The sequence below is a fragment of the Mixophyes fleayi genome, chromosome 10 (assembly GCF_038048845.1).
Source record: "Mixophyes fleayi isolate aMixFle1 chromosome 10, aMixFle1.hap1, whole genome shotgun sequence".
Taxonomy (NCBI): Eukaryota; Metazoa; Chordata; class Amphibia; order Anura; family Limnodynastidae; genus Mixophyes; species Mixophyes fleayi.
Window position 1 is genome coordinate 10886580 of NC_134411.1, and position 288358 is coordinate 11174937.

The 288358-nt window shown below is 38.6% G+C and overlaps 1 protein-coding gene across 1 annotated transcript; it reads left to right on the forward strand.

The window, feature by feature from the left end:
- Window positions 1-28545: 28545 nt before the first annotated feature.
- Window positions 28546-154713, forward strand: LOC142104091 (mucin-5B-like). Its single transcript, XM_075188568.1, has 30 exons — window positions 28546-28624; window positions 40461-40725; window positions 48765-48876; window positions 49788-49904; window positions 51320-51407; window positions 55835-55965; window positions 56911-57124; window positions 66849-66974; window positions 71747-71867; window positions 73033-73171; window positions 75531-75632; window positions 80013-80082; window positions 83609-83746; window positions 85311-85475; window positions 89634-89728; window positions 90243-90298; window positions 92942-93149; window positions 94171-94297; window positions 103784-104030; window positions 110756-110808; window positions 116573-116673; window positions 118730-118878; window positions 127233-127371; window positions 131012-131122; window positions 138803-138979; window positions 140960-141151; window positions 141848-142007; window positions 152725-152853; window positions 153217-153301; window positions 154710-154713. The coding sequence occupies exons 1-30, from the start codon at window positions 28546-28548 to the stop codon at window positions 154711-154713; spliced, it is 3900 nt and encodes a 1299-aa protein (XP_075044669.1).
- Window positions 154714-288358: the final 133645 nt, after the last annotated feature.

A 288358-nucleotide genomic window follows, 5' to 3' on the forward strand; every position in this document is an offset into this window, starting at 1 on the left:
CTAAACCATGTTAAACTGGAGGGGGAGGAAAATTTAAAATATGATAACAGATTTATATATTTGGGTTAGGGCATTTCCAAGATCAACTTTAAATTTCAGTGTAAAAATAAAGCTATCAAGTATTTGTGTGCTACATGAAAAAACAGCCAGTATTTAACTTATGTGCAAAATAATAAACTAATTTGCACCCCTTGTAACATGGTTTGTCGAGGAGCAAACTTACTCTTTTTTTGCTTTCCTCTCCTTAATGACTCCTGAAAGTGCAAAAATATTCATGGTGCGGCCTGTATAAAGAATGTTGTAAAATAACACCAACGTTGTTACTGGGTTTTTCACCTTCTAAGGTCTTATCGATGGTACTGGCGGGCAGTTATGAATCCTGTGGTAGCTTTAAATTTGCTGCTTATTTTGTTGATCACTATTACTATTATTATTATTATTATTATTATTATTATTATCTTTCATTTAGAAGTTGCCACAAAAGGTTTGCAGGGCTGTACATGAATTAAACAGACTGCGATGATCCATAACACATTACATAATACATAGTACATGAGAAACAAAAAACAAAGAACAGACATACTGGCTAACATGGTATTGCAGATCAGATTATTTACTTGGCAGTAAGTAGGAATGATAGTAATGTCCAACGTGAAGTAGGCCTGAGCTCAAGCAAACAAGGCTATGAAAGAAGACCTATAGGTACAGACAGGGCCGGACTGCATAGGCAAACCGAGGGGGGGGGGGTTACCTGGTGCCTGGAAACCCCCCTCCATCATGGGGCACTGTATAATTGAGGTGGCTGGACCCTGCTCCCACTTCACACAGCTCTGCTTGAAAAGGGAGAGCTGCGTGCACCTAACAGTAGTGCACGCAGCATTGCCCATGTATATTATGGGGATAGGAAGAGTTGGAGAGCAGCCAAGCACTGTCTAAAATTATAGCCACGCCCCATGCATGCTGGTCACGCCCACTGGCGACGTGGTGTGGAAACTCCCCTCTACAAATACTGTGTTTGCCCCTGGACTGGGACTAAAAATCAGCCCTGGCATTTAAAGCACACAGGCCCACGTGTTGTGAGCTCCATGCACTATATTGTTGCACACTGATGCTGGCGCAGTGTGCATTGCTGGTGCAGTACAACATGATGTAGTATGAGTGTGTGTGTGTGGGGGGGTATTTATTTCTCCTAATGACCCTCAATATTAAATTGTTAGCACCCATATTACATCAATAAATACCATGACAATACATTATTAGTACCCAAATTACAGCAATAAATAACCCCCCACACATACTAATACTACATCAATACCCACCCACATTACAGCAACCAGCATTACCCCCACATTACAGCAATCAGCATCATCCCCCACATTACAGTATCCAGCATTACCCCCATTCCAGCAGCCAGCATCACCCCCACATTACAGCAACCGGTATCACACCCCCCCCATATTACAGCAACCAGCATCACCCCCGCATTACAGCAACCGGCATCACCCCCCCCACATTACAGCAATCAGCATCACTCCCCACATTACAGCAACCGAAATCATCCTCACATTACAGCAATACCCTATTATACTTATTAACAATACTAAGCCCCAAACACACTACAACATTGCCACCCCCACGCCACCCCATACTACAGCAATACCACCAATTATACAGGCGCCACTGTAGGAAACCAATTTTTTGTATTTTTCAAATCTCCCACAAAATAGCAACAAGAGAATACTTACGCACATATAGGTAACAGGTATCCTTCTCCCTCAATTAAATAGTAATGGCAGAATTTTCATGAATCATTCCACATGAAATAAAACTCTAACAAATATATCAGAAAAAACATAACTATTGAATGATCATTTGAACCCACGCGGCCGCATTAAAAGTATTTCCATCTACAGAAAAATGTCAGAGAAAAATATTTTTTTATACTACAGTAACTGGTTATGCGTCCTTTCTATTCATTTTAAATAACACAGTATATTAATTAAGGGGGATAGAGGAGGTAGGTGAGAGATAATTGGATGTGATCCATCAGTTTGATTAGATAGGAAACATTTAGATTATTTACCTGGAGACATCTACCTCCTTGACTCACAGGCAGGGCTGACAAGAGGAATTTTGGGACCCAGTACAGAAACTTCTTTAGGCCCCCGTCATATTCAACAATGAGAGACTTGACTTTGGCAGAAGTTCATATTATGCTACACCGTAGTGCCCCCAGTTCATATTATGCCACACCGTAGTGCCCCCAGTTCATATTATGCCACACCGTAGTGCCCCCAGGTCATATTATGCCACATTATATGACGCTCAATTCATATTTGGCCATGCAGTAGTGCCCACAAATCATATACCATACAGTATTATGCCACAATAGTGCCCCCAAATAACATTATGCCATACAGTAGTGCCCAGACAAAAAACTCATTCACAAATAAAAATTGGTACAGCATATCAGATACTAGAGTGTGAGTCCCAGGAGCAGCAACATACACCATTTACAATGCAAACAAAAATAGATATATTGACACAATCACAGATAAAATTTATGCCAAGCAGTGTTTTTTCCTCTTAATTAAAAGTCTCTGTACAGATAAATATGCAAGAAAATTACAGCGCAATAATGAGCAATGCATAGTGTTTTAAACATCATTGGATACACAGTAGTGCCCCCAGTTCAACAAAGGATGGTTAAAAACACATTGCACAGGAGAAAATATATGAACTTACCTGATTATGGCATCCTGTGTTCTGTATTCCTACTGGGCGTGCTGGGCAATGAGGGATCTGCAGCTGTCGGCTCACACAGCCAGTCGGGAGCAAGGACCGAGGGCAGTGGTCAAAGTGGAAATTTAGAAGTGGGGGTATGGAAAATATAAGTGAATGGAGTATAAAGGCTTAATTTTTTATTTTCTTTTAACACTTGTCCCCTCTGTGCATTCCCATTCTTCATTTCTACTTGTGTTTTATGATGGCTGCTTCCTCCCCGCGATCCCCTCCCTAGTCAGAAAAAAAAATAAAAACTGTAAAAACTGTGTCCACATTGCTGGGCACAGTGCACAAGATAAGGGGGAGTAGGCAGAGGAGCCCTCGTCCGTCGCACAGCAGAGGTGCAGGAATCCAAGAAGTGTCGGCCGGCCCATCTAGCCATCGGCCCTTCTGGCATTTGCCAGAAGTGCCAGATGGCCAGTCCGGCCCTGGGTACAGAGGGTGATTGAATAGTAGAAGGAGAACACAAGGTAAGAGGGCCTTGCTCATGAGAGCTTACATCCTAATCGGGGCAATCGCCCCCCCTAGCAGAGACTTGCTGCCGATGGCTGCACACTATGTGCAGGTCTGCTCGGCAGTGACAGGCAGGGACAGTGTGCTGCCCGGCCGCTCTGATTGTGTTTTTTAACACAATCAGAGATGCCGGACAACACACTGTCCCTGCCTGACACTGCCGAGCGGACCTGCACATAGTGTGCAGCCGCCGGCAGCCTTAGATGTTAGAAAGGGGGCGGGGCCTAAATCGCCCCCCTAAATCGCCCCGGGTACAATAGTTTTCTAGATCCGCCCCTGGTCAGTGATCAAAGTAGACATTTAGAAGTGGCGGTATGGGAATTTAGAAGTGATGGTTTGAAAAATATTATGGGAATGTAAGTGAATGGAATTTGATAGTCTTACAACAAAAGCAGTAGTTGAAGTGGTATGGCATACCACCATGTGGAAAAAAAATGGGTACATATAATTTAGAAAACTCCAACCAGCTCTGATGTTTAATCAATACAACCCATGTTTTATAATTAGGCGTCCCTCCAGCCCCAACATTAAAACACTAGTATTCACATTTAATATAAATAGCTGCTGCTGCTGATGATAAATAAACCTATTTCCCTCTCTCCAAACAACCCCAGCAATAAATTAAATAGCATCAATGTTTAGTAAACCCATTTCCCGCAACCATCACTGCCATTAAATAATTCATATTCACATTTAATAAACAGACATTTATTGTATCCCAAACAGCCCCATTTTCAATTAATAACCCCCAAACCATCTCAGCATTAAATTAAAGGTCCAATCACCCCTTCTTAAATTGCTAGGCCCCAATATCAAATTAAATTGACCCACATCACCTCACTCAAATGTCACCAATTAAATAATTAGCCCCCACCTAAACTCCACCATTAAATTAATAACCTACCTCCCACATTATATTAACACTCTCCTCCTTCCCTCATGCCTGAGTACGTGCCCCCAATTGATATTAAGCCACCCTAGAGCCCACAAATCATATTATGCCCTACAGTTGTGCCCCCAAATCATATTATGCCACAATAGTGCACTCAAATCATATTATGCCACAATACTGCTCCCAGTTGATATTATGCCACAATAGTGCCCCCAAATCATATTATACCATACAGTAGTGTCCCCAGTTCCAATTATGCTACCTTAGTGTCCCCAGTTCCTATTATGCCACACAATAGTATCCCAAGTTTTTATTTTGCCACCTTAGTGTCCCGAGGTCCGATTATGCCACACACTGGTGTCCCAAGTTTCTATTTTGCCACCTTAATGTCCCCAGTTCCTATTATATCACACAACAGTGTCCTAAGTTTTTATTATGCTACCATAGTGTCCCCAGTTCCTATTATGCACACAATAGTGTCCTAAGTTTTTATTATGCCACCTTAGTGTCCCCAGTTCCTGTTATGCCACCTTAGTGTCCCCAGTTCCTTTAATGCCACCTTAATGTCCCCAGGTCCTATTATGCCACACAATAGTGCCCTAAGTTTTTATTATGCCACCTTAGTGTCCCCAGTTCCTGTTATGCCACCTTAGTGTCCCAAATTCCTATTATTCCACCTTAGTTCCCAATTATGCCACACAATACTGCCCCAAGTTCATATTATGCCCCAGTAGTGCCCCAGTTATACTATGTGACAGTAATACCTCCACTGAAGCTTATACCACACACAAGACATAAACTCATAAAGACATAAACAGACTGGTCTGTTATGTACTTACCTCAGGCAGTCATCCGTTCCACAGCAGAGCATGCACAGCTTCATTCCATGGAGGGGAAGCAAGTGTTGTCATTGAGAGAAAAGGGGCGGGCACAGAATGGAGAAACGGATCTGTATGATCGGCTCCCAAGCGCTGTATGACGGTTAGTCCCGCGGGAGGGACCAGCCTACCTGTCAATCATCCCAGTCCAGAGCAGGGCGCGGTTTCCGGTCCCTTGTGTGCCGCCTGATGGGGAAAAAAAATGCTGCCGGGAGAGTCTGCTGCTGGAGCGGGCAGCCAGTCGGATTGGCCCATTTATCCATCAGCCCTTCGGGCATTTGCCAGATGTGCCAGGTGACCAGTCTGGCCCTGCCTTGAAGAATCTTGGCGATCCTGAAAAATATTCTTGTGTGGAGAGAAGCTTGTTAAACTGGGCCAAATACCTTTTTTGTATCCCAGATGCAGAGTTCAGACCCGTCCAGATCTGTCGTAAAACAGTTAGGCCACCAGAACACATAATTATTTTTCTCCTGGGGATTGTTTTTGTCACTGTACTTCAGAGTGTAGTTTTCAGAATGACACTCTCTAAGAGACTGCAAACATTTGTTCCACCACTAGATGGCTCTGGATGTTGTGTGGGGTATACAGATTTGTAGGAATTCTCTGTGTGACAGTCCTAAATTAATTTCATGGGTCATCTCTGTAAACCTGTATGTAGGTGACCTCATTTCAGGGTTTACAAGTGTAACATTTTCAGTTACCATTGACAGCAGTACAGTAAGTAAGACATGTCTCCACCCGTGTGTGCTTTTCATTGCTCTAGTCTGATCATTGTCTATTCACTATTTTCTAAAGATGTAGAAAATTGTCCCCTCACAATGAGAACTGTAGGGGTGTATTCAGGAGAATCACCCACTTGTTCATTATCCCATTGATCTTTCCTATTGTCAAAAATAATATAGGAGACATCTGCCGTTCCTATCAAATTTGAATGCGATGCGATTTTTTGGGGCGAGTTTAAAATCGTCAATTTTTAACTGGCAATTTGATATACAAACACCAAAGATGTGTCTTTTTCAAAGTCGCTATTCTCAAAATCACTACAAATCGCGGTCCTGATATTTTGCCATGGTAGTTATACAAATCGCCAAATGTATGAAGTCGCAATTTTGCAAACCCGCCCCGAGTTTGAATTCAAAATTGCCAGATACAACACGCTGCTTTCTATAGACAAGATTGGCAAACAAATCACTGTTACACTGCAGGACAATGTTACTATAACAGTCACAGTGGACGTTTAAATAAACCAAGTTTTTTGTAGTAGAGGGGCAAAAATGATTATGAATTTTCTTATGGGGTACAATTAATTTTAAGAATTCATGCCCAGAGAGAATAAAATATGTAGCGTTGGTGTCCGAGATGGGCTACGCATGTTCACTGCCGTCACACAGCTACATCTGCCACCATGCCTGGGGCATGAAATCTGACATTCAGAGGAGGTGCAGAGTGGAAAAGTGAGCAAGGGATACTAGGGAAAAGAAATTTGGCACTTGAGAGAGGAGAGAGAAGCATATGTGAGCCGGGCAGAGAGACAGGAGACTGAGAGAGAGAGAGGCAAGTCTTGTAAGGAATTGGAGAGCAGAGTTTGAAATAAAGACATAAAGACACCAGAGAGTGAGAGAAAGAGATCGGAGGAGGAAGTGAGAAGAGAGAAGAAGAGGACATTTGGTGAGGAATGGATGCGGCTGCCAGATTCCATAACTGAGAGAAGCCATGCTGCCAGTGGAAGCTGGAGACCAGTGGGATAGGTAACAACCGATTGTTATATTATTTATTTACTTGGACTGAGTCTTGTATTACTGTTAGACAGTGAACTGGCGAGGAGACCTGAAGATGTCTTTGCAAAAACCCTGTGGCAGGACTATGCTTTCATGATATAACATTATGCACAGATACTTGAGCAGCACTACAAAGCCTGGGTTAGTGGCAAACAAATCTCCTGAGACCTGATTACTTTCATATCCAATTATGCTGTACTTTCATATCTGAGTTAATCTGAGGTTCAATTCAGATATGCAAAGCTGGAATCTGAACCTCTCTTATGTACTTTAAAAATGAACTTATAAGCATCTTATAATATCTAAGACTGCATCAAAATTTATTTTTCACTTAATAGAACTTTATTCTGGTCAATAAAATCAGTTTCAATTTACTTCAAAGTATTTCATCTACATTTATATACAAGATGTAATCTTGCAAAAGTACATTACATTTCAGTTACTGAAAGCTTTTATCAGTCCCATTAGCATATAAATGATGTTCCACCTGTAAAACTTGAACTTGCTATGCTTCAGTTCTTTTTATATGCTTCCTAGTTAAAGAACATATTTCTATGCACACAATAATTTAATATAAGACTTAGTGTTCAGTGTTTCGTCGCACAAGGCCAACTAGGAGCAACATCATACCCTGTCCCTTTGTACTTCCCAAGTACTTTGGCTAAGGTGATACAAAATCATGTGCTTGGCCAAAGTTTGAAGTAGAGCTATCACAAACCTGAAAAGTCACAAATTGAATATAATGCGGCTACTAAACCTCTTAATGTAAAATATAAAGTTAATAAAACTCACTGAGGAGTTCCCTGACCATGTAAAAGTATAAAGCCGCAGACTTGAAACCTGATCATTCCCGCCAAGTTACTGTGCTGCTACCAGTCTAATAATTGGTAACAGCTCAATTTCTGTTTGTACTCTGAACTCCAGTTGGGTTGAGTGCAATACAAGAAATTGAACATTATCACACTGCTGTATAATTAGCTAATTGTGTTCAATTTCCTGTTCAAATGTCCTGCACAGAATTTTGCTAGCTAATGGCATTCAGGTTAAAGATGGAAACGACTATTTTTTATATTAGAAAGGAGGTATCTCTGTAACCCAATGGGAAAGCTCATGCTGTGTGATTGTTTTTGCGACATGAGCGCAGTTGGCTCTGTGTTGTCTACAGAGTCACCAGGAAATAAGCTTTACTGTCTACTGGACCACCAAAACCTGGACTTTATTGTTTACTGTGCCACAAGGAAATGCTCTCTGTTGTCAACTGGGCCACCAGGGAGTTGGTTCTTTTATACACTAGGTCACCAGGGAATGGGCTCTGCTGTACTCCAGACCATCAGGTTTTGAACAAACTTCTAAACTGGTCACAAGTGTATGGCCTCTGTATTACACTCTAATCTCTAGGCAATAGACTTTGTAATATACTCTCTACCTAGAGCTAACACGCAATTGCTACTGTTTTGTATACTAGCCAATAGGTTATTGGCTCTGTATTGTAATACTTTCCACAAGGCAATGAGCTCTTTTTGTTTGTTAAATACCAAGGTGTGGAAAGTGTATTGTATGCAAGACTCTAGTTAATTGACTCTGTACTTTTTATACTAGCCGCCAAAAAAGAGGGACTGTATGACATTTACAGTCGTAATTTGGCTTCAGTGTCTCTGTACTAGTATATTATACAGGATTGATGTTTTTGAAAATTGAGAGGTCACTATCTAGTGCAGTGTTGGCTAACCTGTGACAGTCCAGGTGTTGTGTAGCTACAACTCCCAGCATGCTTTGTCAATATATATCAGCTTATTGCTGGAAGGGTATGCTGGAACTTGTAGTTTCACAACACCTGGAGTGTCACAGGTTAGCCAACACTGATCTAGTGTGTGTAGATACCACTGAGTGTGTAATTAATAATGTTCAGAATAGTAAAAGGTGCCTGCTTGTAGTGGTAAAATATGCCCATTTTTCCCATCTTCTCCCATCTTTATGTCAGAATAGCTCCCCCCACACACTGTTCACAAGTGTATCTATTTACAGATAATTCATTGCCATTTAGTTTGTTTGGTTGCAATGTAATTCTTTGGCACACTCTTTTTTATATATAATATATTTTCAAAGTTTACAGCTTGCACATTGCTACATCAAATGTTGGCACTTTCTAAATACGTGATAATACAAAGAACAAATCATGCAAAAAATAGTTAATGTCATGCAAATTTGCTTCTGCTCACAACTGACCCCATACTTATACATTATCTTAATGACTGTATGTTATGTACAACACCCCCCCCCCCTTAAGCACCAGAAGGGGTCACGTAGGTTCCCTACAGCTACGTTAGGAGTGGGTATTCATTCTCCCACCCTGTACTCAACACCAGAGATGAGTAGGTTTAAGATATAGTGCACAGTATTAGGCTGGAGGCCATAACGTAGACCCCATGTCATACCTGGATCCATGCATTGGAACTCAGCACCAATAAAGTCTTTCCCTCCTCCTAGCTCTCATGGTGAATAGGACCACCAGCACTAGGCTAAACTTATTTTTTCCTTTTTCCTTTATTTTCAGACACTGCATTTCTGTTTATTAAGTTGTTCTACAGCTATTTTTTCCTTTGTTTCCGTAATTAGGTTAACTATTTTTTACGTTTATCTATGATCTTACACATCACTGAAAATGATATACAGCTCTTCATAATAAACAGCTTCAACTAGTAACATTTGAGGGTTGTTTTTTGGTAAACAATAAACTGTTCTTTCAGAACCTACAACTGCATTTCTATGCTGTTTAAATTCTTGTGGCCTGTAATTTTACCTGAAGTTTAGCATATGGAAAACTAAGCACTGAGTTTTAAAAACTATAGATGGAAATAAAGTCGGATTGTCCTGGGAAACACAGAGCACATGAAATCATTAAACATTTGTTCATTCTTTTGTTGCATCACCTAATCAATGTTTCCACATTCATTTAATAAAAAAATGTGATAGAGATTTGAGCATCCATGAAAGCTGTTTAATGGTTCACTTAATTGTCAATTTAACTTTGGGACTATAAGTTATTTACATGGATGCCCACACTTGGGAACATTCACTTTCTTCATATACAGGACATGAGACATATTTGTGAAAGAGTGAATGTCAGGTGCCGTCTCCACGCTCTCCACAGGCGCCGTAGACAGACACCTTCTCTCCGCAATCCACGTCCTGTTGCCTAGCAGAAGAACTCTATCTCTACTCACCTGTCTGCAGCCAGCATGTCTAAACCGCCTAAATCTCCCTAACCCAATCAGGAGGCACCTTAGAGTACTTAAAGCAGCCTCTGACACATGTCCAGTGCCAGAGTATTGGCTCTACCCTGCTCCAGCATTTAGTTTGCATTCCTGTTCCTGACCTCCTGTGTATTTGACTCCTTGGCTTGTTGACCTCTCTTCCGGATATCCCTTGTACTTCGCTGCCCGCACTGGTATTGACCTTTGGACCGTCCCTGACTACTCTTGCCTACTCTCCGTGGTACCTCGCTTCCTTGGTTTCGACTCGGCCTGTCTGACTACCCTCCATTCGCTGCACTGGTGACTTCCTGGGAGAACCGCGACCTGCACATCGCACGCAGCAAAGCCCAAACCTCCTTGCTGGGGTCCCTGGTGAACACCGGTGGTGTGTTAGACTCCGCGCCTCTCAGGTTAGTAGCGCTAATACCAGTCAGTGATATTCCTTGTGTAAAAGTGTGACAGTGAATAATTTAAATCCTATGCATATTTAGCACACCAAAAACTATTTACTTTGTCTATTTATGAACCATAAAAAGCGTCATCAGTGCAATCAAATTGAATTGTAAAAACTCTTGGCAACGTCAATGTCATCATACTGTAAATTAGGTATAAACCAAGAGACAAAAAAAATAATCATTTGGCAAAATGTGAAAATATTTTTTTTTTACACTTTCAAAGAATATCTCTTATTCCATAATATTTAGAAAGTTTCTCCACTGACTTCGGAACATCTATTTTCTCAAATCTTCACTGAAAATACTTTCCCCATACAAAATTATTGATAATGCCTGGACTAAGTCATGTATTCTAAGTTAGGGTTATTACCTGCAATCTAAGTAGCACTGTTTTGTAGAGGGAATGAATACTGGGAAGCATGAACACCTACCCCAACACCTTCCAGGGTTCACTGGTTTGACCTAGAAACAGGCTTGGTGGCAACTGCAGAGGTTCCTGTCTGCACTGAGATGGCGACAGCTCCAAATGAGAATGTCCACCTAGCAGAAGTGAGGACACATCTGATGAGGCTGCTATGGATTCTATCAGAGGTGAGGGATCTGTGGCTTCTGCACATTCAGGCAGAACATATGCTCATCACTCATCCTGAATAATTACAGTAACATGAGGCTGAGTATCAAAATGTTTTGATTGTATCCATTTAGTCATATGTGTCTTAAGTGTTCTAATGCTAGTGGCTTTGGGTGCTCATAAGTGAAACCAGGGACATGTTAGTTGAATGACCTCCTTGTGCCTTTACATGTGTTACTTTTGACAATTTGACTTACTCCTGTCCCTGTTGGTGTTGGAATTTTGGTTTTATTTCAGGAGCAGACAACAATGGCCCCAATAATTTACAGTTATTGTGGCCAATTCAATTAGGCCTGCGCACTATTACTGTTAGTACGATAAAAGTGCGCAGTATTACCGTTAGTACAGTAATTTTAACATTGAGTTTTGCTCGCACCTCTCGGTGCCGCAAGTAAAAATCCTGGGTAATATTACCGTAGTAAAGGTAATAGTACTAATGCCGCGTTAATCCTAGATTAATGTGGCCGAATTAAATCGGCCCCACTGAATGTTAAAATTCCACACTTTACATATAGTCACGAATGGGGTGGTCCCACTTATCTAGCTTTTTTACTAGGTCCCACTAGCTTTTTTACAGAAAAAAAGAAAATCCAAATTATCGTGCACTAGGACCATGAATAGCATTTATATTTATAAAATGCTAAATATTTATAGTTTATTAAATAAGCATTAACAAATCTCCTTAAGACCAGGTCAATAGTTGATTAAAAAAGCTAAATATTTGAAAAATTACATACTGTATAGCGTTTTGTGATTAAAAATTCGTTCATGTGTATCATTTCATAATTTATCTAATATAATTGGAAAGACGTGTCAATTCTTTATTATTGTCTGACTAATAATTCAGATGGGATGAGCAAAACTGCCAGCTCAAGTTTCGCTTGTTTACTTTTTGTAGGCAAGAAAAATCTGGGGTTTTAAAGTTCTGACTGGGCAATTATCAAGTGACACGTCTTTCATTAGTTTAACCAATCAGATTATCAGATTCTGGAGAGTCCATTCTGTTCATTTAAAACTTATATTTCTTTCTCAATTAAACAATGTCACTATATGTTTCTGTTTATTCCTAACTGATTCTGATTATGTTTATTAACACACATATATATATATATATATATATATATATATATATATATATATATATATATATATATACAGCTGCACATAAAGTTTGTCAAGTAGTTACAGTTTTGGGATGTTTGGTAATTATTGCAATACTATATAATCCTTCCTCTTTTAATATAAAATAAATGGATCTAAATATTCTCCCAGCTATTCAAAATATTGTAATATATATTGTCACAGATATTAATTATATATGGTCTAGTATAATACTAAATATTACAAATGATATTGCAACACTCTTTTTTTGGCTTAGTATATATGAACATAGATCATATCCCAATTATTGTTCTTAAATAATAATCAGCAGCACATACAATGTGTCATATGATAATGTGATATTTGATGATTATCAATATACTACATCATTCTTCCTCTGTTAATTGAATATAATTGAACTTAATGATTTCCCAATTATTTCATTATTTATAAATGATCACTAATGCTAATATTATGATACTAATTATAACAAACCACCATGATGTTTTAATCCTTCCCTTGTCTTAGTATGAATAGACATAAATCATATCCCAAATTATTGCTCATGAGTTGTCATGTTAATCTATATATTTTCATATTAGTGATGATAGTACCAATTCCAATCTGAATAAAATGTAATCCATTATTCCAAAAATCTTAGAGCTCCTTAGTAGGCATTTAAAGAACATATATTTTATGTCATATTGATATATTATCAAGGATAAATTCTATTATTTTTAAATGTCCTAGATAAATTATGTATAATTTTTTTTTAATCATTATACCACTCTTCATAGTGAATTACTGTACTTTCCCATGCTAAGTATCAAATTTAATAGAATTCTACTACTCCCTTCAAAAGTGACTATAAATTATTCTCTCTTTTATAGTGTTTCTGTTTAATTATTTTACTATATAACTATCTATACATAATTGTTATTATACATTAGCATACTTTTATTTTGTTCCCCTTCCTTCATTAAAAGTGTTTTGGTGAAATATATCATCATTATCATCACCGCCATTTATTTATATAGCGCTACGGATTCCGCAGCGTTGTACATAGAACTCACTCACATCAGTCCCTGCCCCATTGGAGCTTACAGTCTAAATCCCCTAACATACACACAGACACACAATATATAGTGACTAATGTAAACTCCAGTACATTACTGTTGAGTTAAGTAAAAAAACATTATTTGCTCTATAATTAAAAGTGTGTTGTTGAAATATATTTTTTGACTAACATAAATTCCAGCCCATCAGAGTTGTGTTAAGAAAAAACATTATTTGATCTATAATTAGTATGTGAAATGATAGCTAAAAAGCTTAAAGTGAGTGAAGGAGGGATAATGTTTTTTTAAATTAAAAATAATTTGAAGGGAGATTTAATTAAGCAAGTAGATGGTAACAGTGGTAAGTTGCTGCTAACAATTATAATCACTTTTTAGATATTTTAACTATACAAAAAATAGTTTACAGAAATAATGAATAATTATTACTGTTTTGAGGAGCCAAACCATTCATAAGAAAATTAAGTTTGTTCCTATTTTTAATAGTTGTTCATTGAAATAATCTCCTTTGATAGCTAATTGGATCTTTTAAATTACATAGGCCTGCAACTCATAGGAGTTTCCATTATGTGCATTAAAAAAATACCTTGCAACACTGGTGAGTGGTTTAGAATTTTCATGATCTGTCTTGGCATTTCATATTTTACCAATGTTGTTGAGCACTCTGGGCCTGTTCATTAAGAAAAGTAAGGCAAAAAAAAGAAGTACATTTTTCCTGGACAAAACCATGTTACAATACAAGGGGTGCAAATTAGTTTATTATTTTGCACATAAGATAAATACTGGCTGTTTTTTCATGTAACACACAAATACTTGATAGCTTTATTTTTACAGTAGGACATGCCCTACTCCAACTATAAATCTGTACTCACATTTTAAATTTACATCCCCCTCCAATGCAGCATGGTTTTGCCAAGGTGTCAATTTACTTATTTTTTTGCTTACTTTCCTTAATGAATCAGGCCCTCTATGTTTAAGTGGCATGCTTGTCTTCCCCACATATTTTCCCCGCATGTATATAAGAGGTAGTTTACCACTCCATGTCAATTGATAAAGTAAATTATTATTGGTAATCAAAGTTTTTCTATTTGACATAAAATGTCCGTTATCCAGATTGTTCCTGAAGTTCTGTAACCTTCTCCAACTAATTGAGACTTTATCTCCTATGATTTCGGATTAGTCAGAAACTGATTTTAAAATGTGCCAATATTTTTGAAAAATTATCTTGATCTCTCTCCATTTATTACAAAAAATATTAGATAAAAATAGGAATTCTCTATCCCTACCTTTGGTCGTCCAATATGCTTTATCAATTACTCTTTTGCTATAGCCCCTCATTTTCAGGCTATGTATTTAGTGTAATGATCTTTTTATGAATGTATCATAATTTGAGGAGTTTTGTTTAGTTCTTTAAAATTCACCTCTTGGAGCACCCTTCAAGGTAAAAGGACCAAGTGAACTCCAAAAATTAATGAATGAATTTCTGAGACCAGACTTAAATTGGTTAGTATTTTGTTATTTATACATTCTGATCGGAGATCTTTGTCTCCCTCCCAGATCACAAAAATGTCATCACTGTATCTGGCCCACATCAATCAATTTTTCTTTAAATTTTTGTCTATGTTTTATTTAAATTTTTCCCACATACACTAACAAAGGCCCCAGCAGGCCTTATGTGCCTGGGCATGCTGGCAATTGTGGTTCTCTAAATGCCAGCATGCCCTGGAAGCCATGGGTATACTGGTGCTTGTAGTACTAAAAGCGCAAACATGCCCAAGCAGTTAATAGTGGCATGGACATGTTGGGACCTGTAGTGCACAATAGACAAAATGGTTAATTAATTGTATTTCAAACTAACCCACTATTCAGCAAGGGCTGACTAAACTTAGGGGCTATTGCGTACTTGCTGGCCAGATCTGCCTAGGGAATTCAGACCTATGCTCACTGGCATAAGACTGGTTTGGCTTATGGCAGGTAGACCTCATGCATTGGGTCTCCCTGTTATAGTGCCACCAGCCATTGTTGGCATAGCCTAATGCAGGTACTAGTAATTTCAAATGGACCCCATGACTTTTATTCCCCTGATTTTAGCAGTTTGCATGAGCTAGGTTGAAATTTTGCTTCTCTGCTTGTGCATCAAAGCGAATTGTTTTGTTTACATGTATGTCAACTTCAGTTTTGTCTCTCAAGATTCTATATTCCCCGACCCATCAACTTCACCTTTGCCCCATACCTGATGTGATGTGTCTCTGATAGCTAGTGCAGCCAAGTTGTTCTCCCCTTCAAGCCACCAGCACAATGACCCATTTCAAGTGAACCACTTGCCTTTTATTTTTACATTACATAGTGCCTTGTGCACTATAAATAGTAAATAGTTGCCATCCTCTATATCTCACAGATGTCCTGCTGTGAGGTATCAAATAAGTCAACCTTGGAGCGAGCATAGTATATAGAGTTTGGGCTGTATTAAATGCTCCCTCTTGGTGTATAAAAGGCAAATAGGAAGCAAATAATGAACCTGGTGACAGGTTTTCTTTATTTCCACTTAGCACAAATTTCTCTTGCTGCCAGCTTAGATATAAGTACAGTTGATGAAGGGCCTACTAGGAACATGGAAGAAGAGCTACACTAAAGAAACAGAGCTCCAGTATAAAATTGTAAACATAGTAAGAGGTTGGTGGGACCGATATGAATTAGTTTGAATGCACCCTGACTTGGACGTACTACACTATATGTTGTTTTTTTCCCCGTAGGTGACACCATCGTTTTGGAGATCATAGCTGAATACTTGATTTGTGGAAAGAAAAGACATTACGGGTGAATATCTGACTTTTTGGATCCATTCCAAAACTATTTATTTGTACATATATGTATGAGTTTTTTTCTATGTTCAGTGTGCGTGACTGAGATATATACATTTTTTATATCACGGTTAAGACTTTTGACTATGTGGTGCTATTAAACAACATAAGTGGTGAAACCTCAAGTGCTTGAGTGCTCTTACATAATATAAGTGACAAAATAGTATAAAAAAATGAAAATGGAATAGATACTTATATTTAATGGAGTTCAGACTCTTCTTAGTGTGTAGTCACTCCTCACATCACACAATTAGAAACATATGTCTAGATTTGTTTCTAGAAGTGCACCAGCTGAAGGGGATTAAGGGAGAATAAATTGTATTTGTATGTATTTTGCACATGCAGTATCACGCTATGTATTTGCATTTGTTTCATTCACATGAATAATCATATGAGGAGTGACTGCACACTAAGAAGAGTCTGAACTCCATTAAATATAAGTATCTATTACATTTTTATTTTTTGATACTATTTTGTCACTTATATTATGTAAGAGCACTCAAGCGCTTGAGGTTTCACCACTTATGTTGTTTTGTATGGATTTATTGAGGAAGTGTATATAGTAAGGCTGCAATTGGGGGTAGCGCAGATATACTATCAGTAATTTTCCAAATTTTGTGTGGTGCTATTGACACCAATGTTGTTTTATTTTGTAATAATTTTCTACTTAAAGCGAAAACTAAATTAATTCTTTAATACATACTTTTTGAATGCTCTCATTCTATTAATTACTTATATAAACAAAATTGCGATAACTATATACAGTAGTTAATGAAAAGTTAAAGTAGACCCACCGCCTACAGAGTCGAGGAAAACACATCAATTCAATTTGATCTACTGACATTTCTGAGGAACAGTACAACATTTGCTCCATGTCTCAGCCACGTCATGGTATCTTAGTGAATTGCTAGGCTACATTCTCATCAATAATGGTTCCATACGGAAATTGTCTGCCTCCGTTGTGTGCAGATGACAGCTTTCTTTAATGATTAAAACACATTGAGGTCATTGCTTTTTTTGGGTCACTCTGTTCTACTCCTCGTGGGACATATATTACAATCATGGGAAAGGTATAAGCAAAATCTCAGTCACTGTTATGTGTAAATATTAAGAAGTGGTCATTATGAACCAGGGCAGACATAGTTTTGACAAAGATGTGCCATTGCCATGAATTGTAGCTGTGTAATAATGGTCCATAAAGGAAACCATCAAGACAACATGTACAGCATTGACAATATAACTCTACAAGATGAGTTCAGAATTATTTAAATATGAGCAATGTAACTCTGGTATTTTGGATTATTTATCCATTTAAAATCAAAAAGGAATATAATGTATGTTGCTTTAACCATATTGATAATGACAAGTAAATAACTAAATGGCACTGAGGTCATGGTCCTTGTTGATCACTCCATTCACATCTTGATGGGTATATATATATATTACAATCATGGGAAAGGTATAAATGACGTCTCAATTATGTGTAAAATGATTTAGAGGCCACAGTGACCCTGAGCATTTAACACTTCATTTACTATTAAAGAAAGTTTTGCAAACTGACACTGTTTCAATATAATTATAACTGCTATTTTGTCCCATTGACAAGTTACAGTAGTGTTTCCAATATTTTCGGTGTTTTAATCCTCGACAACACAGATGCCAGATGGGTCACATATAGTAAGTATAGTAATAAATGAAAACAGAATCATGATCTAACAAATGATTAAAAATCAAAGTGAATCGCAACATACTTGCTTAGTTAATTAATGAAATGTAGCTTACATATAATCCCATAGGATATCTTCAGTTTATTTTAAGAATTTTTACCTCCCCTTCTTCAGGTGCAGTGATCAAATATATTAAAATGTGTGTGGTTACCCTTTAAGGTTAAACATCGCATTGTTGTAATAATTAACATTATGTGTAAATATATAGTGTGTATTGGTTGTTAGCAATAAAAAATACCTACAGCAATATGAAGTATCATTTTTACATTTTGAATAATTTCATGGGTCATACTTTCAGTCCTTTCTGGATTTTGTAAAGCCCCAATGATGTCTTATCCTGTCAATTAACCCTTGTGTTCCACCACCCTGACTTAGTATCATAAGATTCATGTTGAGCCAACCCTCTCATCGACTCTAATGCCAGTATTTCATAATGCATGTCTTATCCCCTCTCAGCATAGACAGAACAATGTACTTCAGATTCAGAGCCAGTCATATTATTATTATTATTGTTATCATTTCTTTGTTAGGCGCCACAAGGTTTCCGCAGCGCTGTACACAGTACAAACAGTAGACCATACCGGGTGACATACTACAGAACAATAAACACAAAGTACCAATACTTCAGAAACTCCGGGCAGACATATGGGTAACGACGGAGCAGAAGAACAGGTATGGAGACAGGAGGGGAGGGGTGCCCTGTTCGTACGAGCTCACATCCTAAGGGAGGGTGAACAAAACAGGCACAAAAGGGAGCCATTAAAGTAAGGGAGAGAGGGGAGAACGAGAGAAGGAGGTTAGCGAAGGAGCAAGAAGGTTAGGGTTAAATGGATGATTAGTAGGCTTTGATGAACAGGTGAGTTTTAAGTGCCCATTTGAAGGAGCACAGACTGGGTGAGAGACGGATGGAGTGAGGGAGGTCGTTTCAGTGCAGGGGAGCAGCTCGGGAGAAGTCTTGGATTCTGGAGTGGGAAGAGGTAATCATAGTGGAGGAGAGGCGACGGTCATTGGCCGAGTGCAGGGAGCGGGCAGCGGTGTGAATGTTGAGGAGATTAGAGATATAGGGGACCGTAGACTTGGAGAGAGCTTTGTAAGTGGTGGTAAAGAGTTTGAAAAGGATCCCGTAGGGGAAGGGGAGCCATTGTAAGGCATGGCAGAGAGGGGAGGCAGAGGAGGAGTGGCGTGAGAAAAAGATGAGTCGGGCAGCCGCATTGAGAACAGAACAAAGGGGGGCGAGGTGGGAGAGGGGAAGGCCAGTGAGGGGAAGGTTACAGTAGTTACAGTTACAATAGATGTTCCCAAGTCCTATGTTCCTGTGGTCTCTCTTGTGTGGTCTCCTTTGTTGTGAACATGTGTCATGATAGGTTATTTTCTTTATTTTCTATGTGAGTGTTGTGCAAGTTTCCTTGCGTGGGCTGCAAAGGGTAATCGGGGCTTCTTTAGTTTAACTTCATATTGATTCCTTGCTATGCTTTCTCCTTTCTTACCACTTAGTTATTCCCTAAGTATTTAATCCTTTTCTTTCAAATGACCTACTTCTCTACCTTATCTAACCTCTATTTTATTATTTCTTCTAAGTTGATGAACTCTCTTTGTGTCTTATACTGTATACCTATAGGGAATTGTCCAATTGTTTGATTTCTTTATCTAATCTAAATAGTTATTTTCCCTGCATATTCACAATTAATTCCTTTAGATGCAGTTGATTCCGCATCTTCTGTAGCTCTATGTTTGAAGACAGCTCCTGAAGATGGGGAATGTTGAGGTTTGAAAAATGTAACTGTCGCCACCTTCTTGGTTGCTTTAATTTTCTTAGGGGCCATTATAGACCGCACGTTGAGGTTAATTGCGAGGAGAATCACAGAGAAATATAAGGCACTTGAGAGGGTACACCAATGGACAATCCTGTTGACTCACCATCCAGTAAGATATATTGAATTCAGATTCATGAAGATATGGGTGGGAAACACATTCAGCAATTAAGTAGTTGACATTTCAGCGGAGTATCTTGGCTATTAATGAGCATAGATGGCGATATTAATAACCATTCCTTGAAGTACCACAGAGCTACCAATCTTCTATTTGACAGGACTCTGTAACCAGTACTGAGAGCCCAAAAGAGCTCAACGTATTGTTATATATCAGGACCTTCTAATCCTTTTATGCTATGGATGCTCAATAGTAATGGTACCAAACCAGGGAGCTGGTATATACTGAATTTAAAGGAGTTAAGTTATTCCAGATACTGACTCGCCTCAAGGTGGCAGCAAAGCCTCAGATGTCTCAAATGACAAAATTACAATGTCATATGATGCAGGATTTTACCCCTTAGTGCCCCGAGCAACCAGTTAGTAGGGGTTGGCTAACAATTTGTTCTGCTGGGCTGTTATAGCAGTGAAACAGGCTCCCTGGATTGTACAACATATACACTCGTATAGCTGCACTGACATCAAGGGCAAACAGCTCAACTGGGCGTAGAGAGTGAGGGTTCAAGTTCTGATGTGTACCCTGCAAAGCCCGAGCCCAATTGACATATAGGAGGAAAGCCACGGTACCTGTTGGAGCATTTTTCCACACCCAGACCTAAGAGGCTCCGTGCGACTGTCCAGCAGGAGTCTTCAGAGCACCAGGAAGTTCACCAGTGTAGACGGACAGAGGCGGACAATCCCAATGGTTGCTCAGGCAGCTCTCGGGTTGGTGTTCACAGCCGGGAGCAGGTAATTACAATCGTTGCCCTCGGGTTGAGAACGAGTGAGCGGTGCCATAGATAGATAAGGCCGCTAAAAATCTCGCGCTGCTGTTTGGGACTGGGAGCAGGTAGGCAAGCGGCTTCAGATATTGCCATGTTTTTTGAGGGTAGGGGACCAATCTGGTCTCAGTTTCAGGCTGTACAGGGCTGAGAGAAGGTCTTTATAGACGAGAAATGTCCAGAGCTGCAAACAAGAGTGACCATCTAATATGACCACCAAGCCATGCCCCCCGAGTGTTTCCTTTTTAATATTTCTCATGTGTTCACTGATATGCACTTTTAACTTTCTAATGGTGCGTCCCACATATTGTGTATGGCATGGGCACTCCATGGGATAAACAACATTTTGACTATTACACGTGAGACGTTCCTTTAATTCAAATTTTTCTAGTGTTTGATTTGACTGAAGCGAACAGACTGGTTGATTGAAATGACAACCTAAGGTTTTACAACTTAATATATGTGCCATAGTAGTAGAATCCCCCTTTCTAGGGGCTTCATGTACTAGGGGCTTTTTTGATTGCTATATAGCTCCTTGTTAACTTCGTAGTAAGGTTTGGTGCTTTGTGAAAGACCAATTTTGGTCGAGGGGGTAGAATATTCTGTAATACATCGTCCTTTAAGAGTACATGCCAATGTCTACAAAGAATTTTCTTTAACTGGGGAACTGATTGTGAATATTCTGCTATAAATAGAGGTTCTTGATCCCACTTTGTATCCTTCTTATCATTTTCTCTTGATTTGTATTGGAGTAAATCCCTCCGATCCACATTCTTGTTTATTTCAAAAGCTTGATCTACCAAGATGGGGTCGTATAGTTTTTCCAAACATTTTCCTTTTAGCTGTTCTCCTTGTGCAAACTACACACTCAAATTGGTGCATTTTCTACGGATCCTCCAGAATTGACCTTGTGGAATATTTGTCAGCCAGTTGTAATGGTGATGACTTGTGGCTAAAATATAGCCATTCACATCTACAGGCTTGGTAAAAGTTTTCATTTTGATGGTGTCGCCCTGTATATAGATCTCTAGATCTAGATATTCAATCTTTTCTTTTCTACAGGTACAGGTAAATTGTAGATTATTATGATTGTCATTGATGTACTGCAAAAATGAATCTAACAAATGACGATATCCTCTCTACATAATTAGGACGTCGTCAATATAGTGGCGCAAGAGCACTAGGTATGTCCCAAACCTGTGGCAGGACCAGATGTAACTCTCCTCCAACTTGCTCATAAAAAATTTTGCATAGCTAGGGGCAAATCTAGTGCCCATAGCCGTACCTTGGATCTGCAGGTAGTAAGTAACTTCATATCACAAGTAGTTGTGTTGAAGTATGAAACTTATACTATCTATAACAAAATCAACCTGGGCCTGAGATAATGTATTGGCTTGCTCCCAAAAATATTTAGAACCAAATAAACCCTGTTGATGATTAAGAACCTGTCAAAGTCGTATAATTGGATGATCGAAAGTATATTTGTTAATATTGTTTTTACCGTGCAATTGCGATCAGTACGCCACATAACACATGGCATGGCGCGATCACACAATAAAATACGCACTCATACTCTCGCACTCTCACCTTCATTTATTTATATATTTCATATTGTGGCAAGAGCTCGCTACTGCAGAAGCACACGCGTACAACTTCTTCCTTTTTATGGTTCTTTATTGTCAGGATGGTAATAATGTTTTGACACCGTATACTTGCACAGCAATTATGGAGACCCTCAACGCTTACTATACATAGTCCAGCTCTCTGTCCAGATCAGCCAGCTAGCCCAACGTTGATCTTCCTGAACAATGAAACAAGCAGGGTTTTATACCTGACACTCCTCCCACAGGCCTAGCTTGATGGACAGGTGACATGGAAGGTGTGAATGTTGTACACCGAGAGGAGGATATTGATGTAGCTGGCGCCGAGGTGGAACTTGACGAGGAGGAGGCTGATGTGGTTATCTTAAATGAGGCACCGGGGGGGGGGGAAACAGTTGTTGTCCATGGGATGAAAAAGCCCATCGTCATGCCTGGGCAGAAGACCAAAAAATCCACCTCTTCGGTCTGGAATTATTTCTATCCTAATCCGGACAACAAATGTATGGCCATATGTAACTTATGTAAAGCTCAAATAAGCAGGGGTAAGGATCTTGGCCACCTAGGGACATCCTCCCTTATACGTCACCTGAAGAACCTTCATAATTCAGTGTTTAGTTCAGGACCTGTGGCTAGGACCGTCAGCAGTCCAGGGACACCTAAATCCCTTGGTCCTGTTGTAACCACACCAGCAACACCCTCCTCGTCAATTTCCTCCTCGATCTTGATTGTAGATAGTCCTGCAGGCCATGTCACCGGCATGACTGAGTCCTCTTCAATACGGGATTCTTCCGAGGAATCCTGCAGCGGTACGCCTACTACTGCCGCTGCTGCTGTTGCTGCTGGTAGTCGGTCATCTTCCCAGAGGGGAAGTCGTAAGAACGCTACGTCTTTCACTAAACAGTTGACCGTACAACAGTCGTTTGCCATGAGCACGAAGTCCGACAGTAGTCATCCTATGGCAAAGCGGATAACTGCGGCCGTAACAGCTATGTTGGTGTTAGACGTGCGTCCGGTGTCCGCCATCAGTGGAGTGGGATTTAGATGGTTGATGGAGGTATTGTGTCCCCGGTACCAAATCCCCTCGAGATTCCACTTCACTAGGCAGGCGATACCCGGGATGTACAGAGAAGAACGAAAAAGTGTCCTCAGTACTCTGAAAAATGTGGTTGTACCCACTGTCCACTTAACTACGGACATGTGGACAAGTGGTTCAGGGCAAACTAAGGACTATATGACTGTGACAGCCCACTAGGTAGATGCATCGCCTTCCGCAGCAACAGCAGCAGCAGCATCCAAAACGTCTGCTCGTTCCAAGGCAGGCAACATTGTGTATCATCGGTTTTAATAAGAGGCACAATGCTGACAGCCTCTTAGAGAAACTGAGGGAAATAATCTCGCACTGGCTTACCCCACTTACACTCTTCTGGGGATTTGTGGTGTCGGACAACGCCAGTAAAATTGTGCGGGCATTACATATGGGCAATTTCCAGCACGTGTCATGTTTTGCCCACACAATAAATTTGGTGGTGCAGCATTACCTAAAGAGTGACAGGGGTGTGCAGGATATGCTTGCGGTGGCCCGCAAAATTGCTGGACACTTTTGGCATTCTGCCATTGCCTACCGCAGACTCGAGCAACATCAAAAAAGCCTGAACCTGCCCTGCCATCACCTCAAACAAGAGGTTGTGATGCACTGGAACTCCACCCTCTATATGCCGCAGAAGATGGAGGAGCAGCAAAAGGCCATTCAAGCCTACACAGCCACCTACGACATAGGCAAAGGAGTGGGGATGCGCCTGAGTCAAGCGCAGTGGAGACTGATTTCCGTGTTGTGCAAGGTTCTCCAGCCGTTTGAACTTGCCACACGAGAAGTCATTTCCGACACTGCCAGCTTGAGTCGGGAGATTCCCCTGATCAGGATCTTGCAGAAGCAGCTGGAGAAAGTGAGGGAGGAGCTGTTAAAGCATTGCGATTCCACAAAGCATGTAGCTCTTGTGGATGAAGCCCTTCGTACGCTTTGCCAGGATCCGAGGGTGGTCACTCTTTTAAAGTCAGAGGAATACATTCTGGCCACCGTGCTCGATCTTAGGTTTAAAGCGTATGTTGTGTCTCTGTTTCCGGCGGACACAAGTCTACAGCAGTGCAAAGACCTGCTGGTCAGGAGATTGTCCTCTGAAGAGGACTGTGACATGCCAACAGCTCCTCCTTCATTTTCTTCCACAAATGTGGCTGCGAGGAAACAGCTGAGATTTCATAAACGACCCGCTGGCGGGGATTCTGAGAACATCTGGTCCGGACTGAAGGACCTGCCAACCATTGCAGACATGTCTACTGTCGCTGCATTGGATGCTGTCACCATTGAAAAAATGGTGGAGGATTACTTTGCTGACACCATTCAAGTAGACATGTCAGATAGTCCTTATTCTTACTGGCAGGAAAAAAAGGCAGTTTGGAAGCCCCTGTACAAACTGGCTCTAATTTACATGAGTTGTACCCCCTCCAGTGTGTACTCCGAAAGAGTTTTTAGTGCAGCGGGGAACCTGGTCAGTGAGCGGCGAAGGAGGTTTTTTTCCGCAAAACGTTGAGAAGATGATGTTCATAAAAATGAATTATCAATTCTTCAATCAAGACCAGCACTGGCCTCCAGAGACTACAGAGGGACCTGTGATTGTGGAGTCCAGCGGGGACGAATTGATAATGTGTGAGGATGAGGAAGTACACACTGAGGGGGGGCGAGGAATCAGAGGATGAGGATGAGGACGACATCTTGCCTCAGTAGAGCCTGTTTAGTTTGTACAGGGAGAGATGAATAGCTTTTTTTGTGTGGGGGCCCAAACAAACCAATCATTTCAGCCACAGTAGTTTAGTAGACCCTGTCGCTGAAATGATTGGTTTGTTAAAGTGTGCATGTCCTATTTCAACAACATAAGGGTGGGTGGGAGGGCCCAAGGACAATTCCATCTTGCACCTCTTTTTTTTCTTTGCAAGCTCGTTTTGTCGGGGTGCAAACAAACCAATCATTTCAACCACAGTTTTGTAGGCCCTGTCGCTGAAATGATTGGTTTGTTAAAGTGCGCATGTCCTATTTCAACAACATCAGGGTGGGTGGGAGGGCCCAAGAACAATTCCATCTTGCACCTCTTTTTTGGCATTATGTGCTCTTTGGGGCCTAGTTTTTCAAACTGCCATCCTGTCTGCCACTGCAATGCCACTCCTAGATGGGCCACGTGTTTGTGCCGCCCACTTGTGTCGCTTAGCTTAGACATCCAGCTACCTCGGTGCAACCTTTTGGACTAAAAACAATATTGTGAGGTGTGATGTGTTCAGAAAAGACTGTAAATTAGTGGAAATTAATGTTATTGAGGTTAATAATAGTGTAGGAGTGAAAAAAAACCAAAAACATGGATTTTAGCAGTTTTTATGCCTTTTTTTAAAAAAAAATCAGAACCCAAAACCCAAAATCAGAACCAAAACCTTTAGTGGGGTGTTTTGGCAAAACCAATCAGAACCCAAAACCTCAAGCTAATCAGAACCCAAAACCCGAAAAGTGGCCGGTGCACACCCCTAGTATAGAGCCATTCCTGGGGAAGCATACACTCCGGGGACAGAGATCAATATTGCAAACGGGAGGAGGGCAATAATCCATGTACAGGACCCTGACTCTTCAGAGACATGAGTCTTGATTGGTAAAGGAAGCCCAGAGATTTTTTTCTGGATATTGTGAATGCACATGAGGACTTTTTGTAAGTGCCCTAATCAACATATACTACGATTCGTCTGTGGTTGTTACCGACATCATTTTATCCATATGCACCACTGAACTCTTGATAGGACTTTATCTATAATTTTTTCTACATCAAAAGAGACATTATCTCTTGATTTAGTGATCACAACCTGTATATATTGCATGTTATCACATAGTCTGAAATTTTAGCGCTGTAAATATTGTACTAAATCCTCTGGACAGGCCAATTAACGATTCTGTAACCGCCTTTAAAATTGTGTTGGTTAATTGTTACAAAAGCTAGTGTGAAAATTACCTTCATACCTGAAAGTCTCCACCGAGATGATACATTTTCCAAATTTCATACTTTGTGTGATGGATGTCTCTTCATTATGTATCTCAATACATCATAATCAAGGAATCAAAGCCTCATAGTTCCTTTAAAATAGAGAACCACAACAAAATGTGAAGCGCAGAATGTTGTGAAGTAATCATAAGCACACTTATGTCGATTAAAATATACATTTTATTATAAATACTTAGGAACAACAATATATATATAAAATAAAAAAATAGATAAATAGATAAAATCAAACTTACACCGAAGTTAATCCAGTAAGACGGAAAACATATATGCACTGTAAGTACTAGATATTCTGGTAGGAGAAATGTAATACGATGAATACCAGCCCAAAAATAACCTTTATTGGCAAACATAACAGATATGATGGCACGTTGGTAAGCATTGTTGTCTCACAGCACTGGGGTCATGGATTCAATTGCCACCAGACCCTATCTGTGTGAAGTTTATATATTCTCCCTGTTTAAGTGGTTTTCCTCTGGTTGTTCAGGTTCCTGACTATACTCTAAAGCCATACCTAGTAGGCTAATCGACTTCTGACAAAATTATCCAAAGTGTATGTGTGTATCTATGTGATAGGAAATATAGATTGTAAGTTCCACTGTGGTATGGAATAGTGTCAATGTTTAAATATTATATGTAAAGCTCTGTGTAATATGTTAGTACTGTATAAAAACAAAAACTATATAAATAAATATAGTAATCTGGATGCATTTGTCAGACTTGGCTGGATTAAATTGGTAGACAATATAACAATCATGTATAGTGTCCAGATTGGTGGTCGAAGTGGGGGTATATGCTGTGGTATGCCATACTGCCCCTTCTCCTACTGCCTTAATTGTTAAGCTATTAAACTCCATTCACTTACATTCCCATTATATTTTTCATACCGCCACTTCTAAATTTCCACTTTGACCACTGGTCTAGAAGGTCCTTGTATGCTGCAGCAGAACAGCTCAACCAAGTGTTTACATTAGATGCAGAGCTACACACTGACAGAGACATCTTAGCTTTACAGTAACTGGAACCATAGCACCTTTGTCAAGAATGATCCAATGCCTTTGACAAGTCCTGATTTTGGATTCTTAACTTCTTAATAAAGGAGCAGTGTAGAACATTTTAAGGGCGTTTCTTACTTTGCTGAAGGGGCACCACCTTGTCCACAAAACCCTTTGAAATTTAAAAACTGGCAAATGGATATTCACAGCTTCTGATTGGAGCAAATAGAATTTCTGAGTCTGGATACATCTTTACATCTGACTCACCCAACCTTGCAGCAGAGTGTTCTTTATTAAGCCCAAAGTATAGCACAATCAGCATAGACCCTCTTGGTTGGTCTTCTAATTGCTATCAGCATATGTTGTTACATAATTACAGTGCTCCTCTTTCCTATATTGCACCGAACTCTGTGACACTTTAGATAATAAGGACTAGGGGCAGACTGGGCTGGGTGGCAGGGGAGCATCTTCCCCTTGGACTGGTTCCATAGTGGGATTCCTTGGGCTGGGTGACCTGCATTTTTTCCCCTAAAATGTTCCTTATAGGCTGCTGAGTTAAGTCTTGCCCCCCAGGCTAAAATTTGCCAGCCCTCCACTGATAAGGACTGTATTACAGTTTCAGTGACTCGCTACATAATTAAGAGGACAGCTAAATACAATCACAAAAGAGAAATAAATATTAGTGACTAAGTGAATAAATTTTAAAGGGACAATAATGGCATTTGTGATGATATGTCCTCCATGATATCTGGTAGAACAGGGAACTTATGCTACTTAAAGTTTATACTTGTTAAAATATAAAAATGATGAAGATTCCCAACACTGGGCCACATAGTAAAATGAATAATTTCCAAGGAAAACGTTGTTTAATAGATTTTTTTAATACAATTAGATCTTGCAAATACTGTGGGCTCATACAAAGACTCATTCAGTAGAAATCTATTCCCACACATTGCTTTCAAACACAAACAATTTAAACACTGAGAAGACAATTGTAAATTGCCCTCCTGGTCAGCTGGAAAAAACTATCTGGCCTCCTGCATTTGAACACACCTTTTCCAAGTACTTGCTAACAATAGTGTGTGACTGCAGCTGTCAAATTCGCCACCTATAATATGCAGAAGCTGCAATCCATTACAATCAGAAGTGAGAGCCAGCAACTAGCATGGCAAGAGTGGTGATTCTCTTGCTGTGGACCCTGAGTGTTGCACTTAATATCAATGCACAACAGAAGCTGCTGAGAGGTAAGATATTTTGTCTTTTTGTAACAATTTCTTACAATGAAAACTACAGCAAATAATACATATATGAATTAATATTTTAGCTTTTTGAGGTTTAGGTTAAATAATCTTTGTACACATTTATTGTTGCTCACACTAAACTTCCAATTTTGTGTATAATAAAATAATTAAAATCATAAGTATTGTTAAAAAAATGTTTTATTGTCTTTGGGCTGAGTAAAACAATACATCATTTTTTTTTTTCAGTAGTACATAATACATTTCATGTACAGTATAGTATATTCTTCTCACCAGTATTTTTCCGATATTATACAATATATTAGTTGAAGCTTGTTTCCAATATTTTCCATACCACTAAAAAAAAGAACATATTACTGCAGCATTTCTAAAAATGATGTATGTCAACTAATGTGTTTTTTTTAATATGCTTTAACTTTTCTCTTCTACAGCGCGTTTTGTGTTTGTGGATTGTAATTCATTATCTGAATATGTCTCATATTAAATTCATCAGCTCTGCCACCATATCAGACCTCAGGAAACAATCAACACCATTTAGTTATACCCTGGCAATTTTAACTTCACTTGTTTTCAAAGCATAGCAATCAACATGCAATGTGAAAGCTGAAACTATATTATATTATAGAAATTACAGTTTGTTTATGATACTGTGTTCTATCGTGTGATTACAGATAAGCAAATTAATCTGTGTGTCTGCATAATTTGGACAATTTTGGCCAGATAGTGACAGTGGCGGATCCAGGGGGGGGGTGATCGGGGCAATCGCCCCCTAGCAGGGGCTTGCTGCCGGCGGTTGCACACTATGTGCAGGTCCGTTTGCAGTGACAGGCAGGGACAGTGTGCTGCCCGGCTGCTCTGATTGTGTTTTAAACACAATCAGAGCATCCGGGGAGCACACTGTCCCTGCCTGTCACTGCTGAACTGACCTGCCCATAGTGTGCAGCCACCGACAGCCTCAGATGGAAAAAAGGGGGCGGGGCCTAAATCGCTTCCCCCTACATCGCCCCGGGTACAAATATTCTCTAGATCCGCCCCTGGATAGTGATGTTAAATTAATTTGTGAAATTAAATTTGAGAAATTTGCATGAGTGTAAATATGAGTGCTTCTGGAAAAGTGAGCCTGAAAAATTAATGTTAAACCTCATTGGTTTAAATGAAAAAGATAAATGATTAAACTTCAGGCCAACTATCAGTCCAAAAGCGCAAGATTATTTGTAAAATAAAATATCAGAAGCTTACACTGTACTTGTGATGGTTTTAATACATGTAATAACAGGTTATGCGTTATTTTATTAAACTATGCTGTGCATGCCAGTTGAGAAAGCCCAATTCATATTTTGACTTAGTTCATTGATTTTGCCATATTGCTTGACATAAAGAAGTTACTGAAGTTTATGAAGGGCTCCAGAAGCCGTACTATAGGGTAGACGCAGATCCTGTTGGCTGACAGTGACCACTTAGTCCTACATAGGCGATTGGGTTGAATTTGGAATGCTTTGGTGAGCAGCAAGATTAACTGTTGATATGAAACGACTGTTAACAAATGTTTAAATCTATAATAACAAAGATTATCTTTCCTTGCAATTGATGTTTTGCAGTTTATAGGATATGCTAACGATGTAGCAATTCTATACCTGATAACCTACATATTTATTAAACATGTCATTGAACACCTATATTAACAAGCACAACCAAAGACATAAGCACCACTCCCTTTATGCATAATGCAGTCCATGTTTGCTAAGCAGCAATATTTTTCATAAGTGCCAATGTATAAGCTATAGGATGTGGAATATGTAATTATCTGGGTAAATATAGAAATAATAAGGGTGATTTACTGTGTAGTGTGAATGCAGCTTTGAACTTATTTTTGATTTTCTCTCTTGTGTTGTTGAGATGCGCCTGTTTTATGGAGATATCCAAGACTGCTCTGACTTGTGGATTTTGGGGGCTTCCCGGGGCATGAGCTAACCGGGGACAGGGTGGCACCGGAGCGCCCAGCAACTACCCTGTATAGGAATAAAACCCATTATCTTAAACACATGCTACTAAGGGTTAAATGTAACGCATTTTGAACAATTCTTCTGATTTAGTACGTAATGTGACATGTATTGGGTCACTTTAACCTGAATTTCAGCACCATTCTGTGAACTCACCGGCTTACTACGTGGCTGGCAATAATACATGCCTTTACCACTGTTTTCTCTGATATTTTAAATTTATGTTCTATGCAAATCTATCCATGTGTGATCTTTGCAAATGCTTCGCTATGGTTTGTTATAACATTCAGTACTTTGTTACCTTCATGGATGAAAAATTGAACAAATGTACAGCACAGTTAGCAGTTTCATATAAGCAGTTTGTTTTGCCAGAAAATAACTTGTTGTTACACTATGCTAAACTACAGCTGTTTTTGCAATAGGAGGAAAGATAATTACATTTTTAAAAAAATAATCTAATACAAAAATAAGCAACGCTATTAATTATTCTGTAATCCCATCAAATTATTTACACTTTAATAAAAAAATTTTCAGGGGCTCAGGCCCTGTATATTTTTTAATTACAGATATTCCTATATTGCTCCATTAAAGTGAATAGTGAATGATATTCCCCAAAACACCAGTGAAATTTAAATAAAAAATGTCAATCAGAACTTTGACAGCTAATCGCTAACTTGTGATTTGATCCAGTACTTCCTGTTATTCATTTTAAAATTGACTGCAGCAGCAAGTTATTGAGTGTTAGAGATCTAACACTTTGGGCTAGATTTACTAAACTGCGTGTTTGAAAAAGTGAAGATGTTGCCTATAGCAACCAATCAGATTATAGCTGTCATTTTGTTGTATGTGCTAAATAAATGAAAGCTAGAATCCAATTGGTTGCTTTAGGCAACATCTCCACTTTTTCAAACCCGCAGTTTAGTAAATATACCCCTTTGTATCAGTTTGAAGAAATGGACCACTTAGGGGGATACTCAATTGTTGCTCCGGCCGAGCTCCCTAAGCTGCGAGATGAAATTCAGCGAGTAAACTACCGTATTAACGTTTTTTACGCGCAAGTTTACCGTATAAACGGTAATAGTTTTAACGCGCTCGTTTTTTTGCGGTCCGGAGCAACAATTGAATACCCCCCTTAATGCAATAATTGTTTTAACACAAACACAGTGCTAATTGATACATCTCTGCTATACAGAAGCCCTGAAACAACTAAAAATATAATACACATCATTTTAGATTAAAAACTCAAAATTTACTTTTACCTTATAATTTTGATTTTTACTTTCACAATCATGTAATATTTTTAAAGATGTCTCATGGCTCTTCCCCATTACTGTCTATAGACATATGAGAAAAATAAAAATGCAAAGCAAACAATACCAGAATTCCAACACTAAAATTACATACATAATTCTAACTTTAAACATCAGTATTCTGACTTTAGAAATCAGGTTATTCAGATTAAAAATCTTTGCAATATGCTAAAAATTAAAATTTCACACTTGATATGATAAATAATTCACAAAGTGTTGTGAAGGATATGACTGAAGATAAAAGCATTTTGTAAAAAAGAAGAAAAATATTACTACAAATTGAATGCTGTACTTAAAACACAACAAATGCTATAATAACTCTCAGTGCCATATATTGCTATTGTTCACTCTTGATGTTATATATTATTATAAAATATAATGTTATGTTGAAGTAGAAACAGTTCACAGTCCTGACTCGATTTCACACACCAATTTCGGATCTCAAAAAAAGGCAAAACGTAATTTCCAGGAAAATATTGATGTAAAACTTGCGAGACTTTATATCTTCTATGTATGCATAGCCCTCCCTCATTTTCTCATGTGCCATTTTAGAGCAGGCAGCATGAAGGGAGGATGTTAGCTGCAGTGCTCTGCTCTAAAATAACGTTCAGGATGAAAGAGGGACATAGAAAACAATAGAATAGTTGTGATTATTGTAAGGAAGTTCAGTCAGCTAGAATAGTTTGCTAATCAATTTTTTTTTAAATTCAATATGTCACAGAGTTTAGATGGAATAATGGCTACTGGTTATTATCAATGCATATATATATATATATATATATATATATATATATATATATATATATATATATATATATATATATAAATATATATATATATATATATATATATAAAGTACCGTACTAGTATATAGACTTAGATATCATTCTGAAAAAAGTCATATATTTAGTGGAGAAGAACAGTGTGCTTTTGCTGTATGACTATTAACAGCAGAACCCAAAAAACAGTTAGATTTATTCCTTTTCAAATTTAATTTTTTTTTAGTGAATGTAATCTTATGTGGGGAAGTGACATCTGTTTTACGTGGGATAAAAATGTATTTGCGTGTGGAGACTTTTTATGGGCTTGCTTAAGTTGATAGCATGGCAGATTTGTGACTAATTGTGGACATACGATTTGAACTTCGATCAAGGTGGTTAACCACTTCACATATATCCATGGACATGCATTACGTGTATATTGATTTATATGTTATTGCATTTTTTCAGTTGATTTGATTTGTATTTTTTTTTTATTATTTTGTATTTATACTATAATAATTGTAATTGGTAAAGTACATTGATAAGGCTTATCTGAATAATCCAACCACATAACTGATATGAGAGCACAGTGGTTAGCATTGGTTCTACCAGGAAATGCAATTTCTCCAACAAACAATGACAGAGAAGCACTTCAGCACCCCTGGAGCTGCCCAGGAATAGCCCTGATGTACTATTAATGAAAAAGTCATGCAATTGGCAACAGTTGTTACATAAAATATGTGGGTTCCATTATAAGAAGAATAAGGAAAATAAATCAATTAAAGTAAAGAAAAAAGTTACAGGCAAAATTAAAACACAGCACCCAAAAATGTATACACAGAAGTCTAGTCTGCAGAAAAGTTAATTTCAGTGACTGGCTGCATTGTGCCACTGAAGAACATAAATAATAGGCACGGCAGCTAAGTAAGGAAAGTTTAATAGTGTCAGAAAGTGTTAAATTGCAATGTGATTTAAGCTTTTTTTAACTGGCGTACTACTTAATAATAGAGTCAAATTCATTTTCACAGTATGCACTGGTAATGCATTGTGTACCTTGTGTGACCTCCTGCCTTTGTCTTGGTAATGAGCTAATTGCTAGCACTGAGAAATAAAACAGAGACTATGTACCATTGTCATGCAGTAACTCCAGTTATTATTAAAAAAGCTCTTCAATACCTTGCATGTGCTAAATTATAAATTTAATTTGTTATATTAATATTAATTTTAATGAGTAGCAACACAGAATCATAAAGTTAAATGTATGTAATACAGAAATGTCTGAGTCAGCCAAATCTAATATCAAGAACATTTTGATCATGAAAGATTTGTTTGTGAGATTGGGCAAACTTTTCTACTTTCTGTATCTGTATCTGTTTTTCAGAATCATAAAGTTAAATGTATGTAATACAGAAATGTCTGAGTCAGCCAAATCTAATATCAAGAACATTTTGATCATGAAAGATTTGTTTGTGAGATTGGGCAAACTTTTCTACTTTCTGTATCTGTTTTTCAATGTTATCATTCAAACGCTAAATGACACTGGATCTACTGGCACCGTTGCTTGTGATATCAGAAGTGTAGCTGACTACTAATAAGGTCTAGCATCACAAATTGTAGAATAATAATATTAGACAACAGTTAAATATATTACTGTGTTACGGTGATATATGGAGAAATGGTTTTTTAAACCCTTTACTGTTCATGCTTTTCACACCCTTGTGCTAAGCTTATTTTGATCATAGTTGGTCATATCCCAACATTAATCAGTAATTTGTGTATGCACTACCCACACAAATCATACATTGCTTTTTCAGAAGACTTTGAATTTTTAGCAAATACCACTAATTTGCTTATACCTCCTGACACTTCAAAGAAAATCTACTCAAAATTGGAAAAAAAAGTGTGTGTTTTATTGTAATTGCAAAAGAGTGAACTGTGTTTTTTTTCTAAACACCACAAATAAATACTTTGCGGTTCTTGCTTAGGCATCAATCCAACAGTAAAATTCAGGATACTACACATAGGTTTTAATAATAAAATTTGCAATTGAAAATGATCACGCATTTTTTTTTGCTAGTTTGATTGAAATGCATTTAATTGTGTAGGAATAATATAGGTAGACCGACAAATCATTCCATTTTTAACCATAGACAACCTACCACATCAAGTGAGGGCAGCTCTGAGTTTATTGAAGCCATGATAACCCCTTCTTCTCTTGTCAATTTCTGTAATATAGGGTGTTACTGTTTGGTGACAACCATAAAATAATTTTCTAAGGAGGATACATGATTTTGAATGAGGGCACTATCCTCTTTAAAATTAGGAGTCCTCATAATTTATTGGAGCCAGGACGGGGGAGATCTGGGCATTAGACTCCCCATCCCTTATCCCTGTGCCAGTTAGTATCATATTTCCCCACCAACAGAAAATACAGTGGAGGGTGGGTAAGTATAATTTTTACTTACTTGAACCCCATTATGCCGAGAATGAGTGGGACTCATCCTTAGTACTTTACAGGTAAAAGCTTAGGACGAGTCCCTCTTGTCCTTAGCATTGAAGGGGTTAATAAACTTTTTAAATTCATTATGGATTTTGATATAATATTGAAGATGGGGTAAGCTAAATTTCAGAGCAAAAAGGCAAAATTAAGCACTAATCTCATTATATAGCCCAAAATCAGAATTTAAGTTAATCAAAATGATTTCTACAAAAACACTATGTTCCCTATAAAAAAAAACAAAAAAAAAACAGGTTAATGTATTATTTGGAGGAAACAGAGATGCTTATGAGTCATGCTTTCTTTCAACTTTCATTAATTGCTTTCCTGGTAGTGATAGAGGTGCAATCAACCATTTTTAAAATACTCCGGCAAGAATTCAAAAGAAGCTAAAATTCCTTGGGCCTCTAAGAACCATGTAGGTCAAACAAAGATAGAACTATATGGATAAAGGGAATTCTGACTGACCACATGTTGGGTATCACCTGAAACTAACAGAATAGCCTGTGTCAATAATAGGCACATTCCGTATATATGAAATCTGCTGGAAATGATATCTCTCTCTAGGAATGCATATAACCAAATTGGGTTTAAATGTATATGTACAGAACTTTATACTGGGTATGCTGGAATTATTATCATATATATTGTATTTTTGTAAAAATAAATAAAAATAATATAGATATTTTTTTTAAATTCTCCATAAAATGGATTAGCATACAAGTACATCTGCTTTAGTGAGGTCATAGAGGAGGGGGATTTGGTAATGAAGTTGTCAGTTTCTGCTAATTAACATTTCTTTTTGGACTTTGTCCAAATCTTGTAACCTTTACCTAAGCCATGGATTGTGACAGAAAACATTTGAGCCCAATTCTATATTTCATGTGTTTTATTTCAATTTTATTTTACAAAACTGTTTTGCAATTTAATATTTTGTATGTCAATCTTGATAACTGTTTTACCATAAGCATTGTGACTAACTGTTCTCCTATTAAATGACATTTTCGGTTCACGAAACCAAACCTTAGTGGTGGCGGTATTCTTGTTTTTCAAAATGAGTGTGAGATAGATTTGTGAAGTCTTTTGTAGATAGATCAGGTGGATTTGTTTTGTGAAACCCTTTTATACCCACATGTTACACCTGCTTTGGAGGGTTTTGATGTGACAACTAATGGTGAGAAGCTGAGATGTAATGTTAGAAAATGTTATCATCTTCTAGACTGGCTAAACATGTAAGGCTGACAAATTTAGGATGTTTACTGTGAAAAAAGTGATCACACGCAGCAGCTAGATTGATTTTCCTTGCAAACCGTTATTCCTCTGCTGAGCCACTCTGTCAGTCTCTATATTGGCTGCCTGTATTTCAACGAATCCAATATAAAATTCTTCTACTAACATATAAGGCCATCAACAAAATTGCACCGACATACATCTCCTCACTTGTCTCAAAATATCTCCCTACTCGACACCTCCATTCTGCACAAGATCTACGTCTCTCTTCCACTCTCATCACATCCTTCCATTCTCGGTTACAGGATTTTTCCGGGCTGCACCCACTTTGTGGAATTCCCTCCCATGCACAGTAAGACTTTCCTCTAGTCTTCAAACCTTCAAGCGTTCACTGAAAACCCACCTCTTCAGACAAGCTTATGATATTCCTCAACCCCCTTCCTAATTTCCCTAGATTACACTATTACCATCCTCTACACAGCTAACGCAAGACAACAACCCTCTGACCAACATTGCAACACACACAGCCCACTAAATACTTTTACCTTTGCGTTCTAGGTGGTCCATTGTGCAATATGATGTAGCACATGCCCTTGTGTTTCTAACTCCCATTGTCGAATAGATTGTAAGCTTGCGAGCAGGGTTCTCTTACCTCTCTGTCTGTATGTATTACCCAGTATTGTCTTTTTAATGTTTGTTCCCAATTGTAAAGCGCTACGAAATTTGCTGGCGCTATATAAATAAATGTTGATGATGTTGATGATGATATTAAAATTCAGTTCACATCAGCATGTGTTTGCTGGATTTTGTGTACTGCCACATTGTACAGTAATTGATATAGGCATGGTCAAACAATTTTGGATCTTCACTACATTGTAATACAAGAAAAATATGTTTTCTAAATTAAAGTCTGAGTTGAAAACCTACATAACTGGCCCAAATATTGAGCAAATATTGCAGACATAGGGCTCATATACACAAGTGTTAATAAACTCTATTAAGGATCCAGAACTTTAAATCTCTCTGTACATAGAGGCTGATTCGTAAAGTTGCCCATTTTTTATTAGGTAACTTGCATTCTTAGCCATACTTAATGGGAATGGATCAAAAATACATGTATGCTTCCATATGCAGTAAACTAGAGATTCCACTAGAGTTTGTATCACAATACCTCTAGAATTTGGGGAAATCTCATTTGTGATAATAGTTCAATGAATAAAAATTATGTATGCCAATGGTAGCATGAAGGTTGGTCTACAGGAATCATTGTACTATATCTTGTCCAAGCAAATAGTATTGAGACTTCCAGTACATGTTCACTGAATGATTTTTAGGTAATCTGGATTACTGTGATCTGAACCTTACATCACACATTTATTCAATTGCTCACTAAAATGGCTGCCGCTCGATCATTTAATCTTTAACATAAAAAAACAGGCTCACACTTGTATGTGAACATCCGACTAGGACCAAGATGCATATAAAGATAATTCACAAGTATCACGTAATATGTGGAATATGCTACCGATCCCTTTTTAGTTATCAGTAACAGTTTGCCATTGGGGTTTCACTAGGATTATAAACAGACAACCTTTCATTCTTTATACGTTCTATAATAGAGATGAGTGAGTTTAGTTAATAAATGTTTGGAATTTGTACAAATATTGTTACATTTGCACAAATTTAATAGTAATGCTACTAAATCATGTTGTCACTTCATATGAAGTAGAATGGAGTATAGTGAGGTGCATGGTGGCACAGTGTTTAAATTGCCACCTCACAGCACTGGGGTTTTGATCTAATCAGGGCACTGTCTGTGTGGAGTTTGCCTGTGCTCACCATGTTTGCATGAAAGCTCCAGTTTCCTCCCACAGTCTAAAAACATGCTGGTAGGTCAATTGGTGTCTGTCACAATGACCCTTTGTGAATGGCATTGAATTCGAAAACATTTGCATCAGCCTATTAGTTTGAGATTTTTCTTTTTTGCATAAAATACTGTTCATGTATTATGCTATATTAAGTATTAATAACTCATTACAGTAAGTGCTCATCATGGTTGCCATAATTTTGTGTCTAAAGTTTACAATGTAAGCTCTTAATTACACATGTGCCTATTAATATGCTTATAAAGTGTGCCTGGATTGAACAAAAGGCCACCCATTGAAAGTAGCTGCAGTGTACTGATTATTTCCATTGTTATTATTGTAAATAAATCTGTTTGTAAAAATACTTTTAAGGCTTCAGAAATGTGCAATCTCTATTAATTCCAGCTAATTTGAACCTCACGCCCTGTCAAATTATGTTTTGCTGCTGCAAACAAAGGTATGCAAAGCCTTACGACAGTAGATTTGTACTCCTGATAGTAGTTACCCTTTTAGAAAATTAAGAGAAAATTAAAAATTAAGAGATCTAAAAATCAAACCATAAAAAGTGCAGACCTGCACTGCTGCTTTTTTTTTTCCACCCCATAAATGGGAACCATGCCTACATTTTAAGACCCCACATTTCATTAAATTAAACTTTTACATATTTTTCTTAGAATTCTGCTCTCAGTTTAGCCTTCTTTGGCACAGTGGTTAGCAATTGCTGCCTCGCAGTACTAAGGTCATGAGTTTAATTCCAACAAGAGCCCTATCTGTGTGAAATTTGTTCTTCTCCTTGTGTTGTGTTTCCTCTGACTTTCCAAAAACATACTGGTAGATCAAATGGCTTCTGACAAATGTGTGTGTGTGTGTGTGTGTGTGGGTGGGTGGGTAGGGAATTTAGATTGTGAGCTTCAGTGGGGCAAGGACTGATGTAAATGATTACATATCCTCTGTACATAATTCATACTTGCCCACTATTCTGGAATGTCTAGGAGAGACTTGAATTCCGAGTAGGTCTCAAGGACTCCCAGGAGAGCAGGCAATTCTCCCACATCATACCCGTTGGCACCCTCAATAACGCGATTTATGGTTAATCGTGTCATTTGGCCGCCCCCTTCTGCCTTCCCAAAACTCCACCCCCCCTTCGGGTTCTTTCAGATGGCAACAATATAAAGTTGGCAAGTATGATATAATTTAAATGGTGCAATATAAAAATAAACTGTGATAATAAATAATGTATGTTTAATTTGAGTGAAGGGACATTGAATTATCTTTAATACGTGTGTCACTAAGATTTTTATTATATTTTGCACTTAGAATTGTATTTTCCACCATTTGTAATAAAGAGAAATATAGGAAGAACTTCAGACCCGGCTGAAAGATTAGGTTGTTTTACAGGAGAGAAATGTTGTGCACACACTCATAAAACTCCTCCCTAAATGTGCCTCATCTAACTCTGCTACCTTAATTAAATAACCTTGTCCCGCAAAATTAAACTGATTTTCATTATCAGATCAAAACATAAAGCATTTGTGCTTTCAATTCACACTTACCTATGCACACCCCAATCCTCCAGCAAGTGTAAAACTCTGCAACCCCATTGGCGCAGCAATTTGTTTTGCATTTATGCGAGTATTTGCATAAAATACGGTGCACTTACAGACCAGTAGACACGTGACCTCACCAGTGACCTTTTGCACTGCAGATGATGGTTGTAAATGAGCCTTAAACTACTTTTTACATTAAAATAATACATAATTTGGAGGCAGGCAGTTCCATTCTAAACACTAATACATAAGGGTTTTTGTACAAATATGTAGAAAAGCATGTCACATTTCCTCTTTTTCTAACATATTTGACTCCTCTCAGCCTGTAGCTTCAAGTTGTGGCAGTTGAATGGTTATACTAGTACTTTAGAAAATTGCTTTAGAAAAATAGCTAATTTAAAATCTAATTGTGTTTCCATTATTCAATCAAATATGTGCATTCTGCTTTATGAAGATTTTATGTGACCTAACTGCAGTATTTGGAAATCCTTACTAAATAAAACTAGTAATATATTACATTAGATAGACTTTGCTATGTTTATAGTTTTTTCTTTGCTTTTTTTTTTTTTTTAAATTAAATAAGTAAGCAAATTGTATTTTTTTTCATGCAGTCCAAAAGACAGAAGAATCCAAACCTTACTGTAGCACATGGGGGAATTTCCACTTCCTGACTTTCGATGGTGCATCTTTCACCTTCCCTGGGACATGTAGTTATGTGTACGCCCATGATTGTCACTCAGACTACCCTACATTTTTCATCACGATACAAAGGCATACTGGTGAAGAAGAAGGCGGCAACATATTGTATTTTACAGCCAGGATCAATGATGTCCAAACTGTTGTCAGCCCGCTGGGTATCACAATAGATGACGAAGAGTGAGTGCTAATAATATTTGTTTCATTATTTAGAGTGACATTTATTTTAAGCAATTTTGGCTTTGTATTACTAAAGTGGTCACTAATATGTATCTCAAACATGAACTAGTTGCTAGTACTCTGTACATCAAACAGTAAGAATTAATGCAAATACTGTTTTGTGATGCTTTTACGCAAATGTATTTGGTTTTACAGGTACGGACATGGATTTGTGGCGGTATAAGTTCCTTGCTGATTAGGCACATGAATATGCCGACTTTTGCACCAACATGTAAAACAAGATTGTATTTTGTGAGATGAGATTATTTTAAGTATGGAGAGAGTAAGGGGAGTTTCCTGTTTTGTGAGAAGATGCACAGCCTTTTCCTCATTTGTCCTATTCTTATAGTGGGATGCATTTTGTATCTTTCAGTTATGGCTAGGCACATTTCGAACAAATGAACAAAAATACAACTTTTGGACATATCCTAAGCACACAGTTAGCTTAGGTCTGATACTACCCTGTCCAATATTATAGTATTTTCTAAATCTAATAAGAACATTACCAAGCACACCAATTTCAGGCCCATTTCCCTGTTAAATTTGTATATTAAACTCTTTGCAAAAGATCTGGCCAACAATTTAAAAATTCACTTGACTCAATTGATTGACCTGGATCAATTAGGTTTTGTTCCTACAAGACAAACCCTTGATATTAGTCTCCATTTCACACAAAAGAGTATATGATGGGCATATTGCAAGACAACAAAAAAATCGTTCACCACTATCTGGAACTCTTGGTTGATGCATTTTCAAATCACATTCTCCACTTTGAATTAATTCCTCCTTCTTCAACTGTGATTGTTGTTTGTACTCTGGTTCCCAGTAACCTTTCCTTTTTACATTCTTTCCCTAGACCCTTCCTTCCCTAATCTTGACTTTTTTTTTGTTATTATTGTAAAATCTCTGTGAATTTGTTTTAGATGCAGAGAAAGACTCTAATAGGCTTCCATGGCCTTTTTATTTCAAATTTTGAAACATTATGGTTTGTATTGTTTTTATAGGCTCTTCGGGCTCCTAACTACAGCCCCACATACTCAGTACTGACCATTTTTAGTTTGAGGAATGGTACTAGCAATGGTACTAGACAAACCTTCCCCTTATCCCTCTCAATTTATGCCCTCTGTGCAGAACTATTATCTGCCAAAATTAACTTGAACCAGGATATAAAGGTAATCCAGATTGATACCAAGCAATAAAAATTTTTTGCTATTTGCCAATTATATATTATTACCTTTCGCAACACCCCAAGACTCTACCCTTATCTGTTCATAGAATTGCAGAATTATGAATGCTTATCATGTTACAAGATAAATAAAATCAAGTTACATGTGTTAACCTTCCATTTAACCTCTACATACTGCAAAATTCTTAGAACTCAACTTTGAATTTCAATGGAGACCTGTAGAAATTCGCTATCTTGGCATATCAATAACTAAGTAGCTGCAACCAAGGATTCTATGCTAACTAACCCCCTTAATTACCAGTCTTAAAAACCTGGAACACCTGTCCACCTTTGTCTATCTTTATATCTCATCGTTCATTAAAATTAATGCTATAAAAACAAATGTTTTGCCTAAGCTGTTGTATTTGTTCCAAATATTACCAAAATGTGTTCCCACCCCTTTTTAGATCTCTGAAAGCACATGAAAAAAAATCTCAGTACAAAAAGGTCACGTCTTGCAAAAGTCACAGAAAATGCATCGGGTTTCAGTATCTTTGAACGATATTACCATGCTACACAATTAAGCAGATCTTATTTATATCTTATCCTAGCATGCAGACTCAGGCCACAAGGGTCTACAGGCCAAATTGTCTTGAGACTCTCAGTAAATCTGCACTCAATGATTCTTAGGTAATCTGGACTATCGTGATATGACCCTTAAATCACATTTATTAAATTACTCACTAAAATTGCAGTAGCTCCATCATTTCATTTTTAATATAAAACACACTTGAGAAGATCAATGATTAAGTTTTCTTCCTTGACTCCCTAGGAACCGCAGACCAACTTTGACTTATGCTTTCCCAGCTATCCTTTTCACCCTGAATGTTTTGGATAAACTAATCAAACAAAAAAACTGATAGAATACCCTTTCTCCCTTACCCCACTATGAAAGCACCAAGATTTTCCGATAGGATTTGCTTCTAAATATCCACAACCACAAGTTAATGCGGGAATCAAAAGATATCTCCATATTATGGGGGAATCTACTCCTAACTGATATGTGACACATATAACTTATCGCACACTATATTCAGTTGAAAGACTTCATTGATTCTCAGATATATCAACTAAATGAAGAAGCTTATCTCAAATTGAAATATTATATACTCTAACCCCAAGAGATTTATCTTGATCACGAAGAATGGTTCCTCATCCATCAGCACACAACTAAACCCTCAATTAATATTGCTATCAAGAAATATGCGTATAAAATATACCAGATGGTCTATGGTTCCTTCTAAATTACAATTCACCCACTATCATCTTATTTGTGCTTGAAAAATTATGAACATTTTTACACATCTGGTGCGGTTGCTCACTAATATCTTGATATTGGAACAATCTGTATTCCCGAATTACACAAATTACTAATAGCCAACTTCCTGAAGACCCATTGATTGGATTTTTGTGTAAAGTGGTAAAACTCAATTAGCAAACCTACAGACTGATTTGCCATATATGCAATGCGACCAAATTTCAATTAGCTAAAAATTGAAATGAAGCAGTACAACCAGCCATGAATACAGTCGAATTTGGTACATAACATTTGTCGAATATATTTTTAGATCTCAATAACCCCGTTAACTTTCCTCTCAAACTACCAACTTTTTCTCCTTACTTTTATATATATTTAAAAATGAAAAAAATAAAACTCAGCAATCTCAACTGTTTGACTTAGTCTTAAAGGTCCCTTTTTCTATTATCTATGTACAATCATTAAAAATATTCAACTAGTTGTACATTCTCAGCTCTCGATAACTGGTGCACTGGATGTTATGTATTCAGAGCCTGATTCATCAAAGCACACATACTGGTCGTTATTCCAATTTTGTTTGCCCTGCACATATTTCCATTTTGAGTATATATTACAACATACATTCTAGATGAATACTATAACAATGGGACCGTTCTGAGGTCCAATTTGACCCACTGCACTTTACATGTTTTACTTAGTTCACTGGAACACTATATTCATTGGGTTGCTATAGGTTAAAGTTACTATAGATGAATGCCTCGGGTTTTTTTACATGACCGCATTTAGGCTCTTTAGCATTTATGCACCAAATTGCAACACTTGCTCTTCTACTTTGTGAAGCTATTCTGTTCTTGGTGGTAGCACCTCACCCTGACTATACATACAGTTAAAATTAACTGATGGGATACTTTTACTACTATATAAATTTTAACTCTGGGGGTAGACTACACTTATAGGATTCATAGATAGATCTATTGCAGGAATACTTGCCATCTAACTACAGGTCAGAGGTCTCAGAAAAACCATTCAGGTAGCTGTGTTGGGTTTCCATCACCTCTCATATAGACCCGACCTTATGTCCGGTTCCCTTAGGTACGCAGTGTGTAGCTCTTATGTGGATGTCTCATATTGTGTTGCACATGGCATTTTCTCCCCTGACTTTAATCCATTTTGAAGCAATTTTTAAAGCAGACCATTGAGTCTATCGGCTTAGATCTGTGGTACCCATTCGATTAGGTTTGGGGCAACTACTACTGCGGCTTTCGAAGGGTTTTCAATTAAAGCGATAAAGCATCTAGGAAGATGGAAGTCTGATAACTACTGGAACTCATAACGCCATCTAAACACGCTGCACAGTATGGGTAATTTGTTACACACAGGTTGCTTGGGGGCACACATATTATTCAAAATTCAAAGGTCCATGATGAACCAATCTGATATCCGACATTGGGTTATGGTCCTCCACTGGCTGATCCAACTTTATCTTAGGTCGCCTATGTACAGCACGTAGTTGTCAGACCCCAGGGGAATGTCGTTGATACAGAAGCATGCTTCACCCCTAAGAAAATGTTAACATGATGTAATATTTAAGGGGGTCCATGGAATTTATTGGCTTGGACCTGAACAACGATAACATGCAGTTGTTTAGGATTGGGCCAGCGGCTTTAGATTAGATGGGTCTTCCATTGCAGCGTTACATCACTTAGGATGATGGAAATCTGATGCCTCCTAGACATATATCAGCCCTATTCCCATTGTGTGCACAAATTGCTATGGTTCGACCCCATGGGGGTGAACTTCAGTTGCTTCATGCCGATTGGTCCCCCCTCATTACATTTGTGGTATATGCACTGATCAAGCATTTCTTCAGAGTTTGTGTGTCTAGACCTGGCCCTCCTGTGCACTCATTCTTCCAGTTTCAGGTGGCTACTTCTACAGCTAAGGAAGGCTCTTTTATCACAGCACTTAAGTCCCTAGGTTCATGGAAATCAGACGCCTATAAAACCTACATTAGGCCCAAGAGCTTAGGGTACTTCCCGCCTCTCCTCCCCATTCCATCTCTTGGTAGCACAGAGCTTCGCTGCATGTCACTTTTAGCGAGGACATAAAGGGATTTTTCCTATTTTTTCCCCCATATCAATGCCTGATTAGCTACGATCCTCCAGGATTTTTACCTTCATATGGGTAACCGCTCTTGCCCACACACCACTCTGGTGGTGACTGTTTCTGGCTCATATGGCAATGACCGACCTTTGACTCAAAATTATTTAGCTTTATCTTAGGTACACCTGGCCAGAAGATCTGGATTTGGTGATGGGCTATTCCCATGTGTACTGGGCATCCAGACACTGCTTAACTCATGATTGGGGCTCCTTCTGCTGCCTATGGAAGTGAAGTGGTGGGGGAGGAGGGTAGTAGGATGCCTGTCCCTTTTCCCTCTTTTGTTGGCCTCCATATAGCAGGTCCACCTGACATATTGGTCATTCACCCAGGGAGATAACGACTTAGGTAAAGGAAAGTTAGGGAAGATCTATGTGCCATTCAGGCAAGGTAGCTGGCAGTAAAGTAGTGCTGGTCGAACCTAAATCATAAGGACCGTCCTGGAGAGGACAATAGGTCCTTGCGGCATGTCATTAGATCAGTAGACCTGGTGCACCTATTTATGTTCACCTGGCAGATGTGAGTTTGTGGCTTTTTATAGAGCAAATATATTGGTGATAGGGAGCTTTAGTTTAGTCACTTGGTGGCAGGCTGTGAGTCCCTTAAAGGATCACAGCTTTATCTGGTGCTTTCCAGTCATCGACTAATTCAGACAGTGCTACCACTGATTGGCCACAGGCCACTGCTCCCTTCGAAGTAACCTAACTCTTGGTCCTTTTGTGTGGAGGTCCCCTTGACCAGCTTTGTCTGGGCAAGTCATTGTGAGTCCAGAAGGGGTGTAGTCACTCTAACGCCAGATTTAGCTCCAGACAATTGTAAAGGATTATATCCTGGGTTCAGTGGTGTAGTGTCAATTTGACCTTCCAATGTTTGGTCTTGCTACTAGTTGGTAGCTGACACGTATTGCTCTCTTTGCCACCTTTTTTTGAAAATAAAAGCTATGACCTTTTGCTAAATTGACATAGGTGTCCGTGTGGTCATTTATTAATTTACAGTAATATTAAGTCTCAACATGAGAAGGAGCTTTGGGTGTAATGAAAGGGAGAAATCAACTCTATGCAGTTTATGCTATTTTTGGGGTTTTATAATCCATATTACCTTCACTCATTAGTTTCAGCTTTTAGAAATAGTCCACAATAGACAGAAATATCAAATATGTTTGTCTGCTTGACAGTGGAGATATCAGTGTATTACATAGATGGATACTTACAAACAAATTTTTTTAGGCAACTTATTTTGTGAATAGTACATATAATATACAGAGGGCCTCTTTTAGAGGCTGATATTTGGCATTTTGCTTCTGAACGTACAAGTTAAAATTAAGCAGTGAAAATTGCAGAATTACATATGTATGTTGAGTTGCACATATAGCAAGACATATCCAACTCAAAAACACTGCTGTATTGCTGTGTCATGTATACGTGAGGTGTACATATGCATAAACTTACAACCAATAGTAGTGTAGAAATGTGGCTTAACAGTGTTGCATTGCTCTATCTGTATACACTATGTGAAGTTTATTTTATCGCTTACCAATAAACATTGTCCAATGTGATTATTGTGGTTCCAATGCACAAAGATATTTAATTGCAAAATATAGCAGGTTTCACGGCAAGCCATTATGATGCATAAAAGATATTATAATAAACAGGAAAGTATAAAACCGAATACATTACAGTTTCGCAAGCGCGTCCTGGGCCCAGGTCCATTGTTCAGCCTTAGTCTGTAGTCAGGAGGATAGAGAGAACAATGACCCAGAGAATCTTGCTTATATGCAGTTTCAGTTTACAAAACAACACTGATGATGTCATTATGTATACAGATAACACTGAGAGAGGTCTTCATTGGTCCAGGTTTAACAATATTCCACTTGTCTGCTGGTCAAAGGGATCAGTTCATTTGATCTTCTAACAAAGGAGGGGCTGCTCACTGTTGTCCACATGTCTTCCCTTCGAATAACCAGTTCAAACTGACCCACATATTGCTCATAACTTGCAACCGCTAAATGTGATCTGTCGAAACCGGGTTAATGCTGGTGAAATAAGCTTTAATATGAAACCAAACTGTTTACCTTTTAGGGGACCTGAACCATTAATACCTTTACTTTAGTTTTATCTATGTATAAATAATCTGTAATACATTTTACTACTAAATAAATGTGGATTGGAACCTTAATAAATGTACATTATTTACAAGTGTGAATGTAAATGTGTGTGCGATTGCATCATAATACGTGGCGTACTAATCGCAATCGCATGATAAAACAATATTAATTAATCTAGTTTACTTCATCCAATTATTTGACTTTCACAGAAGTGTCATATACACAAGATAGAATAGTGTTTTAACAGTGCTATCAATAAAATCCTCATTTTCCATATAAAATGCAATGAAATACAAACCCCCCTCACACATGTTATTTACTACTTTATAAGTCAAATCACAGTCTTCTTTCCTGCAGTAGTCCAAATGTAAATAACAAATAAGTAATCCTGATAGTAACTTGATATCATATAGTCACAGCGCTAATGAATTAAGTTCTGGAAGGTCAATATGTAAAGAGTCAATCAGAAGTGGGTAGATGGCCCTGCTGGTGTTATTGCCATCACCAGACCTTCAGTAACCACACAAGATAAGCCTCCTAAGAAACATGCCAGGGATGCTTCCATGGGTAAAATTATGAAGTTACTAGTTTCCGGAGGGTTGGAAAGGTGGAGATGTTGCCTATGGCAACTGAACAGATTCAGGCTATAGTTTTGTAGAATATACTAAATAAATGACAACTAGAATCTGATTGGGTGCTATAGCACTTTTCAAATCCTTTGGAAACTCGCAGCTTGATTAATTTACCCCCAAGTCTCATAAGTTTGTGTCTGAAGGGGGGGTGTTACAATTAGGTGTACACAATCTTACTATACTCAACATACCATGCTGCCTTTCCAGACACAAGGGGCTGCAATTATAAGATATTATGGTTATGCATGTGCAGAACAGAAATTCGGATATTTATGTCACAGACATGAACATAAATCCAGCTCTAAAAGATGCCCAGGTTGGCTATAAGCAACCCCAATTCAACATACACAAACTGTGAAACTGCAAAAGTTAAAAAAAAAAACATTTCATAATTAAAAGGCCATAGCTTTTGCTTTTAGCCACACAAAACTTTCAGTCTGGCAGACTTAAATAGTTTGCACCTCTTTAATAATCCAATTTGGAGTTTACGTTGGTTAGATAATATATTAGTTATATTCAATTCTATAAAATAATGGACAATTGTATGTATATATTTAGGAAAGTTGCCAAATACCAAAGTCTGCATTTGAACCTTCATCGTTTTATAACCCTGTTTTATAGATTCAATTCATTTTATAAAAAGAATGGCATTCAATTTAAAGACTCTTGTGAAAACTTTGAAATCTCAGGAAATGGTTTAAAAATTACATGGAACTGGGGCGATAACATCAGGGTGAGTAGAACTGTAAACTCTTACTGCTTACTGCACATGGCCTGATTTTAAGAATTGTCATAAGTGTTTGTTACAATTCATGTGAAGTTATTTGTTTGAATAAAATCATCTTGAATATTTAAAAAAGGTCCCCATTACCACATTACAGGATATGCCTGACATAAGGTGTAAAACATGATCATATTGTTAACAGATATAAAATATAGGGTAAACCAATATATGTGATATATTATATATGCTCATACAGCCACCTTCAATTACTTCCCAATGCAAATAGACAGCATATTATGAAACTATTTTTTTCATTTATAAGACAAGGCTCATGTACATAGACTATGAGGTCAGAGTTGTGTAAAGATGTTTCATGCAACTCTATGTGTGGCATAGAAAGCTGTGTTGCTGTTTGCATCATGTAAAAGTAAAAGGGAAGCAGGGTTTAACACTGGACACCTGGCGAGAGTACATGCATGGGACATATGTTTTTAGCATAAGAACAACTATTAGTAGCTACAATGAGTGGGGAAACTAGAACAAGAGGTGCTGAGGATTCCACAACATTTGCAGCAGCAGCAACAACTACAACCCTAGGACAAGGTGATAGACTTGATGCTTCTGAATTGAGGGTTGTGCTGTAATACACAAAAGAGTGATAACTGTTTCTATGCAAACAGGTTAGGCATGAAATATCTACATACATAATGTCGACATTCAAAATGTTTGCACCATAATCTCGACAGTGAATATGTCTGTACTGTTATAATGTCGACTAGCAAAATGTCTACATGTTCTTAATGTATACACAATTAAAAGTCTATATACATAATGTCTACATATTCACAATGTTAAAATGTAAAGTGCACACATTTGAAACGCTGTCATATTGTCTACAGGGTTCTAATGTCTATTTTCAGATGCCTATTAGATTGCAACAGGTGTCAGCAAATTTGAGTAAGGAGGTTAATCCAGAGATTGTGTCTTATAACCAGAATGATGGTTTATTGAATACAGGATACAAGTTTGTAAATACAGTAAACACACTTGTGGAATCAGGATAACAGATAAGGAGTTAAATACTGCATGCCCGTGCAGCACTACAACACTCATATGCTGTACTCACATGCTGTAAAGAACAAGCATTGCGCATGCGCATTAGATATCTTGGCAGACCGCATTGCGCATGCGCAGTGAATACTCCAGACGGACCAGACAGCACCGAACCACGAGACAGCACGCAGCACCCATCTATCTCCACAATGTCAACATTCAAAATGTCAACATAAATAAATAAATGTAAAAAAAAAATAGCAGCAATAAATGTACAAAAATGACAAACAGCTTAACTAACCCTAGTACTGCCAGCCTAGGCTGGTGCTAGCAAAATCTGGGAGACAAAAAGTCTGGGGTTCCCCCCGAATTTACTGTTATCAGAACTAATCTTTGCCAACCTGGGCTGGTGGCACTATAGCAGGGAAAGCAGTAGACTGGGTCCCCCTACCATATTTCCAAACCAGTCCCAGGTTGGTCAGGAAGGGGGCTGAATTCCCTTTGAAGATTGGGTCTGCAAAAATAAATGCAGGCCCCATAACCGAGGCTTAACCAGCCCCACACTGAAAGATCTAGGGCTCTCCCCACACCCAAGGGGGGGCAGTGGGTGTTAGGCAATATTGTTTAAATGTATAAATGCTTTCTGTCCCTTGTGCACAATAGGTCTCAGCATGCCCAGGCCACCATTAAGTGTTTGGGCATGCTGACGCTCATAGTGCTACAAGCACAGGCATACCTATAGCTGTCAGGGCATTCCGGCACTTGGGGAACTACAAGTGTCATCATGCCCTGCACCCAGGGCCTGCTGTTACCTGTAATGCACCAAGGAAAAATGTAAATAAGACACAGTCACAAGTGTACAAATTATTTTGCTGGCCAGACCTAAGATGACCACACACACCCAATCCTTGAGAGTTGAGTAACATGATTTAATTTTCTCACACACATAGGTGGCCATATTGCATGAGGTCTGTTTGTTTGGTCTCTTGGTTAATCATCTGGGTTGTTTTTAGCTCTATGGCAGATTCTAAGTGTGGTTGGAAGATGACTGCACACACAGGCCAACATCAGTTACCTTCTGAATGCATTTACCATCATGCCTGATAATGATGCTTTTGATTTTTAGAGGATCATTGTCAGGGGTCACACATGTTGCAATATCAACCAATTTCCCATGTGCATGAGCACCTTTACTGTCTCCCAACACCAGGCATGATGTAGGCAGATTGAAGTTGTCAGAAACTCAGACAAAGAAAGACTGGCATGCAATGGAACTCCTTATTGGCTAATTGTCTCTTTTCTAGAGTAAATAACCTTTCATTAATGTAAATAGATGACCACTTTTGAATGTCCAATTGTTTTATGAATTATAATGTTTTATACATGGTTTTCTGTTTAGCTGGAGCTAGATGATCAGTACAAGAAGAAGACTTGTGGATTGTGTGGTGACTATGATGATGAGCCCTCCAATGACATTGAGTTTAAAGGTTAGTAGCTAATTTGTCATCTATAATTATCTTAACTGCAATATGGGACCCTGTTCTAAAATACTGCACTGATTAGAACGTTATAGACATAATAACTTTGTATTCTACTCTGTATTTACTAATCCTACTGTCTAAAGTGTTAATGCTTTTTGTGTGTGGAAAACATTATAGAGTCAAGATTACTACTCCACTAAGTACTTGGGGGTCACTGTACGTTTCCTAATGCCTCTATGGATCTATCAAATCAATGCTAGAGAGAACAGCATCAGAACTTAGAATACTGTTTACATTGCAACATTTCCTCAAGGCCCTGACAATTACTTCAGCAGTCTGTTCAAACTCCAGCAACCAAAGTGGAAGAGAGATTACTTACTTTGCTGTGTTATATAAACTTGCCAATTTTTTAATTTAAATATAGAAATAATTTTCCAACACATTGTTCTGTTTTTTACCTTTTCCGTATGCCAAATTCTTTCAGATTAGAGATGCAGAGATGTGTTTATTGTGCTTTCCATCTTTGGTAGCAAAGCTGGCGTATTCACAGTTTGATAACTATAATACTAAAAACACTATTTTACAGGCTAGAAAAAGTCCAAACTGAATAATATTCTAGTAGTGCAAAACACTGATCAGAGACCATATGTGGACCATCTCACTGAATTACTTCATACCAACTTATTCAGTACCTGCTGGAGTAATCATTTCCACATTTTTTTCTGTATATGTTTTATTTAAGCCCCCACTACCTTTATAGATCTGTTTCCATATGTATTTACCAAAGAAACTTCAGAAATTACTACTGATACTAAATGCATCCACACATAATAGAAATATGGGTTTCAGTGATCTGCTCTAAGTATTTTAAAGATAATGGAATTTATAACAACCTGTCCCCTATTTAGTAGTAAAGTACCTCAATCAGGTTCCAACTCCAGAAAGACTCTAGCACTAATACGACTTCTTGTGGGGTAGTGAATTATCATTATCTCACAGGTAGCCAGAAACTCTATCCTATAAGGAGTAGATGCACTCAGAATGTCCAACACTAGAACATTCATTTTTTAATGCAGGGTTTTTTTTATTTATAAAGAACTGGGTTAAAAGATCTCTCAGTGTAGACAAACAAAACTATTATTTATTTAGAATTTTACACACTAAATTTTGATATTTATCTAGGATGAACACTGCTATCAAATAAAGATCCATAATTCCCTAATATCCATTCTAGGTCATTTATCAGTTTATATTTGCATTAAAATACACAGCCCCTCACAACAAAATTATCAATATCAGTAAGAATATCTCAATATATCAATAAGAATATACATCAAGCTCCCTTTATATCTTGTCTATGCAAAATCCACTGTACAGGATTTCATGGTGGAGTTCTAATTTGATTAAGTTTAAATTATTTCATTTCCAAATTGCTCAAATTAGACTGAGCATTACCTGGTCAATTTTGTCAATTGAACTGCAGGGGCCAAAGCAAACCATTAGATATTTAGTTTTCCTAACTATTTAAGGACTGAATGTATTTCACATCATCTATATGAGCAGTCACTGTACAAATTAAATCTTTTGCATCATTTAAATTTTGCATTGCTTAGAAGTAGAGATGGGCGGGTCCAGTTCCCCGAGAACCGAACCCACCGAACTTTGGGTATCAGAGTACCCAGCTGAGTAGCTCGGTACTCTCCCGCCCGCTCCGAATCCAAATTGAGGCCGAACGTCATCTCGGTTCTCGCGATACTTCAACATTATAAATACATGCCTCCACAGCAATCCATCGCCATTTGACTGACAGAGAGAGCAGGGTGTAGTCACAGACTGATTAGAGCAGGGACAGAGAATACAATATTCTTATTCCAAAATCGCTAGAGAAGAGAGGAGGATAGAGGTTTATTTTATTTTTGTAATATTTGGCACTCCCCAGTGCTATTGGGGTGTCCCCCATAATTGTGCATAAATATTTCTGGCTGTCAAAAGTCATATCTGTCAGCAGTATCTACCAAATAATTTTTAGCACTCATCAGTGCTTTTGAGGTTACCCCATAATTGTGCATAAATATTTCTGGCTGTCAAAAGTCATATCTGTCAGCAGTATCTACCAAATAATTTTTAGCACTCCTCAGTGCTTTTGGGGTGTCCCCCATAATTGTGCATAAATATTTCTGGCTGTCAAAAGTCATATTTGTCAGCAGTATCTTACCAAATAATTTTTACCACTACAAGTGCTTGGCGCTCAGAATGGATTCAAAGCAGTCCACATATGATCAGAATGAGCAACCAGGTTCTGTCACCAGTCCTGATGTTAGTGTTCCCAGTACGTCATCTGGGCAAGGCGATGTCAAACTACAGAGTGTTTCGAAATCAGTCCAAAAAAAAAAAAAATTACTGTGTTGAAGCGAAAAAGAAGTGTTACTGAGCAAAAGTTAAGTGCCGATAAAAAAAAAATTGCCAACATGCCATTCTACACACGCAGTGCCAAAGAGAGAATAAGGCCTTCACCTTTGGCAATTAGTGGCAGATCCCAAAAAGTTACAGAGCCTACAATTGGTGCACAACTACTGTTACGCGTCAAAGCCGAGCTGCAAGATAACAGTAAGGCATTAGAGAATAATGTATGCTCTGATTCACAAATGACACCAATCCCTGTGGAGAGTCCATCCAACAGTGGGATGTCTAATCGTGAGCATTCTGCTGATGTGTGCCTTAATAGCCCGAGTGTAGCCGGTGATACACAAATTGAGGATGCCACTTTGGAAATAGAAGAGGATGAGGGGGAGATTTCTGTAGGCGACGAGGGCGCTAATGAGGATGTTGATGATTATGATGCAGACAGATACCAAATTGCCTTTCTCAATTTCTATTTATATTCTAGATTATATAACGGCTGAATAGTTTTCTATTTTACTCCTAGTGGAGAGGGGATCTGATGCAGACAGATACCAAACTGCCTTTGTCCATTTCTTTGTATATTCAAATTTCTAGTTCTACAGTCTATGCAGGCTGGTTTTTTTTCTATTTTACTACACGTGGATTGGGGGGCATAGATAGCGACCAAAGTACCATGGTCCATTTAATTTTACTTTCTAGCTCCACAGTCTGTGCAGGCTGTTTTTTTTATAATTAACTACAAGTGGAGGGCGGGGGGGGGGAATATAGATAGCCACCAAAGTACTGTGGTCCATTTGATTTTACTTTCTAGCCCCACAGTCTGTGCAGGCTGCTTTTTTTATAGTCAACTACAAGTGGAGGGCAGGGGGGGGGGGCATAGATAGCCACCAAAGTACTGTGGTCCATTTAATTTTACTTTATAGCTCCACATTCTGTGCAGGCTGCTTTTTTAATATTCAACTACAAGTGTAGGGTGTAATATACACCCAAAGACGATGGCTACATTGCCAATAATCAAAGATGGAGGAGGTAGACAACCAGGTTTGACTGTATAATTTGCAGACAAGTGTTCACATTAAGGACGGCCTACCAGGGATTAAACTGTTTTTTTCCTAATTTATTAGCTTTAGAATTACCTCACTTATCTAAGAAACTGGTGGAGCACTAAATTAGGTTATTTTAGACCCCAAAAATTGTATTTTTTTCAAAAACAGCAAAACAAAAGCAAACAAAACCAAAACCAAAACACGCAAGGGTGTTTTTGCAAAACCAAAACTAAAACACGAAGGTAATCCAGATCCAAAACCAAAAACAAAACCAAAACACGGGGGTCAGTGACCATCTCTACTTAGAAGTGGAAAAGAAAATTGAGGAAATGCCCTCATTTACTAACATCAGATGTCATTGTTAAATTAATATACTGTACCCTAGTGCTAATGAAGGAAGTTTTGTAAATAATTTTTCCTTACTTTTTTCGCTTTGTACTACTCACTGCTTGGACTGCTGTGGATCAAAAGGAGATATTTTGCAAGTGAACTCTAAATAAATGAGCATAGAGAATAGAAGTAAATAAGAAAAGTACAATTCTATGTGTGTTGACTAGAGACAAAACATCTATTGCAGGAGATGATATAGGTGGGGCTAGAATGATTAACCAATGAAAGCATTACATTGATAACTAACCTTTTCTGAGCTTAGAAAAGTCCTGTGTGTCCTTGTATAGGTGTTAGTTGGATTGACTAGACTCACAAATAGTCACTCAAAGCACAATAGCACAGTATAGTGATGCGCGGTTCCTTTCAAACTGGTATATGTATAATATTTTGGTGTCAAATGCATCTCTATGTGAAATAAATTTCATAATTCAACTTATTTTCTATCTATGTTCCATCTATTTTTTCTGCTTTATTTTTATCCCTGTGCCAATGCCTTGGAGTGGTGGCATGGAAAGCCTCCATAACATCAAAGATGTTTTGTGGGACAGCGTGTTTCTCTTTATAGTACAATTCTCACCTACATTTCTTCTATAGGACTCAAAGTCACTCATATAATGTTTGGCAACCTTCATAAGTTAATCGAGCCCACAGAAGAATGTCCAGATGTTGCAGACAACTTTCAACAACAAGAAGATTCAGAAATAGAAAATAAATGTGAAACACAGGTATGCAAGTAAATGTATTTAATGTAACATTAACATTCCTTTTTATTATGGCCCAGGCCTCATCACATAGTTTGGGGGAGGGCAGGCAATTCTAATCCAACCCTGCAGAGGTTCCTGCTCTGTTCTTCTACGCAATATGGAGGGACTGGAACATGTACAGTGAAGCCTCATTTGAGGCTTCACTGGCCCTTCTGAATATGCGTGGGGCTGAGGCATGCACAATGTTTGTATGCTCCAGCCCCCTTCAATGCTTAGAAGAGTAGTGAAGCGGCTTCAGGAGGGTGACCAAACATTGTTTGACCCCCTTCACATCTAGGCCCTGCAGCAGCCACACCACCTGCAATGGTGGCAGCTCCGCCACTGCTTCTTACCATTAACTTCATTAGGAGAATTAGTTTATATATTAATAAAAGGCATATGCTAATTGATATTCATAAAATTGTTAGTATTATACTAACCACCAGGTCATGCCCCTTTTTCATTAGCTCCTCCTACTCTTTCACCCTCTCCCCTGTTAATTGGTAATATCTATCCACTCACCCTGCCAATCCTAAACATCACAGACTAAGTGCAAAGCTCGGTAGACATTCAGAACAATTTAATTTTTAATGGGCCAATCTGCACTCATATATATATATATATATATATATATATATATATATATATATATATATATATATATATATAGAGTAACATATCACTGATAGTGTATGTAGATGAATGCATTATACGGTGATTACTGACATCTGAGGAAAATATACTCAATTAAAAAAAATAATTTTAGATTGCAAATTTTAGAATACATCTTAAGTTGATATAATTTGACTATTTTAAAAAATAAATAATGAAATAAAAACAAATAAGACACTTTCAATATCCTGGAGTCATCAACAAAATCAATAATGCAAAGGCTGTTATGACCAAAAAATGTTTCTCGTTCTGTAGATGAAAAAGTGCGAAGACATCATGTCAAGCATGGGGAGCTGCAAATATAAGTTGACCACTTATAAGGTCTATCTCGAGACCTGCACAAATGACTTATGCATGTGTGTCTCTGACAACAAGACAAACTGTCTCTGTAGCAACCTTAACCAATTCTCCAAAGCTTGTGTTGAAGCTAGGGGACACCCTGGAAATTGGCGACGCCCAAATTTCTGTTGTAAGTAAAAGACCCCTATCACTGTATAAATTCATTACTTTCTTCACAATCTTTTCTTCTCTTAAAACCTTTGATTACCCAAACTTACAAAGTTTTTCCCATTCCATAACTTAATGATATCCCTATTCATCAGTGATTCTAGCCTTTGTGCTGCATAAGAATTGTAATCTGTTAGTTAGAGGCAAGTTTACAATAACTACTAAACAATTTTATTTACCTGTAAGCATTAGCAATGTTTTGTTTGTATATGGACCATTCTCATTGCTTATGTTTAATATTGAATTACTTATTTAACAGTAATCCGGTGGTGTTTTCGCTCTTTTCCATGAATACAGATATTGTGGAGGATTTAGGCAGGACATTGTGATGTTGGACATTTGGTATATGTAGTGGCAGGTGTACAATACAGACACTTCTGTTTTCTCTAATGGATCTCCCTTAACTTTACATATCTCATATGCTTCTTTAGAATTCATTTCTTTAGGAAGACCAATTTCTGCAGTGTCTGAGTCCATTTCAAAATAATTGTTTCATCTCTTTTACAGCCCTTTTATCGGGTTAATTAAATACCTTAGAACAAGTAATCACAGTATACCACTGTAATAAATACAGAAGTCGGCGCAGGGGGAAGGATATGGGAACAAAAGGAGACAAACAAAAAACAAATACTATAATTTGCAAGCTGAAAAAGTCCTACCCCACTTCTTGTGGGGAATGTTTCTAACGTTACCAGTTCAAAATCACAGTTCTATCCGGGTGTAGGATGGTGCCCTTGGTTACTTCTTAGAAAATGCTGTAGTTCCTCCTCAACCCGATTAGCAAATATACAGGGTATAAAGAAAAAAACCGCTCATAGCGTAAAAACGTTTTATACATTTATTTAAATGACATTAAAAACACTCACATTGAGTAGCGATGTCTGTTCCCATAAAGGTATCTTTACTAAGAGTCCCACAAGAGAACGCGATGAAGCAGATTAAGTAGTTCCTTATTTCTCGAGTGGCTCCAGCCGTCCTCAGTCTCAGAGTGCCGGAAAGAACCCTGTGACGTTCGGAGGGCGTGGTTACTCCGTGGATGCTTCCAATTGGCCCAACGCGTTTCGTCACAGGTTGTGACTTCATCAGGGGTGTGTCCAGTGTCAAACTTTCCTCCTTTAAATACTGCTAGTCTTCTAATGGGGATGCCGTTCAATAGGACAGAATAATTACAATGATATCCGCTCTACCTGTTTCTGATATTGCAATCAATAGAGAGGCAGATTTGTCAGGACTAACAGCATGATTTTGTAGAGCGGGCAGTTCAACAGTTTGCATACCTTAAATACATGGTGTACGTTATTCAAACACTGATCTTAAATATAGTGAAATACACATAAACATTTCAAGCCCATTTTCCCCTTTATTAGAGCTGAGTTTGTCACAGTTGTTTTCAGTCACCCCTAACTAGAATCTAAATGTATACAGTGTGAGTGAATGAACTTCAACTTTACCTTTTATTCCTTACTAGAGGAAAGAGGCAAGCTCAAAATCAATATTTAATCCTGAAGGGGTCAATGTCTTCAATCTATATATCCACTTTGCTTCCTCACAATTAATTCTCTTGATAAAATCTCCTCCCCTCCAGTCTTCCTTTACCTCACAAATAGCAACAAATGTAATGCCTGATGGATTTTGTCCATGTTTTTCTTTAAAGTGTTTTGATAAACTGTGTGTTTCTATACCCAACTTGATGTTACGAATATGTTCTGTAATTCTGACCTTAAGTTGTCTCACCGTCCTCCCCACGTACTGTAACCCACACGGGCAGGTAATCAAATACACTATTCCCTTGGAGTCGCAGGTAAGTTTGCTTCTAATCTGGAACATTTCCTGAGTGGTGTTGGATTTAAATGTTTGTATACCTTTAGTGGTCTTGATTTTTGCAGTTCTACATGGGAGACATCTAGTGCAATAATAAAAATTATTTTTTGTAGTTTCTTTCGTAAGCCAGTTTGTCTTCCTTTCTAATTTTTGTGGTAAATAGCTATGCACTAACTTGTTTTTGAGATTTGGTGCTCTCCTAAATGTAATCTGTGGATATTTAGGTAATGATTTGCCTAGGATCTCATCCTGCAGGAGCAAGTGCCAATGTTTCCTCAGTAATTTCCTGACTTGCGGAGCAGAGTCCGAATATTGAGTAATAAATGAGAAATTTCTCACTTTGGATTCATCCTGTAATTTATTTTTATATACAAGGAGTTCTCCTCTATTTTTACTACTGGTGCTGTCTATGATCTTGTCCATTTCACTTAGATCGTATCCCCTTTCCATGAACCTATTTTTCAAGATTTTACTTTGATCTTTAAAAGTATCTAAACTAGAGCAGTTTCTTCTTAGCCTAAGAAATTGGCCGGACGGAATGTTTTGTAGCCATTTACAATAATGGTTACTGGTTATGTCAATGAAACTGTTGCAGTCCACTAGTTTAAAATGTGTACTTGTTACTATCCTGTTTTCTTTAATGGATATATCCAAATCAAGGAAAGTTACTTGGTTTTTACTTATATTGGTGGTAAATGACAGGTTACGGTTGTTATCATTCATGTCCGAAATAAATTTGCGTAGAGACTCTTCACTTCCCCTCCAGATGAAGAGGATGTCATCTATGAACCTCCGCCACAGGACCAAGTTCGCCACCAGAGTTGAATCCGCCCATACACATTCCTCCTCCCACCTACTCATGAATATGTTGGCATAACTGGGTGCGAACTTGGTTCCCATGGCGGTGCCCCTAACCTGTAAATAGTGTTCATCCTCGAACCAAAAATGGTTGTGGGTTAAAATGAAATAGATACTTTGGATCATAAATTCAATTTGTTTGGATGTCATGGATCCCTCCTCCTCCAGGGCAATTCTAATGCTTTCTATTCCTTGATCATGATCTATACAGGTGTACAGGGTCTTCACATCACTAGTCACTAACCAAAATTTGTCTTCCCAAATGATTCCATCCAGTATATTTAGAATCTCCATAGTATCCCTAATGTAGGATTTTTGCTTTTGTACTATACTTTGTAGAAAAAAGTCTATGTATTCGGACAATGATGATGTGAGTGAATTGATTCCCGAAATAATAGGGCGGCCTGGTGGTTTACTAGCATTTTTGTGTATCTTGGGAAGATAATAGAACAGAGGAAGTTTGGGATGGGTAATGTTGATGTATTTAAACTCATCCCCATTTAGTATGCCATCATCAAGTCCTGATTTTAGGATCTGAATGAATTCTTTCTGAAATTTGTGAATAGGGTTGCTCCCCAGCTTCCTATACGTAGTGGTGTCCTCAAGGAGGTGGTATGATTCCTCCAAATAGTCCTCTTTATTCAGAACAACCAACCCACCCCCTTTATCTGCTGGCTTAATTACAATAGACGGGTCTTGAGTTAGTGCATCTAATGATCTTCTCTCTCTAAAGGTAAGATTGCTTTTATTCCCCCTCTTATTAGTTTCTAACTTCCTCAAATCTTCCTCAATGTTTTTCTGAAAAGTGGTGATATAGTTACCCTTGATGTAGGATGGGTAAAATGTGGATTTTGATTTTAATCCTGAATGTTTGAAAGTATCCCCATTAACTTTTGGTTCATACGAAACGCCCTCTCTCATGAAAAATTTTTTTAAAGTAATTTTGCGTATATATTTTTGTAAGTCAATATATGTATTGAACTTATCCATCCTATTGGAGGGTGCGAATTTCAAACCCTTCTTTAGGAGGGTGAGATCACTAGCTGATAGATGTTTGTTACTTAAATTGAAGATTCCTGCTGGGGGATCCTCTTTTTGATTAGTTAGATCTGATTTCTGGTTCTTTTTAGATGTCCCTCCCCCTCTCCTTCCTCTTCTGACGAGGACTCCCTTCTTCTTTTCATTATTTCCTCCTTTAAATACTGCTAGTCTTCTAATGGGGATGCCGTTCAATAGGACAGAATATGATCACTCACAAGGAATTAGATCTAACAAAACATTAAATCTCATGTTAGCTCCTAATCAAGGGGAATATAGGAAGGTGTATGAACAACTGGATCTCACATATCAACAATATATGAAACTTCTACATGAGAACACACATTCACAGAGCAATAAAAGATCCCTAACAACAATTGATATACAGATGGAGGAGTATTCACAAATAGCAAAAGAATCTTTTGATAGAGGGAGAGAGGATATGGAGAAAATACTTGTAATATCGGAAAAATTGGGTATCAGTGGATCAGGGATAGAAATATCAACTGTAGTCGCAGTACATGAAGGAGAACACAATAGTGATACTCCAGATTTGGAAGATGTGGGAAAGAATCAAATGAATTTAGAAGGGAATGCTCAAGATTTAAATGACACACCCCCCACTACACAACATTTTTTAGAGGTGGAAGAGATAGAAAATACATCACCACAAGTCACAACAATAATGAAAAGAAGAAGGGAGTCCTCGTCAGAAGAGGAAGGAGAGGGGGAGGGACATCTAAAAAGAACCAGAAATCAGATCTAACTAATCAAAAAGAGGATCCCCCAGCAGGAATCTTCAATTTAAGTAACAAACATCTATCAGCTAGTGATCTCACCCTCCTAAAGAAGGGTTTGAAATTCGCACCCTCCAATAGGATGGATAAGTTCAATACATATATTGACTTACAAAAATATATACGCAAAATTACTTTAAAAAAATTTTTCATGAGAGAGGGCGTTTCGTATGAACCAAAAGTTAATGGGGATACTTTCAAACATTCAGGATTAAAATCAAAATCCACATTTTACCCATCCTACATCAAGGGTAACTATATCACCACTTTTCAGAAAAACATTGAGGAAGATTTGAGGAAGTTAGAAACTAATAAGAGGGGGAATAAAAGCAATCTTACCTTTAGAGAGAGAAGATCATTAGATGCACTAACTCAAGACCCGTCTATTGTAATTAAGCCAGCAGATAAAGGGGGTGGGTTGGTTGTTCTGAATAAAGAGGACTATTTGGAGGAATCATACCACCTCCTTGAGGACACCACTACGTATAGGAAGCTGGGGAGCAACCCTATTCACAAATTTCAGAAAGAATTCATTCAGATCCTAAAATCAGGACTTGATGATGGCATACTAAATGGGGATGAGTTTAAATACATCAACATTACCCATCCCAAACTTCCTCTGTTCTATTATCTTCCCAAGATACACAAAAATGCTAGTAAACCACCAGGCCGCCCTATTATTTCGGGAATCAATTCACTCACATCATCATTGTCCGAATACATAGACTTTTTTCTACAAAGTATAGTACAAAAGCAAAAATCCTACATTAGGGATACTATGGAGATTCTAAATATACTGGATGGAATCATTTGGGAAGACAAATTTTGGTTAGTGACTAGTGATGTGAAGACCCTGTACACCTGTATAGATCATGATCAAGGAATAGAAAGCATTAGAATTGCCCTGGAGGAGGAGGGATCCATGACATCCAAACAAATTGAATTTATGATCCAAAGTATCTATTTCATTTTAACCCACAACCATTTTTGGTTCGAGGATGAACACTATTTACAGGTTAGGGGCACCGCCATGGGAACCAAGTTCGCACCCAGTTATGCCAACATATTCATGAGTAGGTGGGAGGAGGAATGTGTATGGGCGGATTCAACTCTGGTGGCGAACTTGGTCCTGTGGCGGAGGTTCATAGATGACATCCTCTTCATCTGGAGGGGAAGTGAAGAGTCTCTACGCAAATTTATTTCGGACATGAATGATAACAACCGTAACCTGTCATTTACCACCAATATAAGTAAAAACCAAGTAACTTTCCTTGATTTGGATATATCCATTAAAGAAAACAGGATAGTAACAAGTACACATTTTAAACTAGTGGACTGCAACAGTTTCATTGACATAACCAGTAACCATTATTGTAAATGGCTACAAAACATTCCGTCCGGCCAATTTCTTAGGCTAAGAAGAAACTGCTCTAGTTTAGATACTTTTAAAGATCAAAGTAAAATCTTGAAAAATAGGTTCATGGAAAGGGGATACGATCTAAGTGAAATGGACAAGATCATAGACAGCACCAGTAGTAAAAATAGAGGAGAACTCCTTGTATATAAAAATAAATTACAGGATGAATCCAAAGTGAGAAATTTCTCATTTATTACTCAATATTCGGACTCTGCTCCGCAAGTCAGGAAATTACTGAGGAAACATTGGCACTTGCTCCTGCAGGATGAGATCCTAGGCAAATCATTACCTAAATATCCACAGATTACATTTAGGAGAGCACCAAATCTCAAAAACAAGTTAGTGCATAGCTATTTACCACAAAAATTAGAAAGGAAGACAAACTGGCTTACGAAAGAAACTACAAAAAATAATTTTTATTATTGCACTAGATGTCTCCCATGTAGAACTGCAAAAATCAAGACCACTAAAGGTATACAAACATTTAAATCCAACACCACTCAGGAAATGTTCCAGATTAGAAGCAAACTTACCTGCGACTCCAAGGGAATAGTGTATTTGATTACCTGCCCGTGTGGGTTACAGTACGTGGGGAGGACGGTGAGACAACTTAAGGTCAGAATTACAGAACATATTCGTAACATCAAGTTGGGTATAGAAACACACAGTTTATCAAAACACTTTAAAGAAAAACATGGACAAAATCCATCAGGCATTACATTTGTTGCTATTTGTGAGGTAAAGGAAGACTGGAGGGGAGGAGATTTTATCAAGAGAATTAATTGTGAGGAAGCAAAGTGGATATATAGATTGAAGACATTGACCCCTTCAGGATTAAATATTGATTTTGAGCTTGCCTCTTTCCTCTAGTAAGGAATAAAAGGTAAAGTTGAAGTTCATTCACTCACACTGTATACATTTAGATTCTAGTTAGGGGTGACTGAAAACAACTGTGACAAACTCAGCTCTAATAAAGGGGAAAATGGGCTTGAAATGTTTATGTGTATTTCACTATATTTAAGATCAGTGTTTGAATAACGTACACCATGTATTTAAGGTATGCAAACTGTTGAACTGCCCGCTCTACAAAATCATGCTGTTAGTCCTGACAAATCTGCCTCTCTATTGATTGCAATATCAGAAACAGGTAGAGCGGATATCATTGTAATTATTCTGTCCTATTGAACGGCATCCCCATTAGAAGACTAGCAGTATTTAAAGGAGGAAAGTTTGACACTGGACACACCCCTGATGAAGTCACAACCTGTGACGAAACGCGTTGGGCCAATTGGAAGCATCCACGGAGTAACCACGCCCTCCGAACGTCACAGGGTTCTTTCCGGCACTCTGAGACTGAGGACGGCTGGAGCCACTCGAGAAATAAGGAACTACTTAATCTGCTTCATCGCGTTCTCTTGTGGGACTCTTAGTAAAGATACCTTTATGGGAACAGACATCGCTACTCAATGTGAGTGTTTTTAATGTCATTTAAATAAATGTATAAAACGTTTTTACGCTATGAGCGGTTTTTTTCTTTATACCCTGTATATTTGCTAATCGGGTTGAGGAGGAACTACAGCATTTCCTAAGAAGTAACCAAGGGCACCATCCTACACCCGGATAGAACTGTGATTTTGAACTGGTAACGTTAGAAACATTCCCCACAAGAAGTGGGGTAGGACTTTTTCAGCTTGCAAATTATAGTATTTGTTTTTTGTTTGTCTCCTTTTGTTCCCATATCCTTCCCCCTGCGCCGACTTCTGTATTTATTACAATTGTATAGTATTGTGGAGTAGAGGCTATTCTTCACTAGAAGTAGTGGCAGCATCCCTTTTCCCTTTCCCCCAATCCTTGGAGTGCGCAGATCATAACGTATGTATATATTTCTACAGTATACCACTGTTCTGTTTAAATACCTAAAACTCACAACAAGCAGGATTACAAACACAAACTGGATGAAAAAGTCCCTCTTAGGAGTAATTTATATAAGGATTGCAAGAGACAGAGGACCTTTAAACTCCTGTTTGTTACCAATTCACTACTTTTCACACCACAGAGAGACTTGCTTTTTCTTTATTTCCATACACTTCTTCTATAATAAAGGCTGTCTATACCATTTTTGCCACTTTGAATTGCAACTAAAAGATTTGTACATGTTTAGTATAGCACTATATACTGTATAATATCCTAAAATATACAAGCTTATTAAACAATGACACTTTTGTGACATGAAATTTACCTAATCTATAATATCAATATAGACTATATGGACAAAAGTATTCAGCCGCTTGACCATTACACCAACAGGGACTGTAATGACATTGTATTCAAATACGTTTACTTTAACATGGATTTGGTTCCCTTTTTCAGTGATAACATCTTCCACCCACTCTTCTTGGAAGGCTTTCCACAAGATGTTGGAGTGTTTCTGTGGGAATTTGTGCCCATTCATTCTGTAGAGCTTTTATGAGGTCAGGCACTGATGTTGGACGAAAAGGGCTGGCTTGCAATCTCTGTTTCAGTTCATCCCAAAGGTGCTCGATGGTGTTGAGGTCAGGGCTCTGTGCGGGCCAGTCAAGTTCTTCCACACCGAACTGTTGCCACAAAGTTGGAAGCATAGAATTGTCCAAAATGACTTGGTATGCTGAAGCATTAAGATTGCCCTTCACTGGAGAAAAGGGGCCTAGCCCAAACCCTGAAAAACAGCCCTATAGCTTTATCCCTCCTCCACCAAACTTCACAGTTGGCATGATGCAGTCAGGCAAGTAACATTCTCCCAGCATCCGCCAAACCCAGACTCACCCATCTGACTGCCAAACAAAGAAGCATCACTTGTCACTCTACAGAACACGTTTCCACTGCTCCACAGTCCATTGTTGGTGTGCTTTACACCATTCCATCCAATGCATGGCATTGGTCTTGGTGATGTGAGGCTTGAATGCAGCTGCTCTGCCATGGAAACCCATTCCATTAAGCTCCCGCTGCACAGTTTTTGTGCTTACATTAATGTCAGTGGTAGTTCAGAACTCTACAGCTATGGAATCAGCAAAGCTTTGGTGACTTTTACGCACCATGATCCTTAGCAGTCGTTGAACCCACTCTGTGATTTTACATGGTCTTCTGCTTCATGGCTGAGTTGTTGTTGTTCCTAAATGCTTCCACTTTCTAATAATATCACTTACAGTTGACCGTGTAATATCCAGCAGGGATGAAATTTCACGAACCGTCTTATTGCAAAGGTGGCATCCTATCACAGTACCACATTTGAAGTCACTGAGCTCTTCAGAACAACCCATTTTGTATCACAAATGTTTGCAAATGTAGACTGCATAGCTAGGTGCTTGATTTTATATACCTCTGGCAACAGATCTGATTGAAACCCGTCAATTAAATAATTAACAGGTGTGGCCAAATACTTTTGTCCATATAGTGTATATTTCTCTTTGCTTGGCATACTCACTCCTATAAATCTAATACATCCAGCAGTCACAGTAGTAGCAATTGCTACAGTGACCCCTTGCTCAGGGAGACTGCTTTAGAAACAGAGCGATGAAGAAGGGAAGAGGTGCAACTGTCAGGGAACAGAACTTTTATCAGCCTGCATATAGTTTTCTTAAAGAAAACAAACACTACTAACCTCAATTTGCAGTAATTTTGCAGTACAAATGGTCATAGTCTAAAAACAAAATTCAACAAAATGCAAAAACATTTTTAGTGCTAATGTTTATCAATTTACTTTTTTTCTCTTTTTCTAGTTATCAGCTGCCCCAGCACCATGGAATTTTTTGAGTGTGCATCGTCATGTCCTGATACTTGTTCTAACCCAGCTGCCAGTAAACTGTGTAACATGAAGTGCTTAGAGGGATGTTCTTGTCCTCCAGGTAATATCCATCAGCAATTTGTGATACTTACATGTTTTGATTCCTTTTACAAATTTAAATATATAACATTAACAGTATCTATGCTATGTGTTTTTAAATGTATTGATTTTTTACAAATCACTTGTGGGGAAAAGCCTATGGAGGTATGCCTGCATAAACCTATAGGAAGCCGCAAACAGAGCTTTTGCTTATTATTGGTCAGTGAGGTCACAGCCCGGTTAACACTTTTAACCAGCAGAATAAGCTGGGAAACAAACAGAAAAAACAGGGAAAAACTGGTTCAGTATGTAGCTCCCAGGGCTCCCCTAAAGGGTGGGCAAATTGCAGATTCTAAACAATCTGACAATTTGGGGAAATTTTCCCACCATATCTGGCTCACCAATAAAATTTTTGATAAATATCAGAAAATACGATGTTTTTACCACTCTACTGGGATGACAAACATTATTCCAGATCATTATACCTTTTAAATTCTTCTTAAGATCTGAACTCGACTTTATATAATTGTTTGAACCCTTATGACTTACTCAACAAAGACCCTCATGAAGTTAAGTGTACCTGAAGACTGGTCTATAATCAGTTGTGTAAAGTTCCATTTGTGTTCACATAAATGAGAATGCCTATAGGTTATTCTGTAGATAGTATATGGCCCCTCCAGACTCCATGCCTTCTCCCCAGTCTCTACTAACTTATGCTGAATTCAAAGCTCTCAAGCAGTTTCTTTTTCACATATATGGTGGAACTGTGCGGATTTGTCACATTTTGGGGCGGATTTAGAGAACGTATTCTTGGAATTAAAGCGATCGATATCTCGAACAGCCTTAAGCATACTTTACTCACTCTTACAATTCCTGAAGCTACTAAGCACATTGATAAAATCATCAGATGTATTCTAAGCACCACTAACTGCCAAATAGCATCTAATTGTAAGAATACCAATCCCCTTTGATTTATTACATTGCCAAACGAACATAGTTTCCATACACCATTGGATATCTCTAAGTATTTAGAATAACTAATCCATGCCCTTCACTAAAGTTTGGAACTCGTGGATAACAAATTTAAGCGCCACCTACTCTGGCCATTCTCCTTACACTCACTTCCTGACCAATCCCTTCGGTCTCCCACTCTTACGGTACTTTGTTTATTTTATTTATACACCACATACAGTTTGATTTCTGTACCGAATTGAGATCATTTATAAGATTGTTGTGTAATTGTTTTTTGGATTTGAACAGAATCTCTGTATGTCGGTGATAATTCAATAAACAGAATTTGAAAAAAAAATTAGAGTTGCACCCACAATAACAGTGCTCAAAATGGATCAGAAATCACCAGAGGGGTAAATCACTTAAATTTCCCTCCCTTGTGAAGGGATTATAAACAATATGAATATTCTTGGGCCAGTCCTTTCCTCCTTACGCTCTTTTTCTTTTACTGCATTCAAGCCCTGCAAAGTAGCAAATGTCTTTTTGTGCTTCTCTCACAGTCATCAAACATGGCATTGGGGGTGAAATAGGTGGGCAGGGTGTGTTATGCTTATGCAATACATCCAGTCGTCTTACAGAGTAGTGTCACTATGGTTTTAGCAAAATAGTTTTGGGTTAGTTATACTCTGTAATAAACTATCATGAGAATGACATCCCACATGCAGAACAAGAGAAGTGGCACAGCAGAGATGTTCATGCATATAGAATGTACATTAAGTGAGACCTAGAGTATCGGCTTCTGCACCACATGGTGATTTTATCAACCTCCAGTAGCTGCTAATAAGTAAGTGTGATAGTCACTGCATTTTGCAAGGCCCAGTGAAGTAAGTCCAGGGAGAGCAGAAAATTGACTCTCTGTATTGTATACTTATTGCTAGAATGGGATCATGGCTGCAGGAGGCCTGAAGAGTGTAGTACTTAATCCACTGGACTGATCTTCTTAGTAATAACAAAACTAATAATAATGCTTATAGGTGGCACAGAGGTTAGCATTACTGCCTCACAGTGCTGGACTATGGGTTCAATTCCGACTATCTGGAGTTTGTATGTTCTCCCAATATTCATGTAAGTTCATGTCAGTTTCCTCAAGGTGCTGTCCTTTTCTCCCACAGTCCAAAAACATACTGGTAGGTTAATTGGTTGCTTACAAAATGGACTTTAGTATGTCTTTGTGTGATACAGAATTTCACCTGTCTTATTAGGAACAGTGCCTCCACCCAAATCTTGACACGTTGGTTTCTCTTCTGGGAAGTGCCCAGGGCCACAAACACGAAAAGGAGACTTGGGGAACCACTTGCCCACCACTATAACTATGACCACAAAGAAGAAAACACTTTAGTGGAACATAAGATTTGTGTAGACGCCACCCTGACACATTTCTTAGATGAGGATTGGACAGCAACTCTTTTTCAGGATTTTAAAGGAAAAATATATCTTTGAGATTAAATAATGACAGGACATAAAACAAATCAGCATACAATATAAAAGGCAACAATCACTAAAATATTAGAAAGCTAATAGTTTGCATAGCAACTCCTGTAATTTCCCTTGCACTACTACCTTTACCTCTCGCTTAGGGCCTATAGAAGAGATACCTCTGACACTCCAGCTGGTTTGATTGCACAATTGCCTGCAGCAGTACTTCCCTTAGTAGCTTAACTTTTTACACAGGTTCTGCAATAAGTTCACAGTATTTTTCACAGTTCACATCACACTCTACCAAACCCTTTAAACAAGTAAATGCCCAATAATATTTGTAGCTCTTTTGGTAGTGCTTACTAGTGGCCTGTGATCCATTTATTTTCCCTGTAGTCCTACAACTTCTGACAGCTGTAGCAATTTGTTAGCTCAGCAAACATCTATTTCACTTGAAGCAGGTCAGTTTCTCAAAGCTATCCACCCTCTCTCCCTAATCTCTATTACTCTTCCAAACCATAGCTCAGTCCAGCGCTAGCAAAAGACTATAAAACAAATTCACATTATTCAAGACTCCCCACACTATCCATAAACTCTTCACAGAGTAGCATGTCAGTCCACCAGCAAATAAACAATATAACCAGCTATTCCTCCACTCCAAAGCTCCTTGTGTGAAAACTCCATCAATGGCTACTGTCTTCCACTCTGTCCCAAATGGCAGCTTTAAGCTTCTGTTTCTTCTGTCACACTGCTTTGCTGCTGTCTTTCTCTGCTTCAGCTCAGTTTTTTCTCATTTCACAAACTTGACATCTTTCTCCTGCAGCTTCTCTGTCTTCTCAGACTCCTCCCTCAGATTTTTCCTCACATACTTGGACTCCACCCCCTTGTTTTGGCACCTTTTTCTCTCCCTTTGAGCAGGCACATACACGGGGCTGTCTAAACACTTCCTCTGGACTCTCCACAGCAGCTGGGGAACTTGCTGGGAGATGTAGTATTTCTCCTATCCTGGAGCACGCACAGTTGCACAGCGGAGCCTACATCACCCTAACATGAAAAGGCTGCATTGTATTTTGATAATAACTATTTAAAATTGTAATTTTATCTGCAGTTCACTGTAAAACTATTTCCAGAACCAGATAAGCCACACATATATTTTTGAGCAATATGATTTGCCCATCATCACTTTATTATTCAGGTGCATTAGACCCTTAATCTGGCTTTGCATTGTAGTTAATGGTATGTAAGTTAAAAAGTCACACAGTCATTTGGGGTTGATATGAAGGCCTAACTGTAGACAATCCATCTGACTTGTGTTTTTACCAAGCTGGTCATTAAAAGGATAATATTTGCCCTAATTATAATTAGGGAAGATAAATAGCAGAGATAGGAAGGCTGATATTTGTCTTACAAAATGTAGAAACCAATCCTACCTGACAGTCAACTTATGTTATGGGCCAGGAATAGAGGATTTAACAGAAGCATTAAGAAGTGGCAACCGAGTCCAGGGCCGGATTAACCATAGGGCTAACTGGGCTACAGCCCAGGGGCCTATGGCATCCAGGGGGCCCTTGAAAGTGCTCAGCAGCAGTATTGATCCGTCGGGGGCAGGGGCGTTCCCCGGCGCGATCAGTGCTGCTGAGCACTTTCACTGCGGTCCTTCTCCGGCGAGCTGTAGTCTCCTTACTGAGGAGATCTCGTGAGTCTCACTCTCACGAGATCTCCTCAGTAAAGAGCGTACAGCACGCCGGAGAAGGAGGTAAGTGCCGGGGGGGGGAAGCGGGCGGCTTGGATTAGGGGGGGGCCCTCAAGGGGGAATGGAGGCCCCCTTAGCCCAGGGGCCTCCATTCCCTTAATCCGGTCCTGACCGAGTCACTGCAATGTGTCCAGTTTCTAGGTCAAAGAAAATCTGTTTACATAAATGCTTTATGCAGGAACAGTTTTTATCTCCATTCATATGAATTACGACAATACTTTAAGCCTCCCACTCTGTCCAGGAACAGTTAAGACAACTGAAATAGTTGTCTTAAATTTACAGCAAATTAGGCAGCACATATGATGGATCAAATTGCGGGGTACTGATCATTCAGTTCCTGGGCCAAACAAGAGTATCATAATGGGTCAGATGGAGTTTAGTCTGCTGGTTACTGTGCACAAAACTTGTTACAAACAGCAGCCAATTAGATATATTTTCCTTATTTGGATAAGAAATTGTGGTTGAACTGGACACACAGCAATTTTAGGTCATTTTGGTTTAAAAAATCCAAACTGGCCATTAACATCACTGAGCTTATGGCCAGCTTTATCTATATCATAGTGTTTACCCTTGTTGTACTACTGCCTCATTTGCAAACATTATCTATATTGCAGGAACTGTTCTGGATGATGTCAATAATCGGAAGGAGTGTGTAAAACAAAATCTCTGCCCCTGTGTTCATAATGAAAAAATATTCAAACCTGGAGAATCATATTCATCTGCTTGCCAGAAATGGTATTGTGTAACACTCCTCTTTCCTGGACGTTGTTGAAGTTTACCGCAAGCGCAAAATAACCCTGTCAAACCCAGAACACATGGGTTATGTTTTAGCTGGCAAAAGTTGATATAACTGATTTCCATGCAAAATGTCCCATAATGAGCTTCCTTTTCTGTTTATTATTTTACACAAATCAAAACTCTCATTGTTGGTGCTAAAATAAATAAAAGTTACAATTCGCTACTGTTCTTGCAGTATTGCTAATCCCCGAAAAAAAGACCAAAGTTTTAATCACCAACAAAAATAAAGAAAAATCCGCACTCAACAATTCAAACTTATTTTATATGTACAATAACCAAAGTAGTAAACGATCAATATTAAATTGATGATATAACCTCTAAATATATGTTGGATATGTGATAACCCTATTCATATTGCAAAAATTACAAAATATATAATTGATTAACACACCATTAAATAAATGAATAAATGTAGGTATCTATATGTATGCTGCAAAACAATATAAATGGTTGGCTATCACATCAGTAAAAATTACTGAATGTCCCAAAAGCAAAATAAAAACATATCTAGATCTGATTTGCTATTTACATCTAGACTCCATGTGGGTTATCCAAGAACTTCATTGTATCAATGAGGTTCATTTATAAACCGTATCTATGAACATCATTGGTTAATAAAATCTCAGTGAATAAAAAATGTTTCATCATTAAGTTAGCATTTCATAAAAATTTCACTGAAACTTAAATTTTTCTTATTATTTCCAGAAAATTTGATATACTGACTGTGGTAATACATAATGAAATACTTCATAAGTTCTAAGCACCATCGTCACTCTAGTAAGGGAGTAGTTAGTTTGTATTGTATCTGATTATAAAATAATCTGTTGTACATTTATGTGATTATGTAATCTGGTCACAGCAGACTTGATAGCATTTTAGAAATTTCAAGGAAATTAACCTGGATTCTTCTATGTAGATCATTTTGAGATTCTCATACCTTAACTTACTACGGCTCATTTACGTACATTGATTATGGCCACCTAAATAGAGATGTCCCTCCCACCTCTATTTTTAATTACAACTTTGAATTCTGCTCTAGTGATTTGTCTTTCTAATTAAACATGGTTTTCCTTCAGAATTTAACATACACACTTTCTTGCAGCATTTGTATTTTGGGTCAATGGATATGCTCTCAAGTGGCCTGCTTTGGAAACTGCACTCTGAAAGGAGGATCCCACATAACTACATTCGATGAAAAAAAATACACATTCCATGGCAACTGCCAATATGTAATGTCCAAGGTATGAGAATACTTGGTAAGCACACAGGGTGCACCCCTTTGTGAATTCCATAGACTCCATTACCCTTTTTTGTGATTTTACCAGAAAGTGGGGAAGCATCTGGGGATGGGATGGTTTCTTTTGTCTTAAGATTTTTCAAGGTGGTACGTCTGAATAATTCTATAATTGGTGGGATGAAACTTGGTGATGGGGGGACTACAAGGGATAGATTGTAAAATAATCTTTTTATCACAAATGCCTTGATTATTAAAAAAAAAATCTGCAACCCGTTGCTGTCCAGGTACAATTGGGACTGTTGGTAATGGTGAAACTCATAATGTTAAGAGGTTTAAATCAGTTGATATATATTGATAATAGTAGTGTAGAAGTCATGGAAAAACTGAAATTACATTTAGATGTCAATTTGTGGTAAACCATATTAACCAAACTTTTGGTTTAAGTATGGGTCATTAAAAAAACTCAAAAACTGCAATGGCACTTTATGTGCTTGTGGGCATTATCATATTTACTTGGCACTTTATTACAATGGCACTTTATGTGCTTGTGGGCATTATCATATTTACTTGCCCTCATGCGATCTGATCAGGCCAGTCCCATCATGACAGGTCCAATGGCAGAGATGAATGGGAAGTTTACAATGAAGGGGTTTGGCGGCTACCAAAGGGAAACCCATAGAACCTGGATACCACAGGAGTGCAGGAAAGTAAGATCTTGTATGTTAACATAACTTCTTTAATTCCATCCAATACTAAATTCTTTGATTTTGGTTGAATTATCCTTTAATGTTACACTTACATCACAAACATGACCTTTTGGCCTTAAAACAATCATGCAAACTGCTTTTTGCATCATATTTCATTTTTAACACAATTTAATAAGAACTAATTTAGTAACATTTTGACGAGCCACTAAATGATTTGATATTTCCTCTCTGCTCCCCTGTGTCCCCATCAAGAACATCGTACACTTGCTCCCCAGTACCACTGCAACTGTGCTCCTCATACTTTTAGTAAATAAAGAAGTGCATGGAGAATACTGGGAAGTGGAGACAAGGTTCTCATTTCACCTTTCCTTTTCCTTACATAACCAGTAGCTCAGACATTCCTAAACTTCAAGGTGAACATAGTGACATATAGAATAATCACTGTGGATTTCTGCCTGCAGTCACTGTAATAGGGGGTACAAAAGAGAGAGCATCAGTTATTGGAAAGCTTCATATACACTCCCTGCAGGAAGAACTGCACTGTGATTATTTTATCTGTCACTATGTTTCACCTCTTAAAGTTTTTTAAAGCCTTACTGGGGATGTAGAGAAAGCAGAAAATAGGTGAGATGAGAACCTTGACACCACTTCCCTAGTACTCTGCCTTGGGGTCAAAGGTTTTCACCTTTCCCATGTTAGAAATGGACCTATTCATACAATACCCCCATTGAAATCATTGTAGCAATAACATAAAAGGTAAATCTTAGAAACTTTGCAAAATACCCATGCAATTGGTTCAGTAAAGAGATTGGTCCATAAATTATGAGAAAAAGTCTCCAGGTAGCAATGCACTTCATTGTGTCTAGTACATAGTAAGAAAGAGTGCAGGTAGTGATGAATGCATAGTTGCGGAACATGTCCTAGATTTATTATGGTGGCCTTGCACTCATTCAAGTTAGCTGGCAATATCACTTCAATGGAACAACTCCTAGAAATGGGATTGGAAGTTGAACTTTTACTCAGCATGCAATACCCTTTAATATATAACTTCTTTATTTAATTTCCAACATGAATATCTTTTGGAAGGCAACCTAAGCCACTATATTGAACATTTTTAATTAAATAATTTATATTATTTTTGATTTATAATAAAATACAGTGCTTCCTTTATAGTACCACCCTCACTTCCCATCATTGCTATTCTTTGCATAAAGGTATATTAAAGTGTAGAACACCATCCTCACAATAATGATAGCTTTGACTTGTTATTTTAAAGTGGTGATATAATGGGGAACACTGTATTTTTGTTCCTGTTGCACAAATTATAGATGTTACTACACAGATTAAAGAATAGCTGTCATGTTGATAGAAAACCCGTCAATAGAGAGTTGTTACCAATATAAATGTATATTGTGATATTGTTGATGACCTGCATTAAACTTTTATATTCTGTAGGAATATTGTGAAGAAGGCTATGGAAATTATGTACACATTATTTGCCACTAGTTAGTGCTCTTTCTGGAGACGTTGTTCTCACAATGTATTGAATCGCTGCAAGACTGTGGTTTTGCTCATTTAGATTAGTTTTGTTTATTTCTACCTTTATCCTATTATTTACAATTTTAACCATGTGTTTTGGGTTTTGTTCTTATTTAGGACACACATGGAAATTTTGCTGTAATAGCCAAGATTGTGCAGTGTGGAATAACTGAGACTGTTACATGTTTGAATGCTGTTTACATTAACTTAAAAAAGACGGTAAGTACTGTGCTAATATATCTATACACACTGCTTACAATACAACACTCTCATCAATCCAGTTTGTATTTGTCACCAGCCATAAGTAAATCCTATAAAGTTTCCATTAAAGGAATAATTTTCGATACTGGGCCAATATATTATCATGAAACAATTATTAGTTCAAAAGGAATATATGCATTAAGGGAATAACAAGTCAATTAAAATGAAAGCTTGTTGTATTGTGATGTGATTTGTTTTTCACTACACAAGGTTAACATTTTAAAAGACAAAACTGGTCTACAAACAACATTTTAAAAATCAAATGTGGCACATTTATAAAAATTTGTAGAAAATAAAAATTGTAAATAATGATATTTAATCCTTCATAGAAATGTATAGAAACTCCAAAATTGACAGATTGTTTAGCTCATCTCCAGTAACTATAAGATTTAGCTGGTAAAGAGACCAGTAGAATCCATGGTCGGGATAGCCACAGATAACTTTACTAGACATATGTAGGATGTATATTGACAATCAAAAATCAATTAATTTGAAAAAAATGATTCTTCAGCCAAAGTTCTTGTATATCTTACAGCTATCGCCAATTTATATTCCCCAATATATTTTCCACAATATTAATAATTTTATTTCATCTTTGATATGGGCGGACAAACGGGCTTGTATTAAATTCACTACTCTATGTAGGACCCGGAGGTCGGGTGGTCTTGTCCTGCCGGATATGCAGCTCTATTACTTTGCCTCTCAAGTGATACATATTAGTGTATGTCTGCGATCTATGGAGGGATTGGACCTTCATGACCTCTTAGTCTTAAAAATGACTCTATACATTCCCTAATGCAGTTCAATGAGTGATCCATCTCTGGTAACACAGATTTTCTGGGTTTGGAGGGCATCAGTTAAAGTTACCGAAGAACCTGAATATGACCAGAACACCCCTCTTTGGTGCAATTCAGACTTTGGTGAACTGATAAAAATAGAGGGAAGTGAGGCTTGGCATCCATATGGTGTCTTACACCTTGGACAATTATATGTGGATGGAGTATAACAATCCTTTGAACAGCTATGGGAGAGATACAGACTTCCTAGGAATCATTTCTTAAGCTACCTACAACTAAGACATGCCCTGAACTCGCAGTTTCCAGTGACTGGGCCGAACCTCCTTACAGACCCCTTACGGATACAGTTGGAGAGACTGGATACTAAACACCAAGTCTCATTTCTATACTCCATTTTGTTGGAAAGGATGAATATAAATTGCCTTCAGAAACTGTGACTTGCTTGGGAAGTTGATCTGGATAAGATTAGTGACGAGACGTTGAGTAATATGCTGGAAAGTTCATATCAAGTCGCTACATCTGCTAGATTTTGCCAAATTCAGATTTTCCTTCTATGTAGAGCATATTTTACTCCTTTTAGGCTTTCCAAGTGTGGTGTGAGTCAAATGATCCCTTATCCTAAATGTGGAATTATGGAGGGGGACTTTTGGCATATGATATGAGTTGTCCAGTGGTGTCCTCTTTCTGGAAGGAGGTCGGTAAATGTGTGATGATTTAGGCTTAACAGGGAAGGTGCATAAATATATTGGGCTACTTATCACTACATTATTTGTACTAGCAAAGGTATTTCTAGCCAGGAAGTGGATGGCTTCAAAGGGCCATATTCTAAGGGAGTGTATAGATCTTGTCAACGAGACAGTCGGACATGAAAGGTTTATATACTCCAGTCATCATTTAGTAGACACATATGAGAAGGGGTGGTATAGATGGAGAATCTCTCCTTATGTTACAGAGGGAATGAAAGAGGTGACCCTTTCTTTAATTTAATGATTTTTTTTTCCAAATATTATATATACATTAGTTTACAAAGTTTCTATTAGGTGAAGTATGCTTCATGGATAGATGCCACTCCTAGCTATTGACTTATTATAAATTCCTCACTCTAGTGTTTCTTTATTTTAACATTATATGCATGATTACTAATATTATCTGCTGCTTATTGTAATTTGATATTTTATATTTGATTTTATGTCACTGTGACTATCCCTTTGCATGGGTTTATCTTAAGTTTCTTATTGTTAAAGTTTTAAAATAAATAATGTAAAACTTCAATAAAAATGTCTGTAATAAAAAAAAATAAAACCAACCAACAAAATTCAACCACATTTGTACATAAAACAGTGGGTAGGTGGGGGGCTTGACCTTTCCTTATAATAACCCATGGCAGGATAAAAGCATTGTCCCGCCCCTCATGCAGTGAATCCCCAAATGTATGGTCAGAAGAGCACAGCAGGGTCCTTGACACAGTGAGCTGGATATGTTACAAGATATATAGGCTTAATCTGGTATATCTTTAGGGTGTGGTAGGGTTTTCACCCACAACCTGGATTACATTATACATGCTGTGGGTCCAGCCATTGCCGCTTTAAAACCGCATCTTGCATTTGGACCATTACAAATGACGTGATTTCATAGCGACCAGCTTTTGCAAAGTCGGTTTGATCAGTGTCAGGAAATTGAAGCTGTCGCAAACAGCACTTGTCATTAACCTGGTAAGTCGCAATTTCTATATGACCGGTCTTGTTGTCATCGTTATCTTTACGACGCTCTCTACTGTGTCAGGTACCACCAATATTTTTGTCTCAGTCTTTTGTATACCATTTGTTTTTATATACATTTAGGCGTAGGCTATGTTAGAATTAATTTACAAATTACAATACCAGCATCTCCAATTATGACTCTTAGTATAGTTATGTATTTATTACAGTAACTTTTCATTTCTCTCTATCCCCCTCATAAATGGCTATTATAGCAGTGTTTTGCCAAAACCTTAAAGCATCTTTTGTTTTCACATTTATTTCTATAAAATGAAGGCTTGATGGATATCCTGACCTAGTTGTATCTGGGTACATTAAGATAATATATAGACATAAGTATCTGTGTTACCTTGATGTTTTAAAATAGAAAATAAGCTAACAATAAGAAATCATGTGGCTGAGGATGGCTTAGAGCAATCTCAAAATTATTATTAATCATTGGTTGCTGCATCAGAGGGCTCGTTTCATGGGTTCGATTCCAACCAGGGCCTTATCTGTGTAGAGTTTGTATTTTCTCCCTGTGTTTGGGTGGAATTCCTCTGGGCACTCCTCCTTCCTCCTACAGTTCAAAAACATATTGGTAGGTTAATAAGATGCTGATAAAAAGTGGACCATGTGTGTTTGTGTGTTAGGGAATTTAGACTGTAAGCTGCGTTTGGGCAGGGGTTGATGTGAATGATTTAATATTCTCTGTTCAGCATGACGTAATATGGGGGCACTATATACATAAATGATAATAGATAAATAGGGACATATGATTATGAAAAAGTCTTATTGTATACTTGCTCTATAGTGCACTTATGTAACTGTATTGAGAATTGATTTTGGATTTCATCTCTTGGGGGACATGTTATTATTAAACCAGCATACTGGTAATATATGTAATAGAAGAAGACAACAGAGAAAATGTTTATCTGTTGATTAACAAACTTCCCAGTTGTCTAACTTAGCTTAAGGTGAGCCACTATACAAAAATACATTATGAATGGAAGAAGGCATCATGTTTTATAGGGAGGTCAATGGTCTGGGCTGACAAATCAGTTTCCAGGAGAAACTAATTTTACAGAACCGTATCCATGATTCTAGAAAACTGACTGTAAATACTTTGTTGTAAATACTGTACCAAATATCCTTATCCTTTGTCTATAGCATAAGCTCATATGGACTTTTGTAGAATTAATCCAAAAAACGAAGTCTCTTCAGAATATGTTCTTTATTTATGTATGCGCAATACAGACCATTCAATTCAAATAGAATAATGGTAACTTCACAATACCTTTGCAAGCCTTTTATTTCTTAAAAGCACAAACTAGTACGTAGATAAAAGCATCATACAAGTCTTTTGCCCAATAATATCACTCCACATATCAGGAACTATCAATATCTTCCCCTCGCCCCCCAGATATAGGCATTAATCCAAGTTAATCTTGCCACATCTTATCATGTGCTAACTTACTGTACCTTACTGTACCACAGCTTCCCTATTCCCGTAATATGGAGGGCACATTTCCTTTAGATACGTTACTTTTGCAATACTTTTAAGACATGTTTCTCGACATATCTTAACCAATATGTCTATAACAGTAAAGCAGCTTAATTTGTCAATATATTTTTATGCACGTAGTTTTCTTAACTCTTAACCTAACTTAATTTTATAACCAGCTCTTTATTTAACTTCCATTTTGTGCCAATTGATTATCCGTATCATTGACAGTATGTGTAATGCTGGGTCTTATGTATTTTGTTGCACTAACATTATCTCTCTCCTACTGCTTTATTCACAGAAAATAAAAATCTGTTACTGTGGAAACGTATATATCAACAATTTTTTAATCAACATGCCGAAAATTCATGGTTAGTCACTTTTTTCTTCCTTATGCTGTTAAATAATAGTTATAAAACATTCAGTACAAGTTGCAGGAGGTTGTTGTAATAGGAATATTTCTAATTTCCTCCCAGAAGCACCTCCTTTTAGATTGCAAAACTGGACTGGAGTTGGAGACAGTGTCAGGTTAGGGCCTTAAGCTAAATGAGCATATTTAGTTGCAATGTGTCAATTTGCTTTTATTGTCCAACTATTGTTCTGCTATCAATGTTGATGTTTGTCCAACTAGTAATAGATTGACTAGAGTACAACTGTCACCTGCACAGTGTTGAAGCAATTTACACAGCACACTCATCATCATCATCATCATCATCATCATCACCATTTATTTATATAGCGCCACTAATTCCGCAGCGCTGTACATAGAACTCATTCACATCAGTCCCTGCCCCATTGGGGGGGTGTTACAGTCTAAATTTCCTAACATACACACTCAGACAGACAGACTAGGTTAAATTTTAATAGCAGTCAAGTAACCTATCAGTATGTTTTTGGAGTGTGGTAGGAAACCAGAGCACCCGGAGGAAACCCACGCAAACACGAGGAGAACATACAAACTCCACACAGATAAGGTCATGGTCGGGAATTGAACCTTATGACCCCAGTGCTGAGGCAGAAGTGCTAACCACTAAGCCAACCGTGCTGCCCATCAAAGGCTCATTGCAAAAAAATACCTTGGTATTGATCCTGTGTGTCTTAATGGTCCATCCAACACACATTAATGTGGGAAATTCTTTAGAAGGTACACTGTGCAAAACTGTAACCTTTCAAAAAATAAACATTTCTCATTTTCACTTATTTCATATATCTTACCAAACCTCCTAACTGTTCCAATTTTGACAGGCGATCCGAAATCACAGGCTGTAAAAAGCGCTGGGCTCTAAAAATGTGGGTGGAGTTTTATCCAAATTTGTCCAATTGTGGGTGGAGTTGGAGGTAGAACGGAGATGGTACTTATTTTGTTCCCATTTCGTGATCCTAAATGTTGGGAGGTATGTCTTATGCACAACATGAAAGTGAGGAGACATCAGGACTGTTTTTATCACGTGTCACTTTTTAGTCTGAGGCTTTATATTATATTGCTTAAAGTGCATCTATAAATTAAATTCCCTGCCAAATGCTGCTGGAGATTGGTTCTTGTCCTATACTTTTAATGGGATCTTAGTAATGTAATACAAAACACAAAATTGACATGTGGAATAATACAATAGTTGAGCCATGGGCATGTCAGAACAGGGCATGTGTTTTTATGGAGGGCGGGGTGAGAAAACAGCATGCCTCTCCCTCCCAGAGCCTATAACTCAGTACTGAAAATTCAGTTGTCCCAGTACAATAGTCGGGGAACCGAAGATTAATATTCCAAAAGAGTAAAAAGAATAAAAAAAATTAAAGTCCCCTCCAACCCTTATTCACCACTTTATTAATTCATAAGAAAGTTTTGTGATTTGTAGATATTTTTACTTAATTGTGCCTGAGTTTACATCAAGCATTTTAATCTGTGTGTCATTTCAACACATGCCTTTCCAGTTAGAATTGTTATCCCACAAATGTTGGTGCAGAATTTAAGATTAATAGGAGCATATGCACAAAGCTAAATGGATTGCATTGCACATTGCTTCTCTATTAATTGTTGGTCTGGGATCAGTTACAGTGAGGCTTGCTTGGAGCAGATCCAGTAATAAACACACATATGTCCTAGGTCCATTAGTGGGATGTAAATATAGGTATTTCTGCACTGCATATTTTAAAATTGTGATCCCATAAACTTATAGAGGCAAGATGGAGTCAGACAAGTGTAAAATGAGTATAGTAAGTGCGTTTACATGTAAGTATAGTATATACCTTAGAGATGCGACCTAATGAGACTTAGCCGCATTCCCAAATACGCTTCTTAAGAGGCATTCTTTTTGTGGGTGCCAGATGCCTTGTATAAAGGTACATTATGATGATGATGATTATGATGACGGAAACACCAGAAGCCCTAAAAGTCACTTCTGATTGGCTGTTTGTGTATTTCAGCTGATAATACATAATACTTTATTCATTAACATTGTGGCTATATAATATCAGTCAATGTGTATTGCTTATTTGTCATTTCCATTTGGACTTCTGCAGGAAAAAAGATTCCCATTAAGTAACATGGTCAAGACACTATTATCTCTTGTGTATTTGGCACTTAACTACGCTATATTATGTACACATAGAGTAACATGATTGTCTCATTTGTAAGTAACAGTTTCAAGCCGTATCTCTATGCTATATTTGGGTATAGGTAAATTCATTTGTACACCTAATGCAGAACTATTGCTGTGCTTTGAGTTGGATGCATCCTTAGACATGTTCGACTCAAAATACACATTCAAGACCACAATTTTTTGCACCAAATTTTGAAATATAGATTCAGGGCATCATACTCTAAATCAGGTTCACACTGTCCTCTTACTAAAGAGAGGTGATTGCCGGCTATCCTGATTTAGGTCGGTTATTATAGGGATATCTTACCACACACTGGGCAGCCCTGCAATAAGTCGTATAGAGCGATTTGTTTAGCAGCATTCATCAGTGAGCAGGAGAAAGAACAATAAATGGACAGCTGCCGTGGAGTCTCTGCAAAGCTTAATGAACTGACATTGCCTATATAAGTAAGATGTACTAATAAGTTTTCACTGAGATATAGTTGCAATCCATTGTATCACAGCTTGCTAAAAATAAACCATATTGTATTATTTTGCTCATTTCTTGTCTTTCAGTTCCATTTCTGTATGTTAGAGCACAGAAATTGTCCACATAACATTATTAACATAACTACTGAACCACATCATGAAGGAGTAGACATTGGGGTCTGTGCATCAAACCAAATATTGAGGAAAGAGGTCCACGCTTGTAGGTGGCAACATTTGCTGCTGGGTAGATCGATTTAAGAAAATCATGTGCGGTGCCGTCTAAGCAAATGAAATTCATGCAAAGAAAGCAATGCCGTATTCTCATATAGTGCTTAGTAATACAGACTTTTTGCATAGTAATAATTTTCTATGATTTAAAAAAAATAAAAAAGTTGTTATATTGTAATAGTATACTTACCCAAACTCTCAATTCAGATTCATAGCAATTACTTTTCAGCGCTCAAAATATTGGATAAGTGATGTCTGTCAATAAAGCAGATAGAATATTGGTGACTGTGACCATGTGACTTTATGTTTGATTAGCTTAATGTAATAATGTTCTGTTGCAACTTAGATTATTAATATATAAACATTAGTTAGGATCTCTACTCTTGCTCTGTGTGGTTTGTGGGGTTGTTCACCACTGTCATAAGCAATACAGTAATTCACTCAATTAAGTCAATTTGTTACGTTAAACCCCTGTTCTATATTACATAAAAAACAATCCTCCCTCAAATTTCACAGGCATATTTATTGACCATTAACAAGTGTAACATTATAAATTGGTGGTGATATGAGAGTCATTTTATTCCCACAAAACTTGTCTTTACAGATAGTCTCACTATATACAAAAAATCTGCGTATTTTATTCACGTTGTGACAACATTTGGACTATTTGTGGAGGTTCAGGTGAAGCCTGTGTTTCAGCTTTCTGTCTCAGTGAATTCCACGTTTCAGGACCAAACCACAGGTAACATCTATCACAGTAATACCCTTAGCAAGCCAGGGATTTCTAGGTATAACTAAGCAGTTTGTTTTAAGACTTTTGCAGACACTTGTTGCTAGACTAAAATATTATTTATAGGATTTGGGTGTTATTAAATGGGAATCTGACTTTATTTTGCTATCCTGTGACAGACAATTAATATATTTTCTGTGTTCATACCTTAATTATGTTAAATTATTAAATTTGATGATAAATTCTATACTTAGCAAATGGGCGTGGTGATGGGGACTACAAAGAACACCCAGCGTTGCCAATCATCTATTGGGTCTATGGGAGCTTAAGTGTATCTATGGTGATTTTATTCCAGTTGATTAGGATAAAAAATAATTGTTTCAGGGTTAATGATCAAGACATTTAGGCTACTTTAGTTTTGAATAGATTTTTGGAGAAAGATTTCATTCTGTCCCCTTTAAATATAGCAGTAAAGTTGCAGAGTTGGATCACGATAAGTGTCTCAATAGAGAAATCTGATATTGCTGTTAATAATATTACAGATTGTGATTATAGTTTTTATTTAAACTTTCAGTTTTAAATCCATGCATATTGACAGAATTATTAAAAAGAATGTGTGTACTTTGTGTATGGAACTAGTTTTGCATTCTAAAATATCTCTGCATATAGTAAAAGTATTTATCAAAAGAATCAACTTACACCATCTATTAAAAAAAGGATATCAATATTGTTTATCAATGGTCCAGTTGTGGACAATGTAGTAAGTTTGGAAATTGTTTTAAATGCAAAAAGCATATTGTATATTTTTGAAATGGTGATAAGTTTAAAGTTAAAAGTAATATTTCATGTAATTCTGTGGATGCACTTATTGGCATTTGTGGGTTGCAGAGTATACTGTAAGCCCTCTGGAAAGAAGGATATATAAGCACATTAGATTAATTAAGAAAGGGTCTAACACATATGAACTCTATTTTTATTTCACTGGAAAGTATAAGTTAAAACCAAGCAAAAAGTTAAACTAGGTTTTAAGGAAGGTGATCATACCATAATATTTGTATTCCAGGGATTTTATTAAATTATTTTATTGATGTAAATTTGTTTCTGTTTGTCCCTTCTGTAATGATAAAATATTTTTCCCCTATTGCAGTATGGGTAGGCTATCTATCTATCTATTTAGTTCCATACCCACTTTGCACCTATCCATCTGTACTCAGACAGTTTGTAGAAGTAATCCTTTTCAAACTGCATTACTGATGACCCAGTCTAATCATATTGACCTGTATTGTATGATGTTGCGTGGTGGTACACAGCCCTAAATGGGCACTTGCTTTAAAATGCAATATTATATTTATTAACTCTTTTGTTGCAATAAAATATATTTATATGGGTTGGAAACATTTTGTTCTGTTTCCTTGTTCATCTAGTACACCCAACCATCCTGATATATCACAAATGTGATTGGTTTGATTGTTACACATTCAAATTGTTAATAAATGCAATACAAAAAGAAGTTTATATAAGTTTCTTTGTAGTTTTAAGATAGCAATGATAATTAAGGCTTTTATTTCATTTGAAGGCCTTTGTGGAAACTTTAATGGGATTGAAGCTGATGACCTGAAGACAATAAGTGGGGTGGTGGAGGAATCAGCCTCAGCCTATGGCAACACCTGGAAGATCGCAACATCATGCACTGATGCAAAAGATGTCTTTGATAACCCATGTGCCAATAGCATTAGTAAAGGTAAAGGTGTAGACCATATTATTGGGGCTTATAATTTAAATTAAAAACACAGTATTAAAAATGCACAATGGTTTGAAATTTTTATCCATGTTTCTTTATGGTGATCACATGCTCTAAGTGCAAAAAAAGTGTGTTGCTTTTTGCATTCTGCAATAAATGTATTGTCAGGAAGGAGTTAACTACAGGGCAGGTGGCATCAATATGATGGGAACACAGTGATAACTAAAATGACAGGTGGACACAGTGAAGTGGCACCCCTTGTAATTAACTAATGCTGTGAAACCTTTATTTCTGACTTGCCAAATATACTAGGCAAACCAATGCATGTCACAGTTGTGTACATACATATGCATTAGACACACAAATATCCTTCTGCAAATTCAATTCCCTTGCCTAAATTTGCATGAAGGGTTCCACTTTCATTGGCTAACAATAAATTGCCAACATGTTCTTGATTTTGTCCCTGTCAGTGCCCATTAATCCCTGGCTTACATTCAGGCACCAGAAAAGGCCATTGCCAACCATTTGTTGGAAAACTGAGGCTCATCCATAGACTAATATTCAGGTTATCCTAACCATTTTCTTTACCTGAATTGGTTATCATAATGATACCAGGGCTCGGCCATGATTGCTCCATAGGCCTATGTATGCACAGTACGGAAATGCATATTTTATGCAAAAAGATGGATGTGCATCCAACTCTTCACATGAGCCCACAGTGTCAGCATTGGTTCCCGAAGGACCCATCATGTCAAACAATTTTAATAGCAAGTTTTTATGAGGAGATAAGTTTCAAATTGCATCTTGGTAGAAAAAAAGGATGTTATCATTTGGATTTTGATGTCCGTATTTGCTGATTAAGTAACCTTTGTTAGGGTTATTAACACAGAGCAGGATATTAAAAATGATTTAGTTAAAAATGCTGGTCCACGACATAGCAGATTAAATTTAATGTAGAAAATGTACCTGAGCCATTGTGAAAGCTATGCTAATTACTCATTAAATAGAGTACAATTGTGAAAAATGTAATGGAAAAGCATTTGGGAATTCATTAAAAGTGTATTATACCATTGAATAAATCACTAGTTACATCACATCTTAAATATTGCATATAGTTTTCTGATTTCTCCCAAGGACTGTAACAAGGACATGGGAGAAGTGAAGAGGGTTCAGAGGTGAACAACCTCTTTAGAGAAGTGCATTAGAGGTGAACCAAATCAATATGTTTATTAATATATTATAGCCTTATACAAAGACTTGTCTAATGATCTTTTCATACCAAGGGCTATACAAAGGAAAGGAGGTTATCGATTGTGATTGATGACTTTCTTGTAAGAGACACTATCTCTAGCTATAATTAGTAGAGGACATATTGGGTTGAATGATCCAGAACATTTATCAGATTGTCATTTTTGAGTCAAGAAATAATTCACTCTACCCTCCAGCCCTGTGATGCTAAATTGTCATTGCCCTCATCTGAATCAACTCAATTAGAGCTTATGAATGTTTTGGTGTCATGAACATGTGTCTTTATTTACCTTTATTATGGCCAACACCTACTGAACACTGTGAGACGATTTGTACATGTACACCGACATTTCAGTAATGTCCCTGTTTTGTAATTATTGTTAATTAATTGTGTGATATTGGGCAGTTTTTGTTCACTCTTTCAGCACCCTCTTCTAATATATCCTTTTGTTTACTCTATCGATGATTCAAAGTATAAATTAAACATGCAGAAACAAAGAAAGAGCGTGATAAAAAAGCAGACCCTGAAAACACGGCTGTTAATTACATTTAAGCACTTAATCTCAGAGCTAGGATGCAGCTTCTGCACTGTAACTTTAAGCAGTAGTAGCAGAAATCCATCTATGCTTGTTTAAATTAATGAAGAGGAAAACAGTCACCCTGAAATGAGCCAGAAAAGTTGTGTAAAACAAGCTGATTTATGCATCAGTGACATTAAGGATTTAAGAGCAACCTCCTTCCTTCCATTACAACAATAATGCCTGGTCTTCAGAAGCATATCATGCCCTCATGTAGTCCCTGTTGATATTGACACAAACTCAGAGGCAAGAACAACAGCATTATTTGGTCAAAAGTGAGTGTAGCCAAACCTTGTCAATGATTAATAAAAACTCAACAGCTCTGGCAGTCAAAAGCGTACAGTTAACCATTTCTCAAATGCTGATTCAGTACATAATTATTATAGTGAAATTAAGAGGGAAGCAGAACAAGAGGGAGATATATTTTACTTACAATTGGATAAAGTTTTAAAAAATATGTTGAATGTGGACATATGGTGATCAGTTAGCTTGCTCTTTCGCCCCATGCATTATCCCAAAGGGTGACATCCTCCCCTATCTCTTCCCTGCATACAGTGTGTCTGAATTCTCCTCCCCAAAACAATTGTGATGTTGTTGATTATGATGTTGTTAGTGCTGTTGGTTTGGCTGTTAGTGCTACTAGTGAGGATAGCAGTCTCTTTCTGCAGCTCTACAGTGACCACACATTTTCTCTATCTAACTAAACCTCACCCATCGCACTCCATGCAGATCCGCAACCTGCAAAAGTGCTCCCATATTGCTGAGCGCAAATGGAGTAAATCTTGCTCCAATGTTGGCTTCTTACACTATAAATTGATTCTGTCTTCTTATTCTACTGTCCTAATTTTTGTCAAGCAAACTACATTTAAGTGCATAATATCCATTGAGTCAACCAACTCCTGTCACCTTCAACTCACCCTCCTTACTTCTTAACTGCTCACAATTTCACCACATACTTCAAAAGTAAAATTGACACCATCCATCATTAAATTTCCCCTCTCCAGATCAGTACCACACACCTACATTCTCCTGTACTCCCCTACCGAACCTCAGTTATTTTTCTCTTATTAATGAGGATGAGGTCTTCACACTCTCTCTCTTTATCTTTTTTCTCCCAACCATTCCCCTTAACTCTAGTCTCTATTAATGTTTGCCTACACCGAACTTACCACTTAATTTTGTCCCTCACCACTGACACTTTCAATTCTGTCTTCAAACATTGACTCATCTCTCCTCTTGACCCTACTGCTCTATCCCACATCTATTACCCATTCCCTCCTTAACCATCTTGCATTTGGGTTTCTCTACACTCCATTGAGAATGCCTTCACCAAATTGACCTATAATCTACTGCCACCTAAGGGTTACTTATCCCTACATCCTCCTTGATCTTACTGATGCTTGACCACTCTCTGATTTCTGCACACCCTTTACTACCCTTTATTACCTTGGCTTTTATGGCACAGTTCTCTCCTTGTTCACCTTATAAATCTCTAAGACACTCCTTTAGTGTCTCTAGTTATGCCCTCCACTCCCTCTTTCTGTTGGGGTCCCTCAAGGTTCTGGAGTATCCTCTAAATTTCTCACTTTATACCTCTTCCCTCAGACTACTAATATGCTCTTTTGGCTTCCACAGCCACCCCCATGCAGACAACAACAGAATCTACATCTCTTTCCCAAACCTCTCACCTTCATGTTTAACTTGTATGTCAAACTATCTCACCACCATTTCCACTTGTGTGTCCAAACACTACCTAAAATGTAACACTTCCAAAACAATGGCATAATAAACTGACTAATGCAGCTGTTCCCAGAGGTCTATGGGGACAGTGGTAGCTCTGGTAATTAATATAAAGTCAGAGACATCTCTGATTTCTCAATGGTAGCCCTTTGCTAAATAACAAAAAGCTGTAAACCAGCATTTTGGCTCTTCACTGCTTGTTAAATTGATCCCTTATTAGCACCGCTTCTCCCTCCCCTTTTAACAATGTATCTGATGTTTCTCCCCACTTTTCACACTTGGGTGCGTATTTAAGTGTAATGTTTAATCTCTGCTTATCTGCCAGCTCAGTTTCAACAGTAATAAATTATTGATAAATCATGTCAAAAAATTATCTTTTATAGCTATCCAGAGCAATAATGTCTACTAATTGCTCAGTAAGCTACTGTTCTTCTCTAATGAGCATATGTGGGTGGAACAGAACATGTGTGGGACTTTAAGCTTAGTTTGAGCTTAAACCTTATACAGTTTTAAATAAAAGAATGTAATTTTTTTTTACAATAAATGTTTAATCACTATATAAATTATTGATATGGTGTCATCATTTTTTCAGAGGCATATGCTAAACACTGGTGTTCTCGTTTGAAAGACCCCACTGATATCTTTGCTTCTTGCCACACAGAACTAGATCCCATGCCTTACTTCAAGGTAAGAAAGAAAGAAAAGGAATTATCCTTGGGTAATATTAAGTTTTTAAAGATTATAGTGAACTGAAATGAACTAAACTAACTGAACATTAGTTTTGTCTATAAAAGCAATATTCAATACAATACCTAACTCCTCTCATTGAATGGACATTTAATTTCTCCTAACAACCCTTTCTCCTAAAGAACACACTGACCCCTTCTTCTGCCTCTTATTTGTATATTAGATTACCACTCAAATCCCCTTTCTTCCAGCATATCACCATTTTACCCTTCCACATGGACCCTTTTTGTTGGGTGCTTGACCCACTTTGTGGACCTTTTATAGCAAAATTTTGTAATTTTGTCCCCATGTACATGAAGCAAACATTTTCCAATCTCCTCCAGCATACTGCAGCTCCTTCTACTTATTAGCCTGTACTGCTGTTATATTAGTTATTAGTTAGCAGCCTGCTCTGACAACCAGTCAGGGGCTACCTTTTGGTTACTATAACAGGGGCATGGTTTTATTACTACAGGGAGCTTCAGTAAACCAGACCATTACCTGCAGCCGCACAGCAGGTACATGGGACTTGTAAGATATTAGATAAGGAGTAGTACTAAATTAAATAAACAGTAGTGCCCCAGTATAAAAATAAATAAATAGTAGTGCGCCTGGTATAAAAAATACATTAAAATTGCCACCTATTGAATTATTATTGCCCCATAATTTATAATCATATACGAACTCCCAAATAAATATTTATTTAAAATCTTGTTCCTTTCTTGGTCAGAAGTAATCTTACGGGAAAAAGCTAGTCCATATGGGAAATATTAAAAGAAAGCACATTTAAGGGTATAAATTAAGGTACACTTTGTTTTTAATTTTGTCATTCTTAATGTAATTAGTTGGAAAAAAAAATGTTTTTGAAGATAATTAAAAATATATTTAACGGACATTTTTGTTAAAAAAATGTCATTTTAATATTCATATTTCAAAAATGTACAGCAGTCTTGTGAAAAATAATGCCCTGTTTATTACAATAAAAATATATATACATTTGTATAACTAGGATTATTTGACTGGCATAACTAAAATCTAATTCCATGCGCAAAAACACTATCTTAACTACGTCATATTGTACAATACTGTGCAACAATTTTAGGCAGGTGTGAAAAAAATCTGCAAAGTAAGAATGCTTTCAAAAATAGAAGTGTTATAGTGTATTTTTATCAATTAGCAAAATGCAAAATGAATGAATAGAAGAGAAATCTAAATTAAAATAATACTTGGTGTGACCACCCTTTGCCTTTAAAACAGCATCAATGCATCAATTCTTCTAGGTACACTTGCACATAGTAACATATTAACATAGTTGATGAGGTTGAAAAAAGACACCAGTCCATTAAGTTCAAACTATTTTGGATCTCCTGCGATCCCTCACTTATATTTGAAATTGATCCAGATTCGGAACCCCCCATTCTTTTTCAATTGTTAAAATCCCCCCAGACCTAATATTGCAGTCCTATTTTTACCCTACATCCACTACTATCCTTCATTTTAATTAACGGTCGCATCCCTGGATACACTATTCCGCAAGAAATTTGTCTAACACTTTCTTAAACATATCTATTGAATCTGCCATCACAACCTTCTCTGGCAGTGAATTCCATATCTTGACTGCCCTTACTGTAAACAACCCCTTCCTTTGCTGGTTGTGAAGTTTCCTCTCATCCAAATTTAGGGGGTGACCGCGTGTCCTGTGTATAGTCCTTGGGGTAAAAATTTCCAATAGAAGTTCTCTGTATTGACCCTTAACGTATTTGTACATAGTAATCATATCTCCTCTTATACGCCTCTTTTCTAAAGTAAATATGCCTAAACTGGCTAACCTTTCCTCATAACTTAATGACTCCATGCCATTTATCAATTTTGTCGCTCTTCTCTGAACCCTTTCTAGTTCCAAATTATCTTTTTTATAGAGTGGTGCCTAGAACTGTACTGCATATTCAAGATGAGGTCTTACCAATTATTTATACAGTGGCAACATTACACTGTCTTCCCTTGCATCTATACCCCTTTTTATGCATGCCATTACTTTATTTGCCCTTGGAGCTGCTACTTGACATTGAGTATTATTGCTAAGTCTACTGTCTACGAGCACTCCCAAATCCTTTTCCATTATAGATTCTCCTAAATTAATTCCATTTAATTTATAGATTGCGTTCTTGTATTTGATCCCTAAATACATAACCTTACTTTTATGTATGTTAAACCTCATATTCCATTTGGCTGCCCAATCCTCCAGTATATTTAAGTCCCGCTGTAGAGAAGCTACATCTTGCTCTGATTTTAATACCTTAAAGAATTCAGTGTTATCTACAAAAATGGAAACTTTACTCTCTAAACTATCACCAAGGTCATTAATTAATATATTAAAAAGGAGTGGCCCCAGCGCAGAACCTTGAGGTACACCACCTAAAACTTTTGACAAATTAGAAAATGTTCCATTTATCACAACTCTCTGTTCCCTCTACTCTAACCAGTTTTTGATCCAAGTAGAAATGTTGTTTCCTAGACCCAGTTTCCTTATTTTGAAAACTAACCTCTTTTGTGGCACTGTATCAAAGGCCTTTGAAAATCTAAGTAGACCACATCTACTGTGCTGCCCTGGTCTAAGTTAACAACTTCCTCGTAGGAACTAATTAGATTTATTTGACATGACATATCCCTCACAAATCCATGCTAATTTCCACTAATCATCTTATTGCGCACCAAGTATTCATGAATATTATCCCTTATTATACCTTCCAGTAGTTTCCCCACTATTGATGTCAGGCTTACAGGTCTATAATTCCCTGGTTGTGATCTTGTCCCCTTTTTAAACAACGGCACCCCATCTGCTATTTGCCAATCCCTTGGTATTGAGCCTGATGAGATTGAATCTATGAAAATGTAGAATAGCGGTCTAGCTATTTCTGAGTTTAACTCCATAAGAACCCTTGCGTGTATGCCATCTGGACCTGCAGCTTTATTTATCTTAATATTCTTCAGTAGCCTTTGGACTTTTACCCCTGTCAGCCAAGTATTAATTAATGGTACGGTTTTATTTCCATTTTTATGTATTATTCCTATCATTTGTTTCTCTCTAGTAAATACTGAAGAAAATATAGTTTTTGAACTGTATGCAAGTGTGCAACTGTTTCAGAACTAACCACAGATCTTCTGTGGATGTAGGCTTGCTAAAATCGTTTTGTCTCATCATGTAATCTCAGACAGACTCAATGATGTTGAGATGAAGGCTCTATGGGGGCCATATCATCACTTCCAGGACTCCTTGATCTTCTTTATGATGAAGATAGTTCTTAATGACATTGGTTGTATATTTGGAGTCGTTGTCCTGCTGCAGAATAAATTTGGAGTCAATCAGATGCCTCCCAATTTGGTAAACAAATTGCCTTCTGTTACTGCCAAATATTTTTTAACTCATCAGTCCAGAGCACCTGATGCCATTTTTCTGCACCTCAGTTCCTATGTTTTCATGCATAGTTGAGTTGCTTGGCCTTGTTTCCATGTTGAAAGTTGGATTCTTGGCCGCAATTCTTCCATGAAGACCACTTCTGGTCAGACTTCTCCAAACAGTAGATGGGTGTACCTAGGTCCCACTGGTTTTTGCAATTCGGAGCTGAAGGGCTGGATAACACTACAATAATGAGTGTTTACAGGTGACAGTGAAGCATGGTGGAGGTTCCTTGCAAGTTTGGAACTGCATTTCTGCAAGTGGAGTTGGGGATTTGATCACTATCAATACTGATAAATACAGCAGGTATTTATCCATCATACAATACCATCAGGGAGGCGTCTGATTGACTCCAAATTTATTCTGCAGCAGGACAACAACCCCAAACATACAGCCAATGCCATTAAGAACTATCTTTATTGTAAACTAGATCAAGGAGTCCTGGAAGTGATGATATGGCCCCCACAGAGCGCAGATCTCATCATCATTGAGTCTGTCTTGGATTACATGAAGAGAAAGAAGAATTTGAGCAAGCCTACATCCACAGAAGATCTGTGTTTAGTTCTCCAAGATGTTTGGAACACCTCCCTGTCGAGTTCCCACAAAAACTATGTGCAACTTAGAATTGATGCAGTCATGCTGTTTTGAAGGTAAAGGGTTGTCACATCAAATATTATTTTAATTTAAATTTCTCTTCAGTTCATCCATTTTGCATTTTCTTAATTGACAAAAATAAACTATTAACACTTCTATTTTTTTAAAGCATTCTTACTTTGCAGCATTTTTTCCACACCTGTCTAAACCTTTTGCATAGTACTTTATGTCCTCTCTCTCCAACGTAATAATTTATTTTTCAATTTCTAATATCTATCTACTTTTAAAAACCTCTATGTGACTCTTTTCATATCTGTTAAATGCAACATTTCCTTCGACCTCTTTCTTCTAGTACTGTACATATGATGTATGTAACTCTGATAACAGTGAAGACTCCATGTGTACATGGCTTGCAGACTATGCCAGCGAATGTAGAAGTCGAAATGTGTTGTTGGGAAATTGGAGAGAAAATATTTGTGGTAAGAAAATGCATACCTGCTTCCAGAGACACACATGTAGATTTAAACAAAATAGACTATAATAGTTAAAGTGATCTGAGACCTTAGGCATTTTATTTTAATGTGGTGCAGGCTCACATGTGATCCTACTAGATGCAATAAATTTCATTTGTAGCAATAATAAAAATAATAAGGAATATCCCTATCCCTAACCCTAATCCTATCACTACCCATATCCCTAACCATATAAAACTGTCTACATTTGAATTGTATACCTAATTATACTGTCGACATTAAATTGTCAATGTAATGTTGTCGACTTTCTGAATGTCGACCAAATAAATGCCTAGTTGTTGGCTGCATACCTTTGGAAATGTGAGAAGTAGCAATGATGGTGATTTAAACATAGAAATTCAGGATGCTACTCTGGAACTTGCAAAATGTGCAACAGAATGAAGGAGTTAAATATGGATCTGAAAATGAAAGTGTTGTACTTGAACAAAATAATGAGGAAAATTATGTATGTGTCCAAGAAATCCAGTCACTAGTGGTGCCACCTCATCCCCTTGATAATTGCATTATCATCGCTGGGCAAAAGACCAAAAAATCCACCTATTTTACATGGAAATATTTTTATCTGAACCCAGACAACATTTGTCAATACATCTGTAGCCTTTGTGATGCCACAATAAGTAGAGATAAACACCTCCTACCTTCATCATCATCATCATCATCATCGTTTATTTATATAGTGCCAGCAAACTATGTAGCACTTTACAATTGAGAACAAACACAATAATAAAACAATACTGGGTAATACAGACAATTGATAGGTAAAAAGGCACTGCGTGCAAGCTTACACTGTTATGATATTTGCAGCGAGTACTTTCAAGTATTTTGTCAAAAGGTGGAAAATCATGTACTGTAACAAGCAGTCCAGCATCAGCTAGCAGCAGAATGAATGGAAACCTCATGCAATCTTCACCATCCACACCTTCATCACCAACCTCCTCACTAATAGTACGTAGTCCAGCATCCAATTTTCATATGCAAGCTGACTACCCTAATGCAATCGATGATTCCCAAGAGGCAGTCTTGTGCACTACAGCCACCGCTGCTGCTGCTGCTGCTGGGGCTGAAAATTCTATACAGAAGGGGACTAAGAAGAGTAAGCACAGCTTTAAACAACATTGTCTGTGAAGCAACCATTTGTAAGTATGACAGCCAACATCCTTTTGCACAGCAGATCACTAAAGCCATGAAAGCTATGCTAGCATCAGATGTGCATCCAATTTCCATCATCAATACCTCATGTGTCCACACAGCCAAATGATATCTCGGAATACTTCTCCAGAACAGCAATTCCTTAGCTGTACCGGGAGGTCAAACAAGAAGTAACTTAGTACCTAGAAAATGCCATTGTACTGACATTCCACTCAATTATGGATATGTGGACAATAGGTACTGGTCAAACAAAAGACTACATGAAGGTGACAGCCCACGGGGTAGGTGAATCACCTACAGTGCCTGTAGCATCATCATCAGATCACCAGGTCATTCACAGCACCCTCTTTTTGTCCACTAAATAGTTCATATTTAACCCTTGGGATTTAAAAAAAACAAATATATATATATATATATATATATATATATATACACACACTATATGGCCAAAAGTGTTCAGATGCTTGCCCATGTACTGACATTGTGTTCAGGTAGGTATACTTTAATATGGAGTTGGTCCCCCTTTTGCAGCGATAAAAGCTTCAACTCTTCTTGGAAGGCTTTCCACACGATGTTGGAGTATTTCTGTGGGAATTTGTGCTCATTCATTCTGTGAACCATTTCTGAGGTCAGGCACTGATGTTGGACGAGAAGGTCTGGTTTACAGTCTCTGTTCCAGTTTATCCCAAAGGTGTTTGATAGGGTTGAGGTCAGGGCTCTGTGCGGGCCAGTCAAGTTCTTCCACACCAATCTCATCAAACCATGTATTTGTAGTCCTTGCTTTATGCACAGGAGCATCGTCATGTAGAAATAGAAAAGGGCCTTCTCCAAACTGTTGTCACAAAGTTGGAAGCATAGCATTGTCCAAAATGACTTGGTATGCTGAAGCATTAGGATTGCCCTTCACTGGAGATAAGGGACCTAGCTCAAACCCTGAAAACAGCCCTATACCATTATCCCTCCCACCATACTTCACAGTTGGCATAATGCAGTCAGGCAGGTAATGTTCTCCCGGCATCTGCCAAACCCAGACTGGCCCTTCTGACTGCCAAACAGAGAAGCGTGATTCGTCACTCCACAGAACACGTTTCTATTGCTCCACAGTCCAGTGTCGGTGTGCTTTACACCACTCCATAAGACCCATGGCATTGGTCTTGGTGATGCGAGGCTTGTATGCAGCTGCTCGGCCATGAAAACCTATTTCATTAAGCTCCCATCGCACAGTTTTTGTGCTTACATTAATGCCAGTGGAAGTTCGGAAGTCTTCAGCAATGGAATCAACAAGAGCATTGGCGACTGTTACGCACCATGCGCTTGGCAGTCATTGACTCTGCTCTGTAATTTTCCATGGTTTTCCTCTTCATGGCTGAGTTGCTGTTGTTCCTAAGCACTTCCGCTTTCTAATAATATCACTTACAGTTGACTGTGGAATATCAGCAGGGATTAAATTTAATGAACCGTCTTTTTGCAAAGGTGGCATCTCATCACAGTACCTCACTTGAAGTCACTGAGCTCTACAGAATGCTACTGGGGTCATGAGTTTGGTTCCCAATCATAGCCTTAGTTTGTATGTTCTCTTTGTGTTTGCATGGATTTCCTCCCGATGCTCCCGATTCCTCCCACACTCCAAAAATATACTGGTGGGTTACTTGACTGCTATTTTGTATATTCTCCCTGTGTTTGCGTTTCCAAAAATATACTGGTGGGTTAATTGACTGCTATCAATTTGACCCTAGTCTTTCTCTCTGTTTGTCTGTGTGTGTGTATGTTGGGGAATTTAGACTGTAAGCTCCAATGGGGCAGAGACTGATGTGAGTGTGTTCTCTCTACAGTGCTGCGGATTAGTGCTGCTATTTAATAGCTGCTGCTGCTGCTGCTGCTGCTGATGATGATGATGAGGAAATGGCGACTGCATCGATAGGTGCTTGATTTTTTGCACCTCTAGCAACGGGCCTCTCTGAAACACCTCAATTCAATAATTAACAGGTGTGGCCGAATACTTTTGTCCATATAGTGTATATATTTGGGGCGTGCTGCTCAGAGTCAAAGAGCACCCTATAAAAATAAAGGCAAAAAAGCTTTAAAGTAGGGAAAACGGTGCACTTGCCAACATACTAAGGTGAAAAAATTTGGAAAATAGCCAGAAAACCTAAAAAACAGGTGTCCAAAACATTTGAAGAGAACAGCTAATAAACTAGGACTTCAGTGCACAAGATAAGGGATACAGATATAGGGAAAGACTGGACAATTGAATATATCAAACTCGCAGATTTGCTTACGTACAATAAAATATTTGGAATAATTAAAAAAAAACATTACAATATAGGATGAATAATAAGAATAAAACATTTAAATAATTGTATGTAAATTACACCAATGTAGACAGAATAATGATAGAACACTGATTATTGAGACAAACAGCGGTCTGAGAAAATTTAATCTGACTCCTACTGACAGTGTGTTTCCTCTTAACATGTAAAAGAAATAATAAAATAATTAGTACAGAAAAACATAGATATATAAGTGTCTCACAGTCTGATTGGTTTCAAATAGGGCATGTGTTATTATTTTAACGTTTTTTTCAACTCGGTACCATCCACATTAATAATGCAGTTCAATGAGAAAGTTATGGGCCTTTGTTCCCCTCCACTTCTATTACCTTTAGGGTTAGGCAGATTCTGGGAAGGTTAGTAAATGGGTCAGCATGTACAGTTTACAATCCGATCATTAACGTGTTCATACATAAAAGGGAAGGATACGGCAACATGGTTTTGGTCCACTAAATGCTTCAAATGTAAATGATATCTCCCCTCACACAACTGCTTGCAGAGTGAAACACTTGGGATTTTAAAAGCTTGAAATCTCTTTGATTTTCGTTCCGCCCCAAAGTATATATAATAATCACATTGATGCAGATTTAAATGCCAAAAACAATACAATTGAAAGTCCACATTCTGAGAAATTAAGAGGACAGAATATAGCCCTAGCAAAGAATACATATAGCGATGGAGATATGATGGCTGGCAATTTATGCTATGTGATGAAGTTAGAGGACCGTATAGACTGATTATAACGAGAGCTATAAGCCAAACGTACTTAAACTCATGTGTTTCTGCAAGTGTCATTCACTTATCCATTCGTGGCTTAAGTCTCCTGCATTCCCAGCCAATAAGATCCAGAGGGAGGGTCTTAGGATTGCATATATATTCCCCCCCCCCATAGTGAATGATGGGTCTCTTTGTTTGCTGCTCTGAATTACCTCCCTCCCACTCTACAAATGTACTTGTTTTATTGCATTACTGTCTGTATTAACCAATTTTGCTTTTTCCATGAGAGCACTGTAGTCAGCAACTAATTGAACCACAACTGATTAGCCGCAGGTTACTGCCCCTATCAAAGTAACCTGACTCTTGGTCCTTATTTGTGGTGGATCCCTTGACCAGCTTTGTTTGGGCACGTCATTATGAGTCCAGAAGGGGTGTAGTCACTCTGATGCCAGATTTAGCCAACGGGCAATTGTAATGGATTATATCCTGGAACCAGTGGTGTAATGACAATTTGACTCCCCACTGTTTGGTTTTGCTACTAGTTGTTAGCTGACTTGCAATGTTCTCTCTGCCACCGTTTTTGTTTAAATTACAACTATGAACTTTTGCCAAATTTACATTGGTGTCCCTGTGGTTATTTATTTATTCAATTACAGTAACGTGCGAAGGAGGTTTGAGTGAGATGAATAGGAGTTCTCCACACTATGCAGTTTAATTGTTTTTGGAATTGAATGGAAGAAAGCAAATGCAATAATGCCAAAATTACAAAATCCTTCATTAAGACAGCTTGCTGCAGACTTTGGCCAAAACCGGTTGAAAACTGGGACAGTTGTGAAAGAAGTGTTAGAAAATAGACTGAAAATGATTGGAAAAGAATGTAAATGCTAAAAATAGTAATATAGAAGGAAAAACAACTCAAAATGATGTTATTTTACCTATTTTTCACAATTTTAATTTAAATCCAGATCCAAAACCAAAATCAAAACCAAAACCTTTCGCAATTTTTTTCCAAAACCAGATCCAAAACCAAAACTTTAAACGTTGTAAAACCAAAACCACAACCTGTCGAAGTATTAAATGATTCAAAAAAATATAAGTGTTTGAGATGCAAAAATTATCTTTACATTCTGTAACAATTGAATTTAATTCAGTTCGTGTCCAAGGGACATGAGCTATCCACTGAGCTCGCTGATCTGTAGTAATAGTTCTTAAAGGAAGCATACGGACCTCAGAGGATTTTCCTCGTCTTGGAATACTGGAAATGTTATCTGCAGATATATTTGCATAATCTTTACCCATAAGGGTTTTTTTAACCTCAGTAACCAGACCTCCTACTGCTCCCCTTACTTCTTCCTCACTATCTTCATCTAATTTTTCATTCTCATCAGACCTTACAATAATTTCATCATCCCTTTTTGTTGGATCCACAATTTTATCTCCCTGTGGTATATCTATTTGATGATCCACATGGAGAGGCACTTGTGGATACAACCTTCTTTGTGCTCCCATTACAATAGGTAACAAATCAGATATCATCTTGCTCTCCTGGTGCACTAGGAGTTTTAACTGGCATATATTGATCAATATATGGGGGTGGTATTATAGCTTCACTTAACCAAAACTGTAAGGCTTGCATTTCTTTACTTTTAGAAACACCCTTTCCTATTTTTCCCAAAACATTTAAATCAAAATTTCCCTTTTCTGTAAATTCAGGACACCTTGTTAACCATTTATGCACATATTGAACAGATTGTTTTCCATATTTATGGAACATAACAGCCACTGGAGAACCAACGGGGATTTCCAACCTATCATTAGGCTTTTCCCGTGTGGTTGCATATGCTCCCATGGCGCAGCTTATCTTTTTTATACTCCAGTCAGTCTGCGCTATGGTAATAGGGCTACAACCACTATTAATATGCAACTCCCTGTTTATCGGCTCCGACCGTTATTAGTGATACCACACTTTATCTCGTCAGATAAATATTGGTCTTATCATACACACATATTACACGCGCTGCTATCTAAGGCCTTATAGTATATTTTGTGTTTTACCGTAAGTGACTTGGGACTATTCTTTGCCTCCATCAAACGTTAACCTAAGTGATATTTGAATTCGGCAACTGACCTGGATTCTGGCCTCGTAAAGAAAGCCCAATCACACTCACATACATTCAATTATTCATTCCATGGCTAACAAGGTATAACAGTCTCTAAGTAATGAACAGAAAAGAGAGATTCTAATTGGTACCAAAACTATGCTTATACCTCTATTTAACATATAAAGCATACAAACAATTAAAGATACGTTTGCAATTTCACACTTACAGAGATAACTATAAATACCTTTTCAGCAAACCCAGAGAGTGGGAGACAGAAATATATAATCATAAGATAAAAATATATTACCTTTGTGGCCACAGGTTGAGTATATATTTTCCTCTCCCCTCTTCCAGAAGTGTTGGCTGATCGATAATTATAGATATCTCAGTGGGACCTCCAAAAATGTCGAAGTATTAAATGATTCAAAAAAATATAAGTGTTTGAAATGCAAAAATTATCTTTATTCTTACAAATTGCATATGCAATGACTTGTATTCAAAATCTGAGTACAAGTAAGTTTCTCCATTGAAAATCACAGTTTATATAGAAGTAACCCCACCCTTCTTACATACGTCACGAACCACTTCACATACTAAGGAATATACCTCATATTGACAAAGTTGGTTATATATATTTTCACAAACTCATCACTGTACTTAGAATCTCTGGGCCTAAACAGGTCAAAGGTATATGTGACCTTTTACACTCTTTTCTTTATATAGCATGACAACTGTTAGCCATTCTACCATCTTATTAATAGTGGTTCATTGTGAGTTACAACATACAAAGAAAATTTAACCCATTGCACTGAATTCAACACAAGCAATCATTTAATCAATAGATTTTACACACATTTAATTGTTTTATCCAACATATATTTGTACCATAATTTATTCCACTACACAACCAAAGCCAAAACACGGGAGTCCTCACACATCTCTACTATATATAGTACAATACACTATTACAACAAACAGTAGCCACTGCCAAGGGCAAGCACAGGATTAGTGGGGAATTTTTATGGCACGCTGCCAGAGTGTATTCAAGGGGCGTTGCTAACATTTCAGACAGTGCTATACTGCTCTCCAACTCTTCCCATCCCTTTCAAATACACGGGCAATGTTAGAAAACTGTTCTCATTCTGGTGATCCAGTCCCAATTTTGTGGGACTTGTGAAATTCTTGCTTAATAGCAGTTGTCCAAGATTACAATTCTGAAATGCTAATTTTAATGGAGAATTGACACAACAGATGTATAGTAAAATGATTTACTTAATTTACAAAATAAGGTTGTCTCAACTCAACACTACTTCAGGCCTACTGCCCTTCAGGTTGAATTAAGCATCCTAGATTCCTCAAGGATGAGACTGCTATGATTTCTATTTGACCCAATAGTACTTATATAGCTTTTTCAGTCTTCAATAGAAATAATTGATTCCTCTTTCTTAAGTCTCAGGAATCAATAGTAATTGGAAGAGTGGATGGCAGTAAGTTAAAATGTGAACTACATGGGCTATTTAGTTAGTATTATTTGACAGATTTATAGTTATTATCTAGAACAGAACTAAAGACAATGTCTAGCCTATTTCTATTTCTAAGGCTGGGTAGACACTACAGAAAATTTTCTCCCGATGTGATATCATTAATAATATTACCAATGAATGAAAGTCCCGATCAGCATGCCGATTCACACTATACACCTTTTACAAGATTTACCTTCAGATCTGTGTTCTTCATCTGTCATAACCATCAGCTGACAAGGTTGTGGCTCTGTAAACTCTATAAATTTTACGCCATATTTTTACGCATAATTTTTATAATTTATGTTTCATTATTGGCGCACCTTTCTATATTTATTTTCAATCAATTTGGGGTTGGTTTCAACCTAACCTGGTGTCAGGTTAGATTTAGACTTGGGGTCTGATTCATCAAGGCACGCATACTAAGCGCAACATGCATTTGTTTTAAAACACATGTAAAGCGGCTCAGCGTACTTCCGAATTCAATAAGGAATGGATCTGAAGATACGTGCACTGATGATTTTGGGTGCAGGTCTGCTCTGCTCTGCTCTATTGCACAAGACACTGCAGGATATGTCCAATGCCTATGTGGAATATATATTTGCAAAATAATGCACAGAAAAAAAAACCTATTCAATTAATGTCACCTGGTAATAATATAAGCATTAATGACAAAACCGTTTAAAACAAAATTAATTTATTTTTTCCATTTATTTTCCATGAAATACGTCTTTTAGGATGATCTTAATATCTGCTGAACACAAAATAAATTTTTACAGTTGCTCCTGATTGCAAACACATGTAATAGCATGCATAAGAGACTCTCATTACTAATAATCAGGACTTACTAGTAAGCAGATAAACAAGTAGCTTTGAAATGCCCAAAGCTTTAATCGGACATGGTTGCGTGTGCTCGAGCTTGGCAAGCTCTTACTGTACATTGACTACAGGCGAATGCCCCTTCCCCACCTTGTTCTCTCCTAGAAATCGTACTCTGTAGTAAGTATCTTTTGCGTACGGAGATGAATTGAATATTGCTGCATTTAGTTGCATATGGTCCGATTCCGGGCATGATTTATTTTGCGTATGGTATGCTCAAAAATGGCAGATATGTTCCATTATCAATCAGGTCCCTACAGTTTTAGTATTGTCCTATTACTATGGCTTTAGATTGGGGTTGAGGGTTATTGTAATGTTGGGATTGGGTTTCTTTATCCTTTCTAAAGCCTAAGTGAAACCTTGATTATAATTTTAGCAACTTCATTTAAAAATTCAATCGTTATAAAAACAGCAACTTTGTTGGTGCTCCTGTTCTGTCATTAACAAAATAGATCAAAAATCCCAAACCCTTAGTAGCCATAGGAATAAAAAAATAAGGTTTGAAGAGCCCCTTTCCCTTGTTGTAGCTGTGACCACTTAGACCACCCCCCTCTTGCTCCTCCACTGCAAATATCCAGAATTTATGTACAGCTATAAATATATGGCATGAATGAGAAAGTGCTATAAGATTTAAGTATACTAAATGTCAGATATTTTCAGTGCATCATATTCTAACTATATATTATTATTTTTTGTCCTTATATTTCTGCATTAAATGTCTATTTTCCCTAACAGATCCTGGTTGTCCTGAAACCATGGTGTTTACTTTTAGTCCAAAGTCCTGTAACTTTAGTTGCAAATCCTTAGCAGAACCGGATATTGCTTGTGATTTTGAAGTCCCTACCAGGGAGGGTTGCAGCTGTCCAGAAGGGACTTATCTGACACAAAATGAGAAATGTGTTCCACCAGAGGATTGTCCTTGTAGCTACAAGGGTCGTACTGTCCCCGCTCATCAAACATTTAAAGTGGATGAGATCCTGTGGTAAGTGTTTGCAACATCTGTCATTAATATTTTGCAGTTATTAAATTAGCTTCACTCCGTGTATGCTAGAATGTACAGAGGCATAGAATGTATTTGAATGCATTTTATTGACACATTAATGGTCATTTACAAGTTGTAAAAAGCACCAATGTGCAATTCTTCTTTATATGTGCAAAAGCTCATTTCAAAGCGCACTCTCACATTCCAGTTCTTGAAAGTGTTTGACAAAAAACAATCTGCACCTAGATTTGTGAGTGTAGGAATACACCTGAAATACACGTGGAAGAAATGAGAATGATGTCAGTTCAAAGTTCAGCCTACTAACTCTTTAGGATCACTCCCTTTATTTATTTAATCATTTTCGTTTTATTGCTAAAGCACTGCTCCTTTTAGCTTAATTTATTTCTTAATTTGACCATGAGAGTGAGGGGAGGTCAGGACTGTATTTGTAACTTTTGGTACTTTGGGACATATTTATTAACTAGCGCATTTTTGACGCAATCATTTTCATTCCTTATCGCAATAAGGAATGAAAGATCATGAACATTTATTACAAGTGTTCTGGTGAACACACAGTTTACCTGTCTTCTCTATGGTCACTATTGAAAACTGGCCACTTTTGCAATAGTAACCAGAGGGAAGAGCAGGTAAGATGCAGTGAGGGATCCAAAGTTCCCTCTACCAAGATGCTCTCTCCGTAGGATTCAATGACTAATGCCATCTTCAGATGGTGTTAGCCATTGGGCATAAGAAACCTATGGGGACTGCTACTGAATATGATAACAGTGGGATCCCTTATTATAAATCAATAGGATGGTTAAAAATGCAGTTATACCCTGAAACAGCTGTTTTCGGAGAATTATAAGGAAAAATTAGCATAATAAATAGACCCCTTTGAAAGTTTTTATTACATTGGTCAAAGAGCAACTCGAAATGCTACCCATTAACTGTATAGGACGGAACCCGATCACTGCTGGTAAATTCAAGTTTTTTTGGCATGAACTATGAAAAGCAAGTAGTGCCCCTGAAAATGTGCCCACTCCACTCCCTTGTGCCAGCTAGGCTTCTTATCTGCACTCATCAAGGCAAGCCCATCTCCTCTCATCGTCCAGTGCAGATGCAGTCGGGTACGGCCAAATTAGGCGTGTTATCTTACTAAAGCTTTTCTACTATTGTGCAAAATCATTTACGATATAGTTTTCCCTTTTGTGAATTATGAATTAGCTATATTGTTAGCAAGAGTTGTTCTGTGTATTTTATGTTAATGTAATACAAAATACTTTTGAAACTCATTTAAATAAAATGTTTTTGTTTTCAGTGAATGACAATTAGTTGTTTATTTATTTATTTTTCTCCTCTTCACCACATTTTTCACCACATTTTACATTTTGTATATTTAATTGAAAATACAATTTAAGAAAATGACCTGTTCCAGTAAAGCCCACTGTAAATTTATTTTGTTTGAAACATTGAAAGTGATAAATGATTATCATATACAAATATTAACAATCTTGGGGGCCTATTTAACAATATTTGCATATTTGCCCCATTAAGTGACTGTTCTTGCCGCTATTCGCACTGATGGCAGGCGGATCAATGAAGCAATATATCATTACAGTCATGCTTGAACAATGCTTCTTATAAGAGGCTGTCCTTGCAATGAGTGTGCCCCACTGACATTTTATTTCACTGCTTACTTATTGCAGAAGTGAAAGAAGGACATTTTCAGGTTCTGTCTGGTTTGAATAAAGCTTTGTGTAAAAGTTTTTAAAATAAATTTCATCTATGCTCTTGTGCTGTTTCTGTTATCAGAAAGGGGTGGTTTGAGCACAGGGGAGGTGCATTGGACAACTGGTGTGAAGAAGTGTGAACCTGGGGCACAGTCGCACACATAGGGTGAGAGGGCAAAAGAAAACTGACAATAACAAGAAAAGGGAGAAAGAAAGAGAGAAACATACAGAACCGCAGAGACACACAAACATTAGGGGGAAGAGAGAGACACATTTCGGGGACAGAGGGAGAGAGAAAAAGATTCACATAGAGTAAGAAAGAGATGGACTGATACATGTAATCGTACAGAGATATGTACACACAAGTGGGAGAAGGCAGAGGCATACATGGGGAGGCAGAGAGATGCATATACAAACTATGCTCAGCAAATTCAGTGGGCGCATGAGAGGCAGAAGACTGTTAGAAGGTGGATCATGCACTGCAGCAATATGTTGCATGGCCTCTACCTTGACAGACAAGGGGTAAGGATTAAATGGGCGCCATCCTTTTTTTTTTTTAAAAAAAAGAAACAATAGTACAAAATCCTTCTCCTAGAGGCCAGCATCCGGCTGTGGTGGTTTAAGCAAAGACGTTCTTTCTGGTCAACTGGAAACCCTCAATAGGTGTGTATGCCTGAGCTAGTGATAATTATTTTAATTTAGACATTTTACTAGTTGCCAGTGGAAAAAAAAAACAAAGCCCTGTACATGGTTTAGCAAGTATTATTTAGTGTAAATTTAGTGTGGGAAAATTAGCAGCACGGTGGCTAGTGCTTCTGGCTCTCATCATTGGGGTCATGAGTTTGACTGCTGACCATAGTCTTATCAGTGTGGAGTTTGTATGTTCTCCCCGTGTTTGCGTGGGTTTCCACCGGTGCTCCAATTTCCTCCTACACTCCAAAAACATACTAGTTGGCTGCTATTAAATTGACCCTAGTCTCTGTCAGTCTCTGTGTGTATGTTAGAGAATTTAGACTGTAAGCTGGACAGATACTGATGTGAGTGAGTTCTCTGTACAGCGCTACAGAATTAGTAACGCTATATAAATAGCTGCTGATGACTATTTTAATGTATTAATATTAATAGGATTGAGAATATTTCTTATGTTATATTATATTGTGTTAAGTTTATGTTATGTTCTTTTCCTGTACACTGTTCTTAATTTGTGGTAGTTTAAACTAGTGATGGCCAAAAGGTGGATGTAGGGCTACATGTGGCCATCTGAGACTAGCCTGCAGCTTACAGCTCATTCCTAATTTATGCTGCCGTGAACATAGAGAACTTGCAGTTATTTATAAGGGATAAATCATAACTGCAGTGTAAACAGGTTATATCAAATGAATCCATTGATACGTTTAGTTAAAGTGTAAAATGTGAAGTCAGAGAGTCTGATGTAAATGTATTGGATGACTTTGCACATCCCATTGTGAGAAGATAGAAGTGTCACCTGGGGGCAGCTTCAAAGAGCTCCCACGGTGAGATATAGCCTGGTTGTGACAACTGAATAGCTGTTTAGGTACTGCTCAGCATGTGGTCTGGCTCAAAGAGGCCATGTGCTGACATAGGCTATATGTAATATAGATAAAAAGAATTCAGTATTAAAATATGCCACTTAAAATCAATAAAAGTATTGATCAACCACATATTCCTCAATAGCATGATGAAGAGCAGCTCATATGTTGAATTAAGAATTCTGTCCCACAGAGAAATGAAGGAAATGAGTGCAAGCTCTGCGAATACACTGTATTTAGGCGTGTTTGATATCAAAAGATGGACAGAGTCATAGGGGATTTATTAATGATAAAATTGGATTAATGTGACGCTTTACAAAAAAATTATATCACATAGTAGAAATGATTAGTATATCAGGCAACATGCAAATGGTGACTGAAAAAGTAACCTCCTATTAGCATTAAACACTGCCTCTGTGAAGACCATTTCATTTTGCTTAAAAATCTGTGTTTTGAAAGGACAAACTGTCAGTTTCTTAGGGATCAATCTAATTGAAGGACTGTCCATTTTTTCTGCCTGCCCCAGGCATACAGGTTATGATAAGTAAGTTATGCTCTGTACTTTTATCCCATTTGTTTTTATAACTGTTTGCAAATTTTTATTTGTATGTCAAATCTTTATCTAATTGTTTTTTTATTATCTGTAAGCATTGTACTTTTTGTATATTAAATCTAAAATTTAATAGTTCTGTCCTTATTGCTCTAAAACAAATGCATTGCCTGTTTAGAAGAGACAGATTGCTTGGCTGGATTAACTCTTTAGAAACCAATGTGTGAAGGGTTAACTGTTTAGCTACCAGAGCACAGAGTGTGCGCAATTGGGTGATTAAGTCATAGATTTGCTACAGGCCTTATACGTAGCTGGTGGCAGTTGCTGAGAGGTGTGAAGCGTGCGTCTGTGTTGGGAAATGGGACCAGCAAAATCTGTAGCCTTAGAGAGCGGTGAGTCTGAGATTTAGGTTGGAATCCTGTGTGTTCCCTTACAGTAAGGTTCCAAGTCACAAGTGCGCAGATAAAGGGGTTCAGGAGCGGTTTCCTGACAAAAGAGAGGTGACATATTGTATGACTGCTGGAATATATGATACGATATCTAATCAGGGAGTAGCTAGAGGGGCTTATCCCTGACATATGCCCTGTCAGCTCCAGCTCTTATTCTATGCTGTATGCTCTGCTAAGCTTCACCCACAGCCTCAGCTCTTATTTTCTGTTTTTATTAATCTTTAAGATTCATCCAGTGCCTCAGCTTTAATTTAATAAATCTGAACTTGATCTTATGCTTTCCCTGGAGCAGCCAACTTCTATATCACTTAATCTCCTCCACACAATGCTAGTAGGTCACACAGTGCCAGCAGCACATCTGCGATCAGAAAAGGAGTTATGTATAGTCAGCATCACATGCTCTCCCTCCTTCAGCGATGGGAAAGAGCTGCATGATTCATTCTTACTTTGTTAAAGTAAGGTAAGTATTTGTTAGGTGTACCTGTTATGCATCAGAGTACTGCAAACTTATTGTCTATTTTTGGTTCCACAGACATTCTCTAATATGTAACACATTAAAACAACAGGGCCAACAGGTTATGGATGAAGGAAACCTCTATGAATAATTGCTTTATGCCTCTTCCAACCTTACACTTAACATTCAAAATCAGGTGGAAAATCTGGTCACCCAGAACACATTCATTTGTCAGATTTGATTGCTAAAACTTTCAACACATATTATTTTTACAAACATTGAATCAATGTATTGCTTATTACTGAGATTAAGGGTAATTTTTGGTCATTTTGTAGTTTAGAGGGTCGCACATCTGGCCTTTGCTTGGTTTAAGTACAGCGAGTAGAATTGCACCAAAGAGCAAATGATCCATCTTGCATTTCATAATTGACCTATCATGTAGATCCGACCTGCACAACATAGAACTTGCAGGCCGCTTGCGGCCTGCCAAAGGATTTTGGGCAGCGCACAAAAAATGTAGAGGATGAAAAACAAAGTAAAGATGTGACAAGTACTTTGTTTGTACATAGCTTGTTCCTGATGTTACCTAGGGCCCCCCGCATAACCTGCCTTCCACTAGTAGTCACTATTGTGCCCGTCATGTAACTTGGCAAGTGGGTTGCCACTGCGCACTCTCTCTAGTTTGTCACGTGACCCACAACAACCAACTATCATCAGTCTGTCTCTTTTCACTGTGATTTCGGTCATTACTGGTGTTAAACAGCAACAAATTTAATGCAGCCATGCACCAACGCAGCTGACAGCGGCAACAACATGAGGGCTTAGCCGCGCGGTCGCCCACCAAATTTAAATGGATGTCTGGCACTCTCTCCAAGGTCAGACAGTCAGTTCAGTATTTCTTTGTAAGTGAGCAGTTGCTGTGGAGATTTTCTGGTTCTAACATTAAAGTTTTGGGGATGACTTTGGATATTGGGTAATAAAAAGAAGCGGAATATCGAATCAGAACATATAGGACCTAATTCATTAAGGAAAGTGAGGCAAAAAAATGAGTAAGTTTTTTTCCTGGACAAAACCATGTTACAATGCATGGGGTAAAATTAGTTTATTATTTTAAGTTAAATACAGGCTGTTTTTCATGTAGCACACAAATACTTGATAGCTTATTTCTACACTGAAATTAAAAGTTGATCTAGGACATGCCCTACCCCAATTATAAATCTGTGCTCGCAATTTACTTTCCCCTCCGAAACAACATGGTTTTGCCAAGGTTCAAAGTTACTAATTTTTTTGCTTTACTTTCCTTACTGAATCAGGCCCAGAGAGTTTAATCTTTAGTAGACAAATAGATATTATCAGAATATTCCTATTATTCCTATTATATTTAGCTGATAATTTGAAAACATCAATTTCAAACATTTATCGGTGTACGATAAACTGATTGCTGACAAGAAGTGTAATACGCCCCATTAAATAAATGTAAACAATAGGATAACCTGAAAAATTTATTCAAACTTTTACCGCTTAGCAAAGTAATTTTTTTACCATTAATGTGATTTCATGATAAATAAAAATCTAAGTAATAAGTGTAATTAATTGATATTAATTGAATTTTCCCATTTTTATAATGCAAAATAGTTTAACCGTTAATTATACCTTTACTTGGAAAGTGAGGCGCTAAAAATCTATCTGCGGCCCAAAGAAATTTAACCTATTTAATTTTGGCCCCTACTTACTGCCATATTGTGCAGGTCTGATGTAGATCAATCCTTTAACATAACTTTTAATTTAGCATTGCTTCTTTCACCTTTTGAGGGCTAATTATTTTTGTTCACTTGAACCTCCTGGGTTTCTACTGCAGTTTATTGTTTTCTCTGTTCCATTTACTGAAATTGTGCTTGTATTTATAAAAGTTCAGTAAGAATAACATACATATAAATGTGTATGGTGAAAATGACTGTATCTTAAATAGAAGGGCTTCTTTTTCTTTTGCAGTAAATGCATTCGTGGAATCCTGGAATGTCCTAAGAATGTTGAAGATACTCCTGGTATGTAACTGGAAAATGTATTTTTATCATTGTGTTACACCAACATAGACTTTCAGAACAAATGTGAATGAATTAATTCCTAATAATTATATTACTATAACTACAATTTATACCTAATCATGATTGGTTGCCATAGCAAACAGATATTAGCTGTTTAAAGTGTAATATAATAGACTAAAACTTTGCTAATTTGACGCAAATTGTTGCTTTGCCCAATAACCTTAGCATATTCATTGAAAGAAAATACATTTAAATCTGACATTTAGAACATCACAATTATTATTATTATTTGTAACATATACATACTGTATATATTTATATTTAGACAGCATACTATGAAGAATCTGCAACTAAGCCTTTAATAATAACATAGTAACATAGTTGATGAGGTTGAAAAAATACATAGATCAAACTATTTTGGATCTCCTGCAATCCATCACTTATATTTGAAATTGATATCGATTAAGCAACCGCCAATTGGTTTTAATTGGGGAGAAATCCCTCCAGGCCTAATATTGCAGTCCTTGGTTTCCCTATATCCATTACTATCCTTCATTTTAATTAATGGTCGTATCCCTCGATACAATTTTTCGCTAAGTATTTGTCTAACCCTTTCTTAAACATATCCATTGAAACTGCCATCACAACCTTCCCTGGCAGTGAATTCGACATCTTGACTGCCCTTACTGCAAAGAACCCTTTCCTTTGCTGGTTGTGAAACTTCCTCTCATCTAAACTTAGGGGGTGATCGCATGTCCTGTGTATAGTCCTCGGGGTAAAAAGTTCCATGAAAGTTCTCTATATTGACCCTCAATGTATTTGTATATAGTAATCATATCTCCTCTTAGACGCCTCTTTTCTAAAGTAAACATGCCTAAACTGGCTAACCTTTCCTCATAACTTAATGACTCCATACCATTTATCAATTTTGTCGCCCTTCTCTGAACCCTTTCTAGTTCCAAAATATCTTCTTTATAAAGTGGTGCCCAGAATTGTACTCCATATTCAAGATTCAACGATTCAACGATTTATACAGTGGCAAAATTACACTCTTTCCTTCCATCTATGCCCCTTTTTTTGCATGTCAATACTTTGTTTGCCCTTGCAGCTGCTTCTTGACATTGAGCACTATTGTTTAGTCTACTGTCTACGAGCACTCCCAAATCCTTTTTCATTATAGATTCCCTTAAATTAATCCCATTTAATTTATAGGTAACGTGCTTGTTTTTGATCCCTAAATGCATAACCTTACATTTATCTATGTTAAACCTCATATTCCATTTGGTCACCCAATCCTCCAGCTTATTTAAGTTCCTCTGCAGAGAAGCTACATCTTGCTCTGATTTTATTGCATTTCTTCCCTTACCTTTTTATTTAGCCACATTGGTTTAGACTTAAGTCTTTTACATTTATTTCCCATAGGAATGAACTTATACGTGTATGTTTCCAACAACATTTTAAAGACAGCCCAATTTTCTTCCGTATTTTTCCTTCAAAAACTTTATCCCAGTCTATGCACTTTATAGACTCCTTTAGCATATTAAAATTTGCTTTACTAAAGCTTAAATTCCTAGTTGTTCCTTTATACTGTTGTTACTGGAAACTAATTTCAAATGAAACCATATTATGATCACTGTTTCCCAAGTGTTCCCTTACTTGAATATTTGATATTACGTATACATTATTTGTTATTACTAGTTACAGTATAGTCCGTTTCCTAGTTGGCTCCTCTACTAATTGGGGCATGTAATGGTCTGGACGAGCCAGGCATGATAGAATATGTTTTCCAGGCAATTATATGTGTACACGCACAGGAAGGGTGAGGAGGCGCATATAGGTATTCTCAAATGCTCACGCACACACTACACTAACACACTACATTAACACACACAAAATTAACATACCCCAACTTACCTTGTAACATCAGTGCGCGCTGTCTGCTGCACTTCACACATGGAAGGGCACCTGTCACGTGCCCCATGTGAAACCAGTTCCCTTGCTGAGAGGCTACAGATCGGACAGTGAGGAAGTGAAAGATCCACGGCCAATGCTGAATGGTGGCTGGTCCCGGAGGAGGGGCCAACCACCAAACAATAGAGGACCGGCCCAAAACTAACTTGTTTCTGTCCGGCCCTCCTCTATACTAGACAAGAATGTGGTTGAATTTTCAGATTTCAGATTGGCATCTTCTGGTAATTACAGTACATTTACAATGCTTCTACAAAAATGCTACAAGCCATTTCTACATTGTAGGAGTTTTCTTCCTCCAATCATGTAATTAAGCCATTGAGTCTTTAGGAGATTTGGCAGCACTGTTTAATTCTAAAAAAAAATGTAGCACTGTTGTGTTTCAGAGGCTTTAAATTACTTGTGCACATCTGTACTCTGTTGCCTCCAAGACTTTCGCACATAGTTATTTATGTTTATTACTCTGGTATAGTGGAATAGACCACAGAGAAAAAGGCAAGTCAAATGAACTGGGCTCATGAACTATAGTGGCAGCACAAGCAACCAATCTAATTCTAAGGTCTAAGCAGTAGTCATTAGTCAGTAGTCATTTTTGTGAATGACATAATTCCGAGAAGAGTAAGCGCGACATGAACATAGTGAATGCCCTAATTACGTCATACAGCAAACAGAGACTTGATGTTTTTAGGAAGGGTCTGCCCATTATACAGCCGCTGGGTTCTCGGATTGCCCCCTTAATAGAAGCAATGTAACTGTCACCTTTTGAATTGACGTCAATGTCAGTGCCAGTATGTTGTCTTGCCTGGATTCTTGCCTGTCACTCTTTCATCAAGTCTGTATTTTACTGCATGTCGTAATTAGGGCATTCGTTATGATCATGTCGCTCCTACTCTTGTCACAATTATCTCATTGGCACAATCATACCCCACCTATGAAAAAAAAACACCTAAGTAAAAGAAACTAAACCTATGACATTTGAAAGCACTTAATCATGAAGGGCAGTACGTACATGTGAAAGCAAACATTTACATACAGTATGCACCTATCACTCAGATAATGTTACTAAGGGCCATAACAGCATTAGTGCAACCAGGTAGACATAGCACCTGATGCATAAATTACAGTACAGTAGGCACGTATTACAAGATTCATGTAGGTTATAAACAAAATATCCAATCTAGATAGAAATTGTAGAAATGGCCTGGAATGTATTGATTTATTTCTATTGATGGCACAGTATGCGGTGTGTATATTATTGCAAATGCAGAAAATGCATAAACATACTGACTTTTCTGAATAGGGTGCCTATTCACAGGTATTTATATAGCTGGGTATGTGCGTGAATCTGTAACACAAGGTAAAGCATGATGAAGCATGATAATTGAACATCTTGGGGTAAATTTTGTATTGTTCCGTGTTGTGTGCAATTTTAAAACCACCTTAATCGCCCAAAATTTCAAACCCAAACAGCAAAATAATGCATGAAAATTTTGATAGTTTTAAAACCCTTAAATCCTGTGTAGTTAATATGAACTGTATTCAATTTAGGAAATATGGCATGATAAAACCAAATAGAAACATCTGGTTTTACGATACATTTTCTTCCAGGCCAATATTTGTCAGCATCCAGCCAGCCCTCTATGGAGTGGCCAGAAAAAGCGAATGGACTCTGGCACCTAGAGTTGACTGGCCCAATGCCAAATAGCACTGGGCCCCTCTTACCCACTTACCCACCTCTGGCTGTTGGGTACATGGGCAATATAAATGAAATAGCTCTCGGTGTGGGGGTCGGATGCTGTGTAGCACTGGCCTTTTAATATAATGTAAGGGATAGGGTTTTTTTATTTTGTTTGAAAAAATAGTATCACCAGAAAAGTGTGCAGTTTTGAAAACCCGTTCTTTAATATTAATGAATGTACCTCCCTGGTCAGAGCTTAGGTATGGGAAAAGCATTACCCTAACAACTACATTATTTTGCTGAAAACACTGGACAATAAACTCCAGGGAGTCTGTGTGTGTGTGTGTGTGTGTGTGTGTATGTGTGTGTATGTGTGTGTGTTAGGGCTAGTAGTGGAAACTTTCCCAAAGTGGTACCAAACCAGTGTAGGCATATCAAGTTATTTGAGAATCATAAAATTCTTTAAATTGTATTTAAATTCTAATTTTGGACAACTCATTGTTCCCTGTGTCCAGCGCTACACCCTGATTCCAACCATTAAAATGTAATATACGTCTTCATGACATGAGGGAAGAAATAAAGTGCATGTGCTAAAAGTACTTTCCTATTGTTTATCCCTATCCCAGATTGGCCATCCTGATCACATCTCCCACTAGGATGTACCTGCTTTTGGCTCTATATGAAGAGCACATGTTGTTGTAGCTGTGCGTGTATCATCACTACATTTTAATGGTGTATACCAGCTGTTTTAAGCTACTATTGAAAAATAAACACTAATACTTTCAAAGATCCTGCTCTATTCTGGCCTATATATGCTGAAATACTGTTACCTACAAATAACATAGGACCCTCCAACCCGTCCCTCAGTTGTCCTATGTTGAGCCTCACATCCTGAAACTACTCTTTGCCTGTTACCCTTCAGTCTTGATTCAAAGTAAGCTATCAAGAGGAACCAACCACAGTCACTAGCAAGGAGGTGCTGCGACTGCTTCACACACCACCCACAAGTGAGTGCCGGTGTAGGAGCCTGGTATTGCAGTGACTGCACTCCTACAATTGGGGGAACCATGGTGGGGCACAATTAGCACTTACAATCATTGAGTGTTGTGGCCTTGTAGACCCATTAGGAGCAGTCAGTAATAGTACATTACTGACCGTAAGCAGAACTCCAAGACAAATTTGTAAAACCACCTATTCCAGTCTGGGTGGCGGAGTAAGTCTATTTTGTTATACATCCCCAATATACACTTTATAATTTATTATTATTATTTTTTATTTATCACAAAGCTTCTGCAGTGCCTTACATAGGAGATTAGAACATACAACAAAATTACATAAGTACATACATATAAGAACAATGAATACAGATAAGAATAATAATAAATGCATGGATGTAATCAACAACAAAAAAAAGAGTAACTTTGCACCTTGGCAAAACCATGCTGCATTGGAGGGAGAGGTAAATTTAAAATGTGGGGACATATTTAGAGTTCGAGTAGGGCATGTCCTAGATCAATTTAAATTTCAGTGTACAAATAAAGATATCAAGTATTTGTGTGCTAGATGAAAAAGCAGCCAGTATTTAACTTATGTACAAAATAATAAACTAATTTGCACCCTTTGTATTGTAACATGGTTTTGTCCAGAAGAAAACTTACTCTTTTTTTGCCTTACTTTCCTTAATGAATCAGGCCCTTAGTATAGAAAAACCCCATCACTTCTCCCCTTTAGAATGAATGGTAAGATGTAGCTGGGATGAATACAAACTAGGTACACACTACTTTACTATATATTTTACTATTTTCCTACTATAGCGTGTCTGGACCAGAGCAGGTAACTAGGATACCACCATTAAGTCAGAAGACAGTTTTCAGAGCAAATTTAAGCATATATTCATGTCGTTCTGTACACCAGGCACAAAAGAGAGATGCTTTGGAAAGAAAGGGGGATAGTGGGGGTTGGATTAAAAAGCAAAAGGACAAAAGTGATGTTTTCATTTGTATAGTTCTGTGATTAAATATTGTCCAACCATTGTCTTATATTTTCTGTTATTGTCAATTATTTGAATTCATGAAGTGCAATTTATACAGATTTTGATAAGATATTCTACGCTTTCAGCCTGCAAACCACCTATGTATTATTATGACTGCAGTTCTCCCGATCCAGATACAGTGGGATCTGAGTGTCAGAAGAGCTGCAAAACCCTGGACATGGAATGTGTAAGAAAAACAAATTAATGAATAAGTTACCAGATATTAAAGATGAGCTCCAAAATTATTGTTCCCGTTTGGGTCCACCGCTAAGTAGCAGAATTGTAGGAATGTCTTACCTGATTAAAGAATTCTCACTGTTGCCTTCATCTCAGCCTCCAAGATCCTGCTGTATCTCTGCCCACCATCTACTTCACATGCAGCTTCTTTCTAAAGTCAACAGCATTCTAAGCAAATTAGGGTGATGAAAAAATATTCATTTGCCATACTAGCAGTTGAAGTTGAAAAACACTTTGACATTTGTAGCATAATTTGGTACAGCACTACCATGTGATCCGTGCACTGCTACAGTCCTGTTACACATTAGAATAGTCATATACTTGCACCTTCTCCCTATGATACCTTTACCCCCTAATTAAATGGACATTCATTGTATTAAACTTGCACTGTGGTTTTTAGTGTATGCACTAAACTAGTCTTACTGTGGAAATGCTCTGGAATACCAATTGTAGATGCTATTTCTGTGTCTGATCATAACATTTCTGTGTACAAAATGCACTAAAGTGCAATCAGAGAGCAAATAATTGTTCATTTAAAGACATAACAAGGTTTTATATGCTTTTAAGGAGGCACAGGGAGTCTGATTTACACAGAAAAAAGTTTGTAAAAAATAATTTATGTCCAATAAATAACCAATGATCTACTTACTGCAAAATCTAATGGTAATTTCTCCATACTCATTCTCCTGAACCTCTCTGCTGCTTTTGGTACTGTTGATCACCCTCTTCTCCTACATACCATTCACTCCATTGGCCTTCGTTACACAGTTCTTTCCTGGTTCACTTCCTACCTATCAAACCGCTCCTTTAGTGTTTCTATCTCTGACACATCCTCCACTCCACTCCCGCTATCTGTTGGGGTTCCACAAGGCTCTGTTCTTGGCCCTTAACTCTTTTCATTGTACACCTCTTCTCTTGGGGCACTAATTTGCTCAATTGGCCTCCAATACCAACTCTATGCTGATGACACCCAAATCTATATCTCTTCCCCTGACCTCTCTCCTTCTGTACTATCGCGTGTAACCAACTGTCTTTCTGCTATAGCCACATAGCCGCAATGTTGCCTAAAGCTCAGCATGTCCAAAACAGAGCTTATTAACTTCCCTCATGCCAGAGTCACCATCTGCCCTCAAATGTCCCTCACTGTCAATAACACGACAATTTCTTCAGTCTCCCAAGCCCGCTGCCTTGGTGTCACACTTGACTCCGCCCTCTGGTTTATTCCTCACATCCAGACTCATTCTCAGTCCTGTCGGCTTCACCTTAAAAACGTTGCCAGAATATACCCTTTTCTTACTCAACATGCTACCAAAACTCTTATTCATTTTCTCATAATCTCCTGTCTTGACTATTGCCACCTCCAGCTATCTGGTATTCCTGACACCCATATATCCCAACTTCAATCCATCCTAAATGCTACTGCAAGACTGATCTTCCTCTCTCACTGCTACACTTCTGCTGCATCACTTTGCAAATCCTTATACTGGCTACCTGTGTCCCCCAGAATCAAAATTCAAATCACTCACTCTTACCTACAAAGCCCTCAACAATACTACCCCTGCATACATCTCAATTCTCATATCAAAATACTCTCCCTCCCACCCTTTTAAATCTACTTCTGACCAGTGCCTTGTCTCGTCTCTGGTAACCACCTCTCACTCCCACCTACAAGTCTTCTCCCATGCTGCTCCCCACTAATGGAATTCCATACCACGCTCAATCAGACTTTCCCACAGCCTTCAAATCTTTAGATGCTCTTTGAAAACCCATCTCTTTTTTAGAGGGGACCTTATCCTTGATAACACTATTCACACTAGTCCTTCATACATTTTGTTTTCATGTCTGAATTTATTGTGTCTACTTTGTATGTTCCTGTTTTAAGTATGTGCTGTTTTCCCTACTGTACGGTGCTGAAGAGCACTGTGGTGCCTTACAAATCTACGATAATAATAATGTCCCTTTTAGTATTCATTATCATAACTGACTTTTGTTTTTTTTCTTTGCAGTACAATGAGTGTGAACCAGGATGTGTCTGCCCCAATGGTCTAATATATGATGACATAGGTGATTGCATTCTTCCAAGCCAGTGCCCATGTGTTTATGGGGGCAAATTTTATGCCACAGGAGAGATCATCACCATAACCTGCAATACATGGTATTGTATCTGTTATATTAAAGTCTGTTTCATATGTACAAAATCATCACATCCAAACAGAATTTCAGGTTCACAACCCAGATTTCCTGGTTTTCCTATAATAGAAATAAAATATAACAGTATTTATTAAAAACAATAATAAAAAATTGCTGTCATAATTAGGGAAAGTCAGATATTATCTCATAATATACATTGTAAATAGCTTAATTTGATATTCAGCGGTATATTTACTAAAATGCGGGTTTGAAAAAGTAACAACAAATGTATTGGCACAAGATTATGGATATGATTAGAAGGACCAACTGCACGGGATCTGCAACCCCGTAAGTGAAAAATATATATAAAACAAACAAATTGCAAAAACATTATTTTATGATCTGAGGGCGTACTGCAATTTGTTGGGTTTGAAAAAGTGGAGATGTTGCTACAGCAATCAGTCAGACTCAAGTTATCAATTACTGGGCACATTTAACAAAATTATAGCTAGAATCTGATTGGTTGTTATAAGCAACATCTCTACTTTTTCAAACCCGCAGTTTAGTAAACATATCTCTCAGTTTTTAAAGATCTTTACAAATTTTTAGCCAATTGTAATTAAAAATGCATGCTGTTGCTTCAACAATTTATAATCGATGTGTTAATTAAGCAACTCTTCCCAGTATATAATGAAGTTCATTAGCTTTCTTCTTAGCATGTAAGTAAATCAACTCTTGTGGTTATATTAGTATGTTAATAATCAAACAATGACCGATTCCCGACCATGGCATTATCTGTGTGTAGTTTGTATGTTCTCTCCGTGTTTGCGTGGGTTTCCTCCAGGTGCTCCGATTTCCTCCCACACTCCAAAAACATACTGGTAGGTTAATTGTCTGCTAACAAATTGACCCTAGTGTGTGTGTGTTAGGGAATTTAGACTGTAAGCCCCAATGGGGCAGGGACTGCTGTGAATGAGTTCTCTGTTCAGAGCTGCGGAAGTAGTGGCACTATATAAATAAATGGTGATGATGATGATGATGATATTCCAGAACTTGCCCACACCAATAAATATTGTTTACTAATCCACATATTCTTAACTGAAGCAGAAGTCTCCCTGATATCAGGGAATGGTTATAAGCCACAGCAAACAACGAGCAGCCATCCTTTTTCTTATCAATACACAAGTCTGTGAGTCCAGCTGATTCATGTGCAGCTAAGTGACCCTGCTATGAGCGTAATATGTAACACATACAGTTCAGTCTACTTGTGTAACACTTTACAACGTCCCACTGATTGCCCGAGAATACATTATGGTCCTGAAGCGTTTCTCGTCTCTTTTTCACGGCAGTGGATAGAGGATATCAGAGGATATGTCATTGTACTTCTGGGCACTATTCATAACGGTCTTTGGATGTTATGAGACTGCCTTTTATACAATCATCGGTCAGCTTCCATATTGTTATGGTGTCCACGTCCTTGATTACTGAATCATTAGTCCCGGCATCCCTAGCATGCATTCCAATTTATCAGTGTGATGTAAATCTGATGTCATGATAATGCAATGCATGTTTAAGTACATAATAATAATAATAATAATAATAATAATAATAATAATAATAATAATAATGCAGTGTTATATGAGAATAATCAGTTCAGCAAGGACTATAAGAATAATCATAACTATTATTTGTATACTTATCTATCATGATCAGCACTCTCCTAAGCCTGTATGGTGTGTATGTAACAAAGGGTTAATCAAAAACAACCCCCTGGTCTGTCTGAAATGATTAAATCCTTCCCTATCTATGCCACACACAAGTTTTGCATTGCCAATTATGCCAACACCAAGGTTTTTTTTATGAAGAGCTGACACTCTTATTTAGGAAGCTTTAGGTTCTCCCTTAGAACTAATCTTTCACACTTTACTTCAATCAGAGTTAACATAAACCACAATGTTCTCCCCTGTTTTCAACTATGCAGCATATTGACCAAACTGTCGCATGAATTCGTAAGAACACAGAGACTTATTAGAGATGCCTGGGCTTGAATCTTGCATGTTTTGGATTTCATAAGTACCTCCATCCCCAGGAGATGCAGCGCTATTGCTCACACAGAAACAGGGGTAGCAGTGTTCTTGCTACTCTCCAGTCTCCAGTGCCCATGCTCAGTGCCATTGCTTATACAGAACCAGGAGGGATAGCGGTGTTCTTGTCACTTGACAAAAATTGACTGGAAATTAATGTTATTGGGGTTAATAATAATGTAGGAACAAAAAAAGAGCCAAATTATGTGATTTTAGAAAAAAAAATAGGGATTTTAGAAGAAAAAATAAGGGATCCAAAACCAAAACCAAAACACACGAGGGCGGTTTTCCCAAAACCAAAACACAAAGTTAATCCAAATCCAAAAACAAAAACTATGACCGATCTGAATACATGTCTTGCACTTAGTTTGACCACATTTGTAGAAACTATTCTCCCTCTGTATTAACCAGGTTATAATGGTATTAGTTGTATTTACCTATGTCTCCTTCCTGAATATTCCTGACATCCTAAAGAAAACATTTCTACCATCATCTAGTTTTAATAACTCTGAATTTTTCTCTATTATCTTTCTAATCTCAGACACATATGAGGTATGTCTATTAAAGAACAAGACTGTATTTCCACATAGTAAACAAAGCAGTCAGAAACGGTTATAACTGCATGCGTAGTAACCTTGAACCTGTCTGAACCGGCATAACAAGCTGCAACACTATGACGTTCAGTTGATTGCGAGTCGCCATTTAGTTTGGTTGTGTTTTCTGTAGAGTGCTGAAAAATGCTAAGTTGAACAACGTGTCAATTTGAAATTTTTAGTAAAATTGCACAAAACACCACAAAACACCAACAGAATGTTTTCAAAAGCTTACTACGGCCTATGGGAATGACTGCCTGTCTCTAGCGCGTGTGTTTGAGTGGCACAAAAGATTTAGCGAGGGACATAAGAATGTCGAAGATGATGAACGCCCTGGATGACCTTGCACTTCAAGAACCGAAGAAAATGTAGAAAAAAATCAGTCAGATTGTTCATAAAGACGACTGACTCAGTGTCCGAATGATAGCTGAATCCGTAATCATTGACAAAGAAACCGTAAGGAAAATTTTGTGTGAGGATCTTAACATGACGAAAGTTTGTGCAAAGATGGTCCCAGGGTTCTCGCACCAGAGCAAAAAGAACGTCACATGGAATCTTGTATTGACATTCTGCAGCAACTTGACACAGATCCAAACCTGTTTCATAAAGTAATCACTTGTGATGAGACCTGGATCTTCCAGTACGAACCTGAAACCAAAAGACAGTCAGTGCATTGGAAAACACCGTCATCACCAAAAATGAAAAAAGCAAGTCAAAGCAAGTCAAAATTCAAAGCAATGCTCATTGTTTTTTTTTTATATCAAGGGTGTAATTTTGGAAGAATGGGTTCCAGAAGGCACAACAGTTTATCAACATTATTATAGGGAAGTTTTGAAAAAGCTGAGAGAAAGTCAGAAAGAAACGACCACAACTGTGGAAAAATGGATTCTTTCTTCACCTGGACAATGCGCCTGCTCACACAGCACTTTCTGTGAAGCAGTTTTTGACCGACAAACACATTACTACACTTGAACATCCTCCATATTCGCCCGATTTAGCACCTTGTGATTTCTATCTTTTCCCAAAAGTTAAATCAGTGCTTAAAGGGACACATTTTGAGTCAGTTGATGCTGTAAAGAAGAATACGGCAGATAAGTTGAAACAAGTGACAGAAATTGATTTGCTCCATGCCTTCGACCAGTGGAAAACAAGACTACAGCCATGTATTAGTGCAAATGGGGAGTATATTGAAGGGGACAAACATTAAATTTGTAATACCAATAAATAAAGGTGAGTTATTTAATCAGTCTTGTTATTTAATAGACATACCTTGTATGTATTATATTGTGTAGCTAAGGTAATGAGCTTATCTTTTTTGTTTCTAGTGTCTATTTGTTTGGACGGTTTAAATGGATATTACATATTTTTATAATACAAAGTTTGATTATATGGTTTAAATGGATATGACCATGACATATCCATCACAAATAAAGCTTTTGTATTATTATGAATATATAATGAATATTTTGATATACTGTAATTGCCACACATCCATACGAACTGCATTAGTATTACAAGATATTAAGCTGTTATGTTGGATATTGATCAACATCCTTGATTGATAAGTATACAAATATTTGTTATATGATGATTCTTATAGTCCTTGCTGAACTGATTATACTCGCATAAAGCTGTATTATTATTTTTATTACGGATGCATTACATTACAATGATATTGAATTTACATCCCACTGATAAATTTAAATGCACACTAGGGATGTTGGGACTAATAATTTAGTAACCAAAGACGCGGACACCATAACAACTTGGAAGCTGATCTATGATTGGATAAAAGTCTGTCTTATGATATCCAAAGACATCAAAAAGAATAGTGCTCAGAAATACAATGACATACCCGGTGATGAAATCGCAGTGAAAAAGAGGCAGATAAATGCGTCAGTACCCTATGTACTTCTGTGCCATCATGAAAAGAAGTTTGAAGCAAAGTGTTACACAAGTAGACCGGAGTATATGTGTTACATTATATGGTTCATAGTAGGATCAGTTCGCTGCACATGAATCAGCTGAACCTACAAACTTGAAATTTGCTGAGAAAAATTATGGCTGCTCCTTGTTTGCTGCAGCTTAGATCCATCCCCTTACATCAGGGAGATTTCTTCTTCAGCTAAGTATATGTATATTAGTAAAGAATATCTGCTGGTGTGGGTAAGTTCTGAAATATCATTGTTTGATAATTAACATACTAATATATTCCTGCAAAAGTCAATTTATTAACATAATATGAAGAAAACTACTATAGTTCATTATAAATTCAGAGAAGAGCTGTTTAATTAACACATCGCTTATAAACCATAGTAACAACAACATGCATGCTTAATTACAATTAAAGAAACACTCAAAACACTCACCCACATCCAAAAGCCACCCAACACATCTGCAGATAAATATATTAGCAAATGTTATATGTTTAAACAGTATTTTTTTGGCTTGGCCAAGATGTAAAAATGTCTATGACCAAGAGGTAAATGTATCAAGGTTCCGATTTTGCAAATCCAGCGATTTTATTGTGAGAGTTGAAACTCGCAGATGTGTGAAGCTGAGATTTCATGCAAAAATCGCCAGAGTTATGCTTCTGTCAAAAGCGCTATTTGCAAAATCGCCAGAGATCAAACTCACGACTGTTTGCCACTGCAGCTATACAAGTCTCAAATGTATGAAGCTGCGAGTAAGCAAACTCAGAGTTTGATTTCAAACATGCCAGATACAACACGCTGCTTGCTAGCAGCGTGTTGTATAAACACATCACTGTTACACTGCTTGTCAGTGTAAAAATGGTAAAAAATAGAAGAAAGGTAAAAAAAAGCGTGGGGTCCTCCCTCTATTCCTGCTTAACCCTAGTGCTTCCTGACTACTGCTGGTTCCGTGAAAATCGGGGAAAAATTTTGCATGGGGTCCCCCCGATTTTCACTTAACCAGCACTAGGCAAACCAGCCAGGGTTGGCGGCACTATAGCAGTGGGACACGCAGCAGGGATCCCCCTGCCATAATGACTAACCAGCCCTAGACTGTTCAGCCCTGGGCTGGATTCCTTAGGGAGTGGGGTCCGCCCAAAAAAATGAGTGGGCCCCCGCTAGAGACACCCAGCCCAGTGCTGATAGCACTAGGGCTCTTCCTACTACCCCTGGGCTGTGGGTAGTAGGGTAATAATGGCGATAAAGAGTTAAAATAACAAACAGACGCCATTTTGTTTTGTAGAACTACAAGTCCAAGCCAGCCAGGTTGCCCAAAATAGTGTGGCCATGCTGCTGTTTGTATAACTACAAGCACCAGTATACCCACGGCAGCAAGGGCATGTTGGCACTTGGAGAACCACAACTTCCAACATGCCCTGACATCCATGGCTGGCTGGGACCTGTAGTTCCACAACAAAAGAAAATGTTTAAAAAACCACAACACCTTCATTACAACCACTAAAATGTAATAAAAATAAAAAACCCACAATAAACACAGTAACCACCCTCATTTACACCAAATATATTTTTTAAAATAATAAAACCCCTAATACTCACCAATAAAGTCTTCTTTCTGTCATTAAAGTCCCAAAACAATTTGTAATTCCAAATGTCCGACTTGCCCCAGTCCCAAAGTATTTATACCATCCAAAGTCCTGGATGTGTTTACAACTTGCTGCTGCAACACAGGAGAGTTAGCTAAACTCGGGAGTGTTTACATCGTAGCAAATCGCCAGAGATGACCATTAATTTTGAAGATCGGTGTCAAAATCGCAGCTTGATACATTTACCCCCAAGTTGCATAATTTCACCCTTCAAAACTGTATCAAAAGTTAGTCATCTCGATGCTTTTGCTACAACAACGCAACAGTCGGGTCCTCCAGATCACTCCGATTTCTAGACTCAGGCCAAGCTGTTAAATGCAATCCTTGCGACCTGCTGTTCCCAGCTGCTCAAAGGAGAAAACTTGTAATTGCAGGGCTTAATCCCAGATGATGAAAAGGAACTCCCTGTTTTAGCCTCTTTCATACATTTAGGATGTGAAAGGGGATCCAGCTGCTCCAGACATCCCATCTTCACTGTGAGAGGTGGTAACTGGCCAGTACAGCATACATTTTATACTCCAAAAAAGGCATGTGCAGCCAACCTGGTTATATGCAAGAACCTAGAGTTTTAGTCATAAAATAGATTAGCATCAAAGTTCTTGGTGTGATGTCACAGAGGGATGGGTTTGGGCAGGGAAACACATTTAAAAGTTGTGGAATTAATTTAGAAGTAGTCTGTTTTATTTGGGTCAGTTTTCTAGTGGTGAATTGTCTACTTTCTATCTTGTGGTGTCATTTTTATGTTTCTGTGATGTATTTATTTTATTTAAAAAAAACCTGTTTTGCATTTATTATTCTGTATGACAGTTTGTTATCACCATTTTTATTTAATAAGTATTGTGACTTTTTGTCATATTTTATCCTATTTAATAATGTTCTCTATTTGTGTTCTTAAAGAATTCATGTGTTATGAAGTCTTGATTTATATATATATGCTATTTTTATGGAGGCATTTGTTTAGTTTTAGAGTAACTAGATACTTAGATTGTGAATCTAAACTAAACTAAATATTAGTGGTGCCAAGACTTTGTGTTTAATAGTGAATGTCAGATATTTTGTTCTTGAGATTGTAGTCATTATTAGACAGACCAGGTGGTTTTAGCTTTATTTAACCCTTTCACACTTCCATGTCATGCATGTCCAGGTGGGTATTGTCGTGACATGTTACAAAATGTTTTGGACAGAATTCAGACTGTGATGCATAGAGATTAGCAGAACCTGTAGCAATGTAATCCCATAATTGTGTTATTTTATTTGACACCAAAATGGAAACAAGGGTAAATTTTAATAAACTTAGCAAACTGCATGTCACATGGGTTTTTTATTTAAAATATGTAACTTCCACATTTTTTATTTTTTAGAAGTTTAACCTTTACAGAATTCTGATATGCAAGGAGACTGATCAGTAGCTTATCAATACATATAGGTTGCTAGAGGTGATGTATATGTCCAGTGTCTTTATTGGTCTTTATATCACCTGAGGATGTGCTACATTCCACAACAGCACACCTTCCTCATCCTCCATCCAAATACTGTCTTCACAGTCACCTATAATCTCTTCATTATATTATCACCTCCTCTTCAGTTGGCATATTGAAAAGCAAGCCAATGACAATTGTAAGTACTGGGGAAATAGAGGTGCACACTGTAGTTGGTGTACAGTAATTCCAAAACTCACTGACCAGTCACTAAGCTCTTTCCTGCTGTAAGAATATTGATGGACACCAGTGACCAGGAAAAAATACAGGTACAGGAAGATATGGCAGCATGTGAGCAGTTATATTTGCTTTACATATGTGCAACTGGGTTCAATGATATAAGTTGCTATGACCTCGACACACCTTACAGTTTGCCTCAGTTGACACACACATGCCAGCTTCTTGGTATAATCCTACTTATGTCCGTAGGAGATAAATGAGATAATCATCACCTCAGTGAATATGATAAAGAAACCTGGATTTAAGCAGATGATGAATTCAAATTTAATGGTGTGTGTAGCCACAATTGAGAAGCATTGGTTTATCAAGCAATGTCTAGCAGTTTGAAAGTGGCCCTAATCTCAGGAATATTATAGTAATCTTATAAGCACAATGCCAATTTTTACTTTGCTTTCTCTCTCTGACAGCACCTGCAATAACAGAACTTGGATGTGTACATACAATCACTGTCCTAAGACTTGCACAATATATGGAAATGGGCATCTTATCAGCTTTGATCAGTCCCGGAAGGACTTTAGTGGTGGCTGTGATTACATCCTGGCTCAGGTACTGTAATATTCTTATTAAATCATTATGTAAAAAATGTTGAAAAGGCATGTTGTATTAGTATGTTTATCTTTTTATTTCCTTTATATTTTTAATTTTGCAATTATAGCAAAATTATTATACAGCAAAACCGACAGACATAAGAACAGAGATAAAAAAGACAATTATACCAATAGACATGCACTTAAAATATAAACAATGCTCTTCCCCCTCCAAGGCACAAGTAAATTATTATATACATTGCATAGTTCTAAACCCCAATTATACTTATTTATACTACACCCAGCACATCTTACTAAACCCCCACTGTCATTGAAGTAGAGGACATGACAAAGGCCACACACAGGCCATACACATTCTAAAATTAATCTGTTGGTTAATCTGGTAGAGAGTCTTTTCAGAAGGAATGTCCCCCTGCCCCCAGCCCAGCCTGTCATTGCCAGTATGCCTAAATGATCTTCCTAGTGCCGCACAATGGACAATTTTTTATTTGCAAAAAAATACACCAGTTGAGAATTGAATTAATTATCTAGATATATAAAGACAATAATGACAAGTACCGAAACAAATTGTGTTTTGATACAGCTTAAAGAAAGTCCAGTAATTCAGCAACACAATGATAATGTTTAATTTATTGTAAAGGGTGGTAATAATAAATGGAGGTCTCCTCAGACACACAGATGCAAAACCAATGTGTAAAACACATATTTTGGGTACTTGTCATTAGTGCCATTACCTGTATAAGTGTATAAATAAAAGTATGAGATCAATTGTTGTTGGATAGAGGTGCCAAGACACTGATGATAAGCACCTCCATGCACAACTGCATAGTGTGTAGATAACTGTCATTTGTCCTTCACTGCGTTTCCTTTTGGCAGTTCAAATACTGCCCACCTAAAGGCAATTGTGATCATTACTCTGTGCTTTCTACATCTGTAAAAAATGCTGTATGCATAGAAGCCTGAATATTCATGCTTGCCCAGGAGATTTTATCATCTGATAAGTCATAGGAAGGAGGCAAAAGGTTTACTGCAGCCATTGCAGAGGAATATCTAGGTAATATCCAGTTATATTGTAGTAGTTTGTCACGAACGCACAGCCTCTCCATACAGCAAACTGAACAGCTGGTCATGACTGGTGTCACCTTAGTCACTTAGCAATGAATACACCTTTTCTGCCACCACAAAGGACTTATTATAGTGTCCTTACGTTCACCAAAACCACTTATTAATGTTTCACACTTAAATCACATACACATGTAGCATGAGGCTCCCTGGGCTTCGTACGTTCATAAAGAATCACAGAGAATACACTAGATTAAATTTCTTTAATCTGAAAAATGTTTCCAAGGCTTACTTGCAAAAATTAATAACAAGACATACAATATGTTACACAAATGAGTTTCAGAAAATAAAATAGGAAATAAAATCAGAATTACTACTTACTAGTTAAGGCCTGATATGGGAGGGAAAACAATTGAGTAAAATGGGACATTTCAGTCTTGATAGCCTCCTCATGAAAAAGTACAATCTGATGTCTAAAGCAGAAGATTTTAAACCCTTTTTTCCCACAGAGCCCTCAGCCCCTTTGGAGTTTAGTTGTCAATAAAGACAAATTGATCTCCTAAATGTCACAGGGTTTTCGAAGTGAGCTAGGGATGTCCTGAGATCAGAATGTTCACAGGGCCTTGAGTTCTCACCTCTGCTCATTCTGCTCAGCTAGATGGTTTACAACTTTGGGATTCAAAATCCTCCAAGACCCTATCTCTCCCTGGTCTGGCTATTTTCAAAAGATCAATGACACTTGCATAAGTTCAAACTCATGTCTAGCAAAGCACACATTGAGATTACACTGCAGGGTTACATAAAATATTCACATGATAATACATGAATGCAACAGAAAATAACAATCAGTCATTAGATATACTACATAATCATCACACAGTTGAAAAAGCAAAAAGGAAGGAGACCACCATTGAATGGACCAGGGACATTCCCAATCAGACTAGCACTGCCTGGCAACTGTATCTGTCTGATGGTTGGAAATCCAACTTTGCTCACCTGAGTCTGTTAACTGAACGAGTATTGCATGTCAAGTAGCGCAACAGTAGGTAATACAATATCTCTACTTCTGAGGGCATCAGCAGAAGGTGCTGACAATCCAATTGCTTTTGAACATTAGTAAAAAGGACTGGAGAAGCATCTAACTGAAGGCCAAGGAGACTCAAATTCAGTCCCTCCTCAAATGCAATATATATAAAAAAAAGTAATGAACTTTAAAACTACTATTTAAATAAAAAACACCCAAAGCAAAGAGTAAATTTACTAAAAGGACACAAAAATTCAATACACTTTTCTAAATACAAACAAACTCAACTTTAAGAAAAATAAACATTCCCCACATCCTCAAATAATAATTTAAGCACCTCCCTAGCTTTAACTGTCTTCTCCTGTAGAGTTTGTAATATGGCTGACAGGAAGGGAAATAGTCAATCAGTATCGGGATATGACAATTTGTAAATATTCTAATTTTGAGACAGAATCTGGGTAAATTGCATCAAAGTGAATTTGCTAAATGTATGTCTGCGGACTTATGGACCTCTTCGAACCACAAATTCACCAGAACAATCCCTATTGTCTTTGCAAAGCTGCAATCTTTGACAGCTTATATTTCCTTCATTACATGTAGATCCAGATGTAGTTTACCAAAAAAGGAGCAATGACATGAAGAAAAGTCAGACTCTGACCTCAAGCAGTCCTTTGCACCTTTTGGGGTGCAAAATATTAATTTCTTCTTATTTAATAAAGCAGGTAAACACCTGCTGGATATCTTGAATTAGAAATGTGAAATTTTTGTACTGACTGGAAATTGCACTCAGAATACTTAAAGCCAAAATCTGTCATAGACATGTGCGATAATTCCACTCAAATGCTAAATAAGCACAATCATTCTGCAGAACAGTTTTGAAAATGTTCTCATCTCCATCTTGCACTTTCTGTAACCTATAAGAAGTACCAAGGTGAGATCTCCAAGATTCAGTGGTGTGTCTATTGGGGTAAAGCTTCTACAGGGCCTAGTAGCTTAGGAGATCCAACTAGACCACGTGTAGCTGGCACTTCTTCTATTTTGTGGCTCTGCTTCCCTTTGCCCAGATCACCATGGAGAATGAGGTCCCTATTGGTATGACCGCTGACACCACAGGGATTTTGAACCCCCAGCATACCATGTGCGTGAGCCAGCACTCAAGAAACCCCAAATTAATTTCTGCTAAGATGGGAAAGTAACTCAGATACTCCCTTCCTCTCTGAGACGGAAGTGGAGTGTAGCATGGCACATATTGCAGAATGAGGAGGCTGATGTCCATTAAGGTAAGTAAAGAGAGGAGAGAAGAGGGGAGGAGAGGACTGTTGTATCCCACAATAGAAATCTTGTTATTGGGTCCCCAATGTCATAGCAACATCCCTCCAAATATTGCTAATTCAAAGGCAGAATATTTTGATCTAGGAGTGTTCATGGTTGCTGCAAATAAAATTATTAATTGGGCTCACATTTTGTTTGAGGGATAGAAGTTTTCTCAGAGGGTATCACAATTAACAGTGGTTCTGGCTCTATTCATAAAGTATCTCACTTTTCTTCAAAGGATTTCTGTCCAAATAATGCGAACGAAGGCACCTTCCAGATTATGATACAGAACATCATCTGTGGAGATACTCATACAGTGTGCTCTCTTAGAATCAAAATTATCTTGCCGGTAAGGAAGACATTTTCATTTCATTTATGATTTAGCTATATTTTGAATAATACACTTTGCAATATGAATAGATAATATAAACAACAGATGCTTCCTAATGTGAAATAGTACCTGAAGTCATATGGAAAACCACAGGGGATCTTTCCCACTAAAGCCCAAGTACACAAAAGTAAATTTCCAGGCGCAGCAAAGTAATGCAAGTGCTGGTATGAAAGTTTGAAATGAATGGAGCAGGAATCTAAGCCTAGGCCTCCTGAAGCTTTTGGGGAGTCCAACTGACAGTCTACAGATAAAGGCTGCAGACAGGGTTACACACACGTATAACAGTGCACCTAGGTTAATGTTAACAGATATAAAAAATGTATGACAAAGTAAAAGTATAAAGTGTGATTTAACTTACATGCTTTGAAAATTGTTTGAAAGTGTCTTTTCCACAGCTAACAGCAAAGCTGGCAGGGTTTGTTTCCAATGAAGAACAATTACAGAACATCTGCAGAGAACTCCCTATTAGAGGCAAGATGGCAGTTTCTCCTGTCCATCAAGCTAAGACTATGGGAGGAGTCTCAAGCATAAAAACCTGTATTGTGGTACTATAGATGGTGACCGATGCTAAACAGTGGCCGGTGACCAGACAGGAAAAGTATATCTAGTCCGTGTTAGGTTTCTTGGTGTCATCCTGATGAAGTGTATGCTGTTTATTGTGATGGAACAATAACAGTACTGTTTATACAACAAGAAGCTGTCCGTGTGTGCATCACCAGCAGGGTGCCTGTGCCACAAGCACCCTTCTGGTGATGCATACAGTGATTATTCAATATATAATCAAAGAAATACTTTGAAATAGTCCATAAAATAACATAATAGTATGCAAGATTCACAATCTTAAATCTGTACCCAGGAGGTGAATGGAAATGTCTGTATCTTTATTTCAATTAAATATAAAAAAATTGAATAAAACTTGTAAAAAGTGTCTTTAGAATTCAACACAAACACTTCTCCTTATATGCAATTTTACATTTGGTCACAGTGTTGTACAGCTGCACAGTTTGTACTCACCCTCAGAATAAGTGGTGACACTTTAAGCAACGGTTGTTTCTCCGTTTCTTTGATTCAGTGGGGTCTTGCGGTCGGCATAAAGAGCAAATGGAATGCATTGCTTCCGGGTATGGGATCCAATGACATAACATCTTTGCTTTTGTGTTTGACTGTTCAATTTGATCCAATACATTTCAACCATGGTGCTGACTACCTTGGGGATCCTCTGGAGTTAAAATACTAAGCTGTTCATTATACAAATACATTCCTTCCATTTTTTTATGCTGTAGTTACACTCTGTATAATATGTCTTGTTTGTTGGCCTGTTCCATGTTATAAGCTTTGTCCCTCATGATCACTACATTTTTTAACACATTAACTTTAGCTTTGTCTCACACAATACATACTCTCAGAACTAATCATCTTGACTGATCAATGCAGCCTAAAATTGCTAAACCCTTGCATTTTGATTAATACCCTGTAGGATGCTAGGGATTCCTGACCCAGATTTGCCTGCAGTTTGAACTACAACAGCATTGTTCCCCACAGAGTGGATCAAATTGCATCATATCATCTCCCTGCTGACTGGCCAGGTTTGGGCCTGGTTCAGACCAGTCCATGAGAAGGACAATACATTGATGGTTAACAGCTATCATTGTATTGGGGTTACCCTCCTTTGTGGTAGACGGCTGCACTTCACTCACTTCAGCCAGATAAATCACACCAGTCAATTTTTTTGTTTAAATACCCACAGCTAGTTTTATTTTTCAGTCATAAAAATAAAAATCAAAAACAAAATTTTTGCCTGTCCAGCACTAACTAAACATACCGGTACACCCGCTCTCAAGTGAGGGACCTTGTGTCCCACACACATACAATACACAAAACTTACTGGTCACCATTTGCAATTTCTCTCAGGATGCATCCAACCTCCTCCCAAGACTGTGAGAGAGAGGAAACTGCCTAGCAGTCTTTTATCAGCACATTGCAGGTGCAGCTCCTGATTAGTCTGCTGTAAGGCTGGGAGATCAGAAGACCTAGACTGGTCCTTATGTATGGACCCTACCCTTCTCTCGCTCCATACATAACCCCAGAGACCTTTACCAGCTATCCCTATAGCTGAAGCCAAGCTTGGGAAGCTTCTTACCACATACAAATAATCTCCCTGGGCCTTTAGAGCACATAAGATAGACAGCCGGGACACATATACTTGCCAACTGCCACTTTCTCAGTGCTTCTGTCACACAGTATAGAGTTTTTTTGCCATGTTCAAGCTGATCTTTACCTCTCCCTATTGCACCACCAATGTGTCATCAAGATTGTCCTCGATTCAGCAAAGTGATTGCTCAGTCACCCAGTTTGCAATTGAATTTTGGAGTTTGCCAATGCTGCTTGCTTCATTTCAAAGAGGATTACCTGGCTCCATTTAAGATGGGATCACTTGCCACCTTCCTGGATGGACTCATCCCCATTTGCATTTGGCTTATCACCTGCATTCAGAAGCATCCACTACAGTAGAAAGCGGTTTCTCACCAACTTCTATCTGATCACCAGCATTAGATTATCTGTGTCACCGGTACATTTTGAGGAATCCTTGTAACAAGGTAGGTTTCCATTGTCCAGGGATGGGAGAATATGGTGCTGATAGGTGAATCTATTTACTTTGGCCACTAGTAACACAAGACAATTTTAGTGAGCATTTGGACCATTCTTTCTCCACATTCCTTTCTGCAATTTAAGCTCCCAATAGCCCTCTCCCAAGGCAACAAGACTTTCTTAGATTACAGAGATTACAGAGTGAATGAGAATTTCAGAGATTTGTACCCACAAGATTGAATTACCCATACTTTTAAAAGATAGACCAATGGATGTAGAAATTGTGAATGGACTACTCATAACAAAAGCTTTTGTAATCCACAAGACTCTCTCAGTGCAAATGTGTGTTAATTCTGATCTTATCTCATTCAGTGCCATCCATACCTAAAGGTCCCAATCATTCTGGGTTACCAAATGTGTGCTTTCAGTTCATTAGGTTTTTGTAGATTTGTTGAGGTCATGTGTCCAGGCTACCAAATTCCATATTGATTCTATAAAGACGAAATCATAAAGTCCCTTAAAATGCCATTGCACCAATTATCCACTCCACTATGCATATGTGTGCATGAGGTACTGGCCAAACAAAGGACTATATAAAACTAAGACAGCCCAGTATCAGCTTCAGCAACAGCAGCAGAAGAGCATTGAACATCATCAGTATAAGTCACCACCTTAGGGCTCAAGGCATGGTATGCTTTGAGCGCATGTTCTGCCAGACTCTGACTTTGGTATGGTGTCCACTCTGCCCTCTCGATACTGTGTACACCCATCATGGATTCCAAAACCTGAAGGTGGGTATAAATATCTGTCAATGTCACATTAAACAGGAATGTACCTTTATCTCAGACAAGACCTGGTGTTGCATATTCCTGAGCATCTAAATGCTGGAATGGCTGGTATCTCTACAAGTACCTCAAATACATACTCCATGACACATGATTTGTTGTAATAGCGGCCGATCCTATGGCCAACAGGAGTCTTGATAGCAATGCAACAGGATCACTGGGATCCTCCAGATGCATGTGACACATTTATGTGAATAGGTGGATATGCCACCTCTACATCATCATTGGAGTCATTGTTATCCCCTTAATTCTTGTGCTCTCGGTCCCATTCCACTAGGAGATCGTGCAGCATTGGCTCTGTATCTGCAGAGTCATAACTTATTCCACATTTTTCGCATAGTTTCATAAGGCTTCACTTGTTCAGCCCTCAATAGGGCTCCTCAAAGCTCCTTGCTGCCCTCCTCTCAGAGTCTGTTACAATGCTCATCTCGGTACTCACTTCCTGCAACATTGTCTGACTCTGCAAGGCAGCAGCATAAAAACATAGTGAATCCAGTTTTTTATATGCTAGCTATTCGTGACATTTGGTAGAGTGCCACCCAGGGCTGTACGTAGGACTAGGTGATCCCAATGCTGCCACCAAATGTGAGGATACAGGCCAAGAGTGGCAACAAGTCACATGTGGAGATTACCAGATGGAGACAAATGACCTGTAACCGATACAGGGGAAAAAGGCTTTCACTGTGGCTGCTTGTGTTGGAGCCGCTATTGTGGAAGCAGGCACCTGAGATCTGAGAATGGATGACTGACCATAACAAGCAACTGAAGATGCAGCCAAGCTGTCTGATGAGTATGTGGTGAATCAGTCATTGTAGAGATGATCCATGTACTGGGAGAATGGCTAGAGCAGATGGTAGGATCGAGGTCCAGATATGCCACCAAGAGGACCATTTAGAAGGCTGCTAACCCATGATTCTGCTTCAGATGTGACCGACAGGGTTATGTGCAAAGGGTTTGCCCTGGAGTCGAGCACCCATTGCTGGAACTTACCCTGAGCTACACATGGTGGCATTCTATCCCAGTTGCCGTGGGTGAGCAACAAAGGGAGGAAAACTACCCTCATGCGCCAGAAGTAGATTTATCAGCATTGGAAGTTTACCTGATTGTGGGTGTTGGGAAGAGTAAGTCTGCAAATTTCCGATCAAATGTGCAGCCTGTGTGGGTGGAAAACTAGATGGTATAAGGGCTCAAGGACACGAGTACATTTATTATAGTGATGCGTCCTGACTTTGTATCTAGGTACCAGGTATTAAGCTGTAACTTGGGCACTACTTTGGCAGGTGGGCAAACAAAAGACATCCCAGTGGGGAAGGTGCACATGGACTCGGGTAGTGACAAAGTTATGGTAAAGGTGGGAGTTTTCTCATCCAAACTGTGTTTTACATTGCTTGGAGTGTGTTGTGCTAACCATGTATGTATGTATGTATGTATGTATGTATGTATGTATGTATTTTATGTTCATTGTACAATGCTTACATTTTGCCATGTGGGGTTGCCCACATTGCTTCTGTTATTTAAATATACCTTTTGTCGCATCATGTCTTAGCAGACATGCTGGTGTCACACACGACAGGGTGCCTGCAAGTGTGCCAAGGCCTAAGGGAGGTTCACAGGCAGTCCATAGTAAGTGTAAAAATAAATCCCAGGTGGGATACACAGTGTGAGAGAGGGAAGTTTTAAAAGAAGCAGGTGAATGGAGATACTGTGGTCTTTCTTCAGGAAAGTGCTGACTAGGAAACACTGCTCCTGTCATTGTTCCAATATTGTTCCTGTGCTTTCTATGTGGACCCGCAAAATGATCAGTCTCTCACATGGGGTGAAGAGTGAAGACACTTCAGCCACAATGTGACATTCCTGTGGCTGAAATAAATGGTTTGTTTAAATACGCATGTGTTATTTAAGCAATATCGTAAAGGTAGTTGGAATGGCTTAAGATCAACTCGAATGCAGCTACCTATGTGGTAGGTAAAATTTTCAGCCAGACAGTTTGCTGTAACCTTTGGCCAATTTTGAGTCACAATATTAATAATAGTGAGGAGGTCATTATAAAGAGACAATAATATACATGGCATAAATGCTGATGCACTAACAAAATAGCTCAAAAAATATATGATTTTATTAGTGCTTTACCATTATTAAGTTTTTGTGTGAAATCCAAAATCAAAGCATAAGTCTGGTTTGGCCAAAACCAACACCAAAAACCCAGGATGCTGTACCGTGCTCCATCTGTAAGTGATAGGTGCACTTTAGTTTAAATTCTGCAAATAAATATCTTGCATTTGATAGTTGATTGATGCAATTAGGTATATTGCTAATACTATAAAGACATTATAGGTTACAGTGCTAATTTGTTTGTATACTCTGTACATAAACATATAACACATCTTTCGCCTACACAGTAAAAGCGACCATTTTGTGGACTGACCTAATTAATGAAAAGTGCAGCCTATAAACTCACTAGGAGCCATTGATATTACAGTCATATTATCTCTGCTGCAGCAAACAGTGGTTGAAGTGGAAGTTTAGAAGTGGCGTCATGGAAAAGTCAAATTAATAGCCAGGTGTTCCCTAGGACCTCAAAAGCTTTAGGGACTTTGACTGTTGAAATTTGAGATGTTTTTAACACTGTAGTAAAATGCAAAGAATTAAATGATAATAGATAATTGATTATTAAAGTGTTTAAAATAATATAGAAATATTAATATAGCAAGTTCATTTAAAACAGATAATGTTAGAAAAAATACACAATTCAAGTTTTTCTCATGGTGTTGCATGGCACAAGATGTGTAGTAACTCCTTTTTGGTAACAAAAATGCAGTAATATTTATTTATAAATCTATTACTAAGTGCTGAATCAATCAGTGGAACAGAGGGTAAATTGTATCCAAAAGAGGAACAATGGACAGGAAATGAAAGACCATTTTCTGAGGGTCCTTCAAAGAATTAGTCCATACTTGACGACTTTCTCACGTCGGCATCCGTGAGCTGCCTGGGGGGAGGTGGGCATTTCGGTGGAGGGGGGGCTATGCAAATCACACCATTTTGGACCCGCCCAGTGAGGTTAAGCGTCATTTTACAGCTGGGGGCAGAGTCAGATGCCGTGATTTCATGAGAATTGCAGTGTTTTGGATTTAATTCTGCCCACTTCACTAGGAAGTCTGCCATACTCTCCGAGAGACCTACCCGGAATCTGGGAGTCTCTCGGACATTCCCGGAGAGTTGGCAAGTATGGATCGGTCTGAGTTAGTGGTTCTCTGGTTCATTTAAAGTCTCCTTCACTGAATATAATCAATAGAAGATATTACGACTGACTGAGAACAAAGCTGTTACTTACAGATAGTCAATCCACCCGTTTATACACAGCTGTAACTCAGCAGGAAGATATGTCATATATTAAGCATTTATTATCCTGTCTCAGAAGCCTGAGTGTGAACTTGGGGACAGCTGGCACACTAGAAATTCTTACAGTGTCATAAGTCAAAGTTCTTATGCTGTAGCTCACCCTGGCATGCGCACAAATCAACAGCAGATGCACATAGTTACGTTGATAAGAGAATTATAAAGACTATATGATAGGCAGGCACATTTGTAGGAAGCTGTTCCACTTAGCTTATTCTGTGACAGGACTGCAGGACTGTGTAATCAACTATAAATTACATGCATTTACATTAACAATTGAGGACGAGTCTGTGCAATTTTGGGTAGTAGTGGAGGAGAGGTCTTTCTAAGACTTTCTTGTGTGCACACAGATGCTACTCTGTTCAGCAGCATGATTGAACACTGTACCACCATGTTCAAATGCAAAATTACCCATGAAGTGCTGGACGGAGATCAGTTAAGTGCTGTGTGTTGTACCTTTAGCGAGATAAATTTTGACTAATCCTGTAAATATTGAAGTAGCGTTCAGGGGAAAGCTAGAATAAGTTGGATGATATGGTTATATGGCATTATGGCATATCATCGTATAACGGCCTACTTCGACCATTGAGTGTAAGTCATATTACTTGTGCAAAGTGAATTAGCTGTATTATTATGAATATTAGTACAAAATGACTACATTTTTGTGTATAGGTGCGCTACAACTACAGAAGTATTTCTGAATGTTTTCTATGTTAAAAAGACAAGTTTATTTATTCATTGAAGAACATTTATATATACAGTATAACAAGTTAACAGTCCTACTTTTTAACATTTTATTTTACAGGACACAACTATTGAATTAAGTGAAGGTCAGGCAGAGGAGACCAACATACATAACAAAACACACGAAGACAAATCTTACAGCATTGACATGGTGGGGCTTCACATTGTCTTCAAGAAAGATGACCTGACTGTAATGTATGATCAAAAAATGACAGCTACTGTCCAACTTTTAACTGAGGTGAGCATAAATGGTACACATACATTTTTCTATATAACATAAGGACACCTCCCACCTTGATAAGTACTATGAATTATGCTCTAGCTATTGTGGTTTAACAACCAGTAAATGACAAGCTCTTTATATCAGAACTGCTATTATGTAGTCTGGTAATTGGCCTTGGATCCTTTGGTGCACTAGGTCTAATGTCTCTCCTTGTTTTCACAAAATGACCCTACAAGGGATCTTGAGACACAGCAGTAGTAAGAGTATAGGTTGCTAACCTTAAAGAAGTTTTATCAAGAATGTGATAACCAATAAACAAGCAAAGCACCAGATCACAAGAACAATGTCTGAGGCATATTTGAGAACAGGCCAATATTATTGCAGGCAAATATCAAGTCAGGGACCAAACAAGATGGTGTTATAAATCTTTTGCTTCAAAAGGTAACCAATTGGTGAATGAACGGCTGGGCGAAAGCAAGAGGTTTAAATAAGCAGTTGATTCCTGTGATTGGCAACAGAAGGGACTTAGGTGTAATCAATGGTATAATTACTTTCCACAAAGGATCTCAGACAGACCTTAGTTGAATAGATAACAATAAATATATATATATACTCCATGTAAGTGCTCACACATTTCTAAAATTGCTGACTACCCACTATGAAGGTACCGCTTCAACCCAATTGATCTATAACTTTACAACAGGGTACAGATGCAAAATCCCATGGTAAAATGAGAATGTCAGAGGTTCTAAAAATATATCACTAAAAATTATAACATGAAGGATGAAATGTCCTTTCTATTTCAGAAGTTTACTTGTTCCTTTCTGTAAAGTAGCAATAAACTTAACAGCCCACTAATGGTCCGATCCTATAGAAATGTTGTTTTATGATCCGCTTTTGAGTCTCGAATACAGATGGTTTTTCCAGTTTTATATAGCAAAGAAATTAAAAAAAATTCAATATGGTGTAGAAATTAATGGCATATATAAAATGCATCTTCCACCATCCTTTTAAGGACTATGCTACAATGAACTTAATTTGGTTCCAACAAAACAAAACTGGAATCCCGTTCAGCCTTGTTAAACATATTGAGCAGCTTCCACTTTTGTATTTGTTAAACATATCCCAGATTTTGTTTGTGGGGAGTTTTTTTCATATTGCAATTTCTACTAATAAAAAGAAATCTTGACAAAGTTGGGTCTAGCTCCCAGTATGCCAAGGTGACTCCCACTTATTGTGTGACCAGCCCAGCCTGGCACAGCGTGGTGCTAGCTATGGACCTTGCCTGGGATCCCATTTTGCTTTGTTCCCCTGCATGTAAAGATACATGCTAATGATCATCTTTAGCGTGTATCTTTAGACCACGGCTCAAGCAGAAGATATTCCTGCTAACAGGTGCATCAGGAAGTATGATACACTTAAGTGTACGCACCCTTAATGCACTTCAGTTGCACTTGCACACTGATTCACCTCCACAGGGTTAGAGGACTACTGAACTTCAAATTCTATGTTGTTTTGTATGTTGTTTTGTTTATGTGCATGTACAGTAATACAAATGGACATTTTACTTACATCCAAATCTAAATTAGTCCCACAATGTGAAACCTGTTGAGAGGCTCCCTCTAAAGCTGTGTAAAGGAACCTGTATAAACAAGTCTCATAATCTAAGTGGAAAACATATCGAAATTGTAGAACTAACTCATTCTGGAATACAATATTCAAGAGTCTGTCCACTCTATGTAATTTTGTTGTGATATAGCAAGTTTCATTAGACTCTGTCATTCTTGAGAGTATAATAAATTTCAAGCCAATTAAGTCAATACATTGCATCAAGTGACTGGTTGGATTATTGGCGTCAACAATCTACTTTATTAGTATCCCTCTGTTGTCCTTGACCTAAATACTGCTAGTCTCTTTATTTTGCCAGTTGTAAGACGAGTAAGTAAATACTGTGATATTTGTGATATAAACCTTTTGGTGTCTTCTATTTATTAGGGGACAGTTTGTGGACTATGTGGGGATAATGACGGTCGATCTATGAATGACTTCACCTCTCCCTGGTCACAAGGGTGTGTCAGAGGAATAAGATCTGAGTCACCATGCCTTGGTCATGAGGAAAAATTGGTCTGGGCCCAGAAAAACTGTAACCTCATCAAGAGTGATGTTTTTGCTTCTTGTCATTCATCGGTAGAGTAAAAAAGCCACTTTTAATATATATAGCTATGGTGTTACCATGATATCTATACTTTACTTTGTTAGTCCTGAATAACATGTACACCAACAGCAACAAAAATATACATTTAAGTTTTTCTAAAATATTTCCCAGCTTATTACTAACATTGTGTGCACACAGAAATGTTACAATGTCCCAATAGATTGAAAATTAGCAGCACTCAGATTACTCTTATAATATAAATAATTGTAAATATATTTTTTTATAAAAAAATTAACTAAAGTCACAGATAAATGAAAATCATTTTCAGTTCTAATTAAACCAATTGACTTTAGCTTAATAAATACTAATGATTATTTGCATTTATCTATGACTTGACTGATTTTTTAAAAAAAACATTTTTACAATAATTTGAATTATTACAGTAATTTCTGTGCTAGCACTTTTTTCAATTTACTGTGCATCTCTGTGGTTTGGACTTGCAGAATCCCAAAGCAGCAGAAGTATTACTCTGTTTAGAGGTAAGGGCCAGATAGATATTTTATTCTGTTTTGTGACCTTGTCACAATAACATATCAAAGCTGTCAGTCTACCACCCACAGAATCCACCTTAGAATGCACTGTAGGCACATTGATATCACAAACATGCCATGTTGGATTCTGTGCTGCAGTCATATTGCTTGTCAAATGACCTCTTTATCTCTCTGCAGGTGGACCCTATTCCATTCTTTGAAACATGTGTTGCGGACTCGTGTAGTTGTAACATTGATCAATGGGACTGTGAGTGTATGTGTACCTCTATATCCGTATACGCCGCAGAATGCAGAAGACATAACATCTGTATAAAATGGAGAACCCCAAACATTTGTCGTAAGCTTGAATCCTTCATTTCATATCAACCTTTATCAATGATGTCAAAGTAATTAACAAAAACCATATATTACTAATATATATAGAACTAATCTAAGATTAGTGCCTGTACTTTTAGGAAGGAAAAAGTGTTGAACTTGTCGAAGTCAGCAAATTGGATAAAGTCATTTCAATTAAAATCGAGCAAACTTGGTTGTCTTTGTCTGAAAAGATGCGTACGGTACGCTACGGCATACAAGGGCACGCTACGGCGTGGAAGGGCGTATGCAGCTACTACACGTGGCAGCAACAGTATTTGGTCTTTTACCATACATTCGCACAAACACGCATACTTGTAAAATAGTACACATTAATGGTAGTTGCAACACATAGTCAGTTATGTCGAAATATAGTAGTATTTATGTGTTATAATATAAGTTATATGCACATTAGTGAAATATATGGAACAGGTTGAAGGAATCATATCATGTGTGGTATCATAATAAACCTCTTTGCATTTGCTACTGTGAAGGAATCGCAAAGTGCATACACAAGTTATGAATGATAGGGAATTATGAACTACTTAAGACTAAGGAATCTTGGCGGGAAGAGCAGAGCATACCCCCTGGAGAGATGACCCCCTCCTTTGGATTCTTTAGAATGAACTATCCAATGATTGACAACCCCTTGGACCTTCCTGAAACCTGGACCAATAGAAACAAGCTTTACCATCTTCATTGTATTACTGTATTTCTGTGTGCATATAAGCAGCAGCTTCACATCTAGTGTTCAGACATCTTGTCCCCAGACTTCAGGATTGAATGACTGCACACTGGATCCAGAGCGCCTGCGATAAGTAACGGCTGTACTTATTATTATTTCGCTTGAATTATTCTGCTACTTTTTGAGAATAAATCTTTGTGCTTTGGAAACACAAATCGAGGTTCGACAATCGTTATTGGTTAGCGACAATACGCACTTAACAATTTGGGGGCTTGTCAGCTTTGGAGGTTTCGTTGCCGATGATATGCAAGACCAACGGATTTCGGTTCCGCAACAAAGGGTGGAGACGCGTCATAAACGGGTAAGAACGCAATGTGTTCAAAACCTGAATTTTACTCTGTGTTGTGAAACTGAATGTCCGTTTTGCATTGTCTAGGGCACGCTAACTAGAACCTAGGGACAAAAGAGAAAACTGTTTCTTTTAACTGTCATTGTGCGTTTTAACTGTATTGCATTGCATAGCGTATGTGTATTTCCGGCTGTGCGTACGCAAACTTCCGGTAGATTTTCCACGTGGTTAAACAATCGTTTTGATAGTTATACATGCATAGTATAAATCACTTGTGAAAACCTCTGGGACATTATTACTATTGTTGGGAATTCTTTTATTTTCTGCGCAGAAAAGGTGTATGTCGTGTGATTTGTTGACTTTAAATACACTAAGGTTTTATCTATTGTAAAATAGAGTGTCAGTTGCTGTTTGACGAGGCAGGTGCCCAACTGGTGTACGGTATACAAGGCAGGTATACCGGGGCGCGGAAACTGAATACGTTTTCACGACGTGCACCCAAGGGTAATCGTATCGCTTACAGATTAGCTTTAAGCGTTGCGATTGCACCGCACGGCAAGGAAAGCCGTGAGTGTGACTTGGGAGTAACGGGGAGGAATTACGTTGGTAAGGCTGGTAATTGACTTTACCGGATGCTGCCAAGCGTAAGAAACTCAACAGATTTTGTTGGAGAGTCAGGGGTGATCAGGGAGCTGATAACCCTTTAGTCTGCATTTAAATTTCTGTATTAGGGGTCCTTGTTTAATACGAGAGGAAGCGAGTGGACGCGGCTTGTAGCAAATACGTCCAAAGGCCGGTAAAATATCTCTAGCGGTAGTGTTGAAAATTAGTGGCTGAATATTGTGATAGTTCTGGGACCCTATTGTTCAATATGGGTGCTAAGCAAACGCTAGAGAAGGCCAAGGTACTGCCTAAGGAAGGTCCTATTGGTTCAGCGAGATTTCTCATGTGTAAGAAATATGGTGCATACGCAACTGCGTATTGCGACACGTGAGTCAAGATGACCAAAGATTGTGATAGGCCTTTCCCAACAATAGGGAGTTTTAATGCAGAGGTACTAAATACTGTAAAAGATAAAGTATGGTTGATTAAGTCAACGGAAGTGAGAAATAGACATAATGATTGTTTAAAATTGTGGCAAATGGAAGGTAACACGTGGCAGAGCAGCGCGGAAGTAGGCGTGTCGAAATACACGCTAACGGTGGAAGTAGTCGTTGAGAAGCGTGGCGAACTCAGCGCAAGCGCGCCCCCACCACCTTATGTGGCGGGAGGGGTAAGTACAGCCGTTATTAAAACTGAAAAAAGAAAAATTGCTAAGTTATATCCTGTTTTAAGTCAGTTCAAAACAAATGTATCAGAAGATGAAGATGAACCCACTGTGATTTCAGCCATTGCTCATGCTGTTAATATGCTAGAGGTTCAGCGTAAGTATGGGAAAGGAGCAATGGCTGAGATAGGTGAGAGTAGTGTGATCACTAGGAGTGATAGCGTTCTAAATATTGAAACAGCAGATCCGGTAGTGACTTCTGAAACCAGTGAACCAGTGGGTGCGTACCCAGTCCGCACAATATCAGTTCCCAATGGGAAACCGGATAAGGATGGTGTAGTTCCTTTAAGAAATGTTACAATGCATTGTCCTTGGACTAGATCAGAGTTATGTTCCATTATGACTGAATTCCCAGATCCTAGAAAAGAGTTGGCAAAATGTCAGAAATTTGTTAAAGACTTAGGAAATGCACACGAACCAACCAATAAGGATTGGCGTGTAGTGTTGAGGGCGTGTCTTCCTCCCCATACTGACATACAAAAATTTATTAGAGATTGTTTGTTGGACGAAGATGACACCTTGACTGATGAGATTAACCAAGAAAATATAGAACAAATTGTCAAACACTTAGCCATCTATTTTCCAGTAGTAGTAAATTGGAGTAAGATTTTCACCATAAAACAAAAAGATAGTGAAACTGCAGCAGACTATTTTGGTAGAGCTCTTGCATCAATGGCACAGTTTACTGGGGTATCAGATATAAGGGAGAACCCACATCATAGGGAAGTAGCGGTAACAGTACTGATGGATGGTTTAAAGGAAAATCTAAAAACAAGAGTACAAACCTCAACCCCTGGTTGGAGGGGTAACACGGTAGATTCTCTTAGAGAAATTGCTGTGGAACATGACAAAAATATTTTTAGAAAAAGGGAAGAAAAGAGTGACAAGTTGATGACGGTGAGTATACAGGCATTAGAGGGAATACATACACGACCATCAGCATATAACCCACATAACAGGAAACGCAGAATGTTGAGATGTTATAATTGCAAAGAAGAAGGACATATGAGAAAAGATTGTACAAAGGGAAGGTATAATCCTAATGAAGGGTCACATAGATATCCTCCAAGGAGGGATTCACATAGACTAGAAGACTCACACCTGCCTGCGCATGTTACAGCAGCAAATGCTGCGCAGGAAAGCAATAGTCAGCGCTAGGGGTCAGGTCATACCTGTAGTCTACAGCCAGTGAGGTTAACTGAGAGTCAGGGAGAAGAACCAACAATGATAGTTGACATAGCTGGTAGGAAACAAATTTTTCTTGTAGATACAAGGGTGGCCCGATCTGTAATAACCTCTCCTTTCAATCTACAGGTGACCAGTAAAACTATTCCAGCTATGGGGGTAACGGGAAGAGTGTTACATTATCCTCTAACTAAACCTGCTGAAGTTACTATCGGGCCCCTGCATACCAAGCATTCGTTTCTCTTGGCTGCGGCGGCTCCTACTAACTTGCTAGGGAGAGACTTGTTATGTAAAATGGGATGTGTCATATACTGTACTTCAGATGGTGTGTTCCTAGATATACCCGAGAAGGTCGCTCATGAGGTACAGGACATATTGGACACCCCTCAAAGGTTAATGTTACACTCTACTGTTATAGAACACAGTCCATCTCAAGTAAAGGGGATGTTGCTGGAAATACCAGGTTCACTATGGACCAAAGATGGACAGGACACTGGACTGATGGCAAATGTAGCCCCTGTCATGGTCAATCTAAAAAGTGGTAGGATAGCTCCAAAAATCCCACAGTATCCATTAAAACCGGAGGTGGAACTAGGGGTATATCCTGTTATTGAAAGGCTGTTACAACAAGGGATTTTAATTCGTACAGCCAGTACAGCAAATAGTCCCATATTCCCTGTGAAGAAGAGCAGGGGGAGGGGCTATAGATTAGTCCAGGACTTAAGGGGAATTAACAAAGTTGTTGAGAGCCAATTCCCTGTAGTGCCGAATCCAGCTGTCATCCTCATGCAGATTCCACCGTCTGCTAGTCACTTTACTGTCATTGATCTATGTTCTGCTTTCTTCTCAGTCCCCCTTCACCCTGACTGCCAATACCTTTTTGCATTCTCCTACCGGGGAGTGCAATACACATGGACCAGACTACCCCAGGGGTTCATTGACAGCCCCAGTATTTTCTCCCATGCCTTACATGACTATTTGCAATCCTTTCAACCCCACAATGGGTCTGTTCTAATTCAATATGTGGACGATTTGTTGCTGTGCTCTGATTCTTTTATGTCATGTTTACATGATACTAAATTGTTGTTGCTTCATCTTTCACAAACAGAGCACAAGGTGGCAAAGGATAAATTACAGCCATGTCAGACTAAGGTCAAATACTTAGGACACTGCCTCACTAAGGGGCTAAGACACCTGACAACCGACAGGATTGAGGCCATATAACACATGACTCTGCCGCAGAGCCAGAAGCAGATTCGTACTTTCCTGGGGATGTGTGGATACTGTAGTTCCTGGATCCCAGGTTTTTCTATTCTGGCATTACCATTGCAGAAGCTAGTCTCTTCGTCAAAACCAGAACGTGTTGTACACACCGAAGAGTCAGAGCAAGCGTTCTTTAATCTTAAAGATAGTCTGACTAGAGCACCTGCATTGGGAATACCTGATAATGAAAAGCCTTTTGAGCTATACTGTACGGAAGCTGATGGTTGTGCAGCAGGTGTCCTCACACAGAAACATGGTGACGTTAGCAGACCGGTAGCATACTACAGTGCACAATTGGACACTGTGGCAAGATCACTCCCAACATGTCTCAGAAGTGTAGCAGCAACTGCTCTTCTGGTAAGTAAGAGTGAGGACGTAGTATTAGGACATAATTCAACTGTCTATACACCCCATGCTGTATCAGCTCTGTTAAATTCAGCCCAAACCAGACATGTTTCTTCAGCTAGATTCACAAAGTGGGAACTAGCCCTGATGGCACCCTCAAACATCACCATCAAACGATGTAGCACCTTAAATCCAGCTACATACCTTCCATATGTGTCTCTAGAGACACAAAGGGTGGGAGGTGAGGAGACCCTGGTTTATGATGAGTTAGGCAAGAATACTGACACGCATGACTGTATGGAACATCTGAATCAGACCTTAACTGCAAGGCCCGACATACGTGACACCCCCTTAGAAAATGTAGATTTTACGTTTTATACAGAAGGGAGTTGTCATAGACAGACAGAGACGGGAGAGCTATGTACTGGTTACGCTGTTGTAGACGATCAGGATGTGGTAGAAGCTGAACCCCTTGGTCCACCTCACTCAGCCCAGGTGGCGGAACTAGTAGCACTAAGGAGAGCGTGTGGCAGAGGGTAAATCAGCCAATATATATACTGACTCTAGGTACGCCTTCGGGGTAGTGCACGATTTTGGGGCCCTTTGGCATCTTAGAAACTTTACGACGGCAGCAGGTATGCCAGTGGCACACTCACAACACATAAAAGGACTTCTGACAGCAATACAGTTACCCAGAACAGTAGCCGTCATAAAGTGCAAAGCCCATACCTTTGAAAAAGACCCAGTGTCATTGGGCAACAACAGGGCAGACGAAGCTGCTAAATGGGCAGCAGGGCAACCTATGACTGTATCGACCGAGACTATGATGGTTTTTCAGACATTAGACATGCAGAAACTAATTGAAATGCAAGATTTGTGTTCCCTGCAGGAAAAGGCGGTCTGGAAGGCGAAGGGATGTGGTCAAGAGTCCTCAGGACTCTGGAGGGATGGACAAGGTAAGCCTGTAGCTCCCCGAATGTACTATCCAAGCCTGGCTGAAGCAGCACACGGCCTGACTCACCTGGGTAAAGAAGGTATGTGCAAACTGGTGAGAGCATACTGGTGTGCTCCTGGATTTTCCTCTCAGGCTGGTAAGAAGGCAATGTCATGTCTTACTTGTTTGAGGAAAAATATCAGGAAAACTATTCCAACTGAGCCATCCCACATCCCTCCTACAGACGGACCTTTTCAGGTAATACAAATTGACTATATCCAATTACCACCGTGCAGGAATCTAAAGTATGTGTTAGTGTGTATTGATGTGTTTTCCGGTTGGGTAGAAGCATATCCGGCAGCCACTAAACCTGCTGTGTTCACTGCAAAGAAAATTGTACAAGATTTTGTATGTAGGTTCGGTATCCCTAGAATCATTGAAAGTGATAGGGGTACCCACTTTACTGGTGATATCTTCCAAAATATGTGTAAACTCATGGGAATCGGTAGCAGACTTCACACCCCTTACCGACCACAAGCCAGTGGTAAGGTGGAGAGAGTAAATGGTACTATAAAGAACAAGCTTGGTAAGGTAATGGCTGAAACTGGGTTGGCATGGCCTGAGGCTTTGCCATTGGTCCTCCATAGCATTCGGACCACTCCTAGACCTCCTCTTAATCTGTCCCCCTTTGAGATACTGTTCGGACGACAACCTCATTTGATCGTGAGTCCACAAGACGACTTGAATTGTAATAATGAAGTGACTGTACAATATCTTATAAGAATGAGTAGACAGCTAAAGCAACAACAACAAAAACTAAAAATGCTGTCACCTGGTATGCCAGAAACGAACTGTCATGATGTTGAACCTGGAGACTATGTTATGATCTGCAATTTCTTACGTTCAGGTTGTTTAACAGACCATTGGGAAGGCCCGTACCAAGTGCTGCTGACCAGTACTACATCACTGAAGGTTGCAGAGAGAGACACTTGGGTCCATTCCACCCACTGCAGGAGAGTCCATAATCCGGAGAAAGTGCAAGATAAAACTGAGACCGACGACATAGATCTGTCACTTGTGAGTCTGTTCCGGGAGACCTAAAGCCTGCAGTCGAGACACCTGAACCAGAGACGTTGCCCCAGAAATGGAGTGGCGGTTTTTGTTTTTCTTTTGTTCCAGGATTTTCCTTGTTTTTACTCTTTCTAGGACATTCTATTTTTGTGAAGGATGATGGAGGACGGAGGAGAGTTCTGGTAGTGATACGGATGAGATCGAGGAAGAAGAAAAGTTATTAGAATACTCAGAGCAGCCCATTATCAAGCTTGGTACGGGGGTGATGAAAAGGTCTGCTAGCTCAGGAACACGGAGGCAGTGTGAGGGGCTATTGTCTGATGAGTATTGTATCTGCAAGTTTTGTGACTCCCTAGTTGAAGAGAGATGCATCCAACGATGTCAGTCCCCCAGTACTCTGAATATAGGCGGGCATCCTTTGGAGGATTATCACTCCCTGGTGGGTAAGGTGCTAAACCAAACCGAGTGTTGGGTGTGCTCTCACGTGCCGCAAGGGCAGCATAATATAGGACTAGTGCCATGCCCTCTAAACATATCCAAAGTACTCGAATTGAGGGGTGGGATGCCCATAGACGGGAGGTACAATAACACTAGGTCCCCTAGTCTGACGCTTCGACAATACTCCATAGACAGATCTTTGCTGTGCCTAAATATCTCTCATGCAAAATGTCTGGAGAATTGGGAAGCTGACCCATCAGATTCGTCAATGGCTCGCCACACTCATTTTAGAGGGAGACTCACAAGGTCACCAATAGGCAGGAATGTTGATGGAAGTCACAAACTAGGGCGTATAACCAAACATAAGAAAGTAGCCATTGGAAAAGTCTCTATAGATAATTGTAAGAATGTCATTCATGCCGACACGTGTCTGGAGCAAATGGAGACACTAGGCATGGGTAATTTTATCAAAACTCTGTGTGATATAATTAATGGGCATATTGTTCCTTATGTTCTCCCTGATGATGTGTATTTTGTTTGTGGAAGGAAAGCTTATTCCTGGGTGACTCCGAGTTCCAAGGGCTTGTGTTTCTTAGCTAAACTGGTTCCTGAAATCATGACTATTACTCATAAAGAAATGGTTGGTATTCATCACCACCATACATACATTCACAGTATGAACACCGTGGCAAGAGAAATATGATTCCTGGTGAGGAACCCATAGCTACAAAATTGATTAGTGAAACTGCTGGTTTTCAAGTTATGGTAGCCCTAGATCTCACCAGGACCGCTCGGGGAACATTAAACTTTAAATATATCCAAGACCTAGCTAAATTAATAGATAATATCACCGAGATGTATGATGACACTTTCAGGTATACTGGAAGGGAGCTACAAGCGTACAAGAAGGAGTTGGTGCAACACAGACTGGTACTAAATTATCTCACCTCTATTACTGGTGGGTACTGTGTGACACTGGCCACCCAGTTCGGTGTCAAATGTTGCACGTACATCACCAATAATACGGATGACCCTAAAGAGGTTATAGACCGGAAGATGGATGAAATTTTGCAACTAAAATGGGAATTCCGAAAGAACCATAATTCTTCGTTATATGAGGTCGGGGAAAAGGTGGCAGGTTGGTTCTCGTGGTTGAACCCTGTGTAATGGTTCTCTGGTCTGGGGGAGTGGGTACAGGAAATGGTTGCTAGTGTAGGTAAGCTCCTTCTCCTTATACTGGGTGTCATCTTAGCGATTGGTTTATGTGTCAAATGTGTTCCTACTGTGTTGAAATGTGGAAAATGGTCTCCTAGGAGTAACACTGAGAAAGAGACTGAAAGGGTGGTACCAGATACCGAGATCATGGTCTGTGAAGAAGTATTGTATAATCCTGAACTTGAAACGGTGATTGGGTGATAGTTTGTTACACTATCAAAGGGTGAAGCTGTCGAAGTCAGCAAATTGGATAAAGTCATTTCAATTAAAATCGAGCAAACTTGGTTGTCTTTGTCTGAAAAGATGCGTACGGTACGCTATGGCGTGGAAGGGCGTACGCAGCTACTACACGTGGCAGCAACAGTATTTGGTCTTTTACCATACATTCGCACAAACACGCATACTTGTAAAATAGTACACATTAATGGTAGTTGCAACTTCCAGTTATGTCGAAATATAGTAGTATTTATGTGTTATAATATAAGTTATATGCACATTAGTGAAATATATGGAACAGGTTGAAGGAATCATATCATGTGTGGTATCATAATAAACCTCTTAACATTTGCTACTGTTTGGTTCATTCTGCGAAGGAATCGCAGAGTGCATACACAAGTTATGAATGATAGGGAATTATGAACTACTTAAGACTAAGGAATCTTGGCGGGAAGAGCAGAGCATACCCCCTGGAGAGATGACCCCCTCCTTTGGATTCTTTAGGATGAACTATCCAATGATTGACAACCCCTTGGACCTTCCTGAAACCTGGACCAATAGAAACAAGCTTTACCATCTTCATTGTATTACTGTATTTCTGTGTGCATATAAGCAGCAGCTTCACATCTAGTGTTCAGACATCTTGTCCCCAGACTTCAGGATTGAATGACTGCACACTGGATCCAGAGCGCCTGCGATAAGTAACGGCTGTACTTATTATTATTTCGCTTGAATTATTCTGCTACTTTTTGAGAATAAATCTTTGTGTTTTGGAAACACAAATCGAGGTTCGACAATCGTTATTGGTTAGCGACAATACGCACTTAACAAACTTTACTCTATATTTTACACAATAACATATTACATAACAAGAGACATGTTTTTAGTAAATTTCCAATATTTCACAATGGCCGAATAAGGCCAAAGATATATTGGCTCCAAATAAGGTCAAGACGACCCTTCCAAAAGGCCCCTCCAAGAACATGTCACTTTAAGATAGAGACTTAGGGCCTGATTCATTAAGGATCTTAATTTAAGAAACCTCTTATTTCAGTCTCCTGGACAAAACCATGTTACAATGCAAGGGGTGCAAATTAGTATTCTGTTTTGCACATAAGTTAAATACTGACTGTTTTTTCATGTAGCACACAAATACTTCATAGCATATTTGTACACTGAAATTTAAAGTTGATATTTGTGTGCTACAAAAAAAACAGTCAGTATTTAACTTATGTGCAAAACAAAATATTAATTTGCACCGCTTGCATTGTAACATGGTTTTGTCCAGAAGACTGAAATAAGAAGTTTCTTAAGTTAAGATCCTTAATGAATCAGGCCCTTAGAGTGCCAGCAGTGATGTAAGCTGGGAAGGTGTGTTTTAAAGTAAAGATGAGTAACATTTTCTATAAAAGAATGAGTTAATCAAATATGGATTGTCAATTGGCATTTGAGACCCTGGGCGTATGTCTGCTTCATCCAGTATGGCTGTACTTATGCATAATATCTTTTTAATAAAAAATAGAAATATTATATTTTGAAAACCTGCTCATCTGATTTATTATTTAAAGAGAAGAATAGAAAAAAATCTTATACAATGAATAACTAGCAGTATTTAATGTTGTGCCGTATTATACAGGTATTATTGTGATTAACTATTTGTTGTCTTTCTCAGCTTTGTTCTGTGATTATTACAATAAGGACGGCCATTGTGACTGGCACTACAAGCCATGTGGGGTTCCCTGTTTGGTGACATGCAGAAATCCCCAAGGAGAATGTGATAATCAAACACAGCAACTTGACGGTATATAAACAGACATTATTGTAAAGATAAAATATAACTGAGCTACATGATATCTACACTTAATTAATAATGTGTTTGCTTAAGGGAAATATATACTTTTTTCTTTTCATGATATTTTTTACTCATATTTTTTATAGAACATTTATTTTTCATCTATTCTCATTTTGTTGCACTCTGTACCTCTGGTGCTGATTGTTGTGTTGAGCTACCCAAAGGATGAACAATGTAATTTAAAATCATTTGACTAGTTATAACTACCAGGCAATTACCATCTGATAAGCAAACAATTGAAAGTTAAATGATTCTAAATTTCTCAATAATTGCAAAAACAATTTTATATTCTTTTTCTTTCTCTCCCTATAGGCTGTTATCCAGAGTGCAGTGCAGAGCGACCCTTCTTTGATATAGAGACCCAAATTTGTGTCCATGTGCTGAACTGTACAACCTGGTATGTAACTAGAGAAACAGGGCCTGATTCATTAAGAAGCGTAAATGGCGTTACGTTGTGTATTTTGCAGACAATTACTCTGTGTGTGCCCAAAACCGTACCATACGCCAGAGAATGCAGAAAGATCTAATTCATCTTCAAGTGCAAAGGACCTTTACTACAGCCTATGATTTCAGGGTCGGAACAGGGAAGGGAATGGGCGTATGCATGAAGTTAATGTACAGTCATGGCCAAATGTTTTGAGAATGACTCAAGTATTGGTTTTCGCAAAGTTTTCTGCTTCAGTGTTTTTAGACCTTTTTGTCAGATGTTGCTATGGTATACTGAAGTAAAATTACAAGAATTTCATAAGTGTCAAAGGCTTTTATGGACAACTACATTACGTTTATGCAAAGAGTCAATATTTGCAGTGTTGACCCTTCTTATTGAAGACCTCTGCAATTCGCCCTGGCATGCTGTCAATCAACTTCTGGGCCACATACTGACTGATGGCAGCCCATTCTTACCTAATCAATGCTTGGAGTTTGTCACAATTTGTGGGTTTTTGTTTGTCCACCCACCTCTTGAGGACTGACCACAGGCTCTCAATGGGATTAAGGTCTGGGAACTTTCCTGGCCATGGACCCAAACTTTCAATGTTTTGATCCCCGAGCCAGTTAGTTATCACTTTTGCCTTATGGCAAGGTGCTCCATCATGCTGGAAAAGGCGTTGTTCCTCCCCAAACTGTTCTTGGCGGGTTAGGAGAGGTTGCTCTTGGAGGATGTTTTGGTACCATTCCTCATTCAAGGCTGAGTTCTTAGGCAAATTTGTGAGTGAGCCCACTCCCTTGTCTGAGAAGCAACCTCACACATGAATGGTCTCAGGATGCTTTACTGTTGGCGTGACACAAGACTGATAGTAGCGCTCAATTGTCCTTCTCCAAACAAGCATTTTTCCAGATGCCCCAAACAATCTGAAAGGGGATTCTTCAGAGAAATTGACTTTACACCAGTCCTCAGCAATCAAATCCCTGTACGTTTTGTAGAATATCAGTCTGTCCCTGATATTTCTCCTGGAGAGAAGTGGCTTCTTTGCTGGCCTGCTTGACACCAGGCCATCCTCCAAAAGTCTTCTGCCTCACTGTGCATGCAGATGCACTCACACCTGCCTGCTGCCATTCCTGAGGAAGCTTTGCACTGGTGGTGCCTTGATCCCACAGCTTAATCAACTTTAGGAGATGGTCCTGGCACTTGCTGGACATTCTTGGGTGCCCTGATGTCTTCTTCACAACTATTGAATCTCTCTCCTTTAAAGTACTTGATGATCCGATAAATGATTGATTTAGGTGCAATCTTACTAGCAGCAATATCCTTGTCTGTGAAGCCATTTTTGTGCAGTGCAATGATGAGTGCACATGTTTCCTTGCAGGTAACCATGGTTAACTGAGGAAGAACATTGATTTCAAGCACCACCCTCTTTTTAAAGCTTCCAGTCTGTTATTCTAACTCAATCAGCATGAAAGAGTGATCTTCAACCTTGTCCTCGTCAACACTCTCACCTGTTTTAACAAGAGAATCACTGACCTGATGCCAGGTGGTCCTGTTGTGGCAGGGCTGAAATGCAGTGGAAATGTGTTTGGGATAAAGTTCATTGTCATGGCAAAGAGGGACTTTGAAATAAATTGCAATTTATCTGATCATTCTTCATGATATTCTGGAGTATATGCAAATTGCCATCATAAAAACTGAGGCAGCAGACTTTGTGAAAAATAATATTTGTGTAATTCTCAAAACTTTTGCCCATGACTGTACAGTAAGAGCGTGCCAAGCTCAAGCGCATGCAACACCGCCCGATTGAGACTTTGGGCATATTTAAGTATGTGTTTTTCTGTTGTATTACTTGCACCAGATACAGGTCTGGTGAAATTGTCGATTACTAGTGATGACAGCTGTCTATGCATGATGAAACATGTGTTTGCAATCAGCAGCAACTGTAAATATGTATTTTATGTACAGTAGACATTAAGAACATCCTAATAAATATATATTATCGAAAAAAATGGAAACAAAAAACACTTTTAGAATGATTTAATGTTTTGTCTTTAACTACTGTAATATTAACATTTAGCATTAATTCCACATATGTATTGAACATATCCTGCAGTGTCTTGTCTGTTAGAGCAGAGCAGACCTAGGGCTAGATTTACTAAGCTGCGGGTTTGAAAAAGTGGGGATGTTGCCTATAGCAACCAATCAGATTCTAGCTGTCATTTTGTAGAAGGTACTAAATAAATGAAAGCTAGAATCTGATTGGTTGCTATAAGCAACATCCCCACTTTTTCAAACCCGCAGCTTAGTAAATCTAGCCCCTAGACTTGTATTCATCATCAGACGCAACTTCAGTTCCTGTTTGTTAAATATGGCCATGAGTGTACACAATGTACGTGCATTTTTTAAAAAACGCACACTATGTTCGTTTTGCCTTTGTTAATGAATCAGGCCCAAAGTGTTCAGGTCAATACAAGGATACAAAGTTTTCCTTATATAAAACATTCAGCCGTTGCAATTAAATATTGGAGTTTGCAATTTTGGCATATAGGCACAGTATAAGACATTATGCAATTTGTTCAGACTGGAGATCATTTTCGTAAGGAAATTATCTGCTGCGCAGTGCAAAATTAGCTTTGGATCTACTGTGCATGCCAATTTGCTTAAGTGTGCCGAGATATAGGTGATTGTGTCTGAGATTAAGGGATAAGATGGCTAAGTTTGCAGAGTATCACAGTTTGCACAGGTAAAAATGTGAACAGAGTGAAAACATTCCTTGCGTATTGGATAGCACACAGCTTTTGTGGAGCAGTGCAGAAAAAAAATATTTCTTTTTTGAAAAATGACATTTTGTAGGGACATCCCCTGCTTTAAAGATCTGTGCATGGACTTTTCTACTCCATGAAAAGGATTTTAAATTTGCGAAAGCATAGATGTGATGGTCTTTGGGTCTTGTACTATACTTTTAACAACACCTATTTTGTAGCTTCATATTGCATTTCAGCAGAGAAGCACATTTCTAGGTACACTTCAAGAAATGTAATAAAATGCTTTGCACACACATATTGGGCACATGTAATAAAGACAGTCTTCATGTGCCCTCATCCCTGTGATTAATTTAAGCCATGTCAATGTTGTGGACAGAGGCTAGGATTGAAAGAGTGGCACAATCAGGTGTTCAATTACTTCTCAGCCTGTTGAAATTGTGTATATTGGTTGCATTGGCATTCTCTGACTATTACATGTTGCTTATTAGCACTGCCAGGGCTGAATCGATCCGCTCAATTGTGGGTTTATTAGGCTGTCCTCACCATCCACTCGTTGCCTGTAATAGTCGTAGCTTTCCTAGGTTTACATGCCAGGCTCTAGGAATCCTGGGCTTGGCAAAATAAAAAAACCCATATGTGCTGCACGACCAGCTCGTAAGAGCTCCCACCAAAAATTAGTTCATAGCAGCGTTTGAGTGCAGGACTTGAGTTCAGGCTGTGGGAAATAACCATGCTATATATATATATATGATTGTTCGGCGGTTCCCAAACTGTGCGCCGCGGCTCCCAGGCGCTGTCACTGGGTTGCCGCGGGCCAGCCATATAAAAAAAAAAAGAAAGAACACAGTAACTTGTCAATCCGCTGGACGCCGGGACCCAGTAGACTCCTCTCTCCCGCAGCTGTCACTGACGTTGATATTTAGGCGGATTGGTAAGTTACTGTGTTCTTTCTTTTTTTTTTTATATGGCTGGCCCGCGGCAGAGGAGTTAGAGGGATCGTGACAGTGGGGAAGAGGAGGGTGACAGCGGGACAGAGGAGAGGCAGAGTAGGGTGACAGTGGGGCAGAGGAGGGTGACAGCAGGGCAGAGGAGAGGCAGAGGAGTGTGACAGCGGGGCAGAGGAGAGGCAGAGGAGTGTGACAGCGGGGCAGAGGAGAGGCAGAGGAGGGTGACAGCGGGGAAGAGGAGAGGCAGAGGAGGGTGGCAGAGGAGGGTGACAGCGGGGCAGAGGAGAGGCAGAGGAGGGTGACAGCAAGGCAGAGGAGAGGCAGAGGAGGGTGACAGCAGGGGCAGAGTAGAGTGACAGCGGGGCAGAGGAGAGTGACAGCGGGGCAGAGGAGAGTGACAGCGGGGCAGAGGAGAGTGACAGTGGGGCAGAGTGCAGAGGAGGGGGACAGCGTGACAGCGTGCAGAGGAGGGGGACAGCGTGACAGAGGGTAGAGGAGGGGAACAGTGTGACAGAGAGCAGAGGAGGGGGGACATCGTGAGAGAGGGCAGTGTGAGAGAGGGCAGTGTGTCTGGATGCAGAGGGGGCAGTGTGTCTGGATGCAGAGGGGGCATTTTTGCATACAACTAAATAAATATTTCTGTCCTGACCTAAATACTTATTACAATTTTTTGACCCAACTACTTCTAAAACAGGACTGCTCAATAATTATATTGGAGGGGTGCCTTGAAAAAATTTGGAGACTCTAAGGGTGCCGCGAACTGTAAAAGTTTGGGAACCACTGTGATTGTTGCTAAGAGCTCATTTGCGGTTGGAGCTCTTAGGCACGTATGAGGGTTTTTTATTATGCCAAGCCAAGGATCATCATCATCATCACCATTTATTTAAATAGCGCCACTAATTCCGCAGCGCTGTACAGAGAACTCATTCACATAAGTCCCTGCCCCATTGGAGCTTACAGTCTAAATTCCCTAACATACACACACACACACACACACACACACACAGACAGAGAGAGAGAGACTAAGGTCAATTTGATAGCAGCCAATTAACCTACTAGTATGTTTTTGGAGTGTGGGAGGAAACCGGAGCACCCGGAGGAAACCCACGCAAACACAGGGAGAACATACAAACTCCGCACAGATAAGGCCAACCTGGATTTATTACAGATGAAGAGGATGCCACGCCAGGAACTAGGTGAGCAGTGAAGAGGGTGAATAAGGGTAGAGTAGGGGTGTTTTTATTTAAAATAAAAATATTTTTTAAAATTGCGTGTGTGCGTGTGTGTGTTTTATTTACATTTTGGCCTGGTGCACTACAGGTTTCAGCGGGCCCTGGATGCCAGGTCATTCCGGCACTTGTGGTTCTCCAAGTGCCAGCATGCCCTCGCAGCCATGGAATGCTAGTGCTTGTAGTATTACAAGCACCAGCATGCACAAACACCAAAAGGCAGCCTTGCTGGGACCTGTAGTGCACTATGGACAAAATGTTTTTTTTTAAATAATTTTATTAACCACTGCCATAGGGGTGTGAGAGGAGCCCTGGTGCTCTTCAGCATGGGGCTGGTTAAATCGAGGGGTGACACACATTTATTTTACGGAACCAATCTCCCTTGGGAAACAAGCACCATGCTGACTGGTTTGGCATTATGACAGAGGGTAACCACAGATTTCCCTGCTATATTACAACTAACCCAGGTGGCAAAGCCTATGCTGGTATTTGTAAATTCTGTGGGACCTCACACTTTTTGTTCCCTTGATTTGACAGCAATGGGTCTGGTTAAGATTTGTAAGGGGAAAGGGACACGCTGTTTTTTCTTGTTTTTTTTCCTGTTTTTTAATTTACGACCTTACGAAGCAACCCCCAGTGCAGTGAACAAGTGATATCGCTGAGGGGCAGGACATTTAAAAGGGATTACAATACAAGTATCTTGCATTCTCTGGTGACTGACACATGTATGGCTCAACATGATTTAACTCTTAAATGTGACAGAAAAGCTGGGGGGATATGTTAGTTGCAGGGGGTGATATGAGAGATAGGCAGATGGGGTGACGTGAAAGAAAATCTGGCAGACATATGGGATGGCATGTGAGAGAAAAGCTGGTGAGCACATCGGGTGGCATGTAGGAAAAATCTGGTGAGTATATGGGGTGTCAAATGAAAGAAAATCAGACTTTGGGCATAAAGTGTGACATGTGAGAGAAAAGCTGGTGGGGATATGGAGTGGCACATGAAAAAAAATCTGGTAGTCATTTAAGGTGGCATGCGAAAGAAAAGTTGTTGGGTGTATGGGGTGGCATGTGGGTAAAAAGCTTATGTGCATATGTGGTGACATGAGATAAAAGCTGGTATGCTGGGGTGACGGGTGTGAAAAGCTGCTGGACATGGTGGGAATGTGAGAGAAAAGACAGTCTGGGGTTACATGCGATCGAAAAAGCTGGTGGGCAGGGGGGGTATGTGTGAGAAAAAGATATTAACCAGCTTTAAAGATACATTGGAGAAAAAATTACTTTACCAAAATGGTAGTGGATAGATGGAATAGGCATCCAACAGACACGTAGTTGAGCAGCTGTGGTGAGAATGAGATATGGAAATAAAGAGAGAAAAACAAAGATTTAATTACCAAGTCCAGGACAGTGAAGTAAAAAGTGCAGTGGCAGGCTGCAGTAAGTGAAGTTTGTTAATCTCAGACTGAGACATCAGAGTTTGTTCCCTGTTTGTTCAATGGTGATGTTTAATTGTGTATTTCCTTACACTTTTTGAGAAAACAACACTTAGGGCCTGATTCATTAAGAAGAGCAAAGCATACAAATGGAGTAACTTTGCACCTGGCCAAAACCATGTTGCATTGGATGGGGAGGCAAATTTAAAATGTGATGGCAGATTTGTAGTTGGGATAGGGCATGTCCTAGATCAACTGTAAATTTCAGTGTAAAAATAAAGCTATCAAATATTATCAAGACAAATTTGTAAAACCACCTATTCCAGTCTGGGTGGCGGAGTAAGTCTATTTTGTCATACATCCCCAATATACACTTTATAATTTATTATTATTATCTTTTATTTATCACAAAGCTTCTGCAGTGCCTTACATAGGAGATTAAAACATACAACAAAATTACATAAGTACATACATATAAGAACAATGAATACAGATAAGAATAATAATAAATGCATGGATGTAATCAACAACAAAAAAAAGAGTAACTTTGCACCTTGGCAAAACCATGCTGCATTGGAGGGAGAGGTAAATTTAAAATGTGGGGACATATTTAGAGTTGGGGTAGGGCATGTCCTAGATCAATTTAAATTTCAGTGTACAAATAAAGCTATCAAGTATTTGTGTGCTAGATGAAAAAACAGCCAGTATTTAACTTATGTGCAAAATTATAAACTAATTTGCACCCTTTGCATTGTAACATGGTTTGTTTGGGAGAACATTTGCTCCTTTTTATACCTTACTTTCCTTAATGACTCGGGCCCGTATACTCTAAGGTACTGGAACAATTTAAACAAACTTGGTTATTAGGGATTAAGAAAAATAGTGGAAACTAGATGGGCTAAGTGGTTCTGCCGTCAACTTATAGGCTTTGATAACTTAAATATTTTAACTTTACAAAAAGTTATGAAATTCCATAAACAAAAAAACTTACAGTTTAACATGTCCATCATGTAAGGCTTGTTATACTTACACACCATCTAAAATTTAAAAAAAAATATTGAAACTCTTCTTCAAACTCCAAAAAGCAATGTAATTATGACAATTAAGCCACATGCCTTAATGGACCTGCTCCTTGCGCAATACAGACATGGTATGCCATAATATCCTATGGTTAACTGCAGATTCAGCACTATCATAGAGTGAGATTGATGTCACTCACAAATTGGTGGAGCTGCTAATTCACAGATTTGTGTATTCACTGTATTTGTGTATTTACTGCATTTCCTTAGTCTATCTTTATCGTAGTTTAGGCTCTCAGGGCTTGATTCATCAAAGGAGCGTATCTGCCGATATGCACAATTACTCTGCACATGCCCAGAACCATCTCATACGCTAGTGAAAGCAGCCACGTTACTTGATACAGTTTAATAAAAAAAAAAAAAAAAGTTTTTTGAGAAAAACTAAGTGTGTCTTTGATTTATGTAACAAAATTGTATCTTAAGGTACATTAATTCAATAATGAAAGGACATTTTTAGCATATCAGAATATCTGAAATACATTTGTCCCTTTTAACTGGGTATTAACTGCAACAAATTTTTAACAACATAAAGTGTGTGATAAGAAAAGCATGGATTAAAAGTACATTAATTTGTCCACTATTAGTGTGATAAATGAGGTACAGTTTGTATGGTTGATAATAGTTCACTTTAATCGCACAGTATATGGCAGAACAGTCATTATTTCATTATCAGCATATGGGATGCAGTCACAATGTTGACATAAATCAATAAATTTATACAGATAATACAGTCAATAAAAACACAAAAACTGGGCAGTTGGTATGGGGTAATAATAGTTTTAATGATAAAGAGCATTTTGTTCCTGGTACTATACAGGTCCCAGCATGGCCAGGCTGCCATTAAGTGTCTGATACTTGTACTACTACAAATACCTGCATATCCATGACTGCCAGGGCATGCCAGAATTTTAGGAAGCACACGTGCGGACATGCCCTGGCACCCAGTGTCTGTTGGGCCCTGAAGTGCACCAAACAAAAATATAAATAAAAGACAACTGTGAACATAAATTTAATTTAAAAAAAATCCTTACACAACACTCATTTACCATCCTTATTGCTCACCTGCATCCAGGGTCTTCGTCTGTAATAATTCCATGAATTCTTTGCAAAATAAAACACCCTGGCAGTCAATGCTAAACTTGCTCCTAAGTGCTCCACCGTAAAGTATGCTCTTAAGCGTCAATAGTCCTATTTATAACATGGGGATTTCCCACGGCTGGCAATACAAAAGCATAGCACACTCAAACATACGTGTGCCAGTGAATTAGCTAGTGGGGCAAAAAAAAGACGAAGTGTACACACGCCAGTTTTTACGTCATGTAAGTGACATTATTTTATAACCGTATTCATCACATCCATTCCTTGTTGAATTGTTGAATTATTTTGCGTGAATATCTGTTTTATGCGCATTTTAAAACAAACACACATTGCACTCAGCATGTGTCCCTTGTTGGATCAGGCCCTCAGTGTCTTAGAAAGAGACTGAAGTAGCGCAACTTCATAAAAAGACAGAACTACAGCATAACAATACATTTAAAATACATTTAATTGGTGTAGATGCCTCTCCTTAGTTTGGTTTTCTGGAAGCAATGTTTGCCGTTACATTCACTTACAAGACCTAAGTTGACTTTTAACAACAATTCAAGGATACATAAAGCCAACAATTTTTGTGGGAAATATTTAATTAGTAAACTGCACAGTAGTGTAAACTGAACACACAGAGAGCACTAGAACAAAGCAGCAAGGCCACATATATTCTATCTCAAATAATTTGGCTAACTGATGACTAACTAGGCATTCATCTTTTAAAATTCAATAGAGACAGATCAGACTTAAATGACCAAAATAGAAAATATGGACGGCTGATGACACATATCAGCACATGTATAGTGTCAATGCCAGAGTTGAAATGATGTTCTTTATTATCATGTCCATCCAGTCATTCGGCAAAGTGAACAATAACATATGTGAAAAATGTGAGCAGAATATGTAAACTTATTTCCACTGCATTTTTTTTGTCACATGTTAACATATATATATATATATATATATATATATATATATATATATATATATATATATGTATTTATATATACACACACACCTTGCTAGCCCGGATTGCACATAAATAATTATTGTCATCTGTGTTTTTTATTTTGTTTCATCAGCACCGACGACCAAAAACTTTGTGATGAGAAAACAGGAGGTAATCTAAGTTTTTTAATTGCTGTCTACTTGCTTTGAATTAAATGGCAACATTTTAAATGAAGCCAGAAATAAAACAGTGCCAGAACTTAGTAATACAGAGCCCTCCACTTTCCTTTAAGTTGTGCATGAGCCCGGCCAACTCCAGGTGCAAGCAAGTAGATGAATCTTCCTAAAGATTTCCCTCTGAACATCTTTACAGGTAAGCCCTTCCCACTTCCCCTGCTGCAAGTAAGCAGTTAAGCCTTCTCCTGGAGGTTTATGTTGGGCACTGACAAAAGGTGCTATGACCACGTACATTCCAGCACTGTTTTGCTTCTGTTCCACATTTTACATAGTTCTAATAGAATATTACATATTTCTAATACAATCTCTTTTCAGGGCTGAAATGGAAAGTAGCTTTCCCAAATCATATTCTCATTCTTCATATGACAATCACATCAACATATTTCCAAAACCTCTTGCAAAATATTCCATTATTTTCTCATTGCTTTGAAATGTTAATATTTTAAGGTTGTCTTTAAGTGTAGTTACTTTTTATGGCTTTATGACGGAAATTGAAAAGCAGTTAGTTAAAAATGCATATATCTTTTGAGCGATATACTTCTTTGAAAATACAGGATGTGGAATTTCTGAGTTACAATGATTGGTGTGTTGATGACATTTGTTGTTGAGGTATAGGGAGTATTTTTTTGGAGTTTATACTCATTGCAAAAAGAAGTCTTAATCCAGTATGAGATATTATATTATATGATATTATATTATATTATATTATATTATATTATATTATATTCCTGTGGTGCAATGGAATGTTAGATGTTTTTAAAATGATTCTCACTAAAACTACATAGTAAGTTACATTTATTATCAGTAAAGTAAAACACATCTATAAGTGTCAACGTGTACAAGTGAAGGCATGCATCCCTTTCGTAGTGCTTTTCAACAAGGTTCCAGCAATGTAAACAGTAAATGCAGAATCCTTGTTTCAGTCCCTTCAAACTTAGTCTTTGAAAATAAAGAAAGATCTTTCCAGTAGTAAATATTGAATATGTCAAATCCATGCACAGGTCTCCATTTGTCAACACAGATATGTTAAACCTGTGTACAATCTGTTGCAATATGTCCAAGATCCTTTTTAATGAATAAACAGTTTAGCACCATAATAACAGACCTACGGGGACTTTTCTTACCGTATCAGTGGTTCCTGCCTTGTATCTCCAGTTCCCTCCGCTTGTCCTGGATCTCATATGTGCCTGTATGTATTTCCTGGAAAGTGCTCCTTTACGGGAAAGGTTACCCTCTTGGTCTTAGGTTACGCCGGCTTCAGATGGCACTGGCTATTGCTTATTTTGCATTAAGCTCTTGTTCCATGATTTTTGTGAAGGTGTAAAATGATTATGATAAAAAAAATAATGCCAATGCATATCACCTGATTTTTCAGGGATAATATGGACATAGATTTTATGTTACATATAGTTTTTTCCCCATAACGATTGTATTATTAGTTACATTATATCATTTATTTATGTAATTATTGAAGCATTGTGGCCTGACTTATGGAAATGTTTATATATTGTGTACACATCCATATAGTATGAAATTTACAATACAATGCATAATTGCATGAATTATATTGGAATAATATTTTATTCCATTGATTATATATATATATAATTTAATTGATCCAAAGTTACAAAAACTCTTTTGAATGAGCGCTGGTCTTTTGTAGATTCAATTCCTGTCACAAAATAATCCTGAAATATATTTGGGCAACGCAGTAGGATAGTATTCCAACCTCACAGTGTTGAGACCATGGGTTTGGTTCTGACCAGTGGCCAATCTGTGTGGTGTTTGCAGAGCCAGATTTAGATCTCATGGGGCTCTAGGCAAGATACTGGTTTGGGGCCCCCTCCCTGAAAAAATCCTTGGCACTATAGTTTTTAGCATAACATATACCCCTATTCAGGGGCTGGCTGGCAGACTTTAGCCCAGGGGGGCAAGCACATAGCACTGGCCCATAAGTAGCGGCCCATTTTTAAAGGTTGGTCTCACCGCCGACCCTGGGAGAGCCCTCTGGGGACCGCTGGGCCCTAGGCAATTGCCTAGGTTGCCTAGTGGTAAATCCGGTCCTGGGTGTTTGTATGTTATCCCCATGTTAACGTGCCATTCCTTCAGTGCTACAATTTTCTTTTATTGGCCGGAAATATGCTAGTAAGTTGGCTGCTTACAAAAATGTAAAGATGTGTGTCTGAGTGGTTGAATACTTTAAACTTTGTAAACTCCAATGGGGCATGGACACATGTATATAATTAAATATTCTCTGTAGGGCGCTGAGAAATATGATGGCACTATATAAATAAACAATAATAATAATAGATATTACCCCTGAGTACATGGATACTCTGGTACTATTGAATCATAGTTTACAAATTTTCAAGTGCTGTGATCAGGATTAATTATGTCATCCTTCCTTTCTTGCTTTTAGCACCTTGCTATCCACCCTTTGAATGCCTGTAGTGCATAGTTTGCATTATTTATACATTCAAATAAGAATGTCTAAGCATATTTAATAGGCTTTGAAATTGTGCATTTAGCTCTTTAAATGAATGTCCATGTGTGCTAGACCTTAAAAATTGTTTTTATCTTACTAAAAATAAAACACAACACATAAAAATAATAAACATAACATAAACAATAAAGCATACAAGCATCACTTGTTGTATTTACAGAATATGCCTTTTCATTTTTGTATTCTGTACCAAGTAGGTAACTGTATTTTATTACACGTGCATCTCTGAATGTTATCTCTATCTCTGTTATTATGTGTCAGAATGCCTGTGTTGCTACAATGGAAGGACCTACCGCTACAGAGAAGAAATCATATCTATTATTAATGGACAGAGATGTGTTATCGGATATTGCATGTCTGATGGTATACTGGCATTTGCTCAAACATTCTGCGGATTTACAGTTCCAACAACTACAGGTAAAGAAATATTAAAAAAATAATTATTTACAAGTAAATTTTACTTCCCACTGACTAATTAAAGTGTTTGATTACAAGAATTCCAAGCTTATGTTGTAGAAATAAATATTATGGAGTTTTTTGCAGTATCAAGAGCAGACAAGAAAAGCACAATCTCTAAGGTAATGATAATTAGCCACAATGTAATGCAGAAATCATGCAGTATTTTGTTGCAACACAGAAATAAACAATATATCTGAAAAAAATACTGGTGAAAGTTTACACATTCTGAGGCAATGCAAGATACTAAACAATGTATCTGAAGCAATTCTGGTATAGATTTATACAGAGTCCAATAATCACTGCAAATCCCCACAATCACTGCAAAGCCCATACGTGATTGGGGATTCTGAGTAGAGCTATATGGGAATAACGTGTAGATACCAGACAACAGAAGACAGGAGACAAATATAAGCATAGCCAGCAGACTTTTATGATGCAATCCAGGTATCAGGAATCCAATTTAAGCAGAGTAGGTATACGTATACAGATGAATGCAGAACCAGGTACAACAGATACAAGGTCAGGAACAAAGAGAATATAGGTACAGGAACCAGGAAGCTAGTGTGTCCACACTATCACTGGCAATGAGTGAATTACACATGAGGGTTTAAATAGTGGAAACTTCTAGTAAGCTCACAGAGGAAGACACAGCTGAAGTGCTTCGAAAATCTGAGTATCCAGCAAGATGCAAGACATACAAAAGCATATCTGTGGCTTTCTGGTTTTGCGCAGAAGATACGGGTATTCAAAAAAAAGTTTTTTGTGCTCAGGTAACATTCAAATTCTGCCTCAATTAACTGCCTAAACTCCACCTTCTAAAAATTGCAGGTCCTGCTCCTTACTGAGATGACATAACAAAACAGATGCACTCTAAATTTTTTGTATTTCATTTCACATAAAATTAATAATACTGTTCACACACTATTATCTGTTCTGCATATGAAACTTCATCACATTATTATTAGAAATGAGCAGTTCAGATTTGGAGGAAACCGACAGATCGAAGAATTGATGTTTCAAGTAGAACGAAAACACGACTCGATTCTTCAGGCCAACATCAGATCTGAGAACGATACAAATAGTAATTTTAGGGAAAATATCAATGCAAAACTCACAATAGTTTTAGATCAATATCTTAGATAGATATATATATATATATATATATATATATATATATATATATATATTTATATAGCCCCCCCATGTTCTCATCTACCATTTTAGAACAGAAAGCATGTAGGGAGGATGGTGACTTTCAGGCTATTCTCCTAAAATAGCATGTAGAGAGCAGAGCCGGATTTAGACCTCATAGGGCCCTAGGCCCCCTCCCTGAAACAATCCATAGCACTATATTTTTGCAGCCTACCATATACCCCTATAGTTACATAGAAGTGAAAGCATGTGCCGCCGCATGCCTACCATATACCCTTATAGTTAAGTAGATATGAAAGCATGTGCCACCGCATGCCTACCATATACCCCTATAGTTAAGTAGATATGAAAGCATGTGTCGCCGCCAAAGGAGGTGAGGGCGTGGCTTGCATCTTTGGGGGCGTACCTAACATGTGAAAAGAGCAAGGCCACCCTGCTGCAGAAAAAGGCACCCCTAAATAATTACCAAGCAGTCCTGTTTTTTAAGTAGTTGGGTCAAAACAACATAATAAATATTGAAGTCAGGGCAGAAATACTTACTTAAGGTGTTTGCAAAAATAATACGCATAAATCCAAGTATGTGCTCTTGTCACTTTTGTCCCTCTATCATCACACTGTGCCCCTTCATTGTCACTTTTGCCCCTTCACAATATCACATGTGTCCTTTCACCATCACCTCTGTGCCCATCACCATCACCACCTCTGTGCCAATCACCATCACCACCACTGTGCCAATCACCATCACCACCTCTGTGCCCATTACCACCTCTGTGCCCTTCACCATCACCACTTCTGTGCCAATCACCATCACCACCTCTGTGCCTCTTCACCATCACCACCTCTGTGCCCATCACCACCTCTGTGCCTCTTCACCATCACCACCTCTGTGCCCTTCACCATCACCACCTCTGTGCCCTTCACCATCACCACCTCTGTGCCCTTCACCACCTCTGTGCCAATCACCATCACCAATTCTGTGCCCCTTCACCATCACCACCTCTGTGCCAATCACCTTCACCACCTCTGTGCCCTTCACTATCACCACCTCTGTGCCCATCACCACTTCTGTGCCAATCACCATCTCTGTGCCCTTCACCATCACCACCTCTGTGCCCATCACCACCTCTGTGCCCTTCACCATCACCACTTCTGTGCCAATCACCATCACCACCTCTGTGCCCTTCACCATCACCACCTCTGTGCCCATCACCACTTCTGTGCCAATCACCATCACCACTTCTGTGCCAATCACCATCTCTGTGCCCTTCACCATCACCACCTCTGTGCCCATCACCACCTCTGTGCCCTTCACCATCACCACTTCTGTGCCAATCACCATCACCACTTCTGTGCCAATCACCATCTCTGTGCCCTTCACCACCTCTGTGCCCATCACCATCACCACTTCTGTGCCCCTTTACCATCACCACTTCTGTGCCCCTTCACCATCACCACTTCTGTGCCCCTTCACCATCACCACTTCTGTCCCTTGTTTTACCTACCTTTCTATTGCGCGCTGCTCCTCCTCGGTCAGTCCAGATGTAAAAAAAAAAAAAAAGAAAGAGTCACGTGATAGCTCGTCGGGTCCCGGCAGCCTCTCCTCCTCTCTCTATCACTGAGACACTTAGAGGAGAAGAGGCTGCCGGGACCCGACTCGCGGCACCCGACCCCCCCTCTCCCGATTCGCGGCACCCGACCCCCCCTTCCCCCGACTCGTGCAGGGGGGGGGGGTGCCGCGAGTCGGGGGAGGGGCCGAATTATTTTTTTTTCATTTTTTTTTAAATTGATCCTGTCCCCCCCAGCTGGGCCCTCCGAGAGCCGCTAGGCCCTAGGCAGGTGCCTAGGTTGCCTAGCGGTAAATCCGGCCCTGGTAGAGAGTGACTAGAGCATTAGACAGGGTGAAATAGGGAAGTTTACATAGAAAACAATAACTGATTATTTTTAATGCAGTTTATTTCTGTAGTGATCAGTCAGCTAGAATAACTTACACTACCAAAGCCCAGACACCATCATGGACCCTGCACCATCACCTTTACAGATTAAAATTAGCTAGATATTTATCGAGCCAGAATCTCAAAATCAAACTGTCTGTATATAAAATAATATATGTATTTTTCTGTAGTGGGCTTTTACACTGAACACTGACATGGGGGCGAAGACATGTCTCTTACCGCCCTCATATACCTCTATAATTATGCCATGCACACATATTAGGGCTGTGAAAATAGAATGTCTGTTGCTACTGTCGAAGTCAGCAAATTGGATAAAGTCATTTCAATTAAAGTCTAGCAAACTTGGTTGTCTTTGTCTGAAAAGATGCGTACGGTACGCTATGACGTACAAGGGCACGCTACGGCGTGAAAGGGCGTACTCATCCACTACACGTGGCAGCAACAGTAATTGGTCTGTTACCATACATTCGCACAAACACGCATACTTATAAAATAGTACACATTATTGGTAGTTGCAACACATAGTCAGTTATGTCGAAATATAGTAGTATTTATATGTTATATCCGAGTTACATGCATATTAGTGAAATACACAGAACGGGTTAAAGGAATAATATCATGAGTGGTATCATAATGAACCTTGTTACATATCCTACTGTTTGGTGCGCTCTGCGAGGGAATCGCAGAGTGCATACGCAAGTTATGAATGATAGGGAATTATGAACTACTTAAGAGTAAGGAATTCTGGCGGGAAGAGCAGAGCATACCCCCTGCAGAGATGACCCCCTCCTTTGGATTCCTTAGGATGAACCAGCCAATGATTGACGACCCCTTGGACATTCCTGAGACCCGGACCAATAGATGCAAGCCATACCATCTTCATTGTATTACTGTACTTGATTGTGTATATAAGCAGCAGCTTGTGATCCAGAGGGCAGACTTCTTGTCCCCAGACTTCAGGATTGAATGACTGCACTGGATCCAGAGCGCCTGCGTTAAGTAACGGCTGTATTTACTATTACATCGCTTGAGCATATTTTTTCCACTTATTGCGAATAAATCTTTGTGCGTTGGAAACACAAATCGAGGTTCGACAATCGTTATTGGTTAGCGACAATACGCACATTACAATTTGGGGGCTTGTGAGCTTTGGAGGTTTCGTTGCCGATGATACGCAAGACCAACGGATTTCGGTTCCTCAACAAAGGGTGGAGACGCGTCATAAACGGGTAAGAACGCATTGTGTTCAAAACCTGAATTTTACTCTGTGTTGTGAAACCGAATGTCCGTTTTGCATTATCTAGGGCACGCTAACTAGAACCTAGGGACAAAAGAGAAAACTGTTTCTTTTTTCTGTCATTGTGCGTTTTAACTGTATTGCATTGTTTAGCGTATGTGTACTTCCTGCTGTGTGTACGCGAACTTCCGGTAAACTTGCCACGTGGTTAAACAATCGTTTTGATAGTTATTATACATGCATAGTATAATTACTTGTGAAAGCCTCTGAGACATTATTACTATTGTTGGGAACTTTTGATTTTCTGCGCAGAAAAGGTGTATAGTGTGTGATGTTGTAACGTAGATACACTGTTTTATTGTTGAGGTGCTCAGTTGCTGTCTGACGAGGCGGATTGCCCAACTGAAGGACGGTATACAGGGCAGGTATACCGAATGCGAAAACTGGGTTTTCGCAAAGCGCTACCAATAGATCGCAAGGTTTGCTAATAATTAGTATTGGTAGGCAGTGCGATCCGGTCGCACCGTTAGTGCGAATTGGTGAAGCAGCTAGGAGGAATTATACTGGAAAGGCAAGTTGATTGTATCGACTTTGCGCTCCCAGCGATAATAAACTCAGCAGATTTTGTGGTTTAGCCAGGGTATCGAGGAGCTGATAGCCCTTGGGGCCCACAGTGATATTTCTGTATTAGGGATCCTCGCCAGGGGCGAGAAAAGCGAGTGAACGCGGCTAAAGGAAATACGTTCACCGAGGATTATAGATCTCTAGCGGTGAGTATAGCAACAGAGTTGAAATTATTAGGTGGAAAGAACAGAGCATTGCGGTGTGTCTGTATTTCACATTTGGCCGGAAGGAACAGAGCATTGCGGTGTGTCTGTGTTCCGGGTAGAAGGTATATTGTTCAACATGGGTGCTAAGCATACGCTAGAGATGGTCAGTGTACTGCCTAAGGAAGGCCCTATTGGTTCAGCGAGGTTTCTCATGTGTAAGAAGTATGGTGCATATGCAACTGTGTATTGTGACACGTGGGTCGGGATGACCAAAGCTTGTGATAGGCCTTTCCCAACAATAGGGAGTTTTAATGCAGAGGTACTGAATACTGTAAAAGATAAAATATGGTTGATCAAGTCAACGAAAAAGAGAAATAGACATAATGATTGTTTAAAATTGTGGCAAATGGAAGGTAACACGTGGCAGAGCAGCGAATACAAACCGGAAATAGGCGTGGCGAAAAGCGCGCGCAAGGCGGATGTAACCATTGAGAAGCGTGGCGAACTCAGCGCAAGCGCGCCCCCGCCACCTTATGTGGCGGGAGGGGTAAGTACAGCCGTTGTTAAAACTGAAAATAGAAAAATTACTAAGTTGTACCCTGTTTTAAATCAGTTTCAATCAAGTGTATCTGAAAACGAAGATGAACCCACTGTGATTTTGGCCATTGCCCATGCTGTTAATGTACTAGAGGCTCAGTGCAAGTATGAGAAAATGGCTGAGATAGGTGAGAGTAGCGTGATCACTAGGAGTGAAAGTGTTCTAAATCTAGGGCCTGTAAATCCTGTAGCGTCCCCTGAAGTTAGTGTACCAGAGGGTGTGTTCCCGGTCCGCACAATATCAGTTCCCAATGGGAAACCGGATAAGGATGGTGTAGTTCCTTTAAGAAATGTTACAATGCATTGTCCCTGGACTAGATCAGAATTACGTTCCATTATGACTGAATTCCCAGATCCTAGAAAAGAGTTAGCTAAATGTCAAAAATTTGTTAAAGACTTAGGGAATGCTCATGAACCAACCAGTAAGGATTGGCGGGTAGTGTTGAGGGCGTGTCTTCCTCCCAATACTAACATACAAAAATTTATTGGAGATTGTTTGTTGGAGGAAGATGACACCCTGACTGATGAGATTAACCAACGGAATATAGAACAAATTGTCAAACACTTAGCCATCTGTTTTCCAGTAGTAGTAAATTGGAGTAAGATTTTCACCATCAAACAAATAGATAGTGAAACTGCCTCAGATTACTTTGCTAGAGCTATAACAGCGATTGCACGATTTACTGGGATATCCAACATAAGTGAGGACCCACATCACAGAGAGGTAGCTGTAGGGGTACTGATGGATGGCCTTAGGGAAAATTTAAAGACGAGAGTACAAACCACATTACCTAATTGGAGAGGCGTCACGGTAGACTCCCTTAGGGAGTCTGCTGTGGAGCATGACAAGAACCTTTTTAAAAAAAGGGAAGAGAAAAGTGATAGGTTAATGACGGTAAGTATACAGGCTCTAGAAGGGGTGCATACACGACCACCAGCATACAACCCATATAACAGGAAACCTAAAGTGATCAGGTGTTTCAACTGTAACGAGAAAGGACATTACGTTAGAGATTGTAATAAAGAAAGACTCAATACACATAAGGGTGGGTCACATAGATATCCTCCAAGAAAGGATTCACATAGACTAGAAGACTCACATCTACCCGCGCATATTACGGCAGCAAATGCTGCGCGGGAAATCACTAGTCAGCGCTAGGGGTCAGGTCATACCTGTAGTCTACAGCCAGTGAGGTTAACTGAGAGTCAGAGTGAAGAACCAACAATGATAGTTGACATAGCTGGCAGGAAACAAACTTTTCTTGTAGATACAGGGGCGGCCCGATCTGTGATAACCTCTCCTTTCAATCTACAGGTGAACAGCAAAACTATTCCAGCTATGGGGGTGACGGGAAAAGTGTTACATTATCCTCTAACTAAACCCGCCGAAGTTACTATCGGGCCTCTGCATACTAAGCATTCGTTTCTCTTGGCTGCAGCGGCTCCTACTAACTTGCTAGGGAGAGACTTGTTATGTAAAATGGGATGTGTCATATACTGTACTTCAGATGGTGTGTTCCTAGATACACCCGAGAGGGTTGCACATGAGGTACAGGACATATTGGACACCCCTCCAAGGTTAATGTTACACTCTCCTGTTATAGAACAAAGTCCATCTCAAGTAAAGGGGATGTTGCTGGAAATACCAGGTTCCCTATGGACCAGAGATGGACAGGACACTGGACTGATGGCAAACGTAGCCCCTGTCATGGTCAATCTAAAAAGTGGTAGGATAGCTCCAAAAATCCCACAGTATCCATTAAAACCGGAGGTGGAACTAGGGGTATATCCTGTTATTGAGAGGCTGTTACAACAAGGGATTTTAATTCGTACAGCCAGTACAGCAAATAGTCCCATTTTCCCTGTGAAGAAGAGTGGGGGGAGGGGCTATAGATTAGTCCAGGACTTAAGGGGAATTAACAAAGTTGTTGAGAGCCAATTCCCCGTAGTGCCGAATCCAGCTGTCATCCTCATGCAGATTCCACCGTCTGCCAGTCATTTTACTGTCATTGATCTATGTTCTGCTTTCTTTTCAGTCCCTCTTCACCCTGACTGCCAATACCTTTTTGCATTCTCCTACAGGGGAGTGCAATACACATGGACCAGACTACCCCAGGGGTTCATTGACAGCCCCAGTATTTTCTCCCAAGCCTTACATGACTGTTTGCAATCCTTTCAACCCCACAATGGGTCTGTTCTAATTCAATATGTGGACGATTTGTTGTTGTGTTCTGATTCTTTTATGTCATGTTTACATGATACTAAATTGTTGTTGCTTCATCTTTCACAAACAGGGCACAAGGTGGCAAAGGATAAATTACAGCCATGTCAGACTAAGGTCAAATACTTAGGACACTGCCTCACTAAGGGGCTAAGACACCTGACAACCGACAGAATTGAGGCCATACAACACATGACCCTGCCGCAGAGCCAGAAGCAGATTCGTACTTTCTTGGGGATGTGTGGATACTGTAGGTCCTGGATCCCAGGTTTTTCTATTCTGGCATTACCATTGCAGGAGCTAGTCTCTTCCTCAAAACCAGAACGTGTCGTACACACAGAAGAGTCGGAGCAAGCGTTCTTTAATCTTAAAGATAGTCTGACAAAAGCACCTGCATTGGGAATACCTGATTATGAAAAGCCTTTTGAGCTATTTTGTACAGAAGCTGATGGCTGTGCAGCAGGTGTCCTCACACAGAAACATGGTGACGCTAGCAGACCGGTAGCATACTACAGTGCACAATTAGACAATGTGGCAAGGTCACTCCCAACATGTCTCAGAAGTGTAGCAGCAACGGCCCTTCTAGTAAGTAAGAGCGAGGATGTAGTATTAGGACATAATTCAACCATCTATACACCCCATGCTGTATCAGCTCTGTTAAATTCAGCCCAAACCAGACATGTTTCTTCAGCTAGATTCACAAAGTGGGAACTAGCCCTGATGGCACCCTCAAACATCACCATCAAACGATGTAGCACCCTAAATCCAGCTACATACCTTCCGTATGTGTCTCAAGAGACACAAAGGGTGGGAGGTGAGGAGACCCTGGTTGATGATGAGTTAGGCAAGAATACTGACACGCATGACTGTATGGAACACCTGAATCAGACCTTTACTGCAAGGCCCGACATATGTGACACCCCCTTAGAAAATGTAGATTTTACGTTTTATACAGACGGAAGTTGCCATAGACAGACAGAGACAGGAGAGCTATGTACTGGTTACGCTGTTGTAGACGATCAGGATGTGGTAGAAGCTGAACCCCTTGGTCCACCTCACTCAGCCCAGGTGGCGGAACTAGTAGCACTAAGGAGAGCGTGTGAATTGGCAGAGGGTAAATCAGCCAACATATATACTGACTCTAGGTACGCCTTCGGGGTAGTGCATGATTTTGGGGCCCTTTGGCGTCTTAGAAACTTTACGACAGCAGCAGGTACACCAGTGGCACACTCACAACACATAAAAGGACTTCTGACAGCGATACAGTTACCCAGAACAGTAGCCGTCATAAAGTGCAAAGCCCATACCTTTGAAGAAGACCCAGTGTCATTGGGCAACGACAGGGCAGACGAAGCTGCTAAATGGGCAGCAGGGCAACCTATGACTGTATCGACCGAGACTATGATGGTTTTTCAGACATTAGACACGCAGAAATTAATTGAAATGCAAGATTTGTGTTCCCTGCAGGAGAAGGCGGTCTGGAAGGCGAAGGGATGTGGTCAAGAGTCCTCAGGACTCTGGAGGGATGGACAAGGTAAGCCCGTAGCTCCCCGAACATACTATCCAAGCCTGGCTGAAGCAGCACACGGCCTGACTCACCTGGGTAAAGAAGGTATGTGCAAACTGGTGAGAGCATACTGGTGTGCTCCCGGATTTTCCTCTCAAGCTGGTAAGAAAGCAATGTCATGTCTTACTTGTTTGAGGAAAAATGTTGGGAAAACTATTCCAACTGAGCCATCCCACATCCCTCCTACAGACGGACCTTTTCAGGTAATACAAATTGACTATATCCAACTACCACCGTGCAGGAATCTGAAGTATGTGTTAGTGTGTATTGATGTGTTTTCCGGTTGGGTAGAAGCATATCCGGCAGCCACTAATACTGCTGTGTTCACTGCAAGGAAAATTGTCCAAGACTTTGTGTGTAGGTTCGGTATCCCTAGAATCATTGAAAGTGATAGGGGTACCCATTTTACTGGTGATGTCTTCCAAAATATGTGTAAACTCATGGGAATCAGTAGCAGACTTCACACCCCTTACCGACCACAAGCCAGTGGTAAGGTGGAGAGAGTAAACGGTACTATCAAGAACAAACTAGGTAAGATAATGGCTGAAACTGGGTTGGCATGGCCTGAGGCTTTGCCGTTGGTCCTCCACAGCATTCGAACCACTCCTAGACCTCCTCTTAATCTGTCCCCCTTTGAGATACTGTTCGGACGACAACCTCATTTGATCGTGAGTCCACAAGACGACTTAAAGTGTAATAATGAAGTGACTGTACAATATCTTATAAGAATGAGTAGACAGCTGAAACAACAACAACAAAAACTAAAAATGCTGTCACCTGGTATGCCAGAAACGAACTGTCATGATGTTGAACCTGGAGACTATGTTATGATCCGCAATTTCTTACGTTCAGGTTGTTTAACAGACCGTTGGGAAGGCCCGTACCAAGTGCTGCTGACCAGTACTACATCACTGAAGGTTGCAGAGAGAGACACTTGGGTCCATTCCACCCACTGCAGGAGAGTCCATAATCCGGAGAAAGTGCAAGACAAGACTCAGACCGACGACATAGAGCTGTCACTTGTGAGCCTGTTCCGGGAGACCTAAAGCCTGCAGTTAAGACACCTGAACCAGAGACGTTGCCTCAAGAACTATCTTTCCAGCGATGGAGTGGCGGTTTTTGTTTTTCTTTTGTTCCAGGATTTTCCTTGTTTTTACTTTTTCTAGGACATTCTATTTTTGTGAAGGAGAATGGAGGATGGAGGAGAGTTCTGGGAGTGATACGGATGAAATGGAGGCCGAAGAAAAGTTAATAGGATATCCTGAGCAGCCCATTATCAAACTTGGTCCAGGGGTTATGAAAAGGTCTGCTAGCTCAGGAACTCGGAGGCAGTGTGAGGGGCTATTGTCTGATGAGTATTGTATCTGCAAGTTCTGCAACTCCCTAGTTGACGAGAGATGCATCCAACGATGCCAGTCCCCCAGTACTCTGAATATAGGCGGACATCCTTTGGAGGATTATCACTCCCTGGTGGGTAAGGTGCTAAACCAAACTGAGTGTTGGGTGTGCTCTCACGTGCCTCAAGGGCAGCATAACATAGGACTAGTGCCATTCCCGCTAAACATATCCGAAGTACTCGAATTAAGGGGTGGGAGGCCCATAGAAGGGAGGTACAATAACACTAGGTCCCCTAGTCTGACGCTTCGACAATACTCCATAGGCAGATCTTTGCTGTGCCTAAACATATCTCATGCAAAGCGCCTGGAGAATTGGGAGGCTGACCTATCAGATCAGACAATGGCTCGCCACACTCATTTTAGAGAGAGACTCACAAGGTCACTACTAGGCAGGAATGCTGATGGAAGTCACAAGTTAGGGCGCATAACCAAACATAAGAAGGTATCTATTGGAAAAGTCTCTACAGATAAATGTGAAAATATCATTAATGCCGACACGTGTCTAGAGCAGATGGAGACACTAGGCATGGGTAGTTTTATCAAAACTCTGTGTGATATAATTCATGGGCATACTGTTCCTTATGTTCTCCCTGATGATGTGTATTTTGTTTGTGGGAGGAAAGCTTATTCCTGGGTGACTCCGAGTTCCAAGGGCTTGTGTTTCTTAGCTAAACTGGTTCCTGAAATCATGACTATTACTCATGAAGAAATGGTAGATATTCACAAGACTACATCACCACCATACATACACACACAGTATGAACACCGTGGCAAGAGAAATATGATTCCTGGTGAGGAACCCATAGCCACAAAATTGATTAGTGAAACTGCTGGTTTCCAAGTTATGGTTGCTCTAGATCTCACCAGGACCGCTCGGGGAACATTAAACTTTAAATATATCCAAGACCTAGCTAAATTAATAGATAATATCACCGAGATGTATGATGACACTTTCAGGTATACTGGAAGGGAGCTACAAGCGTACAAGAAGGAGTTGGTGCAACATAGACTGGTACTAAATTATCTCACCTCTATTACTGGTGGGTACTGTGTGACACTGGCCACCCAGTTCGGTGTCAAATGTTGCACGTACATTACTAATAATACGGAAGACCCTAAAGAGGTTATAGACCGGAAGATGGATGAAATTTTGCAGCTGAAATGGGAATTTCGAAAGAGCCATAATTCTTCGTTATATGAGGTCGGGGAAAAGGTGGCGGGTTGGTTCTCGTGGTTGAACCCAGCAAAATGGTTCTCCGGTCTGGGGGAGTGGGTACAGGAAATGATTGCGAGTGTAGGTAAGCTCCTTCTCCTTATACTGGGTGTCATCTTAGCAATTGGTTTAGTTGTCAAATGTGTTCCTACTGTGTTGAAGTGTGGAAAACGGTCTCATAAGAGTAAAGAGACTGAAAGGGTGGTACCAGATACCGAGATCATGGTCTGTGAAGAAGTATTGTATAATCCTGAACTTGAAACGGTGATTGGGTGATAGTTTATTACACTATCAAAGGGTGGAACTGTCGAAGTCAGCAAATTGGATAAAGTCATTTCAATTAAAGTCTAGCAAACTTGGTTGTCTTTGTCTGAAAAGATGCGTACGGTACGCTATGACGTACAAGGGCACGCTACGGCGTGAAAGGGCGTACTCATCCACTACACGTGGCAGCAACAGTAATTGGTCTGTTACCATACATTCGCACAAACACGCATACTTATAAAATAGTACACATTATTGGTAGTTGCAACACATAGTCAGTTATGTCGAAATATAGTAGTATTTATATGTTATATCCGAGTTACATGCATATTAGTGAAATACACAGAACGGGTTAAAGGAATAATATCATGAGTGGTATCATAATGAACCTTGTTACATATCCTACTGTTTGGTGCGCTCTGCGAGGGAATCGCAGAGTGCATACGCAAGTTATGAATGATAGGGAATTATGAACTACTTAAGAGTAAGGAATTCTGGCGGGAAGAGCAGAGCATACCCCCTGCAGAGATGACCCCCTCCTTTGGATTCCTTAGGATGAACCAGCCAATGATTGACGACCCCTTGGACATTCCTGAGACCCGGACCAATAGATGCAAGCCATACCATCTTCATTGTATTACTGTACTTGATTGTGTATATAAGCAGCAGCTTGTGATCCAGAGGGCAGACTTCTTGTCCCCAGACTTCAGGATTGAATGACTGCACTGGATCCAGAGCGCCTGCGTTAAGTAACGGCTGTATTTACTATTACATCGCTTGAGCATATTTTTTCCACTTATTGCGAATAAATCTTTGTGCGTTGGAAACACAAATCGAGGTTCGACAATCGTTATTGGTTAGCGACAATACGCACATTACACTACTGATTGCTATGACTGCGATATGCGATATAGTTTTGATAGCTATTTCCAGGTAATTAAATATTTCATTAAATGCAATGCTCCACAGACACATGTTTAATAAAGAAAATGTATAAAAGGTTCTACCTTCCTGGGTCTGGATTCTTCGGTGAGGCTTGTTCAGATGAAACCTTCCAGTTTGGATGAGAGCTCCATGTTCCTAAATTTTACTTTGTTGACCACAACTATCCTGATATCTTATTAAAATTTTCTGGGTTGCAAGTCTTACGAGTTTTCAAACTAATAAGCCTATTAATTTTCACGTTTGAAAGGCAGATAGAATATTAGGTGACTTTGAATCTATTTTTAAAAGTAAATCCTGACATACAAAAATACTATGTTTTGACTACAAATATAGTCTGGTTGAAAACACCAGACAGCTCAAAAAGCCCTGATCTGTAGAAGATATAGAAGTCATTGGGTCTGATTCATTAAAGAAAGTAAAGTAAAAAAAGAAGTAACATTGCACCTTTGAAAAATCATGTTGCATTGAAGGGGGAGGTAAATTTAAAATGTGCTGGCAGTGGAATAGTTTGGGAAGGGCATGTCCTAGATCAAATTTAAAATTCAATGTAAACATAAAGCTATCAAGTATTTGTGTGCTATATGAAAAAACAGCCAGTATCTAACTTATATGCAATTAATAAACTAATTTGCACCCCATGCATTGTAACATAGGTTATTGGTTTGTTCAGGAGAAAACTTATTTTTTTGCCTTACTTTCCTTAATGAATCAGGTCCATTTAGTCTCTCTGTAGAGTCAATTGCTAAAAAAATCATCTTCAGCTGTATTTAGTTCCCACCACCAATGAATGAGACCTCTGCACCTTATTATTGCATATGCTATATCAGCCCCGTGATGTCAGTCCACAGAAGTGGAGTTTGGTGGTGGGAACCAGAATTGCAGTCAATTGCTCCATTATGTCCTTAGGTGCCAAGCTGCTCAGTGGGATAAGAACATTTCCTTTGGTTCCTTACTGTATTGACTTTTGGCATTGTGACTTGAACGGCTGCCCAGAAAAGTTATAGCCCCTGTGCCAAAAATGATTGAATGCTTTAAATGTTTTTATTTACGGTAGCCGTTTTAAAATGTAAAATGTTAGTTTTTTTTTTTATACATAAGGAAAATGCAAAAACTGTGTCCTGCAGCAGATATGCCGTTTTGTAAAGTCCATGGATGTGGGTGCAATTTTGTAAGAAGGACATAGGTGAACTCAAGAAGGTTCAGAGATTAAAAAAGGGAATGGAAATCTTAAATGACAAAGAAATGGTTAAACAAATGAGGTTTATTTCTTTTGGAAAAAAAAAGCACCTATGAGGTGACTTTTTTTTTTAAATGTATACTTTTATCCAATACAATAATTTGTCTAATTAGCTTTTTTTTTTTTTACCAAAGGCATACTGTGTACAAGGGTTATCATTTGTGAATGGCAGAAAGAAGGTTTCAACATAAGATGGAGTTTTATTCTGCAATGGTGTTCAAGCTGAGAGATTCCTTAACATAGGAGGTGGTGATAGTAATGGCACTAACAGAATTAATAAAGGTCTGTTAAAGGAAAGTGTATCTGTAGCTATAATTATTAAAGGATATTGGGGTAGTGATTGAGCTAGGTAATTTATCCCTTTGTCAATTTTGAGGTTAGGATTAAATCATCACCATTTTTAACTCTGTGAAGCTAAATTGTCAAGTGTTGCAATGGGGTTTTTGTTTTGAATTGATAAAAGGTTGTAAATACAGAATAACCCCATTAATATGTTCTTTTCATTATATACATATTACTAAAGGGTTCTGAAAAATGTGTAATGTACTAATAAACTTTAACACAGTGTATTCTTTTCATCTTAAGCTTTGACTTCCACCACAGAGACTACAACCAAAACCAGGAAAGGAACTACCATTTTCCCAACAACATTTTTGCACAAATTTACACATAGCACTTTACCATTTATTAATCTCTCTACAACATCTAAACAACGCATCACTACAAAAGCTAGTTCAGTTACTGGTTTGAGTACAAAGATTAGTCTGGTGACTTCCAAAAAAGAAAGTTCTTTTCTTACAAAATATGTAACTGAATCTAAAATTACACCCCAAACCTTAACACCTTATTCTAAGCAGATCACAATTTCCAAAACTAAGCCCACTTCACTAACAGTTTCTCCACCACATTCACATCCTTTTACAACACCAACCAGCTACCCTAGTACTTTTCTGACATCTAAGGCAAAACCATTAATCTCCTCTACTTACAGAAAAAGAATTACTACTCTCACAACACGAACAACTCAATCTGAAATTACCACACACACTCCTTTACCTCATAGTAATACGCCCCAAACAGAGATATCTACCGGTAGTAGTAGTAGTGGTTCATGGCTCCGTGTACTTACCAGTTTCACAACACCAAACATCTACTCTTCCACTTTTCCATTCTACACTTCTCTATCTAAGACTACCAAATCATCGACTACTACTGGGAAAGCGCCAACCACAACAATACCAAAAACTAAAAGAAAAGAAACCCATGAATCAACAGAAGAAACTCACTCAACTACTTTCAGTGAGTACATGTCAAATAATCGTTTGTTTCTTTAAGTCGAATGTTTATGTATATAAAGATTATCTATAACATTAGGGGGTAAATGTATGAAAGTCCGTTTTTTTCAACTCGCCGGAAATCGGCGCCTTTGCAGCTAAAATTTAAAGTGGCGATGGCTTGTAAAGGCAAACTTGCCTTTACAAACTCAACTAACCCCTGACACCAATTTAAAGGTTATTAATCTAACTTGTAGAGTTCTCTCTTAAACACATTTAAACGTTCTGAGTCAGGGTCTCTCCTTTACTTCTATGAAGAATTTAGATAGACTGAGAACAAGACCTAAACCTCTTTGCAAAAAAATTATTACTACATAAATTCTTTATTAACAAGAATCAAGTCTGTACTTCCAGAATTTTAGGACACTCTGATCCATCAGAAATATCCAATATACACTCTATTGGAAATTTCCAATGTCAGTAGTCTGGACACTCCAGAAGATTTAAAAGTTATTGAAGAATTAATTCAATGATTAAATTAATCTAACTCTAATAAAAATGGTAATAATCAACAAATATCGAGACCCTTATGTTGAAAAAGTCTTCACTTTTTCCTGACTTTCACAATAACCCACAAATCCAAGACTTTGGGAAGTCATTCTCTATAGAATTGGATAAATTGATGAAAATAAAATCCTCGAGAAGTAGCAATATGGGGAGCCTCGCAAAGGAAGAAAACAAAACCTTAGAAGAAATAAAAAGATGGGAGAGTATATTTAGAAGAGGCCAACATACAACTGGATGATAAAGGTTGTTACGCCAAACTCATTTTTAATGCTGCAAAAAAAACTTCTTACGTTATACCAAAATCTTGTTGGGGAAACTTTTATAACTGGTGTGATACTTAGAACAGAAAGAGATAAAGATATTTTTTATGGATTAATGATCCAAAGAACTCTTTTTTACCTCTTACCCAAGATCCACAATTACAGTAGAGAACCACCTGGTAGGCCGATAATTTTGTGAATAGGTAATCTAACAGAAAATGCAAGCGCTTTTGTGGACACTTTTTTTTTTTAGACCTTTTGTAAAAACACTACCAACATACATAAAAGATACTCTAAGACTCTAAGAAAAGTTGATGATATAGAGATCAACCCCACCACCTATTTAGTAACAAGTGATGTAAAATCATTATACACCAGTATAAAACACGAAGTAGGTATAGAAGCCATTAGATACTTTCTTAAAGCAAATCAACAACAACAACTTTGTCATTTCACTCCTGGAATTAATGTTAACCAAAAATCACTTTGTATGTCATGATTAGTTCTACCGCCAGGTTAGAGGGACGGCGATGGGCACAAATTGTGCTCCGACATATGCTAACTTCTAACTAGGGTGGTTGGAAAATGAGTATGTCTTTTCGGGTAATAACTTTGATTATACACCCATGTGGATTCGGTATATAGGTGAAATTATGTTCTTGTGGAAAGTACCTATTACTCTACTTGAGGAATTTATGATGAAACTCAATCTTAATCCCTTCAATTTGAGATTTATTTATGAAGCCATTCAACCACAAGTAAACGTATTAGATCTCACAATTAAAACAACGAAAGGAAAAATAACTGACCTCTTTTGTCAAGAAACGAACAGCTCAAGTTTTCATCGAGTCTAGGATTAGAGTATTACCAAAGGGTGAGTTCCTAAGGATTAATCTAAACTGCACCAGTAACTCAGACTTTGAGAAAAGAGCTACTTAATTTTCAGAATGTTTAAAAGAAAGAGGGTACAGTAATAGAATTAATCAAAACAAATATAAAATAGCAAAATATAAAGACTGAAATTCTATACAATACCAAGAAAAGGAGTGAAGACAAATAAATAAGATTTGTGGCTACGTATTGTAAATAGTGGAATTGAATTGAGTTTTTTTAATAAGATCATCACCATGTGCACAGTCATATTCAATAAGAAGTTGTAACAAACACTAAATACTAAGCAAAATCAAACTTCATGAACATTAATATTAGTTAGAACAATAATATCAATAATGACATTCTCAATGTATCTTCAAGTATAATAAAAGTATTTGTTATATACATAAAACACTAATGCACATAATAACACTATAATTGGAATATTTACACTGAACACAATAATTAATAAGCATAGAAATTATAATATAACAATGGAAAGAAAGCATTATAATAAATGGGTATTTAGTACCAAGTAGATTAAACATATGCTTTATGTAGAGTGAATAGCACATATTTTAACAGCACAACCATACAATTTATGTGTACCTGATAATAATAATGCGCAATTCTTAGATGTGATTAAAATAAATAAACATATAAAGGATATATAAATATGTAGAAAAAATAATGACATTTACCTGGATTGGAGATGCTTTCGGTTTCTTTGGATGTATGAAACTCCTCAGTCTGTTTTTCTTTACAATAATGTGTACACATCAGTGAGCACTACAACATACAAATTAATAAAATGTATGAATCACATAAATAAGGAATAATGAGACCTTATTTCATAGTTTGCCCTGCTTTACATACAAATTAGGATTTGTATATAAATAAAAAGATAAGTATTAATTTGAGATATCAAGCATGTATTTACAGAGGCGATTTCTAAGATTTAATTATCAATGCAAATTGGTCCCTTTGGTATAAATATACAGCATTTTCAAAAGAAAATTAATTCTTATATAATGCTACAATAGTCAATGCCATATAGATTATAGATTACCTAAAGCAGTTTCATGTTTAGAAATAATTTTATTTTGAATGTCCTCCATTCAGGTGACATATCGGAATAGAGAGTTTTTTGTATTATTTACTGTTGGTCCATTGGGAAGTCAATTCCATACAATAATACCATTGGTTATGGTAGATTTTAAAAACTTAGCCCGCCTAATAGACGGGTTGCAACTTTGTTTCATATTGTGCTTTTTCATAGACAACAGATTAGGGGAACTATTATTATTATTATTATTATTATTATCTTTGATTTATAAGGCGCCACAAAGGGTCAACAGCACCGTACATTACATATACAGAAAACAGAACCAAGACACAACATGATACAAAAATATATACAAACACAGGTGACAGGGTGAAGCAAATCAGATTAACATTGGGACAGACAGTAAAAGGGATGGTAGAAATCAGCGAGAAGAAGGCCAAGGCTTAAGAAAACAGGGCTAGCGAAGCAGGCCAAGAGGTACAGAGGGTGAAGGAACAGTAGAAGGAGCACACAAGGAAAGAGGGCCCTGCTCATGAGAGCTTACATCCTAAAGGGAAGGGGGAGACACAAAAAGGGTGGTACTAATTGGGAGAGAGAGCCAGGACAAGGAAGTTAGGAGGAGGACTGATAGACTTCGAATAAAGAAATGAGTCTTAAGGGCACGCTTGAAGCCTTTGAGAGTAGATGCTAACCTGATGGAACGTGGAAGATCGTTCCACAGCAGGAGAGCAGCCCGGACAAAGTCCTGAAGGCGAGAGTGAGAGGAGGTGATCAGTGAACTAGTGAGGCGGCGGTCACGGGCAGAGTGGAGGGGGCGGGTAGGAGTGTAGGTGGAGATGTAGGGAGGGGAAGATTGACTAAGAGCTTTAAAGGTGAGGGTGAGGAGTTTAAATTTAATTCTGTAGTGTATGGGGAGCCAATGTAGTGACTGTTGGAGGGAGACTGCAGATACAGAGCGGCGGGAGAGAAAAATGAGGCGGGCAGCAGCATTGAGGATAGACTTAAGAAGGTCAAGGCGAGAATCAGGTAGGCCATAGAGAAGGAGGTTACAGTAGTCAAGGCGAGAGATAACAAGCGAGTGAACAAGGGTTTTTGTGGCTTCCGTGGTGAGAAAGGCACGTATCTTAGATATATTCCGAAGGTGTAAGTAGCAGGATTTTGAGAGGGACAGAATGTGAGGCTTGAATGAGAGGGAGGAATCAAGGATAACCCCAAGGCATCGGACTTAGGGGACAGAAACGAGGGTAGTGTTATTAACGGAAATAGAGAGGGGGGGAGGTGGGAGAGTCCTGGCAGGGGGAAAGACTATAAGCTCGGTCTTGGAAATATTGAGTTTAAGGAAGCGTTGGGACATCCAAGATTAGATGGCCGAGAGGGAGGAGGAGACACGAGACAGAAGGGAAGGGGAGAGGTCAGGGGATGAAAGATAAATTTGGGCATCATCAGCATAGAGGTGGTACTGGAGGCCAAAGGAGCTGATGAGGACACCAAGGGAGGAGGTGTAGAGGGAGAAAAGCAGGGGGCCAAGAACGTAGCCTTGAGGAACACCAACAGGTAGGGGAAGAGGGGGTGATGTAGAATCATGAGTAGAGACTGAGAAGGAGCGTTTGGTGAGGTAAGAGGAAAACCAGGAGAGGACAGTGTTACATAGGCCTATAGATTGGAGAGTTTGCAAAAGGAGTGCGTGGTCAACGGTATCAAAGGCAGCAGAGAGGTCAAGAAGGATAAGAAGGGAGTAGTGTCTATTAGATTTAGCGAGGAGAAGGTCATTAGTGACCTTAGTGAGGGCAGTTTCAGTGGAATGGAGAGGGCGAAAACCAGATTGGAGCGGGTCAAGGAGTGAGTGAGAGGAGAGAAAGGAGGTGAGACGGTTGTAGACAACCCGTTCAAGGAGTTTTGAGGCAAAAGGAAGAAGTGAAATAGGGCGGTAATTAGAGAGAGAGGCGGGATCAAGAGACAGTTTCTTGAGTATGGGGGAGACAAGAGCATGTTTAAAAGAGGAGGGGAAGATTCCAGAGGAGAGGGAGAGGTTGAGGAGGTGTGCAAGGTGGGAGCAGGCTTCAAGAGAGAGGGAGCGGAGGAGTTGGGAGGGGATTGGGTCCTGTGTGCAAGTGGAGGGAGGAGAGGAAGAGAGAAGGGCATGGACTTCATATGCAGATACCGGCATGAAGGAAAAGAAGGAGGGGGAGCTAGCAGGAGGAGAGGGAAGAAAGGAGATAACAGCAGCAGAGGAGGGTGAGAAGGGGGACAGAATGGGCATGGAGGGGGAAAAGGGTGGGGTAAGAAGAGACTGCTGGGAGATGTTATGATGTATAGACTCAATCTTGGAGGTGAAGTGGGTGGCAAAGTCGACAGCAGGGAGCGTGATATTACATACTAGATATTAAATCGCTCCGAATTGATGTTACTTGGTAATATCCGAGTTTTAAGAATAAACTCTATTATATTACCAGCAATTCTACTATTACACACAGCACCTTAGGTAACAACAGCTTATTTGGCTAGGCTATCAAATGCTTAGACCATATATTTCACCAATATACATAGCATCTATGATATCCTATAACAGACTTGCCCTCAATACATTAAGAAAGACCTTTGCATTTTGCTGTTATTTAAATTAAGAAGTCTAAGTATATTTAGAGTCTAGAGTCCCCTAATATGCTCTATTGATTTTAGCATTTTATAGTTCGCCCCCCCTTTTTTTTGTTACCACTTATGTTCTAATGATGTAAAATAAAAGTTATTTTTTTATTATTTGTAGTGATTGGCCCCATGTGGATTATATGAGTAAATATATATGTGCTGAAAAATACATAAATATTCAAGTTTAATCCAAGGAGTACCTCCTAAAAAGTAGTCTAATTCCTCTTCTTGGCTATTTCAATACTGTAATTACTAATGGACTCTATGTATGGTGGTTTTCCCAGGATAGTGTTCATTATGATAATAGAAATAATTAAATAAGAGATATCATGTCATTTTAACATAATTGTAGATATATAAAAGCAAAATAATACATTCTAGAATTTAGTAACTACTTAAGCTGAAATAAAAACAAATATAAACCAGGTAGGACTACCATAATCAGCACACACATTTTAACTGTTTGAGCAGGCAGCTGCTGGTGGCAAATGTTATGGCCACTTTTATGACTAAGAACTCTCATTTAGTGACAAAATCAATTGTAAAATCATTTACCACAGACATGATTATTTTTTATGGATTCAGGAAACTTAATGTTACTTGGCTGTCTAGACTGTATTGTCTTATATTAGCCTCAATTAAACTTTCTCAAGTTCATCAAACAAAAAGCTTAAGCTGTTGTATGCAACGAGAAAGTGCTTTCTGTAAAGTGTAGAGCCAAGAAAGACACAGAGAAGTTTTAGATAGTTTCCCAAATCCAGTCCTCAGGAAGTGAATTAGTACCACCTGTGGATCTTTAAAAAAATGTGTCAGTCGGTAATGAATACACCTGTGCTTAAGCAAGGATATATGGACATTTATTAGAGAATACAGTAATGGATGGGTTAAGGGTGGCTGAGAGTGGTAGTAATGGGTAAGTTAAAGTAGTGGGACAGGATAATCAACCAGTGCAACAAACAGCAATATAAGGTATTAGATTATGATCCTAGTTAATGTTTGTTAGCACCTACAACATTTGATAATGCTGTAGCAAGCAATAATCTAATACTTTATATAAAGTATGTATAAATGACTAAGGAACAGTCATTTCTGTTTTCGGTACACTTATATGGTGGAATATTATTTCTCTTTTAAACAGATGGCCAATATAGTCCCATTTCCAACCACTTTATTATGTAGTTTTTCAGGCAATAGTTTAAAGCTGTCACTAACACAACCTTTCTTCAGTTACATCCAAGTCAATCACTGACTGTTCTGCAATTAAGCACTCTAGTGAAATGTGCAATAACTCTAAGTAAAACATCCACTGCAGACTTCATATTGTGTATGAAAATGGCACAGAGAGTTCTAGCCAGCTGCTCTGTCAGTGAGACAGCACAAGTATTAGTGGTGGATATTACACTAAGGGAAGAGAAATGTTTTGTTCTCTGAAAGAAAGGGTACCAGACACCTCTAAACACCCTAAGCAGCCACTGATTTATCCATTTCTTGGTTACACATTCTTTAAACTGTTGGCCTCAACCAAAGAATGCAAGAAGATTGATATTTACCTACAGTTAGTTAACAAGGTAACAAAAATAGTTAAAGGATGTTTTACTTTTTCAAATAACTTTAATTTAATGGCTCATGGAACACAGTAAAGCAAATACCACACACAGAGAAACAGGAAAGGTACACACTGAACAGCAAGAAAAATATGTAGGTGAGAGATATACTATACTGTAAGACAACAATGGGGTAATGAATTCAACACATACTTATTGAAGGTTGCAAGAGAGCATGCAAGACACAAATAAATTAAATTTATCTAAAGGTTAAAAAAAAGGTTAAAAAAAGGTTTAAAAAAATGTAAATGTCTGATAACCATCTGAAATAATAGTACTCAGTATAGTAACACACCAGTGATTTTATTAATTGAGTAATTTGTGGACCTCTTAAAATTACTGATCTTTGGATGCTACTATTTGGCACTGTATTATATGCTACAAAGGGCTTAATTAGATAATCTGGGGGCTGAGAATTCAATATCCCTATGTGTAGTAGGACTTGAGTAAACAATGTAAGGGGTTTTTGAACATTTTCTAAGAACTTTTAAGGAAGTTTGTGTCTATGACATTTTTTCTTTCATTTTGTTATAGGTAGTTCTTCTCCCACAGCAAAAAAATGTGAGTACAATTTCATGAACTTAATTTTCTTACTAAATGAATTAACACATTTTTGTATGTTGATTTTAAATATCTGTCAGGATAAGCCTATATCAATATAAATCTATCTGAAAAAGAGAAGAATCTTTGGTAATGAAATATTTGTTAATGTTTCATGAACAATTTTGAAAATTATATGAAGGCTATGTACTGAATATAATGGTGCTTTTCTGTGCAGATTCGCTACTTTTAATATACTGATTTCCCTGTATATCCTATCATTTCTGGATTTCTGATAAATAATTATTGAGGAATGTAGGAATGTGCAAAACAATATTTTAATTTATATTATAAAAATAATTAATTTAGAAATAATAATAAAATAAAAAATATATACACATGTTATTATAACTCAAAATAATAATAAAAACTAGGTATCATCATCATCCCTACTTATCTGTCCTATACATATTATCTCTTGTTCTGTCTGTAATACCCAGTCTAGTTTTATTAATGTGTTTGTTCCCAATTGCAAAGCACTATGGAAAAAATAAATAAATAAATAATAATAATAGAATAAAAAATGTACAATTAAAATATACCTTCAATTACTATTTATGATAAAGGAATACAATAATTAAACAATGATTAATATACAAAACTAATCAATTAACATTAGATGAGAGGAAAAGGTGATAGTATATAGATATTCGGCAGGAATATTGGCAGCCAAAAAAGAACACAATATCAATATATTCACTTAATGAATATACTTACACTTATATCACAAAGATAGTATTGAAGTTTAATAAACATCTAATTGAGTTTTCATCATTCAAATATTTACAACCATGTATAAAATGTGTGTTTACTTACAATCATGTCAAATATGTAAAACAAATAACTAATTTATTAATGAAATGTCATTGAAATGTAATTGTTTTTTTTACCACCTATTGATCAAAACATAATGCAAACAGCATCATCCACAACCCCCTACTTATAAAGTGCTATGTGACATGCAGAACTTATATACTAATGTCTTGAACATAAATTGCTATTTAGGGTAACGTTGCACTGGTAATGGAGAGGACTGTTTGTCCACAACATTTTTTAGTATAAACTTAATATAGTAGTGAGAGTACATATTGTTAAAATGAATATTTTTAAATTATGTTTAATATGCATGAACATGGTGTGTATGTGTGTGTTTGAAAGTGCTAAAATTAAACTTAATATATGGGATCTATTATCTGGAATGGGGCATTTTGGGTAAGGACATCTTCTGTAATTTGGAGCAGAATACCTAAATATATATCCTAAATATTGTATAACTGCCCCTGATATTCCCCTTCTCATTGAAATATTTAGCATTGTTCCTCTCAGGGTCCCAATAAGAAAATTCTGAATGTGCTCAGCTGCGTCCTCTTACCTGTCTGTCTGTATTGCCCAGTATTGTTTTATTTCTGTGTTTGTTCCCAATTGTAAAACGCTACGGAATTGCTGGCGCTATAGAAATAAATGTTGGTGATAATGATGATTAGTGCTCATATCTGTGTGCATGGCACAAATGAGCAATAATTTACCTTCTCTTTTTGATTTTTGTCTCCTCCTGGATTGCAGAACTTTAAATAACAGACCTGTACTTCCACCAGTTCTGCAATATCACTGTCTGTTGCATGATCAAAAGCGGCATAACTATGCTAACCCTGTTGACAGCAAATAACTGTATATAACATACATTTCTACATTTTCTTCATCATCATCATCATCTATTTATATAGCACCACTAATTCAGCTGCGCTGTACAGAGAACTCCCGCATATCAGTCCCTGCTCCAATGGAGCTTACAGTCTAAATTCCCTAAGATACACAGAGAGAGAGACTAGGGTCAATTTTTTGATAGCAACCCATTAAGCTACCAATATGCTTTTGGAGTGTGGGAGAAAATCGGAGCACCCAGAGGAAACCCACGCAAACAACATACAAACTCCACACAGATAAGGCCATGGTCGGGAATCAAACTCATGACCCCAGTGCTATGAGGCAGAAGTGCTAACTACTTAGCCACCGTGCTGCCCTTGGCCATTTCCGTGTAACTAGTTTATTAAACTGGAGATTAGAAACTGCTACAAAAAAGTCTAGACAGTTCAAGACAATGAGTATAAGGGATTTGCTTTTCTCAAACATATGGCAGCATTCAGTGGGTAGGTCACATTCTCCTAAACAAGGCTTGAGATATGAGTCATTTGTATTACAGCACTGTTTTATTTCCCTGCACTCAGACAATCATAAGGCCAGGATTTCAAATAAAAATCTGTTTCTTGAATCTGCAATTCAGTAGCTGCAACTGGTTTCAGAATAAACTCAAATTAGCCTTACAAAAAAGAAGAAGGAAAGTGATTTTATATGGCAGCCGTGTGAATCAGTGTGCCAAAGGTTTGGATTTTTAGAGCATTATTGTTTGTAGTTAAATGGGAGCATGCAGTGAAGAAAATCTATCACATTTAATTCTATTGCTATCATGTTGCCCTGGATGCTACAGGGGTAATAGAAAGAATTCCAGCTGTAAGGTATACATCTTGTGCCACAGAAACGTTCAATAAGCTTAAAGGACAACTTTGTTTCATTACCTATTCTTGTTTGTCTCTTTCAGCTTGCTTGTTGATCTATATAGAGTATTTAGGGAGCTACCATAGTGTATTCAGTACACAGACTAGAGTAGCAGATGGCTGTAGAACAGACTACTGGGAACAGTATACTATGACTGCCTAAAAACACTTAGGATTGATCTTCAAGTAAACTAAGCAAGAAGAGCAAACCATGTGAATACTAGAATCGGGGGAATCGATTTGGCTGATTCTGAAATTTGGCCTATTTTAAAGAGATTTATTGTCTGCAAATTAATTCCAAATCGCTCCCGATTCTTCAAAGATGGGTAGAATAAATAGCGCTAACAGAAGAATTAGGTTGATCACATCGGAACATTAAGAAGCCAATCAGCAAGTGTCACATGACTATAGCCTAATAAAAGGAGCTTAAAATAGGAATACTGGGGCATGTTATTATGGTCATCATAATGGCCATCACCTGGTATCCCTCTCTTAGCTGCTCTTGACTTCACCAAATTATTTTCTGTCCCAACTGGCATGTCCATGTATGGGTTGGGAACAGAACTAAGCTTAGTGGGTTAGTGAGGAGACAGACAGATCAAATTTTTGCATCAAATATTGCAGCGGAACATGTCTTTTGTACAAAGTTTGCTCCATCTGCATGTGATTTTATTCAGCATGTTGCAACATTACATTTGTTAGAGCAAAATAATTTGCATACATTGTTTCCTTGGTATTCTCCACATTTGCAGTTTGTGGTAAGATTCTAAAAAAATGTAATTTAAAAAATTGTACAAGCTTATATTGCCTTTCTAAGAAATAATAGTTGTAGGCTCTCTAGGTATTGTTGAGATATATTTTGTCAAGATTTATGCTTCTTAGGGGTACCCCTATGTCTAGAATTACATACTTCTTTATACATTCTGGGCCTGATTCATTAAGAAACGTAAATCCCGATACGTGCCGTATATTATGTAAAATTGCTGTGCATATGCTCAGAAACGGAGTATATGCCAGTGAACTAAAGTGCATACAATCCATCTTCAAACGCAAATGAGACTTCCGAGTACATGCGTTTTCAAGGGCGGAACGGGGGAGGGAAAGGACGTAAACATGATGGCAATGTAGACTGAGGGCGTGTCAAGGTCAAGCACATGCACATTCATCTGAATCAAGCGCTGAACATCTCTCAGGTACATAATTTTTAGCCATATCACTTGCACCAGCTACAGGGGGGCAGGTGTAAGCCCCGACTGATAGTGATGACGGCCGCGTATGTATGATAGAGCATGTGGTTGCAATTAACAGCAACTGTAAAAATGAACGTTATGTACAGTAGACATTAATGACATTCTGAGAAATTTATTTTATTTTAAAAAAAGGGGAAAAAAAACAAAAAAATTTTTTTCCCAATGTATTTTATTAATGATTATATTATTATTAACAGCTGTTAAAGAATTTAATATTATTTGTATCTGTGCGTTCAGATGGGACTCTATGTATACATATGCATTTTGCATATCCTGTAGTGTGTTGTGTCTGTCTGCATACGGCAAGTGGCGTATAGACAGAGCGTGCTTATACCCATATTTATCTAGAAACGTTTCTTCAGATCCACTTGCACTTGAATACGGGCGTAAATGCGCACAATTTTCGTTCAATTTATAAAAAAGGCAAATTGTGCTCACTTTGTGTTCCTTGATGAACCAGGCCCCTTGTTCCCTTACAAACTGGGTAGAAGTTGTCCACTTCTACTCCTAATCTGTAATATTGGGATTTGTAGATCTTGTAGCGTTTGCTGTAATCCTTTAATGTCTGTTCTTTCACAGATGATTGCCTTCTGACGCCACAGTTTATAAATATAACAATCGGTGAATGCGGAACATTGAAAGTGTTTGTAAATTATTGTACGGGACACTGCACAACATATTCAGAGTAAGCAAACAAACATCTTATTCCAAATATTGTCAACTTTTTCCTAATTTTTGGTAATTCTGGTTTGAATGTTAGATCCTTCAAGCTATAAGATCAACCAATCATCCATTCATCTAAAAAATGTAATCTGTTTTACAACCTTGTTTGCTGCAAATGACAAGCCCTTTATAAAAACAGCATTAAAATTGCTTTTGCTGAGAGTAAAATATATACAATGTAGATTTGTAGTGTATTTTTGACTTTTATTGTATCAGTAATTTCATACATTCAAAAAATGATTTTTGTTACTTTTTTAATCAGTGTATTTTATGTAACATAAACTGCCCACACTTTGTAATTGATGAATTGCACAACCATCAAATAAACACATACATGGAAGATTAAACTGTATACACTGAGTAGGTACATGGGTGGCAATAGCGAACAAATTACCCCATGCAGAATAGTAGATCATCATCATCATCACCATTTATTTATATAGCGCCTCTAATTCGGCAGCGCTGTACAGTGAACTCACTGACATCAGTCCCTGCCCCATTGGGGCTTACAGTCTAAATTCCCTAACACACACACACAGACAGACACACAGACTAGGGTCAATTTGTTAGCAGCCAATTAACCTACTAGTATGTTTTTGGAGTGTGGGAGGAAACCGGAGCACCCGGAGAAACCCAACGCAAACACAGGGAGAACATACAAACTCCTCACAGATAAGGCCATGGTCGGGAATTAAACTCATGACCCCAGTGCATAAGTGCTAACCACTTAGCCACCGTGCTGCCCACAATGATCACACATAAATGGTGATATCAACAAACAATCATGATTTCATAGGGCAGAGCTCAATGACCCATGCAGTATTTTGTGCTAGAGCATTATGAAAAAATTCCACTGCTAAAAGAAAATAGATGTCTAGGTCAAATAGTTTACATGGAAATTATTTGAGTAATTTCCCCAACCACTGTGTTTTTTATCCATGATGCTGATATTGGACATTTACTTCAGACAGCCTGTTTAAGCCTTGCTTAGCTACCTCAGTGCAAGATCGGTTGTTTCTCAAATAGGTTTTGGCTGCATTTGTGACCTTTTTTTTTATATCATGTATCTGTTTTATAAACACTTTTACTCTTCAGGTATTCTCATAAATCTCAAAAAATGACTCGAAGGTGTTCATGTTGTATGGAAACAAAGACAAGCACCAAAACGATTCCGCTCACCTGTCGTGATGGTACAACAAAATCTTACACCTATGTACATGTGGAGGACTGTTCTTGTGTTGTAAGATCTTGTCATGAGTAAACGTTGAGTACTCTAAGATGAGACAATTTCCTTTCCAAGTTAAAGAGTTAATAATGGTAGCATTCAAGTTAATTAAGTGCTTTATTTACATATGTATATTATAATACGTGTAGATTTAGGTAATAGTGATTATGCATATTTCCTTTATATGAAATACACATATACTGACATCTTTAACACGATTGTTCAACTAATTTTTAGTGATTATAGTAAATTTTCAGATATGTGTTATTTCATTTGCATTGACCGAAATGACACAATATAAACATTATTTTGACATATTGGGGTAAGATAAATAAGCATGGACATGGTAGTTAAATATATTACATTAGGATATTACTTGGCAACTTCATGGACAAAATATTATATTTATATGAAACTTGTCCCTTGCTTAAAATCATAAAAGTATCTAATGTCTGATTTGTGTCCAAATTATATAGACAAAATGGGCCTAAGTCATTAAGGAAAGTAAGGCAAAAAAAGGAGTAATTGTTCTCTGGGACAAACCATGTTACAATGCAAGGGGTGCTAATTAGTTTATTGTTTTGCACATAAGTTAAATACTGGCTGCCCGGGGCGAGAAAGACAAATGCTGCCCCCCTAGCCCTCAATTTTAACCAAATGAACCTAAAATATTTCTAAATTGCGCCCTCCTTCAGCGTTGCGCCCTGGGCTGCCGCCTCTGTTGTACAGCCCTAGTTACGGCCCGGCTGGCTGCTTTTTCATGTAGAACACAAATACTTGATAGCTTTATGTTTACACTGAAATTTAAAGTTAAACTAGGACATGCCCTACCCCAACTATAAATCTCCTCCCACATTTTAAATTTCCCTCCCCCTCCAATGAAACATGGTTTTGCCTAAGTGCAAAATTACTCCTTTTTTATGCTTTGCTCTACTTAATGATTCAGGCCCAAAATGTTTAAAACAAAGCAAAATACAAAAAAACACATATGCATAATTCAGTGTGCTAAATGAATGACTTATTTGCGCGGTCTTAAATTTCAACTTAAGGAACATACATTGTGGATATGGCTTATGAGCTTCAGCACTAGATACTAGTAAACATTGCCAATTGTTTTATTGTATCAGCCCTACTACATTCTTATATAGTAATGATTTAGATCAGGGGTGTCCAACCTTTTAGCTTCCCTGGGCCACATTGGCAGACGACGAGTTGGTTTGGGCCGCACATAAGATACACTAACAATAACGATAGCTGATCATCCAAAAAAACATAGAAAACATAGTTAACATATATATATATATATATATATATATATATATATATATATATATATGAGAAAAAAAGTGATATATATCACTTTTTTTTCAAATCCCCCTATACTTACCTTTCAATCGCCCTGTCCAAAAAATCCTCTCTAGTTATTATACTATAATCACTTTATGTATTGTTTCGATGCAATATCATTTAAGCCAGGCATTGTATATCAGGGTGCCCTGACCAGGCCTGCGGTACCTGAAATATACACCACTGTGACCCCAAATTGTGACCTGTTTTGATAATTACACCACTATGTTAGTTAAGGGATAACAACTTATAATGGGCCAAAGAGAATAATATATAATGCCCCATTAGTAATACAAGTAGAAGTATGTAGCAGGGAGATAAGGTCCATGATGCTCCAGGACCAGGTGACTTTTATTCACTTGTCAGCGTCCCTTGAAATAATAAAAAAAAATCCCCCTTAACTTTCCTTTTAATCGGCTTGTTCTCCTGTCCTCTTCTCTTCTTTTCTCCAAATCTGTGCTGCTGATTGTTCTTCTCGCGCCAGTGTCTCCTCTGTGCTGCGCTCCGCAATGTATGTTGGGCGTGATGACATCACGCCCGACATTCACTGCGAGCACCGCACGGAGGAGGAGACAAGGGAGGGAGCCGGAGTACCAGCTGACGTGACCGCGTGACCGCAAGGTAAGCAGTTTCTTTTCTTTTTTTTTTTTGCAGGATTTTTTTTCCCATTAAGAGCGCTGCCCCCTTGCCACAACCAAAACTCCTTCTGGGCCACATTTACAGGCGTGCTGGACAACCCTGATTTAGATTATTATATTTCAACTATAACACATAAAACATATAAAGTACTTTGATTTCAATGTTTAATACATTTTGCTTGTAAATCTGAACCTCAAAATTCAAAAATGATGTTGCCTTTCAAGGTGAAATAATAACAAAATATTGCTACAAACTTGTTCTTAAACTGTTGTTCTTTTTATAGCACAATGTTTCACAATGTCAAAACACCCCTTGGAAACTGTATCAGTTTGATATGTGTAAGTTTATTATTCAATTCCCTGTATTTTCCTCTAATACAGCTGTTTGTGCCATATTTTTGATCAATTGCTTCATGTACCATTACTGTAACGATTTATAGTAAGGGTTGAAAAATAATATTAAAATTCTTAGCACATCATAAGCTGTGGTTTGTATTATTTTTTTACTTTTATATTAAACTTAAAGAAAAGTTGTAATAAGTAATGCAGTGATGAGTAAAAGGAGAACTAACGGGCACATTTGAATGCTTTGCATAAACAATTATTAAGCTTGTACCAACTATGGATGACTTCATTGGTATTGTTTACCCTCCCTTAGGATGTAAGCTCGTATGAGCAGGGCCCCCTCCCCTCCTGTCTCCATACCTGTTCATCCGCTCGGTCTTTACTGCATATGACTAGCTGGCGTTTCTGAAGTATTGGTACTTTTTGTTCATTGTTCTGTATGGTTTCACCCTGTATAGTCTACTGTTAGTACTGTGTGCGGCGCTGCGGATACCTTGTGGCGCCTAACAAATAAATGATAATAATAATAATAATAACAATTGAATTCATAAACAAGCATTCTCGGAGCAAGGGACTCTTAATTTCAGCTACTGTCATTCTATATTGCTGGCTGTAACATAGCTTTGTGCGTTCCACATCCGGATCTCCCTTCCTTGTTTTCCTTCTCTGTCTCTGGATCAGGCTGAAGTGAAAAATAGAAAAAAACAAAAGAGCATGGTCGCACACAGCTATGGAACTGTTACTCTATTTGGGAAGATTAAATATCATTTCCACACAATAGGTAGGGTGCACTCTCTTATGTTATTGGCAATACATAAAGAGAAAAAGAAAAGAACATTCGAGGCACTCCCGTTCCCAGAAACATTACAATTAATGAAATTGCAAAGATAGCAATACAAATATTAAAACTTCTATTTGATTAATTTCTTATTAAAAAGCAGCAAAATATATTAAAAAAGTGAAATGATATGTATGGGGTCTATTAAAACCAAAAGTACCCGAAACAACAGCACAGAGAGTATCATATAATAGTGATACCCATGGGAAGGGGTACATCTATCCTAGAAAGAATATATATGTATCGTTTTAATATCTCGAAATTGGATCATAATAAGTCTCAAAAAAGTTGTTTCCTTAAAGGGATAATTATTGAAAGCTCAGGAGTTTATTATAAAGCTCCTTAGGAGACTCAGAGCAAATTGCCCTGTCCCCAATAGAGAGTGCACATATGAGTATAGTGTATCTTCTCTATTGGCAAGTTGAAACCTCCAATGTATTTAATACAGAGATATCTAATCTCTATAAAAGATTATAATATGTCTCATAGAGGTTGTTAAATAAGAGGAATAATTGTTCCAAAATCGGAAATTAACAATAGAACTCATTAAGAGACTCTGTACATATTACTCTGTCCCCAATGTATAGTGCACATAGAGGTATAAGTTATCATCCCTTTGTAATATCATGTAGAGAGTGAGAAAATGCACCATATAAGGTACATATAGACGGATTTAGACCTCCCATTGATATAATACAGAGGTATTGCATGTGTGATAGTATATTTCACAGCGGGGATAGGTCTCCCTGTCATGGGTCACATGCATACATGAGCGCTGCCCGTCTACAAATCTCTACCCTCTATCTCAATATGCTGGACTGCAAATACAGGATAGAAACAATGCCCCAAGGTCTAATGTGATCAGATACCTTCAGCGCATATCTGCATCACATGACTCCCATCTCCGGCAAACACCGGTGTCTGGTGCCTGCTGTCGGGTACTAGTGACGTCACACTGACGTCACTTCCCCTCTCCCTAACGTACGTTTCGCAACAGTGCTTTCACAAAGGCAGTAACCAGAAGTAGTAACCCTGGTTACTAATAAAGCAAGCCTGTCCAATCAGTGAGGTTAGAATTAGATTGACATATCTCCTCACCAATCTCGGACATCTCCATACACAGAATATAGTAAACAATAATAGAGAAACGGAATTTCACCGTAATGATCATGCACCAATCCTACATATATCAGATAAAGGTACCCTGAAATACAGTTAAATTAAATGATACCAAACTCGTTTAAAAGGTAAGTATCTAGTGTCTTTATTTCACATAACAAACACTGATGACCACCACTCACATAATGATCGAGGATTGGAGAACAGAGTCTTTCTTTCTGTATCAATAGTTCGGAAAGATTGATTATAGAGGATTGTATCCCCAGAGGAGCCTTTTAAATTAGATCATTTCAAGTCATGCAGGTAAGTAAAGACCAAACTGGAACAAAAAAAAGATATATATAGAAAAACTACAAATCCTAAATCAGCCCAGTGTGTTATAAGGCTAATTCCATACTCTCAAATTTTTAATTTTTAGTTTTAAAATAATCCATGCACTATCAATATATAATCATGTATAATCAAAAAGAGCTGAAAAAGGATAGAGAAGTCATATATAATAGTAATGACTATAAAGATGGAGACAATAGGGTATTATTTATTCTATTTGGAAACAATAATGCCATGCACCATGGGATAATATCTCCTTCATATAGGCAAATATATCATCAAATGCTGTTAGATATTAATAATAATCAAATTCCAAATGTACCATTATCTAAAGGAACAGCTTTCTTATTTACGAGAAAGCTAGCATAGCTATTATATTCATTCAGTCCCTGTGGAGAAAATGAATTGAGAAGGAAGATCCATCTACTCTCACACTGTAGCAGATGCTGATCAATATCCCCTCTTCTGATTCCTAAATTGATCTTTTCAATGCCATAGCATATCAAACCATCAAGTTTACAATCATGTTTATGGAAAAAATGTTTTGCCACAGGTGGTAGTTGTTTTAAACGTTCTTTAGCCCTCCGAGCATTCCTAATGAATCCTACATGATCCAGAATTCTTAATTTGAGCTTCCTCTTAGTTTTTCCCACACAAATTTGTGGGCATGGACATCTCAGTGCATAGATAACACCAGAGGTATTACAATTGATGTATCCATCAATGGAGTGTGTTTTTCCATATCTATCTATAACCCTGATGGTTTTCTCCATGTGGCTGCAGGCTTTGCAACCTCCTCATCGATATGAGCCTTTGATGGTATCCTTCGATCTTTTACTTCCAAAGTGTCTCTAAACCAATTTGTCCCTCAGGTTTGGTGCATGTCGCCACCTGAATGATACTCTTTCTTCTAGAATACTCCTTAGATCATCAGCAGAGCGCAAGATTGCCCAATGACCCTGAATAATATTCTGAATTTCCTTCCACTCACAGCAGAAGTCTCCTATAAATCTAATCGGCTGTTGTTGATCCAACACTTTTTGTTGATAAATTAAATTGTTTCTATCTGCCCTCTTAACATTAATAGATGCTCTTTTAATCAGTCTTTTGCTATATCCCCTTTCCTCCAATCTACAGGCCAGTTCTTTCGCTCGAATATCATACTTAGTGGGACTGGAACAGTTCCTCCTAAGTCTGAGGAACTCGCCTTTGGGGATATTGCGTATCACCGGGGGATAGTGAAAACTGCTTTGGTGTAGTACACTGTTGGTGGCCGTAGTTTTTCTAAAAAGATCTGTCTCCAAAGAGCCTGTGCTGTTGTTTCGGGTACTTTTGGTTTTAATACACCACATACATATCATTTCACTTTTTTAATATATTTTGCTGCTTTTTAATAAGAAATTAATAAAATTTAAGTTTTAATATTTGTATTGCTATCTTTGCAATTTCATTAATTGTAATGTTTCTGGGAATGGGATTGCCTCGAATGTTCTTTTCTTTTTCTCTTTATGAAGGGAAAAATAGCCCACAAGCAGAGGTTGTTATCTGTGTCTTTTTCAGCACCCATCTCTGTAAGCTCCTTTCCAGCCCTCAGTGGTCAGTTGCCAGTATCTCCACCATGTGGAGATGTTTATTTCAGAACAATAGACATAATTAAATAGCCCTTAATAGCACTCAACTCTGGCTATAACGGCTAGGTCCCTAACTGGTTACTGATAACTTGTTGGCACCAGTCTCCCACACACAGATCAAACCCAGCTTTTAAGCTTCCTGTCAGGCCTTGCTTTGGCTGACTCCTTAATTGATTAGACCAGTACTTTTTTGTGATAAAGTACTGCATACACTGGGGCCTCACTCAGGTTTGCTGAACCATTTCACTGTTTATTAGCAGTTGTCAGGATGGCTAAACAATCAGTCATATGCAGCAAAAGTTTCACAAAATCTCCCACCACCTACATCTGGTTAAACAAAAGCTCCCTGACTACTAGCCGGCCACTTACTGGCATCCGGCCCACAAATACAAACAGTGCCTTCCTCCACCCAAGCACTACAAAAAAAATCACAGCAAAACAATTAAATTACACCCACAAGGAACACCTGTGTGTGTATGTGCACAATATATATATATATATATATATATATATATATATATATATACATATATAAATATATATACACACACACACACACACACAATCCTAGTGGCTGCCAAACAATACAGAGAGCATCACAGTGACCATCGTACATTATAGAAAACATTAAAGGGACTGCCATACAAAGCAGAAACTATTCTAGTGACTGCCATACAATACACAGAGCATCCCATTGGTTGTCTACAATTCAAAGCGTATTGTAGGGACCATGATAAAAGACAGAGATCATTCTAGAGAGCTCTATACAATTAAGAGAGCAACACAGTTCTAATACAATGCAGAGAGTATCCTAGTGACTGTTATACAATACAGAGAGCATCATAAAACATTAATACAATACAGAGGTCATCCTTTTGACTGCCATACAATACAGAGACCAATTCTATGATCACCTTACAATACAGAAAACATCCCGGTGTCTTTGTGCAATACTGAGAACATCCCATACTTGCCAACTCCCAGAAACAAGTTTCCGGGAGAGGGGGCGTGACTGGAGGGCGGGAGGGGGCCAATTGTGTCATTTTGACCCTGCCCCCCGCAAAACCGTAATTTACATTGCGGGGGTGGGTCCTAAATGAAGCGATTGGCCTTGCCCTGCACCCTCCTGCCCTCCAAAATGGCGTGATTCACAGAGAATCGCGTCAAATGCCAGCTCGCCAGGGAGCCCGGGAGACTGACCTAAATTTCGGGAGTCTCCCGGACTTTCCGGGTGAGTTTACAAGTATGGAACAAACCTGTGACTGATTTTCAATAAAGAGAGCTTCCTAGTGACATACAATACAAAGAGCATTTTAGTCACAGTCATACTGCACAGAGTGCTTCCATGTCAACATCATACAATACAGAAAGCAACATTGTGTGGGCCATACATTGCAGAGAGCATTCTAGTGACCATAATACAACACAAAGAGCATCCTAGTGAGAGCCATACAATCATCATCATCATCATCATCATCAGTTATTTATATAGCGCCAACATATTCCGTAGCGCTTTACAATTGGGGACAAATGTAATAAACTAATAAACAAACTGGGTAAAACAGACAAAGAGGTGAGAAGGCCCTGCTCGCAAGCTTACAATCTATGGGACAATGGGAGATTGACACATGAGGTTAAGTATACATTTTGCATCTTGGCCCAGCCAGACTGCAAAGGTAGGGTGACTCATAAGCTAAATGATCCTGTCACACAATAATGTTGGTCCGGGGGTAGTTGTCTTGTGTGAAATTGTGTAACAGGCTAAAGGTAGTGAGGTTAAGATGGTGGTTGAGGAATATTATACGCTTGTCTGAATAGGTAGGTTTTCAGAGAACGCTTGAAAGTTTGTAGAACAGAGGAGAGTCTTATTGTGCGAGGGAGAGAGTTCCATAGAGTGGGTGCAGCCCGAAAAAAGTCCTGTAACCGGGAATGGGAGGATGTAATGAGGGTGGATGAGAGATGCAGATCTTTTGCAGAACGGAGTTGCCGAGTTGGGAGATATTTTGAGACAAGAGAGGAGATGTATGTTGGTGCAGCTTTGTTGATGGCCTTGTAGGTTAGTAAAAGTATTTTATATTGGATTCGGTAGAAGACAGGCAGCCAGTGTAGAGACATACAGAGTGATTCAACAGAGGAATAGCTATTTGCAAGGAAAATCAGTCTTGCCGAAGCATGCAAAATAGATTTTAGGGGTTTGAGTCTGTTTTTGGGAAGACCAGTAAGGAGGGAATTGCAATAGTCAATGCGGGAGATGATTAGTGCATGAATTAAGGTTTTAGCAGTGTCTTGTGTGAGATATGTGCGGATTCTGGAAATGTTCTTTAGATGTATGTAACATGATTTAGATATAGAGTCAATGTGGGGAACAAAGGATAGGCGTGAATCAAGGATTACACCTAGGCAGCGAGCTTGTGGGGTGGGATTTATGGTCATGTTATCAACAGAGATAGAAATGTCAGGTATGCTCTTGTTGGCGGGTGGGAATATTATTAACTCTGTTTTAGAAAGATTAAGTTTGAGTTGACGAGAGGACATCCAAGATGAAATGGCAGAAAGACAGTCAGTTACACGGGACAACACAGATGTCGAGATATCAGGAGAGGATAGATAGATTTGGGTATCATCCGCATAGAGATGATACTGAAAGCCAAAGGAACTTATTAGATTTCCAAGAGAAGCGGTATAGATAGAGAACAGCAGAGGACCTAGCAGCGAGCCTTGTGGTACTCCAACTGATAGGGGAAGCGGAGCAGATGTGGCTCCAGAGAAATTAACAGTGAAAGAGCGATTAGAGAGGTAAGATGAGAACCAGGATAGAACTGTGTCTTGAAGACCTAGGGATTGCAGCGTTTGTATGAGAAGAGAGTGGTCAACTGTGTCAAATGCAGCCGAGAGATCAAGGAGAATTAGGAGAGAGTAATGGCGTTCAGTCTTAGCAGTGATCAGATCATTAACAACCTTGGTCAGCGCAGTCTCTGTGGAGTGTTGAGAACGAAAGCCTGACTGAAGAGGATCCAACAGGTTGTTTGCGGAAAGAAAGCGTGTGAGGCGAGTGTAGGCAAGTCTCTCTAGAAGCTTGGAGGGGCAAGGGAGCTGAGAGATGGGACGGTAATTTGAGAGAGAGTTTGGGTCGGAGTTTTGTTTTTTTAGAATAGGAGTAATCACTGCATGCTTGTATAGTGATGGAAAGATGCCAGTAGAGAGTGAGAGATTACAGATTTGAGTTAGAGGTGAAATGAGCACAGAAGACAGGGATCTACCAATTTGCGAGGGAATAGGATCAAGAGGACAGGAGGTAGAGTAGGAAGATAAGAAGAGCGTAGAAATTTCCTCTTCATTTGTGGGGTCAAATGAAGAGAGGGTGTCAGAGGGTAGTGGGAAGGAAATGAGCTGATGGCTTGTTGAGGAAGAGGATACCATTTCTAGTCTGATCTTATCAATCTTGTCCTTGAAGTAGGTAGCAAGATACAATACATAGAGTATCCTTGTGACCACCATAGAAACACACAGAGCAAGAATACCTCCATTGCCATACAATTTCTCCCTCAATCTTCCCTTTCTCACACATTGTTCCAGATCGCTACCCCTCCGTATGGATTTTATGTTCCTATAACTATTTTACCTTCTTTGAGACATAAATGCAAATATGGGAAATATTCTGTGGGTTCAGCGAACAACTGGGCTAATGGGTGTCCAAGTTTTACTTTCAAAATGATTGGAGCCCTATTTCACTTGTATCACAAACTAATCAATACTCCTAAAATTACTATCACTGTGTTGTGCAATCAAGTAAACCTAGATTTATAATCCAATTTGTTTAGTGATAGTTCTACAAATGCAGTGGAGTGACTTGATAATTGTATTTTCACCAACTGATAGGATGCTTATGCTCTATTTTTTGTAATATTTTCTGTCGTTAATACAGTGCTTCCTGTTGTTTAAGTAGTCTATGATTATTCCCTGAAATGTGCAATGTCAAACACTAGATGTCAGTATTTAACAGCATTCAAGTGACAAAAGCAATGCTGCACACAGCTTAATTATTACAACTTTGAATAGATCTTTCTATACATTTGCATGTGGAACGTCAGAAGGGCTTATTTCCCAACATTGCTCTTAGGCTAAAAATTGGCAGTAAACCATAGCAACCAGACACTTTCTTTCACTAACTTGCACTAGACATATGCAAGAAAATTGCAGATTGGTTGCTGTGCAGTACAAAATAATTTTTTGCATGTTTGTGATTTTTTTTTTACCTGCAAGCAACAGTGTTTGCTGTGAATAAATTAATGTAAGGTCTGACTACAATGTGCTATGACAAACACAAGTTATCAGAGCTTAACAGTAGAGATGCTCACTGAACTGGTTTTGGTTTTGGATCTGAATTAGCTTTGTGTTTTGGTCTTGGTTTTGGATTTTTTAGAAAAAATCCTAAAATGTGCTAAAATCACATAATCTTGCTCTTTTTTTTGTTCCTACATTATTCTTAACCTCAATAACACGAACTTCAAGTCATTTGCAATCAATTTTGACCACCCCACAGATCACAATAATTATTTCATACACTTTCGGACAAATACTGCAGCGACCTGGCTGTATGCTAAGCGACAGAGCAATGACACAAACATACAGCAGTTCCTAGCACATCTAGGACACATTGGCACACAGCAGTGGCAGAAAAGAAAAATGGTGCGAGATGGAATTGTCCTTGGGCCCGCCCTCTGTCCTTGGGCCCGCCCTCTGTCCTTGGGCCCGCCCTCCCTCTCACCCACCGTTATGTTGGATCTTAAAAAGGAATCCAAAAATTGCGAGATCCGAGGACGAAATGATGATGTTTTGCATAGTTTTCAAATCCGAAAAAGCGCGAGGGTACCGAGTCGGCTCGGTACTCGGATCTGGTAAGTTCGGGTATATTCGGTTCTTGGAAAACCGAGCCTAAGCATCTCTACTTAATAGCAGACATATACAAGTGGAGTTGGTCCCACTTTTGCAGTGATAACAGCTTCCACTCTTCTTGGAATGCTTTCCACAAGATGTTGGAGTGTTTCTGTGGGAATTTGTGCCTCTTCATTCTGTAGAGCATTTATGAGGTCAGGCACTAGTGTTGGACAAGAAGGACTGGCTCACAATCTTCATTCCAGTTTATTCCAAAGGTGTTCGATGAGGTTGTGGTCAGTGCTCTGTACAGACCAGTCAAGTTCTCACCGAACTCAACAAACCATGTCTTTGTAGTCCTTGCTTTGTGCACTGGGGCACAGTCATGTTGGAATAGAAAAGGGTCTTCCCAAACTCTCGTACAAAAGGCACAACTGCAATTAGAATGCTGAAGCAATAAGATTGCCCTTTACTGGAGATAAGGGGCCTATCCCAAACCCTACAAAACAGCCCCATACCAATATCCCTCCTCCACCAAACTTCACAGTTAGCATTATGCAGCGAGGCAGGTAACATTCTCCCGGCATCCACCAAAGCCAGATCCGCCCATCTGACTGCCAGAGAAGCGTGATTCGTCACTTCACTTCACTAGTGTTGGTGTGCTTTACACCGCTCCATCCGGTGCTTGCATTGGTCTTTGTGATACGAGGCTTGTATGCAGTTGCACGGCCATGGAAACCCATTTTATTAAGCTCTATTGCACAGTTTTTGTGCCTACATTAATACCAGTGGAAGTTCGGAACTCTTCAGCTATGGAATCAGCTGAGCGTTGGCGACTTTACGTGCCATGCGCCTTATCAGTCGTTGACTCCACTCTGTGATTTTACGTGGTCTTCCACTCTGTGGCTGATCTGCTGCTGTTTCTAAACACTTCCACTCTCTAATAATATCACAGTTAACCGTGGCATATCCAGCAGTGATGAAATTTCATGAACCGTCTTATTGCAAAAGGGACATCCTATCACAGTACCATGCTTCATATTAAACAGTGAGTGTAAGACAATTTCGAATCAGGTACCCACCTCTTCTTGATCTCAGTGATGGTGTGACAGATAACGGCCACCACATTGACCTGTCTTTTTTCTGCTTACGTTTACGGAGCTATGCCCTAGCCATGAGCTGCAGTCTCTCCACCATAAATCACAGCAGCACCTGTACTTTAGCTTAACTGAAGTTTGGCAGGGACCACCTTGCGGGGATACAGCTAGGGTCAGGTCCCTTCTGATTAGTTTAGGACATTTTTTTGCTGTTGTTGGCTGTTTTAATGTTGTTTTTCTATTATAGAGAAATGCATTTCAATGTGTAATTTGCCTATGGTGCCTTATATAGTGAATGATTAGACATGCTTTTGGGCATTTGCTAGCATATTTTTGTGCTAATGTTTGCTGCTAAATTTCTACAGCAATGATGATATTTGTATGTGCGCAACAATTACTGCTATCATTTTTAATATGAATGTTTGCTTATTGGCCATTTGCTTCGGATTTAGGTGCATTAGCGTGTGTATCTTGACAAGGACAGCACTTGTCTCATCTCATAAAAGTTTCAATCAATTGCAAGCATTACTTATTGCAAGTACTAGCTCATGGAAAGCGTGGATTCCAAGGTTGGTATGGAAGTACCATACCGAACCCATATACAAAAAACCCTGCATATAGAGGAGAAAAGCAGCACACATATCAGGATCTGTCCTGCAAATGCTCCATAGTACAATTAGAACTCTGGTAGAGCAATTTGTGGTTGGGGCAGCTTGATCTCCTGGCGATGATGCAGAGGAAGACTAGGGGGGAATTCAATTAAAAAGGAAAAGAATATACCAGCGCTCACCAAATGTGATAAATAAGCTTCCAAATAAGGGGAAGCGGGGAGGTGATCCCTAATCCTCTCCAGGTAAATATAATATAAACAACAAATGTTTCCCCGGCGCTAACTAAAATAAATAACTAAAGACCAAATGTATAAAGAAATGTATTTGTAATGTCCCACAAAATATAAAACAAAACACAGAGATACATAAAAACAAAGCAAAAAAAAACAGTACTATGATGTATATTAAAAAAAAAAGTCTGCAGACAAAATTAAAAATAAGAAAAATCAAGATTGAAAATATAAGTCCATCAAAAAGAATTAGAAAAAAACATAAATATGCATAAATTGTATAAAAATTGCCCAATCAGTGATTCATAGGGGCAGAGGAATTTGTATACTCCAATATCCTCCAGAAAGTTGCAAGCAATATCATGCACTTCACTTCACCAAAACGAAAGTTCCGAAAGAGAGAGAAAGATCTGTCAATCAAAACCAATTTAATGACGTATTTGTGCGCTTTCTAGGTGTAGTACATAAGGAAGTATTATACACAAACAAGCGTCCATGTTTTCGGTAATAAAGTAGAATCCGTATGTTACTCACTGTACAGGTCCCGAGAAGACATGAGCCGGCTGCACTCCCCATCACTGGCAAATCTGCTTCTATTGTCTTTTCCGGGCTCCTGGTTGCATGCGTATAACTCAAAGGTCCTTTCTGCTGTATGTAACAAACTTGTCAACCTACATATCACTGAACCAAGGCTAATAAATGTGTACCATCCTTCTTATCAACGCGTTTCACCGGCGCTCAGATGGGCTTCCTCAGGATAAATGAATGGTATAAAAAAAAAACAAGCAAGAATATATAGAGAAAAAAACAATAGGATCTGAATACAAGCTACCAATAAGAAATGGCTGGGATAGAAGACATACCCATAATGAAAGCAAGAGAGACGCCCCTTACACATATAAAAGTGCATAAACATAGAATTCAATTGATCACGTTACTGTAAAAAGCAATGCGGCCTGCCCACTATTATTGTTATTACAGTAATAGTGCGCTTAAATACTGTTATTACGGAAGTTTCAACGCCGGCTTTTTGCTCGCTGTTCCCTGAGCTCCGAGTAGAAAGCCGGGATAAATTACCGTAATTAAGGTAATAGAGTTTTCGCTGCTATACTTTGCGGGGAGATTTGAATTTCCCCCTAGGAAGCATAAGTTAGGACTGGGAACACTTATAGATAAATTTTGCCAGCAAAGGCTGAAGTGTTGATGATAGGTACAGTCTAAATGTTCCTACTCATCTCCCTTCCTTTCCACTTTTCTGCTTCTACAGTCCACGTCTCTCAGCACTTCAAACATTTACACACAGATATTTACACACAGTACTCACTCAGCACAGTTACACAAAGCATGAAAAAAATATCTATTCTATAGGAAAACATTTTGTCTACCATAGAATGAGATGGTAAACATTTACCTATATGCAACTGTGATAGGTATGTTTTTCTCAAATGCGCCCACAGTCTTTCTGCATTTTTCTCAATGCCATCCTGACCCTCCCCCCCCCCCCCCCCCACACACACACACAAATCTCTGTAGCTTTACCATACAGTCAAGTCCATAAGTATTGGGACATCGACACAATTCTCATATTTTGGGCTCTACACACCACCACAATCGATTTGAAATGAAACAAACAAGAAGTGCTTTAACTGCAGACTTTCAGCTTTAATTTGAGGTAATTTACATGCAAATTAGGTGAACAGTGTAGGAATTACAATGGTTTCTATATGTGCCTCCCACTTTTTAAGGGACCAAAAGTAATGGGACAAACTAAACAATTCTACATCAAACTTTCACTTTTTAATACTTTGTTGCAAATCCTTTGCAGTCAATTACAGCCTGAAGTCTGGAAGGCATAGACATCACCAGAGGCTGGGTTTCATCCCTGGTGATGCTCTGCCAGGCCTCTACTGCAAATGTCTTCAGTTCCTGCTTGTTCTTGGGGCTTTTTCCCTTCAGTTTTGTCTTCATCAAGTGAAATGCATGCTCAATCGGATTCAGGTCAAGTGATTGACTTGGCCATTACATAACATTCCACTTGTTAGCCTTAAAAAACTCTTTGGTTGCTTTTGCAGTATGCTTCGGGTCATTGTTCATCTGGACTGTGAAGCGCTGTCCAATGAGTTCTGAAGCATTTGACTGAATATGAGCAGATAATATTGCCCAAAACACATCAGAATTCATTCTGCTGCTTTTGTCAGCAATCACATCATCAATAAATACAAGGGAACCAGTTCCATTGGCAGCCATACACGCCCACGCCATGAGACTACCACCACCATGCTTCACTGATGAGGTGGTATGTTTTGGATCATGAGCAGTTATGTTTTCGATTATGAGTAGTTCCTTTCCTTCTCCATACTCTTCTCTTCCCATCACTCTGGTACAAGTTGATCTTTGTCTCATCTGTCCATAGGATGTTGTTCCAGAACTGTAATGGCTTTTTTAGATGTTGTTTATCAAACTCTAATCTGGTATTCCTGTTTTGTGGCTCACAAATGGTATACATCTTGTGGTGAACCCTCTATATTCACTCTTATGAAGTCTTCTCTTGATTGTTGACTTTGACACATATACACCTACCTCCTGGAGAGTGTTCTTGATTTGGCCAACTGTTGTGAAGGGGTTTTTCTTCAACAGGGAAAAAAATCTTCTGTTATCCACCACAGTTGTTTTCCATGGTCTTCCGGATCTTTTGGTGTTGCTGAGCTCTCCAGTGTGTTCTTTATTTTTAAGAATGTTCCAAACAGTTGATTTGGCCACACCTAATGTTTTTGCTATCTCTCTGATGGGTTTGTTTTGATTTTTCAGCCTTATGATAGCTTGCTTCACTGATAGTGACAGCTCTTTGGATCTCATATTGAGAGTTGACAGCAACAGATTCCAAATGCAAATGTCACACCTAGAATCAACTCCAGACCTTTTACCTGCTTAATTGATGATGAAATAATGAGGGAATAGCCCACACATGTCCATCTTTTGAGTCGATTGTCCCATTACTTTTGGTCACTTAAAAAGTGTGAGGCACATATAGAAACCGTTGTAATTCCTACACCGTTCACCTGATTTGGATGTAAATACCCTCAAATTAAAGCTGAAAGTCTGCAGTTAAAGCACATATTGTTAGTTTCATTTCAAATCCATTGTGGTGGTGTATAGAGCCCAAAATATGAGAATTGTGTTGATGTCCCAATATTTATGGACTTGACTGTATAATACTAAGTCTGAGCTGGTAATTTGAAAGATGGAATTGGCTTTAGCTACATTCTATGCGTTACATTCATTCACGACTCATTATACTAATGAAGAAGTAATCAAAAAGACAAAGGTTTTGCCACTAGTTATAGAGCAGTTGCCAGCTTCATATTTCACATATCTTTGTCATTTGGATCCAGTGGCTTCTATCCCTCTTCAACATTGCAGGTCAGCTTTTCCTCATTGCCAGCGCACTTAGCTGCAAGCGAAAATATTATTTTATATAATGCTCATCTTGGCTGTAACTGGGGTACGACTGGGAATGTTTCTACCTGCAAAACATGCAAAAATGTTCAGTTGCAAAATGAAGTAAACATTTATGGAATTATTTGAAAAAAATGTAGGAGCGGATTGGTAATTTAAAGTAATCCTTGAAATTATTGCAAAAGAGTGTCTAATATTGTAGCTGTTCATATTATTAATAATATGGGCAAATTATCAGTAGGCATGGCTATGCATGTAATACCTGATAGCCATACTGTAGAAGCGAGTGAAACTTTTGCTTTAATTAGTGTTAGGCCATCCATCCCCTTCAAACACATTAGCAATGCTGTCTACACCCTTCACAAGGAAAGCATCATGAGGAGGGACATACCTCCCAACTGACCCTCTAGTCAGGACACAGTCTCCAAAATCAAGACTAGCCCTTCAGGTTCAGGACAGTTGACAAAATAAGATATTCTCTCCTACTTACCTGTTCTGTCAGCTTTCTGTTATGGCTGACGGTACTGACCTAAACTCCCAGAACAGATGGAAGAGGTCTTCGCCTTTGGGAAATGCCTTTCCCATAGAGCTTGTTACACTGACAGATACTGAGATGCCCCCAGGTCTTAAGCTCAGCATAGTGGGAGCTTATGTACAGAAACTATAGAGCAGAAGATGGGAGAAGCAACCGGAATACAGGAGATTAACCAGAAACAGTCCAAAGTCGTGAGTCCGAAGCAATCAGAATAACCAGGGACAGGCCAAGGGTCGGGGCAGGTAGCAAGCAAGGCGAATCCAGAAAACAGACAGAGGTCAGGAGAATACACAAACAGCAGGGCCCAGAGCAAGCTGAGGTCACAACAGGTATCAGAAAATAACCAGTGAATCAACAGAGGTATGGAGCAGGTCAGCGGGCATATAACCAGATGCTATAACAGGCAGGGAGGGTATACCCTCCCTACCTTAAATATGCACATTGACCAATAGGAACATAATAGCCCAATTGTCTAATTGCTTTCACAGGTGGTTACTAATTAATGCCACCAAGACAGCGCCCTTCTCCGGCTGTCATTTGCGAGGCGTGGTGAATGTCATCACAGCGATGGCGGGGATGCATGCAGGCTGCAATAAGTGAGCTGCGGTGGTGCTCATGCTGCCGCGACTCATGGCACTCACTATCTGTTGCATCTGCTGCTGGTGTTTTAAGCTCAGTAGCTGCTTGTCTGGACCTTGGATTGTTGGGGCACTTTTGAGAAGAGGATTAAATACATGAAACATGTAAAGCTGAGCAAAGAGTTAAAACTCTCTACCTCTCTCTTCCCAAATAGCCCTGCAATTTAATCAATAATATCCAGACCACCCTTCTATTAAATTAATAGCCTATGCCCAGACGCACTTAAAATTAAGAACCCCTTTCCCCCACACTTACCTTCTTCCACCCAAAGCTGTATGTTGCTTCTTCTTGTCCTTGCTGTCTGTACACGTGGGGTGGTGCACACATATCAACAGATTTACAACCCATGTGGCATACTGTCAATGGGATCAGCAAGAAAGAGGAGAGGAAGATTGCATACACAGAGAGGAGGGAGGGAGGAACAGATTGGCATGATCTGTCCACACATACAATGCAGTTGATATTCCAGAGGGAGGGACCAACTACCAGTAACCACATAAATTCTGGGACCGTATTCCTATGGGCCAGAACTGACCCCTTCCCAGATAAAAATAAATAAACAATTATTAAACCAATACTAACATGGCTCCATTACAACATTGAACTTCCCAGCAAGGTGTATGGGCAATACACCCATTTTCTTCTCTAATATTTTTTTTTTAACTTATGCATTAACATAATATCTTACCAACATATTTAATTTAGCTAAATATTATCCTAGGGTCTTGATGAAAGTAGCTTTATAGAAAATTTAGGTCTCCATCTCGCCACATCAAAACAGGCTGGTTGACCCTGTAGAAAAATCTTATTTTGAAGCTGTTGATGTTTAATTTCAGGCAACGTGTTACCAGATCCAGTTCAGCTCACCCTTAATGACTTGGTGAAGGACTTTTTTAATCATCTGCATCATCTAAGTCCCCTGAACTGGACAAGTGTGATTTCTATTGTTAACACACACCAGGGAGTAGTGCACTTTAACAGATATCAATATTTATGCTCTTGGAGATACACTCTTTGTTGGCTGCATTGTTGTCTTGATACCATCCAGATGCTTTGACTTTATTCCATGGCTTATCCCTTCTTTTTATGGAACTGATTGTTCAGTGAGGTTCAATTCATACACACCCTATTACAGGACTACTTTCCATAGCAGTCTAAAATGTCAATTGGCCCTTTGACACGGAAAATGCAGCAGAGACAGTCTGTCTCATAAGGTTAGAAGCAAATTTTATTTAAAAAGCAAAACAAAGAAACATAAAGTTTGCATCTTCTGAAGGTAATTTTTCCATAAAGATGTAAACTTAATCTGAATGTAATGGGTGCTCATTTGTGTATGTGCATATAGGTGTCTGCCCACATGCATTTCCATGTCTGATTTTTTGCATATTGCATAATAAGATACTTACAACTTTAAATCAAGATTATAGATGTGCCCTGAGCAAATACACATCTACACACTGACATTTCAACATCTGTATTTTGAGTATGAAACGAATTAAGATGTATAATTGACCAAAATCACAACCAATAAACAGGGCCGGATTAACCCGAGGTCTAACTGGGCTATAGCCCAGGGGCCTCGGGCATCCAGGGGGCCCTTCAAACTCCTCAGCAGCATTATTGATCGGTCGGGGGCGGGGGCGCCCCCGGCCCGATCGATGCTGCTGAGTACTGTCAGTGCAGTCCTCCATCCCGGCGCGCTGTAGTCTGCTTACTGAGGATATCTCGGGAGAGTTCAATCTCGCGAGAGTTCATGAACTCTCGCGAGATCTCCTCAGTAAGGAGCTTACAGCGCGCCGGGACGGAGGACTGCACTGACAGGTAAGTGCTTGGGGGGGTCCTCGCGGGGGGTGGGGGGCGGCGGACGGTTCACATTGGGGGCCTCGCGGGGAATGGAGGGCCCCTTAGCCCAGGGGCCTCCATTCCCTTAATCCGGCCCTGCCAATAAAGAACAAATCTAAATGGATTAAGAGATGGTCACAGTACATAAGATTTTTGTACTTTTATGATTCTCTGAATCTTTGATTCTCTAAATCGTTTTCAGAGACCCAATTTTCCACTGTTTGATCAAATTGAATATACTCAGAATGAAATGGATTACATTTACCATATAAGATGGGTCCACACACTGTACAATAGTTAGTTCATTTTGTTGAATTGACCAAATTGATTAGCCAAAATCTTAAGCTTATTTCAATTATTTGTATGATCACATTGATATGCAACTGAGGCACAGACATTATAGGCTTCATTTAGAGGTAGGAGTAAATAATGTTTTTCGCATCACGGTGCAGGGAGGGAATTTAAAATGTGCAGACAGATTTAGAGTTGGAAGGGAGTGAACCCTAGCTTAACACTACATGACAATGTCAAAATAAAGTATCTGTATGCTACATGCATCCTACTTGGTTTTACTCGTAACTATAAAAGAAGCCCTAAATATTTCAATCCTGCCATTTAGCAGCAGTACCAAGCTATTGCCCTTTCTGTAATTTAGCCACTCATATGAGTGACCAATCTGAGCTGCTGGATAGCATAAAGGGCCTTTAGAATGTTTGTATGTTAGCTGCCATCCTTTGACTAGATTTATAGACATGCTCAATAATGATAACAATGATTTCAATTAGACGCTGCAATATTGGGCCAATGTGCTTACATGTATTTTCCCAGGGATATTTCAGCATTTGTGTCTAGCTTTTAACACATATGTTTAGGCGATTCATAGTTCGATCTCTGTTGCTCGCAGGCTATCTATGTACATTAACAAGGGAATATTGCCATGTTTATTTCTTGTAAATAATATTATAATATTGAAATTTAACTTGACAGGTGTTGATATAAGATTGTGAAATATATGTGAAATCTATCAGATATCAACTCCTCTGTCTCATAAATGTCCCTCACTTATTATGTCCTGAACTCCACCTGTACATACTGGTCATGTGAATTTCACCTGTCCTGAACTCCACCTCTACAAACTGGTCCTGTGAATTCCACCTGTCCTGAACTCCACCTCTACAAACTGGTCCTGTGAATTTCACCTGTCCTGAACTCCACCTCTACAAACTGGTCCTGTGAATTCCACCTGTCCTGAATTCCACCTATACAAAGTGGTCTTGTGAATTCCACCGATCCTGAACTCCACCTCTACAAACTACTCATGTGTGTTCTAATAGATAAATGTCTCTTCTGATTTTCTCGCATTGCTCTTAGTCATGATTTCTCAGGTAACAGGTTAACCAGTACCTGTTTTTTCACACACTTGTATTATTCACAGTTAAAGGGAAGTGTTTGCTAATTTATCATAATAGACGTGTTTCCATAATTTGCATGAGAATTTTTACTTTATTAGACAGCAGTGCATGTTGACAATGAGCAAATTGAAACACAATCAAGAAGAGGCAGCACGTCATACATAAATGATTACTTTACCATTGTCCAAACTATTCAATGATGTGGAAATGTGGAAATAAAATCAGTGGAATGAGTCATATTTCATATTTCGAAAGTCAAAGAAGTGATTAATACTCTGAAAGTGAAATACAGTAACTTCTGCATGCCCTGATTTAAACTTTTTGCCTCCCAAGGTCACCACCCCATGCTCCTAATCTCTGCCATGTCCAGTGTGCTGTGTTTATAAAATAAATAAATATATTCTGTCAGTAGTTAAAATGAGCATTTCATTTTTAGGCAGACATTGTACTTCATAACATGATGAAACATTGGGCAGCCTTTTAGCTATAAAGTAGCAAGTACGGGTTGTATTTTGTGATGTTGTCACCCCTGCATATATTTGTGACAAATTCAGTGCTACAAAACACAAAAAAGAATGATACCCATGAGAGAGCACTTCCCGCCATTTTCTTTGTCTTGTTAACCGTTTCTTCAGAGGTTACTCCCTGTCACCAGAATGTGTTATTTAATCTACACTATATGGACCAAAGTATTTGGCTTCACCTATGAATTATTGAATTGAGGTGTTTCAATCAGACCCGTTTCCAGAGGTGTATAAATTCAAGCAGCTAGTCGTGCAGTCTCCATTTACAAACATTTGTGATATAAAATGGGTCGTTCTGAAGTGCTCAGTGACTTCAAGAATGGTACTATGAAAGGCTGCAACCTTTGCAATAAGACGGTTCGTGACATTTCATCCCTGCTGGATTTTCCCCGGTCAACTGTAAGTGATATTATTAGAAAGTGGAAGCATTTAGGAACAACAGCAACTCAGCCATGAAGCGGAAGACCACGTAAAATCACAGAGCGGGGTCAATGACTGCTAAGGAGCATGGTGCATAAAAGTCACCAATGCTCTGCTAATACCATATTTGAACAGTTCTGAACTTCCACTGGCATTAATGTAAGCACAAAAACTGTGTGGCGGGAGCTTAATGGAATGGGTTTCCATGGCCGCGCAGCTGCAAGCAAGCATCATATCACCAAGACCAATGCCAAGCGTCAGTTGGAGTGGTATAAAGCACACCGACACTGGAATGTTGAGCAGTGAAAACGTGCTATGTGGACTGACAAATCACGCTTCTCTGTTTGGCAGTCTGATGGGCCAGTCTGGGTTTGGTGGATGCCGGGAGAACGTTACCTGCCTAACTACCATCCTATTTCTCTTCTTCCCTTTTCCTCTAAACTGATTGAGCGATTAGTGTACAAACACCTGTCTCACTTTTTCTCCTCTCACTCCATTGTAAGTTTGTTACAATTTGTGGATAAGGTTGGTGGGGCTGCAAGTACAGGGTAGATGAAAGGTTTGGGATGGTGCAAGGAACGTGAGAGTGATTAGCACTGATCTCACAATTTGAACTTGTATACCTACCATATGTGATCTTGGATTACACTTATCCTCAAGGACTATGTTAGTGAACACTTGGACAATTTCAATTGGTTATACTTTCTCTGCCTAACCCCGTTATTGCTTTGTGACTCTACCAACTATTTACCCACATTGAGATCCGCATACCTATGCTAAAGGGTTGCGACACTCAGGTATATACTATTTATGAAAGTAACAGACTGAGACAATTGGTTGACTCATTGCTTGTTTATATTGTGATTTATGCACAAGATGATGATTTATGACAACTTTTGCCACTAATGCAATAGAACTGTTTATGTATATAATAGGTTGCAACTTGTACGATTATTTTATATGTACCAGCAATAAAATTGCACTTTTTGATTGTAGCTTCTGACTCAGCATTCCAGGTATAATATTCACCCATCACCATTGTGCCAAGGGGATTATCTTTCTTCTGTTATACCTATTTAAGGGTTAGGAACCTCCCTTTCACACATATTATCCACCCAGGCAGCAACAGCTCCAATCACTACACTAAAACCCTCACCCCCTGTTTTCTTTCTGTTTCTATTTGCAGTGCATATACAATCTAGGGCAGTTTTAAGATTGTTAATTATTGTTAAGCTTTAATTGTATTACACACACTTCAATCATCTTAGATTCAGATTTTACCATCACTCTCACTCACTGTCCCATAAATATTTTGATCTGCATATTTGTATATTGCATATATGTATATTTGTTTATTCATAATGACTGGTCTTTGTATTTTGTTCTTCATGTAATGTGTTATGGATCACTTCTTTCTGTAAATGTCTTGTACGAAGCTGTGGACCTTTTGTGGCGCCTTATAAAAAAAAAGACAATATTAATAATAAATTATAGGGATATGTAAAAAATGTATCCCAATTATGTAAGGTTATACCTGTGAGGTGTCACCCTGTACAACGGTGTAGACATGCACATGCCCATTTGGACATCTATGTGGGCATAAACAAGTTACCTGGGTGTGCTTATCTTGATGCTCAGTTACATTACCTATCTGTGCTGTCTGATAGGAAAACTCTGCCTAATTAGTAACTCTTTGCTGCTACCTGGGCGCTTATATTTCTGCTGTTCATCAGTGTACCAACCTCATCTGAATCCTCAAATTTGATCTACGTTAGTTTTGACTTTTCTTTTGATTTTTTCTATGTCTGTCTATTTTGCATGTTGATATTTGATGCGATTCTTGACCCTAGATTATTTGACCTTGCCATCCTCATCTATTCGTCAGTACTCTGACCTTGGGTGATAAACTCCAATAATTTGATGTCCAAATCCAGCGGGCCATATAGTACTGATAAGCATATCTGCATCTAAGGGAAAAGGGATGGTATAGGTGAAGAAAATGTGTATATTGTTTATTGATGTTCCCAGAAAGGGTTATGAGTTGGCTTACATTACCATTGGAATGCCAAAATCTCTTTAACGTCAATAACCAACACCTTGAATGGATGTTGCCAAACCTAATATTGGTATGAGATTGTCATTGGAAGGATTATAGCTATCTTTCCAAAGGTCCACAGAACTTTATAGTGCCTGGTTCCTTGGTAACTGATAACAGCAGTGTGAATTTTAAGCATGGTCATAATGTATTTTTATGTTGTAATGCGTAAACCAAATGATCTTCCTGCTTCATTACTTTTTGAGGCTGTCTGGTACAACTTCACCCAAAAAATCAACAGTAGTAACATGGAAAGATCAACAGATTCCAGCAAATGGGCTGGATAACCTCATAGTTAAAAAGGTTTGCTACCCTGTATGTACATAACTGTGTTTACCCCTCTTCCTTTATGGCAAATATTCTTAAGCTAGGTTAATTGTTTTGTAAAATCGAGTAGGAGAAATCAATTAATCAGTCTATAAGTGTTTAAGAGGACCCTGAGAACTTGAAAATTATTTTCAGGAAACACGTAAAGTGAATTTGTTCAGTCATTTTAGTCCACATACATTTTATTCTTGTACAAGAGCCTGGTTGTCATTTGAACCCTTGGAAATATATTTTTATCAGTCTTTTTAAACTATTATATGTATAAAACAGTATGGTTATGACTAGAGATGTCCTTAACTTGCATCATAAGAGGAATGGCCATTGTAATAACATAATACAAACATATCAAACTAATATGTTATTGATGACAAATAATATTGATTGCTTTGGTTAGAACACCAGTAGTTGATTGTACATGTTGCCTCCTTCATTTCCAAAACATACAGGAAGGTTAATTGTCTTGTAACTAAACTGGCCCTGGTCTGAGTATGTGCCTCTGGTCTAAAACTCAAATTGGTCACTCCAGTAGGGCAGGGACTTATTTGAATGAAAAGCACTACTCTTATAATAAAGTGCTTCACAGTATGCTGGGGATATGAATAATAAAGGATACTATTTGGGCCAATATTTCTATTTTCAACTATTTAGTTCACAAATCTTATATTACTGATTCTAACAAAAAAAATCACCGTAAGTATATGAAAAGTATTTTCAAATATACATGTGCTGAAGTTGTTATTTACTCTTCCTCTTTTATAGATTTCAGTTTTTTTTATAAAATGACATATAACAGTATATTTGAAAAAGACAATTTTGCTCCATTTACTGAAATTTCTAGTAGCTAATTTGTCAGCTATTAAACCCTTAAATTTGTAGAAACATGAAATTTGACACAATGTTTAGCTCATCTCTTTTATGCACATGCAGATTGGAGACATCACTGGAATGTTACTGACTGGATGTCATGCACCAGGCTCTCAGGTCCTGTTACTTAGCCTTCCTCAGTTTTTTTTAAGCTGTCCCTGTGGTCTACAGGCTCTGCTGGTCTCAGATCTCTCTGCAGGATTCTGCCCAGTCTGTCTCCACTCCAGAGATCTCTCCAAAACTAGTGCATCGACACTGCCAGGCGCGGGCTGACGCATGCCGCACAGGCGGCCGCATCACATGACACGTGATGCGGTCGCATCATCAATGACGCGGCCGCATCATGTTGATATTACTTCCGGGGAGCGGGCGGCCCTAACAGCCGTGATTCTGAGCAGCCCGGGGGGGGGCGATGCCCCCCTGCCCCCCGGCCCAGCCCGCCCCTGGACACTGCTATCTTGGATTCAGTCACCTGTTCTCTATCAGCCAGTCAGAGTACTACTCCAGCTCAGCTGACCACAGCCTCCAATCAGAGGATAGCAGTCTCAGAGTTCCCTCCAAAATCAGTGCTTGGGCACCGCCATCTTGGATTCAATCACCTGATCCCTCTCAGCCAGTAAGTGTGCTGATTCAACTCAGCTGACTGCAGCCTTCAGGTGGCAGATAACAGTTACCATAAAAGGACTTCCTGGAGACATAACTTGTTACCAGTGCAACTTTAATTACTCAGACGCCAACCTGGTTTCTAGCAGTCTGCAGTCTACTCAGGTCCTTCAGCCCAGACAGTGCAGCCTGCATTCTGGTTCTGTTCTGATCCCAGAATTCTGGTTCTGGTCCAGGCATTCTGGTTCCAGCATTCTAGTTTCATTCCAGTCCCAACATTCTGGCTCTAGTCCAGTCCAGCATTTCAGTTCCAGTCTGGTCTTCTTTGCTAATCTGATCACCATCCTGCTACTCTTGACTTTTTACCAGTCTCCTGTGCCACTCCTACTTAGTAATCTCCTGAACTCTCAGCAACCACCATCTGCACTTGTTCATTCCCTCTCATGTGAAAGGACATAATCAAGCAAGCCACATTTGTGCACGTAGCCACCAGTTCACAGCCTTCCAAGTGATAACTAGAGAAAACAATTATCTATAACCTGCACTCAGATGTAACAGATAGAGGTATGTAGCCAGATATATATTGGATAAAAAGTGTTCAATATAAAAAAAAATTAGGGTGCCTAAAATATATGTATATATATATAGAGATATATATATATATATATATATATATATATATATATAGATATACATATATATAGATAGATAGATAGATAGATGGGTATATATATATATATATATATGTGTGTGTGTGTGTGTGTGTGAAAAGTGTGCAAACAGATGGCTCCTCACACAAATTTCTGCTGAAGCACTTTGACGTTTATTTACTTGTCAGGCTGGGTAAACAGTTTTGGCGGTGTCTTCTGCAATCAAATATTCACAGAAATAACCATAGTCCCATAGCCCTAAACTCTGGTTATCAAAGTTAGGTCCCTTACTGGTCACTGGCCACTTATTGGCTTCAGTTTCCCACACAGAGCTCAAACCCAGCTTGTTAAGCTTTCTGCCAGGCCTTGCTCTGGCTTACTCCTTAATTGATTAGAACAGGTGCTCCACCTGCTCTGTGTGTGTGTGTGTGTGTGTGTGTGTGTGTGTGTGTGTGTGTGTGTGTGGATTTAACCCTCTCTGCACCTTTAGGCTGTGGTTTCCCAGTGAAACCACCACTCTTTCCTCTATTAGGTGGCAAAGTCTCTTAATTGCCACGTACCCCTTCCCTTAGCTTTGTCCAGCTACATGAAGCGGACCCGCGGGGATCGCAAAACTGCCCTCTTTCTCATACACCCACTCTTTTGGCTTCTTCAACCCCACTGCGGGAGGTTCATTTCTATGGAAGTGGGCATCTGCTGTTTTAAGATTAGGTCCTAGTCTATACCCTCTCAGTAGGGTCTCCTCATGCCTGGTTTTTAGTAAAGCGACATGTTTAACTTGTCGTTTTTGACTTTTCTCCAATTGGCAGACTCAATATCTCTTCTATCTTTACAAGAATGGGGCCCTGTAGTCAGGTTTTCAAAAGGTATTTTTACACTCTGGGCAGGATAAGCAGTAGCTTTTTACAGCCATTTGTATTCCTGGCCAGTAACAGCGTAGTATAACTCTTTCCCGAGTCTTATCCTCTCCTAAATGACCCCCATAAAGATCTGTGTGTGCGGTTTCCAATATTAAAGGCACGTGTACCTATTAATAATTGTTCAACTTTTCTTCCCTGAACAACCCCCGCCCTATACAGCAAATCCCCTTTAAAAAAGAAATACGGTACACAACCTGTCGGCCTGGCAGCGTTCACCACATCATTCATTTTTACCACAGACCTAAATGCAGTTTCTAGGTTAGCATTGTTATGTTGATCTCTAGCAAAGTCCTGCAATGAAATGAGTCTTGGAACTGGGAATCAGTTCTTAGCTTCCTCTGCTGACCACAAAGTCTCCATGACAGTGTCATTGGTAAATCATTGGCTTAATTTCCTCTTTTGATTACTTGGGTGAGACTTGGGACAAGTAGCGGTCGTAGACCTGTATTAGGCATCTATAGGTGACAGTTCTGTTGTCTATTTTCCCGGGCCCAGTGAGAGTTGGACAGGTTCCTTTAAGATTGGACTTTCGGCCGGTGTGTCAGGTGCCGATTTATCCAGCCAGATCCGGTCACTAAGAACCTCCTGGAACATGGGAAAGTCTCGCCCCAGGATAAGGGGGTACGGTAGTTTTGGGGCTATAGTAGCCACTAACTCAACCATTTGACCTTTTAGGGTAATTGGAAGTAGAGTCTGCTTGTACTCCGTAGTAGCTCCATGAATGCACAGCACCTTCACTTTAGGTAACCTTACAGACGACTCTTTTGGAACCAAAGAACTAAAGGCTAATGTCAACTCACTTCCCGAATCCACCAGGGCCGAAACAGTATGCAAATTCACTAGGACAGTCACTCTGAATGATAAAGGACTCCCCATGGAGGGAGACATAGCGCAGCAACTATGAAAGGCTGACCTCCGCCGAGCCATAGTACAGTCCATTGGTTCCTGTTGCTTTGGACATTCAACACGGAAATCCAAGGTTCATTATATTTAAAACAAACAGGTAGAGAAACTTTTCTTACTAGCTACGCCAGCCATGGTATCCACTTTGGCTTGAGCAATAGCTTTGGATTCTCCTCTGGAGTTTTAGACATGCGTTGCAGTACTGAGTAATGGTCTATTGACATAGCAAGTTCCTCATAAGACTGTGGATCCGCTTGTACCACCCATCTCTTTTTAGGCTCCTTTTCATGCCATGGATACAATGGTCAATTGCCAGTATCCACACCATGCGGCCAGGTGTATTGGTATTTGGCTGCAACCAACTCTTTATCACTTTAGAGAGATCAGCCATCTGTAAGCGAACCAATTTTCCTGGGAGACAAAGCCAGTCATAGTAGCGCTGAGCTCTCCCGTCTCCAGTCATCCAAGATTTCAGGATTTACTTCCTGATAGACAGCAGCCTGCTCATCAGATAAAACATAAGCATGCTGAGCTTCACCGCTCAAATATGGCGCCAGCTTCTCCACCCAGATTCCTGGCGGCCATTTTAGTCTTGTGGCATCTTTCTCAAAGGCTAAGAGATATGCCTCCACATGATCTGAGGCGGTCATTTTCTGCAAGACAGGCACCTCAACACATCATGCACCTGCCTCACTTGTTCTAGCTCTTTACACAAGAGCTTGGTATTCTCTATCTCGGCCTCTGCAACCTGTAGCATTTGGGCCTGCTGTGCTTGTGGTGTAGCAGCTACAGCTAGTAATGTCTCCTGCTGTTCCTGCTGCCTAGTGGTCACATTTACCAGAGCCCTCAAGAGTTCCTCCGTATTGCTATTTTGGTGAGAAGGAAAATGAAAGTTTACCTCCCTAAGCGTAAATTAAACAGACTTGTTTGTGGGAAAGGCTGTATGTCAGTTGTAGTTCCCAACAAACAACCATGAATCAATTTCATACACCTGCTTTGTGTTTAAGGTTTGAATCACCTATAAACTCCACATATTTGCAGCAAAGATTTTGTAATAAACAGTATTACTCATTTGCTTTGTAATCAAGGTTTGTGTCACCTATAAATTCCTCACATTTGCAGCAAAGATTTTCTAGTAAACAGTTTTACACATTTGCAAAGAGGATTATCTTCGGCTCTAGAGTCCTTTAATCCATTTTATGTGACAAATGATTGACACAGAGTGGCCCAAACAAGATAGTGGTGTCTACCTTGTAGTAGAATAATATTCTTACAAAAATCTGCTGCTTCCTGTAGTATGAATTCATAGTTTTCTGAGAAAAAGAAGAGAGAAATTAATACTAACTGGATAAGGCACACCTCAAATGTGTAGTTAGATAGTAATTTTAATAAGGGTTAGTGCGTTCCCAAATTGTCATCTAATAGTGTATATTGCTCATGGACATGAGATGAATGAAAGAAACACATAAAAACAAAATTTTATTTGTATAAGTTAAAATTGTATATATTAAAAGGGAAATATTAAAACTTAGTGGTGTAAATGAGTAGCTACAGATAGATATATATATATATATATATATATACATATATATATATATATGTATTTCAGGTAATCCTCTTTATAAGGCTCTTATTAGGAGTAAATAAACTGATACTCATAAATAATAATAATAATAACAGACGGTAAGTGTTGCAAATGTTATGTGGCAGCATTTGAGACAAGTGTAAGCTCCACTGAAGTATGTTAAAAAATAGTTGTTTGTCACTATGTCCAAAAAAGACTACAGGATTTCTGACAGCCCTATACCACACAAGGACATGGTCCATTACATCAAGGATCACTGAACACATGGTCAGCCTTGATTAGGAGAAGGTCTTTGTGTCACATGAGTTCTTGCATAGGGCACTGCAAGTTTTTGGGCTGGCAGAAATTTTTTATATTAACCTAATATACCTTGACATTTATAGCTCGGTGCTAGTGAACAGCAGGAAGACTGACCCCTTTCCTATTCTATCTGTGGTCAGACAAGGCTGCTCTCTTTCACCTCTTATTTTTGTTAGTTGTAAGGAGACCTTCACTGTGTGCATCAGAGAGAATCCAGAGATAAGAAAGACTAATGCACAGGGACCCAACCGACAATAGGCCAAGTGTTTGTTTGCTGCATATAGATAATGTCACTGTCTTCTGCACAGATTATCATATAGTGACAGCACTCATCTAGACCTGCAAGGACTTGAACTGAGCTTCGGGGGCAAATGTCAACTGTGGGAAGTCAAAAACACTGCTCTTTGGGCAGTGGCATTTGTGTCAGGCGCCGTCCCTGCACTCTCCCCGCTCTGCAGGAATGGTTGATATTTCTCCTCCCCGGAGCATATCAACAGGATGTGACTTTTGCTAGGCAACGGGACGCTCTGCCACTCACCTGTCGGTGGTTGGCATACCTCACTCCCGAAAACACCCCTCCAATCAGGGGACACCTTGCTGTAGTTAAAGAAGCCTGTGGCACCACGTGGGTTACCAGAGTATTAGGTCAACCATAGCGCCAATGCTTCTACCAGTTCCAGTTTCTGTGTCCTGCTACCCCCCTCCTGCTCCAAATGGTCTGACTTCCCTGTTGTGTCCCCGGTTCAGATCCTGACTTCTCCCTTAGATCCTGATTTTGTCTGTTTCCTGACTAGCTCTGACCTTTGGTTTCCCTGACCACTCTCTGCATTCTGATTCAGTTCTGCATACCAACTTGACCTAGGATTGTCTGACCACGCTTCTTCACCCACCTGTTTCTCCAGTGACTGACTTAGAGGTCCTGCACCTCCCATGCAGCAATGCCCATATCTCTTTGCAGGGGTCCCTGGGGGAGTGTTAGACTTTGCACCTCTTTGTTCAGTGGTACTAACCACCCACTATTTCCTCTTGGTTTCATGACACATTTTTCATCTTCCGCCCCTTCTCATTCAAAATCAAATTCAACTTCAATAAGATCCTGGGAGTCTGGTTCAGAGGTGAAGGGTCTGAAATGTTGGAATCAGAGACTAGTAACAGTGAGACAGAAAATTAGACTGTGACAACCTCAGAGATCCCACCATTGAAGAGAAAATACTAGTCTTGCTCAAATAAATTCTTCCCATTCTGCAGTCCAAATCCCACCTCTGGCCTCATTCTGCAGAACCATCACAAGGCCATAACAAGGACAGTGTTTCACTTCATTTTGCACTCCAAAATGGATATAATAATGTTATGTACAAGGAGCCCAGCAAATGTAGGAAACCTGACATCCCCATGAGTTAATGACTGGAGGGAAGTCAGATAGGACTTTCAGCTCTACCCCTCTGGATAGAAATTGGATGGGACAAGTGGGAAAGCTCCTTCCCTTACAACTGGGACATCCCTGATTTTGCCCCATTGTAGGTAACTTTGTGAGGTAGTATCCCCTGGTTTTAAGCCAGACTTTTAAAATCAAAAATATTCTGACAGATGTCTTATAGTTTGGTGTTGTATTTTTCCTTGTTTGTTTGTTGGTATCCTTATTGTATTAGGTGATATTTTTTTTTAAAAGTTCTTCCTGTGTTATTTGTATATGAGTGTGCGGTGAGTCTCATTGTTGTGTTTTGCTCTTTGTCTTTTTGTCATGTTTGTTGGAGGCTATGGCAAGAGAAAAGAGAAGAGGTGAGGGTGTGGACAGTGTGGAGATACCTAATTAGGGCAGGAAGTTTTAGTGAAGGCATAGGAGGGTGTAGAAGAGACAGGGGCAGATGATAGTAGGCAGGTAGGCAAATCTAAGTCAGGGAGGAATGGTAGGTGTTCAAATGATGAGTGTTGTGTCCTTATCCTGGGTACATATGTCTGGTATATTGACTCTCTGACATCAATGTGTTACGTTTATTTAATTTCCCATTACATTACATGTCCCAGTCAATATTTACTCTGTAAGAGAAATATTAATGGAAAGTATACCTTGCATAGAAATCTGCAGTAAATTACCATAATTTATTGCCTTTCCTACATACAGTATATAAATATATCCTGTGGTAGCTGTCATATTTGTTTAAATTTAATATGTAAGAGTAAACACTTGGAATATGACCTATTTTGTTGACACCGTGCTAAGTAATACTTTCTAGTTCAAAATACACTTTTTACAACTAATCTAACCTAATATATGCCTATTATAGGGGGCATTACAGGGTTAACAGTTGTAACAGTCAGGACCAAGAGATATAAGTGTGGAGGTAAAGATAGTAATATTACCAACAACTTCTCCAGAACTTGGTGGTTACTATCTCTGAGGCAAGGTCTACACAGATAATCAGTTTAGTAGGTGTGATACAACTGACAGGGCATGAGACAAAGGCTGAACTGGGGTGTGCAGAGATAAGTAAGCATATTTCACACACAGAAAGGGCATATTCACCTGTGATACATTTAGACTTGTAAACATCAGCAGATATACCTTTTAAGAGGTATATCTCTTGTGGGTGCTGGAGGCTGATGCAATGAGACACAATGATGATGATGACTATTTAGCCAGTTCTGATTGTGTATTGACGCCTCCAGCTGATAGTACTTAAAATGGCCTGCTATTCGGACATTTCCCTTTGGACTACAGCAGCAAAGAAGTTTCGTATTTGATTTTCCAATGAACAAAACAAATTCTTGTATTTAATTTAATTTAATTTACATTTGTAGTTTATATTTGTATTTCTATTTAATAACATTATATAAATAAAAGGTAACACTCATTAATTAATAACTCTAGACAATATTGTCTCTCATGTATGCAAAAAGTCACTGCATTATTAGCTTGTGTAGAAATAGGGTTATGTGATTGTGATACAATTAAATAACATACAATGTCACAAAACAGAATGCTGGCCCTTCCAAAATGAGATTATAATTTAAGAGGTGGGGAAACACTTGATGTGTAGGATAGTATCATCGTCATCATCACCATTTATTTATAAAGCGCCACTGATTCCGCAGTGCTGTACAGAGAACTCATTCACATCAGTCTCTGCCCCATTGGAGCTTACAGTGCGAATTCCCTAACATGCACACACATAGACAGTCAGAGAGAGAGAGACTAGGGTCAATTTTTGATAGCAGCCAATTAACCTACTAGTATATTGGAGTGTGGGAGGAAACCAGAGCACCCGGAGGAAATCCACACAAACACAGGGAGAACATACAAACTCCACACAGATAAGGCCATGGTCAGGAATTGAACTGATGACCCCAGTGATGTGAGGCAGAAGTGCTAACCACTTCGCCACTGTGCACAATTGAAGCTTTCTTTGGGGATACATATTCATGGGCTATTTCAGACATTTCAGACAGTTGTTGGATACAAGCACTGTGCTAGTTCCTAGCTCCAAGCAGCTCATAACCACAAGCAGAGCACCACTTCCCAATAGTTGATAATTACAGACATTGGACCTGAATCTGAGTGGGACGTATGCCTGTTTGTGTGGCGTACAATCTGCACATTTGTAATGCACATGTCCACATAGTAATCTGTGTGCATATGCCAATATGCAAATTTGTTTGCACCTGACTGTTACATCTGCTTGTGACTGGAGAGGGCAGATGGGGATGGAAGGTACAGTCTAGCATAGGCAAAGTGCAGTAAGGTCGTGTTCACGTGTCATCGAACAGATGCAGACCCACACAGAGATGCATATACCAATTACAAATCAGTGAAACCAACGTTCCAAGTATAAATGACAAGCTAGAAACATTGGGAAGAGGTTAAAAACCATGTTTTTAAGAATGTTTTCATTTTTGTACATAATAAACAATGTCAGTTGAAAGGATACAACTGAATGGGTCATGGGTTTGTCAGTAAACAGAAGAGTGGCAAATCTCCCTCAGTATCGCTTGTCACTCTTGTGAACATAGAGTGTGTTTGTTGAATATAGTGTGTTTGTTTACTAGTGAAAGATATTAATTCAGCGTATGCCTATAGATACACAAATTAAATGCTCCAATATTTACTGTGACAGACTTATTTGTACTGTTTCAGCAAAATTGCTAATAACATTTTGGCGAACTTTGTATCTGTATCTCTATGTTACGAGCTGAGGTGGTGCCCCAAGCCACAGCGGTTTGTTGTCACTTTCTCCATGTCTCAGGTGTCTCCTAGGCAACGGTCGGGACACTCTGTATAGAGGCACCGCGTCCTGGCTTTAAGAGACAGTCGACCGCATGTGCAAACTAGCAACAGTTCATTAATTATTCAGCCTCCAGTGGCTGATTTCAGGGCTGATGCACTGACATTATGATTGGGCCATGTTTACTATTTGATGTGCTGTTCTGGGCAATGTTCTGCTGGGACATCTTGGGTTCTGGCATTCATGTGGATGTTACGTTGACACATACCCCCTACCTAGACATTGCTGCAGACCAGGTAAACCCCTTCATGGCAATGGTTTTGGGTGATGGCAGCAGGATAATGCATTCTTCCACACTACAAAAACTGTTCAGGAATCAATCCGATGAAGCATCTCTGGGATGTGTTGGAAAAGCAAGTCCGAGCCATTGAGGCCCCACCTCACATCTTACAGGACCTAAAGGATCTTCTGCTAACATCTTGATGCTAGATACTGCAGGACACCTTCAGAGGTCTTGTGGAGTCCATGCCTTGATGGGTCAGTGCTGTTTTGGTGGCATGAAGGGAACCATACCCAATTTTAATGTTGGGACTGATTGGTGTATATATAAAGCAAATGAAAATATAATAATGCAATAAGAAAATATAAAATGAAATATGGTTGTAGGACATATTAACTTAAAAACAGAATAACTATAACACAAAATTCAGCTCAGATCCCGATGTGCATGTGTATTGATAAGAAATACTTTGGTAGAAAAGATTGCTCTTACCTTAACTTTCAGTACCCAGCATGGTGCTAGCGAGCTCAGATTCAGTTATTCCTGGCTCACTGTTCTCTGAGTCCCAGTGTTCAGTAAATCCCTACAGTCGCATGGTGGATATGTTTGGCAAATGGAACACAGTTGGAATGCACAGTTCCATTGCTGCTTTTGGGTATTAAAGCTGCTATATTCCAATCGACATGAGAGTTCAAAAGTCTCCACTTTACTGTGATTATCAGTTCCATCCAACCCGTTTCAGAAGTAGTTTGGACTTGGGATAGTGAACTGCCCATAAGTATCCTTCTTATATAGGAATGATCAATACGTGGAGTATTATGAAATGCTTTTTGTGAACTTTAAAGATTAACAATTCATATTGTCTCCATATGAGTCTTTATGATAACTGTGAAGTCACAAGTAATTTTTTTTTATAAAATAAACAATATGTCAGGAAGAAAAGGGTGTGGAAGAGAATTGTGCTATTTTAGATTTGTAACACTAGATCTGAAAAATATTATTTAATAAAGTAATTTGTTTAATAGGTTAAGAATGAACCTAAATCAAAATCACCATTTAGAATTGCCACAGAGTGTTTCTAGTATAAATACCCACTTTGCTTACATCTTAGAAATGGATGCCATATAGTCTCAACCCTCCATGTTATTTGGTGGTGTTGAAGACTTACAAACTGTAATCCTGTAGGGTCTTTGTAATGGGTTTCAAGGAAAAGGTTGGAAACACTGCGATTGGTGAGCCAATTTTTTATATAGAAAATACAGGAAAAAACTTTGCGTTACCCTTAATGACTTAAAATGATATACCTAATTCTATTGTATGTGATACATATTGACCTGCTGATTGACTAGTGTACTTAATATTATATTAACACTTAGTAGTACTTGATATAATAATTGAAGGTAAGCAAGACATAGAACCAATAGGGTATTGTCACACACCAGGCTCTAAGGTCCTCTTACTTACCCCTTTGCTGCCTTTCTAAGCTGCCCGTACAGTTCATAGGCTCTGCTGGTCTTGGATCTCTCTTCAGGATGTTGTCCAGTCTGTCTCCACTCCAGAGATCCCTCCAATGCCAGTACATGGGAGCTGCAATCTTGGATTCAGTTACCTACTCTCCCCCAGCCAACCAGAGTACTGCTTCAGCTCAGCTGAATGCAGCTTCCAATCAGGGGATAGCAGTTTCCACTCCAGGGTTCCCTCCAAAACCAGTTTCTGGGTGCTTGAATCTAGTCATCTGATACATCCCAGCCAGTCAGAGTGCTGCTTCAGCCCAGCTGAACTCAGTCTCCAATCGGTTAGCAACAGTTAGTATAAAAGGACTTCCTGCAGCCCTTACCTGTTGCCAGTGCAACGTGGAATCTTCAAATGCCAATCTGGTACCCAGCAGTCTGCACTCTTTGCTATTGTTCCTGCTCATATAGTGCAGTCTTCATTCTGGCTCCAGTCTGGTTCAGCATTCGGACCCCAGTCCGGTCCAGCATTAGGGTTCCAGTCCGGTTCCAGACCCTGATTGGAGTCCGATCCAGCATTCCTGTTCCAGTCTGGTGCAGCATTACAGTTCTAATCTGGTACAGCATTTCAGTTCCAATCCTGTCCTAGTCCAGTCCAGTACTCCCGATTCCAGTTAGGTCCAGCACTCCAGTTCCAACCTAGTCTCCTCTGCCTAATCTGACCCCCCTATTGCTATTCCTGACTTCTTGCCATTCTCCAGTGCCATTCTTATTCAGTAGCCTCCTGAACTCTCAGCAACCACCACCTGCACCTGTTCTTTCTCTCTGTGATGGAACATTATCAGGCCACCCAACTTTGTTCACGTAGCCACTAGTTCAGCAACAGAGACACAACCAAGTCCGGGTACAGACAAATCCCCAGGCGTGGTAGGTATATGTTGTCCTTAATGAATTAAACAGTTCAAAGTTTGTAAGTTCCAGTACTCATATTCCTAAAAGTTTCACATAGTCCATCTGAAGCTGCTAGTCCATAAAACATACAGCCAAAGGAACTAATGCAATAAAAAAGTCCACATCTATACTTACCAATAGTTCATATGGAAAAGTGCCAAAGTTTCACATGAATGAACCAGCTATACCAAGCATTTAGGATATCTTACCCAACGGCAGACATCTGAAATACGAGAAATGATTAAACTGTGTTCAGCTCTCCTATTTTGTTCTGGATGTGTGCTGTTTAAGTAGAGCGATGACCCTGTATTAATACTAGTCACCTCTCAATGGTAGGAAGATTTCTTTAATTGTAAAATCCAAAGTAGTGAAAATACCTATGATAAAAAGCAGTCCCAATGATTAAAATGATTAGGACTTGTGGTTCCAGAATCTCTTTGCAAGTAATGCTGCGGTCTGGGATGGTATTAAACCAAATGTGGAACACACCTCGCTTTCGGATTACCGTATGTTGTATGGTGTACTGCCAAAAGGGTGTCTCCAAAGCATTTCAGCTGTGAGACAGCTTTCCTTAGCCAAAAGTTTTTTTTTAGATGTTTCATATCGACTCAGCCTGGTTTAAAACGTTGTTTTAGTCTGGCCTACATACTGAAGGCTACAAGGACACTCCATTATATCAAGGACACTCCAACATATCAAGACTGCAGAGATACAGTTGATATTTTTGATCATTTTAAAAGTTTCATTGCTGCTTGTGGATATAATTTCTTTGACCAGTTTGGTTGGAAATGATGATTTCAAATTCCATCCTAGGCTTGAGGTACAGTAATAGTATCCTGTTGATTTCTTCAGTAATGCTTCTGTCGCAATCTAGTGTCTTGCGTATGAAATAGATTCCAGTGGCTGAAGGCCGCTGACACCCAAATGTCTGTATATGTTTAACTATATATGCGTAATTATTAGTAGATACAAAGAATAAAAGACAGACCTCGTCAGAGGATTTAAGTTGTCCTGGAATGGTGATCAACAGTGTCTGCAACAAGAATACTTAGTTTATTTATGTTACGCAGGAATGCCAATATGAAGGATGTGTCCATAGCCATATACAAAACGTTTCAGGTACACAGCGTTCAGATTCACAGACAAGTCCAAACGGCAGGCCTAATAGACAGGTTGTAGAAAGACATAGTCAAAGTTCCAAACTGCACAGGCAAAAGTTAAAATCCGCAACAAGAACCCAGCACTCTGGAGGCTAGTGATGAGTAGCAAATTATCGCAGCTGCATATGATAGATACTGAAAATTGTGTTAACAATAATCTTGGAATGGAACCACAATGGAACAACATTATATATATTTGTAGTATATAAGAATAATTGAAATCCTCAGCAGGATTTTAAGAGTACTGAGCAGTGGATCGCCGTGGTCAAGTTGTAAAACAAGTACCTTTTTCTCCAGTAGTTTAGCAGGTAGTAGCCAGTGTCTGGTACACAGTAAAAGGTTTCACAGTACTTAACAAAGGTAATGGAAATCACAAATATAGCCAGGATCAGAAAAGACAGACAGTGGTCAGTGGTCAGAAAGCAAATCAAACAAATAGCCAAATCAAGGTGTAGGTAGCAGGCAAAGTGGTGGTCAGATAGATAAGTTATGATCTGATAAACAGGTGATCATAAAGAGAAGTATGCTTAACACTGCTCAGGAATGACTCATTAATCTGGCAACTGCATGCTTAGATTGCCGGATCTTTATAGTCAAAGGTCTGCGCCCGGCACCTGTAAAGGTGTCAACACTTATCAGGAAGTCACTTCTCCATTCCGCTATTCAAATCGTTGCAGCCATGAATCACTATCTCATATATCACCTCTTCCTTCTCTGACCTAATCCAGATGCCAGAACAGTGAATGTATATGGATTGTAACATTTTGCCAGTTTCTCATAGAATGCTTTTCTCATCATGTAAGAATCTCCAGGCCGCGGAGCACATTCCAGTTGATAGCTGTCTGGATGGAGAGATGTGGACAGTACTATGCAGCTAGTAGTCACTTCTGCCATGGTTTGTGACAGTGTTTTTGTGTTGTTTCTTCAGTATATAGCTAATAGTTAATATAATTAATATATGTTGAAGATTGGTTTGTTTTTTTTGGTATATAATTTTTGGTTTGTCAGGATGAATCTTTCAAGGTTTTGTTCATTTTCAAAACATGCAAGTGTTTATTTGAATTTGATTTGATCGTGTCAGCATTACTGTTAAATTGCATAATGAAACAAAGGTCAAATTCTGAACAGTAGTGAATCTCTCTATTACAAGAGCTAACAAAAAAAGAAAAAATGACTTCGCTGGAAATTGAAAGACACCGCTGACCAGTGAATGAATCCGTGGAGCTTGATAAAAAAAATAACAACTTTCATATACAATCATAGATAAAACATATAAAAAAACATAAAATCTTAATACAACTATATATATATATATATATAAATCAGTGCACTGATAACTACACTTTCAGCTATGTAAGGACAGGGAAATACAAATCATATTAACATACTGGTCATATACTTTCTATTCATCAAACCATCTGTCAATGATTCGACTCAAAACACAATGTATGGATATCTTTCTAATATGCTGAACACTAAAAATATTCCTTTCCAGACCTATTCTTATTATCCATAAAACCATATAGATAATTTTATTAATAACGGCTTGACATCAGAATATTAGAATACTGATTAATTAGACACCTGATGTAAAAATTAGACATGCAATTCAAACTTCCACAATTTAAAAATCAGCCTACATTTAGAATATAGTTGCTGGGATCAATTTCCAGCATATATAGTTCAAATGTACACTTTGCTGGCTTTAAAATATGATTTCAGGACTTGATAATTACTCTCAATCACAACAAGTTTTCTGTATAGATTTCCAAAGTTTAGCAAATAGACATCCCATCAATGTGATAAAAAACACGTCATAGGATAGGAAATCTGAACCATTGTATCTATTCCAGTAAGTGCTAGCCTCCGGAGGTTTGCTTTAAAACATACAGAGATTTTTTTCATTACTGCTGGGATCATTTACATACAAGTTGTGGGAAGCACTAGAAGGGATCAGTGGAGATCACACTCTGTGCCGACAGAAGCAAAGTATGTGCGGACTGAGTCTGGCAGGAATCAGCTTTTCCATCAAGATGGAATTGCTCAGAGTCAAAGTATTGTATGCATTTGACATGTATTTACTAAACTTTGGAGCATAGGTGGCTTTCTATAAAAGATTGATGGAACCTCTTCAATATTTTATGTTCTAGCTGATGTAATGATTTCTCCCACTGCTTAGTGGTGTAGACCAGTCTATTTCTTCATTCCCTGATCCTTCATGTTAGAGTAAAATACTTTGACTTTCCTTTCATAAATTTAAATGTCATTCTGGGGTCTTTGTTTTATTTACAAGATCGACATTTGCTCTTTCATGCTACACACAATATCGTATACTTGTCCATTTGATCATCAAATGTCTGCTGTGGTAAATAAAAAAAAATAGAGGTTACATTTTTACATTTTTTACTCAATCGTTGATTTTTAGCTTCAAATTATACTGTGTTATATGATATTTTCATGTTCTGGTTGCAGCAAAAGTATTTTTGCAAAGTCAAAATAAAGTGTTGGTACCACTTGTTGTCATATAATTAATTTTGAATGTGTATTTCAAAATTTATTTTGCAGTCCTGGCCCTGATTTATATGTCATGTCCATCTTTCATGTGCTTTCCCAAACTCCTATCAATGCAGCATTTTTAACCCAAACTGTAACTTCTCTGTAAGATTAAGAAATGGGCATGATTCAACCTTAATCTAACTAATGGGTAAATGCTTATAATATTTACATAATATATTGTTAATATACAAAGGTAATACATTAAAGTGAATGCTGTGTGTCGCTCCTTGAAACCCAGGCCAATTCCAATATTGCCTTTACAAAAATTGGCTGAGCGAAATGGGCATGAAATAGTTAAATGCCTAATCTAATGAGAACTTCTGCCTGATGGGCTGCAATGAGAATCTGTTGTTCAGAGTAATCCTGCACAATGGACTTTCACTAACGTGTTTAATTTTCAAAATAATTTTGAGGAAAACAGTGATATTTTCTACTTTTAGAATTAAAATGTAATTGGCACTGGGTATGACAACACTTTCCACGCAATCCAAAATGTCTAAATATACAAAATTAAAGGATTAAAATAATTTTATATAAACAACACATATACATGAAATGAGTTTCTCCATATATAAGAAAACAAGTGCTCCTATCGTCTACACACAGTAGAGGCAGGTTCTTGTGGGCTGATGCATTATTCATAAGTATCTAACCTATTATATCAAAGTGAAACGTGACACAATAAACCTTTACTATATGTAGGTGACAAGGTCTAATTTAATTATGTTCCATTGTTTACAATGCAATGTAAGTTGTTCATGCTAACCTAACAATGCAAATGCTAGACAAAAAAATAAAATAATTATAAATAAACAATGTATTTATTATACCTATAGATGCAGTTTCTTGCTATAACATAAACAATTCTGTGCAATTTGAATTGCCTTTGTAAAGAACTAGGGGTATAAGAACCCGGCAATAACTAGCTTTTATTGGGCAATTTATTAAGAGCAATGCTCAGCTCCCCAATGATACAGAATGGAGGTAATAAGAAAAGTCTAACTGCTTGCCAAGCTAGTCCTGGGACCCTCTGGACATGCTTGAACTGGCACGATGGCTAGTTTCAGATTCTACAAAAAAATATATATTGAAGAGAAAAATAAAAAAAATGTATGAAATTAATTAAAGGATAATAATAAAACATTTTTCCTGTGGGCTCCCTTGGCTAACACCATTTTAAGATGGCGTTAGCAATCAGAGGACGCTGGCGGTACTTGTACTGCTGTTGTCTTGGTAAGTAGGCTTCACAGGAGGCCCCCGGCATTGGTTATCAGCCAGTGATGTCTTCTGGCAATAGCTTTTTTGCAGGATTTAGGCCTTATCTTCCTTTAATAAAGAGATACCTGAGAAAAATTATTGTGTAATGTGCTACAGGAGAAATTAGTATCTTGTCAGCCATTTTCAAAAATTTATATTTTATTCCTGTAAGAAGATCTTGATTGATTTTGAAGTACTTTTGATGTATATTGTCTTGCTGAATCTCTTTTCAGCTTATTTTTTTATTTACTCTGTGATATTAGTTTCTAGGAATTATTATTACTTATTTGAATCCATTCATCTTTCCACCCAGACAATATTTCCTGACTGCTATAAGAACACAAAGCATAATAGATCTACTTCCATATTTAATAGCTGGATAAGCGTCCTTTTCTGCAAATGTCTAACATGTATCCCCAAATATATCTTTTGCTGTGTAGCGAAGAGGATTAAAGGTTGCTTCATCCGTCTGAATCGAGCACCACTACTTAAGAGATTTTTTATTTTTTTTTAAATATGGAAAGGTATTTTTGGATAATGTCAACATTGTTGTTTGTGAACGTTTCTCTCAGATGGCAAAATTTTAAGCGTAGACAAATTGATTGCCCACCACAGGCATGTTCGTGGTCCCACTGCCGAACTAGACCTCAGTCCCCTTGAGACCATGGACAATACCTACCCCTCACGGACCATCTAACACCACCAGGTATATTTTGATGGTGTATAGGTTTACGTTATTTAAAAACATTTTTCCTTAACTAACAAAAGCAAAAGTCATACATTTATGCTGGTGGATACAGTTAGATGTAAATTTTTACATTTTTAACTTCATACACACACAAAATTGTCTCAGTAATTTATCCTCACACAGTGACACATAATTTAAGATGATGATTATAATTTTTTTATGACTTACTTTTGTTTTTTTTTCCTTCATTCAAGATGCCAATGCAGACGCAGATATTTTCCTGGGTGAACTGGTGTACGAAGCGGGTGATGTGGAAGAGCATCAGATGGCAGAGGAAGCACAAGTAAGTGGCCAGGAAACTGCTAGGCTGCTATCAAAATTTCATGGAATCCAGTGCCACAATTCATATGAACTTCACTGAACTGAGCACAACCCTCACCTGTATGGAGCTAAAATTACACTCTACCCTTACCCATATGGAGGAAAATTTAGACTGTAATCTCACCTCAATCAACAATACCCTGACACATCTCACTGACCTTATTTCACAATACATTACTACTAACTCCAAGCAACAAATTCCCATGTATCCTCTCCTTCCTCTTAATCCCCAACTGTCAGTACAATTCATCAACCCTACTTCACCACACCAGATTATCAGTCCCGAAATTGTACACAAATGCAACCCCATTACCCTCACCTGTTTTCAATTCCTGCTCTCCAGGTCCAATTGATTTTTGGACCAGAAAGCACTTTTCACGCCATCATTTTTCTCGACCCTCCCTATTTTAAAAATGATTCCATGTATACGTATCCAGAATATAGAGAAAAAGGGTTATACACCACCGCACTAAGTTATTACATATCCAGACTAATATCTTTATCACATATGTAGTTATATCTTATAGCTGGATTGGTGCACCTATACATGTAAAACATACAGATTAAGAGACACATGTGATAGGAGAAAACATGCTGAACAAGGGCACTCTGTAATAATCATATTGTTAAAATATACCTTTTATTAATAAATTTAAAATGTAATGTTCCCATAAAGACCTAAGTATCATGGCAGCGAAATATTAAAAAGAAGAAAAATGTATTGAAAATAAAGATTAAAATAAAGATGTTAATAAAATGGCAAGGAGTCGCTGTGTTGTTTTATTCTATATAATTCCAATATATTTCATTAATTAAGATCCTCACGTTGTATAGAGTCAGCATTAGTATATGGATCCAATGTTAATCAAGTATATTGGTACATAAATTTGTTTAAATAGATAGTAAGGTTTATATTCAATGCCTTTACTACTAATTAAATCTCCATATATTATTACATTTATCCGAAGATTATCTTGTGACTTTCCCCTGGCTAATCAGAATTTCTATTCAGACCATCTCTCTAACATATTGGGATTAATATCCCTCTAATAAATTAATTAAAGTATTCCAAACATGTTATTATAAACAGCGTAGAGTATTTAGCAACATAGCGAGGCGAACGCCAACGTGCGTTTCACTACTCGCTTTATCTAGGCAAGCCGAGAAAGGGGAACTGACATCTCTTTTATGTGATGAAAACGCCCCTATAGCTGACGTTACAATGTGTAGACCAATCAGATTGTGTAAAAATCTGAGAAATTTTCTTGATGGACAGGAACAATAGCGAATCGGTCAGAGGTTCCGCCCATCGAATTCAATGAGCTGATAGGTCTAATTACTCATGAATGGATATGAGTGATGTTTATATATCTGTATACTCGTACAGAAACTTCTTTGTTGTGAATATATTAGGCTATCATTGATCCTCCTATCATTTGTTTATGAACTAGGTGATTTATTTACATTTCATTTTCAGAAGATATTACCATTTTATCTATAAAGATTGATAAATGATTATTAAAATATGTGCTAGTAAATATACCATTATATTCATATGTTAATACATGTGTCTTTTATTTTATATTTTATTGTGATGTTGTGAATGCATATTGTGATATTAATCTGTTAACTAGGAATCAGAGATGATTCCCATATTAATAGTAACTGTGGTCTGAGAGTGTATTATTATTAAGAAAAAGTGATAAAGTATAAGGGGGGAAGTAACTTAAACACCCCAATTTGGTGAATAAAAATAAATTTAAGACATACACATAGATGTATGATGTAAAAAGGTGGCTGATAAACTGAGAGTGACAAAAACGTGAAAATTTTATATAAAGAGTTAGAGATGAATAAAACAAAATAAATTATTATAAATTATTGTAGGGGATCATTATGATATTACGTCCATTGGGACCTGTTAAATAAAAACCATATAATTGGTTTTATCATTTAGCCCAGGCCTGTCTAACCTGCGGCCCTCCAGATGTTGTGAAACTACAAGTCCCAGCATGCCCTTCCAGCTATCAACAGGTTGTCTACTGGCAAAGCATGCTGGGGCTTGTAGTTTCCCAACACCCGGAGGGCCGCAGGTTGGACAGGCCTGATTTAGCCCATATGGCACCGAGCTGTTCATTAAAAACATAAATTTAGATTCTTTTTATAGACGTTCCTGTTGTAAATTTCCACCCCTGATTCCTAAATATACCATCACAAATGCTTGAAGTCTATACGGATTGTTTTCATGATATAATAAAAAATGTTTGGCTATTGTAGTGATGGGTTTAAATTTGTCCCTATCACTATGAGCATTTTTGATATCAAAACAGTTGGTCAATGGCGGTATTGCGTCGGGATGTTGCGCATTGGCTCCAGGTCACTCCGCACAATGTGCATGCTGTCCAGGATGACATGAGGTGGGAGCCGATAACGATGGACCACCTCAGCATCAGACATCCCAAAGAAACTGACACACGGCGTGAAGACACACTCCTTGGGCCAGCGACAATGGGCTAGTTGCTGGTTTTGGAGGGGTTGACGGCTGTTACCCTCCTGCACTGTCACCTGTGCCTCGACCAGTTCAATGAAACACTATATTTGAAAGAAAAGGAGGAAAGGGTTAAAAAAATACATTACCTCAGGGCTTTGAAACTTTCATGCTTGTTTAGACATTAAAGATTTCTAATATACTTACACCTGCAAGTAGGTTACCAAGGCTCCTAATGGGACTGTGAAAGAAAAAAATAATATATATATATTTTAAACAAAGTAGTATTGAACAGGCACATCACTGAGCCATAGCATGAAATACACAAAGAAAAGCAAAATAACAAAGTGGCACATTAGTAGGGGATGATTGTATGAGCAAATAAAACCCCCAAAATAACTAATAAAAAAAAATATATATTATTGTAGTATTAAACAGGCACATCACTGGGTCATACCATGAAACAAATGTGAAGAAAATAAATATATTGCTAATAGAATGCAGCTCCCTGAGAATTGTACACAGCAGAATACAAATAATAGCAGATGCATACGAAATGGCAGCATGCTCATATAGTGGTGTTTAATAGGAGGAGTGTATGCAGGAGTAGGGAGCAAAGGTCACAATTGCATAACATGAGGCGGTGTGCAGCTATGTATGTTGGCAATTGGCCATGGGAATTTAAACTAGACCCCTGGCAGATGCCTGGAAACACGCTGCTACCTATATTTGCCCGACCCTGACTTAAACATTACTTCACTAGAACACCCTCATTGTCCATTGACCACGGCACCATGTCCCTCCATCTCCCTGTTCACACCCCAAAATCATAGGCTGTAGTAAGTGTCTGTTGCGCATGCATACTCAGCCAGATTGGAAACTAAAAGTTGCTCAGGAAAAAATCTGAAAGTGACCTCACATGAGCGGGGCCAAATCAATTTTAGGTGGGGCTAATTTAAAAGTGTACGGGATTAGCATACCATTATCGGTGGTAGACGAAGCTAGTGCTTTATGCAATGGTAGGTGAAGTCATAGCACTGCAAGGAAGAGTCTGTTACAGTAAGTGCCTCCAGTAACAGATCTAACATACAAGTAGACAAAGCATTGCACTGTAGGTGGAACAAGCATATGTAGGCAGAGTCAGCACTGTAAAACTTCAAAATAATCAATAAAATAAAATCTCTTCTCCTGGACCTCAAAAAGGAGAGAGAATTCTGATGCTCACCACATGCCACTGTGGAGAGATGGTAAGAATGGAGAAGATGAGGAGCAGTGAAGGAGGGGGTAAAGTGATGGGGCGGAGGCAAGTAAGATAAGGTAGAAACACAGCAGGGAATGGACAGGACATTGAGGAAGGTGTGAGATAGAGGACAGCAAATAAAGAGGTGACCATGAGAGGTTAGAAAAACAAATTAGGAGTGCTAATTGACCAGGTTGGTTGTGGACTGTGTTGCTCTCTCCTACCTGTTATTGCAGCATACACAACCTGCTGCTAGTTTCTTGTCTGGATCCTTGAATGTTGGGTCCTATCTGGAAAATGTATAGGTACATGAAATATGGAAAGGCAAGCAATAAGTGACCACAGAGAATACAGTGAATAAAGAGAGCAACTTTGTGACCACCACTCAATACAGAGGGCAGCCTTGTGCCCGCCTCACAATACAGAGGGCAACCTTGTGACCACCACAAAATACAGAGGGCAATCTTATGACTGCCACATAATGCAGAGGGCAATCTTGTGTCTCCCACACAATACAGAGGGCATCCTTGTGACTGCCAAAACAACTATTTAAAACACAGAACAAAATAAAATTGCGACTATAGATTATGAGACCTCGTGAAAAAAATGTTGGCATGTTGCAGGTATTTTGCACAGTATTGCACAGTATTGCTTTTTGTAAAGAAAGTCTTCTGCTTTCAAATGGGTGACGATTTGCAAGGGTTTTTTTTAGTTTTGTTTTTTTAACTGGATCTTTTGAAAAAATATAGTGACCTGCAATGTACTTAATAACAATAATATATAATAAAATGTAAATAAATATAATAAAAGCAATATATTTTTGGTATAGAAATCCAGACGAGTTTGAATCAGACAACTGCCCTCAGTATACTTCTACAGAGTGTGCACGATTTACCTATGTCCATGATTTGCACACAGTTTCTAGCCTTATCAATCCGCATTTGAATAGACAGACTGAGAATCGCAATCTATGCTGCCAATTGCTGCCAATTGCAACTATAAGGGATTCTATCCTTCACATACCACAATGCCATATACATACCACAATAATCACCATTAATTTATTTAGCGCCACCAATTTTGCAGCGTTGTACAGAAAATATTTGTCAGTCCCTGCCCCATTGAAGGTTACAGACTAAATTCCCTACAACACACAGACAATGCCATACACACACACACACACACACACACACACACACACACACACACACACACACACACTGTCATATATAAATACATATACAGACAATGCCATATACATACACACATACACACACACACACATACAATGCAATATACATATTTACATACTTTCACACAATGTCATACACACACAATGCCTTATACATGCACATACACAATATACAATACACACAATACACACATACATACCTACCAACACAATGCCATATACATACATACATACTCACACAATGCCATATACCTACCTACCAACACAATGTCAGACATATAACACCAGTTCCCCCAGCCATGTGTCGCCCCCACCTCCTGGCCCCTTGTACTTACCTGCTGACATCTGTTGGTGACAGTTTTCTGTAGAGAACAGGAAAGTCAGCCTCATTTTCCCAGGCTAAAAGGTCTGCGGCCATGCTCTTAAATGACAGACAGCCTGACTGTGGTCTCATTTGTTGCCTGGCTGCCTGTCTCAATTTGATGAATGAGGGCCGGCCCAATTAATTCAGCCCCTTCCCTGTTAGCTCCGCCCCCACAACAGGAAAAAAAAGTACTGCAAAAACAAAAAACAACATCAAGTGGCCTTGGTGCCAGTGGCCTTGGTGCTTCCTCATTAGGCCACTGGCCTACCGGGAGAAGACCCGTTAAGGTGTACAGCCAATCCGCCCCTGTATTCAGCATTTGTTGACGAGTGTCTCCATTGTGATCATGCACAGATGGGATTTGCATGCAAACAAAAAACAGGGATGCATGCCTTAATGACTCAGGCCCTGTATGTTTACAATAAGTATGTTGTAAATTACAAGAAATGTAAGTACAATTTTCAATAATCAATTTCTGACCAATTTACAAAATTGGATTATGATGTCCAGAAACCAAAAAACGAGTTTGTCAATTTTTCCTTTTTTACCGTGCAATAGTCATAACTATGGGAAGATTTTCTAATAGGGGTGCAAAAGTCAGAAAAGAATACTATCAACGATACAAATTGAATTACCGCTGACAGGCGCGTTAGTAGATATGGTGCCCATGATTAGTTTTCACACTCAGATGCAGACAAAGTAATTTAACAATGTTGCATCCTATCTTAGTGTCTTTATAGGTAGAACTAATCAACCAATAGAAATTCAGTCTAATAAACAATAGCAGGTCTGACTACCTGCTATGTGACACTGCGTTATATAAAACAGGCAATGAATACTTTTGATTAACAATATAATCTACATTTTTGATAGGATTACATAATAAAGAACCCAATATCGAATGAAATTTGAATATACCAATAATGTTGTGATATCAGTAGATATCAACAAAAGAACATTAAAAATAATAAAAATATAAAAAAATAATAAAACATAAAAACCTAAAAATTAAATAATCAGTAATAAGTGACTCAACTTGTGTATCGTACGTTACGCAAAAGAACCCAAAAAATATAATGACCAATTCATCATGCAATGGATCTTGGGATACGTACCAGCATAAATTGGTTCTCAAGTCGCTTCCGTAACACAAAAAAATATGCAACATCGAGATGTGCACAATTACGGGTACTAAGCGGTGATGTGAACACAAAGTACGAACTTTAAAGTACGTACTATTCTTATATACGTTCTTTAATGGCCGTATATAAGAACAGTTCCGTTGAGTTGCTTATAGTATGGAGATGCCATTAATTTTTTTTGCAAATCAAAAAATGAATTCTCGAGTGTATTGTGCAGAACCATTTTTAGCTGATGATTAGGATTTACATTATATAGATTATCATTATTATTATTATTATTATTATTATTATTAGTAGTAGTAGTAGTAGTAGTAGTAGTAGTATTATACTATTATTGTGATTGTTGTTATTTTCCTTGTTATTTCTTCTTCTTCTTCTATCATTTTTCTATATTTAAATAATGTATTTAAAAAGTTAACTTTGCAGGCCAGGTGATTTGTCATCATCTACCTGGGTTCTGGTTCTATTTGGATCACACTATTATGTATGTTACCAATAATGTGTGTCATTTTTAATCTTACTTAACTCATTTTTTTTGTACTTATCTACTGGTTCTGAGCGTGTGCAGTGTGGTTTTGTGCACGATACGCAGAAAATCGGCACATTATGATTCAGGCCCTACATATCTACCTGTAACTGTTAAGAATACTGCAATATAATGACACTCCTTGCTTGTTTGTCAAAGCATTAATATTAATGTTGTACTGGTACTCAATACATGCTTGGGAATATGTGTGCTAATCAGTATATCCTCTAGGACATGTCAACTGTCACATTACATATAGAGGAGTAATACTGGAATTCAAGGAGACCTAAGAGGTTATAAAAGATTTAATGAATAAAGATTCACTCATATCTTGGTCCCCTGAAATAATTAGACACTCCTTACAGTTATCCCAGACCGATTCCAATAGAGGGTCTGTTTGTTTTATTCTATTTCACTGGTTTACTAATACCTTCTCACGTCTTTGTTTTTAATATTTTGCCTTTAAAGACCTAGATAAAAACCAATTGTTTTTTTTAAATAATTGAGAATAAAATTATTTTATATTAGTTTTTGGACTGGAGTGTCTCAAAGATCAACCTTATTTCTGTGGGTCATACCACAAGACAGACTCTGTACTCGAGTTTGTCAAATTGGCAAGTATTTTCTACAAGAAATTCACGTCCAGCTAGATTACTTCATCCCCAGAGCCATGTTTCTTTTCTCTGATGTAATTCATAGTTGCCTACTCTCCCGGAATGTCCAGGAGACTCCCGAATTTCTGGGAGTCCTCCCGGACTCCCGGTAGAGCGAGGGCAAGCTCCCGATTTCTAATTGGCACCTATAGTAAAGTGGCGAGGGCAGGGCTTATGATTCAAATCACGCATCATTGTGGCTCCACCCCTTGCTGTAATTGGCCAGAAACAGTAATTGATGGTTAGGGGGTGGGGCCAAATTATGTGACCCGTCGGGCCCCTCCCCCAACACGCCCACCTCCCCCTGATCTCCCTGCGGAGTACTTGCCAATGTAGGCAAGTATGATGCAATTAATGTAAAAGAGCTAGCAAGGAGGATTGCAAAAATTGTTTTCACTGTTTACACTTACACTGTGGGATACCTGGGGTGTAAGCATATGGAGATGGACATTTATAAGTCCCATTAGCAATGCTTTATATTTAACTCTGAACTGTAACATTTGGGGCAATTGGGTGAGTAGTTAGGATTTTGTTTTTCCAAGGGTGAATTAAAAGCACAATAACTCATGTGTACTATGTGTATATACACATATTATTTTTTTTGTCAACTATTCTTATACCTTTCTAAAAAATGTTTTTCCTTTGACAAATAATTTTTATTGTCTAAACCCCAAAATGTTCTCGAGCTAAGTTAATATCTCTAGCACGTGGGCCATATGTTGATTTATGCTTTGGAAGAAAAGTAATAAATAATATTATATAAGATTTTCAGCGCTATCTGTAGAATTTATCTTGCCAATGGCTAAATGACTAAATACAAATATAGAGTAGTCTGGTGGATCAAACCTGTTTAGCCCTCCTGTGTAGCAGGAAATGCTCAGAGAGCTTTGGCGTATAAAGTTTTGCTATTTATATTTCATACATTGGTCACCAAAAATCCAAAGTTGTTATCAGGAAGTAGTGTCGTTTAAAAGATAAAGGAGGACTGCATTACTTCCTTTGATATATAATACTAAGGGTGAAAAGATTAAAAAATTAATTCACAAAAAAATCAATATTTTGTTGACAGTAGTACTTTAAAACTTGTGTATTCAATTTCAAATGCTATAAATAGCAATGATTATGTCATTTTTAAGTGTACAAAGCAAGAAGGATATAAGCTGTCACTCACCGGACTGTGAGTGCTTCTTCCCGGACATTTAGGAACCGTGGCCGTCCTCCATCCTGAGGGACTGCGCATGCGCAGCCCTTTCTAAACCTTCAGTGTATGTTCCTTTAACTTAATTGGCAGATCAGGCAACCTCCCTATATTAAGCACCTGTGGTCAACACCACGTTGCCTGATCTTGGAGTCTCATTCCCCATGAGTCTCTGAAGGTGTTCCTGTGTTTCCTCGTTTATTCAGCCCAGCTGATTCCTGTGGTTTCCAAACCACTTCTACCTCTGTGGTTTCCAAACCACTTCTACTACTGTGGTTCCCATACCACTTCTACCATCTACTGTATCATCGTGACTGTGAGCTGATTCCTATCCGCTGCCTCCGTGCACTACAGTCTTCTAACCACTTCAACTCTACCATGTATTATTGGGACTGTTAGCTGATGCCTATCCGCTGCCTCCGCGCACTACAGTCTTTCATTCACTTCCACTCACCTGTTCATGATTGTGACTGCCAGCTGATTCCTATCCGCTGCCTCCGTGCACTACAGTCTTCAACCTGCAACTCGTCTGTGTTTCATCATCGTGACTGCTAGCTGATTCCTATCCGCTGCCTCCGTGCACTACAGTCTTCAACCTGCAACTCGTCTGTGTTTCATCATCGTGACTGCTAGCTGATTCCTATCCGCTGCCTCCGTGCACTACAGTCTTCAACCTGCAACTCGTCTGTGTTTCATCATCATGACTGTTAGCTGATTCCTATCCGCTGCCTCCGTGCACTACAGTCTTCAACCTGCAACCCGTCTGAGTTTCATCGTGACTGTTTGGCTGATTCCTATCCGCTGCCTCTGTGCGCTTCAGTCTTCAGTCCTTGTCAACTCTCCCGTGTTTCCTTGAGTCTGCTGCCACTATTGCTACCCGCTATTCTCCCTGATCAACAGTTCCAGTTCAACTCTGCTCTCCCGTGTCCCATCGTTACTGCACCTGCTGGTTGCTATTGGCTACCTCCGTGTTCCCGCAAAGACCCGCTGCTGTTACTCCTCAGCGCTACTCATCCATCTACTGCTGATCCGCTCTCCACGCCTTCCTGTGTTCCCTGCTGGTCTACCTACCTGTGCGCTGCACCTGCTAGACCACCGCTTCACCCATCCAGGGACTTTGCATCCTGCCGGCCTCCTGCCGTTCAGGTATCTCTGCACTCCTGTCTGACTGCCTTCTCCTGAACCACGGTATGCATACTTCCCATTGACTGTGCTGTGTATTGCATACCTTGCTGGACTGTGTTGGTTCTCCTCTGGAGTGTGCTATCCGCTGAGTCTATTGCCATCATTGACTGTGTTATCTCGTGCTGGATTACTTCTAGAGACTTTCTATATTGGCAGTGTTGTTCAGTCATATATACCTTTATATTGTGCATATTACTGTGGATCAAAGTCAAGGTGCCCGTGTATATCTTGTGTTGCAGTCTCTCCCCGTGCACCTCCTCACATATATATTCAGTGGTACAACTTGCTAGTGGCAGACCACTGACCCCTGTTTCCAGTTTCACCTGTTCCAGTATCCTCTCACATAGCAGTGGTACAACTTGCTAACGCAGACCACTGACTCCCCGGATACCTCCACTTGGATTCCATTCCTTCACTCAGACAGCGGTACAACTTGCTATCCGCAGACCGCTGACTCTCTTCACCTCCTCGTTTCTGTTGGACATTCCTCCTCACTATAGCAGTGGTACAACTTGCTACCGCAGACCACTGACTCCTTCACGTGTCCTTTGTCCATACAGTTCCTCGTGTATTACTACCTCCATATTGCCAGTGCTGCTAGTCATAGACTTTCCTGAGCATCTCATCTTCTGCTATTTCCTGTTCCGTGATCACCCTGCTACCAGAGTACCATATTACCACCTATACTGCTCTGGTAAGCCTATCACCTGGTGATCCCTGGGTAAAGACTCCTAGTGCCCGTGACATAAGCTTAACGGCTGGACATCTTAATAGGTGGCAATTGTCCCTTTAAGCAAGAAAAAAAAGTGGGTGGCAATTCCAGAGAATGGTCAAAAGTCTAAGCAGGCACTTGAATGTGCCCACCATTACTGATGCAGAACAGGCTTTGTTTTGTACACTAGCCACATAGATGGGGTCTGTTTGTATAGTAGCCACAAGGTGGGGCTTTTCTAATTAAATACATAGGGGCCACATTTTAAATTTGGCTTTTTTAAAATTTTGAATGCCTCATATACACAAAACTATTCATTTTAATATATTGAATAGAGGTGCATACCATATTTGTGGCTCCAATTTATTACATTTGCACTGTACACCAATGTGTGGTTTGTTTTTAGTATATCCTGCTGTTCCTTTTGAACTCAAAAGCTCTACATTTCTCTGTTATGTTGTCTGTTATGCTCTTTTCCATCACTTTATTGTGTAATGAGGAGTCTAGTTTATCTGTCATTAATACTGGACTTTCCAGTTGACGTCAGATATACAGCAAACTGACATAGGTACGCTGTGTTTGGCAGCTATTCTAACAAACTGGCAGATTAACAATGAAGAGAGAAAATAAGACATCTGTAAACAATTGCATGACGCAAAGATTAGACCTAAACCAACAACTTTTTTTCCTGCTTAACACACTGAACACTTGAGCTTGTTCAGCAAATATAAAATTGTTCATCAAGTATAATATTCAAATATAAATTCATTGGAAAAACATATATAAGACTATTTAGTTAGCTGAAACAAAACAGTGATGGGAGAGGCAGTGCCGAGGAGAGGGAGATAATCCTTAAGCTTCTTAAGCACTAGGCATGTTGCTTGCTCCTTAGCCACACCCTCTCCATCGTATCATTGTGCCCCTTCTGAAAAAGTTCCTGCAGACACCTGTGATTGGCACTTCATTATTTTGTTGCTATAGTCTGATAGGAGCATAGACACACTGCTTACTGGTCGCAGAGCAGGTCACTCTAGTGCCAGTTGGCATTACAAGATTGCATTTACAAGCTTTACCTTGGGGCCAGATAAATAGGATAAATTGTTGAACGGTTTTAGGATCTGTGTCTGCCAGACACCATCTTTTGCCTATTTATTGCACACCTAAATCTCAGTGGGATCCTGTTCAGTTTTCCAGCTTGTAATCTAATGGGAATAAAATAAAAACTATTTCATGATGAAAACTTGCTCCTTATGAAGCTGCAAAGCGAATGACTACCCAACAGAGCATCTTCACTTGATTAGTCAGGTCTTGAAAAATCCATTCTGATTGGTTAGTACTTGTTAGACCCCACATGTAGCTGACTGGATGCCCTGCCTGTCATTCACATTGCAGCTCAACAAGAAACAGGTGTTTGTCGTTCATCTTAAAGTTTTTTTTTACTTCCCATTCGATTAAAGCCTCTGAAGAGGATTCCCCTATGAATTTAGTTGTGTAATATATGGTTAAAGAGGGTGTTGTGGAGTGCTTTTTAATAGTATTTTTTTCTGGTGCACCACATATCTCAGTGGGAACTGGATGCCTGGGCATGCTAGGGCTTTTAGTTCTGCAAGCACCAGAATGCTCTGGTAGCTATGGCTATATGCTGTCACATATAGTTCTACAAGTGACAGCTACCAAGCAACTTATCGCTGGCAGGCCTTTCTGTGACCTGTAGTGTTAAATAAAAACAGTGCTGAAATCTATCGTTTAACTATTTATTACACCAACACACATAATGCATGGGTTTTGGGAGGAGCCCTATCTTTTAGCAGTGGACTGTTTTTTTTTCTGGGGAAATAAGCCCTTTGCTGAACAACCTAGAGTTGTGTGACATTATGACAGGGGCAACCCATGCTTCAAGTTTCCCTATTATATTGTCACCAGCCCAACCTGTCATAGCCTAGTGCTGGTGACATTTTTTTCCTCAGGGACCCCACACTTTTTGTCCCACCAAAATTGTCACAACCAGTGAAGACTCTAAGTGCTGGAGCTTAGATCACTTTTTTGGGGTGCCACATTTTTAAAAAATTATTTTTAAAAATTTATTTTTTAAAATTCCACATTAAAGCACCAGTCATTACCATCAAGTTGATAACGCTGACTGGCATCTCAACAGCATCATGATACTGGCATCTCAACAGCATCATGATACTGGCACCTCAACAGATCATGACATCATAATCATTCAGATGCATTTAAAATAATAGGTTGAGTTGCACATATCTTAAGATATGCGTGACTCAAAATATACGTGTGCAATTGTTTGAGTTTTTTTTTAACAAATTTCACTTCTGCCTTTTAGATGCAAATGCTTTCAAACCTAGCATCAGCCCTATCATTTGTAGCTAAATGTACTTATCCTGCTAGGTGCTTTGTTTGTTTTGTTACTAATTTCCTTGGTTTGTTTAAAAGGTACTTTCCCCATTCCAATTTTCTTATCAACTTTATCATTTCCTTGAATATTAAAATATAATTGTTTCCTAAGCAGAGCTCAGATTTCTAGTTAAAGAAACGTCTGGTTCCATGTATGAAATAATCTTTGTTTTGTGGTTTATGAATAAACAAACCAATAACTAGAGATCTGTATATTGTCTGTATTAGTATATACATTTCTCATGTTTCACCAAAAGTATTGTCTACTAATAGAATATTCCAGCTATGAGAAGGAGCTAAAGCAACTGATGGAGTTAGTGAAACTATCAGATGTACATTTGGGAAAATAAAATGTACCTTATTTATATTTGAAATTTAACTTTAAACTAACTTTGAACAAAAACTGTGGTCAAAATACATGAGTACATTCATCATTGTTTGGGGATTTCCAAACGGTGTGCTTAGGAATGACAATTGGATTATTGATGATATATAACATTCTAATGTTTTATCATCGCTTATTATAGCCACATTGCATATTATTGCATTCATTTATGCACAGGTATATATATATATATATATATATATATATATATATATATATGTAACTCTTCCGACATTCGGGAAGTTTGTCCAAGTATGACTAATGTCAGAGTCAGGTCCAAGTTCAAGCTGATCTTGACAGTCTTGAAATTGTGTGGTAGTCATCTGGAGATATGTTGAGCCAGGGGCGGACCCAGACATTTGTCCTACCCGGGCGATTTTAGGGGGGGGCGATTTAGGCCCCGCCCCCTTTCTGTGTTCTAAGGCTGCCGGCGGCTGCACAGTATGTGCAGGTCCGTTCAGCAGTGAAAGTGTGCTGTCCCGCTGCTCTGATTGTGTTTAAAACACAATCAGAGCAGCCGGGCAGCATACTGTCACTGCTGAACGGACCTGCACAGTGTGCAGCTGTCGGCAGCAAGCCCCTGGTAGGGGGGGGGGGGCGATCGCCCCGATCGCCCCCCCCTGGATCCGCCACTGTGTTGAGCTGAGGACTGACAGTAGACATACAGAAAGAGCTGCACTCGAGGAATATTCTAAGCAGAGATATGAGTGGGAAGTGGAGTTGCAGAGATATTGAAGCTCATACTGAGCTGGTCCTAATTGTTTAGCTTAAAATATGCTTTTCCATACAACACAGGTGCATAAAAGATGTTGTGCGCTTATGCCGTTTTTTTCGCATCTGATCCTTGCGCCACCTTGTGACTGGACACGCAGAACATGGAAGAGAAGTAATAGTTTCTTAGTGTGACTTTTTTTTGCTATATGCTGTCTTATCAATATAATAAAGAAGATTAGCACTTGAGTTCTATAGAGGTATGTTAATATAATTTTTTTATTACAATGAATAGCGAATGCATCTAACCCTTTCTGAAAATAAATGTAAACAAAGTTTCTGCTTAGAATATTTAGTTTACAATTATGCTTTTGTGATTTTGTATGGTTAGTTACTGTGATTGACACTTTTACTGTAATTACACTACTCTATTTTGAAATGTTATCAAAACTCTATTGGTTTTTTTTTCAACTCAGATGTTTTGTGCTCTGAAAAAAAGGATGCCTGGATTCCTACAAGTAATTATTTTTAATATTTCTGCTATTCTAATTTCCATGCAAACTATATTTAATATTACTGTTGCAAATATATTATATGTATCATACATGTTTTTATAATTTTAGCTAACACTAGACAAGATTAAATCTGTCTTATTTATTAGTAATGTTTTAAACTACCATTAATTTTTTCCCTTTTCTGACATATAGGATATGTTTGGCCAACGACATTGTACATTTAGTTCAATATTATTGCCTTTAATGCATGCAGCAACAGAAATAGCAACAAAGGCACAGGGAGCGCATGTACAAGTCAAGTGTGAGCCTCCTTGGGATGCCTGACACAGAGGTGATACACAGGTTCAGGCTCCCACCTCATGTCATCTTTGAAACAAAAGATTGTGCATAGTGACCTTGAACATGTGGTTGCCATCCACCCAGAAATACCACAGCTGACTAAAATTTTGGCTCTGTTTACATTTCTGTACATCTGGCTCATTCTATTAGCTGTAACATGTGATAGGGTCATTGGATGCTACTCAAGTAGCCTTGCTTGCACTTGGAAGAAATAAATCCATTTTGTTGGAACAGAATTTTTTTTAATTCCATCAATGTCCCACGCTATATATGATGTATCTCTTCTAAACCATAGCATTGTTGTAAAATATCCAGGGAGTACAAATGACTTATGATTTCTTATGAGACAATTAGCATTATAATATAAATTATCTTAGAGGAAAAGTAACCATGTTCGTCAATTAAAATTTTTTTTTTTTTTTAAAAAAAATTAGTTAACATAACTTTGACCCTGTAAGTATTAAGGTAAATATATCACTATTATTGCCCTGTTTAGTTTAATGTAATCTCATTGCATCTCAAAATGCAGCTAACATTTTGGTAATCATGTTCCTTTTGCAAAATAATATATATCATTTTTTGGGCCCTCTAAGGCTACACATTTTTGAGACTATAAAACTTTAGTTAGATGCCATTGAACCAGACATAGGTTATTCTTTCTAAAATGTGTTTTTCTACTTGCAGGAGACAGCATCTACCCTACCCTTGAAGATTAGGTTTGAGATTGTTTTGCAGGAATTAGAAGATCATGATCTGGATCCTTTGCTCATTGAAGAAAATCAGAGTTTTCTAAAATAAGTTTGTAAATAATACTTTGTTTATTCCTCACATCAACTCTATATCGAAATCATGTTACATACACCTAAAGAACATTTCCAGAATACGCACATATCTGAAACAAGACACAGCAAAAACATTAATTCATGCACTCATCATCTCCTGCATCGACTATTGCAATTCCTTCCTTACTGGTCTTCCCAAAGTCAAACTTGAACCCCTACAATCTATTTTGCATGCAGCGGCTAGATTGATTTTCCTTGCAAACCGTTATTCCTCTGCTGAGCCACTCTGTCAGTCTCTACATTGGCTGCCTGTATTTCAACGAATTCAATATAAAATTCTTCTACTAACATATAAGGCCATCAACAAAATTGCACCGACATACATTTCCTCACTTGTCTTAAACTATCTTCCAACTCGACACCTCCATTCTGCACAAGATCTACGTCTCTCTTCCACTCTCATCACATCCTCCCATTCTCGGTTACAGGATTTTTTCCGGGCTGCACCCACTACGAATTCCCTCCCATGCACAGTAAGACTTTCTTCTAGTCTTCAAACCTTCAAACGTTCACTGAAAACCCACCTCTTCAGCAAAGGTTAGGATATTCCTCAACCACCATCTTAATTTCTCTAGATAACCGTATTACCATCCTCTACACTGCTAACGCAAGACAACAACCCTCTGACCAACTTTCCAACACATACAGCCCACTCAATACTTTTACCTTTGCATTCTAGCTGGTCCATTGTGCAATATGATGTAGCACATGCCCTTGTGTTTCAAACTCCCATTGTCCTATAGATTGTAAGCTTGCGAGCAGGGTTCTCTTACCTCTCTGCCTGTATGTTTTACCCAGTATTAACTTATTAATGTTTGTTCCCAATTGTAAAGCGTTACGGAATTTGCTGGCGCTATATAAATAAATGATGATGATGATGATGATGAGTTGTAAGTACAAACTAAAAATACATATTGTGAAATTCAAATACTGTGTATTTTTCTATTTTCTATTTTTAACTAAAATACATAAAACAGATTACCTAAACCATGGGGATTTGGATCAATTATCTATACATGACCATACAATACATGCTATATTAATTTTTAAAAAACTCTTTTGAAATATATTTATCATTTTTGTAAAACATTATATAAAAATGTATTTTGTTTTTTAAAAATGTTTTTTCCCAGTGCCAATGTTTCATGTAGCACACTGTACCTGGCTCCGTGTGGCTTGAGCAGTAGGGGCAGCAGGGCCATAAGCAGGTGGTGATGCCTCCCAGTGGCTTAGGCTCACCAGAGCCAGATGTAAGGTTAGGTTCTGTGGCTGTTTGGACCATCCTATTGAGGATGGCCACCACTGCTTTGCAACATTCCATAGTCTGTTTTCTCGGCACACTTAATGCTGCACTGCTGGACATTCATCTCCTGGAGGATTTGATGGAAGCAGTGTTGAGGAATGTTTAGTTTTTTGGGGCTGTCACTACAATTACCAGGAGGTGCACAGTTGGTGTTTGTGCCAATGCAGCAGGTGGAAAGAAAGTTAGCAACTCTTGTGATGCAGCCTCAGGTTGTTTTTCATCCACAGTGAGTACTTGCTCCATATCTTGGAAAATTTGAGAAAAGCAAAAGCTTTTTTATTTAGCTTAATCGTCATCATTTATTTACACAGCACCAGCATATTCCGTAGTGTTTTACAATTGGGAATAAACACAGTAAAAAAAACAATACTAGTAATAACGACATTGTATGAGAGCCCTGTTCACAAGATTACAATCTATAGGACAATGGAATTTTGATACATGAGGTTAAGACTGCTTAGGTAAAAAGTGCTTACTGCGTTATATGATCCAGTTGCACAGCATTGTTGGTTAGGGGGTCCGAGAAGTATTGTCTTGTGTAAACTGTGCAAAGGGTGATAATAGGGTACCCTAAAGAGGTAAACAGTTTGGTTGAGGAATTTTATAAGCTTGCCTGAAGAGGTGAGTTTTCAGAGAAAGTCTTATTGTGTGAGAAAGGGCATTCCACAAAGTGTGTGCAGCCTGAAAAAATGTCCTGAAACCAGGAATGGTAGCAAGTAATGAGTGTGAATGAGATGCAGATCTTGTGTAGAACAGAGGTGTCAAATTGGGAGATAGTTTGAGATAAGTGAAGCGATGAATGCTGGTGCAGTTATGTTGATGGCCTTGTATATTAGAAGTATTTTATATTGCATTCAGTGAGTAAATGTACAGACTGACAAAGGGGCTCGGCAGTGGAAAAACTGTTTGTAAGAAAATTCATTTAGTCACTGCATGCAAAATAGAATGTGGGGGTGAAGTGTCTGAGTCGGGGACCAGTAGGGATGGTATTATAATAGTCAATGCAGGGAATGATGAATGCATGAATTAAAGTTTTTGCAGTGTCATGTATAACACCCCTTAAGTGGTATGTAAATGTTTGTGTGAATATACCTTGCATGGGTTTTATTCACCTTGATAGACGTTTCCTGCAGCTTCTTCTTTTCCCAAGCCACAGCAGTGGCCCCACACATTGATGACATGAATAAAATAAAATAACCGTATATTTATTTTAAGGAAACCCTTCCATGCAGTCTAGCTTCCTTCTAGTAAAAGGTTAATGTCACCCTGCACAACTCGCAAGAAAATTGTAGCAAACACTGTATCACATTAAACAGCAAAATGCAAACATGCAATATTTAGTTTCCAAGTTAACAGCAGTTATCTCTAGTGTAACAATAGCCATAAATAAATACAGCACCAATTATCTATGAATTAAGTCTAGATTACTTGGAATGGCGCTGTCAGTTTCTGCTGGAGATAACTGCAACTTTAAAAGGCAATCCAAACTATTATTACTTCACAAATATATTAAATGCATTATAGTTGTTTCTTCCCCAGCCAGGCTTTAATGGTGCACATAAATGTAAATTAAAACTACTTGCAAACTTTTTAAATCCTGAACTGAAAATACTATATCCTGCCAGTCCTAAGCACTACTTTCGCTTGAAACAATTAATACACTGTTAGGTATGAGGGAACACAGTCTTACTGATGCGTTGCAGGGGCAGCTAAAGTGGGTTTTCCTGTTAGGGTTAGCTGCTGATTTTTAGCTGGACTTGGGATTGCACAATTGATTGACTCTTGTGAAGTTATATTAATATTAAAATATTTCGCTAGATGATAGAACACAATGGCTGAATCTGTAGGTCAGTAATGCTCGACTGCCTCTAACTCTTCTGCCTTACAGCTCTTATTCTCTTTTCTCAATATTCTGCAGTTTTTCTAGTATAGAAAGCTGTCACTGTTCTCTGACAAACTCCTTTCTGGGTAGGATTAAGTCTATGTAAGATTAACTGTGCAAAGCTTTAACTGTGCAAATGCTGTTTGGTTGAGAGTAACTATCTTGTCATTGCTTTAGCAGGAATTACCTCACAGGTACAAACAGATTAATGATTGCCTTCTCTTACTGTATCCCTAAATAAATTCAGGGTACAGGGATATTCACTTCTGTCTGACTGCTTCATACTGCACACCCAGTCCTGTAGAATAGCTATAGCTGGCTCATCTGATTTATTCTCAGCATACAGGTTCCAGTAACTGTCACTTCCAACTCCTTCTCTCTCTCTCTCACACTCTCTCTCTCTCTCTCTCTCTCTGGCAGTCAGCTGGCTGTCACCACAGCAATGGTGATGGGGTTATTTTTCTCTAAGGCAGCTCTCACAGAACTCTCCTCTTTATCTCAGCAGCGCATGTGGTTGCATCCCACAAACATAGTTGTCCATATACTCTCAATTTGAATAGCTTCCTTACCTTACTTAAGTGGTACCACCATAATCGAAACAAAGGATAGTTCTAAGCCAAGTCTCACACCTAGACATTGAGGTGGAGGGGTGTGATTTATTGTCAGGTTATCAACAATAATTGAAATGTCAGGTAGGTAACTTCTGTTGGCTAGTGGGAATATTATTAGCTCTGTAGTTGAAAGATTGAGTTTGATATGGAAAATGACATCCAAGATGAAATGGGATAAAGACAGCCACTAGCACAGGCCAACACAGATGGTGAGACATCCAGAGAGGATAGATACATTTGTGTATCATCCTCATATAGACAATACTGAAATTCAAAGGAGCTTTTAAGTTTTCCAAGAGCAGTGCTATGGAGAGGTGGATCAAGAGAAATTATGTCTGAAAGAGTGATTAGAAAGGTAGGATGAGAACCAGGACAGGGTAGTGTCCTGAAGATATAGGGATTGTATTATTATTATTATTATTATTATTATTATTATTATTATTATTATTATTATTCCATCCCCAGTTCTCATGCCCCTCCAAGCTTCTCGACAGAATTGCCTACACCCACCTCTCACACTTTCATACAGCAAACAACCTACTGGATTCTCTCCAGTCAGACTTTCGCTCTCAACACTCCACAGAGACTATGCTGACCAAGGTTGTCAATGATTTGATCTCAGCAAAAACTAAAGGCCATTGCTCTGTTCTAATTCTCCTGGATCTCTCTGCTGCATTTGACACTGTTTAACACTCTCTCCTCATACAAATGCTACAATCCTTAGGTCATGAATGCACTGTCCTATCTTGGTTCTCATCCTAACTATCTAATCACTCTTTCAGTGTTCATTTCTCTGGATCCAAATCTGCTCTGCTTCCTTTATCAGTTGGAGTACCACAAGGCTCAGTCCTAGGTCCTTTGCTATTCTCTATCTATACCACTTCTCTTGGAAAACTAATAAGCTCCTTTGGATTTCAGTATCATCTCTATGCGGATGATACACAAATCTATCTTTCCTTTCCTGATCTCTCACTATCAGTGTTGTCTCCCGTTCGTGACTGTCTTTCTGAAATTTCATCTTGGATGTCTTCTCGCCAAATCAAACTCAATCTTTCAAAAAATTAATTAATAATATTCTCACCCAAAAACAGAAGCTTTCTGCCTGACATTTCTATTTCCTTTGATAGCATGACCATAAATCCCATCCCACAAGCTCGCTGGTTATGTGTAATCCTTGACTCACAACTATCCATTGTTCCCCACATCGACTCTATATCTAAATCATGTTCCATACATCTTAAGAACACTTCCAGAATTTCCAGAATACGCACATATTTCACACAAGACACTGTAAAAACCCTAATTCATGCATTCATCATCTCCAGCATCAACTATTGCAGTTCCCTCCTTACTGTTCTTCCCAAAATCAGATTTGAACCCCTGCAATCTTTTTTGCATGCAGCGGCTAGATTGATTTTCCTTGCAAACCGTCCTTCCTCTGCTGAACCAGTCTATCAGTCTCTACATTGGTTGCCTGTTTTTCAATGAATCCAATATAAAATTCTTCTACTAACCTACAAGGCCATCAACAAATTTGCACCGACATACATCTCCTCACTTGTCTCAAAATATCTCCCAAATCGACACCTTCATTCTATACAAGATCTGTGTCTCTCTTCCACTCTCATCACATCCTTCCATTCCTGGTTAGAGGAATTTTTTCGGGCTGCACCTACTTTGTGAAGTTCCTTCCCTCGCACAATAAGACTTTCCTCTAGTCTTCAAATCTTCAAGAGTTCTCTGAAAACCCACCTCTTGAGGCAAGCTTATGTTATTCCTCAACATCCGCATCTTAATCTCCCTAGGTTACCCTATTACTACCCTCTACACAGCTAACACAAGACAACAACCCCCTGGCCAACATTTCTGTGTTACCGATCACACAACCCACTCAATACTTTTAACCTTTGCATTTTAGCTGGACCAATGTGCAATATGATGTAGCTTGTGCCTTTGTGTTTCAAACTCCCATTGTCTCCAAAGATTGTAAGCTTACGAGCAGGACCCTCTTACCTCTCTGCCTGTATGTATTACCCAGTATTGTTTTATTAATGTTTGTTCCCAATTGTAAAACGCTATGAATTTACTGGGGCTATATAAATAAATGTTGATGATGATTATCATAGATTTGTAAGGTGCCACAGTGCTTCGTAGCGCATACAGTAGGGAAAACGGGACATATATAAAACAAGGACTTACATAAATCAAGGAAATACATAAAACAAGGACATACAAGGCAGACAAAATGCAGACATGAAAACAAAGTGTATGGAGGACCCTGCTCATTAGAGAGCTTACATTCTAAGTGGATGAGACACAGCTGAAACAAGAGTAGCGAGTGTGGCTTAGAGTGCAGATTTGGACAGCTGTGAAGGTGTATTAGTATGATTAGTATCATTGGGGATATGGTAAGCTTTACAAAAGAAATGGGTTTCTAGAAAATGTCTAAAGATTTGAAGGCTTTGGGAAAGCCTAATTGGGCGTGGTAGGGAATTTGATAAGTAGGGAGCAGCACAAGAGAAATCTTTTAGAAATCTTTTAGACGCAAGTGAGAGGTGTTTACCAGAGGCGAGACAAGGCGCAGTTCAAAGATAGATCTAAGAGGGTAGGAGGGAAAGTATTTTCAGATTTGAGATGAATGAAAGGGTGGTGTTGTTGAGGGCTTTGTAGGTAAGAGTGAATAATTTGAATTGGATTCTGGAGATCACAGGGATCCAGTGTAGGTATTTTCAAACTGGTGTACAAGTTGCCGGAAATCGGCGAGTTGACAGCTAAAATTTAAAGCGGCGCTTCTGGCAATTCTGGCAATGTTTATAAGGTGGAATCGACAGGACTGGGAGAGAGTGTAGATGTTAGAAATAAAGAAGAGGGTGGTCCACCAAGTGCCAGCATGCCCTGACAGCCATAGGTATGCTGGTCCTTGTAGTACTACAAGCACCAGCATGCCTAGACTGTTCATGGCAGCCCAGGCTTGCTGGAACCTGTAGTTCATATATGTAAAATAGCTTTTCATTTTTTTTTTCATCCATTTTTTACCCCACACCCAATTCCCGGTGTTGTGGGAAGAGTCCTGGTGCTGTAAGCCAGGGGCTAGTTGGCATCATGGCAGGAGGACCCCCTGCTGCGGGTTCCTCTGCTATAGTGCCCTCAGCCTGGGCTGGCTAGGGCTGATGGGAGGAAAACTGGGGGACACCATGCTGTTTGTCCCTCTGATTTTCCTCCAACCAGTATTAGGCTGGTAGCACTAGTATTATCATTAACCATTTATTACCCAAACACTCACCTGTATAGACGCTGGCCCCGCTGGCATTGACGTTTTAAAGGCAGCATTGTCAATGTCAGCATTTTCACTGTCAGCAATCACGATATAGGTATTTTTTTTGTGTTGGGGAAATATAAATACCAGCACTGAGCCTGTCGGCATTTTAATGGTGGCAGTATAAGTTGTTGGTATTTCTTCCACCGGAACTTCGTACACATCCCATAGCATGTACTTCAAAAGATGTGAACGTGAATGTGAGGCCACGCAAGTGTGAGGCCACGCAATGCTGTTGTTGGAATTTTGCGATTTTGCAATTGCAAATGTTACTATCTGCATAATCTGTACTATTGTTACCCAATAAAGCTGTTTTTGGTTGCAATAATTTGCCTAGGTGATTTCCGAGATAACGTCTGTGATGTTAACAAGACTTTGGGTTGGCTGGGCCTTCTTCTGCGACCAGCTGCATTTTGTTTCATTGCTAGGTTACCATAACAGTATTTACTTATATGGGATTGACTGTAAATTGCACATAATTAGACACAAGATGGATAAATAGTGCCATGATACACGTACTTTACTTACCTCTGATGAAACCCCAACAATAATAAAAAGGAGCGGAGAAACACATCAGGTGATGCCGAGGTGCTGAAGAAAAATCTATTGCCCGTTTACCATCACATATGGTTCCTACTGCGGTTGAGTTGTACTTTTAGATGCTACAAAATTGGTTGGTGTAATGTGACGTGAACTTTGCTTTCCGGAAGATCATATAGACGGAGTAAGACTGTGCTGGGGGCCTGTCCCTTCATCTATGGAGGATTCTAGTTGCAGCTAAGTATCGATAAGACTGTCTCATATCAATTGGGAAGCTGACCATTTTCCTACTTCATATACATGCTATTAGGCATTAATATATTCTAATACTATTAGCTAACGAGCCAACAAGGTGTTATGTAATCAGCACAATAATTAAAATATCAACACACAAATAATAATATTATGTCAATTAAATTTTGTATTATGGCATGAGAACACAGCGATTTTGCAGTTTAAATCTGCATTTTATTTTTCACTCAGCACTGGTTTTATACTTTCGCAAGTTGTACTGATATCTTTTAATGCATATCAATAAAAACAAGTTATTTTAATTAAAACACCCCGGAGTGCCTCTACATATACTCTCTTTTCCTTGGCTCTTATTCTAATATATAAGTATAAGGGAGCACCCTCCAGTTACAACATTATAATATATCAAAAATAATCTGGAGTAAAAATATTGGGGTTAAGTACTAAGTTTACTATTTTTTCATTTAGTGCGGTTACCCTCCTTTCTATTACGCAAGTGAGATGGTGCAATGTGCCAACACAGGCATTGCTCACTGTCTGCGTGGTAAAGGGTGGGATAAGATTTGGAGAGTAATGTTTGTAGACATGTATGCCATAATGGAAAAGGATTTAGAAGAGGTTAGGGGTAAAGGAGGGATTGGCAAGTAGGCGTACAAGACATATATTAATTGGTTGGGATGTATGTATGTTTGTACAGCATGCTATCTTGAAACAAGGCAGCATAAATTTTTGGATGTCAAAAAAATACATGTATTTGGTACACAGCATGTACATTAAATACAAGGGTATTATGTGGCGGTTACATGGTAAAGAGTTTCATAGAAAGCAAGATGGGTAACAGTCCATACGTTTTAGGGGTAAGGATGTTGTAAGGAATTACTCTGATATTTGCACCTCCAACCACAAGAGGTCTCTGTATTTGTAACTTAGATTTGCCCTTATCCAAGATGGCTAGAATAGCATGAAGGAGAAACCATCTTGGATCCTGTTTCCTGTTTGGGCCTATAATAGGCACTTCCTGAATCAGACATGTGTTTGAGTATTCTGCTTGCTCAGCTTCTGCTGCTTGCTACACTTCCTTGCATCTGTGACTACCTGCTTGTGTACCGACCTGGCAAACGTCTGACTACCCACTTGTGTACTGACCCGGCAAACATCTGACTACCCACTTGTGTACTGACCCGGCAAACATCTGACTACCCTCGTGTGTACCGAACCGGCAAATGTCTGACTACTCGCTGGATATCTACTTGGCTATTGAGCTGCAGATAATACCACCAGTATTGTTATAGATGTGGAAGTTTGACTGGAGGTCACACAGCCAAAAAGAGTTTTCTTGAAGGTCAACATGGGAGGAGATTTTTATGGCAAGGAAAGCTATGAACACAAGGCCAATATAGGGAAATAGAGATCATTTTTGCATTCAACAACACGCAGTGTAGCAGGAGTGCGCATTGCAGATTTTGGTATACATGCATGAAATGCAGAGGAAGACACCCAGCAAAAGATTCTGGCAAAGGAATGGGATATATGTCAGGAACGAGAGGAGTGTCAGGTAGTTGCTTTAAGTAAAGCATAGTCTCTTATTCACTTAGATGTTATGGGTACAATGGTACACTAACAAGAGAGAAGGGATTGAGGAAGGTTTTAGGTCAACCGTAAAGCGGGGAGGATCAAGTTGATAGTACTAGGAATTTAAAAATCAGCTTTAGATTTACCAATGGTGGTGGGAGAAAAAGTGAATAAGGAGGTTCAGTTAGGCCCTATGTGTGGTCCTTTCTCAACACAACTGTTGTCAGACTTTGTTATATCTCCATTAGCGGTTGTGCCTAAAAAGCACCCTGGAAAGTTTAAATTCATTAATTATTTATATTACCCTATAGAGGGGTCTGTTTACAGTGAAATTAAGGAGCAGGATTGCAAGGTGGTGTATCAGTCTTTAGAGAGTGCTCTTGACTTAGTTAGAAGGCAAGGGGTTGGAGCCCTGATGGCTCAAATTGATGTGGAATCAGCTTTTCATTTCCTCACTCTTCACCCTGATTAATTTAGATTTATGGGATTTAAAGTAGAGGACGGTGTCACGGACACCACAGCCTTCCTCAGATAGGAGGACGGTGTAACGAACACCCCAGCCTGTCTCAGATACAGCAATCTGAACAGCTGGTCATGACTGGTGTTCCCTTAGTTAATTAACAACAAATACACCTTTTCTGCCACCACAAAAGGATTTATTATGGTGTCCTTATGTTCACTAGAACCACTAATTAATGTTTCACACTTAATTCACATACACATGTAGTATGAGCCTCCCTGGGCTTCAAAGGTTCACAAAGAATCACAGAGAACACACTAGATTAAATTTACTTAATCTGAAAAATGTTTCCAAGGCTTATTTACAAAAATGAATAATAAAGACATACAATATGTTGCACAAATGAGTTTCAGAAAATAAAATAGGAAATAAAAACTAGAGTCCCCACAAGTTCAAGAATTGGCAGGTGAGGAGTACACATTGAGAAGTATGGCACATTTCAGCCGTGATAGACCCCCTCAAAGAAATGAACACTGTACTACTGATACAAGCAATTTTTAAATCATTTCTTGTTGGCTCTTCACCCCCCACCTTAGGAATTTTATTTTCACCTAAGTTAGATGGATGCCCAAAATGACACAGGGCTTTCGAAGTAAATTATGTATTTCCTGAGACCTGGCATTTCACAAGACCTAAGTTCTCACCTCTGCTCGTTCAGCCTGGCTAAGTCTAACTCCTCTGCATACACAAACTACTCAGAAATTGTATCTGTCTCTGGGCCTGGTTACTTTCAAAAGACCATTGACACATGCCTAAGTCAGTCTCAGGTCAGTTAACCAAATACACTATGAAAGGTTACATAAAATATTGACAGTGTTATACATAAATTCAACAGAAAATAACAATCAGTCATTAGATAAACTACATTTTGTCACAGACGGTTACTATGTGTATCATTGGTTGCCTATGAAATGTGCAGTCTCCTGTGACTTTTTTTTAAAGATTTAGTACTTTTCTGCACGGTGCATTCAGGCTAGTATGAGTGAGCACAGAGTAGCACATTATTTAGATGACTTTTTAGCAATGGGGCTTGGCAATTCAACGACATGCAAAGAACTTTATTTAGTTCCTTCGGGGCTCTGGTGGCAGTGGAGAAAACAGGACAACTTAATCGGAGGTTGTTGTACTTAGGAATTAAGATAGATCCTGTGGGGGTTGTTGTAGGCTACCTGGTGATAAGGGGCAGAAATTGCATGAGGCTATTGACTTAAGTTATAATGCACACAAAGTTACTTTGAAGAGTTGTTTAATTTATCATATACATTTTTTTAATGTGCCCTGATGTGACCTTATATTGCACATATGATTGTGCTTTTATATATACGGCACATAATGTTTAGTTAGAATGTATTTACACCTAGATTCAAGTCAATAGCATTATGGGATCTGCTTGGATTTGAATAATGGCAGAAATGCGCTCTTGTTCCATGCTCTTTTTTAACTTAAAGTTGCATTTGGACATAATTTAGGCCCAATAGGGCTGATATAGAGTTGATGGCAAAATGGGCGCAAATTACTGGGCAAAAAAAGAACACAGTAAAATAGTGTATTTCCACCCATTTATAGAGCTGTACACATCTTAAAATGCATCTGCCGCTGCATCCACAGCATATGCGCCTGGATTACAACATTAATTTATACATGTATTTGCACATACTCTGTAGCAAAAGACATGCTTCCCAAGAGGCACCACATTCGTGTGGTTAGCTACCACTATAGTATGTTCTGGTGTACACATGCACCCATTTTATACTTGCCCACGCACCCGGAATGTCCGGGAGACTCAAGAATTTCGGACAGGCTATTTCAACCCACTTCTTTTTTAAGTGAGTGGGATGGGGGCCTCAATGACATGATTTGCTGTGAGTCACATCATTTTAGCCCCATCGCTGTGAAGAAATTACATGGCTGCATCCTTATGTTGCGGAGACGGGGTCAAAATGCTCTTCACTTTCCCTCTGGGATCTCCAGGCAAAAAAAAAGTAGGCAAGTATGACCCAGGTCTTAGAGTGTATTGATGATTGCAGTTTATTGGCCAATTGTGTTGCCATGAAAACAAAGGTAGTAGTGCTTTTGAGAAGAGGGTTTTCATCTTGAGAAGTACAGTCAAAATTTGTACTTTTAGCAAACAATTTTCCTTGGACTAATATTGATAATATTATAATATTTAAATATGTCTTCAAGCCTAGCATCTTACAAATGCAACCTAGACATGAGAGCTTAATCCCTAGAGGAAATAAAAGAGCCTGGGGTCAGCCTCTGAATATATAGCTTCTACTTCTGTACTGTTTCATTGATCCAACTCCTCTACCAGCTGGGAAAGCAGGGTGGGGACAGGATCCATTCAAGCTACTGGAGTGAATCACAACATATACATTTAACGTGCTTGTTGTACGTTAGACCCCCCAGATTGTGTCGCCATTATCAGAATAAACCAACTGGCATTCAATAAGCAATGAATCTAACATATGTGGATGACTGGCATTGTTGTACTACTGATATATTAATACACAGTACAATAACAGTAAAATATAAGAATTGTTTGATCACTTTTCTTACTCTTCTTTTTAGGGGATTGACTGTTGCTTTGCATCTTTTGCCCAATTATTCAGTGAAGAATAACACTTTCAGCACACATCTCAGCACTACCTCTAGTTAATTAGTATAAACGCCTTGCTCTACAACTTCAATTTAATTTACAAAGTAGCCAAGCAAATTATATAATGTTTTGCTTTGGGTTTCCTGTTTATTGTAATCTAACGGTGTTTTTCTCATAAGGTGCTCATGTACACTGATTTTCATAGTTGTTATTATGGAACAATGGTCCTAGACTAAAATGTAAACTTCAAGAGACAAATATTACATATTTTATATAGTATACTGCAGAAGGACATCACCTCTAGTGGTTACAACATATGCTTCAATCTTTCTGTCATACACCAATTACAGTCATTCACATAGGGTTGTTTCTGCATGATTCTCATCCCACTGCAGCATCTACATAGCAATCATATGTGATTTATTATAACCTTCCATTTGTTCAAATATTTTAAAAGCCAAATACTATGTTTGTCTCGATCCATTGCTAGTTTTCTGGGCTGAGCAGAATGTGAAATGACGCTTGCAGTCCATGTTAGTCATAAGATGAAACATGCAAAGCTGGGAAGAGTACACAAATGACAAATACAAAAGGTATGATTTCTAAGGGATTAACCCACTTTGTAGTCACTCCCTGCTCTCTGTTTGTGGTGCAATGTTAACTTTTCATCTGGAAGCCAGAAATTAGTAGGGACATTCCCACACTGCACATTCACAGTAAATGACGATTCCGGTGTTACTATACTGTGAGACAGATATATTTGCTACATTCATGACCATATAAATACAAAGTATAGTATTGATATTGTTAAAAGCAATTGCAGTGCTCATCAAATGAACCATTACTGTGCAAATTTTACTTATAACAGGGTTAAACATGTTATTTTTTGTACAACTCTGTTAAGGTTAAAACTATATTAGTCCTCTTTTGCTATTAGCTCCACTTTTTATAATTAAAGGCATTCTAACATTATTTTTTTTTTCATTTTTTTTTTTAGTATTTGCCAAATTCCAATATTGAGATATAAATGTGAAGTCATTACAGATGAGCAAATAGATTTTGGGGCTTTGTAAATTTAGATGGCTTAAAGAAAGTTGATGTCAGCATGTTAATTCGAAAATCAATCCTGACTTGACCAAAATTCTCACAACAAATAGCACCCAGTGATATTAACAAACATGAACAAAAGTCCCACCTCTACAGCCTTATAAAAGACACATAGCTGTTTAAAGATTACTGCAGCATTAATAGTCCCATCACCCCACCAAAAATTAATAGGCACAACCATATTCTGTCTATTAAAGCAAATCGCCCCCACCAATAAATTTATATCTCCCACCCACCATTAACTGACTAGCCCCAAACCCTCACCATTTATTTTGCACATTCTAAATTTTTGCATAAAATACAGTCTGGTAAGGAAACAATTGTATTCATCCAGGTAAGTGGTGCCCCCCCCCCCCCCACTTGGAATACTAACAATGCTCTCTTTAATAAACTGCTGAGCTGCAACCTGACATTCAGGAGGCAGATTGTTGTCTCCAAAAGACCCCAGTAGCTCATACCTGCTTTGTCCACTAGATTCCATTCTCTCATGTCACTGGACACGGCAGTCACTGGACTGTCTGTGTGCTCATAGCCTCTCTCCAATTTTATAACAGCAGAGGAAGACACACACACATGGCTGCCAAGAGGAAATCCAGAGACTGGTACAGCAACTTATGGCCCCCAGCCCCCCAGAAATACTTTGTGTGCCGCCACAAAGGGTCGCAGGGAGCATGGTCATACCATGTTGGGGGTGTGGTAGAGTTTTTCAAACTTAAATCCACTGCAGCACAAACACCCTCATAACCTATTCCAACATGCTGATACACTGAATCTTACCAGTAATATCCTAGGATATTACTGGTATAATCAGGGGATTTCAGGTGTTTATTGCACAGTTTATATCAAAGGATAAAAATATATTAATAAATAACTGTGCAACTCTATGAGAGTCAATTTGTTGTATACTTTAATGGAATATGGAATATGAACATTTTAAACAACAATTGACATATCTCTATAGTGAAAATTACTTTTGGTTTCAATCACATTTTCATACTTTATTTTCACATTTCTTCTATCTATTAATATTTCGCTTATTGTTTTAATTAATTGAATAAAATGATTTTTTTATATTAAAATATGAACTCAGAGTGCATCCTTCATGGAAGAGAGATTTTTTTTCTGTATAGTCAAATATTGTTATTCTCTTTCTGGAAGCACCTCCTGCCCAATTTTGAAAATGATAGGATTAGATACACTGGATAATAAGGAAGCAGGTGTTCTAAATAAAAGGTATAATATAACTCTGTATAATATACTCCAGTCAAGTATTATACATACTTGCCAACTCTCCCGGAACGTCCGGGAGACTCCCGCATTTTGCGGGAGTCTCCCGGACTCCCGAGAGAGTGTGGCAATCTCCCTGATCTGCCCAGAAGTGGGCAGAATACGGTTCAAACGCCGCGATTCACCGGGAATCTAAAATGACGTGATTTTCGGGGTCCCGCCCCCTACACGCCTACCTCCTACTAGCAGCTCCTGGAAAAAAAATATGAAATGTTGGCAAGTATGGTATTAAAATGTGGCCAGCATTTATTAACTTTTTATGGGGCAAACAAATATGGTGATATTTTTTATTTATTATGTATGGGGGCAGCCCTTATAGTGCACACTGGTGGCACTGAAAGTGTTTGTATGCAATTGCACCCAGGTACATGCTGATGCTTGCAGTTTTACAAGTGTCACTATGCAAGAACACTCATGGGCTGTCAGTGTATGCTGGTGCTTGCAGTAACACAAGTGCTTGCATTATATATTGATATTGTTTCAATGGTACCCTCCGAACTGTAGGGTGATAACTCCTTCAGTTTGGGTCTAAAAACCTCATACGATGTCTGGCGGATGGCAAACCAAAAACTAAAGTGATGCTTAGGGCTAGATTTACTAAGCTGCGGGTTTGAAAAAGTGGGGATGTTGCCTATAACAACCAATCAGATTCTAGCTTTCATTTATTTAGTACCTTCTACAAAATGACAGCTAGAATCTGATTGGTTGCTATAGGCAACATCCCCACTTTTTCAAACCCGCAGCTTAGTAAATCTAGCCCTTAGAGTCAGTTTTAGTGACAGTATCCCTGGCTAATAAAACAGTACCTGACATTGCAAGAAACTAAAGCAATAACAAAATAATTTTGCTTTTTAAAGCATTACAGGTTAGAGATATTTTAAACACTCATGACCCAAACCCTGTTCATCACTGATAAACTTTTATATTAATAATTCTTTATTTACATAATGTCTTTTTCCCATTAGAACTCAAAGCCTTTTACATTGTTGCAGAGGGTGAGGCAAGCATCTACTATTCCATGCAATCATTGACATCAGTCTGTTAATCATTGGAGCTTGCAGTCTAAATTCTCTAACACAAACACATGTGGGTCACTAGGGTCCATTTAATTTACCAGTATGTTTTTGAACTGTGTAGGAGGAAATCGGACTTCCCAGAGGAAACCTATGTAAACACAGGGCGAACATACAAACTTCACACAGTTTTATCATGGTAGGAATGAAACTGATGACCCCAGTCTGTAAGGCAGCAATGCTAACCACTGTGTCACTGAGACTGTTGCCACAGCTCTGAGACACACTTTGATACTTAGGGTACCATCTAAGCCAGGGAGATGAGCTATACTTACTAGGATTAAAGCTGGGTACACACTATAGGTTTTTCAACCAATTATCGTGCCAATCAGACGCTAAACGACGGTTAGGTCCAAAATCGCATTAGTGTGTACGCTCCCACGATCATGTTTTATCGTAACAAAGAACATTGTATCATTTGATTTTAATTCATAAACTGACTAAAAATCACTATGACCGATGGAACGATGTTACTAAGGTACTAGTGGGCATTATCATCGTTAGTGCTGTAATTTCAACAATGATTTCTGGGTTAAAATTACCGCATTAAAGGTAATAGTGCACAGGCCACGTTACTTTTTGAGAGTATCATGGCCAATTGAATTCCCCCCTTAAAGTGATTATTTTAGTTAAAACATTAATATCTTAATGAGCCAACAGAAATGTGTATGTATTCTAATCTCTCATTAATACTGGACTCAATTAACTTTTATTTCCTGCAATGATCTATACATTTAGGGCTAGATTTACTAAACTGCGGGTTTCAAAAAGTGGAGATGTTGCCTATGGCAACCAATCAGATTCTAGTTGTCGTTTATTTAGTGCATTCTACAAAATGACAGCTAGAATCTGATTGGTCGCTATAGGCAACATCTCCACTTTTTAAAACCCGCAGTTTAGTAAATCTAGCTCTTAGGGGCATATTTAACAATTCACAGTATTGCACTATCGTGCACTTACCGTGTAAATAGGTAAACAAAGTGTCAAATAGACATTTATGAAAGGCCCATCGTACTGTTGAATCTTGAAAAGGAGTCATTTTCTCTGCACTTCGTTTTTGCGAGCAGTCACCATACAACAGAATGGTGACTGCTCGGGGCTGCCATTTAACAAGTCCCGAAAAAATATATTTTTCGGGAACTTGTTATGTAAATGTACGCCAGCTGAAGCTGGCGTACATCATAGGAACTGTTGCTGAAGCTTTTCTTCTTCGTTATGTCCAGCTCTGCTCCGGAGAGCAGAGCTGGACAGCGCATGTGTGGAGGGATCACATGATCCCTCCCTGTCACTCAGCGCGCTCTCTCTGCCACTATCATTGCAGAGACAGAGCAGGGACTTTGTGCGCATGTGCACTGCACATGCGCAATTGAATGAAGAAGAGGAACGAAGAGGAGATCCCGAGACAGCGCATCCGAAGAGGGAGGTAAGTGTGATTTTTTCTATCACAGAAACAGCAGTTTATCGGAACTGCTGTTTCTGTGACCCCTTTTTAATAAATTTGAGAAATAGTTCAATCCTTATCCTTGCGATAAGGATTGATAACTATTTCTCACTTTTGCCGATTAATGATAAATGTGCCCCATAGTCCCTGGATGCTTTTTACCAAAAGTTATTTTGTGCTAAATGAAAACAGCCCCTGCTTATTTAAACTTTCTTAACATTTTCACTCCCATTACAGATTACAGAATGATTCAGTGATTTTAGAGATTTCTTTTTTCATTGCACCAGGAGCAATGAGCTTCTGTTGACCTGAAAAATAAATTATTTTTGGCACAGAGCATTACAATGCCATTATATGTGCATGACACTTGTAATATGGTATATCATGTTGTGAAACAGAATGAAGATATGTGACAACAGGGAAATGTGGAGCCCAATAAATCTTATTTGAATTTCCTTCTTATAAAAGCTATTTGTAATGTAACTTACACAGCAGATGGGATGCCCACGGAATTTACTAACACAATTTTGCGTGTGTTTGTTCTCTTAATAAACAGACTCATGTGAGTGGGAGTAAAAGATTTGTGAGATAAGGAAGTGGAGACAGGTTTAATTGTATCTTTGTCTGCTCCCTACCATTGAGCTTCAAATAGCAAGCAGTAAACTGCTAGAACGTTTTCTTGGTTTAAAAAAAACTAGAAAGTATAGATGAAGCGAAAGTGTATGCAGAGGTCTAATTCTTAGCGTAAGATATAGCTCGTGTGGGTTTACATACTCTAGTAATAGCAGATCATTGTCTGACTTTTTAAGAGGAAGACTAATTATATTGTTCCTCGTTTGGTAAATTGTACTCATGTTCGGACATGTTTGGACATGTACGCCATGTACACGTCTGTCCTGGAGTAGTACATACCTGGCTACTTTTTAAACATCCACTCTGACAGATCCTGGAGAAGTCATGGGACAACAAGGGGCGGGAGTGGGTGTGGTGATGCCATTGCGCCGCTGTAGCCACGCCTCCTTCTAGGAAAAGCCAAAATTCATGGTCTTTCATAGTAGGAGCGGAGCTTAGTGACTCGAAATCGCGTCATTAAACCCAGGCTCCATCACTTCTGGGAGGATGCCTACTATTCGGGAGCCTCCTGGAAATTCCGGTAGAGTAGGCAAGTATGGTGAAGTATGAAATGTTTCAGCATAAATACAGCATAAATCTCTAGTTGTGTTATTTGAGAGGTCTCTTACCTTGGTATCTGCATGCATTGCCTTTACTCGAGTTTTGATTAGAGTCATCAGGATAAATAGTTTGTTGTCATCTAACAGGGATTGACTCGGGATAGGCTGGGTGCACACTACAGAATTTTCCAAATAATGTCTTATCTATGGTGATTACACCATTGACTGAAAAAAAAAGTCCAGATCAGCATGCCGATTCATGCTTACACACTAGACTTGGAAGGACGTCATTCCATAGCTGAACAAGATGTTTAATTCAGCTAAACAATCATTGATGATTTGGAACGACTATCGTTCATTGTGTAAGTGAAGTGTACACACTAATGCGATATCGGGCAGAGTGGTCGTTTATCGGGTGATTGGCCCAATAATTGTCTGAAAACACTGTAGTGTTTATCCATTCCATACTCCTACCTGATACAATACACAATTTTCACAGCAAGTAAGAAACACACAAATAATTTGAGAGGAAATACATTTGCACATTTATTAGCAAGGTGATAAGGGATGAAGCCTGGTTAGTAAACTTGGTGGGGAATGAAGAGCAGTGCAAATAAGTGTTTGGTGGTTATAACAGTAAACAATACCATATGATAGTAGACAGTATTGTAACAGTCATGCAGGTTAATAGTTATCTTCCATAACTAATCCCATCTGTCTCTAACAAGGTAATAAGCAGCAGCAAACAGATAACACAATGCAGTTAAGTGTGTACGGGTAGTGTAACACAGTGACACTATGTTCAGTGTAAGGCTAAGAATTTTCCGACTGAAGTGTTACCTCAAAGGTTTGTACCTACGACTGAAAATCCGATCAGTCTGACGATTCATCCATACACACTGACACGATTTACCTTCAGATCTGTGCTCTTCATCTGGTCCTTCATCTGGTCCTCCAGTCTTCAGAGAACGACAGCAAAATATGAATTCATTCATTCATTCTTGTTATATTGTCACACTGATTAAAACCACCTTGTTATAGCTATCCACATGTGCTAACGAATTTCGTTAGCTTCTGTGACTCTGAAACAAAACATTCTGTCTCAGAACGAACAAATGAATTAATTCTTCTACAGCACTCTCTACATTTTTTTTCGGGACATTCATCGCTAGCATTAGCTGAAACAATCACAACTCTTCAAACTCTATGGAGATCGTGGGCATAAGTGCATACACACTACATGATGGGACGGTGGTTGGTCGGAAAATGTTAAACAGTACGACCAACCAAATGAAACGATGATAGGCACTTTGGGATGACTTTAGATCATCATGTCCCTATACACACTCACACGATATCTGGCCAAAAGGTCAGATGTCGGCTGATTGGAGGTTTGTCATGCAATCATCGGGGCTGTGTGTACCTAGCCTAATACCAAGCAGGCTTGCAATTATGTCTAACTGGTGAGCTAACTAGTTTAGGATGTGATTTAGTATAGGCCACAATTTTGCATCCTGAACATAAACCTGTAAGCGCAAAACTGATGCCTTATGTATGTATTTTGATGTAGCAGCCTCTTACTATGTATTATTGAGCCCATATATTGTAAGCTTGTGAGCAGGGCCCTCTTACCTCTCTGTCTGTCTGTATTACCCAGGATTGTATTATTACAGTGTTTGTTGGCCAATTGTAAAGCGCTACTAAATTTGCTGGTAGTATATAAATAAATGTTATTGATGATGATATTGAGGGGTTAGTGCCTCCACCTGAATCTATACTACACTTAGGATAAATACTTGAGATATAAGTACCAGGGGTGATTCAGGAAACCCCTCCCTATATTTCCCAGGTTTACTGAGAAAAAGATGGCACCAATATGCGCTATGGGAAAAAGGCAAACCAGTGGATGCCATGCAATGCTCTGGGCAATGTTCTGCTGGGAACCTTTGGGTCCTGGCTTTCATGTGGATGTTACTTTGGCATGTACCACCTACCTAAGCATTGTTGCAGACCATGTACACCCCTTCATGACAATGGTATTTCCTGATGGCAGTGGCCTCTTTCAGTGGGATAATGCGCTCTGCCCAGGGGCGGGCTGGGCCGGGGGGCAGGGGGGCATCGGCCCCCCGGGCCACTCAGATTTTCCGCTTTTAGGGCCGGGGGATAGGCCGGCAGGCCGCCCCCTGATGCAATTTATCCGGATCTTTTTCTGCGGCCGCATCTAATGACATCAGATGCGGCCGCGTCAGCACACATGCGGCCGCATCCCATGACACGGGATGCGGCCGCGTCATCAATGACGCGGCCGCATCCCGTGTAATGAGATGCGGCCGCCTGTGTGCCCCCCTGCCTGCAGTATCCCAGCCCGCGCCTGCCTCTGCCACACTGCAAAACTTGTTCAGGAATGGTCTGAGGGACATGATAAAAGATTCAAAGTGTTGACTTGGCCTCCAAATTCCCCAGATCTCAATCCTTTCGAGCATCTGTGGGATGTGCTGTAAACACAAATCTCAGTCATGGAGGCCCACCTCGAAGCTTACAGTACTTAAAGGATTTGCAAATAACATCTTGGTGCCAGATATCACAGGAAACCTTCAGAGGTCTTGTGGAGTCCATGCCTGGATGGTTTCAGAGCTGTATGGGCAGCACGAAGGGGACCTACACAATATTAGGCAGTTATAATATTGAAGGTTTTAATTAGAGATGCTCACTGACCCCTGTGTTTTGGCTTTGGTTTTGGTTTTGGATCTGGATGAGCTTCGTGTTTTGGTTTTGGCAAAACCACCCTTGTGTGTTTTGGTTTTGTTTTTGGATCTGTATTTTTTTAGAAAAATTGCTAAAATATGCTAAAATCACATAATTTTGCTCTTTTTTTGACCCTACACTATTATTAGCCTCACTAACACTAATTTCAAGTAATTTGCAGTCAGTTTTGACCACCTCACAGGTCACACTATTATTTTCATACACTTTTGGACTGCAGCGACCTGGCTGGATAGCAAGTGACAGAGCAATGACTCAAACACGCTGCAGTTCCTAGCACCTCTAGCTCTTTCTCAAAAGAAATTAACGTGAGTGCCAACACACAAGGTGCACTTTAAAATATATATAGGAGATCCCCTAACTGATTTGGGGATTTTGAATCCTTTCTATCACATCCTGGAGTTGAGATTTACTCCACAATCTGTTCTAATTTTTCTGCTGAAAAACGGTGTGTGTGTGAGACTTCTTTGGATCCATGCATGTGTATACTCTGGTGTAGTTGCACGTGGTGATAAAGTGATTAATCTGAACATACTGCACCATTGTTTTTCCTTCTTGTGTTTGTTCTTTTTTTATATTGAGGAGATTGTGGAATCAAGCTTCCAAGAACAAATAAAGTAGAAAACATTAAGCATCATCTGATAATACATATGTGGACATTTCTGCATATAAAATAAGCATAAGGCATATGTATGTGCTTTGAATAATTGTTTATGACATTGTTTATATCTTAGACTCAAATCTGAATTGAGATGTGGATAGAGCATTTTATGTTTTATGGGTGACTTTTGAGGTCTCAAAATACTGATTGTGTGTGAGGGTCAGCAGGTTTATATATTCTTTACTTCATTTATTCTGTAAATGGTGCTAACACAAAGGCATTGGTTATTCCAAAGGGTGCCAGAGTACCCAGTCTATAATTCCAGAATATCATCTTGCATGCTTTAAAACTAAACAGATTCAGGTGAGCTTTATGACAAAGGTGTACTTTAGGTGTGCTCTCTACAGTGATCAACAACCCAAACTGTGAGCTATATGTGAGCTGTGATTACTGTGCATTGGAATGTACAGAGCACAGGACTACGGACATACAAAAAGCACGCTTGTGTCTCTTTATTGTAAACTCTTAGGTTGCTTTTACACTGACATTTTTACCAGGACTAAAGAAGTTAATTAGTGTAGGTAGGATTGTGACAAATAATTTGTTTTGAAACATACCCTCAGGATACTTATAGAAACACGGGTGACCTTATCAGTGCACAGGTCACTGCATAGCTTAGGGTAGATATTAAAGGTGCAGTGGACAAAACATTCATGGCCTATCATGCATTTGGGAAACTGTCAACAATCATTCCTGTTTGCTATAGAAATCAGTGATGTATATTCTATCAGTAATTAAAGCTGTGATGACTGTAACTTGAACAGCAATTACTGTGAACCCAAATAAGCCATCATGTTTATTCTACTCTTAGAGGGGTATACAATTGTCCGCGGGTTCGAGCGCGGAAAAACTAATACCGTTAATACGGTAATCTCAGGGAGCTGCGAGCTGAAATCCAGCGAGTAAATTACCGTATTAACGGTTTTTCCGCGCAGGATTACCATAACAACGGTAATCCTGCGCGGACCGCGGGATTTTCGGCAATCCCACGGACAATTGAATATGCCCCTTAAAATACAGTTTCACTTGTACGCATTAGATATATATACACCTGTTCATGGCTGAAGTGTTATTGATGTAGTACATACTTGCCAACCTATCATTATCATCATCACCATTTATTTATATAGCGCCACTGATTCCGCAGCTCTGTACAGAGAACTCATTCACATCAGTCCCTGCCCCATTGGAGCTTACAGTCTAAATCCCCTAACATACACACACACAGACAGAGACTAGGGTCAATTTTTGATAGCAGACAATTAACCTACTAGTAAGGGGGACCTATCCAAGTAGAGCTCTGGGAAATCCGGGGGGGGGGGGCAGAAGTTGGCTGTATGGGAACGGGGCTCGGTGAATTGCATTGTTTTGGCCCCAAGCAACACTGTGGCACAAACGCATAATTTTTCTGCAGGGGTGGGGCCAAAATTGCACGACTCCCAAATCCCGCCCACTTCATTAGGAAGAGCAGGAAAGTATGATGTACTGTAGTGTGACAGGAAATAAAACAGGGGCTGCTGAATATGTTTGAAATAAGAATTAGAACAGGCATTCCTGATTTAGAAATATCAGACACATGAACTAGCATTATAACTTTTATCAGCTGCAGTCTGAAGCTGACAATGATATTGCATGCTGCCAGGTGTATTTGCACTGTGTGTGCTTCAATAGTGTTCATTTCTCTCATTATAACACTGCAATGAATAAGATGAGATTAGAGTACTGAAATCTCATAATGGGTCCATGTGCATTGGGAATGTAACTGCTTGCAGTGGGATAAAAAATGTACCTTGTAAATATGATGACAGTAATGTCTGACAGATGACATGATTGGTAGTACACAGGAAAGTGAACTCTGTTGAATAGACTCTGTCATGGTAAAGCGAATTGTTACCAAGTTGCAATCTTGTAGAATAAAGCACTTTCACCTTGAAAAAATATTCTGTGAGCCATAGTCCATTTAAATTTAAGTGGCGCAGTATGAAGGGAAACAGTGTTGCCTATCTTATAAATATCTGATTTGCATACTCCTAATCACTATGAGAAAAGATCAGTCAGTAATTAATTAGAAGACTACATTGTAACTATGCAATTAGAAGGGTATGATAGGCACAAGAGAAGTAAATAATGTCATGAAAACATATAAAAATGGATTAAATTTTATTAACATAATCATTCCATGGGGTCGGTATGTAAAAGTGCAAATATTACCGTTAGTACGGTAATTTTAACGCTGATTTTTGCTCGCACCTCTTGGGACCGTGAGTAAAAATCCTGTTTAAAATTACCGTATTAAAGGTGATACTACTAACACCGCGTTAATTCTAGACTAACGTGGCCTATTTGAATCAGCCCCTCAGTATGATCATGGATTCATCCCTGTGTCTTCAAAGTGTTCACTAATTTATATGTGAGTAATAATACCCCAACATATGAAGGAAGAAATTACATAACATTTATTAGAAACTGATATACAAACTATACCCTATGACGTGTCATAGATTACCTGGGTTACAATTAACCGTTCTATTTGTCCTTTTATCATGTTTTTCTTGATTTTCATATATCTGAATTTAACTGATATTTTGCTAAAGGACAGCACAGTTTGATATAATACTTGTAAAAAATTGTAATAAAAAAGTAATGAATAAATAGTATGGACCCTTAGGGTGCCTCCGCAATAGAATCTGTTGTCCTTTTTGTGCAAATAAGTCTAAAGCATTCTAGGGAGAGCATCCTCTACACATAAATATAGTGATTACTGGGAGATATATTTATTGGGAAGGTCCTTTTTGATGCAATGTCTTTTTTCTTGAAAAATGCTTTGGACTCACCAGTACTCTTCTACACTGCCCAGGATCCAGATGGAGAGTTAAATAAATTTACTATACATTAAAATGATGTCCATCCAACACCTTATATAACACTAAAGGTGTCCTTGCTAGGAGAAGAGGACACCTTAATGCTACTGTAATTAGCAAATATCTGGGAGGATGTACACCATTGACTTTTTGATCTAAATTTAGTACAATCACTGGGCACAGAGACTACTAATCAAATAAGATCTTGACACTTGTCTCTCAAACTAAGCAGCAGGATTGTGTAGCCAGCTTAAGTGTGTAGCACCAGTGAGTATAAGCTTTCTAAGCAAGTCTTTGGGATTGGTGAGGCAATAATTTATACATATTACAGTAAAAAAAAATACTCTACTACTTAATTACTTCATTTTTAAAATACTCATGTAACATTATTTGCAACAACTTTACTACATTGCTGCCAGCTGTGTCAAAATAACTGAAATATGTAACATGTGTTTAAGACCTTCAGATGACATTAATTTATTGGTTTGTACAAATCCTATAATACAGAAGTGGAAGTTGCTCAATTAATTTATAGGCTCATAGTAGGTGCTTGAAAGGGTGGGGTTATCCTGAAAGGAACAAACACAGAGAAAAATCCCCCAGCACACTGCTATAGCCAGCAAAGGAGCTGCTAGTTCTACTTGTACATAAAAATGCCAAAAGTCTCAGTTGCACACATTTGCAAATGTATGTTTAAGCCACCCGCCACTCCACGGCACTTTTGCTAATAGGGTGATCCTAACTCTAAACAGTGAGAGTCCCAATTTCTTTGCACAAATCCTTCAGCAATTTTTTAAAATTTGACTTTCTTCTCCCCTACTCTCCTAGAAAGACTTGAGCAATAACAAATAGGATCTGCAGAGAGTCAAGCTTGATATGAGTGTTGGTAGCCTGCTAAAATAAGTGAGTAACAAGGGGACCAAAGAGAAGTACCCCCAGCAAAGTACAACTATTTGGAAGGAAGGGGCTTTAATACAGTTCTTAAATAAAATGTAAAGTCCCTTTAAATCTGAAAACACTATTAGAAATATATAAGAATAAGATATACACACTTTTTGACAGGACCATAATGTGTTCCCACTTCCTCCAAAATAATGGTCTGAGTAGTTCTGAACCAAGTGTGCTTTTGACTCAAGAAGTACATACTATCTAAGGAGAACTTTGTAAGCAGACTCCAATGTTTACATATTAATAGCACAGTCAAAACACATATCTGATCCCATTCTTCCTGTTCTGGGACAATGGCCAAATACATCTCCCAATTACCATTATAACTTAACCTACTTAATGTGTGGTAATTATTTAATTCCCTATTCAATGCTAAAACTATACCAGGGAAGAGTTGCCTACGCTAACAGATATGTTTAAGTACTTGATCCTAGTGGCCTGTACTCTTTTATCAAGGCATTGGTGTAATGCTTAATCTGCAAGTATCTAATTTTTTTCTCTGTCAGGAGCTTTATTAGAAGTCTAAATCACAGAAAAGGATTTAATCTCATGAAATAATAAAAGAGGGGAAACATAACAAAGTCCAGCCAACCTGGCGGAAAGTAAGAGTTAGCAAAAACTGTCCTACAGTAAAGTGTATTTACATGCACATTAAAACCAATATAAGTAATACATTAAAACCACCACATATCGCCAGTAGATAACAATTATCACTTTATGTATTATAGTACACACAACAGCGGCTATACTTTAAAAAGTGATGTAGCATATACTCTTTGTCTTTTCAGACAACTACTGTTTTAAACACCTATATGAGGAGTTTACCAAGGGCTGCAGTAAAGAAATAAAATTAAGCTAAACCAGCCCCAAACATAGACACCGGTACCCATTGATTCTATGATGTCTATAAAATAGAAAGCTTTTCATACACCTGATGATTCTTTGCTCCATATTCATTGCTAAAATATGTTATGGGGCAGTAAGCTAAAGCTAACAAAATAAGATACATAGTTACTGTTTTTACATGTTATTAATATTTTCTTTTGCAGATCTATAAACCCTGACGACTTATTACAAGTACACTGCATCTGTTGACATAGGTTGAGGTACTTAGATATGGACATAAAATAAATACTCTGCTTTTTTATATGATTTTTACAAGGGATGAAGAATTTAAGCTTGATGATTCAGCCGTCCTACATTCTTATTGTAAAATAAAAGCTATTATTTTTATAATTTAAGTTAAAATATAAAGAGATGAGAGCTTTGAATTGAAAGCCTTTGCAACCAGTCAGATAAATATGTTGGGGCATCTGCAGGAATGATTTTGTTTGTAAACTTGAGGAACCACCCACAACCATGAGAAACACAGAGGAATTCACTTTATGGGCCTGATTCATTAAGGATCTTAACTTGAGAAACTTCTTATTTCGGTCTCCTGGACAAAATCATGTTACAATGCAAGGGGTGCAAATTAGTACTCTGTTTTACACATAAGTTAAATACTGACTGTTTTTTCATGTAGCACACAAATACTTGATAGCTTATTTGTACACTGAAATTTAAAGTTGATATCTGTGTGCTACATGAAAAAACAGTCAGTATTTAACTTATGTGCAAAACAGAATACTAATTTGCACCCCTTGCATTGTAACATGATTTTGTCCAGGAGACTGAAATAAGAAGTTTCTCAAGTTAAGATCCTTAATGAATAAGGCCCTATGTATGTATGTATGTATGTATGTATGTATGTATGTATGTATGTGTAAGAGTACAATTAATTACTTTCATGATATGATTAATTTTGGATTAATAATGCTGTTGTAAGTTCACCAGGCATTATGTGATACGTGGAGTATTACTGTTTAAAATATTATTTTTTAAACAACAGATACTAAAATAAAAATATCAAAAACAAGTTTATCTCAGCATACAGGGTTATACAGTTATTATTTAAAGTGATAAAATGCTTTTGTTGCTTTGTGTTGCTTTTGCAAATGTGTACTTAAGGGGCTACATTTAGCAAAGGGTGTTTTGATGAAACCGCTGGTTTTACTAGAGGCCAAAATGCCATAAAACAACATTAAAAGCAAAGTTTTACAAAACACATATTACAAATCACTGTCTTTATTTTTACATGATAAAAATAAAAATGGTCAGAGTTGCTAAGCAGCGGTTTGCCAAACTGCCTGAAAAAACACTATAAAAATGCCGCAATAAAAAAGGTGACTGTGAGAGGCAATTGCTCAAACGGCATGCTGTTTGGCACTATAGCAGGGGACCACAGTGTGGAGATCCCCTGCCATAATGATAACCAGCGCGGGGCTGGTCTGCACAGGGTTGGATTCTAACCCCTAATTGTATTATACTTACAAGATATATCGGTTGTGGTTCAGCCTATCACATATATTATCAAATGCCATTGTCTCCTTCCGTCCTCTGTATACAAGCTCTCTTACAATAGGCTCAAATACAGAAGAAAGAGAAAAAAGGAGACTGTAGGAAACATAAATCCTTCATCATCATCATCATCATCATCAACATTTATTTATACAGTGCCAGCAAATTCCGTAGCACTTTACAATTGGGAACAGACATTAATAAGACAATACTGGGTAATACATACAGACAGAGAGGTAAGAGAACCCTGCTCGCAAGCTTACAATCTGTAGGACAATGGGAGTTTGAAACACAAGGGCATGTGCTACATCATATTGCATAATGGACCAGCTAGAATGCAACGGTAAAAGTATTGAGTGGGCTGTGTGTGTGGCAATGTTGGTCAGAGGGTTGTTGTCTTGCGTTAGCAGTGTAGAGGATGGTAATCTAGGGAAATTAAGATGGTGGTTGAGGAATATCATAACCTTGTCTGAAGAGGTGGGTTTTCAGTGAACGCTTGAAGGTTTGAAGACTAGAGGAAAGTCTTACTGTGCGAGGGAGGGAATTCCACAAAGTGGGTGCAGCCCGGAAAAAATCCTGTAACCGAGAATGGGAGGATGTGATGAGAGTGGAAGAGAGACGTAGATCTTGTGCAGAATGGATGTGTCGAGTTGGGAGATATTTTGAGACAAGTGAGGAAATGTATGTCGGTGGGATTTTGTTGATGGCCTTATATACTAGTAGAAGAATTTTATATTGGATTCTTTGAAATACAGGCAGCCAATGAAGAGACTGACAGACTCAGCAGAGGGATAACGGTTTGCAAGGAAAATCAATCTAGCCGCTGCGTGCAAAATAGATTGTAGGGGTTCAAGTCTGACTTTGAGAAGTCCAATAAGGAGGGAATTGCAATAGTCGATGCGGTAGATGATGAGTGCATGAATTAATGTTTTTAGGAAGAACAGTTGTAACTGGTGCTCATTTACAGATGGACACATTTATGCACCAAACGTATGTGGCTAAAAGAAGCTACATATGAGATTTGAGGAAAGCTGGATGATACAGTAAAGGTGTATCAGGTTCAGATGTGTATACATAATAAAAACGTATATGGCCAGATTAGTAGCAAAAGAGTAGTTGGAGGTGTATTTTAATGATAAATGGACTCATGGGCACACAAAAAGGGAGCTTCTTGTATGGCACCATCATGGGTGTCAAAGGGGTGGTCAGGAATAAAGTACCAGGGCCCTATTAAAGTAATTTTATCGTTTTCAAATAAGCATTGCCCAATCAATTGTATGTGTTTCCAAAGCACAAAGTGATTTATTTTAGCAGATTTAAACAGTTAACAATTCAATACATTATTATATTATGATACAGTACAGTACAGCCAATACCAATAGATAAATACATACCGCTGCTATCGCATGCGCTCGCTGCACAAACCACGGGACCCAGTGGACAGTATATCTGTTTAGAATACTGTGTCAGTTGACTGAGGGCCAGAGGGAGTGCAGCTATGATTATATACAGTACAGTGATACACAGTGAACAATAGACATGACGTAGATTGTTTCTATAGGTCCAGACGTTGGGTGGGTCCAGGGTAAACAGGTCATAGGCTGATTCAATCTAAGGAATCCAAAGGTGGGGGTCGTCTCTCCAGGAGGTCTACTCCTTTCATAGCCAGCATCATACAAAAGGTTTATTCCCTAATATCAATAACTAAAGTATGCAATGTGCGATCTCTTCACCGACTGCACAGGACAGCTGCTGATGAATAGGGTTTCAGTATGATACCAGACATGCCACCTTTCCCACAACCTGAACTATATATATCACTGAAGTGTACGTATAATCATTATATAAACTAATAATAAACTAAATGCTATCTGCTCATAAATTACAGTGTAACGAAACCAATATGAATATGAATTATATAAATAACTAAATGTAGTAATGCGAGTGTGTGCGTGCGTATTTTACAGTGCGATCGCACCACGCCACGTGTTACGTGGCGTATGGATCGCATTCGCACGGCAAAACAATATTAAACCAATATATTTTCGTTCATCCAATTATACGACTTCGACAGCCCAGTCTTGCCTGGCCTTGGGGTACTTGTCTGCCTGCGTATTGAGAGGAGTCACCCACCTGGTGGGGCCTCAAGGCTATGGATAGTTCTGTTGGTGGCCCTGGTCTAAGAAAAACAGATCAGAGATGAAATGTACACTATTAATAATGGTAATAAGAGCCAACTCCTTTCCACAGTATATATTTCTCATATATTGTCCTGTCCAAGCTTTATGGTGGTAATATATTGTATATATTATTCCTATTTTAAAGCCTGTATCAATTACCAGGTGATCTTTTTTTTTTTTAAATCCAGTATTTTTATTGAAATTTTTTAAGATATAAACATACTAAACAACAAAAAGAAAAGAAAAACAATCGCATACATATCAGAATTAAATGACGGAATTTACAAGATTACATTAAAGCATAATTTAATAAATGTGCTATATTCATTCAGGATCATACATCGTAAATGCTTATACATAAGTATGTTACACATGCAGGGTTTATTACATGGACTCAGATACTTATTATAAGAAATGCGGTAGCCATACATTTAAGTAGATAGAGCATCTGTACTAGATGACATAGGATAGAATGGAGACTCTAACCATCTGTACCATATATTCTCAAATTCCTTCAGAGCCTGTCTGCTAGTATAAACAAATCTCTCATGCCTTATGGTGGTATTGACCAGTGCCTTCCAATTTTTAACCGTGGGACTCGTCGGGGCCAACCACAGCCTCGCTATACAGACCTTAGCCAACATCAATAACTGTGAAATGTACATTTTTGTCAGTTTATTAACTTTCCCCTTCAATCGGAGCCCAAAGAGACAAGTGGCCGGTGAACTAAGAGACACTTCAATTCCAGTAACCTGAATACATCTCCTGATCCTTCGCCAGAAGATTTGTATACATGAACACTCCTATAGAAGGTGCCAAAAGTTAGCATTGATCGAATTGCATTTCGGACAGTTAGGTGTAGCATCCGGGCGAAATTTTGCCAATCTAATAGGGGTAAAGTAGGCCCTGTGTAAGATAAACACCTGTATTTGTTGAAATTTTAATGATGAAGTATAACCTTTAGTACTGTCTGTAACCATTTCCCACTCCTTGTCTGATAAAGGGCCAATATCTATTTCCCACTGATTCCTCAACCCATCCAAATCATCTGCAGTGGATTCATACAGAAGACATGAATACATTCGAGAGATCAGACCTCTATAACCCAAGGCCTGTAATTGTTTCCTCAGTGGATCCACCCCAAACACCAAAGTCTCCCCTTTAAATTGTGTGTCTAGGGCGTGTCGTAACTGAAGGTAAGAATAAAACATTGTTCTGGGTACAGAGAATTCCCCAACCAACTGTTCGAAGGATTTAAGTACATTTGTATCATAAAGCTGACCTACCGACACCACACCCAACCGAGACCACTCCCTGGCCCTCTTCACTGTATTCAACTTCTTAAATTTCTTTGCCCCCAAGATAGGAGTATATGGATCAATGTCAGTTTGTTTCATTATTTTATTACAGATTGTCCAAATCTTAATTGCCTGAATCAGGAGCGGAGGAGCCCGCATACCAAGCCGCCCCGCCAGCAGTGACTGTAAGGGAGTGTGATTAGAATTAAATTGGTGTACCAACACCCAATGTAGCTCATGGTAATCGGCGTCCGAAACCCATGCCTTAAGGTGGACCAATTGAGAGGCAAAATAATATAATTTCAAGTTAGGAAGTGCAAATCCACCAGAAGATCTGGATCTATACAGCGAGCTGAGCTTGACCTTAGCCCTTCCCCCTCCCCAAACCAATGAAATCAAATAGCTATCAATGCATCGGAAAATGGAGGGTGGAATATATACAGGTGACTGCTGGAGTATATAAAAAAACTTTGGCTGCACCATCATCTCAATTAAATTTATCCTACCGGAGACAGAAAGTGGGAGCTTCTTCCATACATGAGTTTTTTCTTTAATGTATTTGATCTGGGGCCGCAAATTAAGTTCTACATATTCAGCTGGGGTATTAGAGATCCATATTCCCAAGTATTTGAATTTCGATACCCATTTTAACTGTAAGCCTTCTGGCATTGTCACGGGACACTCCCATCCCAGAGGGAACACGCTAGATTTATTCCAATTAATTTTTAGGCCGGAAAAAAAACCAAATCCTTCAACCACCCGCAGCAAATGTTTTAGGGAAGTGTCGTGATCTGAAAGGAACAACAGCATATCATCTGCATATAATGCCACCTTATCCTCTCTGTGCTCTGATCTAAGTCCCACAATTTCTCTATCATGCCGGATCTTACAGGCCAGCGGCTCTATTGCTAATGCAAACAGGGCCGGAGACAACGGGCATCCCTGTCTAGTACCCCGCTCTAATTGAAATTGTTGAGAAAGATGCCCATTGACACAGACCCGCGCCACTGGATGTGAATACAAAAGTTTAACCCATTTTATAACTTCCGGGCCCACTCCAAATCAGGACAGCACCTCCCACAGGTACGGCCACTCCACCGAGTCAAACGCCTTGGCTGCGTCCAAGGACACCACAACTTCGCTCTCAGAGGAGGGTGAGCGCACCTGCAGGAGAGTATACAGCCTTCTAAGATTGATAGACGTGGACTTGCCCGGCATAAATCCCGTCTGATCCGGATGAATTAATTCCAGCACCACTCTACTTAACCTCAAAGCCAGTAATTTTGCTAGAATCTTAACATCATTTGACAAAAGTGAAATCGGGCGGTAGGACTCAGGGTACAACAAATCTTTCCCTGACTTAGGCAGCACCACCACTATTGCCTCTGCCATTGAAGGGGAAAGAGCGCCAATCTCACCCAGCTCGCTGAATGTATCCAACAACCTAGACACAAAAAAGGGCCGGTGTTTTTTATATAATAGGTGATCTTTAGTCAGTGTTTAATAGGTAATTTTGCTTTATTTTTAAGCACCTATTTTCTTATAAAACCTTATAAAATATATGACTGTCTTTTTGGCAATCATTTAAATACCCCATCGTGATAATGGACATACTTTTTGTTCGTGCTTAGTGACAATCTTTGGAAACCGACCAGGTCAACTCATACTAAACAGGGAAGCCATGTAATTGCCAACAATTGTATCAGTTTATCAGAAATGCCCTTTCTCTATCTACGTCAATAGAACACTTGTTGAGTTTGGCTCTGACAAATGTTTCAGTTTTACGATCATTCACTTTGCTATTTTCTAAAAGAATTAATGAGGCACTGCCACTAAATTATCATTAATAACTAAAGTAACACCTTTACTCCTCTTTACTCCCCAGACACAGTTTTGGACTAGTTCACACCAAGATCTCTATTTGCTTCTAAAACCCCTTTGAGGCCTCACATTAGTATTTCCTATTTCCATAACCTCCAGCACGATTGACTTGTGCAATGGAAAAAGATTGTATTCTAAATATGTGACTCTGATAATCAGGAGAGTGACACAAACTCTATAAACACCATTTTTCTGATTTTTTTTTTTGCTATCAAACCTTTCATTTAAACTTTCAACAATATATTAATGGTCCAGCCACTAATCAGGATGGGTAAACCTTTTTCAATACTCATATAATATAGCAGCAACACTAATCAATTAAGCAAGTGTCATTTGGAGAGGTCAATTTACAATTATACAATCAGAAGCGGCTACCTAGCGATTCTTAACATCATCATTAGTGCATGTATTTGCACCAGTCCTCAAGCACCCACTAGAGATATAGGGCTTGATTCATTAAGGATCTTAACTTAAGAAACATCTTATTTCAGTCTCCTGG

Bases quoted from the DNA above. Each gene is read 5' to 3' on its own strand.
- LOC142104091 (XM_075188568.1), top strand. From the start codon at position 28,546: ATGGCAAGAGTGGTGATTCTCTTGCTGTGGACCCTGAGTGTTGCACTT. The intron at 28,625-40,460 runs GTAAGATATTTT...TTTTTCATGCAG, and splicing joins ACAACAGAAGCTGCTGAGAG to TCCAAAAGACAGAAGAATCC. The intron at 89,729-90,242 runs GTAAGAAAGAAA...TTATTACTACAG, and splicing joins ATCCCATGCCTTACTTCAAG to GGAGCTTCAGTAAACCAGAC.